Source organism: Coloeus monedula (assembly GCF_965178545.1).
Source record: "Coloeus monedula genome assembly, chromosome: 2".
Lineage (NCBI taxonomy): Eukaryota > Metazoa > Chordata > Aves > Passeriformes > Corvidae > Coloeus > Coloeus monedula.
Window position 1 is genome coordinate 69,164,897 of NC_138782.1, and position 280,655 is coordinate 69,445,551.

At 39.3% G+C, this 280,655-nt stretch overlaps 1 protein-coding gene across 1 annotated transcript; it reads left to right on the forward strand.

The window, feature by feature from the left end:
* Window positions 1-98,711: 98,711 nt before the first annotated feature.
* Window positions 98,712-236,728, forward strand: MAN1A1 (mannosidase alpha class 1A member 1; the record flags this gene model as incomplete). The annotated part of the gene is made up of 12 exons (XM_082302616.1): window positions 98,712-99,302; window positions 135,060-135,156; window positions 144,373-144,488; window positions 154,877-154,957; window positions 179,772-179,866; window positions 211,455-211,578; window positions 213,877-213,970; window positions 217,496-217,611; window positions 229,070-229,289; window positions 230,125-230,297; window positions 235,655-235,770; window positions 236,413-236,728. 12 exons carry the CDS (start codon window positions 98,712-98,714, stop codon window positions 236,537-236,539), a joined length of 1,950 nt encoding a protein of 649 aa, XP_082158742.1. The 3' UTR covers window positions 236,540-236,728.
* Window positions 236,729-280,655: the final 43,927 nt, after the last annotated feature.

Genomic DNA, 280,655 nt, shown 5'->3' on the forward strand with positions numbered 1-280,655 from the left:
CCGTGATTTAGCTTCCAATCACTTAGCCATTTCAAAGGCAATAGTGTACCTACTTTACTTTTCAAATTATAGCTCTCTGCTTGGTGACCTTATGTGTCGAGGATTAAGAAAAAGTGGATATATTCTCCTGTGGAAATTGCAAAAATCAGCTTCCCTTGTCCTTTCTCACGTTCTACATGTAAGCAATAATCAGTCTCACAGCATATAACAATTTAGAACAGTATTTTACAGAAACTTGATTAAAATTACACAAGTTGGGAAGAGGGGGAAGATGAGAGCAAAACGAATTTGCAACTGCCAGAGGAAAACTCATTAACCTTGATGGGCTTGTTAGAAAGTTGTTTTCTAATGCATCCAGGCACTTCTTTTGATGTCCAGTGTATTCAGAAGCTTTGTTTACCTGGTCACTACAACTGACAACTAGCAGGAGAGAGCAAGGGCTCCCATCCAAGGCAGATCTGAATTTTGCATCTGAAAAAAACAAGTGAGAGGAGACAAGAAAGGAAAGAAGATAAGGAAAGAGAGGAATGGACAGAGGAAACTTGCTAGACAAACACCTCATCTTAATATGAAGTTAAGACTTGCCTGGGACTTGCAGCCAGACAAGGAACCTGGGAAATTTTCAAGTGTCAAGTAATAAAGACTGTTGGGGTTTTTTTTAATTGAACAGCAAATCCTCATCTGAGGCTCTTCAGTGACATTCACCATATTAGCACCTCAACACTTCAAAAAATTCTTATGCATTTAAATTTTCTTCCTTAATTCTTCATAAGTCAAGGACTGTATCAAATAAAACAGTTTCAAGTACTGATGACAGTATACAGAAAATAAAGTGATGCCTGGGGAGGGATGAGTCAGGAAGAAGAGCATGGCACCTCAAAGATATTAAGACTGAGCCAAAAGCTTCCCTCTTGACAGTTTGCCCAGTGCTTTGGGAAACATCACCTCTTGCTACCCTCCAAGCCATCTTTGCAGTCTTGGCTAGGGAATGGGTTACAAATTCAGGTGAGATGCCCAAGCCTGTGAGGAGGGTGGGGAATTGCTGCCTGAAGGGGAAAGGCAAAGCAGGAAGAAAGAGTGAAATTCATGAAGATTACACTGCAAGTTGCTATCACCAGGAGCCACACCAGGCTGCCTTCAGGAAAATCAGCAGCTGTGCCTGGGTCTGTTCTCATCCTTCCCTGTTTCTCCCACTAAGAGTGGAGAAAGGAAGAAGTTACACATTTCTTACAAGGAAAACATCATGTGACAAAGAAGAAAAAAATCATGTGACAAAGAAGAAAAAAGCTACTCTGCAGAGTTTCCAATATTTTTATTTTTTCACATTTTCTCATTTGTTTTTCTTGGCCAGTAGGCTGGTTTTGTATGCTTTTGCTCTCCCCAAACCATTTCATTCATTTAGGAATATATTGGAAAGCTCTATCTCTTCAGAGATGTTAGATTAGAAGACGGACCAGTCCCATGCACTTAGTGAAATATATTTTCCCTCAGACCATTGCCTACTTCATTTCTTTCATCCTTTTCAAAGCACAGATTCTTTTTCCTTGTCCTTTGTGCACTGAGAAAATAGCTTTCTAGAAGGTATTTTTGGTTTCAATTAAAAAAAAAACACCACCAAAAAACTCCCAGCACAGTCTAGGTAAATTTTTTTTCCTACCTTATTTAGCTTTAACAGGCTTAGGTTTCAGCCAAGACTTACAAATTGTGGGGCTCTAAACTTTACATTTTGTTTTGAGGGAAATGAAACATATATCAGATATTCAGAAAGAAATGCTAAATATCTATTTTATTCATAAACCATAATGAAAATAACTAGAAAATGTAATTGAAGATGCAGTGAAGGCTGGTATACACAAAGATATAATCCCTGGCTCAAGAAATCCCTAAACTACAGAGCAAAAGAGACTGGGGAGAATACTAGGGATAATAATGTTTCTGTTCTCAAAAACATCCCCACATCTTCTTCAGGCCAGTTTTGTAGTCAAATACCAAGGTAGGTGGATCTCTGCTCTGATCCAGTACAACCACTCTTATCTTCCTAAAACACATCAAACATCTGATAAAGTCTGACAGTACCAAAACTGACATGGGCTGTAGTTAGTGATTAACTAAACATTGGGTGTTACTGGCCAAGCCTGGTTTTGATTGTTATATTATTTGCACCACAGCCAGCTTCTCCATATATGTTCCAGTTACTGGCACAATAAAACGTTATGAAAAGCAGCATAAAGTGGAAGGGGATGGCAATCACAGCAGCAGGGAGACCAGTCACACGGTCCCATTGCACACAGCGGGGCCTGGCACAGTACATGAGGCTCCAACCCTGTATTTACTAAACTCAGGCTCTGCGTCACATCACAGAGGGGCACCACTCCACCGGGGAGCCTTGTGCACACACAGCCTTGCTATTACAAACAAGCTGAAACTTCGCTTTGCCCAGTGTTCTGCTGCCTTCTGTAAATAAATGTTGTAGGTATGACCTGTCCATCTCGAGCTTCCAATTTACATGTCATAAAACAGCCGTTCTGCACACTTCCTTTGCAGAATTTCATCTTCAGTTTTGATAATAAGGCAGCTTCTGAATTCACTTCTGCTTCTGGAAGGCTAGCCAAACTCTAAAGAAATTGCAGGAGGTATTAAAAAGATCAGAAGTTCAAAAAAAGTGCAAAAAAATAAAAGCATATGGAAAAGATGCTTTCAAGCTTTCATAGAAAATTTGAAAAAATATTTAAAAAATAAAAAGTAAAATAAAAGGAAAATCTTTTCCGATAAGAAATATACCTTTTGTCTTTATTGGACTGTCACTGAAGCCCTTTGGCCAGTGCAAACAAAGAGATTAATGATTTCCCACATCTCACAAGAAATATGAGAAAAAAATCTGTCAAAACTTAGAGTTCCGTCTGTGCAGCTAAGCACCAGCTTTGGCATTATATTCAGGCTTAATGGGAAAGTAGAAATGAGTGGATTCTCTTTTTTATCCCATGCCTCCATTTCTATCATACACATCCATTACACTGGTACATCTGCTTCCATCTGAAGATGCCCAGTTGTATTGGATCATGGTCTGCTTTGGTACAGAACACTGAGAGGTGCAGATGACATTATGCCTTGGCTCTACAGGGGAGCTGCATTAAGGCAAGTGTGAAATACCTTTAAAAATATATGCTATAAATGCGTTAAATAACAGCAGTCAAGGGCAAATTTCATTTTAATAGCTCTTATTTCAAATTCTACTCTTATGCATGCTGTGTGGTTTCAGTGTACAGTTTAATTCTATGCTCAGCCCTGTCTTGACCTGAAGGGCTTTCTTGGGAATGTGAGTGAGAGTCCATATCCAATACTCACTTTTCTGTCCATTTGCCTCACGGGCTTGCCCTGGATGCATCATGCAAGCCCCTGTAGACAAATATTTTTGCCTCATAGGTGCACACAGACATTAGATATTCCCAAATAAATATAATTGTATGCATGTATGTGTAGCCACATAGGTGCACACATGCACTTCATGTCAGTTCATTTGACATCAATATTCTAGTGCACTTCTACCTCTAACAATGTTCTGGTATTGTTACCCTTATGACCGTCCTGACATTTTTTTGACAGCAGCAGCAAGAGTCACTTTGCACTCATTCTTGCCCGACATCCCAATGTCCCTGCCCTCCCCCTCTGAGGGATATTATGTTCCCAGTTTAGCCCCCATACCTTCAAACTAGGCTCAGCACAGAGATGCATGTGGTTCCCATTAACAACACCCATGTTAGCTTCAATGGCAGAGTGAAGAAATACTATGAAATCCAGGCAAACAGTTCAGACTGATTTAATCTCAGCTCCTCATTGCTGAAGCTAGGCAGACCCTAGACTGTCTCATATCCCTGTAGACCCAACTTACTTTTTAATTATACTATTAATTCCTCTTGACTTTACTGTTTTTAAGTCACCCAACACACATTGGTCCTTTCTGAATACAGTGCCTATTCTTCTGCACATCTGGGCAGCACAGTGAGGTCACACCTGCATTCAGCATCCAGCTACCAAGACAGACTGACCTCTCACACATCTTCAACTTATCCCTGGCTGGAGCCCCACCCTGAGCACCTGTACTACAATTCCTGAAGTTATGAATACAGTTTGATGGCTTCTCTAAGATACTTTAATGTCTCCAGGACTGTTTATCCTCTCTAATGAGTTCTACTGAGAGAGCAGGCTCTTGTCCTTCAGAAGGTGCTGCAAGGTACAGCCAGCAGAAGGGCAGCTTTGAAGTTTGGGCTCTTCAAATGAGAGATCAAACCATATTAGAAAGCTAATGATCACGGGAAAGAGATCTGACAGGCCATTTAGGAATGTCAATAAAATGTCCAAGGAAACAAACATTATTTTCGTTGATTTCATTAATCTTGGCCCAAATTTTTTTTGGAGCCAGCACAATTCAGAATGGCAAGCACTTTATCCATATGACAGCATAATAAGAAAATTGCCACTCAGGCTTAGAAAATGAGCCTTTTCCATTTTCTGACATTCATTTATCCAGGCGAAATCATGCAACATCTGAAATTATGTAGGCCTTATCTTGAAAAAAAAAAGTTATTGAATCATAGAAGCTGTCAATACAGTTTTAACCTTTGAAGAAAAACTTTCTTTTCAAAAAGAGTCACATTGCCTTTTACAAGGATAATTTTTGAGGTGACCCATGAGCATATTCCAAAGAGTTCTTTCTTATTACAGTATCCAATATCCTCTAAAATTATCTCACTTTTCTGTTCACTCAAATAATTGGCATAAGTGCTATGACAGCAAATATTCATGATACAATGTGCAAGTTATCACCTATTTTTAACAGATCAAAACCTGACAAACTATTCCTATCTGTTAGAATAATAGCAGGTAACTCCTTTGAACAAATTTAGCATTTAGATACTTTGTTTTGCCTCCTTGTCTTATATAATATTTCTAACCTTTTATTTTAATTATCCTACCTAAAGAAGAAAGAAATGCCTAGACATTGCAGATATTTATCCTTGGTTTACTTTTGCTCAGTTTTAGTCTATTATTTTTATTTAAGCTTCTCCCTTCTATTCTTTTACATTATTCTAGTTAAGTATCAATATTGCTACGGCTACTTAGACAGTAATCTTTCACACAGAATTGAGCAAGCAAAAAGTAATCCAAACCAGTGAGAACTGCTTATACACTATAAAAATCAGTATAAAATGCCTCACAACACTAGACCTGATTGATTTAGTCATCATGAAAATGGTACATGATGAAGAAATCCCAGTTTTTTTCACGAACCATTTGCAATTGTTTGATTATTGTAGTTCTATCACTGAGTTCTTTGACAAATTCAGATACAGACTTCAACCCACTGGTCAGCCAGAAAACTATTTATAATTACTTATTTTTCATTTAAAATTGTGATTGGTGGCTTGTATTACACATCATTTATTCTCTGGAAGAAATAACAATGTAGAGCATGCGAGTAGTTACCAGTCTGTCGATGGAAACATTCTCAAGACCTTTTTGCTAATGCTACAGCAATACAGAGGGCTCTCTAAATTTTTCACACCCTTTATTAAAATGTAAAATAATACAAAGCTATTCTTTATGACTGTGAGGAAAGCAATGAAAAGGGCATATTTTAATACATCAAAAGATAACTATCAACATACAACTCAGATTTCATGAGGAAAACATTTGAATCAAGTAGATGCAGTTCATTAAGCCACAAAAACCAATCCTATGAAATGAAGTGGATCATTTGGAAGGACAACATCAATGTGAACAGAATAATTTCCAAAAGCATTTGCATGACGTAGAAGTTGTCTTGGTAAACTAAAGGGTTTAGCCGACAGTCACAGCTGCAATTCTACAACACAAACAATCCACACTAGCTGTGAAATGGACCTAGCACTGCTGGGGCAGTGAACTAACTGCTCATGAGCTGTAGGCACCACAAGGCACTTGCTGTGCTTAATGAGGCATCCAGTTTATATCCCTCCATGTTTCTCCACAGTTGGGGATACCAGCTTGTTCCATTACTACATTCCAGCTGCAGGGATCAATACACCTGCCTGCATTTTTATGGGCTTTATACCAGTGAAATTTCTTTCCCTCAGTTTTTTTTTCCTCTATAACAGAAGTTAAAACAAAGTGATGAAACCCTTGCTCAGGAAATTAGGCTATGATCACCTAGAAGGTTCTTGTTCTACACTTTTACAGGAAGATTCAACATCATGCTGAAGAAATGGAAAGAAGACATTGAGCAGCTATTCACCTGTCATCACACTAGCTCTTCAGGAAGTCTGTCCCTCTCCCATTTCCTTAAATACAGCTCTTCCTGTGCAGATACATCTACCAACCAACATAAAAAATACATAAGCACATCTTAAGTGCTTGTAGGCACAAGGTTAAACAGGAAGCCCTCCTTCAAAGTTATGACTGAGTTGTCAATACAAGAAATGGAACAAGCATTACAGTCTAATTGTCCTCTATGACCTCCATGTATATTAAATACTGCTGCTCTTATCTTCTTTGCCAGCTGCAAAGGTGAGTGTGATGCAACAATCTCCAGATTTTAAGTACCATAAGTTTTGTGAGTCATAGTCTTAGCAGCAGCAAGTACCAGTTCAGCTCTTTACTCGATTTGCTCACACCTACAAGGCAAACAAGTATCTGAAAGCTACACCCTGCAGGTAGGCAGAAGGGACATTTCTAAGTCATTTCAAATACAAGCTTGTGGCACTGAGGACTCTTAAGAAGGGGTGGATCTTGGGGCTTTTTGAGTAACAGACAAAATAAAGTACAATGGTTCATGAACTAATCTCAGGAACAATTCATCTTAAATTTAGACCTTAAACTACTGATTGCTACTGAACTAAGCATCAGCCACAAGCTATTGATGAATCAATTAAGACCCAACTGACTGAGTGCTTTAAACATTTTTAAAGAATATCTGAACAGCTTAGGTCATGTTTCAACTCCACGCCTTACATAAACGTGTTCAAAGCACTCAGCCAGCAAGCCCTAGGATATTGGACAGTGTTTAAGGAAACAATGGATTCACTGAAAGTTAATTGCTTACCATTAAAGTGCCTGATGCTCTGCTTGTCTCTCCTCAGGCCTTCCTATTCTGCTTTCCTTAGGACTGTTAATTCCCTCCATTCTGTGTCTCTCTTTCTCCTTTTCCCTCTGGATTTAACTCTGTCTATGCACCCCTTTTTCTTTGACCTTCCCTCCTCACCCTGAATCCTCTTCTTTGGTTCTCTGCCCACCTCCCCTTATTTTGATCCTCCTGTAAAACCAGGTCAGCCCCGCTGCCCATGTCTACCAGGGCTTGGCATACATTTTGCAATTGCTGGCTACTCAGCATGTGTGCAGCCAGTCACCACAGTGGGTCCCGTGTCCTGGAGGAGCTGAGATGCTGCCAAGCCAGAGACAATTGACTCCTTGCTGACTATTGACTTGTAAGGCACCACAAGCTCCCTGATCCACAACCCCACTGAGCTCAAAAGCAGCGCAGCTGAGTCTGAGAAACATTGATCTCACCTCCAGCTGTGGCCAGTACCAGATGCTTCAGAGAAACAAAACACCCTGTATGGGTAAACACGCCAGAATTTGCTGTGATCAGATGGACAAAAACTGCAGCTAAAAGCAGGTTATGTGACTCTTCTAAAAATAAGGTCTATAAATCCACCCTGCCTTGATATATATTTCAACAATATCAGGTTTGGAAAGAGTTCCTTCCTTGTGGAGGAAATATAAGAGAAATATAAGAGAAAAGAAATATAAGAAACATAAGAGAAAAGCTTCACAACAGTGTTGTTCAGATATATTTGTGAAGACAAGGATTTTGTTCATTTAATTGAGTGATGACTTACAGCAGTGAATCCCTCCTGCATTTTCGTTTGAGCTACAAATTTATGTTCCCTGTAGCATCAATTAGTGGGTATACTTTTACCACAATTTTTCTACCACTTTTTTTTCCCCTTTCTAAAGTATAAGAAGAGAAGAATATCCCTTACTTGTTTCAGAGGTCTAAGCCACAAGAAGAAAAAATAGTCTTCTCTCATAAGGTTTATCTTCTGCTTCTAATCAGAAGATACCTTACCCTCTAAAATTCCTATTTATAAAAGGGAGACCAACACAGTATGACCAACAATGAAAGGTAATGCGTTGCTGTCACTTGCTTTCTCTGTATTACTGTTTTCACAAAACCATGCTTAATATTTTATTTTTACCCACTTCTGATTTGTCCTTAGAGGCATTCAGGACAAACAATTGATCACATTTTTTCATGTTGAAAATTAATATTTTCATTTGTCTTCTTTGATTTGTGATCCATTTTGGAACTTCAGGTGGGTAGCTTTTTAACAAAAAAACTTTTTTGAAAGTCCAAATAAATCCTTTATACTAACCTCCTAGGTTGAAGAGGAGTTAAATCTCCTTGACATTTTAAAAATTGAGGGTAGATCTTTATGAATCTAATTTTCATAAGAAAATTTCTGATAATACTTCAAATAATTTTTTAACAAATACAAAAAAGTTGTGTTTTCAAGTCCATTCCCATACTTTCAATTCCTAAAGATAACTTGAGGGATATCAGTATGAACTGATACCAATAGAGTACTACACTTGTACATTTTTCATTGTTAGTATTTCTAACATACATTTGACTCTTTGCACACCATCACTGTCAGAGAAATGTTTGTTGCATGTTCATCTAAAAGAACAGAAGACAGCATTCCTCATTTTTTCCAGTAAAAGTTATTTTCTGTACAGAACACCAGTTATCAGTTCTGCCAGGTTGCACAGATCAGATGAAGGAGGAATTAGTAGTTTACGCATAGCAGAACTCTTGTATCACCAGTGGCTCTCTTCGTTACTGCTTCTGGTCTCAGCTTTCAGCAATATTGTAGATTTTACAGCAAAATTCTTTTCCTGTCTCTGACTCATGGTCTCGTAGTAAATGTTAAAATGAACAGAAGAGTATCTTCTGTTAGAAGCTCTGTATTTCAGCCTTATTTCTTTAGATGAAACAACAGAGACTGATGAGATTCAGTGTGCTTGTATCCTGGCCTCTCAAACATTTCCAGAAAGACACTCCATAGATTTCTGAGAGCTGAGTTTTAGGTTCTCCCCTTATTTATGCTTCTGTCTCTGAGGCAAATGAACAAAAGAGTCACAAACACAAATGAATTAAATGCAATGAGTAGAGAAATGGAAAAGAAAAATCATCCATTAATAAGAAATCACTTACCGACAACATGATCATTTAAAATTTGGCAGACCCTCTGAGATGTATTTGTAACCAGAAGGAAAAATGGGGGGAAAAAAATTAACTAGTCTGTGTTGCTGGCAGAAAACAGTGAAATTAACTTGCAGGTTGTGTTAGCACTGAAAATCAAGTCACCTTGACAGAACAACCCTTGTCTTTTGTGATTAGTACAGTTATCATAGCGACAAGCACTTTTGCAAAAACTTTCCGAATTCTGCACTCAAGCTTTTAGTCCCTGCTTTCAGCTGATACGGGGTCTGCAAATACTTTCATATCCAAAATCTAACTAAAACACCTAAAAGTTTTGAAATCAAAATAACCTCCCAGGCTTAATTAGCTTGCTTGTACTTGGCCTATTAGAATAAAACCCAAAATTAAACGGTATCAATAATCTGGTGGTCTTATCTGCAGTTGAGCTGACAGTGGTTTAATTTTCCCTTTCAATACAATACCAGCTCTCAAGCATTGCAGTGGTTGTGTTTCTTACCATCATTGATAGAAACCATTTTTTGTCTCCCTACCTGCTGCACACTTTCCCTTGGATGTCTCATCATCTTCTATGAGCAGACAAAACAGAAAACTCAGTGCTCTCCACATTATCTGATACTGTTAAAAATTCAACACAACACTCCCTGTCACTTGCTGATGCTGTTGCAGGCTGCATCACTGGCTCTTCACTTCTACCAGACATGCACTGAGTAACACAGTGACAGCAGACTTGTGAGCTCTTCTTTCTTATCCATTCCTTTGGGAGAGATCTGTATGTGTTGTGCAATATCTGTCCAACCAAGTGAAAATATCATATTTCAAAGTAATTTTTATAACCCATCCTCCCAGTTGAGGTTGTAGAGGCTCCATCCCTGGGAACATTCAAGGTCAGGTTGAGCAGGGCTCTGAGCAACCAGATCCAGTTGAAGATCTCCTTCCTCACTGCAGAGGGCTTGGACTAGACCTGTAAGGGTCCCTTCCAATCAAACTGATTCTATGATTGTAATTACAACACACTGGAATTTATACCTCAAATCTTCCACTGAGTCCCAGTGGTTCAGTTAAGTCAAACTGGTATTTCCACTGGGTGCCTGACTCTTACCTTTGTCATGCTTCTCCCTCACTTTCCTGTTCTATCAGCAGAACATGTTCCCATATGCTCTGGAAGACTCTCAGCTTCCTGACCAGAAACAACTCCAACACTGAGTTCCCTAATCAATATATTCACACATATCCTTTTTTAACCTAAATCATTGCTTGGAATCCATCTTTGCTGTTTCACCTAGAATAAGAAGTCATATAGTTAATGACTGCTTGAGGCACAAATAGGCCATCCACAAACTTATAACAACAATTAAACAGTGGAAATGTGTCTCATCTCAAAACAGATTTATTTTATTTTCTCCTTTGTCTCTCTTTTCAGGTCACATCTTTCCTTAAATTGTGCATGTTTATACAGCACTTAACACAGTGGGGGTCCAGTCTTGGCTGGAGCCTCTGGGCAACAAACATTACAAGCATTAAGTAAAAATGTTACACATGCTTTATGCTGATGCAGATAATAATGTCTTTAGAAGAGGAAATTTCATTATATAACATGACGAATGTGATCAGCTGAAACTGTGGTCTCACTGCTTGCATACATTGCAGTATTAACTGTGTTCTTAAGAGTTATGTTCATTAAATAAAGTACTAAACTGCTAAATATTGGACCATATCTGTAGGCGCACAAATATGTGAGCATAGATCACAAGTTATTACTCCTGTCTTCCTAATGTTTGTTTTCCTTGTAAGCAATTGTTACACCTGTCAAAGAAAGCCACATAAATCCAAAGAAAGAGGCAAGAACTACATGGCTGGGAAGAGAAGGACACACAGTTCAAGGCACAGCTTCCTTATTAAAATATAATTGCTGACACAAAGAGGTTCAAAAGCTCTTGCAATACAACAAATCCTACAAATCCTTTGGAGGACTGAGACTCGGGATGAGTCTCACCACAAGGACCCCACCAGCCCCTGTGCCATTTGCTGTGCTCAAATCCCTGTTGAGCCCTGGTGCTGGAGGGACATATCCCCAGGCAACAGGGCACCTCTGCCCAGGACCAGCCTCCTGCCCTTGGCTGTTCCTGCCATGCATAATCACTGCCGCACTCTTTAGGGCACAGCATGTGCTCGTCATGTCCAAGATTGGTCTATGCACTATCGCTGGTAAAGCATGACGCAACAGAGGGAGCAGGATTTGCACTTACTCCTCTCACTTCTCTCAGAAGCCTTGGCACTGAGATGAGCCATGCTCCCCATGCTTGTTCTCTCTTGCATTGCAGACCTTGAAAACAAATGGCTACACAAATCCAGACACATGTTGCTCTTCATTTTGCACTCAAATAGAAAAGACAGGAAATTCTAAGAGCAGCTCAACCCTTGGGGAACTCTCCCATGACCATCCCACACCCACTGCTCATGGCATGCACCTGAGAGATGTCTTTGAACACTGCCAGGCTGAGGAAGGAATTGACCTGCATCTCCCTCTTCCAGGGATAGAAGATTTTTTATGGAACACCACTCTTTCTTCTTAGCATCTACCTTTTAAAATGAAATATCCACACCTCCTGCACTTCCTCCTGCATTTACTCTTGTCACTGAGTAGTCCATGGGCACCTAGATGAGCTAGGAACAATTAGCAACCCTGCCAAGACCATCTGAACAGCACAGACCATACATTCATGTGCTCCTGAATACTGAAATGCTTATACGTGAGATTGTCACAGCAGAGGCAGTTTCAATCATGTGCATGTCCTTTACTGCTCTCCAGTTCTCAGCTGACTCCTTCTACCACTGATTAGTGTATGTATATAGTGGATAGATAATGCAAAACAAAACCGTGAGAAACTTGGAGTTATTACCTAAAAACTATTGAATATTTCAGATTTTGTTTTTCCTCTAAGTAACTGAAGTAGATTAGTTGTTTTATTTTGTTTAAAAGTGCAGAGAGATGGGGTTTGTCTTCAAATTTAACTAGGGACATTATTAGTACATCTTTTAAAGCTAATATTTATAAAAGGACAAAATCAGACATCATTGTCATCTGTCACTGAGGCTCTACCTGACTTTAGCTTTGCTCTGCACAACTATGCTTAAAACAAAAGCCTAACCACAGACACACAGCTCTGTGATCCTTTTCTTCAAACAATGAAACCAAAAACTTTTCAAAAGAGATTAGCGACATTCCCTTTTTGAAGGCTGACACTGATGCTTTACAATATAGCCCAGCAAGAAATAAGCAAGTTGACTGAGGCATTGCAGCTGAAGAGGGGCATCTTCCTATTGCATCTGTAACAGTTGGCAGCTCTTGTCAGTACAGACATGAACGTTTTAAATGCTGAGTTTTACACATCAGCTAATCTCCTACCCAAAATTAAAGCTGGGAAAAATGGCCATAATTGACAGGAAAGTTTCTTTGCCTGTTTCCTGCCCAGTTGCCTAACTTTTATTACAGCATAAAAGAGAAATTACTTGATTCTACCAATGCAATACACATGCTTTACTGGAGCTCCTTTCTGCCTCAGGCGTGGCACAAGTTTAGCTATTATTCTCAGGAGAGCTATGGAAGAGATTATCCGTATGATGAAAAAAAAGAGGAGGGGGAGAAGCAGCCAACAAGCAGCCTAACCTTGCATTATCCATCTGCAGAGTCACTCAGCTGTCTGCTCTGAACTGTGTCCATAGAGCAAATGTTCAATGCTGCTGTTAGTAATGCCACTCTCATTCACTCAGCACTGATGGGCACTGCAATCATTACAGAAAGATTGTTCTATCTTCTTTATTTTAAGCATCAGCCTTCCAGCCTTTTCACATTTCCACGGAGGAGCCTTTCCAATTGGAGGTCAGATGAGATACTGCTGCTAAGACAGAAACACTCATAGTATACTAAATATCTGACTTACACCTGGGGGAGGTATTAAAATACACCAAATACAGAAATGGACTATACTTGCTGATGCACTGCACTTCAGAAAAAAATTAATTTGGTTTTTTTTCTTTTTTTTTATAAAAACTTGTTAGCTTTGAATCAGCAAGATCATGAAGACCAAGATCTTTAAAAGTTTGTATTATAAATGCATATTTTCAGTTCTCTTACACACAATTGTGCAATAAGCATCATTGAAACATTTCCAGGTGAAGAAGAGGTTAATTGTTCAGTGAAATGACAGAAGGTAAGTATAAAAAAATAGATCCATGATGCATATAAAAGAATTGGGAGACTTGGCTTTGAAATGGCTTCCATTACTCATGAGTGACAAAGCCTCAAGAGAATTTTACAGGTCACCCTAGGTGTCAATGAGACTGCCATGCCCCAAGACACCAATAACTTTTGCATCTCTGCACCTGTATTGCTGCATTTCCTTAGTGCCACAGGTCTAACAAGCTCAGAAGAAAATTAAATTGTAACTCCTAAAATAGAACCTAGTTCAAGCCGAGCACCATTCCACTCTGGAAGTTAACCCCTGCTGGGAATCTCACCTTCCTAATAATTTTTTGGCCCATAAGAATTTGGAGCACTAGGCAGAAGTGAGGCTTATACCACTATTAAAACAGTCCCTTTCTTGACAACTGCTACTGTCTATTTTAAGCAGATTTCATGCTTTCAGGTCACGTGATTATTGAGGTTCAGGATTGCATCAAACATCCCAACCACAGCATTGTTAATGGTCTTGTCTTACCAAACATTTTGGAAGCTGCTCTGGGAGTGTGCCAATAAATCCAGCAGGGAAGAATTTGTGGGCAGAGAGTCACAAGTCGAAAGTAGAGTGTCAATTAAGATTAAACACATAAATATAACATCCCGTTCATATACTGTCCATACAACTAAATGCTATGGAGACAGTAAGATCAGCAACTCAGACCATTCACAGTCTGCAGCTTGGGTACTTCAAGAAGGAACTGTAACCACCAGTGAATGGGAGAACATAGATTAGGATATTCCATACAGAAAAAGAGCAATTTATGCCTGAGTCTGGACAGTCTGTGCCTGTGTCTGGAACAGACTTGTGCAGAAAAGGCAACCAGAGAAAGCCAGAAACCTTCTCCAAGACCTACAAGTTTCCTCCAACAGACAGACAGCTAGGGATGACCAAGTGCCCCCCCTGGCAGGAAAGCATATGAGTTCATGGGTCAGTCTCTCAGAAAGCAGCCCTGACCTTCATGGTGGCCAAAGATGGGAGAAATCAGCCTCTACTGACTCTCATACAAACTTTACACGGGATGATGTTACAAGAGTTGGCCTCCTTACTACACACTTTGAAAATATACAGCCTATGTCCTTCACGTGTATGTTTATATTAAAAATAATCCTACCTGCCAGTCATAATTCTCACTCGTGCCTAATCAGTGTAGTCAGGCTGAAAGATATTCGTAACTTTTCCTACAGAAAATATTTATTACTGAATTCAAAAATTTAGTTTCCTATGGACAGAATAAGAACTGTATTACAAAGCACGACATTTTCATGAGGGTATATTACTTATTGAATTATCATTATGTCAAAAGGTCTGTATTTCATAACACAGAACATTGAAAGGCCATCACTTGGGTATTGTTTTTCACTCATGCTGGGGAAATAATATTAAAGGGCCACTGTTGACCCAAAGTTTGACCATTTCTACACACAAAAGCAGGAATTAAAACAAATTTAATGCTATATATCATCTTGCCACTTTTTGTGACTTTTATGACCACAGTTTTCAATTAAATTTTCTCTCTTTCACTGATCACCATGCAAAAAGACAAGAGGGGAAGCTGATTAAGGCTTTGTCAAGACCTGTCACATTTAATAACAGTGGGTTCAGGTATCACCTTCTAAATCAAACAAAGCCCAGTGGTCTGAGCCCTAGATTTCCTACCCTGCAAAGAGACCTTTACACAGAGAAACCCCTAGCATCACAGGGAGTTAGCAGAGATTTAGGATATAACTGACTGTGATAACAGGCACAACACAGGCAGTGGAAATGTGGACTTAAGAACAAAACAAAAGGAAGAGGTGCCAGAAAATGGGGAAGAAAGCCTCTGTTACTGCTTGTCCGTAACACTCTTAAATACTACCTGTAGCAATGTGAAACGTAAAGTATTGTAGACTGAATAACTATATTTACGTTGGTGGTCACCCTCTATCACCACTGTCAAAAGAGGTACAGAATAGCAAGTCTTTTTTCAAAAGGCTGCTACTACACAGGGCATAAAATCAAGATGTCAAGTTAGATTTTGAGATCTCTATTAGTTTATGTTATCTGTGATTTCTATACATTTCCCCACTGAGGGCAGGTTATGCCTTAACAAGTTTAAGTGCATTGACTTTGCTTTTAGGCTATCCAAAACCCTTGTTTAAAATTAGTCTTGAAGTAGTGATAACCCTAAGGTAAACAAGATCTAGTCAGAAATGCCTACTGAGTGCCTTCAGAAATAAATCTACTCCATGTGTGAGATTCCTCTCATCTCACTTTTGTAATCTAAAATGTAGGCATATGGTTGACACTAATGGTCCCTCTGTAATTTAGAAATTGGCATGCAGGTCTGTTCCCAAGAGTGATTCATTTAATCAGAAAATAAATCGGATACACATTCTGCTGGGAGTGCCTGGTCTTTCTCCACTGCCCACAAAAAAAACCTCAAGACAACCTCTGCAGTTAATGTTAAAGAAGAAACACTCATCACCAAACACTTATATGGTGAATGGTAAGGGAGAAAAAAAACTTACCCTCATTGTCTATGGAGTCCACAGGGTTACAGGTAATTTTGAAATATGAAGTTCTCTGATCTAAAGATTTCCCAGCAGCCAGTTTCCAGTATTTTTTCCTATTCTGGCAAGCTTGTATAGACCAGAATTACTAAGAGGTGAATGTAGGCCAAATAGATACAGCAATATGACATTTTATAGGCAGTTTTTTAAAATAAAACCAAATGGTTTTATTCACAACTTATGCAAATTGGAAAGAGGTTTAAATTAGAAATGGAACTGAAAAAGAAGACACTTATAGAATAGCATGGGCACTCACACAAGGAATCAAAAGTTACTGGCATAACTCTGGGAAAAAATAGGTCTGAAGGAAAGATGGGAGGAATTATAGAACAACTCAAAGGAGATGAATGACAGTTTATCACATTTGCACTCATTTTCTAACACAACTTTTAAGCTCACGGAGACTAAAACTCCTAGTATGTGCCTTAAAAGGCTTCTTCTTTATGAGTAATCTATACCCTCAAGGGATGCAGCTTTATGCATGGTCTTATACGGCACTTTGACTAAAGGATATATATTTTCTCCCCAAAATTTTATTCCTGGGTGAGAAAACAGACCTGCAGGCCTTCATTTTCCCAGTTTGGAGTGGAATGTGAATTAATTTTTCACAGTTTCATAGTTTAAAAATGCAAAAGGAGTCTGGCGTCCCACTTAACACAGATTGCAGTACTTCAGTCAGAAGTATCTTCGGTACCTGCTTTTTGCTTCTCTACCACAGAAGGTAATGGCAATGAGACAGAGAAAAACTTTGCTTGCTGTGATTAAAGCTGAATTAGATTGTGTTCCAGTGTTATGCTTTCCAGTCACTTACTGCACAGTCTTTGGATTTTGGAAGAGAATGCCTGCATTTTTTTTCCTTCTATTTTCATCTAAAAAAGGACATAAATCCATAGAACTATTCATTAGAAAAGCTATTCCACAAACAATTTTTGTAAATCCATAGCTTTCAGATATACATGCAGTGAATAATATGCATTTCTTACACAAGAGGACAAAAAACCAGTCTTCATGCAAGCCTGAAGTTTGAATAGATTGTTGCTTTCGGTATTGGCCATTGCTGAGTGTTTACAGAGAAAAAAACAAACTATGCAGAATGAGACCAATTATGAAATAATATGTCACTGAATTGTATTTTTTCCCCCAAACAGATTATTCTATGCCCTGAAGCACAAAGAAGATAATTCCCATTATTTTTTTCTAACATGATCTTAGTTCTTTTAGATGATTACTCACAGAAGCAATCAATCTTCTTGGATTACAAAAACTATTTCAATATTCAATATGCAGTGACAATCAGATTCTCAGGTCTACATCTGGGATGTCAAGTGTACATCCTAAAGCTCTCAGAGAGGTAGACTGTTACTCAGCATGCTAGAATACATAATTTTAGTCATAGAGGATCCCTTATGAGTAAAAGCAGAACTACTCTTAAAAGGTATTTTGTGGAATATGAACTCTCTTATTTGGTCAAGGACTCTACCCACACATGAGACTAAACCATCTTGAAATATAAATGACAGCATAAACTAATCCTCACACACTTAACATATACATAGACATCCTATTTATAGGCTAAAGGTGAAAAAAAATTAATATGCTACAGAGAAAAAAGTATATCTGTATACTCACCAAGACCTCTAACACCACATGAAAATTCCAGCTGCAGGAGAACAGAATTTTTTCCTCAGTGGGACTCTGGAAAGGGTACCTTCCACATATTTGATTAGATAAATTGCCAGCAACTGTACTCTTTTGGAGGTTCTTTTACATCTAATTGTAATCCTAACAGGCCTATGTCACCATAGCCTTTGAAGCCATAAATCTTACTAATGACATCTTTACAGCTTTTTTGTTTCATACCCCAAGCACAGCAAAATTGTCAGATCAGTTCATGAAGAAGTGACAGGCTATTGTTCTTGCTTGCATTCATGAGCACGTCATTAACACAAATTTAATACCCATAACATTTTAGTGGCTTTGATTAGGTATAGAAATCTCACTACACTGTGTAAGGGACCAAAGTGCATTACAGAACATAAGTGAATGCTCATAAAAATCCAATCATTATATTTTTAAAGGGAAACTAGAAAAAAGCTAGCAGCTTCATTAAAAGCAATCCATTCCAGCTGGTCTTGAAGGATAAATATTTTTGTTTTTAAGAAGAATACATGAATTATTTATTTGAGTCAAAAGAGAGCAGTACATTAATCCAGGTTCTCTACCTTCTGCCCAGATTCAGCTGACTGTAGGCTATAAAATTACTCAAGGGAAGTTAGTTTCATTTGGATTAGCACACATATTTAGTGTATAATAACTCACAATACAGAAAGATCTCACACTGGGACTGAGAGAATGCCTTTTAATAAAAGAGATCTGGATTGCAATGAAGCCATGAGAAATTCTAGTCAATGGTGTATGAAATACAATTTAAAAATTGGTTATTCCATAACCTATGTTTCAATATCATCTTAGGAAAAAAATAGACTTCTCTTGCACTGCAGTGCAAGCTGACTGCAAGTAGTAAAAAAAGAGCAACTGAAGCATCAGGCTGTTCTATAGGGCCAGAAGCAAGGAAAGCCTCAATGCAGGAATAAATGTTAATACCTAAAGCATGTTAAAACAAAGGGGTTTAAGCAGAAATTTACAGTTCCGTTTTTGGTAGTGTTTCCTCAGTTCCCTAATCAGTCAGTAGCACTAATATTTTTTCAGTAATCACTTCATATTTACAGCCCACTGCTTTCTCACATTCAGAAAAATACTAACAGGGAGGTACCATGTTCACATTTGTCGGTATGAAGCTGTTTCAGGGATTATAGAGCGGCTAAGGTCTACAGCCAGTGACAGGATTAGAGTGCTATGGGCCCAAAAACCCAACCAACAAACCAACCAACCAAAAAACCCTAATGAATTTTAAAGAGTCTAAAAGGACAGGAAAGAAGGAGTTTCCTGATAAAGAACTTTGCCTGAGATTTGGTATTGGAATTTATTCCTGTCTTGCAATTTAATCATCCTTAATCTTTGCCTGTTTGTTCCATATCCTTCCCTATCTTCCCTACCACCACAGAGCTAACTTAGAAAGTGCAGTTTTCAGAACAGGGATGTCACTCTAGTACCCTAAATGAATTACAGATTTATAAATATATAGGAATTCAGAATGATCAGCTTGTAGCACACCAACCACATATGCCCTCTGTTACATGATTCAGATTATTAAACATGTGAGTTTTTCTCATAAGCCTCTTGAGCTGAAAAGGCGTTCATCTCAGCTCTGCAGGCTGCCTCTGTGGCTGGAAGGTTAAACATATTTTTAGGTTCTGAAATACTACTCCAGTGTAGTCAGTATTCTGTGCCCACACACATTCCCTGTGCCTTCGACAGGGCTTCTACAAGTGACTCTAGGAATATGTCCTCACTCAAAAGCCAAGGCAGCCTCTTAAAATTTCTTTGCAAATGAAATCCAAGAGGAGAGCCTGCAGGGTTTCCTAAGCATAACTGAAGCCTCCTCTTGAAGAGGCTTTGGAAGAGACAGCATTTACAGGGTTTTGTTTGCATGAATAATGTAAACCATCAGGGTGATATTTGTGCACAGTGAAAAGTATCATGCTTACCCTGTATTCAAAATGTCCAGAGGGCTTTCAGATCAGAATTTTTTCAAAGTGCAAGCACAAAATTATTTTTTTTCCTAGCTGCTGGTTCTGAAAACTTCAACTGAAAGTTGATCTGAAGGGCTTACATTTATTGCACATTGCAAAGATTTTGTGAGCCAAAATGCAGTCTAAATTACAGATATGAAACTGCATTTGTCCACAAGGTCTTCATTTCTACCTTGGAAATCTGTCCTTGTGTCTGAAGCTCTGTTAATAATTGTTGATACTGTATGAGCCCTGTGGAATCCATTTTTCCGTCCTATAACCACAGGTTCTGTGATTCAAGCAGAAGTAAAGCTGTAATAAAACCTCTTTATCTGTGATAGTGGTGACGGTCACTGCTCAGTCAGAAAATGTCATTTCTATTCTTATTTCTCAGATACAGCTACAACTCCAGGAACTACCATGAAATTAATTACATAACGGAAGTGGTATTCCCAAAAAATAACAAATAAATTTTTGAAAATACAATGAAATGGTCTTGTCAGAAAAATACTGGTTTTCATATGTGGCTTCTGGTACTAATTTCACACTAAAAACAAGGAGGAAAATGCCAGTGTTAACTTCAGCTCAATCATTTGGGAGGACACACCATAGCTGGCAGCTGTAAGATAACACACATTTCAGGTAGGCACAGAAGCATGGGGGAGCTGCCATGAGTTCACCACAAAACCACAGCTATGTTAGCCCAGTTGGAGTCCCTGATAAGTGCTTTCTATAGCTGTAAATCCATACACCTCATGAAAATCTGCTGTTACTTTGTGTAAATGCCTAGCACTCTTTAGCCTACGTGACCTCTCTAATACAGAGACATGTAAAGTGATAGCCAGATTATTTCGATTTCTTCTCCATCAATGACTACAATATTCCTTTGGAGTTACACTCTATTAAGAAACACAAGCAGAGATCAATACTCGGATCTTTATCTGTTTCAACTTTATTTGCTTATTCCCCACTGTGCTTTCTGTGGGGGAATGATATCCAGTACTTTCTGGTTTACGGGATTTTGAACTACACCAAGATAATACAGTTCAGGAGAACTGTTCACCTGAATACTAAACTCATGTGTGCAGGGCTGAAATTAAGATAAAACTTTGTTTTATTGGTAGAGAAAGAAAGTAAATTCAGAGTCTTTTTCTCTGCTCTAATCTTAGTGTTTTCTGCTCAGTCTGTATGAGGTAAGAAATCTCATACCTTGCTGTAAAACCTCCTTTAGATTCTCTGTGGTAGGACTTTACAGCAGCCTTTGAGCTTGAAGGCAATGGATGAGGGAGGTGGGAAGAGCCTGCAGACCACTCTGGATAGACAGTCCTTTCCCAAATTCCTTTGCCAAATAGGGGCACAGTCCCTCACCCTCCCTTCCCTCCTCCCCAGCCTCTGGCCTGCTGTCTCTCTGCTAAAAGTTATCGATCTCAACCTTTTCCAGCAGAAGGCCTGGTACAGTAGCTTCAGGCAAAATCATTAAGTTACCTTAAGTGTCTCACCTCCTCTGTGTGCATCCTTATGAAGCAGGGCCCTTCCTCCACCAGATGCTGATGAGAAATGCAAAGCAGTAATATCTCCCACCATCCATTACTTACCAGCTGGAGCACAGGTGGGAGAGGGCTGGCTGAAGGCATGTAGGTATTTCTTTAGACTTTCAGATCTTCACAGAGCGATGAGGAGGGAGGCCTGAGTTCCTGGAACCAGGAGTCCCTGCTAGCAGAATCACAAAATTATGGAATCATTGAGTTCAACCATTAGACTGGCACTGCTAAGTGCACCACTAAACCAAGCCTTTAAACTCTACATCTACCTGTCCTTTAAATACCTCCAGGGATGAGGACTCAGCCACCTCCCCGGCAGCCTGTTCCAATGCTTGATAATCCTTTCCCTGAAGATTCTTCCTTAACATGCAGTCTAAACCTACCCTGGCACAACTTGAGGCCATTCCCCTTTGTCATGTCACTTGTTGCCTGGGAGAAGAGACAGAACCTCTCCTCACTACAGCCTCCTTTCAGACAGTTGTAGAGAGCAAAAATGTCTCCCCTGACCCTCCTTTTCTCCAGGCTAAACATCCCCACCTCCTTCAAGCTGCTCCTTACAAGACTTGTTAGCCAGACCTTCATCAGCTTTTGCTGCCTTTCTGAGGACACACTCCAGCCCCTCAATGTGATTCTTGTAGTGAGAGACCCAAAACTGAACACAGGATTTGAGGTGTATCCTCACCAGTGCCAACTACAGAGGGACAGTCACTGCCCTGGCCTTGCTGGCCACACTGTTGCTGGTACAGGCCAGGATGCCTTTGGCCTTCTTGGCCACCTGGGCACACACCAGCTCATGTTCAGCTGGCTGTCACCCAGCACACCCAGGTCCTTATCCAAGAGGCAGTTTTCCCTCTGCTGTGTCACAAGCCTGTGGTGTTGCATGGGGTTGTTGTGATCCAAGTGCAAGATCTGGCACCTGGCCTTGTTGGACTTCATAGAATTGGCCTTGTCCCATCAATCTAGCCTGTCCAGATCCCATGGCAGAGCCTTCCTGCCCTCCAGCAGATCAACACTACTGTCCAACTTGGAATAGTAGTACATTCCTGAGCCAATGGGCTGCTGAAGGACAGTCAAACCCAGGCACAATATTGTGCTAATGCAACTCTTAAGCACGGCTCCCTCTGCACACATCTGCATAATTGCAACCCAGACACTTTCAAATTGTATTTCGAGTTTTCACAAGAGCAGAAATTTGTATTTTTGGCAAAGGTACCCGCACCAGAATCACTGTGTGCTTATATTCCTAGCACTTCCATGCTTTCCTGTCTGTCTTGGGACTTTACGATATGACTCCTTGCCTTGCTCTTCAATTTTTCTGTGAGCAAGAATTGATCTGTCCTCACCAGGGCTTTTACAAGCCTTTATTCATTTGCAGGGCAAATATCCAGTGAATCTTAGTTGGAGTACCTGCATTTAGATTTATTCTTCCAACATGCCCACCCCATTGTGTGGGACTTAGTAACACACCCACATGCTTAGGAGGGGCGTTCATGCTTTAGAAACAGGCATGCATCCAAGAGCTGTGCTGGATCAGGATCAGAGTATTCGCCACCAGATGGCACCCAGAGGTGGAAAGTTTTTATTCCTTTTATTACATACTTTTATGATTTTCTTGTGCAGTAGTGACTAGACACAAGAGTATTAGATACTATCCCAACAGCTGTGATTGTTTCTCATCTGTTAAAGGCAATACAACATTTTAAAACCAAATTATTTATCATTTTTATCCAAGTAGTCATGTGAAAGCAGGCACATCAGGAGCACAACACATGAGTCAGACATATGTTCCAACACCACATTCCCCCTCTGTTCAGACCGGCTATCCTGCTGCATGTTCTCATGCTTGAAGATCCAGCACAACCCTGCAGATTTCATTTAATTTCATCCACAAGCACTCCCAAGCCACAGGACTGGGGACTGAGATGGAAAGGCTGAATGGCATCAGGGGCACCAAGATGAGATGCCTTAACTGCTTTCTGTGTATCACGTCACTGAGAGACACAGGTTAATAACTAGGTCTGAGCACATTGTCTGCAGCATCTCCTTCTGAGAACTTAGCAACAAATAATTACAGTCTGTACGATGTCAAGCTGTTGCCATGTCAGTAATACCAACTCTATTTTATAGTTCACATTTCCAAAGCCAAATGCCACTGTGCTGTGATCACAGGTATTCTCAGGCTGACACAGTTTTAAACCTGTTAATGTTTATAGGAGCTGTTGTCCAACACAGCGGGAGGTGTGCTGGGGAGTTTTTTTGGCCTACCTAGCAGAGCCTGAAAATGAGCCTGAAAGCATTCGGGCATGCTATCACAGAAGCTCAACACCTCATGGAAATACCTCCTGTCTATGGGCAACAGGCCATACTCACATGGATGTTGAGTCACAGAATCACAGAGTAGGAACAGACAGGATTTAACAAGAGGGGGAAAAAAAAGCCAAAACACAACACAAAACCAGTGCTATGTTTTCTTCTAATACAGTAGGAGGTATCCAGATCTCCAGAAATCTTCATGGCCATATATTCCCTACTCCTATGGCAAGTCTGTATTCTTAGCATTACAACTCACCTATAATCATTCTTTTACTTACCTTTTTATTTTCCCCCAGTTTGTGCCACCTTAATCCCTAATGGAGGCCACTACTATTATTAGCATTACAATGCAACTCAGAACAATTCATCTAAGTAATCTCCAGTTTTCAGGTATCTTTATTCAATCAGATATTAAGCAGGTTCCACTATGAAAGAGAGGTTCTGATGTGGAAAGGTGCACACACATACAGGTTTAATAGTTAAAAGCTGTTTGTATTGTTTTTAAACACTGACAGTGAAATTCAGTGTAGACAAATATAGAAGGATGCAAATAGAGAAAGGCAATCTAAGTTTTACATCTGTAGGAGAGAGCGTAGAGCTGACCCCTGACCAGATTTTGATCTTCAGCTCATAATAAATAATTTAAAGAAAACATCAGAATGATGCTGAGCAGAAGCCAAAGTAAATGTTCAGAATTATGAGAATTCTACCATAGTAGCTGGTATCATGCTGTGTTTTGGATTTGTGATGAAAACAGTGTTGATAACAGAGAATTTTTAGCTATTACTGAGCAATGCTTTCACAGAGCCGAACTTCACAGAGTTTCTCATGCTCCACCACCAGTCAGTTGGCTGGGGATGCACAAGAATTTGTGAGGGGACACAGCCAGGACAGCTGACCCCAAGTGACCAAAGGGATGCTTTGTGGCATCATGCCCAGCATACAAAGATGGAGGAAGAAGCAGCAATTGGGAGATGTTCCGAGTCATGGAGTTTGTCTTCCCAAGTCACCATTATGTGTGATGGAGCCCTGCTTTCCTGGGGATGGCTGGACACCTCCCTGCCCATGGAAAGGACTGCCTGAATTCCTTGCTTCATTTAGCTTGTGCGCACAGCTTCTGCTTTACCTATTAAATTTAAACTGCCCTTATCTCAACCATGAGTTTTCTCACTTTTACCCTTCTGATTCTTTTCTTCATTCTACTGTGGGAAAGTGACCAAGCATCTATTTGGGCTGAGCTGCCTACCACAGTAAACCCTGGTATGCCACTACATACATCTCTTCATGAATACTCTGTGCTGTTCTTGTGCCCCTCTCCACAGCAAAAAGGAGATGAGAAAAGATAGCAGAGAAACAAAACAACATTGAAGCCAATTGCAGAAGTTGTCTGAAGCCTTTTCCAGAACTATTCCCATCACAGGGAACAACTGAAATTACTAGTATTATATCCAGAGCCCAGATGAGGGTGCATTGCAGAAGAGATCTATGGAGCTGTGAAGATGTGAACAAGGAACAAATGCTCAGAGTTCACCAGCACAAACTGACGAACCTGTGGCAGGTAAAAGTAAGCATGGCAGAAATATGTGCAGCAGAACACACAAATCAGTGAATCCACATGAGATTAGAAGGGGATTGAACAAAGAAGAGAACACCAAAGACATGATATGGTTCAGGAAGACTGTGAGCTGCAATATATTAGAGCATAACCTAGGGAAATATCACACTGTGTTTGCTCCTCTCTTACACACTTCCCTGCACCTTGCTTCTCAAATTAAGGCTGTTCTTGCATCCATTTCCATTTTTAAAGGGTTACAGAAAGCAGTTGCCTGGTTTGTCACCTGTGTGGTAAATGTCATGGTGGTTTCTAATGGAAATATTCATTTGCAGGATGCTCAAAAATCCATATATATAATAAGCTTCTATTTAATAGAAGAACCTCAACCAAAGGGATTTATCAAGCTCTTCTTGTTTATGGGGAATCATTTATGAGCACAGTGCTTTGCAGATGGGTTAATTCCTCGTCCTACAGATCTTCAAAACACAATGTAGACGTAGAAGACAGTCCACGTGAGAAGTATAACCTAGTGCTTGCCACTGCCTTGTCACTTCCCAGGACAATTTTGTTGTATAGCCTAAACTGCAGAAATAGAGTAAACTCCCATGGAGAAAAGGATAACCAAAGTAGGGACAGTGATAAAAGATTAAGCAAAAAAGAAAACAACAATAAAGCTAACAAAGATCTCCAGAGAAGACTCACAAGGAGGAATTGTTATCAACAGGCCTGGGTCAAGAAAAAAATCATGGTTAAAGGAAATACAGCTTTCATTTGGGGAGGTGAAAGAAAACTGAAACGGAACTTTTAACTCCTGGTCCTTCAAAAAATATCTGATAAAAAACCCTCACAGATAAACAGGTGCAAATAACTTTTCTGCCCAGTGGTCTCTCAGTTCAATAGTTCTCAAGAAACTGAACTGGCCAATCTAATTTATTAGGTTATTAACCCCAAGAAACTAGGTTTTACAGAGCCCTAGCAACCAAAAACCACTAAGAGAGGGTCTTTGCTTACACATTGCTTTTATCCCCAAGGTCTCACAAATTCTTAAAGCACATTTGCATCAGTCTAAGAACAGTAAACTGCCTTCCTCTCACAAAGCTCCAGCTACAAAAAGCACAGAGAGGAGCCATTTGTGCAACAGAGAGGCTCTTACCTGGAAGGAAGACTCCTGGTGATAGGACAGAGAAGAAAACCCTCTTGTGATTGACTGCTGCTTGGTGAACAGACATCACCCTAAATCACATCAATTAGTTTAATTTAGAGTTTCACAGACCAGTACACAGTGGCAGGAATGCAATACTGCAGTGCAGAGCAAATGGGAAATTGCTAGTGGGCATTTTTTCATTCCTGTTCATCATAAATCTGAGTGGATGAAAAGTGTTGGTATTTTCCTGACTGTAACTGAGTACCAAAGCTGATACCTTAAGGAACAAAAGTAGAAGCACAGGAAGGACTGTGAACGAAGATAATGTAAAATATTAATGAGAAAAATGCTGAATTGGCTTAAAACAAGAGGACCTAGACCCTGTAGCCCAGAGCAAGCCTGGAGACTGGCCACAAGTAAATGCAAGATAGATATTTAGGTGGGTCTGCAAATTTGGAGATTTCTTTAGTTATATTTTGACATTGCTTCAAACTGCATTTCACATGGAGCCCTCTAAATCCATAAGAAAAGCACAAACACTCAAACAGTGGATTTCTTTTATCCCATCCTTCTTGTGATTAAGCTGGAAGGCTGTCAAGGATGGACGTCAGAGTGAAATAAGTTTAGATTTGAATTATAGGCGCAACATCTTTTCTAGGCTGTTTCCGAGCTTTTCCTACACTGAGAGTGCTGGGGGAGTGACAGTTTGGACTGCTCCAAGACCACACAAATGGGCTCTCAGTGTGGGATGAAGCATCCCTTTGGAGAGCTAATTGAAAGAAGTGGTTCTGCAATGGCTGCTCAAGGCCAGATTTCTATTGAAGACAGTTTGGCCAAAACAACTGTTGACAAAGCAGCCAATATCCGAATCAGCTGCTTGAGCCAGCCTCTCACACTCTCTTCCTTGCTCAGGCTGGAATACAGAAATCACAGGTCCCTGTGTAGTGCAGTGGTTCCTGGTGCTGCATCTCTACATTCTGGGCAAGGAAACCCTCCAGTTCTGGAAATGCAGCATGCTGGCAGTTGATTCCAGTGTATTGAGAAGTGCTAGATCTAATAATTCTTATTTATAGGTTAATATTGGGACTATTTGAGAGATAATATCTATTGTTAGATCAAACTGCAGTAGCTGCAAATTGTTTAAAAAGGAGGTGTAAATCTACATGTGTTCAGAGATTTAGTTCCTCAGCTGGATGCTTGCATAGTCTGCAAATTGGGTGCTGTTTGTACTGATTTAAACTTCTTTTATCACATTAGAACCAGCTCTATGGGAGAACGAGTGTCCTCTTCCTCTCAATGCAGTTAACAAAGCAAAATGATCAGAGCATTTTCCCTGCAAAATTCCTCATTTAAGGATGTTGACAGACAAGCAGAAAATGATACGGTGGGGAAAGGAAGAATATTACTCCACAGATGAATTTTTTTTCCAGGATGAGAAATCAGATTCCTCAATTTACAGTGATGTGTAATGTCATATCCATCTAAAAATAAATAATATAAATTTATATCAGAGTAGGTCATCTTTACATTTTCTGAGTAAATTAAATCAGATCTGATCTGGAATTCACTGACACAAGCAGTGAACTCTAAAATGCTCTTTTCATCCAGACACTGTTCATAGAAGAACTGCACTCAAATTATTTTCGCTCTTTGCACCAACTTAAATGGCAAAGGAAGGAAGATGCAAAAGAGCACAAGGGCATATAATTTTTTTCATTCTGATAATTTAAGATATTTGTGATATAAGCAGCAGCTATTTTAAGAATGGAATATATGCACTTCCTTCTACACGTTTCCAAAACCACTTTTCTTACTGTACCTAACAGTCTTTGCAGTGCTCTCCACAAATTATAAACATAATTAATTGATTGTGGTCTGTATTAAACTACTCCAGCAGGGGACATCACACATGCAGCTGTCAGCTGCAAAACTCAATTCTGTCCTTCAGAGCTTTGTCTTCCACATTTGCATTATGCTGCACCTGGAAGACATTTTTCACCATTAGCAGATACACATAAACCGTAGCTTTATAGAAAGTATAAATAAACATACAGAGGAGCTACTCATTGAGACTCAAGCATTTATTACAGACAGTCATCAGCACCAGACACCACTAGACATACAGCAAAGGACCATTTTATTAATTCTGTGGAAGTTTGCAAGTCTCCTACCTAAAGATCAATTGTCTCAAATTTTCCCTTCTTAAGCTCATTCAATTACAACCAATATTACTTACTTGATTACTGGACCTGTTCCTCATGAGAAAGTGGTGATCATTTAATGCATCAGGCACAAACACTGCTCTACATTCCACTCATTGGACTACATCAACACCATTTTTATATGTAAGTTAGCACAGTGGAGTGTCCAAGTTTTCCCATTTGTTCAGCAGCTGAAAATATATGGCAGTACCTCAGTCAAAGTCTGCCTGCTGTCAGAACCAGATGACAATGAATGATTGGGTGACAGTGGATGACATTAATCTCCTTTTCTTGCATACGGGTGATCATCAAGCATAAAATTGCAAATTTTGGTTAATCTGGGGCTTCTAAAAGTCTGCTGAAACCTGGTTTAAATGACTGCTCAAGAAAGAAGGAGTACCAAAGTTTGTAGACCGAATTACCTAATAACAGGGAAATGTGCTCTGGGTAAATCAGCTTGGAAAAGTGCTTTAAATAAATAATAGTAATTAAAAATCTAAGAGATGAGTAGAAATCTGAATTGGAACTTTTTTCTACCCTGTTTAGTTAATGTGTTTTGGCACTGATTCATAGCCTTATCTCCTCTATCAGCACTAATATTTTAACTAATGTAATTCATTAAATTATGGATAAAAGCTGAGGAATGCTCATTATTTGGACCATAAGACTGGTTTAAATGTTTTAAATTGTTTTGTTCCCTGACACAGACTGCCTTGAATCTGAAAACCGTTTTTTTCTTCAATTTTGTTCTAAATTTGCAATGCCTTCCTCTCTATATTTTGCTATTATAATTATACTCATTCTGAAGCCATGTTATTTGTTAAAAAAATACTAGCCTTAATCTGCTTTTATTTTACTTTAAAACACAAATATATTCTTTAAAGTGGTTATATTTCAAAGTTTCATATCTTACAGATAGTGAAACATGGTTGGAAGATGCACTGTCATAACTCACTAGGACAAAATAACTTCATAGTGCCTGTGAGTGGAGGGTTCCTTCTTTTCTTTTTTCACTCCAAGTTGCATATTCCTGGGCTCTGAGGGTCACAGACGGACAGAATCACTATTTATCTCCCTGAAAAGCAGCAAGAACCAAACGGAGAGTAAATAAAAATTGAGACAGAAAGTATCTCTTTAGGATATAGAAGTGCTTTACACCATTAAATCTCCAGGAGATACAGATTCCCCAGGGACTGACAGCACACAAACCAAAGCCCATGACACACATCTCAGTCACATTGCTCCTGTGCCTGGGCTTGTCTATCATCTGTAATAAGAAAACATTTCCACAGCATAAATGCTTAACAGTGGAGAGAGACAACGTGATTGATATAACTAGAAAGCAAATCCAGTCGTGTATTGACTGCATTATTCCACTTCCTCTGCAGCCTGACTCTGAGACTTAATGAAAGAAAAGGAGTACATTAAATTCATGCTGACAACAAAAACCAAAGCAGAGATCTCTTAGCTATTCTAGGAAGCACCTGTAAAAGTTAGTTGGCTTGGAGCAGCAGTAAGCCAAAATCTTCATAGGGAAATATGTGATGATGTAATGTGGTCATCCCAAATGCATGGCTATAAAACTTTATAGCACACCACGGTTTGCAAGGCACTATGAAGATTTTATGGCCATGCTTCTGGGATGAATGCTTTGCTCATGAGTGATGGAGCCACCAGTGAGTTATGTAAGTCTTTGCCAGAGGAGCAGCATAGAACATAAACATTTTTATAGGACTCCACACCAGCTCATGTAGTAATCTGAGGATGGACTCTCTCAGTTTTACTTATTTTTGGTCCCTATTGGAAGCGCAGTGGTTAGAAACACTGTTCTGTGATATATCCATCACCACCTGACATATCCATCACCACTCCCTTCAGCAGCTATTTACATAATGGAAGTTTTGTCAATTTGGCTGCACAGTTATAATGTGACTTACAGATGCCTGTGGTATTGCCATCACCACAGATACGATGGACGTTGGCCAGGAGGAGTCAAGAAGACAGCAATGGTCACTGTCCTGGCAGACTTAACCATAGTCTCTGCTCCCATAACCTCTGCACCTCTGAACACGCTGCAGAACAAAGTGGAAGTCATTCCACTGCATTCCTTTTGATGGGCTCTGTGCTTTGTGGGTTTTCCGTATATCAAGTTATCCAGCCAACACACAAGACAGTCCCTACAATTAAATTGGCACTGTACAAATCTGGGCCCCATAGCTACACAGTGACCTCAATAGAAGGTAATTAATCTGTCCCATCCTCCACTTTACACTGGGCAAGTTTATCCAACAACCAGTTCCTCAGAGACCTCCTTGAAAGGAAATGCTGCTATATATATCTGGGATTTCATCTCATGTGTTAAAACGGAGCCAGGAGTCACCTTCAAAGAAGTGCTTGGGACATTATCCAGTCTGGAGACTGCCATGAAGGGTCTACAGCTGATCATTTGAAAGAAACGGAGCTAAACCTCTAGAATCCAAAACTAGTATAATTTTATGAAATCAATTAATTTATTCTCTTATGTTTGTGTATTGTATTTGTCTCTCTTACATGCAGTAGTGATGGCCTTCTCTGGGAGCTAGAATTCAGGATGCATGTTGCTTTTTCTTCCATGCATCCTTAGGTAGACTTATTTTAGTAAAGAACTAATCAACACATATTAGTCTAACTGGTCATCCTTAATAGGGCAAGTTAGTAGCCAGAAAAGGTCTACTGGATCCATCTTTTTCAAAAATGTGGTTTGCTTGATTTTTAAGAGCTTTGTATTCTTTCTTCTTCACAATCCGGTCGAACTATCCATCAATTAAGAAAGAATACTTTAATTGTATGAACTTCCTTTTATATTGTGCTCCTTGACTGCTGAAGTACTACTGCTGGGTTCTGCTACCAGTTTTAACATTTCAGAATATGGGGGACTTGGTTTGTGAAAACAGCTATTAGAAAAAGATGTCACAGCATGCACACTTTTGTTAATATATTCATTGCTGTATGTATATATGTATAAAACATATTTTAGTACTTCAAGTAAAGAAATAAAGTGCAGAACAGTTTGAACAGCAAATGTTCTTCAACCTACAGAGAGATGGGAGGATGTATTCATCAAACGGGTTGTATAATCTATGACAAGATTAGAGGGGGCTACAAAAGAATACAAAAGAACAAGAATAACAAGAAAACCAGGACCAAGTACTTCATACTGAGCAAAACACCCCAAAGCAAATTAATTAAGGCTGTGTCACACAGGAAGTATTCATCTTGTGCAGTGCCACCTTGGTCTGAAAAATGCTACACAAAAAAACCAATCCAAACCAAGCAAACAAGTAAAAATGTCCCTCACATCTTCCACCCTATGCATTCTGCTTTAGAGAGAAAATGCAAAAGTTTCTGCTTTCCACCTCTTTTCACATACTAAAAGCAGTAAAGACACAGGAAGATGATACATATTTCCTGTTGTCATACGTCAACAGAGCTGTTTAATAGGCTAAAGTCACGTGAGTAAAACTGCAGAAAACACGGGGGTTTTGAGGTGGCAGTGCGGTCCAGTTCATAGATGGTAGACTTGCTGTGGTGTAACTGAAGACTTAAATTGGTCCATCAAGTGCTCCATTGCTAGCAATCACATGGGAGAAGAAAAGAATCCAGTGTGAACTTCAAGTCTAGGTTATGTTCATGGGGGCTGACAGACAGGAACAAAATTAAGTGTCTTTTTCATTGCTCACAGAGGACATCTGATATGGAAATAATTTGGAGATGATAGGCACGGAACCTCACAATGCCATTTCTAGAATCATTTTTCAGCACAAAGCTGCACTTTAAACTACTGTCAGATAATCAAAATATTTGGGAGCCTTAGATGATACTACTACTATCTGATGCTATTACCTTTTTGCCAGAGACCATCAATATGTCACTGAAGAAGAGGAAAGGAAAACAAACAACAGATGAAATGACGAACCAATTACTCCCTCTTTTGACCCAGTGGCATGCTCGAAAGGAGACCCTCAGCATCTGACTTCACAAAATTAGATTAATCAGAGCCATCCATCCTGGCAACATATTGTTCATCAAATGATTTGGGAGGGGTTTCTTCAAACTGTGTGTGGTTCAACACTGAAATCAGTTCTTTGTACCTCACCTTGGACACTCCTCAATGTCTAACCTCTCTCTGTAACCACCTGAAAGTTTCAGCAGTGGGAGACAACTGAACAAGAGATGAAGAAGAAATGTTTGAGAAAGACACCTACTAATCACTAACCACATGGTTTGCAGGGTCACACATGGGCTGGGCAGAGGTCTTAAGCAGCAGAGCCAAATGTAAAAACAGGGAGCTTTATCATACAGTTCATTGTGGCCCTAGCAGCACTGAAGCCAATTTAACAAGAGGAGCCAGCACAGGAGTAAATTGAGCAAGGCAGTATTTAGAAACATAGTTGGAGGGCAAAGGATGGAAGGACACAGAGTCTTTCAAAAATATGCACAGGAGTCAGTCAGGCTCTCACACCTGTACAGACACCCTTTCTTGGCAGCTGGCAGCAGGTTCTGCTCTGGTGCTTTAAGGGAAGCTTATCTAGCTTTGCTCGCAGTGAAGCGTGAGATTAGGTTAGACAAAATATTCACATGGCTGTCTCAAATACCTTTCTCGATTGCTTTTCTCTATTGCTAAATGACAGTGCCTCCGTATGAAGAAGAATTCCACTAAAGTATCACAGTACTTCCAAAGCAAGGAATTGCAGGTGCCTGAAACCTAGTTGAAAACAGAATGTAGGGGACTCACTGACATACAGCAGTAAGCTTACATGCTTGTCCTGGAGACGAAAGCAAAGGGCCTGGTTTGGGTTAGATTTTTTACATTAGCATAACTTCAATGCAAGTTAAAAAAACCAAAAAAACAAACACCTTTTCAGATGTGCAGACAAGCCTACAGAAAGGCAACAGGCATACAACACTGGAATCACAAACATGGCTAAGAGCTCCTTCCACAGTGACATGCCTGGTAGTAAATCCTTCATCTCGAGGTGCCTAAGTATACAAGGACAGGTGGTGAGAGCGTCATGTGTGCCAACACCCAGAGACTTGATGCCCACTGATACTTCTTTTTTTTAAATGGGCACTTAACATTTACTTCATGACTGATTTACAAAGTCCTGTTGGGCATTAAAAAACTCCAAATACCCACAACTCATTACCATGCTTTTATCAGCACACAGCTCAAAATGGAACACCCCTGGCTTGCCACTGGTAATCTGCAAATACTGTAAAACAGACCAAGCAAAATTAAGCACAACACTTAGAGATTGCTTATTTCTCTAAAAAAAACATAACTCCTTTGATTGTTCAAGTCCCATCTTCTGTCATGAGGCTGTTGGTGAAAGCTAAACTCTGAGCCCTTCAGTGGGGTTGGCAATCCTCAGTGCAAGGCTGCCTTGATGTTCAAAGTGGATGACTTGTTAATCCACAATGCAGACCTCTGCCTTTCCACTATGCATGCGTATAGTTTAAACTGATAATTTATCTGAAAGCATCCTGCTTACCTTGGTAAATCAGGTGAGGCTTGTTTATTATTTTCTTGTCATTCAGAAGTATGCACTTAAAAGAAGAAGGAAGACTTGTAGAATAAAAGGGAGAATGTGTGGAATCCAAAGTTGAAAACTTCTGTAAATATTTGCATTAGTATCATGTTTTAATCCAATATGTTTTCTTCACCTATAAACAAAGTCAAGTTAAAATACCACCAATCATGCTTGAGCAATCTAACATCCCATGTGTTCTGTCTTCTTGTTTTACATGGTAAGGAACTGAAAAAAATTAGAAGATGAGGAAGAGTTAACTATGTGCTGCTGTCAAGCTGAATGATGACACAGATAGGACATAATTACATCCCAGCACTTCAAACTAACCTTTACAGTCTGGGTCTTGTACTGAGGCCATATTCGGGATGGGGCTGGTTTGGGATCCATTGTCTCTCTCTTGTGTCTTTTGGAGGGCATGGTGCAGAAAGAGTTATGGAGGAAAACATGAAGGCAAATAAGAAAATTAAGCTAATATTTTCTGAAACATCAAATGAAAGTTACTTCTAACAATGGAAAATACCCCAAAGAGAAGGAATATAAGTCCTTTTATTTGAGCCAGTAAATCTGTTCAAGACTGATGTTCAAGAGTTATAATCTTGCATTGACAGAGCAATGGGCTACGTGACCCAAAGCTTTTCTGTTTCTGTGGACTAGTTTTTTTCTCTCCTAGTATAAATGTCTTGAAATTTCAGATTGACAGTATTGTAACTGAGGAGAAGGCAGCACTGTAATATGATTACCTGAGATTCTTCTAGACAGGAGTTACACCCTGAGCTCACATCCGCTTGCCACAGCTCTCCCTCCACTGTGGAATGAATTAGACCAAACTGTCATTGTCTCCCCATTCCAGCACATCCCTCATCAGCTTCCAGCAACAGGCTCAAACCCCTAAGGAAAATGGTCCTGAGTTACCCCCAGATGGCTGGGATTGACATGGCTCTGCAACTATCCACATGACATTACACAGAACAACTCAAAGTTGCAGGGGAATACCAAGAGTGAATTTCAATTTGACTGCCCCACTTCATCACCATCACTCTCTGCTTGGCCCTGTGATTCCTCAGAGGTGCAGATACACATATCACTCCCAGTGTTTCAATGGTATCTTTTAATGAGAGAGAAACTGTCTTCATCTCTTGCTTGACATGAGTGAGTATTGGGCATTAAGAACAGATCTTTCACAAGATCCTTCAGCAAAATTACTATATTCATTTTGTAATTAAAGATCTTGTGAAAACAAAATGCAGTGGGCACAGAATTGAACAGAGAGAATCAAATAGAATTTTCCACTGGTTTGCCATACCACCAGTATGGGTAATCACACTGAAATGTAGAAAACCAAAGAGCAACAGTAAGGTAAGTTAGGTAAAAGTTTGCATTTCAAATACTAACAACCAAGACAGAAAATATAACCTGGTACATGTGACATCTTCTTGGGTTTTTATTTAAAATTATCATGAGATCTATAGCTTCTACCCAGTTGCAAGTCATAAACAGATAAAGTGACTCATCTTATGGTCTTATCCAAAGGAAAACATTTCCTAACAAATCACAGAGCCAAAGATGAAAGCCCTGAAGCCATATCTATATCTACACTAGTAGGAAGGAAACGTGCCAGGGCCTGTTTTCTGGCTCTGAGATCAGCTGACTCATGTGGCCACATCTTCTACTAAATTCTCTTAGCCTCCAAAACAGGGTCATCCAAACTGCCACAGCAAGTACAGTCCCTGGCATTTGCTAAGCCCCGCACTGAGACTGGAAAGTCTTTGAGAAAACACTAGTTATTCTGGCTGAAAAGAGTGCCAAGGTCTATTTCAACAAGTGCCTGGGAACACTCTGACATCATTTAATTCAGCAGCATAGGCGCAGCCTAAGTCTCAAATATCAGAATTTGATTTAAATCTGTAGAAGTAACAGCAAGGCAGGAAGTTAGATCTGGGATTTTTACATATGAGACTATCTTTAAACTGAGTGTCTGACTCATTATGAAAAGGAGACTCACTGTAAAAGTCACAGTAGGATTAAGCATCCTGATGTTTGAGAGATGTTCAGATCTAGGTTATCTGGGTCTGAGGTTATGCTTAAAGTATATCTCTAACTGAAACACTCTGCTGACATCAATCTTGAGAAATTAGTATAAGGTACTTTCCCACTGTAACCACAACAGTAAATATTAACGCTGAGAGACTATTTTACAGCGTTTCTTCACTGCAGTGAACCAATGCAGAATTTATTGTACCTGGGGAACTGCCACAGAAAATCTTTAAAAAAAAAAAGTTAAACTAACCTTAAATAGCTCCTTGGTTATGAAATGATAATACCACCAAGTCCTTGTGTTCTGGTCTGCAAGATTCCAGAGGAAGACTGAAGCATATAACATCAGCACAGAAGTATTGCAAACTACCTCTGATTAGGTAGACCAGTATACACACAAAGATTTAATCAAATGCTGAGCAAAGGATCAAAGAGAATTAGAGATGCAAAGCTCCAAAATGAAGACCAGATTTCTTTCCTCTTTGCCTCCTATGATCCCCAGCAGGAATTCCAGGAGATTCATGCCACTGACAAGAGCTGCTTCTGCCTGTGCTCCTGCATTTCAAAAAGAAGCTGCTCTCAAAGTTCAAAATCTACACAGTTCTCCAAAATCTGTTTATTCACTGTTTTTAAAGTTAAGCCTACTCAATGGGCAAAGCACTTTACTCAGGTAATCAAGAGAAAAGCAACTCACACAAGGTAAGTAAGCAGGAGCAAAGTGAAAGATGGAGCTTGGCAGCTGTTAAGCATAATCCCAGTCTGATTTTGTCTCTCACAAGCCCTGTGGCTCCCCTTAGTTTCAGGGATGCATCTACTGCTCTAATTGCTCCCACAGCTGTTGCAGTCATGGGCATCATCCCTGCAACTCCATCAGAAGGCCATGCACGAGCAAAAGGCTGCAAGGCCCTCTGTTTCTCTTGAGAGAAATGCAATCTCACATCTCCTTAATGCAACAGCAGTAGCATAAAGCTTTATAGAGGGCTATCAATAAGGATAGGAGCTAAACCAGTCCTGTGTAAGGTGTTGTCTAAGTGATTAAAAAGCCCAGAGACAAAACGTTGGCTGAAGGACAGAGCAGCATCACAGAAGCTGGAAACCTCAGGAAAAGTCTCATAAATGGTGTTCTTATTCACTGGAATTTCTGAATTAGGGACACATATCCTGACTTATTTTTCCTCTCTGCCTGTTTGCTCTATAAAGCCAAGACCTGAAATTTAAATGGCTACTTGACATGTCTGGTTTAAGCAATTTCACCTCAATGGACTTCCTTCAGCTGTGGTTGTTTATCAAAGTGCTGACCCTTGAACTTTATTTCCCTACTAATCTTATCTTTTACTGATCTCTAGGAAGTTGACATAGGGATCAGTGTCACCAGAGTGACTGAATAAGGTAAACTTAACAATCCAGTCTCTGCTTTTGCATATTTACATAGAAGGGTGAAGAAAATGCAGAAGACTAATCTATGTTTGATTTTAAAGGACATGAAAGTATGAAGTCCTGATTTTGCTAGATGAAGTCCTTCTGCTTTCTCTAATATCCTTATCGCAAAATCCTAGATGTGATATAACAAACACTACTTGAAAAATAAATTACTAGTTTGTTTCAAGGCAATAGGTCGACCTTGGGCTAAATATAAACTTGGTAACAAGTTATTTACTCAAATAAAAGTTACTGACAGGTTAAAGTAAGTATCTTTAAGCTTCTTTTTTCTTTATCCTGAAATATTTCTGCTCTAAATATACCTCCTCTGCTTCTGCTTCACAAACATTGAAATAATCTTGTTTCTACTCCTGATCACAGTTTATATAAGCAGTGGAAAGAGAGAAAATGTTAGGACTGATAGTACAAAGGAATAAGGTAGCATTGTGCCTCCTTTCTGTCCCTGTTCCTGTAGACCTAACTTCTGTTCTCATTGACTGAAGGTTAAAATGAGAAAAGTCAACAGCCATTACTAATAATAAAGTGTTAAGGAAACAGTGGAAGCTCTCTCTACATTTGTAAGATACTCATATGAAGAAGGCAAGGTGGGAGGGCAAGGAAGGACTTTACTCCAAGGCAAAACTTAAATGTCAGTATAGATTATCAGCTGAAGCTGTGTTATTTTGTGCTCATTCCTATGCCAAAAAAATCCAAGCACAGGCTTAATTATAGTAATCAAAATATGGATAGAGGATAGATTGTCAGTGTTATTTTCTTCAGGGGATTGGTGTAAGCAGTATAAGCAATCTCCATGTGCTGATAAATCTGCACCTACATTACTACATTTAGTCAGTATGGTTATAAAAGCAAACCTTTCTGCAGTGTTGGGTGAGACCTCACTTGGAAATCACAGAACAGAGAAATCTTACTTATTTGCCAAAGAAAGGGCAGAGAAAATACTTCAGTTGATCCCTACTTTTAAGAAATGTTTAGCCTTTGTGCCATGTACATGAGTTACATCTGCAATCATTCTTTACCTATGTTAACACACAGCCTCTGCCATTTTTCCTGTAGCCATATTCTCTAAAATCAAGGATAATCCTATAACCATGCAGACACCAAGGCCCAGGTGGCACAGCTCATATTTTCACATGGTATGCTATAGCCTTATCCTGGAGAAGAATCTGGTAATGTTACAGGTGTCCCTAATTTGCATACACAAAAAAAAAGGTTAAAACTTATTAACTGTTGGGCAATGCCAAGGCAGCTGAGCTGGCCATGTGGGTGTCTGTCTGCTCTGGGCATGATGCTGTAGGCATGAGGGTCTGCTGTGAAACCCTGTCACAAAACTACAGACTGGAATGTCCTTCTGCTTCATGTTCACCAAGTCCTCTGATGATTGACATTTCCTGCAGCAGGCAGCATGGAAGGACTTGATACCATGTCTAAATCACAATCAGCTACTTATTTTTCTAAATTATGTCGTCCCCTGTACTTTTACTGAAAAATATTATCTAAACAGAAATAAGGGTCTTGCATAATCAGTAGTTGGTTATTTCCAAATAAGCATATAATGATCATGAAAATCATGACTATACATTGTTTCTTATAATTTCTTTCCTAGAGAATTTACCCATATCCACTACTATCACTTTCTAATTGCTATCAGAAACGGTGCTTCCACCCTCCACCTCCTCAGTTCTCCTCAATTTTTCTCACCATGTGAGAAAATGTTTCCTAGTCACAAAACCCACGAACTACTTCCTTATAAATCTTCCCTAATTTCAAAATGACAGCAATACAGTGTGACAGCATAGGAAAGGGAGATAGAAACAGAGCATGCAAAATGCCAAGCTAAAGTTTTCATTCAAAACTGAAAAAGAGCTTTGGGTTTCAGTTCCACTATTCAAAAAGCTCCTGCCTTCAGCTATCAATTTCCATTTGATTTCCAGTATTTTCTGGTGTTGGAAAAATACACAAGATCAGAGCCAAAATAAAGGAAAAGCTGGTCCTAATGGTATGCTCACCACTCTTGAAAACAGAAATTCACAAGAATTTGGATCAACTAAGGTGGCTGGAAAATATTCATATTCTTTAAGTGTTTTTCCAAAGTGAACTTTCAATGTTTTTGACATGTAAGTTTTACCAAAATAGATACCTGCATATTTGACTGGAACCCTACTCAACTCCTAAGCAGCTTTTTTCATTGTTGCACAGTGTTGTGATATTCACACCACTTCTGACTTTAGAGATACACATTTCTCCTACATATCCATGACAGAGATTGATGCAAGTATAAAATTAAATGCCCAATTCTACTATTTTAATACACATCCCATGCAATAAACTGTTGGGCTTCAGTCCCACAAACTTTTTCACACCTAAGAAAACCATTTTCCTTGAATTATATGGAAGAAATTAGGAACTTAAAATCTTTCCCTGCTTGTTTTCAGAACCAGGTTGTTAACCACACACTAACATGTGCTCTTTATAGATTTCATAGGTAAAGAGATGGCCACTTATCACTGACTTTTGAAGTTACAGGATGTCATTCATAGTAGGTCTTTCACAGTAATATCTTTTTTCATGACCTGCCTTCCTTAGGGAGACTTGTTTGGAATCATTATTTTTAAACTAAAGCTCGTGTGTTTTAAACTAAAGCTCGTGTGTTTCCACTGCATTTCTTGCTCCTCCTTGACATGTCCCACAGAAGGGCACGAAGGAGCCCAGTGCCTTCCCTTCTGGCTGCAACTGAGCTTGACCTGTGTAAATTTGTCTCTCCTGGGATGCAAACAGTGACAGTCTGGTACTACCACATATCCATCCTGTCAGTTGGCTACTGCTGAGAGCAGGCCTTAGAGAGAGCCAGACCTCTAGCCAAACACAGAGCAACTGTTTTTACCTAGATTTGGTGGTCCTACGCCTCAGGCGGGTGAGGAACAGTTCTCAGAGTGAAGGGCTTGGCTACAGTGATGTCTTAAACCAGTGTAACTAGGTCTGTCCCAGACAAACTGTCATGGCATTGAGCTCCCAGTTCAACATAATATTGCTGTTGAACAGTAAAATAAAAGAAAGCCATACAAACCAAACAATTAGAGCTAAAATTTTCATATCTGCATGAATCTTAAAGCAACATCTGTCAGGGATTATTAGTGCCACAGTGAAGAATTTAAAACCTTGCTCCTATGATTTCTGCTTCACTGTTGTCCTGCTTCCTTCTATCACCCTGTCCAAATACTCAGTTGTGCAATTACAAAGCCTTGCCTCGTTAACCCATCCCACCTATCAAACCATTTTACCTTCCTAGGGCAGTATTTCATCATCCAAATCTTACTGTCCTGTGTTATATTGCTTACCACCTCGTATCAGATTTGATGGTTTTAATCCTAGGTCCTTGCCTTTCATTTCTATTACATCACACTGTTTCTGCATTGCACTTGTGTTTGCATTGTCCTCTGTAGACTGTCTTTCATACACAGAATATTTAAATGAGAAAAAATTCAAGGACAAATGTAGTTTACCCACAGTTACTCTACGGATTCAATCATTTTTTTGCTGAGACTGAACAGTTGTTAATAGATTGAAGCACCAATGCAATTCCCATACCAAACCCAAAGGAAGACTGGTTCCTTTCCCTGGAAAGTTTTCTTTTAAATTATTAATCAACAATGTAGTTAGGACATACTAAGGATAAGTTAAAATGACATATAGTAAAAACAATGCACTTAAATCAGGTAGTTTCTTAGGAGACTCTTACCCATTCTTGCTTTTCATATTTAATTCTTAAGTTTTTGGTTTATATTTTTTTGATTATTAGCAAGAGGATGATTCTTTCTGGACACGTCTAAGATATTTCCGTACCACAATTAAATTACCTGAGTTTAAATTATTTTCTAAACTAATTTGTTGATGTTGTGGTACAGACCACGTAATCATAAAGAATTAGTAGATGATTACTTCTGCAGGGTACTGGAAGAAATCTCACTCTCACAGGCCTTTGTCCTCATAGGGCACTTGAACCACCCCAACATCTGCTTCAAGGATGGTAGAGCAGGAAGAAAACCCAGGAGGTTTCTGGAGTTTATCAATGATAACTGCCTGGACTGTGTGCACCAGTACATGCTGGGCACCAACTGACTGGAAGGCAGCTTTGCAGAGAAGGACCTTAAGGTCCTGGTGAACAAACTGAACATGAGCTAGCAAAATGCCCTTACAATAAAAAAGGCTAACAGCCTCACAAGGCTGCATGAGGAAGAGCACCACCAGCTGATTGAGGAAGGTGATCCCTTCCCTTTACTCAGAACTGCTGAGACACATCTGGAGTGCTGGGCCCCCTTCTGGGCTTCCCAGCACAAGAAAGACATGGACACACTGGATTGCGTCCAGTGAAGGGCAACAGAAGTGACTAAACCACTGGAGCATCTGTAGTACAAGGAGAGACTGAGAGAACTGGGACTGTTCGGCCTGGAGAAGAGAAGGCTCAGAAATATCTTATGAATTAAGTCTATAAGCACCTGATGGGGAGAAGTAAAGGAAACAGTGCCAGACTCTTCTCAGTAGTGTCCCATAAAAAGACACGAGTCAGTGGGCACACAATGAAAAACAAGAAAATCTATGTAAAAATTAAAAAGACTTTTTAATTGTAAGCATGATTGAACCAGATTATCCATAGAGGTCACAGAGTCACAATCCTTGGAAATATTCAAAACCTGAGTGTACACAGCATGACCTGCTCTACGTGACCCTGCCCTGAGCAGCAGTTTTGGACTGAATAGTCTTGAGATGCCTTCCCAAAGTCAGCCTTCCTCCATTTCTGTAAGCTATCTTTATTTGAATGCTGTGTGAGTTGGCTCCAATCTCCCAGCCTTAGGCACCCAGCTTGCCCTTCCTTCAGTGCTCTAGATGTGGAAGTCAAAGGTCTTACTCTAATCAATAGAGTGACAGCAATGTCTCCAGTGGCAAATTTTACCTGCCTAAGCATGAGGAACTTTTTAGTTAAAGCACAAGGCTGTTAGCAGAATTACAAAGACTGGATTTCATCCATTGATTTTTCTGCTGACTGAAAACTACAACTCCAAAAAACCTACTGAACAAGGGAATTTAACTAAGGTCCAAGTGTTGTGTTTATCAGAGAGTTATTATTCAAATAACGAGCTAATACAAAAGTCTCATCCATGGCTGAGTTTATTGCACCTTACCACCATTCAGCTGGTGCGCTCTAATGTCTTACCCTTAGGTAAATTGTGCGTGTGCCTGAATCAGTTCTGAGTTTGGAATTATGTGATGCAGATACATTCTGTTATCAGAAAGCAAGTTCAAGTCCCCATGCAAACACACATTCCTGCCTACATCATTTTTCCTGCCCCCACAATTCTACCTCTAGAGCACACCTTATACAAGCAATAACCAACTCACTAACACAGCAGAAAAGAAATGCTTTTTCCCACTAGATTGATTTTCTACTAGTTGAGCAAGTTTGGCCTGGCTTGGAGCAAGATCATAGGAAGCACATAGTCAGCTCAACAGAGAGGTCAGGATTGCAAAGCAAAGAATTGTAGGTAAAAGGGAGGGAAATGAGACAGAGAGTGATGGGGTCAAACTGCCCTGGAGACATCACTGAACCTCCAAACTGTCTCAAGCTGTATCATGTAGCTTTACCCTTAGCAACCAATCACAATTCATACCACCCCCAGGCATAAACAAGTGACAGAAACAAGACTCCCAGTCACAGACAAAGGAGAATATGGAGTTGGAAAAATGAAACCACAATGTGGATTTTCTTCTTTAAGCACACAGGACAACACAATGTACACAGGCGTCCTCATCCACATGGATGCAGGAGAGTGGATGAGCAAGGCTAACATTACTAGCAGAACAAGGCAGGCCCCCATGTCACACTGGAAGGAGAAAAAGCTGAACAGGGCCAAACCGAAGTGAACTTTTTTGATCTACTGGAGCAGGTTGGCTTGATATACCACAAGATAAAGAACCAAAGCAGGGAAAAAAGTTGTTGTAATAGCTAGTGCTTCATTTCAGGCTTGCACTCATTTCCATCAATACTGTTGGACTTCAAACAAAGTTCCACATAATCGAAACAGCTGCTAAGAACAGAAAACTGCACGAGGTAATGTATAGTATTAGTTCATATCTTCCATGAACTCCTGCATTTAAAAAATTGCCCTTCCTAGTGGTGTCACGGCAAAAACATGCTTTTTTTCAAACTAAAGGAATGAAATCCTAAATAAGTGTGTAAAAAAATCCAGAAAAATACTATGTCTGTTCATGTAATTCTACACATAAACTTTTATGTCACAAATCTGAGACTAGGATCACTGAGGTTTAAGAGCTAAAAATGCAAAATCTAATATGTCATGTTTTGTTTCACTGCCCTGAATACGCAGAACCACATATTTTTTCATGTTTATTACTGCTGATTTAAAGCATTTTCTGGGAAGAAGCTGACAGCTCTCCTCAGTTTTTTCTTGATATTCAGGTGTTGTTCTAAACATAAATTGTACTTTGAACGGTTATTTTTTCAATGTGATGAAATAAACAGTTGTTACTGTTGAATTTTATTACAAAAATAGAGACTTGTCATTAAATTATTCACTCGTTTAGGAGAGTCATTGTCTTCCAATTATGTTAGGTAAAACTTTTGGAAAACTGGATCTTTAGAAGTTATTTAAAATTAACTTTTCATATATAGAAATGATAGCAGCTTTTCCATTCAGCAAGGATGTCACTGAATAACTAACAGCATCTTGATGAGGTACCTTTTCTTGGATTTGTACATGTGAACGAACCAGTGGGTATAGAATTAGTTTCCCTGACCATGTATCTGTTTTGTTAAACTATTTGAGTGCCCTTGGCATCACTCTGTCTCATGCCAGTCACTACTCTCCTAGGTAACACACAGATGTGATTTGGAGGATGGCACACACTTGGGACTTGTCCACATAGATACTTGGAGCAGAATGAACTCATTGTGGAGGAGAAGTAAGATTAATTATAAGAACCACACTGTGAGACACTGAGAACAGTCCTCTGATTAAATACATTAGAAGTAGCCATAGGGTCCCTGGGAAGTATTTTGAAAAACAGCCTGCTGATTGACCATTATTTTAAACATACATAAAACCATCAACTTCACTGTAGTGGCCCTTACAGATCAGAAAATGCCTGTACCCTCTGGCAGATAATGTATGCAGACATACAACATAAATATAGTGTCCCTGCTAAAAATCATGGGGGTGTTGGCTTGATCTTCCCGTTGCTATAATTTGTTTGTTTCAAGCATTTAGTCTAGTACATGTTGGGAAGAGGGGGTTCCAGCCTTTTTCTGAATTTATGATTAGCAAACAAGAAAACAATTTCACTTGCCTGAATTTATGATTAGCAAACAAGAAAACAATCAAGGCAAAGACAGATAAGACAATTGCAAGTAAGAAAACACCAGATAGCTATAATTATATTTGCTTGATTAGATTGCAAATAGGTATCTTTCTCTCATCCAGTAATTCTGTGAAATGAGCAAATTGATAAAAATAAATAAATGATGGTATGGTAGAAAGGCATTATCTGCAGCATGAGCACAGGAGGGGTGAAATCAGCTTATTCGGAGATGATATTAAACAAGTGCTGAACAAAACTTTTAATACTTCTCCTGGCTTTTTAACTATTAGTAATTATGTGTTACCTGACAAAAAAGTTTCATAATTTAAAAAAATATTATAAAAGACCAGGCTGGATGAAACTCTGAGCAACCTGGTCTAGTTGAAGGTGTCCCTGCTGATTGCAGGGGAGGTTGGACAATGAGCTTTAAAGGTCCCTTCCAACCCAAACAATTAAATGATTCTAAGTACAGCTTCCACATATATGCACAGGAAGAAAGAGCAGTAGATGTTACCTTGCATTTGAAATGCAAACTGGATGACAGCATATACAAAATGTAAGATAAACAGAACTCTCCGCCTAATTAAGGACAACAAACTTGAACAGGGAAAATTTTAAGAAATTCTGAAAACTGGTAGGTAATACCCAATAAATCTAGAATTCCTTAAAGAAAACTATCTTCATGCAGAAAAATAGAATAAACCGAAAAAGGATAGGTGGGTAAATGGTCAGTCCTTCAGTGGTCTAAAGATCAAAGCACATAGAAACTGTAAATTAGGCAGAACTGATACAACAGAGTTTGAAAGACTTTACACAGACAAAGGGAAAAGAGTGTAAAGACCATGGCTGAAAATTAGATATCAAAAACAAGAGAAAACATGCACATTGAAATGGAAACCCTGGGAAAGCTCTCCTGCTCTGTAGCTTGTATGCACTTGTAGTCCCATGTTGCCAAGAAAGAAAGAAATGCCACTCCCATGTCAGGTAGTTAGTATAACGAAAGGAATAAATGAAGCAGTTAGTGAGAAAGGAATAGGAAGTCAGATGCAGCGGGGGAAGACCAGACTAGAAAATACTTTTATAAATTAGTTGTTTTCACATTGGTTTGTCCTAATGAGTTTCACTGTCATGTTTAAAAAGCAAGTACCTGGGCAACCTCAGAAGCATTGGCAGTTGTCACTGAGAGGTCATGAAGGATGGACAGATATTCCAGGAAACAAGGCAAATGTAATGCTGGCATTCTTCTTTCTTAGGAAAAAAACTGAAGAAAATCATCAGTGTGTAAGCCCCTAGAAAATGACAATGAAATAAGTAGCAGTCAAGAACAAATCAAGGCAAGGAAATCTCATCTCTACCTGTGATGGAGCAATGGATCTCACAGATGGGGGAGAAGCACTACCTTTGAAATACTTTGATTTCAGTACAGCTTTGGGCACTGCCTCGCATGACTTTCACAAGCAAGTGCAGATTAGAAGGTGCACTACCACACACAGCGGCGTGTCTGCTGGATTGCCTAGGAGTCTGCCCCAAGTCTTATCTTTGCACAACTTATTGCGTCCACCAATGGTTTGGGTCAAACAATCATACTGGGCATGCTGCAGGAAGGGCTGTGAACACCAGGGGACAGGATTAGAATTGTAATCTAAAGCCTCTTACCAAATATGAAAAATGGTCATGAAGAAAAAAGATGCACTGTAGTCAGGACAAATAAATAAAAATCTGTGCTTAAGTAGGAATAATCCACTACACAAATACAGAGTGTACAATAACCACTTCAGCAGTCAACATGGAGAAAAGGATTTGGCATTATGAATTACCTTCTGAAATTGCATCAGCAATGTCACGAAGTTGCAAATAAAGGCAAGCAACATGTAAAAACTAAAGGCAAATATGACCTGTAGGCATGACCACCCACTGTGTGCACAGATTAATGCTTCTTTTAAGACATGGTGTACAGTAAAACACAAGAACAGAATAAGGGAGGACCATATGATATATTCCCACTGGGGGCTATAAGAATTAGTTAGACAAGCTCCTGTACAGCCGTGGCTAATCCTGCCTTTGGGCATGTGATTGGACTCGGTGGCCTTTCAAGGTACTCAGTGTGAGAAATGAGACAACTCTTAAAAAGATTAATTTATTGAAAACAGAAAAAAATTGAAAAATTACAGAAATCAGAAAAATATAAAAATTTGGGATCCTATGGCTCGGTAGATGGTATGCCCCAGGAGCACAGGGATTTGAGATCTTCTGGCTGAGACAGCACTAGACCTCAGGTAGAGAAAAAAACTTGCAGTGCTGGGTTGACTTAAAAAATTACTAAAAGCTCCTTAAAAGGAGTAAGGCTCTTAATGCCCAGCACCGATGTCTCCCACAGCTAGTCTGGAGAGAGCAAGAGGGGAAGAGAGAAGAAAAAAGAGAGAGAGAAGAGAGAACCCGCCTCTCGGCTTCGTCCTTTTTATAGTTTTTGCTCCGCCCCCAGTCCGCCCACAGCCCGCCCCTTCGGTCCAAGGCGATTGGTGCTTTCCCTTTGATGGATCATCTCTGTCCACCAATGGCTCATCGTTGTCAAGGGGGGTGGTATCAGTTAGAGATAAGGGAAAACAATACCTTCATTAAAATTCAGGTATTCAGGTTGCCATGGAACTTGCCTGCAGAGTAATGGCTCTGCAGCTAGAAATAGCTGCTGGCTATTAAGACTGGGTGGGGGGGTTTTGGCCTTGGAATCAAAATGCAAGTGAAACACCTACAAAAAGTATTAAAATACATCCAACACACCTCAGAACACTTGTAAAAGTATACAGTAAACACAGGAAAGGTAACTCTTATGGTGTACCAGTGGTTTGTAGCTTGAAAAGGGGCAAGTTTGTGATTTTTAACTGGGAAAATTTTAACTGAGAAGGGTGCAACTCTATTAATAAACTTTAAACAAATAGGAACACTGATAATGGAACTGGATTTTTGTACCTGGGCTGATGGGTTAATTGTAACATTCAATTTAAAAATAATTAACTCAAAATTAATTATTTAAAGCACTTAATATGCAAAGACCAAGCACAAATAGGGATTTCATGTATGACACTCAGCCTTACCACTTACGAGTTCTGTCATCAGTGAAACCTTCCAGCACAGCCTAAAATTGCAGTGGCAGGACTGCCCTCACCAATACCGCTCTGGTATTCAGAGAGCAGCAGTGATGCTGGGAGCTGTCCCCTGAACAACACACACAGTGAAATGATCCTTCTTCACCTCTCTCTATACGTTCTGGCTTTAGAAGGGAGCTCCACTCAAGTACTGAACCTATGGTGTTGTTCTTTGACACCTTGAAATTGAGGGAGAGTCACACATATCCTGATTTCCTTAGACAAAAACAAACAAACAAACAAACAAAAACAACAACGAAAAGAAGAAATCAAAGAAGCTCACAAATTTTCTTGAATTTTGTCTCAGGATTTAGGAGCAAGGAGAGAGTGAAGCAGAGCAACCTGCATCCATTCAAAGACACCAATGAAACACCTGCACAGATAAGGTGGTTAAACTAGCAGAGTAAAATCAGAACTTGAAGGCTGTATGTCCAAATTTGACTCTCATCCTCCAAAGAAAGTGATAGAAGTAATTAAAAAATCAATTCAACAGTGTCAGAATGAGTTGGGCAAATTAGCTGGGTAGATAAGAGGTTTTAAAGACTCTGAAAAAAACAGGTCATGATAATTGTGGGAAGTCTCGGGGACTGCAGGTGAAGACTGTTCTTTCTCTCTCTCTGCCTTTCCCACTTCCCAATTCACTTCAATAGACCTTCCTCTTCCTTCCCCAGGAGGGACTTGCCCAGCCACTGAAATCCAGTCATGTCTAAATGACTCTCCATCTTCCTTCTCCCACAAAATCTTCCCTCCTACTCTCGCTAATAGTTGCTCATCTACCTCCCCCTTTACGCTTTTGAATGGGTGCCCCCTTGCACTTTTCCATGGGGGTCTGGGCAGGAGTTGCCATGTCCCCTGTTGGAAGCAAGAGGCAGGGAAGGGAGTGATGCAGAAGGACAATCTGCAGGAACCTCTCCCTCCCACCATCCCAGCAGCACCAGAAACGACAGCAGCTGAAGTCTTGTAAGGCAAGGAAAGAAACAAGGACAGAAGTTTCTGCCTTCAGAACTCTGCTCCTGCAGGCAGCTGCTGAGGTTGGATTTTGGGAAAGCCCACCCTGGCTTGCCTGTGGGGGCAACATACAGCAGTGCCTGCTGCCTAAGTAATCCCCAGTGTTAGAAATTTGCACCCTTCCCTTTTCCTTGGGCAGCAGCTTATCCTTCCTCTCTTTAAACCTCTTGGTTTGGGTTTGTTGGATTTTTTTATCATAGCAGAGTTTCAGTCTGCAGCAAAACCTGTATAATGGATGTCCTGATGTCACAGACATCTTCATCATACGAAGTAAAACAAACCAAAAGAATATGAACAAAATCATCAAAAAGTATATGGTATGTCTTTGAAATTATTACTGGAGAAAATAACAAGGAAAATAAATTAAAACTTCCAAAATTTCTGTTCAAATAAATTGCATAAATAGTACCTGAATCAACAGATAGTGGAACAGAGCTGTTACAGCTAAAACAAACAGCATACATACATTTTACAGATATCTAGAAATTAGAATTCTTTCCGTCAGTGTGTTTTTGAGTCTTATGCACTAATTTAGCTACAATGCAGCAGAGCTCACACTGCAGTAATAGAATATTGATTGCACAATGTTCAGAGACAAAGAAGTCATGTTGCTGAACTTTATACACACGCATGTTGTTGCGGTGAGAAATCCACATCAATATTCCTTGCCAAATGTATCCACTCACCACTGGGCCCACTGATGATTTAATTACAAAATATAGAATTTTGGTGCGACAAAGTTCTAATTAAACTAAAATTCCAGTAATGGAAATGACCTTGCATAAAGGAAAAGATTAAATGTTCAAACTCAGGAAAGTGTGGTGCTCATTTAGTTCTACTCCTTTGCTGTTTATTAATATATAGCAATATACTTCAGAGTTGCCAGGGACTTCTCTGAAGATGAATAATATACCTGTAGTGCAAATTTCACATCCTAATTAAAAGTAACCTGCATTTTTGTAGGTCTTCATGGGTTTGAAACCCAGCGTCAAATGAGTGATAATGAACCAGTGGTCACCATGCGAGCATTATTCCTCAGAACAGCTTCCCAAAACACTTCTTCAAAACAAATCAATCATAATACAGGAGTAATTTGAGAGTAATGCAGGCTGCTTGCCCCACATTCCTTGCTCCAACCTCTCCTACGTGCCACACATCCCACTCCACAGCTGGGAGGCACCTCCAGCATCCACTGCTGCTCTGTTCTTTGCTTCTGTTTCACCACTGAATCTAATCACCCTCCAAAAGATCATCTCTTAACTCCTCCACAGGATATCCTGACAGTGGCATGAATATAACACCAATATTATATGTATTTTGAGGCAATTTCTATGTAATGGCAGTTATACAAAAATGGATGCAGAGTCAAGTTTTTCTTTGAGGTTTTGTTTCATTGGTGGTAGTGGAGGGAGGATTAGGCATTTAATCAACTACCACTGACAACTTCTAGACAAAATACTGTACTGATGGTCTGATCCCCTAAGGCAATTTCCATATTTCTGTTTTCTCATTTGGAAGGGAGTAACATTACTCTATTTTGTTCACTGAGCAATATCCTATCAATGATGTATTATGAACATGCATATCCATTGAGCATGCTCTGGGATTGCAAGTATCTTTTAAAAAATCACTGGAAATAACTTTGAGACACTCAGAATACTTGCAGTAATTTTTTACTATGCAACGCACAGAACTTTATAAGCAAACAAGTTTTGAATTCTCACATTTTTGACTCCAGATGTATTTCAGTAGCCCATGTAATAGCTTTTACTGTAAAAATAATAGCATAGAAATAGTGTGAGATCCTGCCCCCATCCATTTGCTTCTCCTCTCCCATTATGCTTTTACTGTCCTTTCATCCTGCAGAGACAAATGTTGATTACTCCCCACCAATTACCACTTCCCACTACAATATACAGCACAGGAATAAAAAAATATTACAACCTGTGTTTTTGTCATCTTCTCTGAGTTCCCATTAACTGTTAACTGCAACATTTGACTTCAGAGGCAAATCTCCTTTAGAGGAGGAGAGGTTGGTACTATTAGAAACTCAACCTTCCACCAGTAACAAATACTTCCTTTAAAATGCTTACAGTTATTTAGAAGCTAAACATGTCTTAATTTGACCTAAGAATAAAAACATAGTATCTGTCTTTTTGATTAGTATTCCTGATGCTCTTCTATGTAATTACCTTAAAAGTGTTTACAGAAGATACTGCTTGCAACCAGCTTTTGTATCCCTTTGTATTGTCCCTTCAAGGCATTAGTTTCATATACTATAAAGCACAAGAAAGATGCCTTTATTACCACAATTCATTAGAATGTGCTAAAGAGTGCCAAATGAAGAAGCATTTTTTACAATTATTGTTATTACCTAGTGTAATTTACATTTTGCTGACTAGAAAAAAAATGTTATCTTTTAAAATTAAGCTTTCTTGAAAAAGAGGTGTCATTATAAACCCTCATGCAGAAAAAGCCTGAAGGCTCTTTAAATTTGCTACTTTGTGTTTGAAATCCATTAACCTGCACCAGCACCAGCTTAACTAATTTTGAACATTTTTGCAGGAAAAGTGCTCTAATCCTATCAACCGTCTAAGACACCTGCATGGAAGAAAAAAAAAAAGGAATTCTTCTGGAGGAGCTAATTTCAGAAAAATAGTCTTCCCACAACTGGAAATATTTTTTTAGTGGATGGACACAGTACACTAAGAGTTTTCATTTTGCATTCCACATTTTAATAGTTGTCAGGATTCAAAACACAAATGGATGAAGCCCCTCTGAAATTGTGGAGCAGCTTCTGAGGGAAGAAAACACTATAGAAGAGCCTATCTGGAGTAGTTCCTGTCAGATTTTGGCTAGTGGAAGAGAAAGTCCTGCTGCAACACAGAGCTAAGGAAGCTTCATGTTAGACAGTGTTCTTCAACCCATGGAGTCAGATCCCCCAGCAGTTGGTTAAATGGGGGGATACCTCCTTTTATGGGTCTGAAAACTTGTATGTAAGAAAAATTACATCTGCTAAACAGCAGGCTATCTCTTTTTGTGTCTTCAGGGGGAAGAAGTTGCAGGACAAGAGACTTAGTCCCAATTACCCAGCATGGCCAACATTTTGAGCCATTTCCTCCACATGTTAAGAGTCTGCTGAGCCTAGAATTTGTTGCTGGGTGTCTTCTCCAGCACAGAGAAGAGGTCTGTCTGAAAGACTCTGCATTTGCATGGGCAGAATTTAGGGCTGAAAGATGAGTATCATAAGACTTCAATAAAAGGAACAGCATATTGCATGTAAAATCAATAAGCTTTGTCCCAGTAATAATGACAAAAGCTGAAGAAGGCTCTGAGGAGGCTCAGAGTGAAGAAGTTTTACAAAAGATATAAAATAAATTATGAAAATAGATTTCTGTGTCTCAGAAACAATGTCTGCAGTACAGAGGGTGGAAAAACCAGAGAGATCAAACTTCCTTGGGTTCAATGAACAGCAACAATTCACAAATGAAAATAGTACATGCCCAAGGAGTTGAGATGCTGTGATAAGACGCTTCTTGAGGACTTCCAAAGCAGAGAGACTTCATTCCCACTAGGAATCAGTCAGTTGTTTTTACCTGTAATTTAAACAATATATATTTAAATTATGAATCTGCAGTGGTAAATATCAGCAGTCAGCTATGATGTCATTATCAGAACTGGTGGATCAGTGAGTTGCAACACTGACAATATCCTTTGACATATAAAAGTTTTAAGGGTCTTTTATGGAAAGCCTGAGACCAAAACCATGGAAATTATCATGCTCAGAGAGCTCTGGCTTGTCCCTACAAGTACTCTCCCTGCACTAAGGTATCTGAGAAGTTGCTAATATTTTCTTGTGTGGGTTCCCCCAGAGCCACATAGATCCTCTGTGTGACACCTATAGATGGACATCTATATCATCTCCAGAAGGTCAGAGAAAAGAGAAACTCTGACACTAGAGGAGACCAGAAATTATCATAGAATCATGAATTTGCTTGGGTTGGAAGAGGCCTTAAAGATCATCAGTTCCAACACCCCTGCCTTGTGCAGGAATACTTTCCTGTAGACCAGGTTGACCCATTCAGCCTGGCCTTGGCCACAACAGGGCAACCTGTTGCATTGTCCCACAGTGAAGAATTTTTTCCTAATATCCAATTAAACCTACTGTCTTTCAGTTTAAAGCCATTCCCCCTTGTCCTATCACTACATTTACTACATGAGGGAAGACAGAAAAAGAAGACCAAAGAAACACTCATTAAGGGATGCCCATGTTTGGTGAGGTATTACTTTTGTTTCAGTGACAAACAAAGCCTTTTGCAGTTAGTTCATGAATAGAACAAAGTAATTGAGGCAAACTTAAGAGAAGAGCAGACTGGCTTTAGACCCAAAAGATGATGTGCGAAACACATTCTTGTTCTAAAAATACAGAAAAGGCTGTCCAATAGCAAAAACCACATGCCACAAATGTCAAAGATTTTAAAAAGTATTTGGCAGCCTGTGCTGCAATTGACTCTGGACCATTTTAAAGTAAAATTGCTTGCCAATAAAAACTATTACCATCATCAGGGTTTTATGTTAAGGTACGCATTGTGTGGTCAAAGAAAATGCAGACCTGATCATTTTTTTAAATGGTGTCAAGTGAGGGTGCAGTTCTCTTTAGCACTGGCACCAGCTGCACATTTAGAACAAGCACGTACACAGGGCAGACAGACACAACACTGGCACTGCCTGTCTTGACTGCACATCAGAAGAATTAGGTTTCAAATAAAGACATTGCTCTTCTCAGTAACAGAGTAGCTGATTTGGAAGCTATGGCCTAAAAAATAGGGTTAAAGCTATGACGAAATTTAACTTAAAAGGTCCACAAATATTGATGAGAATGTGTTTTCCCCTCTCCTCTTCCCTTGAGTGGACATTTTGCCAGGGCCCTGATAGTTTAATCTGAATAAACCTCCTCTCTCCTCATGGCCCAGAACACAGCAGCTCCCCTCACCCTCTGAAAAGATGCCCCAGTCGTCACCCAGCTCTTCTGCATCGACGTCTCTCCAGATGAAGTGCTCCTTTAAGGAAAACCCATGTAACAGAAATCAGATTACATACTTTGAAAGAGACTGGATTTTTTCCCAGAAGGGAAAAACATTACTAATTGGTAAGGCCAGACTACAGGCTCTCAATCCTGCTTCCAATTTAAAATACTGATGTGAAGCCTGGATATCTACCCGCGCACAAGAAGGCATCAAAATGCCTTCAAAAGAACATAAATCAGGAAAATACCAGGCAAGTAGGAAATTAATTTTTAATGAATGTTATAGCTGGCCACAGAGTTCAACAGCACTCTATTTCGAAAGGTACCTAGAAGGAAACCTGGGCCATGTTAAAAACAAACTCAGAGTCTGTCAATGTCAATATATCATTGGGCAAATAAAGGGATGTTGAGGAACTGGATGGGCAGTTATCTGTTAAACAGCATGTTGAGAGGAAACACAACTGTTTTAACAACAAATAACAGCAAAGGGATACAAGTGAACCAGCCCAGACAATGTAGGCAGAGCTCTGCCTGTGCTTAAAGAAGCGTTCGGCCGTGCAGGAAAGATTCAGAGCTGCCTATTGGCTTTTAGAATAAATGAAGATTTAATTCATCACACTGCAGTAATTGATGCGATACGCTGACTTGTAGTCAATTCTAGGAAGCTTCTGGGTGTAGTTTGTAATGAAACCAATGAAAAATGGAATTCAGGTGAAGTCGAAGGGGGAATACTTGAGCAGACAGCCTACTCTTGCAGTCTAGTCTGAGGAGATTGGAGCAAATTCCAGCCTCTTGAGATGTAATAGAAGTTCCATTAATTTCAAAAGCATCCAATTGTCTTACAATTGCAAAAGGTTCCTTAAGGACAGATGCAGGAATACGGCTGAACAAAATACTCAAGATGATTTTTTCCTTTTTTAAAAATTTTAACCACCAACTCCTTTAGTCATGCAAAAATACCACTTGCAATAACACAATTCTGAATTAAGGAAAGCAGTCCTCTCTCTTTAAATATTTACAAAATACAGCATTATAAATATAATCACTATTAACTTTTGAAGCAGAATGCTAAGGTGAATTATATTGCAATTCTTAATTATTTGAAAATTCTACCAAAGTTTTCAGTGTGATTCAACACCTGATACTTTTGTGTGCCTTTTCCATAGGTCTCATTAAACCAGGACTGTAAATAGGACATTGAACTGACATCTTTACTAAACAATTCTTTTCATGTGTTCTTAAGAATTCTGTATGTGTATATTTTTCTTATGGATTTCAGTAGGTTTTTATCTCTTTTCATTAGCAACTTATCTGAATGGCACATTCATTAAAAAAAAGGACTTCTTCTGTTTTTGCAGATTGTGTAAATTTAAAGTATTCTGTACCAGCTCCCCAATAAGATAAAACATATAATGACATTATCCAGTAATTTGAGTATTTTATTGACTTTATATTCTGGCAGTATGTTTCATGCCTCATTTGGTAGAAAACTCATTAGACTAGTGCAAACCATGTTTTAATGCAATAGGTTGAGACTGCTTTCCCAACTAACTTGAGTTAGTTATTTTCTGTACTTTCATGCTCAAGTTAATAAATTGTAAACTTTCAGCTCCTCAGTTTGCTCTGATCTGCTTTACATACCATTTATTGGTAGCTTTATATTTTGAGAGAGAAGAAAGAGATGAAAGTCAAATTATCCCCTTGGGTTCATGGAATAAATGTTGCCATCATATAATCTGTATTCTTATGGGGCATTAGATTTTATTGAGCTCTCAACTTGTGACAAGAGCATTCACTGAAACACAGAAATGTCAATAGGAAAGAACATTGAAGAGCAAATAGCTGAGAAATTTCAAAGCCAGTTTCATGAGTTTTAGTCATGATTTTGGATTCAATAGCTGAAATCAATTGGAAGATCCGCTGCTAGGATCTAGTGTATTCTACCAGCAGACATAAGTAGGTCGCTAAAAAGCTTATTAATTACAGCTGCTGCATATGCATGCATACAGGTATGCACATGCAGTAGGTTTGTTGGTTAACTGAGTGACTATCCAACTAATGGAAACTCAGGAGTGGATCCTTCAGCAATTCTGTGTTGCAAGCTTCAAGACACCTGAGATCAGAGTGTGTCATGGCCTTAGCTTCAATATTCAAGGAACTGACTGAGTCTAGACCTGAAAGTACACAGAGTAACTGGCAGAAAAGCACTGAATTCTTATTAAGGTCATCCAACAAGAGTGCAGTTGGCAACGTATTATTTCTGATTATAAAGCAAGAGCTGACAGGGCTGTGGTTTCATCATGCCCATAGTATTGCGGTGGAAAACACTAGTCCTAGTCTTACAGTGTAGTTACTCAGGAAAAAATGTGGAAATTTTTGGAAGACAAATTTACAATTTCAAGGACCTGGATGTGTTACAGAATCTAGAACACAAAGAATAAATGCCTCTCTAATATTACACTTTTTTCCTAAAATTGCATCCCTACATGGGATCATAGGATTGGAGAATCGCAGAATACTTGAGATTGGAAGGGTCATCTGGTTCAATCTTCTGCTAAAGCAGGGTTTCCCTGAGCAGTTGCCCAGATCCCTGTCCAGATGCCTTTAGAATATCTCCAAGGATGGAGGCTCCACAACCCCTCTGAGCAACCTGTGCCAGTGCTTAGTCAGTTATCCTGAGATAACTCAGGCTGGATGGGGAGTCACCCTGCTGACCAGTGGGGAAAAGGCTTATATCCCATTTGAACCTCTCTTTCTTTTTCTTTGTTCCTTTTCTTGTTCCCTCTTCTCAATCATATTCCCATAGGTATTGGGGAACTGTTGTTAGACCCCCAAAGAATTTTCCCTGAAGCCAGATCAGACCACTTCCCTCAGCCTCTCCTCACGGGGCAATCAATTCCAGGTGTTAGTAACTATGTATTTGTCCCCACTGAACTTCCCTCAGTTTGTTTCCCTAGCTATGGGAATTTACGCAAATAGAGTTAAGGAGGTGTCCCTCTGTATAAATTCTGGAGCAGCCACTGGACCACCACAGCCACTAACATCTCTTTTATTGGAATTCTTTGGCAAAGGTGCATCAAGTAATCCACATTTTAATCCATTCCACTGCAGTACTGAGAAATCTTCATGAGAAAAAGTGTCTGTAATTATCTCCACTGATTTTACCAGGGTTTGACTTCATCACTTCTGATGCAGGTCACACATTCGCTTCAGGTCCACACTGTACACATTGCTGTCAGCTATTAGTGAGATTATTGTAGCCCAAAGGTGCTGTCACAACAGCACAACTAAAGGAACAAAATTAAAGGAGTAATTTATAGGCCAATAAATATCACAGCTGAGGGAAAACAAAAATGAACTTGTAGTTACTTAGTATTGCCTACAGAAATTAGGGTTTGAACAATAATGTAAGCTTGCATAGAAATGACAGACAGAAGATAATTTCATTTTTCACCTTTGATAACACCTTCACTCTTCTTGTTAATCATTTCAGGGCAAAAGTCCTGAGTATGTTGAAACAGCTACATTTTTAAAAAATACTAATAAATAAATAAATAAATAAAACTCCTGGCAATTAAATGCTTTATTATGCTTATGATTGTGATTATTATTCCTCAAAGAGGTAATACATGTCTTCCAGACAGAATCACTCAGTTCTGGATCAGTCACAAATTTCTGAGATATATAGATACCCACTTAGCCAAAAATCAAGTGATTCTGCTAGGCATTGTCTTCCCACCTCACTCCTGGTGAACCCTCTTGTCTCCTTTGGCTTTGAATTCCAATGTTCTGGTTCTCCCACATCATGGCATGTGATTTATTTGGATCTACATCATTGTTTATGTGGATCTAGAGATAAACGTTATTACAAATAAAATATCAACATTTATATACAAGTAAAAGCAGAAAGTCATAATAATAAATATAAACAATTTTTGTGTATGACATAACAAGTGACAGTCTCTGCATAGGGTTCATTTGGTACTTGTTGGGATGACCTACATAATTTAGCTTTGGCTTTTGCTTCTCTTGAGTAATGCAGGGATCTCATACTCCTGTTAATAAATTCTTTATATTACACCACCATGTCTCCTCTTTACATAATTCATCATGCATGTTTTGGGGTTTTTTTTTGTCCTGTGTTTCATATCCAGTCCAATGCACTTCTGTTTTCCTGAGGGAGATGGATTGGAGAAAAATATGCAAACAGAAAAGAGAGAGTGTTGGCACAGCACAGAGCTTACTTATGCAGGCACACACAGCACATGTTCTCTTTAACTGAAGCTGCACAATAGTTGAATAATTCTGACCCAGCACAGCTGGTTTAAAGCATTGGAACCACTTAAAAAGTTATACATAAAGCAGGAGAAGGAGAAAAGCAAACAATATTAACTCCAGGGTCTCCAAACACTGCACCTTTTTTTTTTTTTTTTTTTTTTTTTTGAGACATAAGTGTCCTGCCAACTTGATTCTCCTTTGCTTATTCAAATTCAAAAGTTACAGATGAAGGTCACATCTGAAACACCCTATCAGGATTTTTGAGTGAAAACTCGTTAAAAAGAAATTGTCTCCCCAGAATACAGCAATGTGAAAAGCCATGTTTATTTGCTTTTCACAGTGTCCCTCCTGTATACTCACTTTGCATCCCTATCACGCATAATATTTTTCAAGAGCCTTTAAGGTACTGTGAACAAACTGCAGTATTCTGAAACTAATTAATCTGTGGCACATTTGCAAGAAGCAACTGCATCTCATTATAGATATATATTGCTGTAGTGAAAGAACAGCTTAATCTTCCTAATATCTAGTCTTACAGGGTTTATTACATGGCTTCTGGCATGCTAATTCTTCACTTTTTTGACTATTTCTCTAATGATTGATAAACATTCTCACACAGATGTTCAGGTGAGCTCATTACTCAGTTTTAAGGTATTTAAATTGTGATTATTAATGCCTGTGAAGTGTAACAAAAGCTAATGTGCAGGTGTGAGGCCCAGGTCAGAATCAGAGGATGTGGCATTATCCAGTGTCCTGCCTTAGTGCCTCACAGTTTTCTGGGTGCTCAGCAGCTACACTGAAACCTTGCAGGCAAGCACACCAAAAATAATAAGAAAGGGAGAGAGAGAGAGGACTGTGGTAATAACGTTATGTGCCTGCAATAAATATTAAAACAGTATCACAAATTACTCTGATTTAAGATAAAACAACCAGCCATTTGTGAGTGTTGCACAGATCAAGTATTAAAATCTGGGGTTACAGAACAATAAAATAGTGCTGAGTTGTACTCCATTAATCTCACTAAAGATAAATTCTTCTCCTTCCCATATCCTCTCTTCCATGCAGTACTATTTTTTCAGTGATACACAATAGTAGCTACAGAAGGTCTTTGCAGATGAAGTGGAAATATTAATTTTAAAAAGTGAGAGTCTACATCTCTGAAATCTCATTTAAAAAAAAAAAAATGTTGACCTTTCAATATTGGTGTGAAAACAGAAAGCTGTAGTGCTTCAATCCAAGCACCACCTGGATAATACAGATTTTATATTTTTCTTCATCTCTTCATCATTTAAACAGTTTTTTATAGGTGACTCATGCTACCTATGGTATCATTTTCATTTAAAAAATCTAAAAATAATTCTCAGATGACTTGAATGTTTGCTAAGTGGCTGATTTACACACAAATACCTACAACATTCTGTACTCAAGACTATTAGTGTATGAACAATATTTGTTTTGCACTTCTTATAATTTTGTTGGGTTTTATTGTTTTTTCCCCCTCTGCTTACTTTGTTTCAGCTGCCCTATTAAAGGCCCGATCCAATCAATACCATATGATAGAAGCTTTTGCACATCATAAATATTCATTGCTAGAAACTGCAAACAACCATTGCACTTAACAACTATCCAACTCACTTGGTAACTATAACTAGCAAGTACTTGAACAGAAATGAATGCACAAATGAGGACCACTTTTAGCCATAACATATTTGCAAGAAGTACAATACCCAGCTCAAATCCTTACACAAATATTTGCCCCAGATAGAGTTCCCCCAAGATAGTTCTGCCTTTTTTCCCTGAAGTTATTTTTGTTTTGCACTCAGCAATAGCAGTGTTCACAGTGCATAGCAGGAAAAAAGCTAATTTAGAAGAATGAATCACCAAACCGTTTCACAGCCTGTCAATATACTATCAATACTTCTAATTGCTATTGTTTATGTCATTAACAACCCATTCATATAAAGCTATTTAACGAAGATATGTTATCAGGTGTGATATGTTGCCATGACAGATTCATTGTGGATTCCAGGAGAGATACAGGCTTCAGAGGGAAATCTCTTACTTATCAAGCAGAGCTGTTGAAACCTTGACACTTCCAATTTGCAAAGATCTATGCAAACCTTTCCCTTGGCATGGATTCAAGCCTCCTGAATTTCACTGTGAGCCTTAGGTTTGAATTAGTCCAAACCCCATAGTAATGCTCAGCCAAAATTGTTAATTTATGCCAAATTCACAGAGCTTTGAATGGTTTCCATTTCTTGTTAAATCAGTGCTGTACAGCTGGCTTAAAATTTGGTTCAGGTTTGGCAGTAAAATCGCAAATTAAATCTGACTCAGTTCTGTACCCACACTAAGTCATGCCTGGTAAGTGCAAACCCACGCGGAGAGGGGGCATCAGGGCTCCCACTGCAGGAACACCTGGAGGAGCAGCCCCGGGGCAGATATGGAGAGCACGCAGCCCCTTCCAGCCTGATCCATACTGAAATGACTTACTTACCAATGCACTCATTGGTATAAGCATACCCTACTATCTGCCATGGAGATTCCTCCTCTCCAGGCACTGTCACATTTTCCTTCCTTACATTTCATCTAGCTGTTCTGTCACCATTATGATAGCAATTAATATATACCTATCACCTACCACTGACTAAATTTCAAGGACAAGGACCTCCAGATACCATTTTTCTTCTGGATTAGAGCTGCCTGACGCAGATTGTAGCTGTGCCATCTCCCTGGGATTAGTGTATTGACCAACAAATGAGGACTGTCCACCTGGGAAAATGGTGGCAGTTCCCACTTTCAGCTTTCTGCTCCCCTTCTCTTCCTGTATGGGTAACAGAGACCCTCACGTGGAGGCACTGTGCCACATAACGAGGTGAGCTGGCACTCATTCCCCATTGCTTCAGTACAACAGGATAGGGAGCCAAGCAACAGCTGAGCCATTCAACAGGAGGGGCGAGAAGCTCTGAAAAAGAGTGGGCTGAGCAGACAGTCAGGAATGACTGTGGCTTCCCCCTGTTGTAAATCTGCATAATTTCTGAAGGCAGCAAGTCAAGTGTCAGAAACATTAAATCACCTGTGCTAGATGTAGATTTTTTTTCCGCAAAAAGATGGGATTTGCTAAAACTCAGACACAATTTTGAAAAATGAAGACTTACCAATTTTTCAATAACATTCTCCAATATAAAACAAGCCATGAAGATAAAAGATGTATTCAAATCTTTGCTTGTCAAGATAAGATTGGAATCCAAAAATCACTTCAAAAGCAACCTAGCTATAATTTTTATTTACATTTTATTACAAAAAGCACATTGAGATAAATGTCTCCTATTTTACCCAAACTATTTTGTAAAGTATTCACTTATTTTTCTGCATTCACAACACCTAAAAGAAAAAGGATATTTAGCTCTATCATAAAGTTGTCTGTTTCAGAAAGTGCCAGCTGATGCCTAAATCCAGTGTCTGTGGCAGCCAGTGTGCACTCATATCAAAGCTGTAAAATCATTTGACTTAAATCAGCAGCAAAGTAATATAAAAGAAAAATAAACATAAACAAAAAACCTTCAAACTTTGAGTTTTCTTTTCATGATTGCCTGGGCAAAGCACACAGCTCCCGTTTGCAGATGTGCTTACAGTAAGCAGTGCAGCTGCTCTTTGTTTCAGAGCAATGCAATGCAGATGAACATCAGCAAGTGGTCTGAAAACAGAGGGTCGTAATTTATTCTTTGTTATTAAAAAAAAAAAAAAAGAAAAAGAAAAAAAAGACAGAAAAACCACCACCACCACCAAATATTTTCCTCACAATGCATGCCTTTGCTAAAAGTCTTCGTTAGCAAATCAGTGAGGAAATGGCCCTAGAGGGAGATATGCTTCCCACCCCAGGAGGGGTGAGCTCTGTCTCTCAGGGCAGATGCCCAGAGCAAGGCTGGCAGTGGCACCTGCTTCATGTGGTCTCCATATGGCAGTAGTGTCGTAGCAGCTGGCCAAGCACCCATGTCACTCACAGGACAATGGTCTGAAAGGCCCCTACTTGGAGAGCTGAGTTAGTCGGGCAAAAAATAAGACACCTGGTGTTTTCAGCTCTTCATACTACAGTATTCATCTCTATGCTTTCCTCACCCTGTTCTGGTTCTCCCTCTCCTCCCATCCACCTCAGCTGCCTTTCTGCCTCAGGCAGATATCAGATAACAACTTTTGTTGCAGGAGACCTCAACCAGTGTAGGGCTGCTTAGTGCCACCTTGGTCGAGAGAGATATTGCTGATAATGCTAAGAGTCATGAGGAGAATGACAGATTTTATAACAGAAAATGTAGACTAAATTTAGCCCCAGCTTCTCAGATTTGCAGAAGTTAGGGCAAAACAGTGATTTGTGGCACTGTGATGAAAGTAAATGTAGATGCTGTGATGGACCCTGAAACCAGTCCACTTTCCTGGTTGTTAGAAATATGTGTTCTCCTTTGCAGTGTCTCCAGGCACATTCCAGCAGGGATGGTACCAAAGGAGCTTTGCAGAGAGAGCCCAGCAGGGCAGCATGGAATACACAGGAATGTGTACCAAGAAGGAAAAGTGTGATGGTTTCTAAAGGGACTCTGTGTGTCTCAGTCTGCCTGCCCTTTGCTGCTTATAAGAAAATACTCCCTATTTAAATGCTTCTATCAAACAAATTCAAATAATCCTAATGGGAAAGTATTGTGTTTAATATGTTCTTCGTATGCTAGAATGGTTTCTGTTAATCCTTCACATAGTGTTAAGATTTCAGCCAGCAGTTATTCATTGTATTAACTCATTCTGGATTTTTTAGTCATTTCTTTATCTCCTACTGTTTAACACACCACCAAGAATTTTTCATTTCTGCTCCAGTATCTATTTCCTGCTTCATGCTAAACTTAAATCTTTTTCACATTCATTTTATAATGAATTTATTTCATCTACAGACTTATTATGTTAATTCTAAGTGAATTTATGATCATTTAAGGATGTAATTGTGATAGTATAATGAAGTATTACTGTTTTCACTGAGTTGTAGCATTTCCAAAATCACTGTTTTTATAAGAGATAAACACTTCCAAATTTATGAAGGCTATTACACGTTTAATGACAAAATTAAATGGTGGCAAGGAGAGGTAGAAATTGATACATTCAGACCAGGAGTAGAAAAAAATCTGAAATAATTGGGATGGTCCTTTTGACAGAAAGAAACTCATTTTCTACAGTGTTGCATAAGCTCTACACAAGGATAAGCAATGCATGTCACCTGACAGAGACATTACTAAGTTTCCCTGTCAGTAAACCAGAAACAAATTGCTGGAAATCCAGCCAAAGAATTCCTTCAAGATTTGAGTGTGTAGCTTTGGAAAAAGCACAATTATTCTGTAAATTATCCTCTGGAAGGCTGTTCATGCAAGAAGTTGTTGCAGAATGGCTTGATTTACTGTGCACTCACGTTGGTCAGTTTGTACATGTTGACAGTCCCTTGAAAACAGGGTGGGAGAAAAAGGGGGAAGAGGGACATGTATCTGAGAAACTGGGAGGTTTTGAAGTGAGGAGAGCAAATTTGACATTAAAAATGATGAGCAAAATGATCTGATGCCAGAGAGATTATGACCATCTGTGCATATGTGCAAAGTGAGGTGCCATTCTATTTATGCTGCAATACGGAAAATCATGGAAAGGGGAAGGCTGTAATGTCCTCTAGCAACTTATGGAAGAAATGAGCTAACGCATTTCTCTTCGCACAGTCAATAATACTGGTATGTTCCCAGCAGGAAAAAGTAAAGGGACCAGTTGAGCAAGACTTGGGTTATAAGTAAAAATTAACTCAAAAACTCGAGGGGAGCAGCAAGACCCTGCCATTCACACAGGTGATACCTTTTTTGCAGAGGGACTGGGGGCAGTCCCTGAGCTCTGAGCATGGCCGAGGTGCGGAGCCCTAGGTGCACAGGTGCCAGGCCAAGAAGTGGGACACTGAAGGGCTTTTTGCCACAAGCCCTGAGGCTCCAGCGCTCAAAAAGAGCAGAGCAAGGAGGATGTTCTATCCCCAGGGAGCTCTTGGAGGCAGTCAAATAGGAGTTTCCTTTCTTCCAAATCGGCAAGTGAGACCATCCTACAGAAAGCAAAGGATTTAGTGATTTTTCATTCTTCAGCAAGATAAAGTGTGGTTTGCTTTCCCTCCAGCATTAGGTGTTGGAGCTATCCCAACAGAAACACACTTTCTTCTCTTCCCTTTCTTCCTGCTGTTTTGCTTACTCTGCTCACAGAAAGGTAAATTAGTATGCAGGGTAGTAGGCAGAGGGGAATGAGACAGTCATTGCAGACTTATAAGAGCAGACTTTGGCATCTTGGATAACGTGATGCAAACAAGAATTCTGAAGCACAGGAAGAAACTAGAGACCTACCTTGCCCAAGATAAGTCAAAGGGGAAAATTATTTTCCTAAACATGAATGGGGATATGGACAAAAAGGCCTTTCTTTACATCTTCTTACAGATGGTACTATGAATGTACAGTTGAGAATCATCATCATTAGACCATAAGATATAAAGGTCACTTATCTAAATTTCCATCCAACCCTAAGCAATGTAGATGCTAATATACACTCATTACTTTGAAAACTGTGATGAATCATAAAATGGGAACTAAAATCTTCCATTTCCTGGCATTATTGTGGCATTTTATTAGGTAAGACTATAATACAGACCAAATTCTCCCCATCATCAAAATTTTTTTTCACACTATTTAAGAAATGAGGAGTTTGCAACAAAAGCTCCATTTCAATATTGTTAATTTTTTTATATAACCTTCCATGTTTTTATGCTGCCCCATCATTAGACTTCTCAATTTCTATTAGTATATTAACAAAGAACTCTGCAACTACGACTGCTTTCTAAAATATCATAACTGTTACTTCACACCTTTTAATAACCCCAAGGATCAGGCTTTGATTACTTTGTGTCAGAGCTGAAGAGGCAGGACTAACTTGATCTTCTCCGACAAGGTGACTTACTCAGTGGGTGAGGGAAAGTCTGTGGGTGTGGTTACGCACTTTAGTAAAGCCTTTGACACTGTTTTCCACAGCATTCTCCTGAAGAAACTGGCTGCTCATGGCTTGGCCAGGGCTTTACCCAGCTCACTGGGTAAAAAGCTGGCTGCATGGCCGGGCCCAGAGAGTGGTGGTGAATGGGGTGACACCCAGTGGGCAGCGGTCACAAGTGCTGTCCCCCAAGGCTCAGTACTGGGGCCAGTCCTTTTAATATTTTAATCAATACTCTGGATGAGGGGATCAGGTGTTCCCTCAGTCAGTTTGCAAGCAACACCAATCTGGGCAGGAGCGTTGATCTGCCTGAGGGCAGGAAGGCTTTGTGGAGGGACCTGGATGGTCTGGATTGATGGGCCAAGGCCAATGCGATGAGGTTCAACAAGGCAAAGTGTCAGGTCCTGCACTTGGGTTACAACAACCCCACGTAGTCTGGGGGAAGAGTGGCTGGAAAACTGTCCAGAGGAAAAGAACCTGGTCAACAGCCAGCTGAACATGAGCCAGCATGTGCCACGTGGCCAAGAAGGCTGATGGCATCCTGGCCTGTATCAGCAATAGTGCGGCCAGCAGGACCAGGGCAATGATAGTTGCCTTGTCCTCAGCACTGGTGAGGCTGCACCTCAAATCCTGCACTCAGTTTTAGGCCCCTCACTACAAGAAAGACATTTTGGTACTGGAGCATGACCAGAGAAGGGCAACAAAGCTGGTGAAGGGTCTGGAGCACAAGTCTTGTTAGGGGTGGCTTGGAAGAGCCTGGAGAAATGGAGGGTCAGGGGTGACCATATGATTCCCTACAATCACTTGAAAGGAGGCTGTAGTGAGGTGGGGGTCAGCCTCTTCTCCCAGGTAACAAGTGACAGAAATAGAAGTAATGGATTTAAGTTGTGCCAGGGTAGGTTTATATGGGATATTGGGAGCAACTTCTTTAGGGAAAGAGTTATCAAGCATTGGAACAGGTTGTCCAGAGAAGTGGTTCAGTCACCATTCCTAGAGGTATTTAAAAAATGCGTAGATGTGTCACTTAGGGATATGGTTTAGTGGTGGACATGGCAGTGCTGAGTTAATGGCTGAACTCAATGATCTTAAAGGTCTTTTGCAACCTATATTATTCCATAATTATATGACTTGTCTCCAGATTAAGACACCTACATGTAATACTTTATCCACCAAGTTCATGTGTTGGCATATTCAGTTAGGTATCTTACTCTGGAGATGAATCCCACTCGAAACCCTTAGTAATGGGATTGCATGGGATTCTGTTAGTATTTCAGTGTATGGCAATTGCAGCATTTTTTTTTTTTTAGAAGACAGCTGCACAGAAATTCATGTGACAGTTCACATGTTGTCTGTGCACAAGTATATATGCACTGTAGAAGGTAGCAGTTCTTTTCCCTGGGGTGATGGAACTTAAAGAGTTCATACAATTGTTTCTCTAATTTCCACTCATGAGGGCAAATGTTAATAATAGATAATTTTTCCTATGGTGTTGCTGCTTTTTCCCTTCGCCACAGTCTGTCTAGGCTGTTTTATACTTGTCATGGGTGTCTCTTGCAAAAAGCCACTGACACTACTAGAACCAAGGTTGTAACAGGTTGATTTATCACTGTTACAGTTATTTCATCTCATCTCGTCTAAAATGACTGTTATTATTAAAGCACTTTTCTAATCACGAGCTATTTACTTGTTCAATATTTGATAGTTTTGAAGATAAAATCTTGCAATCTGCTCCCACATCAAAGGCCATGGTTTTCATATAGATTTTTCATTTTCTGTGGACCCATTATCTCAGTGATTTGTAACTTCTGTGATTCTTTTAATGTGACCCAACAAAGCAGGTAACCTTCCCATTCAAGGTGCCTTTTGACTGAAAATCCACCAGTGCACCTCCATTTTCTGACACTGAACACTCAGTTTTCACACAGGACATGTCAGTCAAATCAGTCTGGCTTTCACTGAGATCTTACTCTCAGGCTTTTATATACTCAGGGCATTCCTGTACTTCCATTTCCCTCTATATAACAAAACCTTACCTGCATGCAGATCTTTGTGGCTATTTCACTTCCTTAATATCCCGCTTCATTGTGAAATATACTAAGTAGGGATATATGATGTATACCAGAGTTCTCCATGGAGATTGGATTAAACAAAAAGACAAAATAAATAATTCAGCCACATTATGAGATCATATTTTACCTCCTCATTCAATGCAACTGATGGCCAAATGATGCTTGTCTGGCTTTGAATGTGAAGTCCTTTAAATGAAGGGGGTCTTTGTGAATAAGTTAGACTTTGTCTTGGCAGCAAAGAGAGAAAGAAATTTATTCTGTACTACTGAAATTACAGCTGCATAAACCAAACATTCAGCCCCCTTGGTGAGCAAATTAACTAACAAAACCTAACCCCCAGGGCTTTCACCAAACTGACTTGTTCCTGATGTGCTAGGGGAAAGCTTCCCTCAGCCCCCTCCCTGCCTAGGCACCCTGCACAAGATGAAAGTGATGGGAGCACCAACACAACCACAGCAAACACCGGGGTAGTCAGAGCTCAGCGCTCCCTCCCATTTCCCCCCATGCCCCAGCAGAGTGCTATCAAGTCCATAAATTTGTGTCTGGTCCTGACAGTTTTATTGGGCCAGAACTACAGTGCTGAATCCACACTGGATTCAGCTGCAAGCCTGGATGATCTTCCTGGCTTGGCTCTCACCTTGAGCAAGGATGCCTCCGGGAAGTTTCAGCTCCAGTTCACAGTCATGCCAAGGAAATGGGCTGCACATCTCAGCTGAATTATTTTGCCTCTATCAATCACCTTCTGACTACAATGCACTTTGGTGATGTTCTTCCTTTTCAGATTTGACCTCCTCCTCAAAAGTAGTCTTCTTCCAGTATATAACCTTGTGCCTGCTGACAAGACAACAGTTAAAGCTGGCTCAGTACTGTCATTAAACTGTCATCTAGTACAGCCATATTTGAGGATATACTCTTTGCATCTACAATGCTTTGGCTTATCTGTACCAACCAGAGGCTCCTAAAATACTTTATTCTTCATGTCATGCCTCAGGTGGCAACCCCCTTGCCCTCTCCTTCCAACCTGCAAACACACTCTCAACAGCTTGTGTCAGAACAGGGGATCAGGGGTTCTGAATTTCTTGTTAAGCTTTTTTTTTTTTTGTTAAGCAAAGCCTACACAGGCCTATCACAAGTAATTTGCAATCTAAGAAATTATAAGGCATATAAGCACTCTTGGACTAGACCTGCAAATAAAAGTATTCCCTTGAGTCATATCTGCCTACAGTGGCAGGTGACAGGAACATTGCACTTCACTTGGCACATGTAATTATAGTGACTAAATTAGTCTCTCAGTGCAGAGGTGGTCTCTCAAGTCCAGGAACTGTGGAGCAATATTTACACACAGATACACACATATACGAAAAAAAAAAAAAAATCCCCAAACCAAAAGAAATACTAAAGTGATGAATAATGAAAAAAACCAACAAAACCTAAAAGGTAAACATCGTGATTGCCATTCCTTGATGTCTTCTGGGAGTTGAGCATTAATCAAAGATCTGGCTGTGACTAAAGACATGGAGAAACACCTTAACTACCATAAGACATGAAACTCAGTGAGTTACTGGTCTACGTCTGGCCTTAAAATCTCTTACCTGTCCATCTAAAGCCTTGTACAAGATCAAATAGATATTGAGGGCTTTTTGTATGTAAAGATAAAAAAAAAAAGCAAAAAAGTAAACTTTTTAACCTGCCCTTCTGTTCTGTAACTCGGTTGCCCAGTCTGCATGTAAAAGTGGAAGCACAAAGCAGACGGGCTTCCTGCCTGCCAGCCCAGCACAATTTTGTCCTTTCCGTCACACACAGGGGTAGTAATGCAAAGGTTAGCAGGCCGAACTGTGCACATACAGGAAAAAACAAGATCTGGTCCTTTTGCCAGGTGTCCTATCACAGCAGGGGGAACAGATGGGAAAATCAGCAAAATTTGGATGCTCAAAAAAGCTGCTCCATTGGGCAGCATGCTACCTCTTTGACAATATGACCTTCCAAAGAGAGCTTCTCCCTAAAATGACCAGCTTAACACTGCCTTACATCGAAAGTAAATGCCAATAAAAGAATTTGAGATAAGCAATAAGTCTGATTCTTCTGGTTTTGTTCTTGAAAAGGTAAATTTACAACTGAATTAGTCATTAGAAAGTCAATTTGCAGCTGTGACAAACAAGCGAAGATCTATTCAAGTCACAGTATCACCAATAGTATTAATAATCTTGGTAATGAAAAGCTGATGAGTCTCAACAAGTGTTATCTGACACACAAGATAAATACTATTAAATATGAAAAGTCTCTTTAATTATATACAGGATTTAGAGGCTTATAAAAACCGAGCTCGTTGGTATGCCACCGACTCCTTCACCTGTCACTGGGCAAGATAATGCCATCACTCAGTCACTGCCAGCACCACCTGAGCCCTGGCTTTCCACAGCATGCAGAGGCACAGGACTCCTGTTCTGGATCCTTCCATAAGACATAGGCTCAAGGCAGTTACAAAACCAGTGCTGCTTTAGTTCTGTATGAGTGGGTGGCAGAGCTGCTGCGGGCTCCCAGCAAAAAAAATGTTACCACATTTAAATGGATTTATCTGTGTGTTTGTTTTTCACATGCAAGGAAATTACAGAGCTGCCCATGTCATGTTTTTCTCTGACACTAGTAGTCACACAGGCGTATCATAGCTCTTGAAGGAGATTTAAAAAGGAGCAGTCCAACAGTCAATTCCTGACCAGGTTTGTAATTTAGAATTCAGCAGGCTTTTGTTTCAGTGTCCGTGACAAACACTTTGCTCAAATGCATGTAGAGGCCTGTCCTGCTTTTCAGTAAGATGCCAAGTGTCTGTTTAAGAAAAAACATCTTTCCCAAACTTCACCCTTCTTTACACCTGTATTTTTATACCAAAATTTAAAACAGCAGATAAAAGAAGAGTCTTTGTCATTTTAATAGGCATCATGCTTTCTTAATACTTGCAGCGATTCAATTAAGTTATTTTGGTGAATGAAATTTAGCCTGCCCTCATGAATAACAGAACCACTTCCTACTACTTCTACTCTATGGCAGGAGCACAAGAGAGAAATACAGTTTTATAAAATTGCACCTCTGGCTATACTGTCCCATCAACAAACCTATTTAAATATCCTCATATTTAACCTAAAAAAGGCTGAGTCATGCTCACACTAGTTTGGAGGGTAGGCCTGGAGTCCTGGGCCTCTCTTGCAGGGAATGGAATAATGAACCATCCAGACATGGAGGGATTAAAATCTCAGATGAATGATTTTCTGTGCAATATTTTCTTAAATAAATCAAGTTTCAGTTTTTAATAAATTGGACTATCGGTTCATTTATGTCTTAAAGACACATATATCGATATAATATGTCAAAAATATTATATATATAAATTAAATTTCAATAATAATTTTCCAGTTATAATTAACATACTAAAAAATCACAGTTTCATTTAACACAGAACTAAAGTAAAAATACTCCTAAGGCAAGGTCTTCTGACCATTTGCTATCCAATCTCACTTTTTTCTTTTCTGAGGAGGAAGAACAGCTCCTAATAGGTATGTATATATTTGGGGTGAGTTTCTATGTATGTCCTCCCAAATTTCCTGGATCTGCTCAGATAGGAAATGATATGTCCTATTCTTTTTTCATTTATTTAATATTTATTAAGAGTAGTTCATACTTCATTGAAAACAAGTTCTCGCCATGGTAGAAAACAAATTGGGAGCAAGCCCTAGAAGAAGGAAGAAAAGGGAGACAGTGGGGTAGAGAAGGAATTAATGAAGTAGCTTCACTTCACTTACCAGTTGTTTAAAAACAGAAGTAAAATCCACTTCTCCATGGCTTGCTGAGGGACACTTTAGCTATAAGTCTTATCCTGCTCGTTTTCACTGTTTGCCACCAGCACTGGAATGCATTTGTGGGGATTAGTGGTGCTTTCAGTGCTTTCAGTCACACAGGTAAGCACCTATGCTGACAAGCACTAAGTGTGCAAACTCCAGTAGGAACCGAGACCCTGTTGTGCCTCACAGGATGGGTTTTTTACATTTGGTGCTGTCACTTGCTGTGGAGTCACTTCTGGCTGCTTTTAACAGGATTATGCAACAGACTCCACTCCTAATTGGCAAAAGTTGCAAGACCTTACCCTGTAAAATGCAATGTTTTTCCTTTGATGTGTTCCACTCTATTGCTGCCAGAAGCTAAGGACCCTCAGCCCTCCCAGGAGTAGCTCAGATCACCTCAGGATCCAGTCTGCTCCAGCCTGTTAACATTCCCTGTGCATTATATTATTATCACCATAGAAACAGATATTAAGTGCATTTGACTTAAGGAATAAGCACAATTAATATTTTATAGCTCAAATTTAAAATGTTTTTAACCTTTTATAATCAGAAACAGATACTCTCAAATTTTGTAATGATACAGCATTTTTTTTAAAGTTTTAAAGCTGCCTCCATTTAAATCACTGGAGGTGTTAAAGACCTTCCTTTGACTTTTAATGTGAATGAGGTAAACTCTTAAGCATCTGATCTAACCACAGGAATTTTTTATGAATGATAGGATATGATACCCCCATGAGAACATGGTAAAAGTTTCACATCTTTACAATACCAAAGAGTCTTGATGTATTTATTACTTACTTTGTACTGCCCTAAGCATTCAAGAGGCCAAAAGAGAATCCTGAAAGGAGGGAGATCAGAAAAAAAATGCAGCATGAAAAGGATGTGAGATTTTTCAGATTATCAAAAGTCGATGAAAAGTTTAACATATTTAATTATGGAATTTCTGTGGAATTATAGTTTAAACCATTGAACTGAATGCTGTAGGTCATTATACCTCTGAGACCAACCACACTGCAGAAACATGTTAAAAGCACAGCATGTAACCGTGTGTTAAAACTGGCCAACCATAGGGACAACCTTGTCTGGAGATACCCACCTGGGTCTACCTGAGAAAGCAACTCACTTCATTAACAAAAACTCTCTTTGCGCAATGCTTCTGGGTGGCAACATGCATTAAACTTTTCTTGTCACTCTGCAGCTCACGGGGCAGCTCAGTGGCACTGTGGGAAGGAGACAAGCCACCAAACTGCACAATAAGCAGGTCAGTATCTCATTCTGAGCTCACTGTCTTCCTTGGGGAAAATCACAGAGTAAAAGCAATATGCTTTGTGGCATGTTACTGTGCACCAGATCTCTGGGTGCCTTCAGCTTAAACCACCAACACAAACATGCATGCACACACGAGATACACAACATGTGAGCTCTCCCACGCAGCGGATAAGCTGACATCCTTGATGCAGTAAAGCCCGGGAAAACGTGTGTGTCCCATCATCTCAGTTCCCTTCACCTGTTGTAAGGCTACACCCAGTGAGTTTAGGAGGCTCTTGCTTTACCCAGGAGGCACAGTCAGAGGATCAGTGGAGCACAGTCTGTGTTTGCTGCCAGCTCCATGCCTCCTTTTCTCCAAAAGCAAAACTCCTGCTGGCGCCAATGTTGCAATATCAGCGGGAAGGTGTTCTTCAATGTCATCTGGGGATCTGGCCATCCTCATCAAGTGAAATACCACAGATGAGGCAAAGACTCCTGAGAATAAAACATTTTCTCTCTCAGAAAATGGAATTGTAGAAAGAAAGAATTAATGTTTCATCTGGTAAAAGTTTACAATGTGTTTGATCACACAGCAGTCAGAAACTGCCTTGACTTTCTTTCTGCTTTTAGTACAAAGTACAACACAAAGCCTCTAAAGGCAACAAAACCCAATGAACAGAGAAATACATCACATGTAGATACATTGTAATTCACACAGACTTAGTTATGGTCTACTTTTTTTTCAACCCTGCCTTAAAAGTGATCCCTCAAAATCACATATAGATTTGTAAGTACAAGAAATGACACAAATATCTGTAAGCTGTGTGGCAAACACAGTGAGAAAAATCAACCAAAATTTAGTACTTAGAGTTGTAAACTGCAGAAATACTAAGAACTTACATTGTAACAGCTTCACAGCATGCCACCTGAGATATAAACACAGATGACCGGGAGGGTTTATTTTTCCCATTCTAAAATAAGCCCTCATGCTTTTTTGTTTGGTTGGTTTGGTTTTAGGTTTTTTGTAAAAAAAAAAAAAAAAAAAAACCAACAAAAACAAACTGTTGAAAAAACACTGCAAGAAGACATAAAAAGTTTAACATATTTCCAAACACAAAAGTGTGCATCTATCTATCTATCTGATAAACGTTGTAGTATTATCATCTTTATTCCACTATAGAAAGCAAAGTCACAAGAAGCAATAAATACCTATTTACTTAAAATGGAATTAAATTCAGCTAAGAATCTGTTGGCATGTTTATAGTTGTACCCTGCATTCTTCCATTTATTTACAACTTTACATCAAAACGCAGCTATTACAATAATTGTAAAGCATTTCAAGGAAAGTGGGGATATTTTACCCTTGTTTTATCAACAGTTGGGCCGCAGAGACAGAAATGTATCAAGAAACAGTCCAAAGGTACAAGGCGAACCAGTATCAGAGACAGAAACCAAACTCAGAGACCTGACTAGGGGAGAAAATAAAGCATAAAACTTGAGTAAAAATATGCATAATTGTTGTAGAAACTCATTGGGAAAGATCCCCCAGTGTCTCCCATGGGAGAAGTTTGGGAAGTTTGTTGTCAAATTTAGAGACACAAGACAGCTCAGCTCTACTGCAGCTGAACGGTTCTGTACTTGTATCAGATGTGGGTAGGAAAAAGTCTTGTCCCTGGGCTAAAGTGGATTATGAGGATTTCCATTCAGTTTGAATGCTCCCAATAGTCAGCTACTAATTGCTGCTAGGGCTTTCACTCCAAATAAATAAATAAACAAAATTAACACAAAAAGATCTCTTTTTTTTTTTTTTTTCCTCAGTATAAACCAGGAAAAGAGAAGAAATCTCAAAAAAATTTCATGGGAAGTAAAATATCCAGGGTGTTGTGTCTGGGAGGTGTAAACTCCCCAAAAGGTATTTCTTTCTCCAGACCATGTTACTTCTGTATGCTATTACTTCTACATCTTTTTGTCAGAGAAACATAGAATCAGTAGGACTGGGAGATGCAGCCAAGCACAGCCACCTGCAGATACTAGGAAAACCACAAAATATTTGCTGGAGCAACAGATGCCAATGTTTAGCTTGCTACAGCTATTGAGGAGAAACAGGAAAGGAAAAAAACATGAGGAAAGCTCCTGTGCTTAACTCACTGAAGGTTGGAGAGATTAAATTAAAAGATGGCTAAATAAAAATGCAAATCTGTGTTCATATGTCTTTTCTGGGAGGTATAAAATGTGCAGAATAAGCAGGAACATATAGATTGTTGTTTCCCCTTGACTCCAGCCACAGTAATATTTCTGGTCTCAGAAATCTTCACTCTCATTGAAAACGAGGTGTTCCTGACAGAAGTTTCACATTTTAGAAGTTTTCAGCCGGAGGGTCAGAGCTGCAGTGCGTCTGAATCAATAATGTGAAGTGAAACAATGTAAATAATTAAATCAATGGGTGAACTCCCACAGAATCTAGCTCCTCGTGGACCATGCCATAAGACTGTGAGAATACATCCAACAGAACTGAAATCCTGGGAGGAAAATGTATTTAGGAAAATATGTTTCTACATTTCTTAATGTAAAAAGAGCTGTGGAAAGAATTCAACTATTTGCCACTGCAGTGCCCCTCGTGCAGATGCAATGATCCACCTCTCCAAGGGCCCAGGCTAGTAGCAAGGTGTGACATTTGTACAGGAGAGCAAATTGTTACTGGGGAGAAAAGCTATATTCCTTGATTGATTGGCATATTGACAATAAACCCATCTCTTCTGACAATGTAGACTTTTTAATTCAGCTTTCAAGGTAAAAGGAAAAGAAGACGTTGGGCATGAGAAATACACTAGCAAGAATGAACAGATGGTACTGTAAATAGGAATAGGTCAGAGCTTTCTTCTTCTTGCTGAATTCTTCTCAAAGGTTTCATTAGATCAATGCCTAAAAAAGCTGAGCAAATTGTAAAGGCTGAATAAAAAGCAATATGGAGTCATTTGAGAAAAGTTAGATTATATTGTGACCACAGGAAATAAAACAAAATGTACTAGGAGTGTAAAAATATTTCTGCCTGTCATGTAAAGAAATGCATCTGCTTACCTTCTTTTTTGTCATTTGCCTTTTCCTGTTTTCCAGTTTAGTGGAATTAATTTGAGTTTAGGGGATCCCTTCAACTCCACTGTTTAGCCACAGCTTTTGGGGCATTCAAAATTGCTGGGTATTTTCTGGACAAGAACTATGAGCTGGGGGCTCCTTACCATTCAGCTTTATCAGGCAAAGAAATAAAGCACAGATTTTAGTGATTTCCACAAGGCAACAGTGGAAGTCTGGAGCAAAGCTGAGAAGGAAACCCATGTCTTCCCAGGCAGGATTCAGCACCACAACACATAGATCACTCTTTTGTCACTACCTCAGTGTTATCATAAAAACAGAGTAGGAATTAAATTTTGACAGATAATCAATTATGTAAGAAAGGCAATCTGTCCTGGGGAAGGTATGTTTTAATAACCATTTTCCCCTCAGTCTTCCTCCAAAGCCTGATGATTATGGTATTGCAAATCAGGAGTTCAGATCTGGCAGAATAAAGCAGAAAAGGATACTAGTTCTTTAGTGTTATGACTTTAGTGCACTTCATTGAGGTTAAAAAAATGCAGTAATTGTCCTCTGCATAACTGAAAGGCTAAGGCTCATTGGAAATTCATGGGATGATTTCTGATTTCTAACTGCTTATGGCTTCTCAGTTCCTGGTATCCTGTTAAGGACAGGAGAAACACTGCTGCTAGTCACTCTTTTGAAATTATAATGAAAAAGTTACTTCTCTTGGAACTAATCAGATATTATACATCCTTCTACAATTATTCTATTAAACAAAAGTCTCTCTAAAGAAAAATTAATCTAACACCTCTAAATGATGCATTCACATCTGTTTTCAATTGTCACAAATAAGAGATATATTCACCCTCTTAGCATCAGTTTTTGCTGCATGGTTTTGTGGAAATAGTTCTCTTCAAAATTCATAAGATTTCTGTGTTCATTTAATTTCAGCTGTTCTGAAAAAAGATATTAGTACTTTGCCAAAGATATGGACCTCTTTGTTTGTAATGAGGACTGCCCAACAGTTGGATGAATTCAAAGGATCCCTGCCTTTTTTAATTCAAGACTGAATAGCATCGTATCTTCTTTTGAATGCTGGAACTATAAAACCATCTGCCCGTACAGTTGTTCTAAATTTCCCATTATTTTAGGCTATACAGTATGTGTTTGCTATTTTAAATTACAGTGCTGCAATTCACATCCACGGGCATAAAAGATGGAAACTGAAAAATCTTAATGCCTACTAAAGGCTGCTGTGCTTGAGAGAGAGCAAGAAGCCTAACAAGTTGGCATTAATGCCCTTGTCAATGATTTTTTTTACAGCAGGTGGGCTCAAACTTGTGCTTGCTGATGATAGATACATTAAATCATATGTCTAGAAGCCTTGACTCAACACCTCCCAGTTGTAAGGCTCTGCTGGCCCATCTTGTGGTTCCAACACACTGAGCAGAGTACTTGCACTGTGCTGTAATGTCTCCAAAGATGAATGAGCTGCTCCAGGAATTCTCCTGGTGATGGACACCAGCGTAGGCATCTTGAAAATTGAGCCCCCAGAATTTTTCAGACTGACCAAAATAGTGCAACAACTGATATACACAGAAAAAGGCTGACATCCTGTGATGTTCCTGTTGACATATTCTTAAGGAAATCCCACTGCATTCATGAACTAGTGTAAAATGATCTAGGAAGGAAAGGAAATCCATATTTTAAGACAAACTCCTTGCTGGGAATCCTAGAAGTCTAGATCTGGTATAGTGATTCTCTCTGAGATTTCCAGCACAGGTGGTAGGCCACTGTGTTTTTCTTTCTCACCTCCATCCTACTCGAGATCCAAGGAAACAACTGCCTACAACCGTGCCACTTGTTGCTAAGAATTTTCCATAAATCAAGTGAATTCGAATTTCCTGCAGAAAAAGCCCGGTGGCCTACTTCAACTTTCGGTTATCCCTTCTCACAAATAGTGTTTTATGTCCACACAGGGCATTTAGCTTATAATGTAATAGCTATTACATCTTTTAAGGTGGAGCCTATATTGTTCTATATGTATTTCCTAATTCTAACTGAAGAACGTTTATACGGCCTCTTTAAATAATTGTCACCTAACTAACTTAAAAATTCTACTTCTGACAAGCAACTAAGAAGCCACTGCGGTTAGCAGTATACATTTTCTCAAAAAAAGATAAGAATGACTTACATCTATGCATCATGCCACCACAGTCAATCAACAATATGTTCTGCTTTAAATGTAAGAACTATATGTCAGAACTCAACTGAAAATTGAGCATTGATGTTCTCTCCCATTGACCACAAAAGCATATTTGTCTCAGCACTTTGACAGCCAAACAAGCAGGAATGCATGAATGATGCTTAGGATGGCACTTGTGAATATAGTACTTCCCAAAACCTGTCCAAGGACACATCCCTTGGAACATGCAATTCCTAATTCTGTCAAGTTTGGTGTCTCCACAGGTTGTCTCTCAAGTCACTGTCATTTGTTTAACCTACTAATGCCTTGGGACAACTTCACAGGTTAACTGGAACATGAAGATGTTTTGGCTTTCTACCTCTGTGCACATTCACTTTCCTTCAGCTGCAGGTTTTTCCCATGTCACACCCTGCTTTCACACTTCTGTGTCCACATCAAGCAGTGATCCAGACATACTGTGGAGCAGAATAGGACAGACCTGAGCTGGCTTACAGTAAGCACTGCTCAGTTAAGCTGACCCTGTAAAAAAAAAATATTTGAGAGCATTCCTGGCCTTCATCCCAGTCACCTCCACACTCCTGCAGCCGTGTCACACTTCTACTAGTGCTCTCACTTCTGGTTGCAAATTATCTGCCTGCACACACCCCTGCTCAGCCTCCCCCATCCTGCTTTGCTTGGAGGGTTCCTGGCTTCACCCATTGTTGTGCTCAGTGCAGGGGAGGGCAATGGCAAAAAATGGGGACCCAAGATTTCGCTGACAGCCATAACCTGACCCGTTGTTGTGGTTTAGGAATGGTATTCTCCAGTTTAGTCCCCCGCCCATCCTGCAGCAGAACAGAGAGGAGAATTGGAGGCACAAAAGGTAAAGATTGCCAGTTGAGATAGGAACAATTTACTGGAAATGGCAGTGAGATTAGAAAACAAACAGTAACAGCAACAGTATTAATAACAAAAGTGTGCAAAAGAGAGAGTGATTCACATGCAAAATGCTCACCATGGACCGGAAAGCCCAACCATCCAACCGAAGCCACCCCCACCAGAAGAGAGCCCTTCTCCTGAGCCATGACACCTCCTGGCTACTGCAAAAATTAACCCTGTCCTGGCCAGAACCAGGACACCCGTGTACACGTATCATCAGCAGGGTCAGGAGTGAATGTGCTCACCAGGAGTGAGCAAATGTGCTCCATCCACTTTTCAGTCCAGAAAGGGCTGACACTCAGAGGTATCCACAGCCCTTCTCCTTGGACTGGCTGTCTCGGAGTACAGCAGGGTGAAGGTGATCTGCATGGAGGAATAAAGAGGCAGCTAAGCCTATCAGCACAGCAAGGAACAGAATGGTTTGGGTTGGAAGAGATGTTAAAGATCATCTAGTTCCAACTCTCTTGTCATATGCAGGGACATCTTCTACCAGACCAGGCTGCTCAAAGCCCCATCCTGTCTGGACTAGGTTGGGCTATCCACAATTTCTCTGGGCAACCTGTTGCAGTGTCTCACCACCCTCACATTTCTTCCTAATATTTTGTCTAAATTTACCCTCTTTCAGCTTGACAGTATTCCCCCTTGTCCGATTACTACATGCCCTTGTGAAAAATCCTTCTCCAGCTACCCTTAGGTACTGGAAGGTTGATCTAAGGAATCCTAAGTCTTCTCCATGATAAACAACCCCAACTCTCTCAGCCTGTCCTCATAAGAGAAGTGCTCCAGCCTGCCGATCATCTTTGTGGCCCTCCTCTGGACCTGGTCCAGCAGGTTCACGTCCCTCTTGTGCTGGGAACCCCAGAGCTGGACACAGCACTCCAGGTGAGGTGGGAATGGAGCAGGTGAAGCATTTGGGTGAGATTTTACACTCTAAATTCAGCCGTAACTTCTCAAGCACTCACACAGTACATTGTCAGCTCACCTCTAGTTATCTGCTTCCCTCTCCTCAGCCCTGCATTGAAAACTCAGACAGAGGTAAAAATGCTTTGCCTTAACTGTAGCCTTAGAGTGTTCAAACAGACTGTCATTTTTCTTACGGCAGACAAGTGAAAATGACAAGCCTTATGCTTGTTGTAAAAAATAGTATGCCATAAAATGTTATTAAATGCATCTCCACCCAAATACCATTTCATCTAAGTCTCCCTCTCCTCAAAAGAAACTGAGCTAGTTTACTGGAAAGTGATAAAATAGCATGGTTTTTGCTCAGTAAAAATTACAGGTAATCTCTGCAATTTTTTGTTAAGACTAGTCTCCGTGTACTATGCTTGCAATCTGTCATTTTTACCCTGTAACTATCCCAGCTATCTGCTAAAGATGCAGAAAAATTCCCTTTACACAGACAGAAAAGATCTACTTTTCACAGTCCCGGTCCTGCTTCACTCTCAGCATGGGACAAGAAGGGGAATATCATCCTGATGATGGAATTCAGGCAATCTGCTGCCAACTTCTGCATCAGCCTTTCAACAAGGAGGCTGCAGGACCAAATGACATAAAGCTTTGCCTGCCTCTGGTCCTTTGGGCAAAGGGGACCTGTTCTTGCTGTACTTTCCCATTTGCTCCTGTGGCCTGCAAGGACACAGACTAACCCACAGCACTGCCTGCAAGCCATGTAGGGCAAACCACGGGGTGCTTTATACTGTCTATCCTGCAATCTGGTATGTGATAAGGTGGGAATGGAGAGAGGAAGGAGCCCACTGACACCAGGGTGCAGCTGTGCCAAAATGCACTGACCCGTGTGCTCACTAACACAGTGTTGCTGACCTGTGGGCGGTCAGGAATTAGGATGTGGCCTTCTGCCTCATTTTCTGGTCTGTAGCTAACAGTCTAGTAAAGGAGATTCTGCTCTTCCTGCTGGTGCTGCTGGAAATAAAGCATTTACTGGAAAGTAGACTTACATCACATAGTTAAAAGCATGTGTTTTTCAGGGTTTTTTACAACACAAAGGCATAGTGGCTCTTCAACCTGCAAAAATAAAACAGAATTACTTTATGATCTCTATTATTAAGACTTTCTTATAACAAAACCTTGTGAATCAGGAGGAAGAAACATGACTACACTTTGTACGGAAGCTACCTATACTGGATACAAGCACAGCATCTACAAAGCCCTCCAGATCGTGTCCCTTCATGCACTGGAGTCAGCCTAACATGCAGGAAATCTCGGAATGAAAATCTCTCCTAAATTGATCCAAATCTTGTGATAAAATGTGCATCAAAAATCCAGAGGAAATTACATAATGTCACTAAAATTTCTTAATAAATGCTATGTATTTCAATATCTATCTCCTTCCAAGAAAGATATAAAGTCATTCTGCCATCTCCCATCATTTGCTAGGACTTTTACCTTTATATTTATGGCAGATTTAAATGGTTGAAAAATTAATCTGGCAACAAATTTTGCTTTCATAATAATAAAATTATATTACAAACAAGTTAGGAAAACAGGAAATGTGCATGGGGGAGGAGGGGCGTGTCCATACATCAGTGTTTTCTGACTTGAGGGGTGTTATATTACTATTGGGGGGTTTTGTCCAGTGGCAACACAGTAAACAAAATACATGAAGCACAGGTGAAAAAATCTGTAGCTGGGACTAGAACTGTGGTGTCAGATAAAAGGTGCTGACTAACAAAAAGATCAATTGTCATGTGACATTCAGAGAAACACTTTTGCTTATTCCTTTTCTAGAAATATATGAATGCAGACCTCTATTTCACCTGTGTGAAAGGCAGAAAAAAATTCCACTCTATTTCTAGACCAACAAGTGCCTTGTCCTTTCACTTTTGGTGCCATCTTCTTTCCATTGGGCTCTGCTTCTTTGAAGTATCTCTTTTTTAACCACATGGACAAACATATTTTTCCTGGTTAAGGAGCTCATGTGAAAAATAAAAGAATGCCCACTGGTTTTAAGCTCAGCAAATGAGGTATCCATGGTTTTATTTTCTGGGTGTTCTATATATGCTGACACAAAGTCAACTCTTGTAGAATATAAGTTATTCATGAGGACAGTCTCATTTGCCCTAAACAATGTTCTGCTTTTAATTACATTGCCACAGAACAGTTAAACAATTCTCAGGAGTCTGAAAATCTAAAAAAAAAATTACTTAGCTTAGACAGGACTTCTGTTTACTGCAAGATTGTATTTAAACTATATATTTCTATGTACAGATATGTATGTAGTTAAAAGATACAGATAATAGCTCTGGTAGGGGTGCAGCTTCTTGTTTGGTGTTGCATCAAAGATGCCTCTATGACTCCTTCTTGGAAAACAGAAGTACAGGAACACAGTACAGCTGAACAAAAAATCCTCAAAACGTAGACCTTGCTCCTTCCCATGAATTTCAATCCCAAATCCTATTCACTTGGGCCATATAAGCCCCACTGCTATAAAAAGTGCTCAAATATTTTGCTTCACTTTGTGTCAGTTTATTTTCTCCCAGATCTCTACTTAGATATGTAAATTTTGTACTTTCATGATCCTTCCTGGATGTACCTGTATAACGTAGCACAGGTGTTTGCCCTGTGCTCCATAGTCCTGTTTCCCTGATAATGCATGTATGTTAGAGCTGTGATTGCCTAGGAAATTAAAACACAGAAAAGAGGGGTGAGGTGTGCGCACAAATATCATATACCCACAGCTCGTACCTTAATGAAAGATCTGGAAAGTGTTCCTGGGTGGTACATGGGCTTGCTCTTTCCACAAGTTTCACAGATATTTAGGATAACAAGGAAAAATAAACAACAATTTAGTAGGCAAAGCTTTTTTAACCTCTATGGGACTGTGATGTTGTTTAGGCTACATTAAGCCTGACAGTGAAAAATCTGGTCCCTGTAATTGTAAATATGTAAACTGTAAAAGATATAACTTAAATCCCCCAGCTAAGTGCTGTGACCGAAGTCTTACCCGAATATTTTAATGAAAATAATCTTCCTGTTCATTCAGAATAGTAATGTAACACATGGTAAATTAAAACAAATGCAAGCCTGAGCTGTTGGAGTTTTAAACACCCATCAAAAGCCTTTCTAAGAAAAGTTTGTTTTCTTCCCACAAATTTATAATGCAAGAGGAAAAACAGACTGACTTACTAGATACAAATTTAAAACCTGACATTGAAATTGTCTTTAGGTTTTGTTCCTGGTGCATCAGCTCTGCAGTAGAATCAACTCTGCAAAGCTGTTTTCTGGTTAGAACCTGCCAGGATGAAATTAAGTTACTTTTCATAAACGTGGTACCCAGAAACTTCACACAAGGCCTGACTTTTACTCCTAAAACTTTCTGAGTTTTAAAAAACTTATTTTTAAATCATGTTTTTAAATACATTGCTTCACAAGCAGTTCATTCATTATAATATAAAAGAATAAATAATACATTACAAAAAATACTTTGTTAAAGAGCACAACTGTGCTAAACTTTGCAAACGAAATGTTTACATGGGATTCTAATTCAGACCTCAGAGATTTAGCTGTCTGGTTCTTCCAGTCAGTGTTGAACAAGAAAAGAAGAAATTGAATGGTTCTAGTATTCTACTTTTAGCCTCCAAATAGTATTTTCTTACTCCACTGACATTCAGATGCCTGAGATTACTTATTATGCTATAGGTGTGTTATTTACTTTTAAATGCAATTTTCAGCCCATATCTCTTTATTTTTTCACTTGTTTCTACTAAAACAGTGTCAGATATTCTCACAACTAGCAGCTTCCTGCAGCCTGAGTATCTCATGTAGTAGAAAAAGAATGTGCCCAACTGAAAATTATGCTTTGTGTTTCATATAAAGCTGTTGTAATTACACATATGCAAAGACATATTTTACTAATAACTATTCTACATTTTCATATCCTGTGAAAGACCAGCATATAGCACTTTCCCAATGGAAAGCTAGGGAAGTAATGCTTATCCTGATAAATTCCTGCCTCCCAAGACTAATGTTTATCATGGCTAAGTGATAAATAAGCACACTAAACTCACTCTGCAATGAAAGGTAGCTTCTAAATCACAAAAGACGTGAAAATCACCTTTGTGAAATGAAAGAAGAAAATGTCCAGGTAGTAAAGTGCAGGTACTAAATAATAAAACCATCAGGGATTCAAATGACTCTCTTAATAAGTAACAGAGTCTGAAATTTTAATCTCTAGGTCACCTACTCAAATCCAGCTAAATTTAATAATAAAAGGTTATTGCTGTTTAATGACAGCTTCCTGAACAAGAAAAAAGAATGCATCTAAAAGTAGCCTTAAAGAAAGCCCAAGGACAGAGGGAGTCCTTCAATTGCAAATTCACTGATTTAAAAGAAGACCCTTGTGTTAATTCCAGCCAAAACAGATCACTGTTTTTCCCTGCCCTAATGGAAAAACTACTACCATGTTATATTTGAGTAAGCTGGGAAGTTTTTCTCTTGGAGCATGTTAAACTATCTCTGTTCTTCCCAGTGATGCATCATAAGGAAGGAGATTCCCCACATACAAAACTTCTGTCTGCCTGAGCCACTGCTCAGGGGGGGCTTTACATGGAGATGCCTTTTATGAGAGAGAAATAATTTTGTAAGGGTACTATAACAAGCAGTGGCTTAAGGGAAAAGGAAAACCTCCAAGGTATTGGGGCGCTGACACTATCCTTGCTTACATCAGTTTAAAAACAGCTGAACAGCACAGGCTATCAGTGCCCAGCATGAACTTTCCAGAGTGCATGGGCACTGCCAGACCAGACTGTGGATACTGTATTACCTGTTGTTGGGGTTTTAGGAGTTCCACTGTTTGGGTTTTTTTCCTGTTAAAGGAATTTTCCCCATATGTGTTGCTAGGGGGACAAATTGCTGGGTAATTAAGAAAAACAAAAGAGCTAGCCAGTGAAGGAGGGGTGCATCTGGCTACTCTTTTGTTTCACCTGGGTGTGCGGACAGTCGGCCCCCAGCATTTGGAAGGAGAGGGAGGCTGCTTTCTTCGGCTGCTTTTCCTTCGGCCAGAGAAGCCCCTGGGATTCCAAGCCCGCCTTCCCTGCCCCGGTTGGAGCCGGGCTGTGGCTGCCCTGCCCCGCTGCTGCTTCGAGCCTTCGCTGCGTTGTAGCCGTGCTCGCTCTGCCTGCCCAGACCTCCGGGGGGGTTGCCCGTTTGGATACATCTTGTCTGCCACCCGGGATTTGTGCTTGTCCCTGCCATTCCAGCCTGCTGTTCCCGAGGGTCCGGCCGGACACCGGGATCGGCTGCCCAGGGGTTTGTGAAGCCTTTGTTCCATCCCTTCCCGGGATCCCAGGCCGCCAGTGCCGCGTGCTCCCCGAGCTCGCTCCGGAGCGCCCCCTGCAGCCGCGGGGGAACCATCGCACCTGCCCTGCTCACCGGGAGCCGCCAGCGCCCCTGCCGGCTGCGAGCGGAACTGCACCCGAGGGGAAAGGGCCCGACAGCCGAGAAGGCTGGCACTGGGTTTGTGATTGTTTGCTGGTACTGCCATAGTTATTGGTGTTTGTTTGACTGGTTATACACATATAGATATATCATAGTAAAGAACTGTTATTCCTATTTCCCACATCTTTGCCTAAAAGCCCCTTGATTTCAAAATTATAATAACTTGGAGGGAAGGGGGTTGCATCTGCCATTCCAAGGGAGGCTTCTGCCTTCCTTAGCAGACACCTGTCTTTCAAACCAAGACACCTGTTCACAGGATAAAAAATTCCTTGCAAAGCTGAAAGGTAAAGGATGGTCAGGGCTGTAGGATCCATCCACAGTAAGGGATGCATGTAAATCATTGGGTTTAGAAAAAGATCACTTATCAGCACTACAGTCAAGAAAACTGATAATGCACTGCAGCTCAGTACATCTCACCACCTCTTTTGAGCTGTGTGACGGGAACCTTTCAGAGTGCAATTCAGTTCTTTTTCATTAATGCAGTGACTGGAAACTGCATACATGTCCTAATGTTTTACTCAGTGCTTTTGAGAGGACTGTAGGAGAGAAAAGCCTGTTTTCACTAATAGTTCATGCTTTATGAGCAAGGATACAGAGCTACAAGCACACACTGCTGTCAGGCAAGAGTCATCTTTCTCTTGATATTATATACCAGTTAATTCACTTGCCTGCTTCCCCATCTGATTCAAAAAATAAAATCTCCAGAGCTTCCCTACACCTCTGGAAGAAACTACTGGTGCTTGTCTGCTGCTCCTGGGCAATGACTCTATGATTACTCTATAAGCTCCAGGAATTTTCTCTGTTGCAGATGGAGAGAGATCATCTCTTCCAGAAAAGATTCAGAACAAAAGCTCAAAGCAGCTATAATTTATTGAATCTGAAAGGGCTTACCTTTTTCCACTGACTACACAGGAGTCCATGGAAATGACACCAGAGTAAGGGTAGCCTTTCTCCAGAGTTCACCCTTTCCCTTTATTTTCAGCTGTCTTTACAGGGACTTTACTTGACTTCAATCTATCTTGTTTTGTAGGCGTTTTCTGTAATATTTATTAGCAAAAAATTACGCTTACATATATTTTTTAACATATACTGGACTATTTAGTGCCTTAACCTCCTAATTTATGGGCAAGAAGAATGACAAATGACAACAGAAGAAAAAAGCATCAGCTGATTCTAATGTCCATATTAAAAACTATAATATCACCTTAGAGACAAATTTTTCTAAGACATCAAGACCATTTATGGAATCAGGAGTTCTATACCAAGAGTTTATATCTAACATTAAAATAGCTAGAACCTATCTTAGATTATGGACTACTGTAGAATACTTTCTGATACCTTGATTTGACTGCATCCAATACTGGGTTCTCGTAACCATTTTAGTCTAACAAGAAAACAATTAAGGTAAAAGAAAGAGGGGAGCAGTGGTCTTGACTACCCACATACCTGGGTATATGTACAAGGAACAACCTGGAGATTTAGTGGGATGACAGGACTTGGTTAAAAACCCTCAGAAGGGTGTTAAGCATAAACTTTCCTCTTCTTGGTTTGTTTCTTCACTTATCAACATTATTTCAGTCCTATATTGCACTACATTCTGAAAATTCGTTTACATCAAGGCCCAAGCAGAGCCACACCCCTCTGACTCAGTGCTTGAGACTAAGAAAAACTGAAATACATTTTAACAGTCTACAGAGCAATAGAGGTCGACCTCGAGATCCCTTTTTTTTACCATAATCAACCTAAGTATAATTGATTGCAGGATTAGCTTTATGTTTGCAAACACCTGAGTTCTGCACTTAGAAAAGTAGAAAAACAAACAAACAAAAAAAAAACAGAAAGCAGCAAGAATCAGTGGTTTGTATTGGAAGAGAACTTAAAGATCACCTAGTTCCAACCCATCTGCCATGGGCAGGGACACCTTCATGTAGATTAGGATGTTCAAAGTGCCACCCACCTGGCACAACTGCAGCTGGAGAGCAGTGTGAGCATGTGTGAGAGGAAGAGCTCTGCAGATATCAAACTCAGTGAAGAAGGAGATGCTGCAGGCTCTGGAGCTGAGATTCCCCTGCAGGCCCTGGTGCAAACCATGGTGAGGCAGCTGTGCCCCTGCAGTCCATGGAGGCCCATGGTGGAGCAGAGATCCACCTGCAGCCCCTGAGGGACCCCATCCTGGAACAGGTGAATGCCCAAAGGAGGCTGTGACCCCATGGGAAACCCACACTAGAGGAGAGTCCTGGCAGGACCAACGGGCCTGTGGAGAGGAGCACCTGTGCTGGAGAAGGCTTCTGGCAGGACTTGTGACTCCATGGGGCACCCAGGCTGGAGAAGTCTGTACCTGAAGGACTGCACTCCATGGAAGGGACACATGCTGGAGCAGTTTGTGAGGAACTGCATCCTGTGGGAAATACTCACGTTGAAGAAGTTCACAGAAGACTGTCTCCCATGAGAGGGACTCAACACTCAGCCAAGGAAAGTGTGTGAGGAGTCCTTCCACTGAGGAGAAAGGGACATAAGGAATAACATGTGGTGAACTGACTGCAACCTTCCTTATCCATCCTCCTGAACCACTGTAGGGGAGTAGACAAAATTCAGGAGAAAAGTTGGGCCCAAGAAAAGAGGAGGGGTGGGGGGAAGATGTTTTTAAGATTTGGTTTTATTTCTCTTTAGGCTACTCTTATCTGATTGGTAATTATTAAAATTGATTTCCTCAGTTTGGATCTGTTCAGCCCACGATGGTAACTGGTGAGTGATCTCTCCCAGTTCTAATCTCAACTCAGAAGACTTCCATTATATTCTTTTTCCCCTGTCCAGACAAAGAGAACAGTGATAGAGCAGCTTTGGTGGATACCTAGCATCCAGACAGGGTCACCCCAAAACAATGTATGATTTTACTACTATTGTAAAAATATCTGGCTGGTATTTTTAATTTTAAAGCTGGTTACTTCCCAGATTCCCAAATGCTTAGACTCTCTTCACTCTATTTCTCCATCTCAATGACAAGCAGCTCAGATTAAATCTCCACAGCTAAAAATTGAACGAGTAAAGGATAAGGAGCACTAGACAGGCCTGACACAGGACACAACTCAGCAACTTCTATTTATGGATCCGCTTTCCATAACCACCCATCCTGTTTTGGGAAGGACAGTAGAGTAACTCACTTTATGTTAATGTGTTAACCTAAAGCAGCACATTCACATTTCCTTGTTCTTAGTAGTATGTCTGCCTTACTTACGTGTTGAGGCATTCATCTCAGTATTTAGTTCACTGCATTAACCATTCACAAGCCACAGACCAGCGTGGTAGCAACAGCGCTGCCCTTGTGGCTCAACCTCCAGCAATGCTTATAAACAGATTCAGCTGCAGGGATCTACTCTGCTCCTGCGCAGAATTTGTTAGTCAAGGGTTCAGAGCACACAACTGACACTCCACACATAGATTATTTCTATATCCCAGTAAGAAATCCAATTGACTAAATAGGATTATATTAGGCAGAGTCTAACAGCAGTAACAGTCACAAAACTGGCTCTAAGAAAGACCAAACCCATAATTTTGAAAGGTTTACACCATTTCTGCATTTTCCCTGGTTACTGTGCACCATCCTGGTCAAATCTGGATGATCACAGGTCAGTAAGTCTGAGAAATGCTGGTGTGTAGAGGATGTGAGGGATAGCTGGCTCAGGTCTCCTTCTTGCCTCTGGCTAGTGCAAGAGACAGCTATAAAGACATCCTGTCCAGCTATGGGTTGTGACTCTAGCTGACAATAAATATGTGACGACATCTGGTTTCCTGACATGGTGCCTCAGGGATAGATTTTTGTTCCCAATCATCCTGCTTTATAGTTATTCCCTCCTTTCCTTCCACACAAACAGGGAGTTCCTAAGAAGTTCTCTCTTCTGTCATTTTTCCAGCAGTCCATATTCCATGATGGTCCATATTCCATGAACAAATCTTGGATTCCGTTCCAATATGGTCCATATTCCATGAACAAATCACTGTATTTGTTTGTCAGTCTTGAACTATGGTTTGTCAGGCCTTAGTTTCTCCTCACAGAAGAAAATTACCGGACCAATGACCCTTGCAGAATATACCAGTGGGGCCATCTCCAGGCTAGGAAGAGATGTTTTCTTCTGTGCAGGTTACAAAAGGATGGGATAGTGCGCATTGTCCTTCAGGACAACTGGATATAGGGACACACTGTAGGCAAGCCTGTAGCCTAAGAGTCTGGCACCAGCCCATGTTCCTAATCTCCCAATTTTGTGGTGAGATGCTGATGAGCAATGACTTAAATAAAGCTACTGCCTGTCTGCGAGACCAGAGGATAGCTACATGCGGCACAAACACATCAGTGATGGAGTGAACAGCCAGAGGTGCAAAAAGACCTTGATGGTAAAAGTGTGGCTGCTGAGGTGCCTTGTGGAGGCCCCTCTGCAGCCCCAGTAGGTGTCTTAATAGGACAGGACTGGTGAGAGGACAAGCCAGCACGGGCTTTCCCCACTGCAACAGCCCTTTTCAGAAACAGAACAAAACAGCCTATGCTGGTCATTCTGAGGAAAACACTTGACTATTAATTTTTCTGTGCACCTGAGTTCAGCACTATCAAATGTCACTATGAACCGAAACAGAGGAGTAAGTTTGGGGCAACACAAGACTGAAAACCTTTCTTTGAAGAGATATGGCAAGACTGTAGTAAAAGCACGACAGCAAACCACCTCTAATAAAGATTTTTAAAGACCACTCTGTCTGCTTTTTCAAAACCACTCTGTTCCAGCTCTCACAGAGACATAGGATAGGTCATGCCAGCCCAAACCATTAGAGAAACATGACTTTACCCTGCTTCTAGCTAGGATGGATTTATTCTTTCTTCCACTGCAACTAGAGAGAGGAATAAATTACTTGCAGCTGCTTAAATGCTATGTGGTAAACTTTGTTTTCCATCAGGAAATACTCCTCACTGGTAAAGACAAATTTTCTAATTTTAAAGATCTGTTTTCAGGACAGTTTGCAAATTAATGTCTTCCTAATATAGGTCAACAATAGGATGTATGCCCATGAAAATAAATTGCCTCTATGCTAACCTGTGGGGGAAAAAGGTGGAACAAGGTAAACCTGTATAAAATGGGTGATTCTAGGAGCATGACGACCTTACCCAGATGCCTCATTCTGCTCTGTCTGGAATTTGTCCTCTGTGTTCATGTACATATGTTAACAATTACCTAATTTTGCTGTCTCTCATGTGTTGATTTGAATATATAAGGGGAAAGAAGAGCCAAATTATTTTCATTTAAGCAAATTAGCTGGTGTCAATGATGAGTCAAAAATAAGGAACTATGCCTATTTTTTAAATGTAGCCAGTCACTGGTTAACTTGAATAAATAGCAGATATTACCTCTGTAATATAGTGTTTAGATACTATATCTACCTCTTATGGTAGATATAGTACCTAAATATATTGTCGTTCATCCACTGTTAGATTGTTACTTTCCACATTTGCAACTGTGCCAAAGGCAGGTTCCGACCCTGCTGGCAGGGACATTAAAGGAACAGACTGTATAGAAGAGAACTAGAGAAACATGCAGAGGCATGAAACTACTAAAATCTTAGAAGACCCTGTACCACTTGTCCCCGCTTTGTAGATTTGACTCACATACAAAAATTTAACCTTTTCTCAAGAAAATACTTGGCATGCATGGAGACCTTTATGCCACAGGTACCAGTCTGAAACTCAAAAATACCTTCTTCAGTCTTCTGCATCTTCTTTGAGAGAGAAGGATTTCCTTAAGAAACATTTGCTTTTGACTCAATAATTATCTTTCCTTTTCATCCTTAAATATTTTCCTGAGTCTCATCTTAAATTGAAATCTGCCTGTCTAAAAGCTACTTCAGTCTTGTCATTCTTGTGTTTGGGATCTCGTACTGCCTGGTGCTTTTGAGGGACATAATGCACTCAAAGATGCCCTGTATTCAGCAAAGCATTATAACCTGCAAGCTCAGGGTTGCAGCAATGAACCAGAGCATCAGATGACATTGAAGCACTACAGCTGTCAATAAAGCAGAAGGCTCAGGGACAGTTGGACACATGTCGGGGAGAAAGGAGACCTGTGCTTCAGGAAGACAGCCAAAAAAGTGAAATGAACTAGAACTGGCCTAGGATAGTCAGTGGTATACTACAAGTCCTTGGATAAGAAAATGAGCATTGAAAACGAGGAAGAATTTAATTTCTAAGGAAAACAAAGCAAAACTTTGTACCCCAAAACAATATTTTACCTAAAGATATCAAAGTGAACTCCATACATTAGGTCTCACTGTGAAATAAATTAGCTCTTACTTTACAGCTGAGGAAACTAAGGTTCAGCATCACACAGACAAAAAATGGCAAAAATATTTTTCTTATCTAGGTTTTAAGTAAGATATTGGTCTAGCTAAACAGCAAGAGCAAAGGTCAGATTAGCACCGATTTTACTGCCCAAGCAGTAAATCAAACAAAAGCATTTTAGCAGGATAAAGGATCAGTTTTGAACTGAGGCTGAAACTTCTGGATTTAATTTAGGGAAGACAAATAATTCACAACTGTGTAAGATCTGAGCAGTCACATGTGTGCTGTGCGCACAGGCACCCTCTGCCAATTTGCAGCTGACAGCCATTACTTGGGGAGGGATTTTGCAAAGCAAAAATTCACACAGCCCATCAGGCGGTAGCTGGACACTTCTGATGAAATATCAGTATGTGTCAAGGTGAGTCAGAACACACATGGTACAGACAGGAAAGCAAAAAAAGATTAACCCTTTGTCACCAAAAGGCTTCTGTTGCTTGGAGTAAGAGAATCCACCAAGGGCCGATGGAACTGGCTGCACTTTCAAGCAAAAGTCTGTGAAAACAAAACTGCATCCTAATTAGAACCATTGGGAAAAAGTGTACCACTGTATTCCAGATGATGAAGCCAGTAAGCAGTGGAGTATTTTCAACAGGAAAGATTAACTTAAAAAAATCTAAATATATAAACTCTACTGCTTATAACCCCCAAGCCATAACAAATTTACAGCAAGAGAAAGAACTTCTAAAATATAATCAATAACTAAGTATATTCATAGTAATGCTGCAGTCAAACAGGGTGCAGTCAGTAAACCATATCTGTACTTGTTCTATTATATGTGCTGTTGAGCAGAATTAATTCATCTGGTTAGGGAAATACACTGGGAAGAGAGGCACAAGGACACCACTTCAACTATTACATGAGGGCAATTTACATAATCCATGTGTCATCACACGTGGTCAGAGTGAAAAAAGCTCAGGAACATTGGTTTTATGAAATAGTAAGGGAGCCATTGAAAAGGGAATTAAATTTTGTACAAATTAAGCACAGCTAATATCAAGAAATAAATAATTCACAGTGTCCTTTGTTGTTAGGATCTCTTGTTAATACTTTTAGTCATCTATTATAGCATATTTTTACACCTTAGAAGGTTTATCAGGTTGGATATCTCTGCTCTAACCACTTTTCCTTGAGGCTACACACTAACAGATCTGTGTAGTGTAGTGAGCCAGATCTGTTTTGAAGCCAAGATGTCTGGTTATTCCAATCACGTGGCTGCTAAACAGCTGTTGAATGGCTACAAACACCAACTCCAATGGCCAGTTCTTGTCTTCTGCCAACACATCTCCCCTCTGGTTAAGAAAGATGAAACCACCTTGGAAAGGACAGTAAGTCTGTTTTCTAGGGACCCTCTTAAAAAATTTTGCCTTGTTGGCTTGATTTAATCTTGTCAGAATCTACTAAACTTATGCCTGCAAATGTGATACACAAACTTAATGGCAGTGAAAAAAGAGCTCCTGGGAGTTCCTTTAGTTGCTACAGTCATGGTGCTGGCACAAGGTATTTTAGTGATATTGGAGATAATTATGTCCAAAGGAAACCACAGCAGTGAACTGCTTTAAGTCACTCTTGGTCCACTGAGCTCTGTCCCTTAAATATATGCCCAATCTGGTGGCGTTTTAACTTTCCTGGCAATTTTGGGTACAAAATAGGAGGCAGGAAGAAAAAGAACAGCGGTCTCACTCTAGGTAACAGCAGTCTCTTCACTTCTGAGCGACAACTGAAGAGAATGAGTACCTGCCGTGACTTTTAATCTCTTAAACATCTAAGAACCAGATGGAATTTCATGGGATGTCCCCAAACAACTTCATCCTTAATTGATATGCAAATAATTACATGAGATTTTGATTCTTAAATGCTAAAACACCATAAGGTCTAGCTTCCATTTCTTAGCTCCATGGCTAAAATCTTCTTCAGTGATGTGAGCATTGATAAACTTCCGGAAAGAGATATGAAGTTTGTAGTTCTTTTCCTTTCCATTATTTTTGTTTACCTCTATATTTCTCTCCCTTGCACATTGAAAACCAAATAATGTTTGCTTGCTTCAAGGGAGTGCAGAAGTCTCTGACTAAAACAATTATAAAATGATAAAAAGCAAGAATCTAAGTGAGATACTCTCAAAGATGCCATCTGAGGCTGAGTATGACATACCTCATGTTACTACTGAATACAATACTGCAAGCAGTTACAGTTCAAGTTCTAGATTCAGGTTTCTTGCAATGTTGAAGACAATTATTTTAATCTTTCATGTTTTAATAGAACATGATTTAAATATTTTCTTCAGACAGCGTTTCTTCCAGTTCATTTTCTTCGCCTTCTGAAATCTTGGGGAGGAGAGAAAGGGCAGAGCTTTTCTGCCTTTAGCTGGATGTTTATCTGAGTGCTTCCAGTGAAGCCTCCCAAAAAACACTGAAAGCTGCATACACTACAGAGATTTCATTTGGAGAAATGAATGATCCTCTCCCTCAGGTAGGGATGGAAGATATTTCCAATGATACTGGTAGAAAAGAGACCTCTTGTAGAATTGACAGCCATGCCAGCAAAGAGTTGAAAAAGTGTTAAGGAGGTTTGTGAGCCTACAGCTTCATATTCCTGATACATTCAGTTCTACAGTATTTAAAAAGTTTGGTTGTTAGCCACATTCATCACATATATTAGGCTAGAGGAAATGTTTGAGAAAGGATGCAAAAATATTTTATTTTCTTTCTTCTGTTTTTCATCCTCAGATAGGAGACCAATCTTCAACACCCATCGCACTGGGCAGGGTGTCTTCCATCTCTCAGACTAGTGCCCTAGCTCTGAGGCTGTAGGCTTCTCTGGGAGTGAAGCATTCTTACTTCAGGGTTGTTAAGCAACACTCAGTGGAAAACTTTTCTCCTCTTTGCCTTCAAAGTCCTTCACTCCTCTCTGAGTCATAGCACTACTTCAAAAGGAATGGTGGTGGGGGATGAACATGTTCTACTGCAAAAGAGGATAATTTGAATCCCCCAAGAGTACAAAACATGTCAAACACAGATCTCTAACTTCCTGAGCAAGTGCTCTAACCACAGGACTCCTAAATAAGTGGTCAACACTTCTCTCTTCTGAGCTCTTAAAGAAAAGCATCAGGAGGTCCTGTATTCTCAAAACACTGAAGATTGAACAAAGTTTTTGTGGCTGTGAATCACACTTTCCTCACAGACTGAATTGAGAACTGCAGCCAGCTGCCAAAATCAGAGAGATAAAGAGCATTTCATACACATCTGGTCCTCAAATGGTCGAAGCATTCTTCCAAAACAGCACATTGGGTGTTATGAATCCAGCTTGTGTGCTCTGGGAACCCTAAGTCATTGTTACATTACTTAATCTATGAAGACCTGGATGCCTAAATTGGGTTTATGAGTCACATTTCCAAAGGCAAACATGTTAAAAGTACCTCTGAAAGCTGGGTAAAAGTATTGCATTTTGAAAGGAAGCTGTCAAGTATTTTTTTACAGTAGTTTTAACTGGAACTAACACTGGGAACCCCTTGCAAGGGAGTGGCACTGTTACAAACTCACTATCCAAAAAGATGTATCAATCAGTATCTCTGCCTCAGCTGAATGGGCCTAAAATCGGGCCAACTGTTAATTCTCTTCTTATCTGTTGCATGTATCTTTCAGACCAAGCGGGCTAATTCCTTATCACTAGAAAAGATCTAAGGCTGGAACCATGACAAATTTGGTATAAGTTGATTTAAAAAAAAAAAAAAAGACTATAATAAGAGTTTTTTCAGGCCTTTCAGTCAATATGTAAAAAATTTCCCCATTCAGAACATTTATTACAGAAAAGAGCCTTGTCCCTTATTATGCAACTCTCCCTCTCACCACCTCTCATGTATCAGTTCTACCTTTCTGTAAGTGCCTGAGCTGTGAATGATTGCTGGAAAATTATTCCTGATTCTGCAGCTGAATCCACAGGAGCAGTATTTCCCTCCATGGGAGGGATGCAGTCCAGTGTTTTGTTGGTATAACCAAACTGGGTAGGACTCAGACTCACCCAGCATAGCAAAACAACTGCCCAGAGACTTGGGGTTTTTTCCTGTTCTAGCTGATGTCATCCAGGAAGTGATGCCGCTCGATTAGTGAAAAAACCCTGACCCAAAGTAGCAGGCAGTTCAATATCCACTAGGTGGATATGCTGACAGACTTGTGTTCAAAGAGGCTCTTCTAGTGCAAGTCCTGGTGCAGGCAGGTGGGCTTTCCACTGCTGTGTCTAGATTAATGCAAACACCAAGCTTCTCTTGTTTGTATTTCATTTGGATTTTTGACACTATTTAAGTGATTTAACTTTATAGCTGAATGGCCTGTTGGACACAGCCAGTTGAAAATAAGCATTGTACAGCCCTTCAGTTTACTACTTGGAATCAGAGGTATTTTACTCTGAGCTACGCCTTGTATTTTTGTGGTCCTTGGAATACCTTGTGCCTGAAGCAAATTAGTGACAAAAAGCCCAAGGAACTTGTATATCACTGTTGAGTTGAAGCAGTTTTTTTGTCTTTCAGCCTCCATTGCCCTCACGTAGTCAACAGCTCTGTATGCCAGTAACTTTACATGCGTCAATAGTCCCACTGAATAGCTCCCACATGACCTTACCGGTAACTGTAACATTAAGAGCTAACAACAGGAACACTCTGCATACAAAATTTTGTGTCCTGCTCAGAGAAGGAGGAATGATCATCTTATCACAAAGGCTTGAGAATGTAACAATTTCTGTATTTGCATAGAAAATCCTCATTGTTGCTCCCTCATGGTCAGGATATCCCAAAGACAGCGATGAATGTGGCAATGAAACCCCTGGCATGAGTCCACATTTAGCCCCTAGCCCTTGGGATGAACACCAAAAGAAGGCAAAAGGCTGGTGAGTTCCAAGAGCCTCATTTTAGGAGACACAGGAGCAGAACCCCATGCGATGGTATTTTTTATTCTTGCATCCGTTCATGAAGTGCTATAGAAATATGGCAACCTAAGGAATGACTTCAGAATACTGAAGAAAGGCATTTCTTCCAGCAATAACTTCTGCCTCCAAATATTATCACATAAGTAGTGATGAGCTTTGAGGGCAATCTGTGAAAAATATTGCACGCCCACATACACAGTGATAGAAGCAGAATATGCTTGCTGAAGATGAGAGTGGTATTTCACCATTTAGGAAGCTTTTTCATTAGTCAACTGTCTTTCAACAGCTAAACCCCATATTTGCTACCTTAAATTTTGCTTTAAAAAAACCCCAAAACTACCATGGATTCTTATCTCCTTTTCCAAGCAGTCTAATTTCTTCAACCCTAAACAATTTTGTCTTGGCACAGCTGTTAGGCTACGTTAAACATTTCTGGGAAATGTACGTCAAAGTCAGAGTGCTTATTGTTTAGTTTGAGCAATAGTTTCACATCTAAATGTGGGGAAATGCAACTCAGGAAAAAAGTAGGATATAAAAGAAAACCAGAATAAAAACTAAATTAAATTACTGATCTCACTGGATATGAAGTTGGGCCCCTGATCCTTCAGTTTCATGTATAATCCTGAAATTTTACAGAAGCATTTGCTTATATACTTAGGGGAGTTTTGCAGGACTCACTCTGATATTTCTGTGTAACTGTCTTCTGTAAACCTGTTTTTAATTAATCTATTACATATTCTAACTTCTAGAGAAAGGGATTTAGAAAAGCACTGGGCAGCAGCCTTGCTTTATTCCTACTAAGTCAATGGTAAAACTCCCCTTAATTCCACTGGGAGCAGAATTAGATCCATGCCAAGCCCATTTTCAAAATCATGTCTTTAAGGCTTACACAATGCCTTCTCCCTGCCCTTGCTTAAAGCACAGACTTCCCTCTACCGTCGTTTTTTTTTATTTTTCCCCTTGCAAAATAAAGCCATGCAAATACGCAAACAAACCGACATCAGCATCCTAACTTCTGGGAACAACATATCTCACTGTTTTCTTTCTGACTGTGTGGTTAACATTTGGGGGGAAATGTTTAAGATTACAGTGCTGAACTGCTGTGAAACTCTAGGTAGACTCTGAGCATGTTCCAAAAAAGTTGGAGATAAACCCCTGGGTGTTGGCTGGGTTCCCTTTTTCTGTTAAAGTGACACAACATTTTATTGTGTTTCCCCTTCTCACACGCCTGCTGTTTATTGCATTGCTCTGTAACAAGGGCAAAAATAATACATCGGTATCTTATTATTTTTGGAAACTTTCCCTCTCACTGAACGCTTGGGGAGCTTGATGCAGCAATTCGATCCACTATCAAACACGGCATTTCCTTGTGCCAGCACACGATGGTCTTTTCATTTGCACTATAGTAGACGAAAAGTCGGATTTTCACATTCCCATCGATACATACCCCTACTTCCTTGGAAAAGATGCACATTTTACCTACAGAAAAAACAAAAATAAAATTAAGCCCTGTTTTTCTTACAAGGAATGGATTAGGGCTCGTCCTGGCCGGTGGGTCGGGAGTCGTTCCGGCCCCGCCGTGCCCCGGCTCCCCTCGCACCGCTCCCGGCCCAGCCCCACTGAGTGTGTGCACGCGTATGCACGCGCGCCCGTGAGCGCGCCAAGCCCCGCCGCGCGCCCGTGCGGGGGCACACGCGCGTGTGTGTGCGCGCAGCAGCGTGCACGTGGGTGCGCGAGGGCGCGCTGCCGGCATGTGCCGCCGCCGCGCACCCGCCCGCCCCGGGCCGCCGCCGCCGCCCACGGGGCCGAAGCGGGCAGACCCCGCCGCCGCCGCGCCCCTCCAGCCGCGGGGGTCCGGCAGCTCCCACGGAAGCGCATCCCGCGGCTGAGCCCCGGGAGCCGCGGTCCGGCAGCGCCCGCACCCCGCCCCCCTCGCCATTGGGCCGGCGGCGGCCCCGCCCCGCCCCGCCCCGCCCCCGGCTGCCTGGCAGTTCCGCGCGGGCGGAGCGGGGAGCGGCACCCGCGGCGGCGGCGGCCCGGCGGCAGCATGGGCTGGAGCTGACAGCGCCCGCCCCGCAGACGCTGCCGAGCGCTGCCGGCGGGGGAGCAGCGGGAGCGCAGCGGGAGCGCGGCCGCGGGGAAGGGAAAAGTTGCCGCGTCCGCCCGGGGAAACTTTGTGCCGCCGAGGCGGGGAGAGGGCGGCGGAGCCGAGCCGTCCGGTGCGGTGCGGTCCCTGCGCGGCGGCGGCGGGGCGCGCAGCGCGGCACTGAGGCGGCGCGGGGGTCATGCCCGCCGCCAGCCTGCTGCCGCTCTTCGGTAGCGCGGCGGGGCCGGGGACGCTGGGCGGCCCCGCGGGCAGCGGCGCGGGCGGCGGGGGCAGGAAGGCAGCGGGCCCCGGCGCGTTCCGGCTGACGGAGAAGTTCGTGCTGCTGCTGGTGTTCAGCGCCTTCATCACCCTCTGCTTCGGGGCCATCTTTTTCCTGCCCGACTCCTCCAAGCTCCTTAGCGGCGTCTTTTTCCACTCGGCCGCCCTGCAGCCGCCGCCGCCGCCGCCCGGCGGGCAGCCCCGCGCCCCTCCGCAGCCCGGAGACGGCGCGGCGGCAGCGGCGGCCGCAGGCGGGGCGGGCAGCCTGGAGCGGATCCGCGCGGACCACGAGCGGGCTCTGCGGGAGGCCAAGGAGACGCTGCAGAAGCTGCCCGAGGAGATCCGCAGAGACATCCGCCAGGACAAGGAGAAACTTCTGCAGGACGCCCGCGGCAGGAAGGAGGCGGGCGCCCCCGGGCTACCCCAGCGCCTCTTCCGCCAGCCCATCGGCGCTGTGGGGCAGGAGCCCGCCGACCCTGACGTCCGGCAGAAGAGGGAGAAAATCAAAGAGGTGGGTGGTGTCGGCTGTCGGTACCGCTCCGGGGGATGCGCCTCGACACCCCCGCGCGGGGCAACAGGTCGCTGCCGGGGCTGGCGGCGGTGTTGGGGGACCTCTGACCCCTCCTGCCGCCTCCTCCCTGCGGGAAGGGGGTCTTTCTGGCCGGCTGTCGCTGGGCAGCCGCCGCGCAGGTCGGCGGCGTCGCCCGCGGTTGCATCCTCGCAGCCCCGCGGTGCGTTCCCGCTTGCGGGCCCCCGCTGCCGGCTGCGCCTCCTCCCTCCCGACGTTGTCGGGCTGCCCCAGCTGTTGCACCGAAACCCGGGGAGGAAGCAAAGCCCGGCGAGGGTTGGCGGGCTATGGGTCGCCTCGCGGGGCGCCGAGGGCTGGGGTCAGCGACGCCGGGGAGGCAGAGCGGCACGGGTCCGCCTGCGCTCCCCGTGGGACATCCCGGGCTCGGCCGGTGAGCGTCGGGTACCACCGCGGGTTGCGGGAGCCAGCGGGGCACGGCGCCCTGCCCGTGCCGCACTGTTGGCAGAGGAGCTGCCCAGGGCTGTCCGGCGCCGGGCGAGTGCGGGGTGCAGGTGCGGTGCAGCGCTCCAGAGGTGTCGCGGTCTGTCTCGGATTCATGTGGTTCGCTGCTCAGCGATACCGGCTGTCGGAAGAGTTGAGGCCGTTTGGCGAAATGCAGTCAATTTAGGGTACCGCGGTAAAACGTCAGAGCTGTGTGTGCTTTGACAAATTCCTTCAACCGCCGTTTTTCGGTCCTGCTGCTTGGTTGGTTCAGGTACCTGTTTAAATCTTTCTGTAAAGAAATTCTCCAAACTGTGTCTAGGTAATGCTGTCGTGGGCAGAGCTTGACAGGGTCCTCTAGCAGAAGAAGAATTTCCTTGATAATACAGTTCAGCTTCCCATCAGTGCTGGCTGGTTTATTTATCGAACTGACAATTTCAGCTGCCTGCAGAGATTAGGGTTTATGAATTAATTAGTAGTATATATTTCATGTTCTGTGGTGATGGAAATGAGATGGGAGTGAGATTTACTACAGAGTATTTCAGTGTTAGTGAAACCTGGTTAGGCTTATTTAAAATCACTTACTTTTATTGTCTGTTTGTACAGAGTGCTCTGAAAAGTGAGCTGTAATATCACACGGAGCATCAGATAAAAAGCTCTCACAATTATCAAGTTGTGTTCTGTGCTCTGGAGTCCTTGTGTCACTAACTATTTCAGCAAATTGTGTAGCATAGTTATAAGTCATAAGCAGTATGTACCAAGTGAAGGTATTTCGAAGGGAGAAAGTCTCAGAAGTGCACGGTACAGACTGCATCTTGAAGGGTGCAGAGACTATGTTGCCTTCTTTAGTCACACAGCCTCCCTGAGGCATGTGGAAAGTTAGAAATACCAGAAAACTCTTTTTCCAGCTGTGTGGAACTGCCATGAAGAAGTATTTAGAAGTAATGAGATTCCAGGCCTGATGTACGTGGTTCTGTGATATAGAAGACTGCAACAAGTAAATAAACAGGAGGAAGAAGATAACACTTCAGTATACTGCTGTCTTGCTGGTCCCACTGTGTGCCAGCTAGTCTGAGTTACCTTTTATTATGTGTGGATATGCATGTGCACGTGTGCATTGTTTGTGTATCTATGTATGTGTATATACGCACATACAGCCAGTATCTCTTCAATTTCGTCCTCCCTTTCCTTTCCACTGTCTTTCTCTTCCACTTCTTCACAGAGCACCAGTTTCACAGTAGCCCCCTAAACCACCGTTTTGTCTGTTTAAGCATAGGAGATGACACTGAGACGGCACTTAGTTTCCAGATCTTTATTTTCCTTTATATCCCAGTTTAAGTCCTCAGTACTATGTGTCATTTCTGGGAGTTTCTTTTCCTCCTAATTGAGTATGTGACCTTAACATCTTGGTTACTTACTTGCTTTAGCATTTTTGTGGTACTTTGCAGTATTTTGCCTGGTTTGATGTTTGTGTTTTTAAAAGAATACATTTTTTCCACTGACAGTAAAACACTGTAAAAAAAAGTTCTGTGCTAACCTGCTTCACATTGTTTCATGTGTTGGCCTTTTTTTTTTTGCCTTTCTCTATGTCTTTTTGCAAGCTTTAGTCCACTTTTTTTATATTGTTACCGGAGTGTCAAGATGGATTTCTCATCTGCAGTCTTTTTAGTTTAGTTTTAAAACTTAAAGTAGTTTTAAATTGTATCTTTTAAAAGTTTGTACTCTGCTGTACATTCACAGAAACCAGAATTTTCCCTTAAAGTTCCTCTCTTTGTGCCTAGTGGTTGCATGCTAGAGATGCAAACATAAAGAATCTTTCTGCTTTCATACTCTTTTGAGCCTGGAATTTGCATCTGCATTGTATGATTTGTCATATACCTAGAACTCAAAACTGTTCCTGTGGATATTTTTGACAGAAGGAAGCAAGTTACTTTAAAGGAAAAGAATGCCAAAAAAAAAAAGGTTGTTCTTCCTTGCATTTCTGTTCTGGAAGAGCTCTGTCCCATCAACATGCTGAGATAAAGCTAAGAGGGGAGATACCTCAGAGATGTTTTGTCCATTTACTGTTTTAAATTTTAAGCTGACACATGTGTTTAGAAGTCCAGCCAGTACAGTATCATTTGCAATCACAAAGCAATGAAATGCCATGACTTTACAGCATTTCTTAGCCAAGTTTTGCTTTAGAAATTTTAACCACTTTTTCTACAGGTTGCTCTTTTATATTAAAAAAAAAAAAGGGGGGGAGAAACTTAAACAAGAGGAAAATATAAAGGTTCTTGAACCTCTCTTAGTATTTAAGCCAACATAATATTACCAGAAAGGAAAAGAAACGGTAGATGCTTATTGAGCAAGTAAAATACTTGTGGGAACATGCAGAAGTGGAGATCCTGCTGTTATCGCTGCTTTTCGCTCTGTCAGAACTATATGGTTGCTCTCAAGGTCTGTGTGTGGGAACTGCCCCACTGTGTTACACCTGTGGGGTCTGCCTGTGTGTAGGTGTGCCCATGCAGGTAAGGGACGTGAGCCAGAGACCAGAGATACTAATGGGTGCTGTGATAGTCCTCTGTTTCTCTTCTGTTGGTGTGTTACAGGCAAACTCAAACTGCCAGCAGTGGGGCTTTCCTCAGTACTTTCTGTTGTTCAACTGCTGTCAGTCGCTTGTGGCTGCTGATTTTTTACTGTATTGCCTAATGTTGCCTACCCTGAGCGTCATCCTCATGCTGGATGCTGGGAGGTTCGAGCAGAGGCACACTTTGAGCATACCAGCACACTTGCATTTGCCAGAACTTGAATTCTTCAGGCAGTTCCACTGGTGCTCCCATGACTTGGGGCAAGGTCTGGGACGTGGCGTACCTCACACTGGTCTCTGTTTCCATGTCCTGACAGGAGCCCCAGACTGTGAATGAGGAGTCTGTGGTTTGTATTCTTGCTCTTCTGCTCACTGGTGTGAGAAGTGGCCCCTCTTTTGAGCAAGTATCTCCTGTGGTATCTGTTCCCTGCCTGGAAAGAAGGAGGCATGGAAGGCAATGATGATTCCATTCCACTCAAGTGCAATGTCTTCCAGTCTCTGCTCTTGTCGCTGCTGGTTGTGGCTGGACATCATTATTTCTGATGTCAAGGGAAGACTTGTGGGTGCATAGATAGTTGGTACAAGCAAAAGAAGTGATTAGAAGAGGATGGTAGTAGTGGAGAGAGGCTATGAAGGCCAGAGATGCATTCTTTTAATTAGGAAAATCTGATTTTGAGTCTTCTCCAAGTCTCATCCAAGAGAGATGCTTCCCCTCTCTTCCAAGAAAAAAAGATGCTGGAATTGTTTAGGTGTTAAGAAAATAGCAAAATTTAAGCTCTTTTTATTTCAGAGCAAAGGAATAGAAACGATGAATGATCTAGCTCAGGTACTAGAAGCTATATAATCACATTAGTGCGGTGCTCTGCCCAGACTAATTAATCCTGCTGAACAGCAAGCTCTTGGTGTTGGTGGAGCACCATACTAATGCAGCTGTGCTGTTCTTGTACAAGGCAACTAGCTTGGAAACCGTTCACATTATTGATCAGAGCTGTTTGGACATTTCTTCAGGGTAAAAGCCTCCTCGGTAAACTGGAATCAATGTCTGAAGAGCATGGTCATGCAGTGCTCCAAATACCTGCACAGCTCTCAGCTGTTGCAGTCATCTAGTACAAGTCCTGCAAAGGGGATTTTGAGCACCAATCCTTTGAGCTCAAGGCAGTGGCTGCAAGACAGCAAAACAGACTCTGCAGCTTCCCCCTGTCTTTCTCTAAAGAACTGAATTGAGGTGGCGTTGGCAGTGTGAATTCTGAAGCTTCCTAAGTCCTCAGTTTTCATTTTGTTTAACTCTTTTCTGTGGTGACTTTTATGCAGTTTAGTTGGAAGTCTTAGTAATGTTGCAGGGATGTTCAGCAATATCTTGAGGAAAAAAAGCTTGTGAGCATCAAAATGAAGCACTAATCAGAGATCTAATACAAGCTTGACATGAAATACTTGGACATAATCAGATCTCTTTATTAGCAAGAAGGAGTGATGGCAAAATTATGGATGGTCACTCACTGCTGTAGAAGGGCAGTTGGCCACTTGTGTCTTCCTGCACGCGTCCACCACTGGCTTTCCCACTGCCTGGCATCCTGGTGCTGCTGGTTGAGAAGGTCCAGGCTGGATGGAGTTTCATTTCCTTATGAGGATGTTTACATGACAAGGTGAGCTCACTAATACTTCTTCTGTTGGAAGAGGAGGAGAAGTCTCTTCAAACCACTTTTGACTGCCTTCTCCCGCTATCTACTTGGTGTGACTTCCACTGTGTCCCTCCATAAGCTGCTTCAGCTCAGTAAGTCAGCAGAAAACTGTCAGAGCAGAAAAAAACTGGGTGGATTTCTGCTAAACTTTGTCAGGTTGGTGAGTCAAAGGCTTTGATGTAAGGGTTGGCTTGGTGCTAGTTTTGTCTGTGGTGAGGGAGCAGGTGGATGAAAGGTATGAAATCTCTTTGAGTTGCCACGTCTTAGCAACTGGTACCTGATCTTGCCTAAGTTCTCCATTAAAACTGAATCTCTGCAATGAGACTTTTGCAGAGCAAAGGTTTTGTCTACTGTAATAACCTTCTTTAGCAGAATGAAGCATTTCCCTTCAGGACATTTACCTCCCAACCCCTCTTCTCATAACAGAAAAGGAGAAAGGAAACACAGAAGCAGGAATTACTGAAGCCCCAGGTGCTGTAGACAAAAATTCAGAGTGCTTTTACTGAGAGGAAGGTTGTGAGGACCTTCATAGGAGAGGGAACAATTAAAATGCAGCAGTTTAAGTATTGGGTTGTTTGGGTTTCAAACAGAAAAAAACATGTTCCCTGATGGTACATTTCTTTAAGAACATGATTCAGTGAAAGGAAGAGAGTTAACATGTAATGAGTAAGCAGTGTGGTGATTCCTGCCAATGCTGATGATGCAATCAATGCATTTTGAAAGTTTTCCTGAAGTATCTTGTGACCTTAATGCTGACATCTTACAGTTGTCGTTAAGTTTAAAATTCATCTTGTTTTTTTTCTCACCCAGAGTTTTATTTATCTACTTGTAATCTTCAGTATTTTTGTATTTGCTAGTTCTTTTTGAGTGTTTGGTAGTGCTTTCCTTCCTGATAAATACTGTTTACTGTGGTTCTTTTTTTATTTTTAAATGGTTTCATAAAAGTCACTGAGGAAGTGAATAAAGTGCCTAAAGATGGGAATCACACATGATGATGGTAAGCTGGAAGTGGCCAGGGTTGTTTTATGATATCCAAACTGTCACAAAACAATAAGTTAAAGTCCTTGCTTAGGGTTCATGGCACTACGAGATGCAGAGAAGCTTCAGTTGAGTTACTGAGTATGATTCAGTGACTCTATTTAGCATGGTCTTTTATCACTCAGCAGAACCTATGGAGAGCCAGCTCAACCTGCCAAGGACACATGAAGCTACCCCTGTTTTGGTTGGGTTTGTGGCCTGGCGGGGTGGGGAGCCAAAGTGGTTTAGTGGAGGTCTGAGTACAGTGGAAGCAGTGGACCCCCACTAAACCACTGCATTTAAAAGGAGAGGAAAGTGGAGGACAATGGACTGAGGCACCTTTATGTCCTCAAGACATGAAATAAGGTGTATGTTTGCCAAATTAATGTTCTTTCTGCTGAGAGTCCCAGAGGTCTTTTTAGGGAAGGACATGGTTTCAGGCGAGCTGTTTCAGCTTTTTTTTCTTTTTTTCTTTTTTTTTTTTTTTAGAACCTCATAGTCTCCCTTCCGCCAAATGACTTGCAGGCAAATGCCTGTCTCATTTGATCTTTGATCATGAGTTGGAGGGGTGTTTCAGTGTGTGATTGTGTGCATAACCGACTGGAATAGGGTGTTTTCCCAATTGCTAATTCATGTTTTTCAGCCATGCACCTGTTTTCTGTGTGCTAAGAAGAATATGTAATTTTCCTATCTTCAGACTTGGTCTGTATTATCAACAGGTAAATTTGTCGAAAGTAACTGAATGTCCTTTGTAACCAGATCCTCAGAATTGTGAGGAAAATGAAAAGGCTTTAAATGTTTGCTGGGAAACACCTGGCTTTCACAAAAAAAACCCCAAAACCACATGATTAATTCTTTATCTTTCTGTAAAGGCAAAATATGAGTTCCAGACACACAGGACTCTTTTCCTGAGAACTAAATAAAGTAATGTAAAGATGTGAGGTAAAGCTTAAAATGGAATTTCTCCTGTACTTTGGCAAAAGTTATAGTCTCATGGTGATGATTTTGTATTTAATGCTAGTATGGCAGCCAATTAATATCAAGAAATGGAGTAAATCTTAATGTTGGTGAGTACAGTTGCTTAAGGCTGTAGTTCTGTGCTGTGGGCAAACTGAAGCAGAAAAAATTCCACCTGCATATTAAAATCTACTGTTAAGACCAAAAAATGTCTTATCTCATTCAGGGAGCAAATAAGAGTGGTAGACAGCCAGGCTTTGATACCTTCTTTGAATGTTAATGAAAGCACAGTCTTTAAGAAAAGGAAGTCATGGAGAGACAGAAGACAGCTCTTCTTGTGGAAAATAGTTCATGTCCTTGCAAAAGGACCTGTGTGACTGTTGGATGGACAGACCTTTTCTTAAAGTTGTCCAAAACATACTGCTCTAAGGATTGCAGAGTGTGTTAACTTCCTCTTTGGTTAGGTTGGGGTGTTTTTTTCTAGCTTGGGGTGCCAGCATAAGAGGAAATTTCTGCGGTTTTCATCTTAAAGATAGTATCTTGGTATTTTCTTTATTTACAAGTAACAAATTTGTCTTCCTAACTCATTTGGCACAGTAAGAGTAATAATTCAGGAGAGTGGCTTTGATTCAGTGTTTGCTCTGTCTTGACAGTGCAGCACTTACTCTGGCAATAAATTGCCACCTGAGGTGGTACGAAGGTGATGAGACGCTCTGGTTGTGTGTCTTTCTGGTAGCAAACGCAACTATTCAGATGTGTCTCTGTGTAAAGTGTGTTTTAGACTTTCAGTTTTGAAGGATTTTGTGGTTTCTTTCTAAGTTATTTATAGAACTGTCATTTTACAAGTGAGGAAAATAATTGGGGGGGGATGAGGTACTGTAAATTAAGCAATATGGGCAATGCACCAGATGCTCAATATACTGGTTCCTTTTGTGTGAAACTCTTCTTTATCCACAGCATTTTTTAGTTGTTTGTCTTTTGGGTTGGTTTTTTTTTTGCACTGAGTTGTTTGGGCTTTTTTAAGCATGTGATATAGAGAGTGTATGCACATTTCTGAGAGGCATCTTCTCTTTTTCTGTTTTCCATGTCTCTTTTTAATCGTGTCTGCAAGTCTGTTATGAAAACATAATTGGTGAGTAATGGTGTGCATGCTTCCCCGAACCAGATTAAATGAAACCTTTTACAGACTTGTGGTTAAGCCGCAGTTGTATTGCAGCGCTTGGCAGCCTCGCCTGCAGAGTCCAGAAGGCTTTGCTGTTGAGAGGAAGCAGTTGGGTTTTCTAGGGCTGAGAGCAGCCCTAAAAATTGCATTGATTTGCACAGCATTGCACAGTGTGACAGGTTTCAGAGCAGAACCTGAGTACCTGGTTCCTGTTTGGTTGTTCCCCTCTAAAGCAGGGGCTGTTGCTGTGTGCTGGGTGAAGGCTGTCTTCTCTCCCACCTGCGATGCAGGTCTCCAGCCTGGGCATGTCAGCTCATTAGGGTCAGTTTAAACCTAGGTTTTGGAGTGTGATTCATGATTGCACATGAGCAGCTCTGCTTTACCACTAAACTGCTGCTAAATGCATTGTTTTGTTGTGGGGGAGGTTAAACCTGAGACTCCCTGGTTCTATGTTTAGGTCACTAGCTGTAAGCTTTTGAAGCAACACTTAAGTGCTGTGTTCCAATGCTGTTATGAAGGAAGGCTTGTAGGGTAGTAAAATTCCTAGTTTGCCTTTCTTGCGTCTTGAAATCTTCTGTTTGAACTCTGTTGTAACCAGGAAAGGCTTGCATGAAATAATATGACAACTTGCTGTAACTCTCCGTGGTAAGCTGGTTGGATTTTATAGCTGGTGTTTATGAAGATACAGGTATTGCTCATTCTGATGCCTCTGATTTTAAAAGCTTTTCAAACAGATTGGATGAGCACATAACCTGCTGTTACATTCTTATAACTGTTAAACATTCACAGCCCTTGTGGGAACACTGAGATATGTAGTCACTTAGGCAAGGGTAACTACAAGCGTAAAGTCTATTTTCATTTGTCTTCCTACACCTTCTTGGAAGCTATATGTACCTCGGCTTTTAAATTGTTTTAGGAATACAGTAAGTGAGTAGACTCTGACTTACCTGAAACTTGGGCCCTTTCTTTTAAGGGCAAATCTCTAATCAGGTAGGAAAATAGGTAAAAATCAGAAGAGATGGTAGGCAATACTGTGCAAAGGACCAAAATGATTCTGTGCAAGGAATGAGCTGATGACTGTGGAACATCTGGCTGTTATAAGACTTTGTGTGCCTCTCAAAAATACTTCTAGAAGAATCAGCTTCCTTCTGTGATGCTGGGTAGAAACAGAAGTTGCAGTTTTAATGTAAAAGCATGTAGCTTTGCACTTCTCATGTGAAGATATATAATGGCATTTAGGGTAGAGGCATGTATTTTTCATATGAATAAAGTAGAAAGAAAATAATGCCTGATACTTTCTTTCTAGAATTTTACATAATCTCACTTTTGTAGGGGTGATCTTACTGCTTGGCAACATAAACCCTCTTTTTCAATTATTTATTAAAAGTCATTATCTGCTTTTAAAATATTGCAATAAAATTGCATTAGAACAGTGTGGCTTGCTTTAATTAGTATTCAGACCACTGTGAGGCTATTTTTTGAAAGTATCTGCATACTTTTCTTACACTTAGTTCACTGCTTAATATAAATCTCTGCCTTTTGAAATTTCTTTTGTTCAGAGACTGCTTTCTTCCAAGGAAATAGGAAGTAGCTCATGCGAAAGAATACCAAGCTAAAAAAAGCCATTTTGCTTTCAAAGTGTAGTGCTTAAGGAGATAGTAATTTTACTATTCACTGATAGAGACATGCAGATGCAGACCCAGTCTTTTAACTCCGCTGTCACTTTTCTCACTGCCTTTGAGCAGTGACATCTGTTGGTGCAGTGAATGGTGGTACTGCTGATAAAGCTTTGCCCATACTGCTGTCTGTGGGGAAATGTTGCTTGCTACTGTGGTTGTAGTTCTCCACCCATCTGTGATTTTAAGAATTGCACTTTAAATTCTGTGTTGGACCTAGGTAGTAATACTAAATTCTTTAGAGCTTAAAAAAGAGAAATAGATGTTAATTATTTGCAGTGATCTGCATCCCCTGGCCCCCTCATGCAACAGAAAACCTAATTATCATTTAGAGTAGAAGAGTTATACATGTTACTTATTTAAAAAGTCATACTACTTCAAAACTGCATGCTGCTTTCTTTGTTCTGGTGAGATCATCTGAAGAATCACCATGGGAAAAACTATGCCATGTAAAGACAAACTGCAAATTGACTGATATTCTTATGTCTTACTCTGTAAAGCTCTAGAGTAAGCAAGGCACTGAACCCAAACTGACTGAAATTGAAAGGTGTGTGATCTTGTCAAGGGCTGAAGTGACATCACAGATCAAGAAGGGCACTTCAAAGAAATGATCTTTCTGAAGAAAAACCTGTATGTCTCTTCATGCAGTTTCTTAAAAAAATTGTATTCATATATTGACAACGATGTATTAATATCTTTCTCCATAGGTATGTTTTACATAAGAGTGAAATATGTTGTACAATTGGTCTGTTGTCTGTAGCTGAGGATGCAGTTTTTTGGGGGCAAGCCCTAGCCTGAAAAAACACCTTGAAAAAAGTTAAAGCCATAATGGTTTTTTTTTTTTGCAAATCACCATCTAAATTGAAAATATAATTACATGTATGCTACAAGCAAACTCCAGAACATTAGGATGAAGCAAAGAAATCCTTATATTTCAATAATCAGCTTTTCTCACTTTTTTTATTATATAGATCTAAATATTGCAGAAAGTAGATGCTCTCTGAGAAAGTTTTCAGGCTTCATGGAAACAGTTTTCACATGCAGCTTTGTAATCTGAAAGCGTTATAGAGACTGTTGGTCTGCATTTATGCACACTGTATATTTGTTCTTGTTCCTAGCCTTCTGCTTACTATAGAATCTTGTTGTTGAGAAGGAGAGAGGTTCAGACTCGCCACTGGACCTCTGGAGGCCTGGTCTCTTGCTTAGAGCAGGGCTGACTTCAAAATAAAATTGAGTTGCTCAGTCTTGTGCACTCAAGTGTGGAAGATCTCGGCAGAGGGAGATTCTGCAGCCCCTCTGGACAAACGTATTCCAATGTCTGAAGATCCTTATTGTAGGGCTTTTGAATTATTATTGTGTTTAGATAGAATATCTCTTGCAGCAACTGACGACACTGCCTTTACTCCTTTCATTGTGCCCCACTGAGATGATCTTGGCTACCTTTTCTTCATGAGCACTCCTTAAGTCATTAAGAAGCCTCTTGTTTCTAGTCCCAACAAACCCAGCTTCATCTACCTCTTCTCATATGCCACTGTGTTCTCCATCATTAAAAAAAAAAAATTGTTGCAGGGGAGCCAAAAATCAGGAACAGGCCTTGCATTTGAGGTGTCAGGAACATCACATAGAAAGCGTTGATTGCTTCCCATCACTAGCACGCACTCATGCTAACACAGCCTTACAGTTCACCTTCATACAGCTCCCCTTCATCATTGCAAGGATGCCTTGCTTCTTTGTGTTCAACCAGTTGCTCACCAGGACCCCCAGAACATGTGTTCCAAAGCTGTTTTTTAGCATGTAAGTTCCTGTTATATACTTAGGCATAAGATTTTTGCATTTGGTTTTATTTGGTTTCAAGAGGTTTGGCAGCTCATGCGTCACTCAGGTGGGAGCCCTCCTGTCCAGCTTCTGGATTCCTGGAGTTTGGGTTACACGTGAAGTTGGTGAGGGTATGTTTGCTCTGTTGCTCAGTTTAACCCCAGAGATGCATCACTCACTTGTAGCTAGCTGCTAGTTAGACTCTGACCTCTTTACTGGTGTCTTGAGACTATCAAACCAGCCACTTTTTCATGAGTCTTTTCCGTGCCCTTTTGACTGCCATAGTGCTATGGCAGAGCTGTGTCAAAAAGACTGCTAAAGTCAGGGAAATGGTGTCTGCTGCTCTGCCCTCATCCACAGAGCCGGTGGCTTCATCAGAAGTAAGTGGGTTGATTTGGCACATTTTGCCTTTGGGGAATTTTCCTTGCCATTTGCAAAGTTGTTTTTGTCCTCCATGTTCTGGAAATAGAGTCAAGGAGGTTCTGCTCCATTTTCTTCCCAAGGTTTGGAATAAAGCTGTCCTGTAATTGTCCAGAATTTCCTTCTTGGTTTTTTTCCTCAGTTACTAGTGTCTGTTTGGTTTGGTCCTTAATTTGTTGTTAATGTAAAGGCACCTCCTGTCCTGTGGCAGCTTCCAGCTGAGTTTTGGCCTCCTCTCTCCCCTGGGGCCCAGGCAGTGTTTCTGTGTTGCTGTTGGACATCTCCCCACCTCCTCCTCCCTGCTCTTCCTTGAGGGCTTGTGCTCCACCTGATGCTCCTTATGCAGCCATCCTACTCTCCTGATGTGGCACATTGAAGATCAGTGAGGTCTCCTGGGCACCTTAGCCCTACAGGGGACTCTGCCATGGGATCCTGCAGATCAGGTCCCTGAAGAAACTGAGCTCATTCCCCTGAAGTTCAGGGTCTTATGTTGTCTTTTGCAGTTCTTTTGGGATTGTAATCTCTCCTGTGTAGCAGTTAAATAGACTTGGTGGTTTAGACATTTCTCATTCATGCATCAGTTGCTTTGAAGCAAGCTTTTATCACGGGAGGTGGGGTGGTGGAGGAAAATGCCAATGCAGCCTTTCCTGGCTGTTTTGCCACCTCTCTCAGTTTCCTTGGGGAAGCCCAGCAGGCAACTGTATGCTAGCTCAGCAGATTTTTTTTAATTTAAAAAAATGAGGAAATGTTTACTGGACAAACAAATTTGGTTAATACAGGGAATTTCCATTAGAATTTTTGAAATACAAGCTATTGATGGGAAAAAAAGCTCTTAGTTGCAGCTTTTGCCACTTTTGTGGCTGTAGATGAGTGACTAGCACACTGACACGGGCTGGGTGCTAACCACTGAAGAATTGTGTGCTGTTTTGAAGCATCTTTCCTCTGCATACCTCTGATCAAAATATCAGTCACCTGATGTTTATACATTGCAAATATGAAACTAAGGACAGGAAAGCTAATAGAGTGTCATTTCAAAGTTGTCAGATTTGGAGTGTGTATTGAAACTTGCATGGGTGCCATTAAAGTAGATTGAAAGCACAGTTCTGTCTGATTTCTTTAAGGGTCTAACTGCTAGCTTATAAACGTGTATTTTTCAATTAAATTTCCATCTGTTTTGTGTGACTTGTTACGAGGTTTACAGGAGGAACTGTAAATATTTTTACAGTGGGGTTGTACTATTGAACTATGCACTGATTCAGGAGAGTCCATCTCATCAGCATTTGATTTTCTGTCACTTTTGACATCACAAAGAGGCTTTACAGAAGTTTGGTTTTGAAAATGAAGTCTTTCTTTACACTTCCTCATGCTCTGTGTTCAGACCCACTGCTCACTTCAAAAAGGGCTGTTTTCCAGCATTATAGAAATATATGAGCATCCTTTCAGCTTGACATACCTATTCTGATTTTGTGATGTGAGAAGCAAAGCTCCTTCCATCTATAGCAGGGACTGTATAACCTTCCTTTTGACCACATTTATGGTCCTTTGTTATGGGAATAGTGACCACCCATAGTTTTTGTTTGGCCCTATAAGTGTGGAAAGGTAGCTGTTTAAAACCTATAATGAGTACTTTTGGTAGGAACTGAGTAAGTTTGAGGAAAGGGCTTTGAGGTTATAGAAAGGATTTAAGCTTCTTTTAACTTTCATTAGACCTTTTTTTCTTTAAGTTTTCTACTGTACCTGAGTATTGAGGTTTCATTCCATCGAGAAAGTAAGTTATTTTGGATGCTGTTCAGCAATCCAAAGCATGACCAGTGGCTGCACATGTCCACTTCTACATTTTTGATCCGTGACTTGAATCAAATATTCAACATTTTCCTACATAAGGCTGATCCTGTAGTCTAAGTCACACCGTTTGGATCTCTTGCACGTTAAAAGAAACTTTTAGATGAACGGTTGTCTGGTGGGCACTGAGAACATTTTTTTTGTCAGCTCTAGTCTTGATCATAAGAACCTAGGAGGACACAGATATCAATGGAGCTATTTTAAACACATAGTAGTGCACTGCAATGTATAATGTGTTCATTTCAGAGTACCTGTGCTAATTACCCATTACTGTGTTCTCTGATGGGGGGATTGTGTGTAGTCTTTTCTTACCTTTTGTTTGAGCATAGTATTTTTGTGATGCCAGTTTTATTCCTTATTTTTCATGAGGAGTCTTTCTCACCTCAGATTCGTGCCTCTGTTTGAAAAAGGTGTGTGTTTTCTGAGGAAGGAACAGGACCAGTGGCTGGTGCCAAAGACAAGTATCAAAACCAGCTTTAAGAGGCCCTTGTGTTCATGTGAACACGCAGCGTAAATAAATGCGGACGTGATCAGCTGCCTCAATGCCAAACACACTCAAATGTCTGTTTTACCAGCCCTACCTTGTGTCCACATAGAGAAACATTCCTTGAGAACTTTGTGGCTGATTTTATTGCAGTATTGCCAGTAATGATTCTCTTGTGCTTGGTAACTTCATGTTGCCCTTAGTCCTGTGTTATGTGGGGAACTTCTGCAGGCTGTGAATGTACTATTACCTGGAAGAGAATAACTGATTCATAATTTCTTTTGGATATTCCTGCTATGCTGTTAACACCTGGTTTCAAATCTGCTGTTTCTAGGAAGCATCCTGAGTGGCATTGTACATGCTATAATAAAAACGAGAGGGAATTTGTTATATGCTATATTTTCTTCTCCCCACCCCCTCATCCCCACTCAAATTTCAACTTCAGCCTTTTCCTTGGACTTGACTAAATTCCCCAAAGATGTTGTATATAAGGAGGAGAGAAACTTTTTTGTTGGGATAAGGAAAACTTTCTCATCTTTCGTTTGAAAATTACTAACTGGGAACATTGTGAATGTGACACATTTTACCAAAGAAACCAGCATTTAAGAGCGTTTGGATTGAAGGAAGATTTGTATGCATATGGATATATAAATCTCTATGTGTGTTAATGAAAAAAGACTAAAGAAAAACCTCACACCCTGATATGTGGAATTATTGCCAAGGAAGTAAACCCAAACTGTAGTTTTTACACAGCATGCTTTTCTATAGTGTGAGTATTTTACAGCTGTTCTTGCTTGTATGTGAGACTGAAACCTGGGAAAGGCCCTTATTTTGGCTAGTGAGCAGGGAGGAAGTGTTTGACATCTTAGATGATGAAAAGTAGTTCTTGAAACTTAGTGTATAGTTGGATATAAAAGTAGACTAGTTACTATTACATGAACACTGATTAAATGTTGTATTATTCATGTATTTTGTCTTTTGCCCTTTGTACTGCTGGGGATAAAGAACATTTTTTGGTCTTCAGAAGGGCTATTACTAACTTAATATAGACCTCTTCGGGCAAGAGCAGTATTGGCTTGCAAGTCACAGTGTGCTGAAAAATAAATTTTATTCACTACTTTACAGCTTACTGAGGTGAGGTATTGAACTCTCCCCCTGTCTACCTTGTAAGGTAACTGTGACATGGGATGGAACTGGCATTTCCTAATGCTTTCTTTAAGCATTCTAATGTCCTTTCATTAGTATTAAGAATGAAGACAGAGAATTGGAGAATTTGCAGTGAAAGTGTTTTCCTTTTCTTTATGTCTGTATCTGTAACTTTCAAACATGGCAAATAATGCTCTACGTGGACTGCTGTTCCTCAGAAAGAAAGCAGTAAACAATTTCTCTTTAAATCAATGAAAAAGGCACCAGACTGCAAATATTAAACAAGTTTTTCAGGGCATGTGTTTTGGAAGACTAATTTTTGAATTTGAGTTTATTTCATACTGTCAGGAAACTTCAAATACAGATATATTTCTGATGTGCTGCCTCTCTTGCAGACCCTTCATTTTACATTCTGCTTGACACTGCCTTGGGTTTAGTCTGCAGTCTGATTACAGCACTCGCTTGCACCAGGCATTATTGACTTTTGATGCTGACTTTAAAACTTCCTTGAAAAATGTGAAATACTTGCTCAATTTTTAAACCCAATAGTTTCTTGCTCTGGCATCTGGTTATTACCTATTATTAGCAAGTAGCAGTCATATATAAGCATCATATATAAGGTAGGCATGAAGTCAGCTAGAGAAATGGAAAGTCTGAGCTGCTGCATATTTTAGTTACAGCAGTGTGTTTGTGGGACCAGCTCTCTGGCTTTCAATCTTTGGCCAGAAGTCCTGATATGAGACCAGTTCCAGCAGCACCACGCACCAGAGCAAAGTCTTCTCTCCTGTGTTACACAGCCCAAAGGCTTTCTTGCCACATCTCACTGCTCTTGAATGGGACATGAAAAGCTCCAGGCTTCAGCACTCCAGCTGTGGGCCACGACTGGTGGGGTCTGCTTTGATTTCACTTGAGCAATGGTTAGTGACCTATTCCAGAGTCAGTAGCACATGAACACACTGCCTAGTAGCTCTTGTCAAAGCTACTACACTAGTACGTGTAAAAAGACTAAGCTCAAAGCTGATTTCTCCTCGAAGAAGGAGACAGCCTTAAAAGAATATAGGCTATTAATGGGTACAAGTAGAATACAAGGAAATGAGTTTCTTCTGTTCATCAGAGTAAGGCACTGGTAGAGTTGGCTTGTTTGTTTTTACGGCTGACAGATGGGATAATAAGATTTCCACTTCAATATTCACATCAGCACTTCATTGCCTTCCTTAGCTAGTGGAGGTAAATTTTTAACTCTCAGTTAAACATGTCAGCTAAAAGTTTGCAAATATGCTTAACTGAGTGTGTTGGGTTGACCCTGGCTGGAAGTCAGGTGCCCACAAAAGCTGCTCTATCTATTCCCTCCTCAGCTGAACAGGTGAGAGAGACTAGAACGAAAAGCTTGTGGGTAGGGATAAGGACAGGGAGAGATCACTCCCTAGTCATTGTCGTGGGCAAAACAGATGCAACATGGGGAGATCAAATCTGATCAGGGTAATGAAAAATAAACCTAAATCTTAGAATACCTTTCCTTCACCCTTCCTTTCTTCCTGGGATTAGCTTCACTCCTAATTTTCTCTGCCTCCTCACCCTCCAGCTGTGCAGGGGACAGTGAGTGGGGTCTGTGGCTGCTGTCTCTGCTTTCTGCTCAGGAGCAGACTACTCTTCCTCAGCCTGGGGTTCCTCCAGCAGGAGACAGTCTTTCCCAAACTTCTCCAACATGAGTCCTTCTCACAGGCTGAAGTTCTTCATGAACTGCTCTGGCATGGGTCCCTTCCACAGGGTGCAGTCCTTCAGGAACAGACTGCTCTAGTTTATATACAGAGAATGATGTTCCATGGTACGGAATATCCCTTTGCCCAGTTCAGTAAGCTTTCCTGGCCATGCTCCCTCACGGCTTCTTGTGCACCTGCTGTCAGAGCTTGGGAAACTTGAAAAGTCCTTGATTTGGATAAGCACCACTTAGCAATGTTGAAAACATTGGTGTGTTACCAACATTATTCTCATACTGAATCCAAAACTCAGCACTGTATCAGCTTCTGAGGAGAAAATTAACTCCATCCCAGCCAAAATCAGGACACCAAAACATACTGGTTTGTTATTCCATGTATTTGGCAGCCCTAAATCACTGGACACAGGGGATGATGAATTGTTACGATTAACAGGAAACAACTAGGATACATTGTGTCCTACTCTAAACAAGTGATGTCAGAACCTTCCAATATGTCCCAGTTTTAAGACAAACTTAAACAAACTAAAAACGTTGCTAATTACAGATCCAAGTCATGATGTTCAGATGAGATCTCTGTGTGTGGTCAGTCAGCCCTTTTGCAAGTGGAGAAAATATGATTCTGCATTTTGTTAAAGTGAGCAGACAAAAGAGACTTACAGATGTATTGGGAGGGGTTTTTTCCTGATAGTTTTCTTTCAAGTGGTCATTACAGGATGCAAACCTTGGAATGAAAAACCTATGTAGTTTTACTGTGTTAGTCCCAAACAGCATCAGAAGAGCATTGAAAGAACTGAAAAGTCTTTCTCAAATTATTTGGTGTCAGAGTAAAACATTTCACATTTTTGTTAAAATGTAGTATCAGACCAACAACTATTTCTTCCTCTTTCATTTTTGAACAGAGACATTGTGAAAGAATAAGTTGTAGGAATGAAACGTTGCAGTTTTGAGAAGATTGTAAGAAGCTGTCTAAATAGCTCATGTATTCAACTTCTGTGCTCAAAAAAGGAACTTCGTTTAGTTCTGGTGAAATATTATATCCCTAGAAGGACTGAAACCTCGGTTGTCCTAAACTGTCATCTCTGCAGCATGTTAATTTAACATGCTAAATGTTATATTTGAATCCTTGAGAGTTAAAAGTGCTGGATTTCTGTAATTTGATTCTGAAATCAGTAAATGTATGGAGGCTGAGATCATAGGCAGGTAACCTGCCCATCACTGTGAGACAAAAATTGCTGCTCATGAACATGGTGTGGAAATTGGATGCCATGATAACACATGGCAATTTTATATGAGGTTTTTACAGATGGATCTAATGAAGTATTTCAGAGATCACAATTGCTTCCCCATTTTAGAATGCAGGCACTAGGATTTAAAGCACAATAACTTCTAATACAAAAATAGTAGGTAATTTAGAAGGAAGTATATCCCACATTTCAGTGAAGTCTATTCTCCACTACAACGATCTTTACCAAAATGCATAATAAAAGCATACTTTGTTTCAAAATTTTAAGATTAAATAGAGTCAGTGTTTTTTAGGAAAGTGCTGTAATTGAGACAAAGATGCAATAGTAAGACATCGGTTTTTATGGTGTACTGAGTGCTGTTACTTACATCTGTTCTGAGAACTATTCCTGTTTGTCAAATATAAGGCACATCAAATGAAACTACTAGGTGATAAAATCAGAACAAACCTGTTCTTTGCACATTTTGTTGCAGAGCTGTAGAGATCTTTCTGCAGGATGTTATGAATATAAAAAATTCAAACAAGTTCAGAAAACAGTTGAGTAATTTCATGGAAGAAAACTCTACTGGGCATTATTAATCATTCAGGCATCACATCTGGCTCTGAAAGTCTCCCACTCTCAAGCTCTGAACACTCCTATTACTCATAGGAAGTGTTTGTTTGCTTGTACTATTCATAAGTATTTGTTAGAGGTAGGAAACTGTAGTAGATACGCCTTTTAGACTCTAATCTAGCAGTCATTTTTTGTGTTGAGTATCTTTGGAGAGCTGGCCTGCCTTGTACTGAGAGAAATCTATTTTTGAGACAGGAACAAGAACCAAAAAAAGGTCCTGAGGAAAGATATTTGTGTTGTTTCAGAATGGCACAAACAGAATTCATGACTTTAATGAACAGAGTTACATTAGTATGACCCAAATGCTCAGTTAATGAGCTATAAACATGGGGAAAGGTCTGCTTCATCCAGTATATTTTAAGATATCAGGAGGTCCTCTTTAGCTGTTCCCTCGCCTGCAGGAGGGAGAGCACCCAGGTTCCCCCTCACTGCATTGATAATGTGCCCTCAAACACCTGATTGCATTCCCTTCTCCTATTCTCTGCTTTCTCTGCTTTTGTCTCTCCTTGCATTCCCTTCTCCTATTCTCTGCTTTCCAAGTTCTTTCCATTTATCATGCTCGTCACTTCCCAATTAAACATCTCAGCCTGGTTTTGCTTTTCTCACTGGCCTCAATTCTGTTAAAAGCTTAACAGCCTGTTATCTCTAGCACCTGCCTGGCCTTTGTCCTGTTGCTGTCTTGTCAGTGGTGCCACAGGACAGGGTGAGCCATCTGCGTGTAGGCTGCTCCCCCGCTGTTATCTGCAGCATCTTGCACTTGGTGGTGGTGTTACCTCAGCAGAGGCACCTCCAGCCTGGCAGTGCCTTTCTCAGGCTGCCCTGGCACACAGAGAGTCTGGCAGTCTGTAATTCTTTGCACCTGCACCCCCAAAAAAGGTTGCAGAATAATACTGTTCACACATACCTCAATGTTTATGTAAGTGTAGAATGTATCTGGGGGTTTCCTAAAGTCTTTCTATAGGGATAACCACAGCTGTTTGCATTGGAGTTCAGGGGACTTGGTAGCTGGAAACGGATAAACTTGGAAAAGGGGTTGAGCCCAGAGCTGGATAGAGACCATTCCTGGTGGAAAAATTTGAGATTTAGGGAAGAAATGTGAGACTAAAGAACAATATATTTATTTTCAAAAAATGCTTCACCCAAAAGTAGAATCTTCAAAATTTACAAAAGTTGCTCGTGGGCAGGCAGTAAGCCAGAAATGAAAACTGACAGGACCTGTCAAGTAGGCTGCTGGGGAAGCTCAGTCCCTGCCTGCTGTGCTCCTCAGCCATCAACCTGCCTGGAAGGGGCTTGTCAAATTCATCTTTCTATCCACAGCAAGTGAAGTTGATGTGTTTTTTGCTTGTATATGTTTGTTTGGTTGGTTGTTTTTCATGGGTTGAGGGAGACCTGTTTTTAAACATGGACAGTTGGATTTTCAACAGTGAACTTCATCCTTGGCTCCACTCTACCAGACACTTTGTAGCTTGGTGACTTGACATAGGTATTTTTTTTAATTATTATGATGATTTAGATGCTTTGTTTTCACTTTTGCCATATAATTGTGCTTATCTTTGAAATATGTCTTAGAAACAGCTGCAGCAAACTCCCTGGATTATTTTCATAGGATGATTTGGGTTGGAAGGAACCTTAAAGATCAACTAGTTCCAAGCCCCTAAAGTTTCAGCTTTAGGCTGAACTGTCCAAAACAGTTTGAGGGAGAGCAAGGACTTTGTCTCTTCTGTACTGTAGTTTACATTAAGTACTCCGACTGATCTTAAGGAATCTTGAAATACAGGTGAGGAATCAACAGAGGTTCTGGGAGACTTGTGTGGTTTTACATACCTGCCTGCAAAAAGCAAGAGAACTAAAAGAAAGGAGTAGCTGGAAAGCAAGTCACATCCACAGTTTGTTTTTTTTTTTTCTCTTAGTAGCCAGCTTTCCTGTTTCTGCAGAGGAAGGGGCAGAAACTACAGGTAGTTGTTGAATGCATTGTATGATGGAGAAGCATCACACTTCCTATATATTTTTATGATAGCTTATCTGTTTCTGTGAGGCACCATATATGCTGAGAAGCTGTAAGTTTAGATGGCAGTGAAATGCTAAAATTTTTGCCCATTGTGGAGATGAGGTTGTTTAGCCTGGAGAAAAGGAGGCTCAGGGGGGACCTTATGGATCTCTACAACTACGTGAAATGAGGTTGTAGCGAGGTGAGGTTATTCTTCCCCAGGTAACAAGCAATAGGACAAGGGGGAATGGCCTCAAGTTGTGCCAGTGGAGGTTTAGATTGGATATTAGGAAAAACTTTGTCACAAAAAGGGTTGTCAAGCATTGAAACAGGCTGCCCAGGGAAGCCCCATTCCTGGAGGTATTTAAAAGATACGTGGTTGTGATGCTTAGGGACATATTTTATTGGTGGCCTTAGTAGATCTGGGTTAATGGTTGGAGTTGGTGGCCTTAGAGGTCTTTCTCCAACCTTAAGGATTCTATGATTCTATAATAAGTCTCTACGGAGTGTGTGGGGTGGATGGTATCTCCTAATAACACTACAGTGCTTGAAAGTCATCCTGCCATTATCTGTGTTATAGATAGTGCCAACTAAAATTATGCTCCATTTGTGCTGTGAAAACTGCGTTTGACGCACTTTTTGTTAACAGCTTAGGAAATACAGTATGAAGTTTGGGCCTCTCTGACCATCTGCTCTCTCAAATCCTTCAGTATCCTGTTAGGTTGTCACTGTTTGTATCTTCTGGCAATGATTCTTGAGTGTTTGCCTTTTCAGTAACAAACCTAATGTTTGTGTGTTGCATTTTTTCCTTTTGTCTTTTACAAAGTCTTTCAGGAGCAGTCCTTACTTTTTGCATGTCTTTATTTTTGTCTTGTTGCTCAGTTTTCAGCCTTTCCATTGAGGAAAATATCTTCATGCCTCTTAATTGAATACTTTCTTTTTTTTCTGTATCCCCTACTGCCAGGTGGTGTTTGGAACAGACCACTAGTATCCCTCATGGCTGTTTTTATCTCATAATGGTTTTATGGTTTTGCATTAATTTTTCTTGTACAACTGAGCATCTGATTTCTTTTGACTGTCATGAAGACATGATCACAGGCATTCTCCATAAGCCTGTGAGAGTTCTCAAATTCACATGGAGCTGATGAAAAATTAACAATACTATGATTTGCTATATCATTTATATCTGCTTATTGCTGAGGAAGATTTGGATATGTAAGAAAAATACTGTATGAAGCACTAATATGCTATGAATAGCGCTGGAAGAGATACTACCAAAGGGTTAAATTAATTTTAGTTATAATAAAAGCAGATTTGTGTAGATTTTTAAGTTTGTTCTTAACCAGTATCCTTCCACAAAAGGATTCATGGCATAGTTGTACCTTACAGTATAAAGGCATCATTTCCAAGGTGTTACCATTATTCCAGGCTGACTGAAGGAAATATAGATACCAGTAGGTACATTTCACCTGTTGGGTATGGGGAAAGTGTCTTAATACTTATTTGCAGATGTGTTCACGTGAACTGGAGCGTTAATTTACCAATCCAGCCACTGTTTTGTATCATGTATATACTGCAGTAGTGGAATTAAGCAAAAGGCTTAAGGTCTGAGTGTCTTGTATTTGGGGAACTTGACCAGCACTGGTTGTGCCAGGATCCACAGGCCATGTAATCAAATAAATGTTTCAAGAGGAAAAAAAATGCCATGCAACGAATGGTAATGTTTAGGCAGCTTACAATATCCATTCCGAATACTGTGATAAAACTGCTGAAGGATAATGGCTGGTACACATTTCCTGTTTTGGTGGCTATTTCATTGTTTGCAAAGCTAGATGTGATGATTAATTTACAGCAAGAAATTTTCACCTTAGAAAATTTGCTACTATGCAGCCCGTGTTTCCTGGAGATAGTTTGAGGGCTGCAGAAATAAGTATTTCTTAAAATAATATTTTTTTTCTGAAATCAAATGCAGCCCTAGAAAAGCTGTTTGATCAATCCTGACCAAAATAAGTAGATGTAAATATGAAATGAGCAGAAACCATGAATTTGTAGATGACAGTGGATCTTCTCCACGTTTTGCCAAGGTTTGACTATCTTAACTGTTCTTCTTGAATCTTTCTATACTAATCCCATAAGTAGATAGCTCTTACTTCCTATCAGAAATGAGCTGGTAGTGTTTTGCATAGCTGACGTATTTTATTCAATATAGAAAATACCTTGAAATATTTCTGAAGGCTGGGAAAAGGCTTTAACAATTCATGATTTTCATCTGGAATATTTTAAACAGCCACAATCTTGGGCTGAAATTTGAGTTGTGCCTTTGTTGATCGGGAAAAGCAAGTCAATTTACTTGCCCTGTAAAGTGTATGTAAATATGTGCAGCCTATACTGAATTTGTTGGGATTGCAGGATAACTTGGTGTGGAGGTGTGAGAAGGTCCTTCATCCAAGGTCAGACAGGGCTGCTTAGGTCTGTGCCTCCACAGTGCTGGAACACAGCAGGACAGAGCTGGAACAGCCACCCTGGGCAGCCCACACCTCTCCCTTCCTGGCTCCTTGTCCTTGTCCACCATCTGAACCCCGCTAAATTTCATTAAGTTCTTGCTGACCTGTTCTCCTACCTGTTTTGACCTCTGCCAACAGCAGCCCTGGCTCCCAGATTGGATTTCCTTCCCCCACTCCAAACTGGTCACTTGGTAAGGTTGCATTGCATCACATTCTGCAAGTATCACCTGCTTTTGACCCACCTGTGACTGGTTTTCAGCTTCTGGGAAACAGTCCCATCCTTTTGCCCTAATTCCAGGATATTAGGCTGGAGAGACTTCACTGACCATAGTGGTAATGATGCAGACTTAGCCCTTGATCCATGCAGCAGCTGCATATCTGATTAATCTATGTAAATACTCTTCAGTGAACAGGCTCTCTGACTTCTGAAAGTGCAGTTTCATCGTGGCCACGATAATGAGCTGTAGCAGTGAAGTACTTCAGCTTCTCTAACTGGATGCTGGAGAGAGGAGAGGGGAGTGGAAAGGAAGAGCTGGCCTTTTTTCAAAGCTGATGGCCTGAGGATGGGTGAAGTATTTATTGGCAGTACCCAGCATTTCTGAAAACTCAAAGTGCCCTGCACTTCATGAAGTCAGGGACCACATCAAGCTCTAGTAAGTTTCTCATTAACTGAGAAACTCTAGTGGTTTTTATAGCTTGTTTGTGTTTTTACTTACTGTTACTAGCCATTTAACTTAAGTTGGTAATGGCCAGAAATCTACTAATAGTAATGCATGGCTCACTGTTTCATTTTTCTTCTTAAGAAAAATACGACAATTAAAAAAACATTAAGAAATACTTGCTTCAATCAAATACAATTAAATAAAAGAAAATACAATTAAAGAAACATTGCTCTTAAAAAATACATCTGAAATTTTGCCTTTCAATGCCAGTCTGGCATTCCTCTCACAACTAAAATTTCTTACCATCAAGGATACTGTCTTGTCACTTCCTATTCCCTCATAGGGAAGCAGGATTGGGGGATGAATGTAGACTCATTTTGCAAGGGGGGGAAACTTCAGGAAGATTGCTGTTGCTTTTTTTAGTTGTTGTTCCTGTCTTAAAAGACATGCTGGATAGACCTGGGTATACTGACAATTTCCATTTAACAAGGTGGCCAAAAGTTTGTTACTGACTTTAGTGGCAGAATAAAACTTAGAAGCATGTTAAGGGGAGATTGAGGTTCAAAATGTGTGAAGATACCTTACTTCATTTTTGTGTATGTTAATCATGCTCTGAAACAGCAACTTGAACCACCTTGATGTTAATCACTTCATGTGTCTGTGTTCTATTGCATAGCACTACTTATTATTGTATTGATTATATTTTTATTTGCATTGCCCCTGCTGAGATTGGGAACTTCACTAGCAGCGTGGCTATGGAGTGCCAGGTACCTAACAACAAGTAGGACATGCAGTCCATGCCATGAATAATTTAAATTCTAATTAGAAGCAAACCTTACCAAATAATTTCTTAAAGAACAGTAGGAAAAAGAGAACAAAAGCATAATTGTATCATGCAGGTGCAGGAGCTGAACTGTTCACACTGTTCAGCTTTGGGAGTTCTTGGAAACTGTAGCAAGTCATAAGTAGATGAAGAAAAAAAAATGACACTGAGTGGGATGAGTCTGTGTATACCACTATTCTTCATAAGAGTAGTATTTCCACAAATTGCTTTCTTTTTTCCTTACCTTTTATGACATTAATCAAATTGCGCATGAACTTCAGAGGCTGCTACTAATTCTGCATTTTTTTACACAACTCTTCGATGCTTTTCTGTTTTAAGTGAAAATGTTTGAGCTTTCTTTCTGGTTATTGTCAGTAATGAACAATGACCTGACTTCTTCCACATTACCTTGTGACGTGATATGTTTCTCTTTTAATGGGTGTTTCATTAACAAAAAGCATCTGTGTGATCTGGTTCTTTAAAAAAATAGCTAACAGTGACTCCCTTAGACAAAAACCTGGAACATTAGAGCATCACTGATTTATCCACCATAGAGATTTAAGAAAAAAATAGATATCCATCTGCGAAAAAATAGGTTCTGTGTATCTGTTAAAGAGCCCATCTGACTTTTTAGGTTAAGTGTTTGAAGAAGACAGCCTTGGAGAAATGCAGTGGTTTTGAGTGACAGTCTGTAGGCTTAATTTTTTTTCTGAAATGCAGATCTTGGTAACAGTTGCTAAGTTGTAAGGTAGAGGCTGTATGTCTTGTTCTTTAGACTGCTCTTTTGTTTGGAACTGGATGACTTGGACAGTTCACGATTTCTGTCTCATGTGTGCATGTGTTCAGACATAAATGGCAAGTGGAATAAGTTGAAAAAGAATATTTTCAGTTATTAATTTAAATTGTGCTTAATTTCATAATACTACACCTCAGTACTATATTTTCTTTTCTTTTTCCACTAACTTGTGTAGTTAGTGGGAATGTGTAGTTGGTTCACCCACTAGTAGCTGAGAGCTGGAGGATGAAGCAGTTCAACAATATCTTAATTAATGCTTTCAAGGCAGATACTTTCAGGAAAAACTATTTAAATGCCTACAGAACATACTCAAATTCTAGCTTACTTGGGATATGAAATAAAAAATAATAATAAAAATAAGATCATTCAAACACCTCAGTTTGATAAGGAAATAGCATTTTCTTGCATATCTATTTCGTTTTCTATACTTCTGGTGGAAGACAGCTGGACTAAAGTGAATGAATCTAAAACTGAGCTAAAACTGATCTACTCTGGATGGTTCAAGGTAGGAAGAATGCTGTTATGTTAGATTTGGGTGACTATATAGGCAAACTTTTTGAACCACACTTTCTTCTGTTTCCCTGAAATAGATGATTTCATTTGGCTAAAATTAGACAGACTTTTGGTTACAGAAAGTGCAAGGACAGTGCTCTTTGTGGGAAGGTTTGTACATTGTTCTTGCCTTCTTAGTTTTTGATTAGTCAAGGGAAGGGTCTCAGGATGTTTCTGTGCTGCTTTTCTTGTATCTTTCCTGGTGAGATGGCCAGGTAAGAAGCAGACTTATTGGCTTGTACTAAATGATATTAATATATGAAGTATGCAGGTGAACTTCCTTCATGTTTCTCTGCCTTATCACCCTGTGACTTCTACTAAAATGAACCATTCAATAGTTAAAGCACTATAGCCCAGCTTCGTAATTTTAGCAGTATGTTACTGCTAACAAAGAGAGGTATGCCTGGCAAATGAGTAGAACGTGGCTTGTTATCTTGGAGTAATTTCATATGTCATACCATAATTTTCAAAAGAACTAATTTATCTTTTTTTTTTGATGCAGACATAGCAAAGCATAAGGGCTGCTGTTCTTATTAGTTATTTCTTACATGAAATAGTTTCTTTTTTCTTGTGTACTTGTGCATTAAATAAAATATGCAGTAATAAAATAAGTGTAGAAAATACCTTACCTGCAAATTTCCTGTTCTCTTTAGTTACCTTTTAATTAGAATTCTTGTTACAGAATTAATAGGATAATTGATTCCTTTTAAAATGAGTAACAGCATGAAGCACTGTGCAATGTCTGTCCCTGGTTAATAAATGATGCCCAGAATGGCATATGATGAATATTAGTTAGATAGTTTAATACGGTCCTAAGGAGGCTTACAAGCTACTGTGAGGAATAGAAAATACAAGAATAGAAGCTTATCTGTAACTTAACACATGAGGGAATAATACTTAGCATTTCTGTCAGGCTTTCAATTTGAGGAGTTTGAAGTGCTTTGCAATACAAATGACAAATTAATCCTCAGAATAGGCCTTAATATTTTTATTTTTTCTCTTACTTCCTTTTTTTTTTCTGTGCAAATGCTAGATTTTTTATTTTAATTTGTCTTTATGGGCAAGAAATTAATTATTTGTAAGATACTGAAATGCTGAGGAGTGGTAGGATTTTGCTTGCATATCCCTTTAATGCAGATCATTAAATACAGAACCATATAAAGGATTTAATGATATGATATGCATGTTTAATATTAATGGAAAAATCCTGTAAATCAGTTTGGCTACCTTAGTTCTATTCTAATGGCAAGAGTTACAGGTATTTCCCCCCCTTTGTGTCTGGCAGTGGCCTACACTGTGGGCAGCACTGCTGGATGAACCTGTGAGTTGTTAACAATTCTTCCTTCCTATCACAATGCACAAGGAAGCTGTGAGCACCTTAATGTTCTCCAGACCCTTGTCTTCTGCTTAGTGGAAAACAGTGACTGGGAATCCTTTTTACTGGCCCATTAACTAATACTAAAGTCTCCTTTCTGGCTTTACTTGGCTAGGTGGAAGTCCCATCAGGAAGCACTCACAGGAACACCTCCGGCCTGCCAGGGCTTTGGAGCATGGTTGTCATCCACCTGCTAAATTAGAAATGGTGACACTTTGGCAGTGTCTGTTAAACAAACATTGACACTGTGTAGTTTGCTTTTAACTCAGGATGATGCCATTAGGAAATGAGGTTATAAACACCAAAAATCTGTCAAGCTCCTGATTTGCAATAATCTTCCTGCTGACAGATAAGAAGTGATTATTTATATGAAGGTTCATGGTGACAGGATTTATTTTACGTGTCTTGAAGGAGAAAAACAGATTTCTGCTGCCAATAGAGAAAAGGAGTCTGTCATTTGTATCTTCTTCTGTCAGATTCGAGAGAAAAAAAATAAACAGTGTCAACTGAGATGAACCTTTATACATTTGAGATTTTTTTTTTCAGCTTTGTTTCTGGAGTAAGAAATAGTAACCGAAAATAAAGAGCTTAAAATTCAGACAACTATAATGGCTAATGTTTAGTTTGAAAATAAACTCGAGACACAATTCTACCTCCAGAAGACGTGATCTGAATATAAACCAGTTTTAACTAGTTTTCTTGTGAATCTTGGTGTTCAGTTAAAAAGTTAACTTTTAGTTTTTTGTTTTATGAAAAGTTGCTTATAATGAATGCTGTCAGCAGTCCAGCATAACAGTAGACAGAGTAACTGAAAGAGCCAAAAGGAGATGTGTATCACTCTTAGTCATAGCTGCATGTCTGCTTAGATAGGGTTATGAACTAATCAGTGAAGGAGTAACTGCAGTAGAACACCTTATATCTTTACCTAGAATTTCCGCTATAGAGCAAGTCTGAACATACTGTGAATACCGATAAAAATTACTTAAAAAAAAAGAAAAGTCAAGGTAGTTATTAGTGATCATAACATTTCCAGATGGAAAAGACATTGGAATGTGTTAGGATTGCGTGCAGAACTGCAAAAAAAAAAAGACTGAAATAAGAGGTTTAAGGTGCTACTAAAGCAGTAATGTGAATATTGACAAAGATAACAAAGATCATGCTCAGAAACAAGGAAATTGACAAATGATTTCTCAATGTAGTTGTGCTTACTAATCCTAGAAAAAGTGTTATGTATGGAGATACAGAGGAAATTCACATATAACTATATAACTTCATGTTTTCAAGATGCTTATTATTCAAGGGAAGCTCAATAAACTCAGTTAATAACTTGTATTTCTTTAAAGTGCAATGTTATGCTAAATACCATTGTGAAGATGATGAAACACAAATGTAATGCTTTTGATAACTAAAGAAACAAAGGCTGTGTATTTCCAAAAATTACTCACTGTGGTAATCAGTAGATTCAGTAAGAGCATATTAAACAAAGCTTTCATACATACAGCATAGCTTTATGAAAGTGATAGTGAATCAGCTGAAGGGGGATCATACAGCTTTTCACAGAGAAAGCCTAATTGGTGGCAATAATTTCAAAGGTAATATTACATTTGCTAATAATAAATTTGTAGAATGATTTTTTTTTAGCTGTGCTGCAATTTGCTTGGTACTCAGGGGCTGTGAAAACAGTTGAGAAAAGGTCTTTCACTGGGCTTTGGGCAAAATGACTATTAGAGAGTCCCTTCCAACCTCAACCCTACTGTGATTCTGATTCACCAAGTCTTAGTTAGCTTGTTGGTTAGTAATAGGAACAGAAAGTAACAATATAAACTTGAGTTTTTGCTATGTTTGATGTAATATTTCATCAGAACAAAGAAACCTGCTGGGGGTTTGCGTTGGGGTCACAAACTTCCTGCACTGAAGATGCCATGAGACACCATGGTGGGTTCACCAGGGCCAGCAGCCAAGCATCCACACAGCTGCTGGCCCAGGTGGGCTGCAGGAGGGAACAGCAAGAATGAAAGCCAGAGAACGCGTGGAACAAGATAAAACCCATTTATTAGGTGAAAGAAGGAGGGGGCAGGGACAAATGATGCAAAGGCAATCACTCATATCCTCCCACAATCAGACTGATGCTGAGCAGTAGCTACCTTGGAGAACTGGTCTTCCTTCCTGTACCCCAGTTTTTGTTGCTGAACATGATGTTAATGTGGTAGGAAATATAACCCTTTGACCAATTGGAGTCAGCTTTCCCAGCTGTGTCCCCTCTCAACCTTATAGGCACCTCCTCCATTCTACCTCTCAGGGGGAGTGGAAAAGGGGCAGGACCTGAAAGAAGAGAAAGCCTTGCTGTTTTACAAGCACTGTTCAGCAACAGCCAGAGTGTTGCTTCGTTATCAGCGTTATTTCAGGCACCAATTCAAAACACCATATGTGCTGCAGTGATGGATGCTAACTCCATCCCAACCAGACCTAGAACACTCATCAGCCATCCAAGTTGATTTGTACATGAGGAAAGTTCAAGTGGAATGTCTGTTGAGGTTTCTTACTAATCTTACTAATTCTAGGGACTTCCTTCATCTCCCTTGCTGATACCGTGGAAAAATGCTGTTTTAGTTACAGCATCAAGGAGAGAAGGTACAGGGAGACTAGACTGAGTGAACATGCAGTTCTAGTAAGGAGTTTAAAAGGTGAGAATAATTTAAATATGTAGAAAGGTCAATGTAAACTGAGATAGAGAAGATTATTTAAGGTAGGGGTGGGAGTTAATGGAGACTAGATAAACTGTTGCATTTTCTTCAGAGGTTTGTTGGGGGAAGGTTTGATTTGAGAGGGAGCTGTTGGGGTTTTTTTGTCTCTTCATTTCTTGAACTTTCAGTATCTTAGTTTTCTGCCTTCCTCCTCTGTTTTGGCAAGATTTAAATGGTTAAAAAGGTCAAGATAGTACTGTTTCATGCAATTAATCCTTTTTTTCCTTGAATATGCCCGTTCTTTTCCTGACATCCTCTTCGGCATCTCCCCCACTTATATGTAACTGCTAAAAATAAACCTTATTAAGTTATTATTTTCACTCCACCTGGTACTGCAGTAGTTTCCATCTAAATACGACTATTACTGTGCTGATTCAGCATCGCTGTTTTCTGTCAGTGTGCTCCTGTTTGAATAGAGCGTATTTTGTAAATTACAAGTGACTTAAATATCCTCTCTAGGTGTTATGTTAGAGTGGTTTGAAAGATGGCAGTAACTAAAATACCAACAACTGGGAGTGCATTATCATAATCTTTTAGTTGGCCAATATTATGGCTGTAGGAAAGGTTGTTGTTTCTGCTTTCACAGAACAAATTGCTGGGGTTTGTATTTTACTTTTTTTTTTACTTATTTGAGTGGGTTGAGAAGGGTTTTAAAATTGTATTTAAAAATGCTTCTTTTAAAGAAATGCACAGGTCCTTTTGTGCATAATGTCAGACATTCACTTTTTTCTTCTAAGTGGCTTTGCTGGTAGCAATTACAGTAGCACACTTCATTATTCTCCAAGACAGGTGGGAGGTAATGCTTTGGCATTTTATGACTTCATACGTAAAAATCTGTGCCCCGTTTTTTTCTGAAGATGGAAAAGCAGCAAGCTTACTAATGAAACAATCCTAGCTGGTCAAACCTTCAGCTGTTCCTCTGACTGTGAGGGACCTGAGGTGGGACTCCATCACAAACAGACTTTGCTAACATAGGCATGGGCTTCACCAGGAGCTGTCAGGCTCTTCTAGAGTTTGATGTTCAGTGAACTGTATCCAGTTCTGGGCTTCCTGGTTCAAGAAAGACAAGGAGTTACTGGAGAGTGCCTAGCAAAGGGCTATGAAGATGATGAGGGGACTGGAGCATCTCTCACTTTTGAGGAAAGGCTGAAGGAGCTGGGCCTGTTTAACCTGAAGAAGAGACAACTGAGATGGGATTTTATCAAGGCATACAAATATCTTAAGGGCAGGACAGGACTAGATTCTTCAGTGGTCCCCAGCAGCAAGATAAGTGGCACGGGGCACAAACTGAAACACAAGAAGTTCCGTTTGAATGTGAGGAAAAACATCTCTACTGCAAGATGTTCTCCTCCTCTAGATATATTCAAAACTGCCTGGACGGAAGTCCTGTGCAACCTGCTGTGGGTGAACCTGCTTTAGCACAGGGACTGGAAGTGGTTGATCTCCAGATCATCTCTCCTTTCCAATCCCAACCATTCTGTGATTTTTTTTAACATATAGTAAAACTAGAAGGACTGAGGGATGCTTCTATGCAAGTGTAATGCTGCCTTCTGGAAAGGTAATAAGGAATTATTTGAAATATAATTTTACTAGTTATACTGTAGAGACTCTCCCTCATTGGGAATTTCTCTTTTTAACAGCATCGGTAATGTTGTGTTGATATACCGGATGTTCTCAGTGACTGTGATCTTTAGAAATTTCAAGTGATCAACAGCACTTGTACAAGTAGTCAGAGACATGATCATAAGACCCTGTGTGAATTACCAAGAAAAAAATCAGGAGATAATGATTTGGTGATATCCCATGCAAACAGAAGGGTGAAGACTGCAAAGATAGATGGATTTCTCAAAAAAAACTGTTAAAATTCATTCTGAAAGTACCAGTGCTAGGAGTTTTGCCTAAGCAAAGAACTACCTGTGGGCTGGGTCTATTAAAATTGTTCCTTAATATTTTAGAACCTTTTCATTCTTACATAGAAAATTAAGCTATTAACAAATAGGAAGTTAATGTAGTGGGAAACTTAGTATAGTTTTGTAATTTCCACAGCGGGGGAAGGAATGTAGAGTATTTCTGATGTATTGAATGCTAGAAATTGAGACCTCTTGACAGGTTAGATGCCCAAACTCGATTGTGTAGCACGGCAGTATTGATTAACAGAGGGTTCTTTGGCTGCTGTATCTGCGGGCTCTTTGCCCAGTAACACAGTAACATTAAGTGCTAGTAACTTTTTTCTAAACAGCCATTCACGTTTGTGTCTAATTGGAATGACTCATTTCTTGTGAAACACTAGAGGGCTCACTGACTGCTTTTGGAGCTGCCTTTTGCTTTCAATGTATGTTCATAAATTCCCAAATGTGTAAAGCAAGAATGTTCTAAAGGTACACTTTCTTAGGAATAAATTTACTCACTAGCCTCAGTGGTTTTGACTAAATCTAGGCTTTCTGGAAGAGGCCTAAAGAACGCTTTGATTAGCCAAAAGAGATGAATCTGCTCAGGTCTCCTGCTCAGTAAATTCTGGTAGGGTTTTTACTACTGGAATATTTCCTAAAGTTTAGGGGGAGGGATGCTTTTTGGTTTATTGTTTGTTTGTGGTTTTGTTTGTTCAGGGGGTTTGTTGGGTTTTTTTTTTTTGTTTCAGTTTGTATTTTTTTCTGTCTTCTTGGCTTGTTGGATCCACACATTGTAATTTCCTAGGAAGCAATTAGGCAAATGTACCTGAGTAGTTAGCAGAATGGGAGGAAATTTTGCAAAAAAACCCCAACAACCCATTTGCTGTTCATTAGCACACAATAATAAATATTATTAGAAGATAGAGTCTACTGTCTGGGTTATCTTCCTGTCTTACTAGCTACGGGTTGATGAGCAATAGGGTAATCAGAGTGGGTTCTGCTACCAAATCACACATATAGTTATGATACAATATGATTGAAGTGTCAGTCCATGGGGAAAAACTAAAGGCAAGGGATTGCATATAAAACATCTTGTGGCATCACACACTTTGTGACTGGTGTGGCCAGACTGAACTGGTCTGGAGTTGTTCCTGCCTTTCCCTCTTGGTAACTCTGATACTCATGGCAATCTGACTTGGGGAATCAGACAAGACAAAAAGGATCCTGAAAAAAAGAATCTCACTTGCAAAAGTTTCTGTTTCATGAATTGACTTGGTTTAGGAATACATGACCACTGCATTTCTTATGCAAGAGAAGGAGCACAGTTGTGCTAGGAGAAAAAGGATGGAGAAATGAGAGGACAATGTTGCTACTGATTTGAGCAATTTTAATGTTGTTGTAATATGGCATCTTTAGACCCTTTGATTCAGACCACTTAATTACAAGTTTAATGTATATAAAAAAAAAGCCCTTTTGTGTGGCGTTCCCTGATTACGATTAAGCAAATGAAAAGATTCTGATGTGATTACATGAGAAAATAAGCTTTGAGAAAGCATAGGATTTAGCCTCCTGAAATCTCTGGGAATTCATACGTCAATATCTAAAACTGAACTTGCAGGTCTGGGCTATGATGACAGGGCAGAATAAGTCCTCCTTGTACAATAGACAAAATTACCAGAAAATTTCAATTGGTAAATTAGTAAATATGCTGTGGACAAACGATTGGTTTCATGTAGTCTTGATCCTTGTAGCCATGGATTGGGAATGCCCCATAATCATAAAGCCTGCCAGTTGGCTGCCTATTACCAGTTCTGCTTTGGGACAAAAAGCCCTATCCTGGGAGAGCTCCTAAGCCATTCTGCAATGAAGTCAAGCAATGGGCACAACTCCTGTCATCCAACATATCATTGCCATCTGTGGCCTGAGACCATTTCCACAGGGCCTCTGACTTGCTGCCTTTCAGCTGAGATCTGACAGCAGGCTAATCTTTTGGTTGAAAATGCTTATATATTAACAGCAGATGCCAATTTTTGTATTTGTAAAGCTGTACCTGTAGTGTAGATAAACATCCATGAATTTTCCTGCAGGATAAACATGGATTTTTTTCTCCCATTAATAGCGGAGAAATGTTTATTCTCACAAGTATAGCAGTATTCTAGAAAATTTGTTGTCATTTATTATAGTATGGCTTAATGCAGATTTTTAATTGACATAATTTATTTGTGGTTTGAGCAAAGGAAAGAGGAAGGGAGAAAGTGCAGGATTACTATTATCAGCATGTCCCAAGGCTGCTGCTTTTAAATTTAGAATTATAACTGTTATTTAACAGAATTATCCTTGACACACATGGCCTCAAGAAGAGGTCTGAAAGCAAGGGCAGAGCAGTGTTGTCATCTGACAGCCTGAAGCAGTATCTTTGAAAAGGTCTGAAATTGTCACTTTTTGTCTAGAAGATGACCTTTGGCATTCCCAGCACTACTCTGCCTTGTGGAAGAGGGGAAGAGGGACAGCAAGGAGGAAATGTCTTTCTTTCTGTTACATAAAGTCATGCTGTTTGTGGTGGCCTTTAAAAAAGACTCTTCTTGAGCACGTGTTAAAAGTGGTGGATGGTAAAGGGAGGTGTTGGACCTGCTGGAGTGCCAGTGGTTCATCACCTGGCCTGCAGAGCTGTGTGCTTTCTTCTCACGTCGTTTTTGGGGAGGGGCATGTGGGCTCCTGGCCATGCACCTGGACCACCTTGAAAAAGGACAGTTCAGACCAATTGTGTCTGGTGATGGTGGTGGAGAGTGTGAGCTGTTCTTGAGTCAACCCACTCCCCTGGCTTCTGGTGTGGATGCCCCCTGCTCTTAGCACAGCGCTGCTGTGCTGGGCTCTGTAAGGCTGTTTTCCAAAGCAGTATTTATCTGTGCTGCACCTCTTCTTGTGCAAAACATGATTTGGTAGTGATATGTTTAGTTGTAAAGGTTTTCGTCTCTTTGTGCAAAATGGCATGTGAAAGTAGCTACCGGTGGAATTATAGTCACAAAAGATTGTATCATAAAACACTCAAAACATTTTCTAGGTGTTCTGCCTGCCCACTTTGCCATCCTTCTACTGTTACTACCTGTGCTGAGTTTGAACCAGTTAATTTTATGCAAGCAAGTCTCTGCCAGAATCTGAAAACAACTGTGAGCTTTATTTTCACCTTAAAGAATCCTGCTTTAGGGGAAAAACCTTCTTTAAAACTGTTACTTCTCTCAGTTTCAGAGGTATATGCTTAAGGGAAATAAAATCTTAATTGAATTGATATATGACACAATGAATTCCCTTCCTAAAAATTAATCATTTTTGAGTGTGTCTTAGCCATAAATTTGCAGATAAGAGTAGAAGTGGAGAGAAACAGTAACTATTACAGCAACCATCCCACTGCCACCTGAAAACAGTGCCACTGTTATTCTTTATTGAATATTTCATAGTTTCAATGCATGCAACAGGATTTTGGTTAACAATTGAATTAATATGTTTAATATTGAGAATATTCTCAAGTTGGTATTTTCTGTGGCTTCTTCCTAAATCAACATTATAATCCTGCTTTCGTTTCCCTACAGATGATGAAGCATGCCTGGGATAATTATAAGCGTTACGCATGGGGATTAAATGAACTGAAACCCATATCTAAGCAAGGACATTCAAGCAATTTATTTGGTGAGTAGAGTGTATTTTTGTGCTTAGTGACGTTAGCATAAAACAGTAAATCAGCTGAAAAGCTTATAGGTGATAAACATGTTTCCTTTCTGCTCCCTGTCATGCAGCGTGATGTTTCTTGCTTCTGTTATGTATAAAAAGTAACAGTAAGTGAAGGTGCTTTCTGTGACTTTTATAGATTAGTGTCTGAATGAGAATAAATGGAGCATGGCATTGCTGCATGATAAAAATATAGTTTTGTTGCATTAAATACTCTCCTGTCTTAAACTTTTACTATAGAAATCATTGATGCCACATTAAATAAGCAGGGAACTAAGGGGGAGGGGGGAGAGAAAAGGAGAAATCCTATCCAAGGAACAAACACTACTCTCTACAGTCATGAAGGTAGCTGAAGCTGTTTATTTCCATTTCTTATAAAAATGTGTTGATCTGTATCAGACTCCCTTATCAGGCTTTCTCTTTCATTAATATAACTGTTCACACCTCTAAATGTTGTACAGAAGATGCTAAATATAGCCTAAGTTGTTATGACTGCAGAACAAACATGGGATTGAAAGGCTCTAGTAGGAGAGGCACACTGTAGAAATGCAGTGTAATGAGGCAAGACTTTCTCAGTGTCCAAGTGGGGCTTACGGCTGGATAAATAGCAGCTGAAGAGAAACAGCATTCTGAGGAAGCCTAAGAAAACAGTCCTATGAACTGCCATTATCTTCAGTTTTGCAGAAAAATGAAGAATTAAGCTGTTTGACATCATTTTTTTCTATTCAAATAGCTTGTTTTCCAAACAGAAAGCTGAAAAATTGACTAATTTCTATAGCTGAGACAAAATCAATACATTATTTTGATTTTAACAGGAACTTTGTTGGATGCTTGCAAAAGATAGTTTGAAGTGGAAACATTTCCTAAAACAGCCTAAATAGAGCACTTATCAAATCCCCAACTATATTTGGAGGTTGCTTAGAGACAGCAGTTGTGATTACAAAAATAATTTGGAAAATACAACATCTACATTGATCTTGCTGCACTGCTTGTCTACCCCGAGGTAACATCAAAAGTGTTAATAAGTAATTATTATCTAATTAGTTATTGGACTCTGAGTTCTTGAAACCAGAGTAGTTTGAGTTAACTTCAAGCTTAAGTCATGTTTCTATTTCATTCTCTTCTCTAAAAATGTCTTCAGGAGAATGATAGTTGTGCAATTTAGTATATTTGAGGAACTGTTTAATGGAATTCTGTTTTCTTGCAATACAACAAAATGGCATATAATTTCTTGAAAATTAAAATACTTAATGTAGCTTCATTTGAAATCAGAAGTGGTATAAAAATTACTAAGGTTTGAGTTTTTAATAATATTGCATGGATTTGTAGAAAAAGCTGTAGAAGTATTGACTTGTGAAATTCTTAAGCAGGAGTTCTGTGGATGTTGCATAAGTTTAAATCACTTCAGGCACAATTCTGTGTGAAACAGGACAAGTGTTGAATTGAAAAATAAAACTGCATTTAAAGGAGTAAGAGCCAGAGTCAGTCTAAATGCAGATCAGTTACTCCTCGTGGTCATCTAGTATAAGATCTTATTGCTGAGATGTTTTCCTTAGAATTGTCTTCAATCTTATTGATCTTGGTGCAAATCAAAATAAGCATTAGGTCTCTTTCTGCTGAACTGCTTTCCAGAATACCAAAGAGCAGCATATCTGCAAGCAGGTCTGTCTCATAAGTTACCCTTGCCCGAATCCATAATTTCCTTTTGTTCTTTACAAACAAAACCTTGTTTCTGTAAGTGTCCTCAGATGATTAGATCTGATCTGTACCTTCATGTTTGAATTCAACAAATGTCTCCTTTTTCATAAGACAATAAAAGGGAAAAGGGTGATCTGTTTGTGTCTTGGGTTTCTTTTCTTCATGAAAAGACAGACAAGTTTCCTTATCTTCCTTGTTTCTTGTTTAAAAAAAGAAAAAAAGGTTGTGAATGGTTGACTACTTTAAGGTAATTCTGAATTGTATTAGTGGAGAATAGGTTACCTTCAGCTCTGTGTCCTGTGAATTTCCTTCCAACCTTCAGAAATCAAGTAAGATCTTCAGTTCACTGTCATCCATCATAACTATCTCCAATTTGCCAAGATTATCTTTTCTTCTTGCTACCAGGCCTCAATTTTTCGAAAATGCAAGTTTCGGTTTGTCTTAGTATCAGTAAAATATAGCACATTTCATTAGGCACTGTTTGATTTTAAACACTTCTCCTCCCTTGAATTAATTGCTGCACTTAGGTTGCTTTGCATATATTGGCAGTGGCAGTTATGGGATAAAGACTTTTAGTATCTCACTGTGAGGAACAGCAGATTCCAGTGCTGTGGGATGCTTTATATTGTATAAGTTACAGTATAGCTCTCCTGACATGGAAGGGGAGGGTGGTTTTCAAATGATACTGCTTTTAAGCTTATTTTTGAAAGTATAAATGCATGGCTCCTTTCTATCTCCATTTTGTAGGTAGATTATAATGACTGTTGTGTCTTGAAGGCAAGTCATAACTGTCATGATGTGTTTCTCAGAAGTACAAAAATAAGATGGCTTTTAAGAGGTGTAATTACACATAGATGTGGCTTAGGAAATATTATCATGAAATACTAACACTATACCTAGGCTAGGGGAAGAGGAAAGTGGCCAGTGGCGTGTTGATGGGAGAAAGGATAGGGACAACTGGTGTTTCTAATTTTGGAGGAAGGAAAAGAACCCTGCTTTAGCACCTTGTACAGATTAACAGTAGTAGAGCTATTCTGTAGCTGAGGACTTCTTGTTGAACTTGGAAATAACTTTTTTTTTGGTCCTAAATTCAGGCTGTGAAAACAAATTGTGAAGTCAGGGAGCTGCCTTGATCTTGCTGGCATTCTGCGGGCCATGTGTGTGGAAGAGTGTAATAAGTTGAGAAAGTCTTTAGACTGGCAGACTGTAGATATGTTCGTGTTATGAGCAGAAGTTGCTTTCTCTCACATGTGCACACTAATAATAATATACTTTTAGAGAAACACTGAAACATACGGGAACTGAAACATTTCTCCTTGAAGCCAGTGCCACATATGTACCTCTGACCATTGGCAATGTCTTTTCAGCACATCCATGCTATGTTTTTGTTTCCTTTGTATTTGCCATGTTAGGTTTGACCATGTTGTAGCAACTATTTGAAAAGACAGAAATATTCTTTTTAGTTTAATTCCATGAAGTGTACAACTGTTCTAGATTAATCAAATAAATTGGAATAGCTCAGCATCTGTTTGAACCATGTCTGTCCATTAGAAAAACAGGGCATATCTCCTGGTATGACTTGTTCCATGAGTACTGGTTCTTTGACTATTCCTAGTAGAAAGTAGGCCCTGAGTAAGTGCTGTTAGTTTTTAATACTTTAACCTTTATGTTTCAGGTTACTGTTAACAATGTTTGCTGAAGCAGAGATTTATTAATCTACCTTCCTATTGTGAACGTGGCAAAATCACAATTTTGCCATTTTTTTATCATAGCACTCCACCACCAATCCCTCAACCCAGGAGCTATTCCTCTCTAAGCCTTCTGAACTAATTTAAAAACTAATGAGTGTTGCTGCACTAGCAGAGAACTCTTTCTAGAAGTGTTTTCTGCATTTAAGTGACTGTCACTAAAGGGCTTTTTTAATTATCTGAAACCGTGTTTCATGTGCAGTATTGCCAGTTTGATATTGTAACTTGTGAGCATAGTATAATTAATCTCTGCAAGTGAAAAAGGACCTTTTCTGGAGGCGAAAAGGGAGGCATTTAATAAATATTCACAATCTGCAAACCCCGAAGTACTATAATTTAGTAAGATCCTGCTCCTCCCACTTTAAACTGGTTTTTGTCATTTCTTTTATGGAGTGTTGAGGTGTATGAATATTTTTAAAGCCTGCCAAAATTTATATTCAAAACCGTGTTGGCAGTGTATAGCAATCTGTATTTTTAAACTCTAAGTTTATTAATATAGCCTAGACAACTAATTGTGCATGTATTTAAACAATATATTAATTCAAATTGAGAGGATTCAAAATCTTGCCCCCACCCCAGTTTGTCTTCACTCTTCCTGCTGTATTCCTTAAAATTTTGTATTTTGGAATGTGGTTTTAATTTTGGAAGTAAGCCTGACATCTGTCTCAACTAAATTAACTTGTGTAAAGAATGACATAACAGATATGTGGATGAATGACTCAACACAGCATTTGTGAGAGGTCACGTTGCACAACAAAGACAAGTCTATTGTCTTTTCAGATTTCCAAACAACATTTTTCAGGCTTATTACTGGCCTCTCACAGGAATCCGTTTCTGCTGAGGCCACACTCTCAAATTACTCATCCCAATGCTGAAAAATCAAATTACCAGAGTGAAGTTTGGCAGTCCAAATAAGTTACTTGGGGGGGGGGGGGGGTAGCTTTGACAATGGCAAACTGCACACAGTTCCACAAACCCAGAAGGATTCCCCAAAAGGCAATAATTGCACTTAGAAATAGCAAATGTTCCTAATTTAAACTAGCACTTGGTGAAATGGGACATAAAATTCTGAGTTAATACAGAACGGGCAGACTTGAGCTCATAGTGAGTAGTAAAGGTTGGCAACTTCCCAGAAAAATATATGGAGGTCCATAAAAAGTGGCATGGATGGGATGCACAAGGATTTATTGTTCCTTGTGGGGAGTGATATCCTTTGTAAGGAGGGGGTGGAGATAGCAAATTACTAGGCAGCATGTTCAAACAAAAGAAGGTGGTTCATAACAAAACATGTAGCTGAGCTGCACGGGTGCCAGAAGTGTGGTGGATGCCAAAGGCTTCCACAGGAAGCACAGAGATAAGAAATGAAGGAAAAATTATTTGAGCTTTATCAAATTAAAAGACACCAGTGCTGGCTGTAAAATGCACAGATGTATAAAATACTGGAGATTTAGAAGAACATTCTAGAAATATCACTATATTGTTTCATGTTACACATACAAAAAGCTAGATTTGTTAAAAATTGAATTAATTTTTCTTTCCCCACTCTTAGCACAGGTGCTAATAGTCACTGAAATTAAAAGTGTTAATATTGCTGAGGGTTTGCCAGTACTTGAGTCAAGAGTTTCATGTTTTGGCATAGCACACTTTAATAATTAATCACTCTTGACGCTTTAAATTGCTAATGATATTGGATAGGAACCTTTTCAGTGAACTTTAAATAAAGAAAAACACTGTTCTAAGACATGAGTCAGCTTTTGAAGCAATGCTCCAAGAAACCTACAGCTCAAATCAAAATGTTACTTTAGTCAAACCTATATGTATTCTCGAATGCCAAGCTTGGTATACAAGGGATGGGGGGAAATTGTAAAAACTATAAAGTGCACCAACAAGCATTGATTCTGAAGTATCCTATTTTGGACTCTTCTGGCCAGCATATAAGCCATGTCTAAAAGCCTGGGCTAGACAAGTGAGGACTTATTTTGGCACACACTGCAAAGGGTTTGGCCGTAAGCCAGTTGTGGTTCTTAAACCATATGGCCACATAAGCTCAGTCACAGAGCTGTGCTAATAAGGTTGTCATTCACATCCACAGCAGTTCTCCCTGCAGTGGCATCCTGGAAACTCATACAAAGTTATTCATCCTCTGATCACTCTTCTCATTCTGCTCTTGCTGCCCAGCCCCGAGATGCTACTCCATTCTCTAATGTAATCTCTTTTCCTTTTATTTGTGTGCACATCCATTGGCATTGTTAGATATTAAAAAGCATGCAGTTTAAATGGGCCAACTGTGCATTACACAGAGGAGATACAGGCTGCCTGTACTTTATATCATACTATTCTGAAATGATGGGTAATAAGCCATTGTGGTTAATAGTCCACAAATCTTATTAGCAGTATGTTCTTTTTTGTTTTCTTCCAGATCATTGCTTAAGATTTTAAGTGTTGAACTGGAAAGGAAGCTCTGTAGATGTAGATAGTCTACTGGAAATTTCATGTTGACTGATTTCTTTTGCATTCTTTTCACTTAATAGTAGGCTATTTTATGTGTTCTCTATTAATCCCGTGGAGTAAATGATGCCGTTAGTAAAGACAAGAGAGAAAAGTAAAGGGTTAACAACAGAAGTAAAATGGAGCATAGATTAGTACTTGCTCTGGAGGTTTTGGTAGAGACTAATAATTCTTCATTTTGGTAGGCTTGTACATCTGCTTATCTCTTTTATCATCAAAATTACTCCCTTTGAGCTTATGATTTATAATTTCAAGTTAATTTTCTCTTGAGTATATATATATATATATATATTTTTTTTTTAATTATCTGCAAAATATATCTATATTTACCTGAGGTGTATGAATTTGCTCCAAGTATTTTTTGTGATGTCTTCCTCCTGCCTAGGGCAACTATGAAACTCTACCATGGTGACTGCAACTTTTCTGGCACTCTTTGTAACACAGTGCTCACTGTTAGTCAGATTTATAGCAGTACTGTAGGTGTATAAGAAAACAGTTCTCTTGTCCAAATATTCTGTGTCATGAGTGTGTACTGTAATTGCCTGGCAATCGTCTTTGCTTCTTGTAGACCATGACTACTGTGTAATTCCTTGGGAATGTCATGTAGGAATGAACAAGAATGATAACTGTATTTAATAATTTATGTGCTGTGCTTTGAGAAGCATAGCTTATATAGGCTTGTGAAATGTTTGGTCTTATCCCATAATAAGAAATGTTCTTTTAATTTCTTTGCCTTCCTTCCCCCCCCACCACTGTCTGACTGGTTATTAATGAACTGTTCAGTGTCACAATTTCCATACTACTCTCAAGTTTAAGTTATCCTGTTGGCTGACTTAGTGTAAACTGCAGTTGTTCACAAGTTGTTGTTCTGACCTCTAAACTGAGTCTTTCTCTGTTCTTTTGTCTTTTTTTCAAGAACTTTGAAGTACAGGTGTTTGAGACAAACTTGACTAATTGTCACATTAATTGTTTTATTCTGTTTTCTGGAGCCTTCAGAATAATAGCAAAAGTTATTTCAAATAAATTAAGATCTACTTGAGATTCTAGCATTTTCTTCTGTCTGTCTATAAGGAGAAGTCTGTGCTTTAAGCAGACCCCGTAGGCCAGACTCAGGAAAAAAAATCATAGTACGTGACTCGAAGGGTGATTCCTCAATAAGGTTTCTCTGTATTTTCTCCATTTTCTTCTGACTTAGTAGTGAGTTGCAGCTCAAGTACTAATCCTTAAAATTGAAAGCTCAACTGTTTAGTGGTGGTGTTAGTTGTATTACAAGAGGATTATCACAAAGAATGTCTTTGCATGGTGAGCCTATCACAATCCACTGAAGCAAATCAGGTCATAGATGATTTTTCTGTAAGTAGAGCTCAGTTGTAAAGGTTCACTAGGAACTGCTTTTTGTTGTATGGAGTTACCAGACATCTCCAGAGCTTTTGCAATAGTGTTCTTGAGCAGATGTCCTCCAGCAGTTTTCCACTCTCCCTTTCTCATAAACTCAGGAAAAATGTAAGTCGCTTAGCCAAGTTTAAAGGAATACTTTTCCTTTAATATTAGAGAAAGGCAGCCAAGTTCCAAATAAGCTCTGGGAGGATATGATGTTGTTTTTACCAAAGTATGCTGCAGTTTTATTAGCGGAATATCTGGGGGAAAATTTAGAGATTACTTCCTTCAGAGTAGGAAAGTGACATTCCAAAAATGGGTGGTATAAGCAACTGCTAAAATGGAGAAAGCATCTGATTCTGTAAAATGTACTAAGTAATTGTTGTAATAACCTAAAATATTATTTTGTTTAAGATGATGGAAATGGAAAATTATTTTCTACTTGGAAGCTTAATTTAAGACAGTGGTGTCAATCCTGCTATGTAGAGCTCTCCAATCACCTCTGTGTTTCATGTGGAAGCGGAAACCCATGATGGCAGTGAACACAAAAATTGACTGATACAGTAGATTTCTTTCTTAAATATGAAAAATTGAGTTCTGATATTTGATAACTTTATAAAATAAAATTTACTTTTTGTCAGGTATTTCAGAGACAAGATGATAAGTTCTTTAATTAATTGTAGCTACTATCTTGTTATTCCCCTGGTGCAATCAATTCCTGAGTGAGTAGTCAGCTATTCACCTGACTCATTAGCCCTTCTGAGGGAGACAGGGATTGGATTGAATGACTTTCTCTGTTGATTGCAACCTAAATTATTTTGTAATTCTAAATGTTTACTTCTGTATCAGAGTCTTCTCTAAAATATAACAGTGTTTTTCCATTCATTATGAAAACTGTGGGAGCCGAGTTTGGAAACATAAATTTTAGTAGCGTGGTCAAAATTGAATTTTTGACATTATTCAGTAAATAGGAATTGAAACTTTTCCTAGACAAAAGTGGTGTTTTGAAAAGGTCAAGGTAAATTTGAAGTAAGCATGGGAAAGTATTTTGAGTGACTGTGTTTTCTTGAACTCCACCCTCCACATTAACCTTTCAGTACAGAGTGATGAACATTTAATCCATTCAAAAGCGAACATACTGATGATATTTCCCCTTGCAGTGTTAGGTCAAGGCTAGCTCTTACTTATCTCTATAACAGAGGTAGAAGGGTGCTGCTTCTGCAGACCACCAGAATTTGCTCTAAAAACCAGTGCCTTGCAAGCACCTCCTGAGCTGACAACCCCATGTGTGCAGGTTTGCCTTTGCCTCCCCCAGTCTTGTGCAGGTTACACGGTGGTGCGCAGTATCAGAAAAATTGTTTTCTACAGACTGTACTTCTTAAAGGGCTTTCCTAACTGAAATGGAATCAGTACATACCAGCTTCTCAAAGCTTTATGTATATTATTAAGTATAAAAACAAAAAAGCAACTGATGGTTTTCATTCCAAACTGGAAGAAACAGGAATTTCTCAGTTACTGAGATTTACTGCGTTTTATGTCATTTTACAGTGAACTGTTTTATCAGTGGTTTAAAATGCAAAATTATGGCTGAAAATACAGTGCATCAGAACAGCTCTTCAAAAGTTCATTACTGGAAGAAATACTTAAATGTTATGATGCTGGGTTGTGGCATGGGAATCAAAGTAAAGGCTGTGAATTACTAGTTACCACTTGAATGCTTATGCACCCAGTTTTTAATTGGATTAATTGTAATTGGATTTTGAAATTAAAATTAATTTAAATTAATTAGATCTAATGGAAAAGTCTTCTGTTGGAAAGTAAATCACTGGCTCTTCATGTATTTCAGGTAACATACAAGGAGCAACAATCGTGGATGCCCTTGATACTCTCTACATCATGGAAATGAAAGAGGAGTTCAAAGAAGCCAAGGAGTGGGTTGAAAAAAACTTGGATTTCAATGTGGTAAGGAGTGTTGCTGATTAACATTTAATGCTCTGTTTAGTCTCCAGGGGCCAACTGAGGACTGGGTTCTAGTATTACAAGCATGATGCAAGGCTAAAGAATTTAGATCATTGATAGATAAAACAAGGCAGGAAGCTGGAAAGGAGGAAATTTACTGCTCTGCTTATATGCTCTTTTTCAATCAGATTTAGGTAGATGGAAGGCATTAAGCTGGACTGAAGGAAGGGAAAAGGAAGTAGAGTATTTGCCATTATAAAGTAAAAAACAGCCTTTTCAGCTTTTCTGGATAGAAGAACTGGGACCCTTCAAGTATTAACTTTTTCATTATTACATTTCCCCTTTGTGAAATCTTCCACAAGTTTTACTTGTGTTTAGAGAAAGGTACATGCCATACATACTACTTAGGTTCGTTGGCTATTCCAGTAAAGTTGAATATCACGAGTTAGGCTGAACTATAGGCGCAGCTGAATTGCTTTAGTCTTACGGAGCATCAGGTCACATCATTCTCAAGTGCATGCACAAATCACCCTATTAAGTGGCAAATATGCAGTTGGGGGAAAAGTTCATTACTGAAGCTTTTATTCTGGAAAGGCCCTGAACTGGCAGGAACCTCTTCAATTAAATTGAGAAGTCCTGGGTTTGGTCTTTTTTTCTTTTTTTTTTTCTTTTTGTTTTTGGGCCAGAGGATTGATTGTTGGGTATGGAGAGCTGATGAAGCACCTCTGAACAGTGTAGTAAAGTAGGCACAGTACACTGAGCACTTAAAAGCTCTTGTAGTTGACATGCTTAATGTTAGAAACACTTTCTGAAAACAAAGTACTCTTTCTAATAAGTTATGCAAAAGTCACGTTTAATTAGGTTCTCTTCCATGCTTGAGAATTAATTATCCTTTCAAGAAGGAGTTAATGAGTGGATATTACATAGTTTATATAAGCAGTAATTTAGTATGCATTTATATTTACATTTACAATGTAAATAGAGCATATTAAACAGTGCTTCTGCATAGTGTCAGAAGCCTGAATGAATACTAACTTTATTTTGTGCATAAGGATTTTTTTTCCTAAAGGTGTTTTCATAATACTAAATTCCTGTCTTATTAGCTTGGTATTATCAAGATGTTTGAAAAACAAGGATAAAACCACAGAAAATAACCCGCTCCACTTAAAAGGATGATCTGAGCTCTACTTGGAGGAGTGTTGTAAAGTATTGTAGAGTGATTTACATTATTAACACGAAAATCTTTGGGTTTACATAAATCTTGCTATATCTGATACTGGAAACTTATACATGGTATTGCCTACATTTCCTCTTTTTAATGCACCTATTTTTTTCTCACTAATGCTTATAAGCTAAGAAAATGTCAGAAATTTTGTATTCCATCAGTTGATCAATGCAGCAGTCGATCAGATTTACCAAAGCTAGTTTACAGATAACGCTGACCTGTGGCAGTAACAGTATATTGTTACTGATATTTCTGTAAATAGCAGCCTGGAGTTCAACACCTCACAAAATTATTTTCATGATACTTCATAATCATATGTAATTGAATTTTACATTGGCATCAGCAGCAGGTAGATGGATTTTCCCAAACTGGAACAAAGAAATTAAAATAAATAACTGCAACACCAAATTTAATAATGAATGTCCATTTGTTTAATGGCAGGATTGTTGAAAGCTAGTCAACTTGCACTTTTGTTTAGTTTTCCACTTTAAGTATAGGTTTTACATTCAAATGCTGTTTTGTATTTGTATTACAGTTTAAAGAACAGCAGTTCTCTTTTGTGTTTAAGCGTTTATCATGTAGCAGGCTTTACATGATGTTTTCTGCAATAATGTTATGTTTATGTACACTATTACTTGCTCCTCTTTCAGAAACCTTTGTCCCATGAAAGTGATTTATTAAGAATAACTGACACACTGACATATCCTTAAGAGTTATTTCTTATGAGTAGTATAAACTTGTGTTTGATGTTTCTGGTCATTTCCTGGGCAGCAACTGCCTAATCAGCATATTTGGCCTTTATTTGCACAAATAGAATTAGTTTTTCTCTCCATTTATTCTTAGAACAATGTCTCTCAAATTTTCAATTTTCTTTAAGATGTTCTTTACAAAAATAGCTGTGACTGTATTCTGTAGCAGAATCTTTTCTCCTTATGTTCTATGTCAGTGCAGCTAGGTATAGGAAAATTTTACAAACTCTAGAAGATACTCATCAAACTATTTGGCCAGCACTCACACCATTCTCAACACCTGATCATAAAAGGTTCCTAATGTCACTTCGTAAAGTAGGCACTAGTTCATCCACATGAAAGGATTTATGGAGTAAAGATGACTTAATGGGAAATGGCAGCATCTCTTCATGCAGTCCCACAGTTCAATGAATTAGATGTCAGGGTTGCTCTTCTTTACTTTTCCAAAGATAGATTTTGATTTTGAAGGAAAATTCTAGTTAAGTCAGCAGCACCTTTCTTGGCAAACTTGTGCATTTTAGCAAGCTTGTCAGTGGATATGTTTAGATGCTTCCCCTTTTAGAGTATAACACAGGCTGTGTTCATTACAGCTGTAGCTGGTAGCCCTGTGATTTTATAACTGAGATATCCACGTTGCAATGCTGACATTTTTTGCATTTGAAACCTTGCTGAAGTTTCAGCTAAACTGAGCCATTCCTTCAGGAATTAAGTTGCATTTTCTGATTCTGTCAATATTTTAAGAGATGTAGACTTACTTGTACCTTTGGAAAGAGTTGGCATTTGCAGTGGCTAAATCCATGGTCTTTGCACCATGGATATGTGCTCTGTACTCTGTTAAGTCACTTCATCTCTCTTCATGCTCTTCTAATTAATATAGCCGAGTCTTTGGTCTGACCTCCCCACACATGCTGCTGCCCACACGCCCCTTCACAGTGCACAATCCACGGCTGCAACAGCTGGGCTGGGCTGTGTATCAGCAGGTTACAAGGGAGGAAAAGAGAACCAGTCTTTCATGGGATCTTTAGGGAGCTTGGCTGTTTCCTAGCTCCAACTATGCATTGCTGCCTGCTTCTCTGCTCTTATTTTTTATTATTTGTTTCAGGAGCTGCACGCACACAGAGAGCTTTCTAAAAGAGTTTCTGTACCATCACCCCACTTCTGCTTCACACTAGGGAGGAAAAAGCTATCAGTCTCTGCAGTGCAAGAGCCAAATCACACTGAATACATGCTTGGGAAGAGAGAGGGGAAATGTGATCTTAATGAGGCAAATGAAGGGATCAGGTATAGGGGAGTAGTGGTGCAGGAGCTGAGCCACATAGCTCAGCAGTGAAAGTTTGGGAGTTGTTAAGTATTGGAATTGATGGCGCTTTGCTTCTCTGCCCAGACACACCCCAGTATGTTTAGGATGAATGACCAAGTGATCCATCCCCCTCTTCTTCAGCCCGGCTAAGCTCCTTCCCTGCAAAAGGGCAGTCTTGCTGCTATTGCCTACTGGGAGCATTCTTTGGCCTTCATGGTGTCCTAAGGCATATCTGGACATTGACTGGAACAACAGCTCACACCAAGACCAGAAGGTGCTAACAGTCAAATTGTACATTGAACAGGGCTTGAGTTCATACCCTGACCCACTGATCGGCTGTCTGATGTAAGTGTAGCCAGACAGGATCAGAATGGGAATGAGATATGGAGCAGAAAGCCACGCACTTGTTGGGTTAAGAGGGAAACTGGGAAAGTATGAAGAGCATGTCATTATTTGCTCCTGAAGACAGGTACTGAGTTGAGGAACTGCATAAAGAGAAGGGAATGAGTAAGAAGGTGAGCGTACCTGCGGTCTTGTGTCCTACCAATGCTCTTAAGCAAAGCTGTTTCAGAGGTCAGTCAGTCACTGTATCTGATTTTATAAGCCAGTTTGGAAGCTTGAAGGCTAACTTACCAGTTCTGATTTTCATCTTTGTGCTTAGCTCACCAAATCTGAGTATCCTTTAAAGATGTTTTGTCAGTAGCTTCATGCAATGTAGAAGTTTTGTGAGTGATACTTCTACTATTTGGGAAGAGAACTGGAAAAAGCAGAGAAACTTGAAGTTATGTTTTTTCTCTGCTATCATGCATAGACTAACATACCCCCTTCCCAGGATCCCAGTGTAGCAAATATTATTTGCAGCGGTAATTAATAAGGCTTCCAGCATTTATCATTGGCTCAGCTCTGTCTGTGGTGTAGCAGTCAGTAACAGGACAGACTTTCAGACTTCAGTTTGCTTATTTCAAACTTCAGCAATTTCAAATCTAACTCCTACGACTCTCAAACTGTAGGAATTATGATTGACTTGTAATTGTATTTAGCGGTCCACAATCTAATGTTCTCACTTGGAACATTATGGTTTTTTGGCTCTTTATTCTTCATGTTTTTCCTCTTCAAGTGAGAAAATCAGAAAGTTTCCTAACACAACCATTTGGAGCAACTTTCCCATTTAAAAAAAAAAAAAAAAAAAAAAAAAAAAAAAAAAAAAAAGTCGTGGGAGGTGTGAGTAAACGTATAATGGGTTGGAGAAAAATCTTAAGAAAGCCAGCAACTGAAAATGGTTCTTTAGTTTGTGGGACTATTTGATTACTAGTTTGCCACATAACTTATTAGTGCACTCTAAATGCCAGACTTCAAAGTGACTTGATTTTGTTTTGATTATGTGTAAGAACCTATTTTGATGGGCTAAAAGGACGTCCTGCAAATTCATTACTAAATGCAGTTCTTTTGCTGCTAGAGTTCATTAATGCCTTCAGTAGCACTTTATTTTTGTGCCTGTTGAAGATCTTGCAGTTTGCCATGTGGGGACTTCAGCAAGGTTAAATAACATGTTATGCAAGAACCAGCCTTTGACACTTGTGATAAAAAGGTTGCTAAGATTGTTTTCCATGTCTTTGGGAACTGAATATTTTAGCAAACTTGTCAGTAAGCTTCATTTGTGGAATATGAATGAAACTTTTTTTCCCCACAATTGCAAGTAATTAAAATCTTGTTTAATTACAACAGTTGAAAGTAAGCTACTGTAGTACTATCCATGGCTCTGTCGTACTTCCTGGGCTGCTTGAAAATGCTAGGATTTGTTGCTGTTCCCAACCTTTGTGCTTCAACAGGGGAACATTATTATTTAATAGTAATAATAATTGCAAGTTCATCTCATTTCACAGGAAATGTGGGCCCTTTGTGTCCACTTTTTAGTGTAGAATTATGTACATTATTCAGCATTGTTCAATATAGGGTCCCTGGTGTCTCCTTATTAAACTGCAGGATATGGGCTGCTTGCCATGGTGTGTGTGCGTGGGGGGAGCCTCTATATTCCTGGTACACAGGAGCAATAGATGGAAATGCAGATGAGGTGACTGAAGTTCTATACACTCTTGATGATACAAGAACAGGAGAACCAAAGGGAAGGAATCTTTGTGATAGAGAAAACTGAAACAAATTATTTGATATGATTTGTGGCATTATTTTTTGTTATCTTTATAAAAACTGAGAGAGTAAGCTCTTTATCAAGTATCAGTTAGGGTGACTTGATTATTGGGAATACATTCATCTGTGTAAAGAGCTCACAGTACTTTCTCCAGTTGAATTTTGAATGGCAGAACATGTTACCAGTGCTACTGGTGAGTGCCAGGTGGAACCTGACACTGGATAAATAAAATAGTGTTGTATTTCAAATGTTATGTTAATCAGCGAGGATAACTTCCCATGGGAAAATACAGATGGAAATTGTTTTGGCCTTTGTCTGTGAATTGTGGAGAGGAAGATTATCAGGAACGAGATGCATTAAGGAAATGATCCAGAAGTACATGAATACTGATTCTTGGGAAGCTGGAGGGGTTCAGTAGGGAAAGGCCTCCAGGAGAACTCAGCTGACTGTAGTTTCTTGTCTGAACAGTGCTTTCAATATTAAATTCAATAACAGCTGTTTGAAGCCGCAGTAGTTTACCAGTTGTAGTCTTAATCCTCTGGTTTATGGGGGAAGTCGAGTGGTGAGATGCAGCTGAGATCAGATTGGCCCTGTCATAGGTTTGTAAATAAAATAGAAATGCAGAGTGATACAGGCTAACTAATATAAGTCTTATATTTATTCTTTATTCTGCCTGCCCCCTCCCTATTCGGTTATATTTGTTGCTTTTTGAAGATGGGTCTTGCTAAGGCATTGTCACTCTCCCTTTCTTTAAAAGGCATTAGGGTAATAGGTTTTCCAGTATATTTGCAATGTCTCTAGCATCTTGAGTGTTTCTGAGCTATGGTTTTAGTTCTGCTTAAAAAGCAATTTTAACATTACTTTGGTGTTATGTGTCTAGCCAGCAATGTAAAGGATGTTGTATGTCTTTGTCAAGATAATTTCATCTTTAGAAGCTAATCAAGGAAACCAGATGAAATTCCTGAAACCTGTCACAGCTTTTCTCTTGCACCACATATTGGATTAATATGTTGCTTTTTGTTTTCTATTTTTTCACAAGTACAGTGAGCAGAAGTCACAATTCCTCTGAATCTTGTATAGTACTTGGACTATTCCATTTATGGTTCAAATAGTGAATGATTAATTACTGAATAAATATAAAGTGAAAGACCTAATTACTCACATTCAGCAATTAACATAAAAGCCCTGGAATTAAAACAAAAACATGTTGTTCCCAATACACATAACACTTTTCCAAGTATCTACAGACTTTCAGAATTATTTCTAAAAGGGAGGCCTGCAAATATCAGATCAAACTGATGTTTAGATGTTAGCACAGATGTGTACTAATAAAGGTGTTTCAGATATTCTCATAAACAGTATTTGGGGTACTAACTGGGGTACTATTTCAGGTACTACTGTAAAGATCATAAAATTAGAAATTGTATTTATCCAGGTGTTCAGAGCCATCTTTTACACTTGGTACCTTAAAAAAAGAACATCATAGTTGTTTTGAAATATACACATCCAGTCACTTTGCCTTACAGGATTTCTATTAGATATAATGAAATTAATTCAACCACTTCTCAGACTTGCTATGTAAATGATACAATGCCTATTTGAAGGAGAAGGCTAAATTTGAAATAAAAAATAATTCTCACCTCTACAGATGGTGAAGTAGACATTTTTGGAAGTTCAGATGAAAGTTTTTCTGGTATTTTTTGGTGCTGTTAAATGGATCATAAGGTATTTATGTACAGCTTGATCTGAGAGCAAAATAAAAAAGATTCTGCTTACTTAGGATTTGACTGCTGAGTAGAAATATACAGACTTATTTGTGCAAACTGTATGTGGATGATTTAAAATATGAAAAGAGGGTAATGATCAGGGTGTGGCATCTTCAATATGTCATACACAAATTTTAAAAATCAGAACAGAAAGAAGGGTGAAGTTGGTGTAGCAGAAATCTTCTACTTTTAGGACAAGTTCATTTTTCTTAACAGACTACTTCTTCACACAAACTTCCCATATAGAGATTTTTTTTACATAAAATTATAAAACTTTGTTTTGCCTATTACTGTTATTTGTGTGCTGAGAATAATACTAACCTGGTACAAGTTTAAGAGTAACTATGTATTAGGCATACAGCTTTCAAATCTACCATTAATGAAATGTCTGTCTCGGTGTTTGTCTGCTTCAGTGGCTTGGATTGAGATCTTGGTAAGAGGCAAGGATTTCAAATGAAGGTTAAGAGGTTCAAGTGACCTGTTGGGAAATTGAAAGCATTAGAACAATGGTTGCCTTGAAGAAATGTCCTGAACGATCACCCCTTCAACACATATTCAGTATTACTTTTTAATCCTTGTGGCTCAACAGTAAAACTGTTACTCACATTGCTTCCGAGTAGTCTTCTTGTCTGTAACTGATTTCCAGAAGCAGATGTCAGTGCACACATACTGAGCCTTCCTGAGAGAGCCTCTGCACTTCTTGAAAGATGGCAATGGTTTTGTGAGTTAAGTGGTCATATTAAATCCAGAAAGGCAAAATGTGAGGTTCTGGAGATGAAATATTCAAGTCATATGCCACTCAATTTACTTCGAGCAATTGAAAATCAAAAAGTAATTTAATTCAGTTCTCAAAGGAAACACAAGTGTCTGGGATATCTGATTAACACATTTCCTCACCTGACACCTACCTCTTTATGGCTTCAACATTCCCACATCAAAGAAAAGTACTGGACATGTGCTGAGGCTCAGGAATGAAATGGAAAGAACTTTTGAAGAAGGTTCACATATTCATATTCTCATACTATTCATAGGAGTTTCCTATGAATAGCTAGCTCAATCAAGCTAGGGAAGAGAAGCTGCCCCTTTCACTCACTTAATCATCCTTTCTTCAGTCAGAAACAGATCAGATCAGCCTTTCTTTAGTCAAATCAGTTCTCTACTAGTTGTCTTATATGTTGGATTTTAAGGTAGACTTCTGTATTTAATATACACGTACTGTAGCGTTCCTACACCTGTAGCCTGCTTAGCAGGGAAACAGATACAGCCTCTGGTTAGTTCAGCATTCTAGAGGATTTAAATTTTTTTATATCCATCTCCCCATGTTTAACGTGGATCATGGCATAATAAAAAAGCATGTACAGCAATATTAAAGTTGAGGTAAATACCTGTTTCCATTTGCCTTATTAGCTGCATTCAGTGAGACAATGACTGAACACTTGGGAAGAGAAATACCAGATTCTGAAAAAAAAAAGAAATCTTGGAAACAGAAATTAAGCTGCAGAAATTAAACTTTGTTGTTTCTTTTAGAAAGAATAAGAGGACCAGTGGGGGAGAGCAGTGACAGGGAGAAACTGCAGATTTCTAGAATACTCAAAATAAACTTGAGAAAGTGTTATGTTCTGAATACTGCAAGACATCAAGATAACTTTGCAGTCTTAACCCATGATGCCAATCTGAGTTTTCAAGAGACAGATGTGTGTGATGGCTTTACTTTGTCAGCCCCTTTGAATTGTGCTCACATGTGTTAAAAAACTATACAGGCACACACATATATACTATACGAATTAGATATTGATCAGAGTAATTCTGAGCAAAATAATATCCTCTTTTTTAGAGGGGGAAGTGCCGAATACATGTTAAAGGAGAAAAGTTAAATTCCTCAATGTAAACCAACTAGCACTGTAGCAAGTCTGAGAGTGTGTTTTGAAGCCTGTACCTTTAAAATTTACAAAAAATGCACCAATTCTGCAATGTGTCTAGATACCTTTTCTTAATCAGAGCACTTTGCAAACTGAAAAGCATGAAGTAGTATTTCTAATAAGTAGCCTAGTGCTGGTCTGTTTTTTCTCTAAAGCCAGTTTACTACAATTCAAAATCCATAGAAAACAGGGAGCAACTTCTTCCCTCCTATGTAAACTGACATCTGAATGTTTTAGCTGGAAAAGCACAAAACCTGGCTGAATGAAAAAAGCCTGCAAGTCTTTCAGAAGAAAATCCATCAACTCCACCATGCACTGATTTATATTAAATATAGCTGTAGTGTACTTCAGCAAATATAAAATGAAAAAGTGACTCAGTAGAAGCAAGAGCAACCCAGAACATGTGAAAGTCAAACTCCTTATGTATGTGCCCAAAATTTCGGGACACTGATTGTTACCATTTTTCTGCAGAAATACAAAAATATAAAAGGTAGTATTACATAAAAATGTAAAAATTAAGAAACTTCACTAGATCAGCTTTTTAACTGAATGCCTCGAGTGGACTGAATGCTGTGTGTTGGGGTAAAATTGGAATTGACTTAATAAAGAACAAAACCATGTGAGACTCAGATTCCTCATTTATGCCTGAATTTCAAAAGGCAGGGAAGAACGTACTTCGAGTTTTGGGATAGATACCGCCTGGACCTAGTCTTTATCATTGGTAAAAGATTTATCTGCACCAGCTTGGGATGGGCTGTCACCGTAATAGTGAAAGATTATCTGCTTCCTTGTGAATACACAAAATGATTGCATTTTTATCATGAGCAGAATGAGTAATTAACTTATTCTAATGTTACCTTATTTTTTGCAATAAGCTGCATTTAGACTGAAGTAGAAAACATTTGATAGGACATTCTGATCAATTCTGATCTGTCTGAGATTGTGTGAGGGGAGGTAGTGATTCAAGACCACTTTTGGGGCAAATGCTAAATCATCTGCAAGAAAGTACTTACATATGTATTTATGTGGATTTAGAGAAAGCCCTGTATCCAAAGAGAAGAGATGAAAAGTTGACCAGGGTGAGGATAATGGAGAGGATATTTTATTAAAGTGAGGAAGAGAAAGAAATGCTTTAAATTCTTATGTTGGCCTTCCCAACTTCTTCTGTGCTTTGCTATTTACAGCAGTTGTGCCTTAATACCTGTATGTGTGTGTGTGTGTATATATATAAATAAAAACAAACCAAACAAACCTCTATAGAAATAAATCTATGTTTGTTTCAACAGAATGCTGAAATTTCCGTATTTGAAGTGAACATTCGTTTCGTCGGTGGACTGCTTTCAGCGTACTATCTTTCAGGAGAAGAAGTAAGATATTTCCACATGGTTATTCTGACATATCGTCATCTAGATAAGACATTAAATTTAAGTTTAAGAATTTTATTTATCCTAATTAAACCTGCTTAAAACTTTGAAAATGGCTTGTACAGCGGAGACCAGTCCAATGGGTCTTCTTGCTTCTGTTGCTTTGTATAAGTCCTAAAGCTATTATTTCATTTAAGTGTTAAATGATATTTTGGTTTTTTACCTGAGTTGGAACCACACCCAGTACATGTTACTGGGCTTCATGCTAAAGTTATTATACAATTATAGAGTTCCTCCTGTATGGTAGTGGTAGATTTGGTGCATCAGCTTCCTGCTTCCCAAATGTGTTTCAAGTATATCCTTGAACTCGTTTAAACTCTTGCTTCTGTTTGTCTACCTGAACCTTCAACTCACATGGAAAAGACATGTTAAGAATGAAAAGACAACTGTTAACCTATACTTGTGAATGTCTTTAAAGCATTAATAACTCATTAATCTCTATTACCTGTCATGCTTTCTGTAGAGAACAAAGATGCAGTCTTGTCTTAGATCTTTGTCTAAATGCAATTACTTCTGTAATATTTTTGGAGAAGGCCAAAAGAGTCACAGGTACCATTTTTAGTTACACACATTGTGATATTTTAAAGTTTTAGCTTGGTACTTGAAAAGTCTTTAATCTTACTAGTTTTAATTCTTGTTTCTGTTTCTAGATTATAGTAGTATTTTATTGCAGGATTACACAAGTTTATACTCTTCAACCGTAAATTGAATTTATCATTCCTTAAATCCAAAGCAATTACTGGTGGAAACTCCACAAACTAAGGAAATTAATTTTTTTCATAAATAAATTTCCCAAATACTAGGTAGAGCTCTGTTTTGAACCTGTCAGTTTAAATTACTTAAATTCTATGGCTGTGCATTATGGTTTTTGTTAAAATTTTTCATTATGTTAAAGCTGTCTTAGCAGGTGCTATTGGGTCATGTACCTGACAAAGCAGTTGTAAGGAGACAATGTTCCTCTGACACTTTTATGTCTTAACTAGATTTACCTGCTTATTTCCCATGGTCCTGTGCTAAGTGTAGATGGTATTGAAGAGACATTAATGTCTTAAAATACAGAGGTTTTAGTATTTTAATTGTCTTGTAATTTTGGGGGAGGAAAATGCTATTGGACAACAGTAATGAAAAAAACAGAGAGGTGCTTGGGACCTGGCTTCTTGGTCTTTGCTAAATGTTGGTTTACTTTTATTTCATCTCTTTTCACTGGAGATCTACTTGGCGAACAGGTGTGGAGTTTTTCAGCATAACCTCTTGGTACACTTTAATTAACCAGTTCTGACAGAAGCAGAGGATATTTCTTGGCAGACAGCGAGCTGGTAGATGAATGCTCATGGGCCTTTACATCAAGTGGCAGTTTGTCTGCCAACAAATGCCTGAACCATTTGTCATCAGTGCTGGTGATTTCATATGTATGTTGATGGTTTATGTCCTGTGTCTGTTAATGTGCAGTCTCACTTTCAATCAGTGTGTATAGTTTCACCTAAATAACACCGAGTCATTGCTTCTCAACCATTCCTTCATCCTCAGAGAGGCAGTTTTACCACTATCTCTTCAGCTAGATTGAAAGCACCACTCGTGTTCCAGTAAAACTCTTGCACAAATGAAATGAGGAGACATCTGAAGCAAAAGAAAGTGTTCCACACAACAGATAATTAAGTGGAACTCTTTGCAGTGGAATATTGGTGATAATGGATGCTAGTGCCCGTTCTAAAATTGACGGATTCAGTAATGAAAGTAAAATGGACACTTACACACAGAGAAGAGGTGTATTATTAAGGAGGGTGCCAAGCTCTTGCAGGCCGGGAAGGACATCATCTATGCTTGCCACTGCTTCTCACACTCTCTGTTAGACATCTGCTCTCCAAGAATGATGTCCCTAAACAATAGCCCCGGTGGCTTAGGGAGTGCAATTCAGCATGCTCTGCCTTAATCAGATTTAGGAAAACTTCATGATTTGTCTCCCAAATCCAATATGCTGAGGCAATAGCCAACCTCTGGCTATGGAAACAGTGGGATGCAGCAGGATGAGGTTTTCCTGTGTTATGAGGGTCTGTATTTCCCTGCTGCTGCTGAGAGGTGTGGAAAGGGCTGAGGGCCCCAGAGGCTGGCTGCCACTGTAGAAAATATATCTTTAATAATCTGTTAGTCCATTACATTAGTGGGTATTACTAAAAAGGTGACACAATCTTTATGCACACTGCTTGGAGGATTAAACTTCCTTATTTAAAAGCTTGATTAATTCTTTATCAGGTTAACTATTAAAAAATCTTATATTTGCTGTGCTCACCTATCAATAGTCTAATTAAAGAAGGCTATGTTTCAGTAGAAGGAGTGATGGAAATAATTATTGTTTGTACTTCTGAATTACATTTCCATGGGTAATGATCCAAAGCTGCAACACATTGTGTGTTCCATAATCATTTGTAAGTCTAACTAATCACGATTAAAGAATATGCTGTCATACTGAGTAGTTCCTAAAACATCCTGCTCACATAATAGTTCATTTAGATAAAGTCACCAATGTGAATCATTCTAAAAATGAAAAAAATTGAATACCTTACCTCTTGATAACTATATGTGCTGCTCACTTGCAAAGAAAGCTATGAGAAGCTTTCTATTAAAATTCCTGCAGTTTCTACCTTATTAGAATTAATGTGAAATACCTGAAAGTGCTAGAAATGTCATATGCTTTTTTTTTTTTTTTTTTTCATTTTGGTAACTGTCTAAACCCAAGCCAGAAATTTTCAGTCAAATATCAATTTCATTTGTAAAACTGCTACAAATACCAGAAAACTTGATTTTAAGAGGAGTAACTGCTTAAGTGCTGCTCTTTTTTTTTTGTTGTTGGTTGTTTTTTGTTTCTTTTGGATTTTTAAGTCCCTAATAATAATATTGCATGTGAATACCATTCCTTGGTATTTTTTCCATAAGTCAAGTGGCTGTAAATGATTATTAAAAATAAGCCTGCCTTCTTGAAAGCAGTGCTAGTATTGAATTTTTTTTTGTTTGTATTAAAGTATCTCTAGGAGATTAATATGATAGAATTATCTCATAGGACTGGGACAGGCTTGGTTTTTTTTTTCAAACTTTCTTGATCATTTTGTTCAAATTAAACCTTGATTAAGTACTAGACATGTCTTAGAAGATTCCTCATCTAAGTAATTTTTTTGTTTTGAAATGAAAAATAAAATGTAAGGGAGAAATTTGTTTTACAGCTGCTTTGCTGTACTTACTAGTTTGATGTTAAATTCTGGTATACCAAGGGTCAGGAGTATTGCATGCAACAAGATCCTCTATTCTGCAGACCCAGATATTTACACTTCCAAATGTAGTCATATAAGGAAATAACTTGTTAACTTTTGGAGGAGGACAACACTGAATCCTCTAACAGCAACTAAGATCTTTCTTGGAATTCATGGAGATTACAAAGATTAATTCTGAGCACTGTAATTTTTACTGCTGGGAATAGCTGTGATACTGGTGCTGAAATTCATGGTAAGTGTATGGCCCTGCTCTTAGTCCAGTCAGGTTTGCATGTTCTCTAGGTCTTCTGCTTTACTCATAACTGGTTGTTAAAGGCACTGCTAAAGCTAAGTAATAAGGGGACTGTATTACTTGAAGGTTGGTTCCACAGCCAGGGAATACATTGCATAGGCAGAAATAGAAGGAGTTTTTAATTTGCTGTTTGCATGAGTAGCAAAAAAGTAAATCCAAAATACTCTGAAGTGAATAAGGAGCACATGAGTTTCAGATTCAGCTGGTAAGTTCCCAGATTCCTTTGAAGTTTTTCTGGTTTTTGAATGGGATAAGTAACTATTTTTTTTCCCCAGAGTTAAAATATTTTGGATGCAGCAGCTGTTCTTCCTGCATAATATGCTCATATTGCCGTTCTTCTCCATGGCATGAAGCAGGAATAAAATAGACTTGGACTTTTTTTACTGTGGTAGTATAACCTGTTTGAAGGAACACTAATTTATTTTGATCAGGGTGAAGGAATAACAAAACCAAACCAACCAAACAAATGAACTCCAAAAACTCCAAAACCAAAAACCCAAACTGTTTTTCATGATGGTAAGTGTTGGATTTAGAGTTTAATCTGTTACTCTCCACCAGATGTTAATTAGAAATATTTTTAATAAAGGGAAAAAAGTTATGACATAATTAGTTTTCATCTGCATTTAGAGTCAGAGTTACAGTGCCACTGTTCAACCTTACTTGATGATCTTGGCTTCCTGTCTGACTTCAGACAGACCTAATCACTGCTCAGTGTAAAACCACCATCCCTCAGTGATTGTAGTGGCGTCTTACTAATGAGAAGCAGGCATAAAATAATGATGCAGATGCTATTGATCTAGAACTGCCTTTGCCAGGCTGACCATAGAAAATTGCTGACTTCATATAGTGCTGAGACATTCTGCAGAATTTAGCTGTAGCTATTCTTTCTGTCTCTCCCTCTTGTAGAGGTGCCCCTTCAGAGAGAATATTTAAATTCCATGACTATAAAAAAAAAAAAAAAATCCCTTATTTAGCAGTCTTGAATAGTAGGAGAATGAAGTTTGTCACCTATACAAAGGTATTGGCCTTTTCTGCAAATCGTGATTAAGTTCCAGTGTATGTGCCTTGGGGATCTTAGCTCACCAGCATGAGAATTGACCGCTTGTTTTATCTCCTGCTTCCTCTCACTTAACTTGACACTAGTTAACAAGAGGACTTTTCCTTTTATGTCTTGGAAGCTTGATTTCTAATGCTGTTTGAAACTCCAGGCATACTGTATCAGCTTGATCACTTCTCTGTGAATTCCACTTAACTCCTCCTTAATCATCTTCACAGACTGGCAGTAGAATTCCCTGTGTGCTACAAACTAGAAGACTTCAATTGCCTGTGGTTTTCTGCAGCCCTGTTTTCAGATTTGGGTCCTGTTTCCCACCTACCAACCATCCGCTGCCACTTTGAAGCCATACATCAGTATTTCAGTGGTGTCATGTTTTAGTTCCTGTACAGCTCTGAAATGATCTTTATGCTCTCTTTCATTTTTATAGATTTATGATTTTTTAACTTGGTATTTCACTGAGTCCTGGAGCCATTCAGCTTGCAAGTGACCTCAAGAGATCATCTAGTCCAGCCTCAATATTGCAACAGTCCATTAGGCTTGTTCTTTGAAGAGTGTTCCTGCATGGGAATGTGCCTAGGCTCTTCAAGACCAAACGCAGGGGCAAGTTTATATTTTTGGCAATGGCTTTGGTTCATGCACTATGCTCTTTTAAACAGACATCTTACTGTTTTTCCTGGCTTTCTACCAGGCCTCATGTTTCTCTTTTTTTTTTTTTTTTTTAAACTTTAAACTTGTTCTTCAAAAATTACTTAAGAGTTTTCATTTAACTTGTCAATCATTATCAGTTTCTGTATTCTTTGCTTGGACTCAATATATTTTTACTTTTAATTACTTTCTTTACAGCCATACCAAAAGAAAGAAGTCATCTGAGCCTTTTGATTTGAGAATTTTGGACTCTGAACCTCACCTTTTATTCTCCAAATCATCTCCAAGCAATTTAACCATCTGGCTGTTTCTTTCTAAGTGCATTTCAGTTGGTCATCTTGATTCTCTTTCCAAACTTAAACGTTAGCTATGTGAACCTTTGTTTAAAACAGCGTGTTGAATTGGGGCATGTGGCCCCTGTTAGACAGTAGTATGTCAAACTAAGTTAAGAGCTATTCTTTCTCCTGTAGAGTCTGAGTTTCTGCAGAAAGCTGTCATTACAGTGTATAAAAGCAAGGTTTATATCAGCTCTAATGTAGCACTTAACAGCCTACTCAGGGACAGAGAAGGATTTAAAATCTCCTCTGTTTCCCCCTATCACAGTCTGTAATCTCCATTACTATTTCAGTCTCTTCACCACCTTTAATAAATCTAATGCTGTTCACTTTCTGTGCTAGCTGCATCAAAATGTACTGCAGAATCCCTACGGATTCACATTCTGGAGATAACCTTGACTCCTAAGATTTTCTTTTATGTAGACTGTTCTGCTGTTGCAAGCAGACTGCCCTTCAGTCTTCTATTTCTGTCTCTTAAGTTCCTGCAGTGCAATTACATTGTCACTGTTGATGAAACCCATCTCTCTCAAAAAGGTTCCCTTCACTCCAAAAGTTTTCTCATTCCTAATACTTCTGTCCCCTTTCTCCCAGTGCTACTTGCTCAGCTGCTCTGTGCAACTGTGCTGCTCAAGCCGGCCCCACACTTAATTCTGAGGAAAATTGGAAGAACAGTAACAGAGATGTGGATTTCCAGTCTTGCACTTAATTAAGATGTTGCTTCTCGATTTTCCTTCTCTTCCCTCTCTGCTGTGGAGTTACTGATACCACGTGTACATTGACAGGGAACTGCTTCCCAGGTCTTAAGTACCTGAAGCCTGATGGAGGCTCTGCCCTGTACCGCAATCAGACGCCACCACCAGGCACACAATCAGCTGCCATCACCAACAGCTTTTGTGCCTCAGAATAAGGGCCCTCAGGTTACTCTGCTAATGTAAAGTGGGAATAGTGGCAATTTGCCTTATTTCAGTGAATTGCTGTCTGCTGGAGTCCAGCAGTGGGTATGTTTTGCTTTTGTTTGTCTGTCATCAGTGTGAATATCCGCAGAAGGGGACTGAGAAGCTTTGGTGACAGCCTGCTGTAGCTGCCATAACTAAGCCTACTATGAAACCAGGAGTCAGAGCCCTAATTTTGGTCTGAGAAACATCAGTTTAGAACTCCAACCTGTACATAACCATTTAAAGTGGTTTCCCTTCTGTGTAACTGAAAAGAGTTTGTTTGGGGAGTTTTCTCCAAGCAACAAAAAAATTTGCTTTGGTCCATGGTAAACTTATTTGACATGCTTTTGCATTCATATGTTGACGTTGGAAATAACCAAAAAGTTCACTGCTCATCACATGAATTTTAGCTAAAATCCCTGCTCACCTCCACACTACTGTAGGCTGATGGTCAATTGCTAGAAAAGAGAATGGATGATAATGAGACCTAAGAAATACCAGATTGTGATTGTAACAGCTGGTATATTTGACATGAGCTCATGAGCTATGTTATTAAGTAGAATTCAAGCAGCTGAGAGGGAGCTGTTTGTTTCTTCTGAGGATTTGGGTTTCAACTAACTCCTGCAGTTTCACTTCATTCTGGTTCTACAGAACAGTTGGAGGGAGAATATCTATCAGAAATAGTAGTATGAGTGCTTTCCTTGTGAGCAGCAGCAACTCTAGATAGACTTTAACAAGAATTCTTTGCATCTGGGTTAATATACTGTACAGAAGAGATTACATGCTATTAACAGTCTGTCCAGAATCGCCAGGCACCTGCAAAGGAGTTGTTTCCAAGACATTTCTCTCTTTTCTTTATCTCAGTCTTCTGTCCCTTTGCAGCACAAAATGCAATTGCAGTAATAATGAGTAAAAGGAGGGTAAAAACATGCTGCCTGAAGAGGTGGTGGAGTTGCTCTGCAGAGCAAATAGAAAATGTACAACATATGGTTAGGTACAGGGTTCTGTGGAGCCATTTGCAAGCAGCATTTAGATTGTTGCAAATATACTATTCATATCTCAATAACAATCCTTATGTATAATATTACAGCCAAGAATTTTATTTCTTTCTGCAAATGAAAGCAACATAAAAATATCTCAATTGGTGCTGAAAGTGGGAATAGATCAGCATTAATTTATCCTGCTTAAATTCTGGGCTGTGTAAAATATTTGGGAAGTATATTCTCACTGTGAATGTCTTATAAAATTTCAATTAGGTGATAAGTAATAGATGTTATTGAATCATTGTACTGATTTTTTCCCCAGAAAAGTACATATGAAAATATTGTTTTACTCTGGGTGTGGTGTAACTCTTCATTTCTTAATCTAAATATTTCACAATGTATAACTAGTTGTCATGGTTTGACACTGGCTCAGCAACAGGCACCCACGAGAGCCTCTCGCTCACCCTCCCCTGCCACAGCTGGGCAGAGGAGCGAAAAGGAAAAAAAAAAATTAATGAACGCTTCAAGAGTGAGATAAGGACCGGGAGAAAGACTTCAAGGGTGGAACAGGCTCAACTTAAGTTGTGAAGTGAATTTATTACTAACAGAATCAGAGGAGGATAATGAGAAGTAAAATAATCCCTTAGAACACCTTCCCCCTCCAGCCCCTCCCTCTTTCCCACTGACAGCACAGGTAGACAGGGCATATGGGTTTGGTCAGTTCATCACCAAGATTTCCTTCTGCTGCTCGAGGAGCGGAGTCCTTCCCCTGTGAGGCCGTGGGGTCCCTCCCAAGAGAGGCAGTTCTCTGTGAACTTCCCTGGTGTGGCTCCACTCTCACGAGCCGCAGCCCCACCGCCCCTGCTGCAGCGTGAGTCCCTCCTATGGGCACACAGCCCTCCCAAACTGCTGCACCGTGGCTCTCTCTTTCCAAGGGGTGCAGCCCTCCAAGGACAGGCTGCTCCCGCCTGGGAGCAAGGGCCCCCTCTCTCCAGCAGCTCTCCCACTGGATCACAGCCTCCTCCAAGTATCCACCCTCTCCGGCATGGGCACCTCCTCCATGGGCTGTGGGTGGATCTCTGCATCCCCCGTGGATCCCCATGGGCTGCAGGGGGACAACCTGCTGCACCATGGTCTGCACCACGGCCTGCAGAGGAACCTCGGCTCCGGCGCCTGGAGCACCTCCTCCCCCTCCTTCTCCACTGCCCTTGGTGTCGCCTTGTTGTTTTCCCTCACGTGTTCTCACCTCCTCCTCTTCTCTGGCTAAAATCCAAAATCTTGTGACTTTGTTTTGATTTTCTTATTAATATGTCATCACAGAGGCATTACCAAGCTCTCTCACTGGCCCAGTTTTGGCCAGCAGCATGTCCATCTTCAGAGCCATCAGCCATTGGCTCTGCTGGACATGGTGGGAAGCTTCCAGCACCTCCTCACAGAAGCAACCTCTGTGGCCCTCCCTGCTACTAAAAACCAGGCCGTGCCAAACCAATACACTATTGTATGTGAGATTTCTTTCTGTGCTTTGTCTCCATAGACTGAGTCTGAGGTTATTTTTCATTAAGTTGGGAGTTAAGTAGGTGATAACATACTCCTCTTATTAGCTTAGAGAAGATAAAAGCATAAACATCCAGTAGAAGATTACCATGTTTTTGATTCTGTTGGCAGCTATGAAGGTATTCCATCAGATTCCCAAAGCTGACTTTAGCAAAGAGTATTTCTGCTTTCGTATCTCTTTTCAAAAATTTAAATTACTTCTAGTAAAAAATATGTAGGCTTTAATTAATTCTTAGTATTTTAAATACAATTTGACTGAACAGAAATGTATGATGAAATTTGGGAAGTTTCTTATCCAATTTGCTCTTTGAAGGATCAGATTAGAAATTCATTAGAAAACACCACTTTGTGCCACCTGCCAGTTCTGCTGCTTCAAGCTAACTGAAAATCATTGAGAAAACTGAATGCCTGAAATCAGAAGCAGAAAAGACATCACTGCTGCTCTTGCATGCTCTTTATGTCTCCAGCAATAGGTAGAGATAATGGCATCCTTGCTGCAGAAGAAACAGACATTCTTTTAAAAGTCTCCTTTGCACTTGCAACACATCTTGCTCAGCAGATCAAACATGAAACAGATACAAACAAGGTTCATTGGCTTTAAGTTAGAACCAACTCTTGGGATCAATTTATGGTGAGTGCCAATTGGCCAGTGGAGTTTTTTTTTTGCAGGATCAATTGTTTGTTATTTTCAGGCAACAGAAATCTGAAAGATTAGTAAGATAAGTAGGGAGCTTTCTCCCACGTCTTTCAAAAACTGCAGGAATCCACATGCTTCGTTTGCCATTTGTTTGTAAAAATGCAACAGTTTAATAATGTTGATAAATGTTGTGGTTGATAAATGAGTCCAGTTCCTGTATCATCTGTGCCAAAAGCTTGCCTCTGTGATACGCAGACTGTATTTGCACCCTGTGTGCAAATGATTGAGAAGGAATTTGGAAAAGATGTTCACATGAAAAATCCTGTGCCACTTCCAGCATGACACATGCCAATGGGAATTTGTGGTTTTGGCGGGTGTTTGCCCCTAAACAGAGATGTCATGAAGCATTTGAAAGACAAATCTTTGTTTTCCTCCAGTCAGTAAATGTAAGAGCTCATTTTGCCCAGGTGCCAAGTGCACAGAACTGAGCAAACTGCAAACTTTTTTTAAGTGAAAAACTGAGAAGAGGATGAACATGAAGATTTGAAAGCTGAAAAAGAGGAGTGGTATGTAGTGCCAGTGTCTCATACAAATCTTGCTTGGTTTCCTCAAGAAAAAGTGATTTAGGATGTAGTTAAACAGCAGATTCAGTTTCTTAACTCACTGTTTACACTGCAAGTCTTTTGTCAACAGGTATACAAGCTTTGGTATTCCCATAGGTGTTAGCTGGTCAGCCATCTGACTGCTTAATTTCCTAGTAAAGCATAAGATACAAGAGAGAGAGGTCAGGAAGTGGTAAAATATTCTGAAGAACTAGGATTTTATTTGATGTGTTTAGCTCTGATATTCTTTACTCAACACCTTTAATTGCTTACATTAACCCACCCAACCCTGATGAACTCCTTCAAATAGTAGCTAATTAAAACAGTACAGTATGAGGGGGATTCTTGTCATTCAGCTACATGAAGGCTCAAAAGCTTGTTTTAACATCCAAACCTTGTGTAAACTGACATAACTCTAAAGTAAACTAGGAAGATCACTCCAGCAGCAGTGTTACTGGAGCAGAGTCAACCTTCAATTAACAGCGAGCTGTCTTTCTGGTATAAAGGGCCAGTTCCATTGTTTCTGATGTTTCAAATGCATTGAACTACCAGGAAGACTCTGTAACTAGTTCGTCTGAAGAACTAGATGTGTCTGGTTTGTTTCTTTTCTTTCCTCTTTAGGCAATCATCTGCTTTTGCAGGCTAAGCAAAATAACCATACTAGTTGTTTTTGGAAGCTCTTTCAGTCCTGTTACTGCTTTAAAGTTGTGTTGTCCCTTGGGGGTCAAGTTGTCCTTAATTTTTGCATGCATGACTAGATAATTTTGCAGTCCAGTAGATCCTAAGGATCATCATGTGAAAAGGATATTCTGTGAACTTCACTCCCTTCCATTTTCCTTTAAAAACTCTTTTTTGTTGTTTTCTTAAAACTAACAGCTGCAGAACAAAGTCAGCAGCTTACAATGCTGTTTCTTAAAGGATGCTATTTTCCCCAACTTGTTCTTAAAAACACTATTCATAGTATACAGACAATTTCAGTCTTTTTCCTTTTATCATGCAAAACTAGTGAATAACTGAAACCTTCTCATCAGCATTTGCTGCTTGCAGGGTATCTCTTACAAACATGGTTCAGTCTGTGCTCAGCCTTTTCTTTCCAGAGTTGCTTTTATTTCCATTTATATTCTAGAGGGAAGAATAAATAATCTTCCTGATTCCAGGCAAGATTTACAACTGCTGTAATGCTTTGGGCCATCATTGCCACACTGCTGCAGAAAACTACAGTGGTGGTTCTCAGCACGCCTGAGCAGAATTACTTCAATGTTAAATGCCATCAGCTCTTCTGATTTGCTTGAAGGTTCTGTCTTGAGTTAATATAGTTATTAACTGACCCAAGGTCAAAAGTAAAGATTTACTGAGATAACGAGAAGAACTTAATCAGCCTTTTTTTTTCTTGATAGACTGTGACAGTTGGTAATAGAATTAATGAGTGGAGCTGGTGACTAAGATGCCCTTTTTCTAAATCATACTTTGAAGACTTTTCTTCTATCTAACTCGAAATTACAGTTAAGGTACTCTAATGTTTTAGCTTACATGCTGTTGAATATAGAAATAATTTAGTGAAGCCTGAAAGGCCTTCTCTCTAGAATTGGCTATGTGAGGTGTTCAGTTAAAGAATAAAATAAAACACTACAGCCATGTAATGAGTTTTGTTAAAAATGGAGAGTTTACATGGTTGTTAAGCTTTTTTTATTTCTCTTGCTTCAAGTGGGGGCATGGAAAGCAATGTACACATGCTAATATGTGTACTTGAAGTCTTTATGAATACTTCCAACCATTATTTCCTTCAAATATGTGCAGCATTCGAAAATAGGGTTAATCTTTAGAGAGTACAACTTATGGTTGTTTAATTACAGGAATGGTTTTGAGGTTTAGTTGTAAAAAAGTTTTAACTGCAGGAAATTCAGAGAAGCAACTGAATTGCTCATAAACTTGACATGCTGGCAGCTCTGCTGCTCAGTCAGAGGACTTGTTTCTGAGTCTTTAAGAATTGGAAATGTCTGCTTGCTTCCTTATATTTTAGTCACTTGAATTTTATGGCTTGTCCAGTAAGAGAAATAGTCTTACAGTAAACAGAAAGGAATTGAATTAGTCTACCTGATGATTTAACTTACAACATAAAAGTAGCTTCTTAAATCATGGTTCTTCTCTCTTGAAGCCTCCTGTATGGCTTGCTTAAAAAGAACTACAAGAGTTCACATGTCTTATATTCAATTTAAGGAAAATATACAAGCACTTTATTCAGGCCCATTTTGATTCTGTCCATTCATCAGACAATTCCATGACTATTGTCTGTCAGAGAAATCTCAGCAATAAGAAGGAAAGCACTGAGTTAAGAAACCATCATCTTTTTGTCCTGCTGTATAGAGGAAAATTTTTCTTGTTACATTACTTATATAAAAAGGCATCTAGATGGTGTGTCAGAGGTGTTGTGGGGAAAGGAACCTGCAGAGTATGCTAAATTTTAACCTATTCCTCCCCTTGAAAAATAACTTAAGAATGCGTCAATGCAACTGCTGGTGTTACCAAACTCACCATGGGGTTAGGCTCAGCTGTTCACATGGTTGGGAATCCAAGCTGCACTTACCTAAATGGCACGTTCTCGATCCCATTGTTTTTAATGGAATTTACCAAAACAAATTTACTTGTAATCTGAGAATCCACTGAAACCTGAGGGCTGAAACAGCTAAAACAGTTGATTTCTTTCCCGTGTATCTATACAAGTGAGACAGAAGTAGTTTGTAGCTGCTGGTGGTAGAGAAAGCTCCGTGAAAGAGTTTTATGATCCAATGGCTTGATCATAAGCGATCCATGCTGTGGATATAACAGAGTGACTGTTGGCACTGTCTTTGTGCTTGTGGTCATTTTAGTTGTTTGCAGTATCTGGGATCACAAAATCTGGAAATTCCTGTGTTGACTTCAATCCTCATATAAGGATTAAAAAAAGAACTTTACTGTTTAAACATGGAACAGCCTTAAATATACAGCACTAACTTGCAGTGAATACTCATTATATTTTATATATGTGTAAATAGTATAAGAGACACTCTAAAATAGTAGTCTTTAATTTATTCTCTTTGTATCCGTGAACACATCAAACTAATGGGCAGTGGAATGTGGAATTGCCTGTGCATGAAGAAAAGCATAGGGTCTCTGGCAAAGGACATTAGAGTAATGCAAATTAACTCCTTAGGCTTTTTGTGTTTAATGAAGACTGTGTAAAGCCTGGAACTCTGTAATTCTGTGCCTAAAATCATGGCTTGTTTTTAAAGCTTCAGTATTCCAACTTGTCAGTTTGGATTCTCATCATATTTTCTTCCTTTTGCTAATATTTTCATAACCTGCATTACATATCGTTCACTAGTTATTAGTTGTTCTTATTATTCTTGCTATTATTACAAGTTTGCTACTACTTGCTTCATTCTAAATCAAGCCACTAATAACAAGACAAGACTCTTGGTAAATACCTTGTTGCAGTATCTACTAAGATACAGCTTGGACAATAGTCACTTAGGCCTGTACTATGACACTGCCCTGTCCATGTCCTAATGCTGTGCCAAAATACACATATGACATTTATATAGAACTTTGAGCAGAAACTGAAACACAAGAAGTTCCCTTTGAGCATCAGGAAACACGTTTTTACTTTGAGGATGACTGGGCACTGCAGTGATTTGCAGTGATTGCCCAGAGGGATTGTGGAGTCCTTGTCCTTGGAGATACTCGAAAGCAATCTCTACATGTTCCTATTCCTGGGCAGTGAGCACTGGGTGGCCCTGCTTGAGCAGGACAGTTGGACCAGATGACCTTCAGAGCTCCCTCCACACAGGTCTCTTCCAACCTCAACCATGCTTCTGTGAACTTTGACTCACAGCTTCATAAAAATGCAGCCCTTGGTTATCTGGAGCACTTTGCATGAAAACAACAGGGGAAAGGGAAGCTTTTTTCCCTTTCTGCTACTGCACTACCACTGCAGTCCCAGCACAATTGCTGTAGAGTAATGGGAGTGACTCCAGAAAGAACAAACTCTGAGCTGGCTGGAGAACTGCTACACTGTGCTACCTGGTCTGAGGACACTGTCAGTGTAAAGTTTAACCATTTGAGGACCAACCTCTGAATGATACAAGTAAATGACCTAAAATAGTTGATTTGAAGATGTCAGATTAAGACTACGTAGTGATTGAGGAAGACCATCTTTTTGAGGGGAAGCAGAGCAAAAAGAAGGAGTAGTTACTTTTTTCCATTTGCTCAGTGAGTTGGTCAGGTTTGCTACTGGTTCGTTCAAGGGAGATGGCAGAATATGGGAGATCCTGAGTCTTGGGCCCTTTTGTCTATGGACCTTTTTGATTCAAACTGAGGAGAGTAATTTAATTAAGCTGTTCTTCTGGTGTTGGAGTAAAATATTAAAGTGAGTAAATGAAGTTAGGAAAAAAATTAATGGAAGAACAATTAAAGTAGGCACCCTTGGTATCCTGTTGACATTGTTATACTTGTATATTTGATAACTATCATTTAAAACTCTTGCCATTAATGCCTGAAAGAAACTTACAAGTGCCACATAACATTGGCTGAAACAAACAGTTCCCCATTTGCTGCTGCGTTACCATTAAAAAAAATTGAATTCCCTTTATGTACACAGAGTGATTTTAGCCTTTTCTGCACCTGCCACCATGGTCTAGGAGTGTAGTTTAGAGTGAAGGCATCACTCTAAATCATTTAATGGTATTGGAATTAAAGTATACAGTCAAATTTACAAGCCTAGGAATGAATCTTCTGAAAGCACTTTATGCTTACATTGAGGATGTAATTATTGATTCCCCGTGCAGTTTATTAGGCTCCTCCACCCCACTCCCCGCTTTCACACAGATGGTGTTGCAAATCACCTCTCAATGGTCACCTGCTTGAAAGGCAAATTTCAAATGCAAAGTGCTATTCTTTGTTTAGTCATGATAGCTTGCAAGATATAAAATGAGGCAGCTATTTAAATGTGTTGTTGCAGCACCTGGGCTGGGTACACAAGATTAAATAAAAAGAAAATTAGGAAGCAGATGCTTGTGGCTTAACAGAAGAATTGAGCTAAAAGATACTCTTCGTTACTGCTGGATATGAGTAATTTTACTAAGGCAGCTGTTTCCTTAATCAGGAAAAACACCAACCTCTTAAGATGACATCCAGATGTTTTCTGTATCACTTCACAATATATTGAGTTTCCATTGTATATGCCATATTTTTAATTTCAGTCGCATTCACTTACATCCAATATACTTTCAAATACATGTATCATCTTCCTGAACTGTAGAAGACCTGACTACTAAATACATGGCATATTCTGTACTCTTGACATCCTTGCTTGGTGTTAGTCTACAAGTTGCTCCTAGGGCTGACAGTGCCTCTCACCAGCATCCAAACATATGAATATTGGACTTCCACAGGTTGGAGAGGGCTTATTTTGCTGAGGACAGAGGGGCCTTGGGGAAGAGTTTTTTAGTGCTAGTGTCTGTCCATACTTTAGTTGTACAGGTGTATGGTGTCTCTTACAGTGCTGCCTGTTGTTCAAAGCAGGACATACCATAGTGTTATTTCATAAAGAGCAGGTTAAAATCCTGTTCCTGTTACATGGATATTGTGTAAAAACAGAGATTTAAAACTTCCACTAGCTCTTAGGTGTGGGATCAGTCCTCCATCGTAGCTGCTGATACTTTTAATACATGCTAGCTTGCCATCTGTCCTTGCTTGAAACAAATGCTTTCTTTGACTGGAGCCCTGAAGTTCCAGGCTTTCTATTTCTGATAGGACACAATGCTGGCATCCCAAATCTTTGACACTGATTTGCTGACACTGAGCTGTTTCATAATTTATGTATTTGGGGTGGTATGGTATTTCAGAGTCTTAAGATTTGAGCACAGTTTTTGCAGGTGTGAGACTTGTTACCTGTATTTTGGGCCTCGGGAACCAGTTGCCCATGCTCAGTTAATCTGTACATGTGCAGTAAATACAAGTCGTTACTCTTTGTGCATGCTGCTTATTGCACCTCTTGAAAAATTAAAGCTGCCCTGAGTTTGGGGGTGAGGAATTCTCAAAGGCTTTTGTAAGTAACGAATTCCTTTTGTTATTACAGGCAATCATTGCTGTTTGTTTACTGCATTCTTCACAACCTTTTCTTGAATTATTGCAGCAGAGATATTATTAAATGGTTGGTTCATAAGCTTTCCAGTACTAGGGGGTTGTAGCTAAGCTTCTAATTGTTCAAGTATACATAGGCTTTAAAAAAACTTATGCTTTTTTTGACATTAGTAGATAAACAAGCAGTTGCTTTTTCTCCTGTGGTCTAAAAGTTCTTCATCTTAAACAGTTTTTGGAATTTGTCTGTGTAAGCAATCCTAAATACACATGAATAGCACAAAAGGAAATAACCAGATATAACAGGAAGGAAGTCTTCCTTTATGATTTTTTTTAATTCTGCAGTTATCCAGCAATTCCTTCCTTCATTTTAAAGTTTTAAAGTGCAAGTCAGATATGGAAAAGTTACTTTACATAAATACTTCTTTGGTTTATGCCTTGCACTTTCTGACAGTTTGTACCATTTATTACTGGCCTTCCTAAAACAAGAATTTCAAAACAGTATATCTATTTAGAGATTCTTTAGTTAAAAAATAACTGAAGTAATTACATACTTTAGCTACTGCTGATAACTTGAGGGGGTTTGTGCTTTTTTGCTGTGTGCATTTGAATGAAATCTGGAAATCTTTCACTAATCCAGTTATTTCCATTCGATTAAGTTCTCTACACTCTTTTCTGCAGAGGGGATACTCTTCATGCTACTATATGACTTCTTTGGTACAGTAGTCAGCTAGAAAAGAAAATTAATTTTCTTGCCATCAGTGAAACCATAACAAAAAAAATCTGATTGAATAAAAGAAGGGGTTTTATTAACTTCTTTTTTTTTTTAATCTAAGCTAATTTATGCAAGAAGCAAGTTTTTTTTAAAGTGAACTTTCTTCTGCAAGCTGGTGACCAGCATACTGGAGTATTCTGGAAAGGGCAGTACAAATCTAAAAGCCTACTCATGTTTGTTACTTCCTGAAGCTGTGAAAAAGACACATACTGTTCTAGCAGTTTGCAGGTGAGCTGTTGCTCACAGATACCACAAGCTGCCTGAATCCCTCCAGTAAGTCATTTGCATAAGTCTACAATCACTGTTTTTGAATGCTGGAAATTTATGTACACCTTCCTGAATTGCCATATTTTCTTGGTTTCCAAGAGCTTTCACAAGGTTTAGGTGCTCTGATGCCTGCTCTGATGCTGCCACAGATGTGTCAAATAGAAGCTTTAGATTCCTGTACCGAAGGTCTCATTATAAATACTACCCCATGGTTCTTTCAGCCTTAGATTGGGATAGGAAGCCCTGCTTTACCACAGGATCCGTATTTTCCAGGCTGTCTCCTCTGAAAACCATTTGTCTTTTAACACTTTCCAGCCCAGCACTGTATGATGGCAGATGCTGGGAAGGATTGTGGGAATGGTTGCTTATTGTCTTTATTTTTAAATGAGAGTTTGTCCTGCTTTATTCAGCTGTGATGCTGTTCATATGTGTGAAGGAGGGATCTGTATGAAAACTAGTGCTACTCTGAGAATTTTAATGAGAGGGAAACCTCAGAAATCATTCCCCAAATTGTTTGAGTGTAAGGATGTGCCTGAGGGTGGACTTGGCTTAGCCTGTACAGGAAATGGGGGTAGCCTTAGGGTGTGAAGTGCAGAAGCTCCCCATTGCCTCTGTAGTGAAACTTCTCACATCCAGCCAAGCTCCAGGGCTCCAGCTTGGTGCAATCCCACAAGAGCCAGGTCTATGCCACTCAGCCATCCGCAACCCTCTGGTCTTGGGGACTGAGGGGAGGCTTATCAGCTTTGAGCAAAGTTGTATAGATGGGCAAAGGTGCTTTGGGTTTGACGTTACACTTACAAACTGGAAAACCTTCCCAAAACTCAGAATGGTGAAGCGTGTGATGCTGACTGCTGTCGGTGTGTGCCATTGGGTTGATCAGCTCTGACTGATCTTTGACTGCTACAGGTGTAGTCTCAAGTGGAGCCACTTGTTTTGAACGCACTGTCCCCCTCTTCTGTATCCTGGTAGGAAGACTTGAGATTGGGTGCAGTCCTGTGCTTGAGAAGGGCTTGTGTTGGTGTAGCATTTCACATGCTCAAGTCCAGCAGGACCAGGGCTGGCCCAGAGCTAGGGAGTTGGTCTTGAACACAGTCTGTTTCCTGGGGAAAATGCTCAAAACACACTCTTGACACTTCTGGCTCTAGATGTACAAAAATACTTCTACAGCTGTGAAGGTCCTCACTGAAGGCCATTTGGCTTCTTTTCTTGGCACTGATGATCAGACTGATGTGACTCATTACAGTGCTTGTTTCCAGAAATGTTATTAATTGTCTCCTCACCTTTTAGCACAGAATATTCATAACTGACTTGAACTCAGCTGGGAGTGAGGACTGAATAAAATGAAACTCACAGCCACCTGCTAGTGTCAAGATGACAGTAACTGTAAAAGCACTACTTGCTGATGAATTAATGCCAGCATCTGGGCAATTTATCCAGGTGTCATAAACACTGAAAATGTGTTATAGGAGATGGTTTCAAATAATATGGCACTTTGGTGTGGTATCACTTGGTATTGCAGATAGTGGCAGAATTCAGCTTACTCTATTTCAAGTATTTTGTTACGTCAGGTGGAGTGCCACAATTTTTGTAGCATTTTTAGTTTTCATTGTAAAAATAAAACAAATGTAAATATAGCAAAAATCCTGGATTGTCTTTCAGTATAGAAGGTATTGGAAGTTGTTCTGAGAGAGTTCTTTTTTATTAGCAGATCACTTTGGACCCAAATCAACATTTGTTAGCTGAGAGGATTTCTATTCAGTGGTCTGAAGAGCAGGAAAGTGGCCTGTCCCTGTTCATTTTTCTGCTCTCATTTTCTGCTTTTGCACTGAAATATTCATTCCTTACCCTACTGGGAAAGGCAGTCAGGTACAGGAAAGAAAGCAATAAATCTTACTTAGTGACTTGTCAGTTTTTATCCGTAAATATAAAAACAAAAATGAGAAATGCTTAATTTGATAGAATTAGAAATGTTGAGAAAATGTCTTTGTTAATTGAAAAAAAGATTAAAATATAGTATTGCTTCCTTTGGTGTTAAATTTTAACTTCTGGTTTCCTTCATATGGAGGACTTCTTAAGACAGAATTCTGGCTGTTCTTTAATTTATGATGCTGTACCATGTTATGCTTTTTTTAAAATTAGACCTCCCTCATACACAATTCTAAGATTTTTGTTTCCTGTGCTTTCTTTTTTTCCTGATTAGCGATAGCAATTAAAACTACAATGAGGTAATCTGACATTTTCAAAGGGATTTGTAATTCCAGCCAGAGGAAACATTTTTGTTTATCCAGAGGAGATAACATTCTTGCACTATAATGAAAGCCAGTGCTCACCAGATGACAAGTCTGGTCTTTGCCTTGCGGTTGCATCCTTGCAGGCAGATCCTTGTTTCTCTGTGGGAACACTCTTTTCCCTAATAAGATTTGTTAATGGACAGAAGAGTCTGCAAGATTTGATTGATTGTGGCATTGGGTGCTCTAACATGAGCATCGCAGTTCTGGATGTATGACCTCTTCGTTCGTTCGCTTGTTCTCTCTTTTGAAGACCAAAAATACTTACATGTATTTAAGAAATATTTAAGGCTATCTGATGAGAGAGAAAATAATGTCTTGTTCCCTGGCTTGGTATGTGTGTTGCCTATGGAATGAACAGGCAGCAATAGGAAAGACGGGTGTGTGCAGCAGTGAGGTGGTTTTCTTGTTTACGTACCAGTGCTTACTCAAATGTTGTTCAAAGAATTGCTGGCTTGGAGTAATGGCTGGTGGTTTGACATGACTTTTGTGTTTGTAAGGCACTCAAGACTGGTAACTCAAAGGACAATGAAAGGGCTGCTTCATTAGCCCTGAGCTTATTTTAACAACTCACAGCCTACTAATATAAACAGAGATTAAAATAGAAAGTGTAGTAACTCCGTCTTCTATATAATCTATTGTATGATTATAGTAAGTACCTAATTTGCTTTAGTGGTAATTTTGAGTAGGACTGCAGTGCGTGAAGGAATCTCTACTTTCAGGGAGGAGTCCATCTTACACGGGACCGTCACACAGTGAGAATCAGTATTATACTTTTAAAAAATGTTAGTAACGCCTTAGAGTTTAAAAAGAGAATTATCTCACATCCTGACTACTAGCAAAAATGCTTGAGAAAACATTCCATATCCTGCCCAACTTTATATATTTACATACTGATAATGTGTTTCTGACTGGTTTAAGTTATCATTTTCTTTGCTGAACCACAGTGCTTCACGTAAAATAATTTTCTTTGTTGTAGTATGGTGTTTAGCTGAGTTAAATATCAGTCCAATTTTTAGTGGCTTTATTGCTCTTTAAAGGTAGTCATGGTACTTTGCTGTGAATCCTCAGTTTAAAAGACAGGATTGATGACACAGAGTGTGGCTTACTCTATGCACCACCTGGTAAAAGGACTGCCAATATGCCAGGTAAAATAACTCCACAGTCCCCCTTCTTTAAAAAATATGCTGTCTAGGTATCATAAAGCATTGGAGAAAGTGATGGAGGCCTTGGGAGTGGTTTGTAGACTTTTAGATTTGTAGATAAATATTTAACTAAGCGTGGGTTGAAGGGTGGGTGCAGGTATGGGATGGTGACAGCTACTGCCAGGTCTGATCCAGTTGGAGTACTTCAAGTAATCTTTCATTACTGCTGGATGAGCATTCATGAGGAAAAGCCAGGAAAGGTCCTTGAAGCTCTAAGGATAACCACTGGGATAGGAAATTTTTGCAGTAGATATTTTCCTTTATTATATATAATGTCTCTCATTTTTGTGCTCTGTCATTTCTGCCTTTGCTTTGTGCTTCTCAGTAATGGCTGTCATAATTTGTGCTTACCAAACAATCACTTTACTGGGTGATAGCGGGGAAGGATCAGGGCTTGCCAAAAGCTGAAATTCATGTTAGAAGTAGAGATAATAAGTAGAAGTTCCTATTGTTATTTACGTTCATTGCCCCCCAAAAAAATCTTACCCAGCACAATAATTATTTCTTGCCCAATACTATAAGTTTCTGCAAAAGAAAAATACAGTGAACATTGTGGATGATGTGCAATAATTGCGGCACCTGCTTTTTCTGTTATCTTTTTTTTTTTTTAACTGGTAAAGTTGCAAATTGAGAAATAAAGTGGTTCCTTGATTTATCTTCACCCTTTTACCCTTGCTGATGGAGTATAATTTTACTGCATGAGGCTACAATTTATTGCGCTCAGTCTTTCAATGTTGTATTCTTGTCATTCTTGTCTCTGCTGTTCTCCTTCATAGATAGTGATTAGCAGTCAGTTGTTCAGCCATGTTAAATTAGACCTAGAGATAACATTAGGCAACATCCATAGTTGATTTTTATTTTTAACTTTGGAAGAGGAAGGAAAATCTCTAGCATGTATTAGTAATAACCTGTTGAAATTCTCATGTAAACAAGTGCATCTTCACCTCAGCACTTGTTTAGAAATTGTACAATGGTTTAAAAATATTTTTTAAATTCTTTTTTCCTAATTGCCTACTATGAAAATTATTTACTGCATCAATAGAGGTGCATTTTGGACAATGAAGAAGTTAGACTGCCTGGCTTCACTGTATATTCTAATGTTGGTGTTTAGGGCACTATTTTTGTCAGGACTGAATTACATTTTCCTTCTACATCCATATGTGGAACAATACTTCCTTACTGTTTTATATCTCATGTGTTTATTTTTTGATAGCCATTGTTTGTGACATTTCCATAACATAGACAGTTTTTATTTTGAAAGAATTTGGTTTGTTTATTTATGAAATAAATACAGTAGAATTTTAAAAATATGTTAGAGTTGGTAGAAATATTTGAAAGTAAAGCATTATTGCTCTACATCAAATTAAGCTAAAGTGTCACATTTTTTTCCAGAAGCAATTATTGTAAAAGATCTCATTCTGAGCTTACATGTAATCTTTTTAATGATGAAGGATTAATACAGCCTGCAAGGTACAACAGGTTCTGAGCCTTGCTGCCTCTGCTGTGGTTAAGTGTGCCTGTGTGCGTGTGTGTGTGTGTGTGTTCTGAAGTGGAGATCTCTTCTTGTCCTTACATAAACATCTAAAAAGAATACATATGAATACATATGGCACCTTTAACAACATTCCATAAGATATCTATCTAGCCCTTTTACATATAGCTAAAGGTAAGGGTTTATGCTGTGCAGCAGATGCTTCTACAGAAACTCTGGGTCCTGGTGTTCCCATGGCTTAGGAGGATGATTGTAGCCACTCTCCTGTCAGTACTTCAGTGTCTCACGGCAGAGAAGCTGATGAGTTGATCACACCATATGCTGTGAAAGGCTGAGGGAGGCCTCTCTTGTGCTAAAAGAGCAAAGGATATGTTTGGCTTCAGCAGACCAAGATGAAAAAGGTGGCTTTGAAATGAGAGCTTATGCGCTCCGGGTGGGTTACTGTCCCTTGCTTCTCCCAAGACAATCTGCTAAGAGGTGGTTATGTGCTGCACCAACTGTTTCTGGTTGTTCACCAAGGCTTTAACCCTTGGGAAGACTGAATTATGTGCTGGATAAAGATCAGAAATCCATAGCTAATTCTCATCAGAATCCACATAATTGGTAAACTTGGAAGTCAGAAATATCATGGATTATGAAGGGATTTCCAAGCAAATTGTTTCCCCTGCTGCTTTGCTTCAAGTTTCTCCCAGCACTGTGATGCAATCAACTCAAGAAAGTGTTCTGACTCCAGACATAATTTGGCTTGAAATTACTTAACCTCCCTCAAAATATCTTTTACTGTAATTTTAAATCTTGGACTGTTGCCACAGAAATCTTGAGATCTGTATCATATGGAGAGACCGTGGGATGGGATAGTCTGGAGCTTCTTTATGGTAACATGATTGTTCCAGAGTTTTATATTCACTCCTGCTCACATATTTTTCAATAATAAAAACCTTCCTTCGATATGGCTTTTAGAAAGTAGTAATTTTACAAACTATATTTTATTTTTGTGGAAAGAAATTTCTTCATTACCTTGTTTTGCCCAGCAAATGTCTTTATATATTCACATAAACATATAGGCATGGCTGCACCACAAGATGCATCAGATGTACAAACTGATTTCTAATATAAATAAATATAAGTCCATCATAAATATGTCTGAGGAGAAAAAATGCGTTGAAAGGAACCATTATTAGAAAGAGAGAACAATGAAGGTGACTTTGCTATTTTGACTACTACACCTGGGATAATCCCTTTCAGTGTTGCACAAGATCCCAGTGTAATTCCAAGCAAATAGGCCTTGAACATCCACATATTGAAATCACTAAATAGGTTTCTATATTTAAGTTGGAACAATATTGCTTCTAATTAAAAACTCTCGTAATAGAGCACTCAGTGCACAAACAGTAAGGTTAATGTAACCTGAGCTGAGTTGGCAGTTGAAGGAAAGCAAAAGCCTCTTTGTTCCAGCTTTTTAACTATTTACCTGGACATAAAAGTTCCTCTTGTTAAATTGTCCGTCATTCTTGTGGGCGTATGGTAAGCATTTGGGGTCTTTCTGCTTCATGTTTTTGAAGTGAAAGCTGAAACTCTTTAGATGCTGCATATCAGTTAAGTCTCAGTTGTCCGCAGGGGTATATTCCAATTTTTTGATTAATGGTGGCACTGACACTCTCTGGATATAAGCCAGCTGAGTCCATAAAGACTGTAGCACTGCAAAATGTGTGGGGGTTTATTTTTTCGGTGCTGTGTGGGGGTGTTTTTGTCACAGACTGCCCGTGCAGCAGATTGGCAGTACAGCAGGTGCGTGGCGATGCAGCCCAGGCTCCCACAGCATGCTGAACCCCTGTTAATAAACCTCAAAGAGAGCAAAGGTGGCCTTCCTGCGCCTGCATCCCCACGCTCCAGGAGGACGTGGTGCTTGGGGCAAGGATCTGCCAGCCAGCCAGGCAGGATGCAGCAGCATCCTTGGCTCATGGCCCCTGCCCTGAGCACAGGGCACCTGGCAGGGGCAGCCAGGAGTGTGTAACCTGCTCTGCAGTATCGGGTCTGGCTGTACTGGTGGCTCTGGTTTGACGGTGGTCATGCCAGGAGCAGGTCATCTGGGCATAGTCACTGTGTGATCCTGCTGTGTGAGTTCTCTCCTTACCAGGTGCAATGAAACAGGCTGTGCTGCTTCGTCCCTTTGATGTCACTCTAAAGGAGCAGGGATGCTTCATTGTGCTTAGATGGATTGTACCATATGCTCAATAATGGTATTAGCTAAAGTAATTTACTTGGAGCAACAATGCATTTTCCAATACTTGGTTTCTTCTTAACTTTCAGGTTTTCCGAAAAAAGGCAGTGGAGCTTGGAGAGAAATTGCTACCAGCTTTCAACACTCCCACTGGGATACCTTGGGCATTGCTTAATATCAAGAGGTAAAATAGCTGCTTTTTGGTGACTAGAACACATAAAAGTTATGTTGAATCTGTCTTTGCCACAGAACTATTACAATTGCTGCACAGTTTTTGTCTTTCTGGTTCTACATTTTAAATTAGGAATTTTAAGTGGATATATGTTGCACACAGAAGAATGCATACAGAAATATATTTATTCATCTCAGAACAGGCTGTGGTTTTGTCAGTTAGTATGTTGCTCATCACTCTTCCTGAAGTCCTTTTAGTGTTGTTTTAGGTAGACTAAGAGCAGTAGGACATGTGCTACTCTGAAAGTTTTCTAGCCACTTTGTACTCTTATTTTAACCTGTTCACAAATGTGGTATCAGCATGTCCTTCATGTCAAGAAACAAGAGAATTGCCTGCTACCAGAGACTCACTGTTTTGTACCCTGTCCCAAGTGGTTTTGCTCTGGGCAGTTGTGGTTTGAAGGCTGCTCTGTGTTTGCTGTAGGAGATGCTTGATTTCCTGAAGTCACTCTTGCCTCCACTATCTGGCTCCAGACATGTCAGCAATTCCTTGGTCCAACTCAGGACTGCTACCTATGTTATGGTGCTGGTAAAGAAAATGGTTTCTTTGCACTGCTCGGCAAAGAATGTCGAAAATGACACCTGTGGGGTGTATTTGTGTATTTGTAAGGACACGTCAGCTTTCTTCGTACTGATAATAAGCCCCAGCGTCACTCATCACAAGAAAGTGAATCAAAAAGAATTTCACACATGCATGCGTTGGTGATGTGTTTTTTTGAGTGACTGCCTCCTTGACAGTCAGCATCTTCCACTGTTCCCTGCTTGCTCTGTATTTATGAGTGCACCTTTTCCCCACAGTAGGATGGACATTGACGTGTTGCTTGATTGGCTGTGTTTGCTTCAGGCTTCAGAGTAAACTGCTCAGGGCCAATCCTACAGAAATCCCTGGCATGTCACTTCAAACAGGCTTATCTTCCACCTTCCTTTCAAACAGCAATGAGGTAGAAAGCCAGAAAAAGCACATCTGTGTGCAGGAGCAGGAGGGAGTTAGTGACTCCTCAACTTGCTCATCATTGAAGGGGCTGATTAACTGCTGCCTGGTGATGATCCTTGGACTTTGGCTGGTCACTTACGTGCATGTTAATAATTTCTTCACAACAAGCTTCAGTCAGTTCTGCCCAAGTTCAGTAGAACAGCAGCTTGAGGTGTGTTACTTGGTTTTAAGCAGTTAGAGAAACTTCTGAATACAAAACCCTAACATGTTTGTAATTGCAACACAACAGTACCTTGCTCTACATAGTATATTTAAGCATGCTTAAGGTATTCAGGCTAAAAATGTGTCTTTTATATAGCCCATATCTAAATCCCTCCTCCTTAACTGTCCTCTTTCCATATTGTTCAAATTATGTGATAGATCTTTATGGTTTGTTCCTACCTTCTCACAACAACTGCTGTGGGCCACCACAGATGTCAGCTGCAAACAATGCAAAAGGGATTCTTTTCCTACCTGGCACAAAAGTGAAAGAAGATCTCTGCCGAGATAATTCCCTTTGCTGTGGCAGAAAACATGACATTAAATGCTGGGTTCTTGGTTATTCATTCTGAATCCTTGCACATCTGCCTAGCTTTGACCTTCAGTAGATGACTCTTCCATAATACTGTGAGTAAACAAATATGCTGTCATCCAGGCTTAGGAAATGCTAAGCCTCTGAAGCCTGCATACATTGTGTATCTAATATGCCTCATTTCTGATTAGTATTTTATTTGATTTTATTTTGATTTATGCTTCAAACTGGAAAACACAATAGATTATGGGTGTCAGTGGTTATTTTTAAATTACTATTTCTGGATTAAGAGATGAGCTTGGTATTTGTTTAACTTTGCAAATGTTCTTCACAAAATAGTTGGTTTTGTCTGCTTGTCCTGTATCATCACAGCAGACTTGCTCTCTCCTTGCATGCCTCTGTGTATAAACATACAGATGTGCTTTTGTCTCCTCACATACCAAAGACATCCACCTGAAGTATTATTCTTTTTGTCTTTTCCATTGTTTTAGTTCATCCTGCTTCTTTCCTTACTACTAAGTGATCATGGGACAGTTACTGTCTTGTTTGTGGAACTCTTATTATCAAATATGATAAAAAGTTCATTGTACTATTCTTCAGCTAAAAATACTTGCCAATTCATGAGTATGTTTGCTTGTAGAACTTCCTTTGGCCTCTAAAGTACAATTTAAGTAATTAGATCAGTGGTTTGTAGTGGGATTTCCTTTTCTTTCTTTCTAAAGTTTCAGTTGCACTTCCATATTTCTGATGTTGCCCTGTATTTTCGGTTCATCTTCAGCATCTGTTTTTCACTTCTGCTTGTGCTGCAGAATTTGAAATTCCTTTTATGGCTCACTTGCTTATTTAAGTAAATAGCATGGTATAGCACTTGTGGACTTTTCTGGCTGAAAACAGGGGTGCAAAGAGGGGGTGCAGAGGAAGAAGTGTATAAAGCAGAGGTGGGTTGACATACAGGTTTGAGTTTTATTTTTGGGGATAAGAAGCACAAACTGGCAAAGCCACTTTCATTTCTCTATTTGCTTACTTACTTATTTTCCTCCCTCACACAAATCCTTTGTTTAGATATTTCCTCTTCAGTACTTCTAAAACGCCAGCTTAACAGTTTCTTAAAATACTTCTAGTTCATGATCCTTTTCTTCTTCTTCCTAGTAAGCTGTGACAATCTGGCTTCTCCATGCTAAAGCTGTCATTTCTCTTTCTCTCTATAAACTCTAAGTAGTTTATGACTGATCAATCAGATTGCTTCTGTATTTCTGTAATTTACCTCTCAGATCTATAAAAAGAAAAAAATATGAAATTATAACTTGCTTAGTGAGTTAAGTAATCTTAACAAATACCCAGACTTGCATCAAGTTTGCAGTGTCAAGTAATTTTTTTAATATATCTATTTATTTTTACCCCTGTAACTATTAAAGGGGAAGCTGTATGGAGCTTGTGTTTATGGGATGATGCCCAGCTGTCAAATACAGAGAAGGACCCAGATTGTTGTTATTCTGTTGAATCAATCAGGAATAAACATCTGAGTATAAAATTCTGTGCATTTTTTTTTCTTTCAGATGGAAATTTTGGTTTTATGTCACTTTTTTCCCCTTTCAAAGCAGACCGGTATCTGGTTTTTAGTCACGATTTCCAATATGACCACATTACTACTTGCCAATAAGCAACCCAGAAGCATTCTTACATGAAAGAATATATTTTCCATGAAATGTTTTCTCTCTACACATTGACCAGTTGCGTAGTTTTAAGGTTATTTATTGTGCCTCGTGTGCTGTGATGTAGCAATACTGTTAGGCATTAAGGTGCCTGCCTTTTTATGAAGAATCAATGTAGCATATAAACTTTAAGTGCATCTGAAACTTTGAAAAATAGTTATGCCTTGCCTTAATGAAAAAGTTTCAACTGGAGTAAATAATATTTTTATTTCTGGAAACATAACAAACTGGAAATGGTTTTTTTTTTTTATGTCCAGCCTGTTCATAAGTGTTGTTGTGGCTAAGGGGGATACTGAGCCTGTTTCTCTGGCTCACTGACAAACCTAAATTATATAAAAGCATTTATGGCTTTAGGGACCACGGAAAGTGTTGTATAGAAGGAAAAGCTGTGAGGTGTAGCTGGAGTGGGTCAGGGCAGGGAAGCCTAACAGAAGTTAAAAAAGAGGAGTTTGAAATACATGTGATTAATTTGTATTGAAATCAAACCACAGGGAGTGGTAAGGTTTACTTGACATAAATGTAGAATGTTTACTGTGTCTGATGTCAGCTCAGGTTTCTTTGCCTTTTACACTTCAATATTGATTGTACATTAAGAGTGGATCTGAGTTGTATTCAATATAACATACTTTATGAAGTGAGATAGCAGGGGCCTTGCTAAATTGTTTGCACAATGTAGTTACTCATTTGTAAGTAACCAAGGATGGAAGTGGCAGAGCTGCAATATTTATGCCGTTGGGATGTTGTCAGCATGGTTTTAAAGCAAGGTGCTCCTTTGACTTTTAAAATTACTATTATTTTTTAAATTGCTACATTTTATACAGCATAGTTAAGTTATGCCACAGGTCTTTCCAGGTCTCAAAGTGTTCAGTTTGAACAAGAGTTTCTGGGAGCTGCTGAGCCCTTGTGGCCACTATGTGTATTTAGAGCGAGAAGATACACCCATAGCACAGCTTCAAAAACAGTTTTTTACCTCACTTGGAAAAAATTTAAAAAGCAAGAAAAAATTAACCCATAGGTTTTTTTATTTTTAACAACTTTTTACCACCAGCTAAGATACCTGTTCTGTGACAGTAGTGCTAAATAGGATGGTTCTCCCCACCATTGCAGCTTGCCCAGCAGAACCTGGCTGCTTTGGAGAGGGGTTTTATGCTAAAATGCTACAGTGATTGGAAGGATGACTCACACACAGGTGGTGTTCCCTTATGGGACACTCATTCTGGTATTTCAGACTACTGGTGGCAATGTTTAAGGTTGCAAGCATTTAAAGGAGCTTCTCTCTCAGCACTTTCCACCTACATGGAAATGTGGCCAATAAACCAATCACTTTGGAGGTATGAAATGTTGGTCTGTAAACAACAGAATTTGCTTGAAAATACTTCAAAGTTTCAAAATAATTTCCAATTTCAAAACATGTTTGAGTTCCTGTGGTCTTCAAAATGTCTTTAGTGTGTGGTACCTCACTGGAAAAACTCCAGTACTCTTAAAGAAAGAATTCAGCAGATAATAGAATTGGTTCTATTTGTGCTCTGTGACATCTTCCAAAAAACATCATAATCAATGCACTTAGGAGTACATACCTTTAAATTTTGTAAAGGAATCTTAATGCATTCAGAAAGCTTGAAAATACAATGAAGAAGGGATCCAGACATGTAAATTCAGTAAACCTTTTTGACAGCTTGATTCTCCGTCTTACACTGTAAGAAATGCCTGAAATGTGATTGTTTGACTGATGCGTTATTTTGCAATATTTGTTGCAAGTTGTTTGTATGATACTATATTTTTTTACAGAATTAGCAGTTCATGCTTTTACTTGTCCAAGTGATACAAGAAGCACTTCCTTGCAGAGATTTAACCAGGATGGATAATTTAATTTTTCTGGTTTGCACTATTAATTCTGGTGTATAAATTAAATTTTAGATGTTTTTTAAAAAAGACTGCAGAGTTAAATAAAGCTTACTCTTCAAATTTGACCGTATTTGGCAAAAATAAACCTATTTTTAAAGGGAGTTTAGAGAGAAAAAACTTACACTGTCTGCACATTTTGTTATTGTAGGATCATACAGAACCTGTGTTTAGATGAAATCTTTAATTATATCCTTTCTGTCTAATTTTTGCATAATTTTAGAGGAAGAAATCAAAATTACCTAAGAAAAAAGCTAAAAGAAGCAGACATCCTTTATAACGGCTTTGCATGTGTGGTTTTGGCAAATGGCTCCACTGATGTAATAAAGTGGTAATAATAACAAAAAAGGATTTGGATATTGAATTAAACACTGAGATTTCCCCTGTAGCAAAACAGACCAGTGGAAAGCAGACTTTTGCCTTCAGGCATTTGGGTCACAGTGTGGATTTGTATTAGCACTGGATGCAAAGAGGTAATCCTAGCTGAACTTTACCTCTCTAAAAATTATTTGGTTTGTGTTAAACATATGTTTTGGCTAAAATGATCTGCTGTCTGGACATACTGATCTCTTTCCATGGACTAATGAAGACCTTGCACAATTATTTGAAAGCACTAACATCTTGAGATGAGGAAATTAATTCCATCCTAATTTATAAGTAACTAGTGACAAGGATGATTTCAGCAAAGGGTACATTTTTTCAGCACAGCCATTTCAGTTCATTGCATGATTCATAAACAAGTTTACATTTTTTGAGTCAGTATTGAATGCAAAGCAACCAGGAAAAATAGTTACGCATGTAAAATAACAGAAGATTAGAAATTTCCATGTTTTAGGACATGTTAGAACACCACAGGAGACAAACTCCTTGCCATGTCTTTGCCTCATCTGAAATTCCTTGCTGTGTCATCACCTCACCTGAAATGAGTAGCTAGTTCTGCATTGTATGACTAGTGCTTTACGTTCAATATTCAGTATATTTGACCTGTGGTGATGTCTGATTTACCATTAAGCAATGTAAAAAAATCTCATTTATAATAATATCACAAAAATTTCGTGAGATAGTTCAAGGAATGTGGCTCTTTGTCGAGAAAGAAAAAGAACCAAGAAAAATATTATTTTGGTGATAGCCCATAATGATAGGCTGTATTACTCAAATAGCAGCTTCAATTCAATATTGTAATGCAGAATTTGTGTGGGAGGCTGCCCTCTGGCAATAACACAGGAAGAATTTGGGACCTATTATTATTACTGAAAAATATCCTTCTCAGTTTAAGTGCTTTCTTTATAGCCAAAAGAAAGATTCTAGTCCCAGATTCTAAGTTTAAACACTCTTTCCCCACAGTTTATTAGATCAATGTAAAATGAGTATAGATACTTGCAAGTTCATAATTATCATATTATTTATCTCTGTAAAAGCCTGTGTGAGTATTAGTAATGGTATTCCTCAGCACAAAATGTACGATTACAAACACTTTATAGATCTCTGTGGTGCTAGCAATAGCTAATGTTGTTTTACAAAACAAAACAAACCTTCTGCCAGACAGTCCCACAGAAACCAGCTTGTTACTGGAGGCTCTACTTCATGGGCCTTTTGTCTTGAAGGCTTGAAAAAATGGGAAATTGCTTTTTTTGGTATGTTCTTTATAAAGAAGATATAAAGGTTTTCTGTGCTGGAAAGGGGGAGGATAAGACGGTTGAACTATTTTGTGTTTTGCCCTAGAAGAAATCAGGACTAGGGAAGTTCACTCCATTCACCTATGGCATATGCCAATAGGTGGCATGTACCAAGCAGGGACATCAAATTTCCTACCAGTCTGGTTGTGAGCAGTCCTTCACTGAAATGCAGTGACATAGGGTGGGAAAGTTGCATCAGATCCTCAGTTTGCTTCCTGAGAGTTAAAACCATTCTTGCTCCCCTGCAAGTTTTTGAAATCTCATTTTTTGAAAATAGGATTTTATAAATTAGCATATGGCTAAGGTTGTTGCTCATGCTCTTGCTTTAGCTGGATAAGTGCTATTATCGCCTTGATATTGGCAGGTAATCAGGAGCTATTTGTATGCCATACCTTCCTGTTGCCTAGGAGTTGCAAGGGAACCCTTAGTGTTGAATTGCCAGACATATTTGAGAGTTGGAGTTGTTTGTGAACATGTGCAGGATGAGGCTCAGTTCCAGATGAGACATGTTTGTATGTTCACAGGCACAAGCTCCCACTGGAGTGGGACACTGCAAAGGCACTGTGAAGCAGCTTGAGGAGCAGTTATCCTGCCTGAAATCAAGTGCCCAGGGCCTGGCCCGCTGGGCTGCTTTTCCTTGGTCTATACTCTGCTTGTGCTGGGAACGCTGACACCTGAGTGTAGGCACATTAATCTTTCCACTTGGTTAAAGATCATTACCCTTTTAATTGCTTGTATCGTGTATGACCTAATTTTCATCGGTGTATATTAAATCCTACACTAGACAAAATGTTACTGTCGAAAGAGGCTTCCTTCAATGGGAAGGGAATCAGTTCCTAGAGACTTCAGATTTCATTAAATAAATAAAATGAGCACAAGTACTTCTCAGTCACTTCCACCACAGTTCAAGTTACCTCAGAAAAAACAGATCATCTAAAAATGATAGTTGTGTTGGGATTCCACCTAAGAATTTTCCGACAGGCAAATTATAAAACCATTTATGAGTTGTTTACTTTATGTATTTGTTATAACCTGTGTACATTTGCAGGATTTTGCCTGCAAAATCTGTGACTCATTTCTCATTAGGGTAATCCTGAAATGACCATGAGAAAGGGAGAGCAGGCATTTGCAAAGTGCTTTGCTTGTGTATTTTAGCTGGAATTACTTTGATACTTCTACCTGCTTAAATTCTCGGCTGTGTGGGGTTGTTTGGGCGTTTTTCCTACAGTGGTTTAAGCATCTGTATGATGTGGTAGATAATAAGGATTGAGGTTGACCAAGCAAATAGCTGACTGCAGTTACTCTGTATTCTTACCATCCTAAAATGGTGAGCATGAACAGGAGTTGTTAACTGCATTTTTTCAGATATCGTTTCTGAGAACAGATTCTGCTGTTATCTTCAAAGAATACTGTATTTTTTTTTTTCCTGCTGAAAAAGGGATACTTCTTGAAGTACATCTTTTGTTTCAGATAAACACATAGATAGATGTATGTATTGGTAAATCTGTATTCATTGTTTTATGTTTTCTTACTGCTGCTGATACAAGAGGCTCTCTCCTTAACCTCCACCAAACTGTGTCCTCTCAGCTGGACAGCCAAAACCCTGCTGGCAACTGACACAGGTCCAGTGCATCATGTGTATCACAAATAACAGTTTTACTTATCTGAATTTTTAACTTCTCTTTTTAGCACTCCATAATCCTATTAATACTGTGAAACTTGAATTTTGTGGTTTTCAGTTTCATTATACCAGTGCTGAGGGGTGTGTGTTATGCCATCTTTATAAGCATGCTTAATTTTAAGATGACTATTCATAATTGCTTATGACATCTTCTGTTATTCTGAAATTCACGGCATATGTGTTTTCATGGATATGTCAGATACTCTTGCAGTACAATTTTCCATTTAGTCTTCTAGATTGACATTAAAATAAGAAATCAGCATAAAATAGGTTATCTTTTTTCCCCTAGAAATCAGTGTGTTATTTCAGAATAATAAGAACATTCATGCAGATTCTTTTTTTGCTTTAGCTTTTAACAGAAACAAAAGTTTATTATTTGTTAATGGTTCAATTGTGCTTAAAATTTGGTGAGAATTGAAGAGTTTTCTGTCTTTTCAGGAATCCTAAATGATGGAAGTATTAATTTCTTGTCTGCTTGCATAATTGCTGATCATTACTTGGATTTTCTCAGCTTTTTGACCAGCTTCATACGCCCAGCTGAATACAGAACACCTAATTGTTTTTAAACTGTAATCTCAGCATGAAATACAGACGCCTGTAATGCTGTGTTTGTTACTTTTAGTTATCTAGATGTAACAGCACAGGTTTTGGTTGGAAAACAGCTGTGTTGTTTCTCATAGTGTCTCTTAAACATCCAGATCTTTAATCTAAATTGCAAGGTTTTAGTACAAGGTTCTGAGATCATCCAGTGCCTTTTTGTAGTATGTTTTCTGTAAATCAAAACTCTTGCAATCTGTCTTTGATCCTGCTCTACTTTGTGTGTTTTCTAACCCTGCTACTCCTCTTCCATGCTTGCTCCCCTCTTCTAATCCATTTTTATTTTGGAGGAGAAGTACACCAGTGATCATTTTCAGCTCTAATAATTTTTTCTACTGAACTGTGATTCTGTCCTTGCCTGCTCATCTTCCACAAGAGGAATCTGAATCCTGGATGTATCATGTTTTCCAGCTCTATGGGTTGCTTCTCTGAGTCTTTTTCCAGATGTTTCTATTTGATAGCATGGGAAAATTAGTATTTGGGAATTGTACCAAATATTGTTCCACATATGTCTTCTGAGACTTCTGGGCAGACTGTTACTCATTTCCTTCCCTTCCTCTCTTCCATTCCCCCTTCCACCCCTCCTTCTTTACCTCCTTGCTTCCTACATCCCTAATGTTCTTGAGGTCACCTAGTTGATTGGTTCTCTGCAGTCCCCCAACAGGACATATACTAAAGTTACTGCTTTAAGGTATGGTGCTTTACAGAAGAGTTGATCCATAAATCCTATTTGTTCTAGTGTATCATCTAATACATTGTTCCTTAAGGTCTTAAATATATTGAAGTACTTCAGTATTCTGGAAAGAGTGATAATCAAGCCTATGTGTATTTTGGTGTACGTTGTCGGTGGAGGAGGGTGTGTATGTATACCTTAACACAAACTTAGAGATGTTTTACAGATATATATATATTAAAAAAATATTTATAACATTTAGCAGTGTAAGGCAAATTGGGCTCCTCTAGGGAAGTTTGGGAGAAAAAAATGTATAATACAAAGCCTGTACCTGCTTTTGCTGCTGAAGGCTATACATTCTCTTAAAATCCCTTTTCTTATCTCTAGTCTTTCACAAATACAAAATTACTTGTTCTTTACCATTCCCCAGGAGACTTTAGAAACATTAAAAATCACAAACATTGTGAAATAAACATTGTGAAATAAATAAAATAAATAAAAAATATTTTCAACCATCATTTGTTGCTGACATTTGCTCTTCCCTTTATGATGCTTAAGCTTGACCATGTGAAGATTTCTATTAGATCAAAATAGAATAGTCTAAAACACTTTGGATGCCACGAGGTCATAATTCTCATATTTCTACACTCATCTTTTACAAAGGAAGGGAAGTTAAGAGAGAAAAAAAATATACACTTTAAGCAGTAATGAGGCTGGAGAAATAAACCACCTTTTGGGCCTAATGGAAAATGAAAAAACGTTGCATTGATTTTACATGAATAATCCTTTCCATCTTATAAAAACACCTCTTGCTACTAATGCAGATACGGGCACAGGAGAATAAATGCTGTTTGAATGCTGCTTTAATTATCTTTGCTGTATTTATAACTGAAGGCTCTTGATGAGAACTTTGGTGAACTTTACTCTGTATCTCTATAAAGTTGTTTTCCTTTACTAGTTCTCAAAATTTCTTGCAATGTGTGCAAAGGTCTGGAGCACTTTTGATGGTTTCTAATGACAGTTGATGAAGAAATTTTAAAAGTCTCAGCAGTTGTTTTCGGCCATGCAACTATGAGTAAACCCTCTTTTCCAGTTCAAAATATGTTGGAACACAGTATCCACTTCTAAATTTTGTCATTAAGAAGATTTTTTAATAATTCCTTTTTAAGCTTTTGTAGTTTTTCTACTAACTATACTAAGTCAATTTATAATTTATAATTTATTTGCCTTATTACAAGACTTCATTAAAATGTCAGCAGATTCAGCTTCTAGGCAGGTTATTACTGCAAGAACTGTGCATGCAGTGTTCTTCACATATGGAAATAGCTACAGCAGTTATGTTCTGCAGCTTGAATTAACAAAGATTGATTGCAATCTGTTTTTATTAACTCAAGGAAGAAAAGCAGTGTAGTGATATTAAGAAAATTAATTACAACTTTCTAATCTAGTAATTAATGTGCAGCTGGTCATGAGTGCAGTTAGTGCATTTCAGTAATTTGGCAGTCCTGACAAATAATCATCATCTGTTTTAAGGTAGACAACTGTTCACTAATCTTTGCTCAGATTTTTATAATCTTTAGCATTTCAGGATGGTTTTAACAGCATAGAGATGGTCTTTTACCATAATAACCTGAGCTGAAGTTCAGCTTTATCTTTCAGAACTGAGGCTCAGTTGTAATTTTTAGAACCGTCTTTTATTCTTTTCCAGTGTTGTACTGAAATTTCTTCTGAAGCAGTTGCGTGAAATGGTGATTACTGGTAATTGACCTGCATATGTTGAACAGTTTTAAAATGCTACTGAGAATTTAATGTATCCTGTAAATTGAGATGCTTCCAATTAAATAGAGTTCTTATGATAATCACTTTCAAAACTAATCCAGTAATATAATGGTGTTACTAAAAATCTTATTGACTTAATTTTGAAAAATTAATAAAGGTAACCAATGCAATTACTGTAATGGTCATATTAGTTTGCATTTTTCATAACCTATCCCTAAATGTTTTTCAGAAATGCAAGGAGAAAATAGAAATTACCTAGGTGTGTTGAATTAGCATGACAAGGTGACTTGAAGGGGAGAGTATTTGTGTCCTTCTTGCTTTCTTTATGAGGCGTGAAGGTTACTGTGGGTCACCCCATGCTCAGAGCCTCTTGTCTGTTAGGAAACCAAATGATACTGAACAAAAATTACAACTAGAATCCTAGCAGCAGAATTGATAAGAGAAAATGCTCTTAAGCAGACTGCCTGGTTTTGCTACTATCAAATCTGATCTACTAAAATCTACAAAGAATTGTAATCTTCTCAATATGGTTTATATTTAGTCTTATTTTTAACAAGTGATTGGGAAAAAGCACAAAGCATCTCTGTGGAGCAGAAAGTAGAAATGGTGTAAAACTATTCAGTATCTTCACACTGTCACACAATGAACAGATAGTTAAAGCCACCTGATTTATTTGCGTAAGACTTCTGGGGAATTTTCTTGTCTTGTTTTAGGAATTTTGTTGTTGCTTAAGTTTTCATTAGGAATGCATTAGAGAAGGTGTTCTGGGAGACCAAAAGCCAGGAGTTTTCAGTCCAGTGAATCTTGCCCTTTCGCTTGTTTTGTGACACAATTTCAACAGAAGATGGACAGCATTTAATGCCAGAAGAGCTTTTTTTGTAGTACTTGAGACATTCTCCAGGAATTTAGCAGGCTTGGGTATTTCACTTCTCAGACATACGCTTTTGTTCCCTAGGTTATTGATTCCTTTAAAAGAAAGCATTAGCTGGAGAGTCCAAACCAGATACTACTGATAGGTAAATGGTGGGCAGGTTATGCCTAAGGGCTTGTGAATAATCATATCAGGGAGTCAATGTGGGTGTCTTCATTAAGTAGGTTAGTTCAGCTCAGGAGTTGAACTTCTTCAGTATCTCTTCCAGTCTTCCCTACTTGCTGTGCTGTGTTTTGTGGGTAACTGCAAAAGTGCCTAGAAGTGGATATTTGCTTGGCACCATTGACCTGCTTGTTCTCAGGCTATGTGGGGATCAAAACCTGGTTTTGGATAACTAAGTGAAGCAAAGCCATCTATGTCTTTTGTTTGATCCAGCTCAATCTGAGCAGAGAGCCAGCCAAATCAAATCTTTTAAGCAGAAGTGAGGAGATCTGACTGCTCTATAATGACAATAAAATATATAAGGGATTGGGAGAGGGGGGGAGTGAGTTACTGAGGCTCTAGTCAAATAACAGCCTTGGGACCTACCAGGAAATTCTGTTGGTTTAATGGAAGAGAGCAAGATTCATGCAGATCTCATATTGGTTTTGCTTTATGCATAGCTCTCAGATACACAAAAACCCCCAAACAAACAAACAAAACAATCACAAAAAATCAAACACTAAGTATGGAACTTGAAAATTATCTTGAGGTTTGTGGTTGACATTAATGACAGTGAATAATGCATGGTGGTGGTCACCATCTCATGCTGGCTATTGATTTGTGTTTTGCAGCCAGGGGCATATCAGTGGTTTTGCAACCCTGAAATATTCTGTTTTGTTCTTCATATCAAAAAAAAAAACCACCATTCATTGAATAAACTAGCTTGCATTTCAAAATTAACAATTAGGCGGTACTGCAGTTTATTGCATTAGTTATATTGAACAAATTACTTCGGAACAAATGAAATTAATAAAGAATATAGTGAATTTGGCTTTCTTTCTGTTTAGACACATGGTTGAAAATAATTCATATTTGAATTGTTCGAATAATTGAATGGTTTGAATCTGCTTCAAACCATTTTGTCAGTATCCTAAGTTTCTAAATTGTTTTATTTTCAAATTTGCTGATTTTTTCCTTTGAAGTCACCAATGTAACACACTTTTCATGAGCATTTGCAGTAATAAAGCTCAGTTTGCACATGGCAAAATAAGAGTAGTTATATGACATGCAGCTGTTTGGAGAAAGAGCTGGAGATTTTTTTAAGTGTCTTATGTATTCTTTGAAGTCATTCTGTGGTGGATTAGGCAGTCCGGTACTCTAAATCAGTTTGATCACACTAACTTTCAGTTAGATCAGCTGCACTATTTTTGTGCGCTTTCATGTACTACAAGATATTACAACTGACAAAGAGTACACATTAAAGTATTAATTTGTAGATATGTAGGGTAAAATATAACCCTAAATGATATCCAGTGCTGTAACTCATTCAGCTGTGCTGACAAAATGGGTGGTTGCAGAACTGACATGGGTACTAATGTCCACAAGCTCCTCCAAATTCAGTCATGTGTATGAATACCTCAAGGCTTTTTGCAGCTATCTGCGGTTTTTCCTCAGAGCATTAAAAGGTATGGAATATTAACTGCAAAACTTCAATTCTTCTGTCAGGCCATTCCCTCGGGCCCTGTCACTGGTCACCACAGAGAAGAGATCAGTGTCTGCCCCCTCCTCTTCCCATCACAAGGAAGCTGTAGACTGTGGTGAGGTCTCCCCTCAGTCTCCTCTTCTCAAGGCTGACAGGCCAAGTGACCTCAGCCATTCTTCATGTGGCTTCCTCTCAAGTCCCTTCACCGTCCTCGTTGCCCTCCTTTGGACACTCTCTTTTTGCTCAATGTCTATTTTATATTGTGGCACCCCAAACTGCCCCCAGCACTCGAGGTGAGGCCACTCCAGTGCAGAGCAGAGCAGGACAATCCCCTCCCTTGCCCGGCTGGCAATGCTGTGCCTGATGCACCCCCACACAGGGCTGGCCCTCCTGGCTTCCAGGGCACAATGACTCATGTACAACTTGCTGTCAACCAGGAGCCCCAGGTCCCTTCCTGAGGCACTGCTTTCCAGCCTCTCATTCCTCAGTATGTCCATACATCCAGTGTTGCCCCGTCCCCGGTGCAGAATCCGGCACTTTCCCTTCTTGAACTTCATATGGTCACTGATTGTCCAGTCCTCTGATATGTTGAGGTCTCTCTGCAGGGCCTCCCTGCCTTTGAGGGAGTCAGCAGTTCCTCCCAGTTTTGTATCATCTGCAAACGTGCTTAGCATCCCTTCCAGACCTGTGTCCAAGTCATTTATGAGGATATTGAAGAGCACAGGGCCAATTTGACGTTCTGTAGGCTGACTCTGCTGCTTTTTTTCTCTACTATTGCCATATAATTTTGGAATGATTATCGTAGAGTAAGTAGTAAAGAGAGTAGAGACATAATGCCTGGCAAGTCAACCTTAAGAATGAATAACCCAATGAGCAATGCTTTCATTATTGTGCTCTGCTCTGACTGACTTTTAGCTCACTACAGGCAGACTCTTGTAAGGACAGGGAGAAGAGTAGGAGCTCACTAACATGTCTTTATGTTGGGGAAAACATTCAGCCTGACTTCTTATCCAATTGGCAGATGTGGACTCTCTTATAAGTGTTGAGTTTGGTGGATGCACCTAGCCAACATCCAAAATATGTGATGTTCTCACTCTAATCTCACGTTAAAACTGAATGTCCTTGTGTTTCCTTCTTTTTAATGAGCAGACCTTGACACTGTAGCACACCATAACCTAATTGAGTAGACCTGGCTTGAAGGATGTGGTATAACCAAATATAATTTTAAAAGACTTACTAGAGTAGTCTGTTGTTTTATATTAAACAAGCAGTAATAAAACCCCAGCAGTAAATGCCGTAGATACATGCATGTCGCTGTAGGAATCCATATAGCAGAGAGTAAAGACAAAATGAGACTTGTATGTGATGGGCTAGTGTGAGACCTATTGAGAAGGGAATAAAAAGAGGTTAGCAAGACAGCTAAGTAGTTTGTTCCAGCAGTTTGCCTTCACTGGTTTAAACTTCATGTTAAAATGGCGTTTTTATTGTTATAACACTGACACATCTTTAGGAGGAAATTAGTTAATAGGAGGGAACAATCTTTCAGCAAATTAAATGAAAGGCTACTATTTCCACTTGACATCTGTGAAACTACTGCTACATTCCTTGCAGTAGTGCTTAGAGAAATAAATGAGTAAGTATTCCTTATAATTGAGCTTTAATGGTATCCATATGCTATATATCTTGTAATGGTGTTCATGTTGTGCAGTTTCTGTGTAGTATAAGAAAATTGAGTATTAGTATGTCAAAAGCCCATTAATGCAAGTGTCTTGATTCAATTCTTAGCCTTGACAGGCTCATGTGTTTTAAATACATCCTAGCAAATTGTGGTTGGTGCAGCAACTCTGGCAGTCTTTTCGGTTGACCTTTCAGGTTGCCCATTTCATGCCATACAGCCACCTCTCTAGGTAATGAAATCTATTGGAACAAAGAAGATTTAAAAAATGTATCATTTTGATTTTCATTCTTTTCAAAGGAACATTGTCTAACAGGCACTAGAACAGTCTTTCAGCAATGTTGTTTCACATCATGTCTTAGTGTTCTACTGAGGCCACAAATTAACTGTTTTCTCTTTTACCCAGAATTCCTTTCATAAATTAATTGAGTTTTGCTTGACTAACTTTGCCAGCATTGTTTTAATGGCTAATAGCTTTTGGGCTTGTCTTTGAAGGCTTAAATATGTCATTTGAATATGCAGCCTGTTTTACGATTAAGGTTTACTGGCATCTGAGATTTTCATGAGTAGTACAAGTTCACAAGCCTACTTTTAAGGAAGTAAACTTTGTTTGTGAGGCAGATTGGTATGTTGTTAATTGGTCATGAATTGCCTAAACATGTCTTAGGTACTTCAGATGATAAGAAAAAGACCTGTTGCTGTCCATGGAGACCACAGCTGTAGCAGAGGTGGTTCTTCATGCTTGCCTGCTAGGGAGGAGGAGGGAGCCTGGCCTTCTATATTCCATCCCTGCATTCACCCACACATCAAAGAAATTTGGATTCTGGTTGCTGGCCCTTGAAGACACCCTTTGGGAATCAGCCTTCCTGAAAGAGGCAGGAGTGAGAAAGGGGAGTCATCTCAGTTTTTTTATTTACTCTGATCACTTTGACTTGGGCCAGTGTGTTGCTCTCATATTCCCAAATATGTAATATAATGAGTCAAGAAGTTACTCATAATAGACCTAAAGGTAGTTTATTTTGGTGTCTTTTGAGTTCAAGGTCTCTCTCGTACTGAAAAGACAATTGTGCGCATTACCAAAAGTACTTTTTTTGAGTGACATTATCTTTCAGAAGTGTCAAAAAGACTAAACAATATGTCATATTTATCCAGAATATATTGCATTCCAGACATGATCTTCTTTGTACTGGAAAAACAAATATGGTACTTCTTTCATGACAGTTCTTGCAAGATATTCCATGGCATAATATTCCAGTCTACAGCTGGAAATACAGAAAGGAAAAAAGGAAAAAAAGGGCAGGGGAAAAAAAAAAAACCCTTAAAATACTGATTCTTTCACTAAAGCCATCAAGAGCAGTGAGAGATTACAAAAAACATTTAAAACCTTTGACCAAATGTTTTGCTGTTTTGCTGGAATTGGGACAGAAACACAATTTTATTAAATGCTTTATGAAACTGTATCATCATTGTTCTCATTGATAATTTATAAAAGAAAAATAGCAATTTACTTTCCCTCTGTATGTTGTTAATATGCAGAAGCTTTTTCAAGGTGATTGGTGAAACATGGTGTGCAGGAACAAAAAGTACACATATTGTCTCCAGCAGGGTTCCAGAAGTGTGGGGGTTTTTTCTGAGCATTTTTGTTGTTCTATTACTTTAAATAGCAATCCCTTCATGCTTATTTCACTTCATCCTTTATTATATTATTTTCATTGTATTGATTAAAATCCCATTGCTGTTAAGAAAAGCTTATTTGACTACTTGATGCCAGGTCCTTTATTATCTGATAATCTGGTTTACAAAATCCTCCAAGGAATATCTTAAATGTGGCCATGAGTAGTAGTGCATGGATTGTGATTGCATTTTTAAGTACTTTTAGAAAAATGTTTGGTACTTCTCATTTTCTGCTCTACCAAGGTATCAAACATCTTTCAGCCTTTTTCAGCTCTACTGGATTGTTAAGTAATTGGATGGAAAACTCTTTTCCTTCTTCAGGATATTTACTGTAGTGAAATAATATTGTAATTTAATACTGCAAAAAGGTTATGAAACAAGATTAATTTTTCTTTAAAAATACGAGTTTTGACTAATCTGGCTTTCCTGAGTTTTTGAGGTAATGTTTGTCCTTTTTAATTTCTTCGTCTTTTCTTTATGGTGTATTCAGATCATCCTGGTACAGAATTTTTAGTACATATGTGAGAATTAAGCTGTGCCTTGTCAACTGAGATAGTCAGTATCATTGGTTTCTTGTAAGTAGCTCATCTATAAGATGAGCAGCAGCTGTGTAAAGGTATTTGTTGCTTGAAGTAATAATAAGTAGACTACTGATGAAGTTCAGGGTTAGGTGGAACACAGTTGAATAACTGATAATAGAAACTCTTATCACAGGAAACATGGAATAGGGTTATTTCCTCAGGTGAAAATCAGGTGTGTATTAGATTTATATGGGTTTTGTTGGTTTGTTTGTGGCTTTTTTTTTTCATTTGCCTGCTATACAGTAGAAAATTTTCTTGATCATACCTTAATTAATGAATTTGATCATATTTTAGCCATTGGTTGATTTTATGTGAAGATACGAACAGTGATGGTCTTGATTCACTTATAAACATGTGATCCAATAAAATAAAATTTAGTGTTTATTAAACATGGAGCAAAAGCATAACATTCGGAATCAGAACCTGATAAATACCATGTATAACTTCCTCTAGCCTAGTGATATGCCTGAAACGAATGTCATTTGAGAAAAATAGGGATGGCTCTTTAGTGTTAAATTGCCTGGATTATACTGAAAAAATGTATTTTCTATAAATGTATAAAGTTGGGGAAAAGGATGTAAATTGCATGTAAGTACTTCCTAAAAGTATTGACTTCAATTTTATTTTTATATGGTTAGTAGGCATTCAAGGACAAAACTGCCTAAGCAAATGTGTCATTTGCTGGGAAAAGAAAGTTTTTTTTACATTGTATTACTGATTTTTAGAAAGAGAACCAGCTCTCAGTCCCCAAATCTGAATGGCATTAATGGGAAGGATTTATACAGTGATACTGGTATTTCGGTCTGGCTGCAGGGATTCCCTGCATTTGTATTAACTTACTGTCTCTGCAACAGTTTTAATGACAGCTACAGGATTTTAATGCTTGATCAGTGCCTGTTACAGCGACCACTGGTCTTTCTGTTGGCTATGAGTAAGGATCAAGGCCTTAGTGACTGGCACTGAAAAAAACAAATGTTTATCTGATCCCAGAACAAATGGATTTATATGACACAGCAATGTGTGGGTAAAGAGAAACAAGAAGATTGAAGCAGACTGGAAGAAGAGGACATTTATACTTTTCTTAAAGCATTTGTCAAAACAGATTATGTCTTTCAAAACACTAGTCTGAAAAAGACTACTTCAGTTTTTTTTAATCTGGGGAAGCTGTCCCTTTCAGTGAACCAGAATGCCATTTCAGAAGAGTTTCATACAGCTGTCACAGCATCTGTGACAGCAGATACTGAAGAGAGGTTTCCCTCAACAACAGTGGTGTCTCTGTATTGTACATGTTTAGATTGATACACGTATCTGCAAATGCATATGCAAGTGTAATTTACAGCATTTGTTAAGTTAATGTTAATATCCGATGAATATCACAGCTGCAAGCCCTGTGACAAGCTGTCCAGTATCTGAAACCACTGTTGATCCAGCAGCTGTATTAGAAGGAGAAATAATTGACTGTCAGTCAGCAAGCCTTTGACGTAGGCTCCTTGCAATGACTGGTAGCTACAAAGCGGCTTGAAACAGACCTTTGCAACTTGTCAGCCCATTATTTTTAATACCGGAGTCATGCAGTTAGTGTAATGATTTTGATTCTATGATTCAAGCATTTAATGGCTCCACAGGCGGCATCAAGCACAATAAATGTGACTAGATCCTTTGAAAGACTTTTTAACCTGAATGACTGTGAACCCACATAAAATATTTTCATGACATGAGAAGCTAATACGAGCTAATTGAGTTCAGAGAAGCAAAAGATTAAATCCACTTTTTAGATTTACTACCTGATGATAAGGAATGCATATGAACTGTATAGACAACAATGATACAGATATATTTAATATGACTGAGATTGAGGTTATATTATTTTGGGTACTTAAAAATTAGTACCAGAAAGTGGGAAAGTGGAAATTAGTGGCAGAGAAATTACATATAGCTGTCACTTGCCATCTATGCTTTGGTGCTTTGAATCTTTACCTGTTCTTTTAAGTCCTCATCAGACTGAAAAGACCAAATACTGGGATTTTGTCCTGTCCAGAAGATCATCAGTGGTTTTTTTTTAAAAAAAAACTAACTACAGCCCTTCTGATAGAGAAAGCATTGTTTTCACAATGTTTCAGTACAGTGATACCCTTGATTGGGTTATGAGTGTCCTTAGCCTGAACTGGAGGGAACCGCTGTTGCAGGATCTCCATCAGACACGTCTCTGCCTTCCATTTGAGGATGTGTGGAGACAGCTTGATCTCTAGTGACTGTCAGTAAAAGAAAGGATATTTCATAACAAGGAGGTTGACTAGGAGAGCAAGAGGAGAGTTGTGGAGCCAGAAAAGAAGAGAGCAGCCAAAAAAAAAGGCCCAACAAACACTTGAGAAGAAAAAAGAAGAAAGGGAATTTCTGGGTTTTAACACCAATCCTCCACCCAATTTCTGTTACCTAGTCACCTCCAAATGCAAACTGCTCAACACTCATCCTCATAACAAATTATTTTACAGACAAAGGAAGTTAATGACATTTCTTTGCACTTGGGCAATGCAATTGATATAGCAAAAGAACAATTTAGTGAAACTTGAACATCAGTTGCTAGTAAAGGAATTCTGATGTGGGATAGAAACTAACTGAAGTCAGAAGTTAATGAACTGATCAGGCGAGAGGTTTTATAGCAAATCCTCAGGAGAAAAGAAAGGATAACCTAAAAGTTGAATGCTGGAAAAGTGATACAGAACAGGGAGCAGAGTCTTACAGAGGGATGTACTGACTAAAGTATATCAAGAGTGCCAAATGCCATGGCTACAGTGGTTTTAAGGCAGCAAGCAGTCTTAATGTGAGATGTGAAGTTCTGAAATAAGCTTTATAATTAAGCAGTTAGTTTGTCTTTTAGTGTTATAAGGCTTGGTAGAGAGGACAAAAGCAGAGATAAATGGTGTTTCTCATAGACTCTTCAAAATTCTTAGTTATCTTCCTGCCCAGTGAATCTGCTTCTCAGAAGCAGAAGTTAGTTTTTTCTTGCTTTGCTTAGGATGTTTTTTTCCTTTGGGTTTGGCTTTGTAAGGTTTTTGACTGTCAGTAACACTGAGCTACACCACTTGCTACAGCAGGGAATTTCATTCTAATACCACCTTATTTTATTCTGTCTTAATTTATCACATGGATGGCAGAACTGTGAAACTCCATTCATTACTTTTATTTCCTGTTATTTTCACTTCTCTCTGGGGACCTGATTAAAAGTAGTCCATGCTAGTACTTATTATCTCTGGTGTTGCTCTGTTGTGTTCTATTCCCTCTTGCTTTTTTAGCCTTTGGAATTGATTAATTAAACCTTAGTATATACAGTAATAGGAAGCATGAATTGTTTCGTTTATTCATTAGTGTGTTGTGGGAGACGTAGGTCTGTGCTGTGCTCAGATAACTTTTATCAGAAATAACAGTTCTGATCTATTTTATCAGAAATAACTGCAACAAGTACAGTTTTAGTACAGTTTTAGATGGTGATACTGAAAATTACCTCTAAACACTTGACATGTGTCATAGTGATATTTCAGATCATGTGATGCCTGACTACTAATTGTCTCTCCCTTTCTCATACTCCTCCATGTGGGCATGTAGATGTAAGCTTAGTGCTCTGTTGGTTTGCCACAGAGTGCCAGTTCCACAAGCTTTGATGCCCCTTTAGAGCACTGGTAATGTGAGAAGTGTCACAGGGCAGACAGCCATAAGGAAAGGGTTGTACAAACTCTGCCTATAAAATCCTAAAGAAATTCAGTCTTTTTCCACAGAGAAATGTTACAGGAATTTGATGTAAACAAAGCAGCCCAACAGTCTGAATGAACTGTTTTGTAAAAATAAGATACTCTGATTATTTTAAACATCAATAGACACAGTATCACTAGATCCAGATGTCCAAAAACCATGTATCAGACTACAAAAGAAGTATAGGATGGTGTCTGGTGGCTTTTGGAGCCCATGGAGGAGGTGATTTATTTTTACTTTCAGCAGCTGTCAGACTTCAATGCATACAGTAAAGCATGGTCTTCCCACAGGCAATTTTCACTGGCCTCTGCTTATTCTCTGCTGCTCTCCAGAGGCAGATGAGATTGTTTCCTCTTCATCTTGGTTCTCTCTGGCATTTTGGTCTCCATCTGGGTCTTGGCTCCTCCTGCTCCCTGTCTGCTGTTTCCATTCACTGTAATGTTCTCTCACTTCAGTGTTCCCCAGGAGCCATCACTACTCTGACCTAACCAAGAGCAGATACATTTCACCATGGAGAATATTTAGTGGGCTTTCATGTAGAATGACTTGGACATGGAGCAGACAGAACTCTCTTGCTTCCCCTGTGTCTTCCACGGCTGACTGGTCCTTCTGGGAGGTGGGGAACTGTCCTGGCAGAGGCCATAGCACAGGCTGGTATTGGAAATTCTGTACTCCATGTACCTCCTCACTTTCTGCTTTTACATTAATAGTGCTCTTCAGTCTCTGTTCTGTCCAGTTTGAAGACAAATTGACTGTTGAGTCATCGCCTTGGTGAAGATCAGTCCACTGGATAACATTTGAACATTTTACCCTTTTGCCTGAAAATAGAGTAAAGAGCCGGTGACCATTCTAGGGCAGCTCTAGAGGTCTCTGGGTATGTTTCCTTATAAAGATAAAAGGCAAAAATGCTGGGAGGAGGGTAGCTTTTTTTCTTGAAAAATGTAACAAACATTGCCTTTGAAGGACCTGATGAACTTCATGGAGAAAAGCAGGGATCTTGTTTTAAAATCAGTTTCATGTTAGCATCTTTTTGGGGCTGTGCTGGTAGTTTCTCAAATGATGAACAGTTAGCCACAGCAATCTGATTTTTCTACTCTCATTTCCAGACAGATGATGATGTGCATGTGTCTTCAATATGAATGTGTGCATCTCCTGCACTGGCATCGCTGAAGTGGCCAGGAGATCAGCATATATTAATGATAACTTTATATGAATAGAAAAATAGACAGAATTAATGTTCTCAAACTAAATAGCTTTTGAGGCTATACCTCTTCATTATCTCACTCGTTGCAGTAAAAAACATTCACGTTTTGTGTGACGTTGCGGACATATGTAGAAATTTTTTTATTTCCTGTCATCCCATAAAATTGAGTAACCACTTGTGTTAGTATTCTTCCTGGTGTTGCTGATGTCACTAATTCAGTGTCTGCCTCCTCCTGCTACATCAGCATCCCTAGAGATCACCTCGCCAGGTAATGGCTAATATCAGCCAGTCTTCAGAGAGGGCAGCTGGGCTGAGCAGGAAGCTGCCAGCTGGGCAGTGGTTAGGCAAGGGCAGTAGTTAACACATTTATTGTCACAGCTGAAAAACTAACCAGCTGTAAAAATTTGCCTACATGATCCTTCTTAAAATGAGGAATAAAACAGACGTCAAAAACTACCCTGTAGGCTTGCTAGCTGATTTTCAGTTTCTTTTTCAGCTGTCTCCAGCTGTCGAGACAGTGAATGAGAGGTGCTTGACCAGATTGTAATTGTAATCATCTTCCTCTCTCAGAGAAGGGATACCATGGAAAAGTCAGAGCTCCAGCAGGAGTCTGGATGCCTTGGGTGATTCTGGGACCACTTAAGCCTGCAAAAAGTTAATTATCCTTTACTGGAAGTTGGACAAGAAGATATTCACACTTGCAACTGGGTCTAGAAATACGCAGTTACTGTGCAAGTCCTGTCACAGATTCCTCAGTTTGACTCTGCCTTGGTGGCTCACACCCCAAGACTTGGTGGAAGAGTTGAGTGCCAGTGGTGTGTGCAAACATGGGATTTCTGTACCTTTCTTTCTGCTCTCAAGTGTAAGGATGATTTTCCAGTTATGGGGAAAACAAAAACACATTAAGTATTTTTGAAGCATTAAATAAATCATCAGTTTCAGTGCTTGTCAAAACAAGTCCTTAAACCAAGATCCTATATATTGTACTTTTGGTGGTGGGGGAGAAAGAAGTAAATTAAAAAAAAAAAATCTTAGAGCATGTAATTTATCAAATAGAGCAGTTGAAACTTTAGCAAGCATTGCCTGTGTGTTCCATAGTTGGGTTTGTTTTTTAATTTTGCTTTAAAATATGAACCTCTAATTAAAAATTTTCTTAACAGCTTCTTAATAAATCAAATCATACAGCATAATTTATTAGCATTCTTAGCTGCAGTACTAAAAGGAGAAAGATGTAGCACAGGAGTTTGAAGGGAATCTCTTCTGAAAAGTATTAACAGCAAATCATCCTTTAACTCCCCCAGTGTGGTCTGTAAAATTGGATTTAGCCTCTCAGCAAGTTGTTAGGAAGGAATGTGTGTCTAATGATCATCATTGGTTTCTAGGAAGAGAAGAAGCCACTCTTCATTTTTTTTTTGTGACACATTGACAAATGGTTCCATTCAGGGCAATCCAAAAAATTATTCTTATGAAAGTATTCTCAGATGTGGCAATCCTAAATAATGCATGAAACATTAGATACTCTATGAAAATGGCCTCTCAGAATCATCCTTTTGGCTGCCATTTGTCTCCCTTTGCTAGGTGATCACATGTCATAGGATGGATCAGGTTGGAAGGGACAAGAGTGGTTCATCTGGCCCAACCTTCCTGCTCAAGCAGGGTTATCCTAGAGTACTCTCCCAGAGGATACCACTGTAGTATCCATAAAGTATTTTTTCCCCAGTATTTGCTTATTTTTTTGTTGAGTATGTTTGTATATTTAGAACATATTAATTGTTGGGGTTTGAGTTCAATCATTTGCCTAGGAAGTTCTGAAAGCAATTAAGTTTTATTTAGCATTTTTATATATTTTGTGTCATCTATGGCTCTATAGCAACTTCATCTTTTAAATATATTTTGTTTAAAATCACAAATAGATACTGAGTATGCCAATGAAAAACCTGATGGCTTACTGACCTCTCTTCATTTGTTCCAAGGAGACTTAGTTGATTTAATTAAATTAAAATATTATGAAAGACTGGTAGTGACAGAAAAGAAATAGACTGAAGTCTTTTGCAATATATAAACACTTCATTAGAAATGCTGTGACTGGACACTATGTATTCATACTGACTTTTTATAAAATGAAGACATGGGAATAATGAGCAATTCTGCCAAAATGGATTGTGCCTTTGGAGATTGTTCTTACTGGATTGAAATACAGAATCATAGAATGGTTTGGATTGGAACAGGCCTTAAAAATTATCTAGTTCCTAAAAAAATCATTAAAGATAAATTGTGAGCTAGGAAAAAACTTATTTTTGTAATTAAAGATTTTAAAATATAACATAAGAGAGTGTTTATCTCCTGTCCTCCCTTTTGTTATGTGCATTAGCCTGTAGAGAGTTAAAAATCCCATCTGGTACCTGTGAAGCTAATTGAAATTTTGAGATTTGGGCACTTGGCAAGGGGTAACTGTAGGAGACTGGTCTCCCTGGGTTTACTCTCTAACAGGAAAGACTCCATCTTCAGTTTAATCTCCTCTGTGAAGTGATTTAATTCTGTTATCTCCCTGTACTGATTATCAGGGAAGCCCCAAAGAGATTAATTTCTGTGAGTACCTTTGGTGGAGTTGCAGTGCTCTCACATTTCCCCACCTTCTCTCGTGGTCAGACCTGTAGCTGGCCCACAGCGTCTGTCTGCTGAATTACAGTGTGGGATTTCATCTGTGCAGCCAAGCGGCATGTGGTCATAATTTTAAGACTAAAACATGGAAAAGCAATCATACTATGCTTCCAAAATTGTCTGGGGACCACAGACTTCTTTTGGGGAAAAAAGCAGGTGATAATTTGTGGTTTTCTTTGACAGGAAAACCTTGATAATTCCACATTACTTCAGTTTTCAAGGCACATTTGCTTGGGGGTTGAGACTCAAGGAGAAACATTAAGTGCATCCTGGGGTGCTGGGAGGGGAAAGCTGCAGGAAAGGTTGTGTGTCCAGTGCAACGCTCTCTGCCTATTTCTCAACCTCCATTTGGGAAGGTCCCTCTCTCTCCTGGATGTCTGAGGGGCAGCTGGTGGTGTGGGGTGACATAAGCCAGATTCTGCAGACTGGGCTGGGCAGCACTCCGCTCCTGCAGAAATCCTCTTAAAACAGGATTGAGCCTAACCAATTCCAGTCACAAGCTTTATTTTCCAGGCAGATCCTCCTTGGCCCCTCAGCATTGCGGGTAGTAGGAGGCACAACCTGCATGCTCCAGCTCTGGTGAATTTCAGTGGACCCTTCTCAGTGCCATCTTCTCATTTCTCTGTCATAGCATTTTGCATTTTCACCTACAATCATAGGGTAGTTTCTTACAGAAAAAAATCAACACTAGTAAAGTCCAAAGGGGCTGTTGGGAGTTATTTTCATATTTAATTCTAAAACCTTTCTCAACAACAATAATTGGACACTTCACATTGTTGCTGCTGGGTCTCTTTTATTCTGGCCTTTCACCTTTTTACTGGCTAAGTCTGCAGGAGGATACTGACTATTCTGCTGTGCTGGTGCATTTTGCATTAAATATTGAAATTCTGACTTCTTGCTCTGCCTCCAGATTGCGGAGCTGTCCTGGCATCCTCCAGGAAAGGTTGGGGTATAATAAGTTGTCTGCAGAGACAAACAGTTCTGCTCACTGATGACAAGAATTTTGATAAGTGTTTTGACCCTTTGAAGTATTTGTGCAGTTTCCCTGAGGATTTGCTTTTCCTTTCAGTTGAAAATTATCTGCTGTTTTATATATATTGGGGATGTAGTGTAATTTTTTAAAACTCTTTTAAATATTGTTGTGCCTCTGAATTGCAGTAATTTTTAAAAAAATAAAAACTGTGAATACTTCCTCTGTGGTTCCCTCTCGTGGTACACTCTGTACATTTTAAAAGACTTAGTTATCTCGTACTTTCTGTTCTTATGTACAGATGGACCTACAATGGCCTGCTGGAAAAATACTGAGTTGAGTTACCAGCAGCCCAGGTCATTCAGGCTCATGTTTCCCAAGAATGAATGACAGCAGAATTACAAACACTGGTTTTCAGATTCTGTGGCACTCAGTGTCCAGAAACAAAATTTATAAAATCAGTGAGAAATATTATAAACCAGTGCTGATCCTGCTTCTCTGATCCAGATCCTCACTTCAAATTTGTCTTACTTACATACTACTAGTTATAAGTCCTAAAGTTCTATGAGTATGTTACAGAAATTTTGTGTGTGTTTTATGCAGTGTAAAATAAACAATTTTAGACACAGTGATTTGAGATAGGTTAAAATCGTGCCTTGTAAACTGAAATTATTTTAGTACTCATCTGGATCTTCGAAGTAGTTTGAGTAGTGTGTCTCCTTCCCCCTTTCCTTCCTGAAGTGTATAGTAGGAATTTTGTTTCTAACTCTGGTGTCAGTAGATGACTGAAACTTAGTACAGGTTGTAGTGAGTATCAACATAAGAAAAATTGAAAAAATCGGGGGCAAAGTAAATTACAAAAAGAAAGCAAGATAAAGGAGTGCAACTAATATAAAGAGTATCATACCTGGCCCCCTTTGCTGTCTTCCATCTCTTTCAGAAAAGTGCATTTGTGAGCTTACAAGACACTTCTGACATTAAACTATTAAACTGAGTAAAAATAAGATGCAAAAAGTTTTCAGTGCTTTACAGGTTTTGCTTTGATTGGGAGGAGTGATCTGCACATAAGTTTGGCACAGAGTCATAAACCACCCTTTGAGGATCCTCCAGTTGTCCTGATCATTCTTTGGGTTCAGATTGCTGCTGTAGTTTCTTGACTTAAGTAATGGTCATCCCCAGAAAAAAAAACATGTAGGAACTTGCAACATCACATAGGTTTGCTAAAACTTGAGAGTAGAAATAAAACCTTTCACCAGAGACTCAGGTTTGCATCTCAAGGCTTCAGGAAGCCAGTGCATAACTTCATAACTGAAGAGTAATGAGATACCCTGCGTTGACTTTATGGCTGAAGAGTAAATAGGTACTTAGCATTGCTTTTTGTAACTTTTCAGAAGTTTTTGCTCACCCTAGTAACAGTAATGGTGAAGAGCTTGAAAAATGTCTGGGTTGGGAGCACTGGTTATGTTATCTCATGCATGGGCAGAAATCAGTATTTTACTATGCTTAGTTATTAAGATTTACTGAGCTGTTAATTTATTGCATGTTATTTTCTAGAGCACCTCAAGTAATTTATAAATGTACTTATTGTTTATAATCCCTGACAAAGATGTCTTTTTCCATTTACTTTGTTCTGTTTAGGTCCTCTCTTTTTAAAGTTCTATTCTGTTTAAAAGTATACAATATTTAGGATTTGGATGGTGGGGAGGGCAGGGCTGAAAAAAGAGCACCCTCTTCATTTCCTTGGGGCCAGGATACTGTTAAATGAAAGTCAAATGATCCGAGTGTGAAATCTCTCACATTCTGTATGCTGAAAGCTCTGTTGAGTATTTCCTGGTCTCTAGTAATGTCTCTTGAGGAGCTGACTGTCTGCATAGTGCACACTGGACTACCATCTTAAAATAAGGATGGAGTAAATGGAATCAGAAGCACTACTGTGAGTGTTCCAATTAGTGTGAGGGAATATGGAAAACTTACCTGTTCTGTTGCTCCCAAAGATGAAAGATATGCTATGAAGATTATCAGAAGGCTGGAGCACCCATCCAGTGAAGACAGGCTGAGAGAACTGGGCTGTTCAGCCTGGAGAAGTCTTTGGAGAGACCTCACAGTAGCCTTCGAGTACCTAAAGGAGTCTGCAAGAGAGCTGAGGGGGACTTTTGAAAAGGGCAGTTAGTGATAGGACATGGGGGAATGGCTTTAAACTGAAAGAGATTAGGTTCAGATTAGATACTGAGAGGAAATTTTTTAATGTGAGAGTGGGCAGACACTGGAATCAGTTGCCTAGAGAAGCTGTGACATGAAGCAGTCAAGGCCAGGTGGGACAGGGCTTTGAGCAACTTAGTCTAGTGAAAGGTGTCCCTGCCTGTGGCAGGGAGGTTGGAACCAGATGATTTTTGCTGTGCCTTCCAACCCAAACCATTCTATGATATGAGAGAATACCAGACATCCGCAGCTGAAGGTTGCATGAAAAATAGTTGAGGGACTGAAGTGCAAATCCTGGGTTCTACCACTTACTGAATGAGCTTGTCAGTTTTGACAGGGCTCATGTCTGACACTAAACCAACACATAAACTTGTTATTTTGCAGATTTACCAGAAATATGTTGATGCCTTGTTTTTCTAACCAGCTGAGCCAACTGAAAAAAATGAAAGCTACATTAAATAGTACGTAAGATGTAACACAGATGTTTATTTCTACTTTTTTTTACATTAAGAGTAAAGAATGCAAGTTTGTAATTTTCAAACCATCTTAAACAAGAAGAATCTTCCACTCATGGCAAAACACATTGCTGCATGCAGAAGTCCTTTTGACAGCTGTGTCTGGAAATTCTCCTTGTTAACAAAACACACTACATCAAAGCGTTCTGGCAGGTTGTATTGATACCAGCAGACACTGGGGTGGAGTGCAAGTAGGGACTCTATTACATTTTCTGTCAATTTTGGTTGATGCCTTGCTGCAGGAACAGCTCGATGTTTTCACTTTGAGATTGATTGAGAAACTTGATAGAAAAAAGCACGTATGCTTTTTCCATTTGCACCATAACATGGTAACTTTTCAAAATTCCAAGGGTTTTTTTTTCTTACTGCAAGCTTTATGTGTCAGCTCTTTTAATCTGAGTTATTTGGAAACAAGATGTTTTCATCTAGAAGTCAGCAGTTAGAACTTGAGGTGGTGTGTACCAGAGATGGGGTCTGTTCTTGGGTGAATAACCAGTCTGTAAGTTCTTCAGACCGTACAGAAGAGGCTTCCAGACATGTTGTCTGCAGTACTCGCCTTGATCCTATTTTCTGTAATATCTGATGCTTTCATGTTACCGTTCAAAAAAATTCCAAGCCACAGTAGATTGAAGTGCAGACTTGTAAACCAGTTGTGGGGTTTCTCTTCACTATGTAAAAAGTATACTAATCTTTGTAATACAGCTCTTAAAATTAGATATTAAGATCCCATGAAACTTGTGTTCTGTTTCAGCCACACAAGTACCATATCAAATTGGGATTGTGTGCATCTTTGCAGTACCCTGATTTCATTGTGTCATTGATTTTGGTCTGCAGCTATGAAGATTAGAAACACTTTTTGGGCAATTATTTACATCAGAGGACTTCCATGTGTCCCAGCCTCTTGCTCCTTTATGGTCAACCAGGGGAGCCTCATCAGATCTCTTTCCTTTGTGCTCTCTACGCCTTTTCTCTGCTTTTAAAGTTTAATGACTTGGTTTTATTGTGTGTGTCTGGCAGAAGTCTCAGAATACCGTGTTAATATAGTTAATGGGGAAATTGATTTAATGGAGTCTTAATTTCCCTGTATTGGTTAAACTTCAGTTATAGATGATCTTTTGAAGGTGAGCTCTTAACATATCTGAGAACTTCCATCATGATTTTTTGGGTTTTTTGCTGGTTTTGGGTTTTTTGAGTCACATTTTAACTCAGGAAGAATGCCCTATTATCAACTACTAATTGATGACTGTAGTGGCTGCTTGTGTGTAAAAGTAAAATTAAAATTTTATTTATATATGGATGCATTTGTGTTTAATGCTGTTTACAACTTGGAAATGAGGAATACATTCCGTACCTAATAAGTGTATTTATATGTAATACTTATCCTAGTAATATTCCCATCCAATATGTCATTATTCCCCTAGATGCTCTGGAATATTGGCTGGCTTTTCTTTAATTTCAGGGTTTTTTTCTGAATATTGCTGCTGGAAATTTCAAGGGGAAAAACAAAGCCACCTTTTTGTAATGAAACTTTAGTAGACTTGCAGTTCCGAGTCTCAACTAGCATTAGTTTCTAGTGGGGATTTAGCAATAAATGTGCTTTTCTCTATTCTCAACACAAATCCTAAGATTAATTTTGCTGTGAAGTATCTTTAGGTCGTAATTAAAACTGAAGTTACTCATCCTGGTAAGAGTACCCAGACAGACAATACATACTTATCCTACCCTATTAAATTCTCATGTATTAGGAAGGATATACTGCATGCAATACTTGTAACTCAAAGCCTCTTCTGTAGATATGCATTATTTTAAGTTAATAAACAGTTGCACTGTAGAAATTAGAGTTAGAATTGGAGAGTGCTGTGTTAAGTACAGGGGAAAACAAGCAAAGTATGAGAATGTTTTCTCATAGTCAGTGGTTTTTCGTGTCTTTAAACATGATATTCTGCAATGAAATGATACAGTGATAAGTGAATTGGAGACATTTGTGAGCTAAAAGACTGTGTTGTTGCAAGAAGCAACTTTACAGCCTAAGCAGAGCTGAACTGACGTAATTCAAGGTCCTGTGGTCAAATCATGGAAGGCTGCTGAAGCATGGTTCCCTACATGTATATAAAGTACATTGTAGATTAATTATCTTCTCATGATAATGGTATAGCTACTGCCTATTACATTTCATTAGCATTGCCTTATAGATGCTCATGATTATTTTCTGTCTTTCTCTTCGCCCCATTTTAGTGGAATCGGTCGAAATTGGCCGTGGGCCTCTGGCGGAAGCAGCATTTTGGCAGAATTTGGGACTTTGCATCTGGAGTTTGTACATTTGAGCCACCTGTCTGGAAACCCTGTCTTTGCTGAAAAGGTTAGACTGCTCTGTCAAAATCATGTTGTAAAAGAAAATCGCATATTCATAATATGAATGGGGAAAGATTTGGATTTTCCTCAGTTGTAAGCATTTGTCACATTTTCTGTAATCACCTTGGCATGTTTTTGTATTAAAAAGTCAAAAATCTCCTCCGAAATTATTCTGATGTATATTCTTCTATATGGCCCCATAAAACATTTAATTTCTGTTTATGTTCTAAATTAGTATCACATGAAACAATCAGACTGTAGAGCTTTCTTCAGTTCTTTACTTAATGGGATGTAAGCAAAACCTGACATTATATTCAGGATAATAACTGATGTCTAGAGAAAGCAAAGCACCATGATGATTTCAACAAGTTTATTCTTCATACTGCTGTATAATATCAATTCTGTCAGTGAGGTTAAAAAGCCCTTCCGTTGCACTGACCTATCAGAAATATACTTCAAATTCTCTTTGGGGAAGGAAAAAAAGTCACATGCTTAGACAAAACCGTTGTTATGCATACTAACTCTTCCAAAATTTGATAACATTGTCTTCTGGATACTTTCTATTTACATGAGCCGTGGAAAGAACTCCTCCTTCCCTCAATTCCCACCTAAACAATTTTGCATTGCTTTTTGATGTACTAGTAGCCAGCAAGTCCCGTTCTTCATAATACACTTTAGCATTTATCTTCTTTTTATTTCCTAATTAAAACTTAGACTTGTTTTGATTTTGTATTCTTACTGCAGCTGCCCCATTGTATCAACTTATTTATTATTAAGTTGATATTATCAACTTATTAATCTAATTATTGATGAGACTCCAAATGTTTAGCAGTAGGTCTAAAAGCAATAGTCACATCTAAAATTATTATTAGGAAAGGACTGAGTGGCTTTGTAGGAGTAGCATTGTCAGCATTGGAATAAATTTTGTGAAGCAAACTCCTATCAATTTTCATGTATTTAGGGGTAAATTTAAGGACAGTTTCTCTTAAATTTGAACTGAGGAGGGGGAGTGGATAGGGAGGAGGTGGCAGCACTTGAGGAATAGCCAGAAACAAATTGACAACGTAAGTTAATTTTCTTTTGACTTTTATGGTAATTTAATGCATAACATCTGTTCTACTACGAGACAATGAAAGTGTGTATCTTAAAAATCCTAGCCCATGGTTCTCCTACACATGCTCTAGCATCATACTCTAGCTGCAAGTTGCTGAAAATCTGTTTATGTAAGCTGTTCTTAAAACCCCCAAGAGATTGCAATTCCAAAGACCTCTAAGGCAAACCATTCCAGGGCTGGTACACTTGATAAAGAAGACGAAGCACTGGAATAAGCTTTGCCTGGAAGTATTCATAGAAAAACTCATTAATTGAGGTCTAGGACTCGTTGCAGCCTGCATTTGGGCAATGAGTAGTGTCAAGATGCAAGAGGCAGTTTGTGTACCACAACAGAAATCCTCCTGCAGCTTGGAATAAGTTAATTTATCTTCTCTTTCAGTAGCTACTTCACTGGGTCTCTAGGCACTTGGGTTTATAATGAAGCTGTCAGTACCCTTTTGTTAAAATTCCTGGCCTGCAGTACTCAGGATCCTCATTCTCCCAAGTTGCTACATTTGCTTTTTCTGTGAATTCTAAAATTCAGTATAACTCATTTCATGTGCTCTGCAGTGGATTGTGCTGCTGGATGGCTCCAGCTGCTGAACATCTGGACTGTAGTTGTTTCCCCAGGCATCTCATTTGTAGTGAGCTCCTTAGCAGTGCCGGCAGAGCGCTCAGGGCTGCCTGGGTCCCTGCTGCTGGGCTAGCTGGTTGTATAAAGCTCAGTCAGTTCCAGCCATGCTCTCCTTTCAACGCAAAATTCCTTTACAGTTCGCTTCCACACCTGCACTAGGTGATAAACTTAATATTTTTAAATTATTATTTAAAATTATTGTTATTAAGCTTAATAGCAATTCTGATTTAGGTATACAAGGAATATAATGCTGACGCAGCTGAGCTTAGTTAAGGCAAATAGCCTCAGTGAATTTCAGTATCCTGTGGAGAAGGGAGATACTCTTCATGGCAAGTTGTGAACTTTGGAGCTTGCTCCTGTTTTGTAGTTTCACTGCTGACAGTTGACACAGAAACTCCAGAGGTTTTCAGGAACTTGTCTGCATGATGATACCAGCTTCTTCAATAGTGATATGATTGCGCAGAGGTGTTTGGGTGTATGTGTTGAATAAGATCAGGAGGGCTATTTTTAGGCATATTTACACTCTTGTATTTTGTGGGGAAAATGGATCAGTGCTCAGTGCTTTGTACCTTCCGCTAGGTAATGAATATCCGAAAAGTTCTAAATCGACTGGATAAGCCAGAGGGCCTTTACCCCAACTACCTGAATCCCAGCAGTGGCCAGTGGGGCCAGCGTAAGTAGCTGAAGTCTTTGGTACTATGACCTGTCTATCAAAGTGCTCTTTGCAGTTGTTAACTTCTTTCAGTCACTGTTACATGTTTCACATATATATATATGTGTGTGTATGTTTATAAAGAACTTATATAGCATATAGAAACTCACTTTGTATCTGAGGTTCTATAAAATGTAAAAAATACTACAAATATACAAATAATAATCTTACTTGCTGTATTTTAATACAGTTTTTCTGAGCTTTCAGTATGGCTTGTGGAAGCAGGAAAATGTATGAATATGTATGACTTTGGAAAGGAATTTGTGGACTACAGAAGCCTCTTATTCAAAAATCTAAAGTGCTCTCTGAACTAGCTGTGTAAGGAAACATTATCAGCTTGTCTGAATCAAATTCCACATTTTCAGAGTTGTGTGCCTCCACTGAAGGAAAAAAAAAAGTACTAAGACAAGTCTTTCCAGTTAATACCAGCTGTGATTTCTGTTGAAGTTTAACACCACCAACTGAGGAAGAAAACTAAACAGAAATGTGTCATGGCAATAATCCCCTTGGAATCAGTACTAAAGATACCAAAATTAGAAGGAAAAGTATATAAAATACTTGAATTACTTGAATTCCTTAGCCCCTTCCTGATGACTGAGCCTTTTCTCATTGTTCATTGCTTTCTCTGATCGCCATGTCAAAAGCCTGCACAGTGTGCAGGATCATGATTCTAGAGACCTTACTGCTTTTTCTACTTTTCTGTTTAGGTTCAGTCTGCCACCATCCTATTCATGCAAGTCCATGTCCTTCTATTATTTTCTTCCTTACATTTTCCAGTGGAAATGTTGATCCTACAGCCATAGGCACTGGGTTTGGTTAGAGACAATCTCAGCACCTGTGAGCCAGGTCCAGTTAACTCATTTCTTGGCTTCTGTTAGCCACAGAAGCAGCTTTTTGATGCTTCATGAGAGCCGATCTTTCTAGTGGCTGAGGCAGTTAGTGGCTCTGCCTTATATATTTTAAAGCAGTCAAAACACTTACTCTGCCTTACGGCCTCTGTTATTTCCATATTTCTAATATAATTGCATCTTAAGCGCTCCTCATTCACACGAAATGCCAGTTTTTGTTGGTGTGCACAGAAAAATTTATAGCATACACGAGCTTTGCTGTCCAACAGCATGCAGTGTTGACAAATAAATAGCTTCCTGTGCCTGTGAATGATGGGCACTGATGTTGATGCAGGTCTATCCCTGGCATGCTGAAGCAGCAGAGACAAGTTCCATCTTGTTGCATCTCTTCCATATCAGTTGCCTCCATTCACCAACACTGATCAACTAATTTTTTCCCCACAGAGAAGGTCAGAATGTGAGACTTGAAAGATGTGTTATTTGGGATTGCTTTTCTAGGCTGTTTTCAGCTGATTACAACAGAAGGGAAAAACCAAACAACCAAGACCCTTAACTGGTACAAGACAGAAATATTTTCTCTCAAACATCAAGTGGGGAGGGAGGAATGGTTTCTGCACATTTCTTCTCCAGAAGTGCTGTAGCTGTGAAGGCCAGTGCTGGATCTCTGCCATTGTTCCTGTAAATTCATTTAGCCCTTGTTATTTTGACAGTAAACTGACAGTGATTTGCTGCAGCATGCGTCAATTGGATTTGTCTACTGCAATAATGTATATAATAACAGGGCTTATTATTGATGAAACTCTGCTTGTGCTATTTAGTTTGCAAATGTCAGAGGTTTCTATGGTAATTTATTTAGGAAACCGTAAAGGTCATTTAAATGCTGCTGTTCAAAGATCAGCCTTTGATCATAGGAAATGTTCTCATTGTTTTAAGAAACCTCTTTTCCTTTTGGATCATGAACATTTAATTAAAAAATGGTGTGGTCTTCCCAGAATTTCAATATATCTCATTCAAAAGAGGATGGAGGGGAAAAGAAAGCCATTTGAAACCCAGGTTTGGTAGTAGAATATATTTGGTAGGCAAAGGGATAGGATACATTCAGAAAACTAAATTATTTTTTGCATGTCACAGGCTAGTGGAGGAAAAGGACACTGTTAATATAGTTTGAACAGACAAATATGTGTATCTTCTACATTTGCATGTCTTTGCAACCTGTCTGGAAGGTGCGAGGAGGCCTTCCAGGGAGAGAAGATACAAAGGAGTATAAAAATAAATTCTCTGTGTTCTTTTGAATTCCACCAACAGGGGCATAACTTTGAAGCTAAGATCAGAGTTAGGTGTCAGGAAGTGTGAGCTCAGTACCACTAAACCTTCTGCATTTCGCTTTATAAGTCTGGATCATCCCATGCAGGTTTTTTTTTTTGCTTTTTTCATAGCCAGAATTTTGTGATATGACTCAGGGACTTCCTGTGTAATCTCTGTAATGACATCTCCATCCTGGATTTTTTGAGTGGAATTAGTAGATCCCTCCTTTGCTGTAATATTGACAGTTATAAATGAGTAGTCCTGGTAAAGCACATTGAAAATTTTTCACTGAAGACTCAATAAATGCCAAATCACTTTATTTTACTAGGCAGCACGAAGTTTCAAAAGCAAACCTCTAGCTACTGTTCTTAACTTAATGGAGCTTAGAAAAACACTTCACATGTATGTATAGTTGTAGTATTTCATGTCTTATGGGGATCTAGGCTGAAATCATGAGAACCCATCAAAAATTTTGCCAAGAATCTTTTAGGTTCCTGGACAGCAAGTGGGTGCAATCTTGTACAAGCAGCTGAGAGCACCACTAAATTTCCTATCACTGGTGCAAATGATGTCGAATGACTGGCTTGTGTGGTGTTAGTGTTTACAGAGTCATGTCCTAAATTGTGCAACTGAATAATCACAGCATCTGTAGTACCAGATCGTTTCACATACTAAACATAGGGCAGAATAAAGCAGCATCACAGGAACAATCCTCTGTAGATGTGGTGAAGTCCTTTTTTTTTTTCCTTCCAAACCACTGCTGAGTTCTGAAAGCAGTCAGATGTTCAGAAATGTAGTATTATTTTTAAACATATTGCTCAGCATTTTGAAATACCACTAAATAACCTGAAATTCAACTCTGCAGTAAGGAGCTAAAAGCATTTTTTAATGACGTGACTTAAATGAAAAGTTAGTGACTAAAAGACCAATGCCTGCACATTAAGAAGGGAAAGCCTTTATCAAATCAGAGAGCACTTCCTACTTTTTTCCCTTTTTAGAATAAAGAAAACAACTTAGTTTGACATGGTTTTGTATGGAATAGACTGCATGAATTAGAATTAACATGTATAAATTGCTTTTTTCTTTGCCGTGATCTCCTGTAGCACATTGTGGATATTAAATAACTATGGTGCTTTAGCTAGATTAAAAATATAGCAATAAAAGAAATAATTCTCTGTATATACCAGTAAAGTTTTTCCTGAGGTTCCAGCCTTATCTTTATTAAAGATGATGTAGAAATAGATCATTAAATACACTGTTTCAAACTGTAATTGTATTTTATTGTCCTGGCTGAAGATGAAATTGCTGTTCAATCTCTTTCTTCCCTGTTAAGATCATGTCTCCATTGGAGGGCTTGGGGATAGCTTTTATGAATATCTGCTCAAGGCATGGCTGATGTCAGACAAGACAGATGAAGATGGCAAGAAAATGTATTATGATGCTGTTCAGGTAAATAAGACATTTAAATCTTCCTTTCTATAATAATCTAATCTGTAATAATCCTAAAGAGACAGGCTCTGAGCACAATATGAGAGATTTATGTATTTGCCACCACAGGATGTTTTTTAAATAATCAGTTTCTGTTTTAAAAAAAACTTCTTCAAATGGAAGTGCTAGAAGAATACAGATACTATGGGAAAGGGGAGAATTTTGAAGTATAACTATTTTTTTAACTGCAATATAGTCATCTGTCTCTGGATGAGACAAGTATAAAATAAGCAACAAAAAAATGCATCTACAAGTAGCTCTCAGATAGACGTTCAACTCTTTTTCCTGAGTCTTCTCTAGGTATTTATTAGTCTTGTCCTTTGCCTTTATATCCAGGAGGGAATTCCTCTCTTGTGTTTCAATTCTCTCATGTGTGTCAGCCATGAAAAGTGTTTTGGCTGTGGTCCACACGTGGATCAATGTATTATGGTAGATAATTAGAAATTAAAATGGGGGGTTGTTTCACAATGACTTTTTGGTACAAGAGCATATATTTGCCAGCTTCTGCGAAACAGCCAAATTGGACACAAGAGAAAGTTTTATAAAATCAGAACTGTTCACACTTACATTTCTATATGGTATTTTATTTATGATCTTCCTGATCTGCACTTCGTTTTGTTATTTATGGTATTTCTTTAATGTGCTGTTTTGGGAGAAATAATGGGTTTGTGACACCAGGTTGAGACTTGGGAGGTATTCAGTTTAAATTCGTATTTACAGGCTTTCCTTTCAGTCCTGGGCAAATGACCTGTTTTCTCAGTTCTTTGCTTTCACATATATATAGATATATATTAAAAAAGAGAATAATATTCCTTCTTTTTTTCCCCATCCTTTCATCTGTTTTGACTGGAAGCTGTCTACAGCCAGGAATTTTATCTCTTATTAACTGTATCGACAGTGCCTCTGTAGACAAGGCTTTGAGATGCTAAGCAACATCTGCTTATTCTTTCATATATCTGGAAACACACTATCCCTAGGGAAGTCATAAGTCTCCTTTTACTTCCCGTAGACAAAAAGTGGTGGCATTAAAAAATACAACCATGGTTGCTTATTGCAACCATCTTTGTTTTCATTAGAGAGGAAAGTCAAGTGTGAAGGTTTGAGGGAGGGTGTGATCCCTGGTGGTTATAAATTTGACAACCAAGATATCCTCTGCTAAGGAAATCTTGCCTTTAATTTTGTAAGTGCAGATTTGGATGCAGTCAGCCTCATTTTCACTGCTAGCGTGGTTTCAACTTCAGAGCAAAAGGTGGATCTTAAATTAGGTTTGAGTGCATTTGAGGCTGTAACGTAAGAACAGTGCTGTTCTAACAGCTCAGCCATTGGGTTGGCAGCCAAACTGAGAGAACAAAGTGTGTGAAATTATCAATTCATCTTACCATGGAAGACATTTTGAAGCACCTCAAAGCTGCTTCTAGCCTTCTATTTCCACTGGTTTAAAAACATCAGGTTTTTATTGAGGTCCCAGCAGGGAGCAGAAGTGGTGACAGCCCCCACACTACAGGACCAGTTCTGCCTGCTCAGGTTTCAGTTGGAGGAGCAGAATTGCCTGTTCAGCAGTGTTACTGAATGTGACAATATCAGTGACAGGGTCTGAGCTCTGCTGCATATGACTGTTTTAAAGTATCTATTTTCTTAGTATTTTTTAGTAGTACTAGCTCTGAAGCAGTCCAGTCATCATGTCTGATGAGAGTGTTAGTGTTTGGGAGGACCTGACTAAAACAGATTTCCTTATGCTGCTGGCTGAATGCTATTTCCAGTGTTTTCGGATTGATGGCATTCCTGTTGTCTGTTTTCTGTACTGAGGTACATCTCTACCAAAGCTGGAAGTGTATATGCAGCATTAGGGATTGCAGCTTGATGTTGTAAAGTAGCTTGTTCAGGAAGCAGCAGCAAAGTTTCAGCCTCACAGAAACTGCAGGATGGTTGGGCCTCACTGAGATGCCAGGTTTTTCATTGGAGTAACTATCCTGATTTGAAATCCATCCTGATACTGGCTTGATTGCTATTGATCCATTACTTATCTAAATTAAAGCTGATTTAAGTGTCTGCACAAGCTGCAGTCCTTCTTTATGACTAAGGCTGCACAGTTTGGGCATTCTGAGTCTGCTTTGTATTTTCTTAGAGAAATTTTCCCCAGTGCTCTCAGAATCTTTTTCAGACTGTGCCAAAGGGAACAGTGTGATTATTCCTGGCCATTCAGTCCAGCACATACCCAGCAAATTCTGAAAGAGTGATGTGAAGGTTTGATGCCTGATTCAATATCTTCTGCTATCCAAAAACCACAAATGAAAATATATAGTGAGTTATATAGTTCACTGTGAAAAGCTGAAATCTATTTAGATGGAGCTTAGGGGTTATTTTTCACATTGTTCTGTAAATCATATTAAAAAAAGGAATGCTTTCCTTTAGAATTTTTGTATCACCTATAGATTATATAATGGCTTAAGTTAAAAGCAATAACTAAGATGTCAGACTAGATTTAAAAACTGCTTCTGCTTGCCATGAAGATGCATATATGACAGAAGCCATTTGAAGAGTTTATTTCTAATGGGAAAAAGGACCAACATAGTCTTGTTTTGAATACCAGAGCATAGAATGAATGTATAAGGCCATCAGAGGGATTCATAAACTGTAGAATTCACACAAAAAGACGAGTGAATATAATTTTAATGTAAGTTATTTTTTCTCTTTTGAAAAGTAATAGAAATCATGTCCTGCTTGACATAGTACATGAAGTAAGAGATCTTCTTAAACTGTTTTCAATGGTGGATAGCATGCAACATTTAGTAACAGAACAAATGTGTATTCAGGTTTTATCTATATTTTGAGGATATAACTTCAATAGAATAATCTATCACTCTTTGCCTGTATCCAGGACAGGAATCATCCCACTCTTCTCAGTTAACAAGCTGATCTCTGAGACACAATTGAGTAGGTTTAGAAGAGAACATGATAATTTAGAGCAAAAATGGACTTGTGGGTTCACTTATATCTAGTCTAGCAACAGCACTGTCACAAGCAACTACATCAAATCCTCCCCTCTTAAATGTGTCAGCCCTCATTTTCTAAGCTGAAAGGCAATTTTCCCTCTATTGCTATAAATAGGTAGTCTCACACTTGGTGTCTGATGGTCAGGTATCTTTTCCAATTTTTCCCATTACATTTATTTACGGCCATTTCTGCAATCTTTCTGCATATTATATGTACTTATTCTCTCTCTCTGATGCTGCCTTCATCCCTTCCTCAGTGTATTTCTAGAGAAGTAGAATATCAAGAGGCTGTAAAGGGAATGGTAACTCATCCCAGAAGAACTTCACAGGAAGAGGGAAGCACTTCCCAAGCAGCTCAGTTCAGTGTAGCCTTTGGTGGCGCTTTGGATTTAGTGAGGTAAAGCAGCTGCTCTCTGCAGGTTTACCTGGAGTCAGGGTAACTAGTTCACTTTTAGACATTTAGATTGTTTACTCTTTCTTACTGGGTGACAGCTGCTCCCAAGATCCTAGCAAAGAATCAAGTGATTTCTGCAGAACATAGCACATGGAAGTAGAAACAATGGAAGTGACCAAAAGAAGAACACGTGTTGAGAAGCAGTGCCACAGCCACTCTGCCAGATTTCAACAGCATTCCACAAATTGCTGCTAGGCTGAGTTGCACAATTAAGCAATGCGGTAAATGCAGTAAAATTCTGTGGGTATCAAAATGGGAAAAAGTAATTTTTTGCCTCAGGATTTTGAGTATTCAGACAGAAAATATATAAAATTACTTTTTTGAGGATTTAATTTTTTTTTTTTTTTTGGCACATTGCTAAATTTGTAGACTAGCTTTGATATATACTCAGTTTACACACTGCCACAGGAAGCTTTGATTTTGACTGGGGTATTTGGGGTATGTTTAACTGTCAGCATTAAGTAGTGAATATTTTTCAGAGCACTTGCTTTCAGCCTTTCAGATAAATTAAACAAATCCATGGAGACTCCTTTCTCATTGAAAGGAGAAAGAAAACAAAGTGTTGTTAGCAAACTGAAAACATGATAAGCCTTTTTCATCTCTGGAGTTTCGTGAGGATCTGTTTAACTGAGGTGATAGTCTGCTGGCTGGTTTGTGCTGACTGCAGTCTCCATTAAGCTGCTTGAAGTGGTTTGCTTTGTGATCTTAGTGATCTTAAAAACTGCATAACTGATGTGGACAATGAGAGAACTGCATCAACTCAAATATAATGGTTTGTCATACTGGGTAAAGCTAAAAATGATTAATGATTTGAACATTCAATACTTGAGCACTTCTTGGCATTGAAGAAAATACATGAAGGGGCAGGCAGGATGCTGCAATAGCAGCCCAGCTTAGAATGAAACAGTTGGTACTCAGCATTCCCACTGCATTCTTTGTTTTGGGGTTTTTTTTGGTGTAGGAGGCAGGAGGCAACTTAACTGAATGTAACTTAAATGTGCTCAAATTAATAAAGAGGCCATTTTGTCAGCTGTCATGTTTAAAATATTTATCATCCAGCTGCACTGGTGTTCTGCACATAGTGATAGTATGGCTGCATTATGTAGGAACACAAGATTCATTACACTTACCAGATGAGAACGTCCAGAGGACTCGCTGCTCCTTGTTAGTCTCTTCACTGTATTTCCCCTTTAGCAAGAATTTTAAAACTCTCTACAAGTGCTTACATAAAGAAAGCATAAAGGCTAAAGACAGGCTTCTGCAGATTTTTTTAATTGTTAATAATTTACTAATAACCACACAATGTCTTAAGTTTTGGACCAGAGAAAGTATTTATTCAGATTTTAGCGTATTTATGGACTGTCAGGAGAAGCAGCAAGCTATAAGGTTGTTAGAAGTTTTTAAGGAGGATTTTAACTAGAAAAGTCTAGAGAAAAATTGTATGGTTTTTGCTCATGGCTTTGCTCTTGTCAGAGCAGCCATGTCCTTACTAGTCATGCTATTTTTCCTTCCTTTTCCGATAACAAAAAAAAATTGTCAGGACCAACAGATACTTATCCTAGAGTATTCAAAACATGCACAATGTAACATTTTGAGAGTGACTTGATTTGATTAATGCTGCCACCATTAATACTGTTTTAAAAATACAGATAAATTTATCCTTCTGGTTACACACAGCATTTAGTACATTTAGTGCTAGAGCACTGGTGTTTTGAGAGACACTAATAGATCTATAGAGGGGAAAAAATAGTGGTTTTTCAGACAAAAGTAAATTGTCAGCTTTCCCATAGAACTTATCTTTTTAGTGATCAGATGAATAGGTATCACAGTAGTTAAATGTTTGCCAATGATTCCATTTTAAAAATTTAGGTACCTCCATTCTAAGCACTCATATTTCATTGCACATGTAAGCTTGTCTACATAACATGTCTAAAGTCCAAAAGCAGTAAGTGCTTTGGTGCTTTCAAAATGTTTCTTATATATTGTGTTTAAACAAATGAAAGTTCTTCTGTGTTCAGATTTCAGTTTTGATTTTTAAAGCTCAGTTTAGTCAGCAGTGAGGACCTCAGGATAAGATGCCACTTTTCTTTGGCAGAAGTATTTAAATTATTTGTAACAAGGGCTTGAACTTCCTATTCCAGCAATAAACTTTTTGTAATAAATTCATTGGAATTCTCAGTAAAGGATAAATTTGATTACTTGCAAAGGTTGAGAAAGAACCTCTATTGCGTTAGATCAACTCAACAGAGAAAATGTAAGGGAAGCAACAAAGTCACAAGAAAACAGACAATTTACTTAGAAACTCACAGAATGTAAACCCACAATAATCCTGACCTGCTGCTGTGTGCTGTTTCAAAGCAATAAAATGTACTGGTGCAAGCTGTAAATATGAAAATAAATAAATAAGCAATTGACATTATACATCTTTGAATTTTTGGAAATACTACATGGTAGAATTCTCTTTCATCCTCACTGTTGCTTCAAATCATCAAAATACTGTTTATGAAAACTCCTAGGGGAAGAAAAATATATTAAAAGTTTGAACTGAGATAATTTATGGTGCTTTGTTACGAAGATGCCTGAAGAGTTGTAATTATCCCCAAAACTGACATTATAAACCCTTGAAATTTAGAAATAGAATCATATTTTTGAAGTTTCAAATTTATTAAGGTATGGAAATATGGAACTGTCTTGCAGGGCAGTTTTATCTCCAGCTACAGTGACATCTTGAGGTGGGAAATGAAACCACCTGGGTTTTGTTAAAAAAGCAGTAATCATTGAAATTCATTAATCATAATTAAGAAGATACTGTAAAAGGAGGGGTAAAATGCCTAAGAGCTAGAGGTAGCAGAACTGTGGGATCACATTGCAGTTTGAGGTTTGTAATTTGTTATCTCAGCTCCTTCAGCAGAGTTAACACTTCTGTGGCACGTTTGTTTAGAATTGAGCAGCCTTGAGGAGCAGATCATTTTTCCTGAGAAGCCTCCACCTGTGCTCTGCAGGCAGCTCAGTTAGTGTTTTTGTTACCTGTCAGTGTAATCCACCAAGAGAACACCTGTAAAAATAAGCTTACTGATTAGTTTTTAACTCATTTGAACAGTGAGATGATTCAGTTCTGGGTCTTCTGTGTTTCCCTATAAACAATACATTTTAAACAACTCAAAGGGTAAACGAAGGATTTTGCAATCACAAAATCAAGTCAGGGACGGACGGAGGGGGTGGCGAAGACATCATTTAAGCTGTGTGAAAAGCTTAAAGAAGTGAAGAACTGAATGGAGGAGAATGGTTTTTTATTAGGAGGGTCCAGTTCTGCTTAGTTTAGCAAGGGTAAGAACTGGCAGTATAATGTATAGGTTAAGGAACAGGCTAAGAAGCAGACAACACAAAACATACTGCTTTAACAAAGAGGGAGAGGGGGAGGAGATCAGGTTGGGAAAACTGAAGAGTTTCTCCTTTATGCTGTCAATAACAGAGATTACACAAATGTGTGTCTTGGGGTGACTTTATGATGTGTATCCCATATCGCTGCCCTATGCTCAGAAATTAATTTTGTGCCTTTCTATGCCTTTAAACTGAGCCTGAGAGGGGAGAGAGACAAAAAACCGAGCAAAACTTTCAAAGCAGTTTGCAGTTTGTTTCCATGTTTCAAGGACACAGGTAAAACTGTCTCTGCGTTCAGCAGCGGCAGGAGCGGGAGGAAGCCCCTGCTTGCTTGCTTTCCAGCCAGCTTTCAGCTTTCCTTTTCTCTGGAGGGAGACAGAGAGTTGAACTTTTGTTTTCCTGGGACTTCATTTTTTTCCCTTCTTCTTTTTTGGATTGTTTCAACATCAGAACACATCGGGACTTTTTCCACCGTGGTGGAGGCCCTGGTGGAGGGGGCCCCACCTCATCCCAGCTCCAAGGAGGAGGAGAGAGGCTACCTATGGAAGGACTCTGAAATTTTCCCAGATTTTTCTCTCCACAGCGAGAGGTTCTATTATTTAGCATTATTATCCTTTTTCTGTGTGTTTGTTAAATAAATAGTTTTATCTCTTTCACTTTCCTTCGAGGAAAATTCATTTTTTCCCAAACCTGGTGGGGGAGGGGTGGTTGTAACCTGCTTTCTATCAGGGGATATTTTCCTCCAAATTTGTCCAAACCGGCACAATGTGCAGTTTGCAGTCCTGTAGTTGAAACAATTCCTAATGTCTCATGCACTGTGACAGATAGGCAAGGGCATAATTTTAACATGCAAACTCATGAGAAAGATGCCACTAGTAATACAAGGAGCACTTGAGTAACAATTCAAACTGTAAAAGGGACTGTTAGCGTTTCTAATTGAGTGCCCAAGCATTTATACAGTTGTTGCATCAAAGGAATAATTTCCCACAAGATGGAGAAAAAAGTAATTTGGCTGAAGGCTTTACTGCAGTGAGATCTGTAAGCAGAGCCTTAGGTAAAAGCTTAAAAAGAAAAATTGCCAGGAACTGTATCAGCCGTAAAAAGTTACTCTGGCTCTGAGAGTTTATGGGTACATGACATATTGTGTGCCATACCAGCTTTACATGTAGTAAATTTATTTCTTTAAATATCTGTAAAATGTTTATTTACCTTTAGTTTCCCTCTCCTTTTTTGTCCACTACAGCCTCAAATCAGGTTGTCTCAAATTTTTTTGTTTCAGTTTTTTTTTTCCCACTCCCAGGTAGCATCTTCTATTGCTCCCTTTGGTAACATATATTTGTAGCCACTTTTTCTCTTTCCAGCCTTTTCTGTTACACTGTCTCTCCACTCTACCTGATGGAAAGAAATAAATTACTATTTGAATTGCAGAAATACATTCTGGAATGAAATGAAATGAAATTTCCATTTATTTAAAAGAAAAAGTGTACCAGCTCCAAACAATTATGCCTCAGTGATGTATTTTCAACTAATCAAAGACCACATTCTTCTAGCTTTTTTGATTGTTTTCAGACACTGTATATTGGCTTATATTGAGGATATTAATTACAGTAAGAAGAAGTAATAATCTCCATAGTGATAAATATCACAGACTTATAGAATGATTTAGGTTGGAAGGGATCTAAAAGATCATCTCATTCCATCCCCCTGCCATGGACAGGGAAAGCTTTCACTTGCTCAGAGCCCCATCCAATCTGACCTTGAACACTTCCAGGGATGGGGCATCCACAACTTCTCTGGGCTATGAATTCCAGTGACTCACCATCCTCACAGGAAGGAACTTTTTTCTAATATCTCATCTAAACCTATCCTCTTCTAGTTTGAAGCCATTCTCCCTTGTTCTGTCACTACATGCCCTTGTAGAAAGTCCCTCTCCATCTTTCCTGTAGTCTCCCTTTGGGTACTGGAAGGCCACAACTAGGTCACCCCAAAGCTTTCTCTTCTCCAGGATGAATCATCCCAATTTTGTCAGCCTTTCCTCATGGGAGAAGTGCTACCTCCCTCTACCTGATCTGAAAACAGTGCAGGAAGGAATTATTTGTAGTTGGGGAGCAAGTTGCAGTAGACCTGCAATTCAAATAAATGTGTCCCTTGAAATGAGTATGTAATTATATCAAAATAAAAATAAATTGATTTTAAGTACGAAATTCAGACTCAATTGTACCAGACAGAGCTTTTCACTTGGGTGGATCTTTGTCACCATACTACATATTCTCCTTTTATGATAATTTGTTTTACTCACTTGATTTCCCTGCCAGAACTACACCCAAAGCACTGCAGACAGCAAGTAGCATTTCCCTATGGGGACGTAACCCTTCCTTCCCATCCTGCTCTTAAACTTCAGGTTTCATGTCTAGGTACAAATGCTTAGTGACCTAGCATGCCATTAATGAAGACATACACACTGGTATAGGTATTATCTAGCACTCAGGGACCCAGGACTGTACAAAGCATGGCAAGGCAATCTGAGAGGCTGTAATATATCTAATAACTACCTCATAAAAGTAGCTTTAAATAAGGTGGTTACATAATAAAATAACTTTTAATAGACATATGTACTAGTTCTTAATAGACCTCATTTTTAAAACCGAGATGATTTGCTTTACTAAACACAAATACTTAAATTGGAAATATATTTTTATTTTGTGACGTTCTTGGTATCAATCAGCATCAATTTGTTAGTTTCTTAACACCAGTTTGTTAGAATAATTTTAAAACTCTTGGAAGTCATCTTTTTTTAGCCTGAACTCTAATCTTGAGCTAAAAGAGGGGAAAAAAACTTCACAAATACTAATTGATATCACAAAATCCATTTTTATACTACAAGAGTCAACTCTGATCTAGTTAAGATAGTTCAAAAGTGCATCATTGCTGTTACGTCTGTCAGATACAGTAATATTTGATTCTGTTTTTCAGCCATTACTTTCTAAAAAAACTGCAATATAGGTAAATTTAGTTATCAATCTATTTTTATAGTTGTTTATTTTTTAAATAAATTCTGACCCAACAGCTAAGTGACCAGTAGAGTTATTGCCTATTTTCAGAACTGTTGTTTTGGTGAGATGGGAGATACCATGCTGAAAGGTTACATGAAATGTCATTAAAGTTTTTGCTTTCTGAACTTGGTTTTAGGTGGCTTGCTGTTAGAATGCCCAAACAGGTCTGAAAGCTATTTCCCACAGACTTATTGTGTCTTTTCTCACCTTTCCCCTTTCACATCTAATTCCTCTTTTTATAGGTTAAATTATGCAGGATTTTTAAAGCAGAATTTGTTTAAAGCACAGGAATTTTCATTATTTACTTCTGCTCTAAAATTTAAGTATGTTTTCCAGTACGTACATAGTGCTAAAAACATACAATCAAGGAGGCAACAAAGGGTGGAGGAGTTTTCTGAGCTAATAGTGGCTCTGGATCTGGGCAGAAAACACCCTTACTAAGTGCTTTGCACTAATATTACTGGAAAACGAAGTATAGTTTTCAATGTAATGTTCTTGGCAGAAAAAAAATACACATGTAAAAATTGTAGTTATTCTGCTGATGCTTCTAATTTAGAGAGGATTTTTTCATGCTTATAGGAACAACCTTTACAAATGCTTAAGTGGGGAGAAGTAACTACAATCACTACTTTCTCTTTATAAAACTTGTTTAAAAATCCTGGCATTTTTATTAATAGTTGCCTCTAGTGATATTTTTTAATGGTTCTTCTCTTGCATAATGCATATTGAGTACTGGTTTTGGATCTTACAATTTTAGCAGAAGGACCAGAGCACTGATGGATAACTGAATGTATGACAGTTATTTATCTCCTCTCCATTACCCTTTAAAGAATAATACCTTACTTTCTCTGTGGGCTTCTAATTAATGTGCTCTTCTGCATCTCCTCTGTTGTTTGAATCACCAACTTCCAGTTCTCTCTGGATTTGTGTATTTTTATTCTGCTTAGGGGTTTTTTTACAGAGATCTCAGTGAGACCTTGCTCTTGATTGATAAGTAGAGGATTTCAGTCTGGGAGGGGAAACCCACTGGACTTTGGGAATGCCATCTAGACTCAGACGCCTAACATCATTCACTGCACGCACTGAGTCAAATGTTTTGAATATGAGTTATGACTGCATATAATTTACGTGAAGTTATATCAATAACCATCTCCTTTAAGTCAGAATTCAAATGGGAAATACAGAATCTGAAGTGATGGCTAATCACCATTGAAAGTTAAATTACCTGAAACTGCTCAATGTAGAAAGGGGAAAAACTAAAATAATTCAAAATTTGAAGTGTATTTTGTAGGTCTTTCCAACATTTTTGTAAAATGTACCCTGTAAACTGCTCAAAGTTGAAGCAAAATTAGTCATCTTTACTGATGTATGTTAATCTGCCTTGTTTTGGCTTCACTTTGAAGTTATGCTGACTCATATTATCCATTGCATTTTATGAGCAAAGGCAAGACAGAGCAAAAACAACCAACATAAAAGACAGCTTTGTCCTTTGCACTTAACCAAATGGACCTTTGGTTTGAAATCACGTCCCTTTGCAGGCCATAGAGACCCACCTCATCCGAAAGTCAAGCGGGGGCCTGACGTACATTGCCGAGTGGAAGGGCGGATTGCTGGAACACAAGATGGGACACCTCACTTGTTTTGCTGGAGGCATGTTTGCTCTGGGAGCAGACGGAGCACCCAGTGACAAGACAGGCCATCACATCGAGCTGGGTGCTGAAATTGCCAGGACTTGCCATGAATCCTATGATCGTACACGTGAGTTCCATATTGCAGACTTTGGCTGCACAGCTTGCCTTCGCAAAGGCAGTCACTGGTATTTTTGCATAAAGCTGAATGAAAATTGTTGCCTGGTGAGAGCTGTTCATCCTTTCTGAGCAAATGCTGCCTTGCTTTAAGAGTAACTTTTTAAATGGCTGCTCTGTTTTGTAAATAATTTCTGTGCACCTGTAGTAATTAACATGAAAGTTACATAATAGTAATTAACCAGCTTTTTTCACTATGCCAATTTCTGCATAGCTGAATGCAAGTAAGAGTTGGAATCTGTTCATTTATGCATCAATATAGCTGTTGTTCGTGTTTTATGCACAGAAGAATATTTTACACTCGGTTCTGTTCATACAATGCTGCAAACAATAGAATTGCATGAAGAAAGTGGATTTCTGTGCAGGAAATTTCTTTAGATTTTATTGTCGTCTTATAGAAATAACCCTGGCAGCATTTCAGGTGCCAGCGTGTATTTTCCAGTTTGATATAGAAAAGTAAATATCCTCATCTTTTTAGCAAAATTTCACTTGTTGCTAGTTACATGAAGTCTTCCAGAAGGGAAATGCTAGCATTGCCGTTCAAACTGTAGCTGCCATTTAAAGCATTGGTGAAGAACAGCTCTCTCCTACTCCAAATTATTTATAAAATATTAAAAACAGGAGGTGCTGCAGGATCTTTCATAAATTACGCGGTTTTGGGTATATGGCTTTGTGCCTCATAGAAGGCTAGTGTGATTTGGTAATTTTGTGGGTTTGATTTGGTATGTTACATGATTTGAAACCTTTTTTAATGCCTTTATTTTAGTCAGTGCTTTTATATTGTCTAGGCATGAAACTGGGACCAGAAGCCTTCAGATTTGATGGTGGTGTTGAGGCCATTGCTACAAGGCAAAATGAAAAATACTACATCCTACGACCAGAAGTCATAGAGACCTACATGTACATGTGGCGGCTCACTCACGATCCAAAGTACAGGCAGTGGGGATGGGAAGCTGTTGAGGTAATGTTCTATTGGACTTCTTGTTGTTAAATCCTAGTAATCTTGTTAAGTGAGCTATTGAATGATACCTGGATATTGTTCAGCAGTTGCAGAGTAAATATTTGTTTTAAATCAGTGATATCAATTCAGATTTCCGGGGATTCTTTTGCTAAATAGATGAACTAACATCATTTTGACAAAATCAAATACTGCTGATATTGTATAATAGAAAAGTACCTTGTGATTTCTCCTTCTTAAATACTTCTAGGATTAGGGGTCACATTTGGGTGTACTGTCCAAGATGTTGAGTGTTGCTGCATGTGAATGGAAAGTGCAAACGTGTGTCGGATTTGAGCCTTGGATATGGAAATAAGTTTTATGAAATGTATTTTCAGTAATTGTAAGAAGGTGATTTTAATTAAGGTAACAAAGGCCAGGATGAAGGACTAGATAGTACCAAACGTTTAAAAACCATGTCACTTTTAAGAAGCATAGGTTGTTTGGACAAAACTCCCTAAATGATAGCAATCTCTTCTAGATCTGATTTTTTTTGTCCTGCTGGCCTTTCAGCTTCAACCAGTCATGCTGAACCGAGCTATTTGTGTTTGTCTGGCACAAGCCTTCCAAAAGGGCAGCTAGTCTGCACTGCGAAAAATTGGCTTGCCAAATCCATTGTTTCCCTTATTTCAGCAGTTAATCTACTCTTACTGTTAAGGTAGAGAGCCTTTAGATTTACCATGTTTCATCCTCCAGGTATGGGTCCTTATTACACTCCTCTGGAGTTCACTTGTGTCCTCCTCACACTGATGTTGCTCTTGCTAAATTATCTGGGATCTGACAGGAAGTACAGCAAGCTGAAGAACATTATTTTTCTGGCTCTGCATACCTAAAAAAAAATGAAAAAAAAAATCCAAACTCTCTGCAATATTTTGTTCACAGTGACCTCTTCTGTGCAGGGGTATTGCTTTCCAGGATTTCAAAAATGTCCTGTATGTCACTTTACCCAACACCTCTTGCTTCTAGAAGTGTATGATTACAACCTTCTTGAAGGGGCTTACACCAGTAGTTACAGAAGGCTGCTCTACTCTAAGGGTAAAACATGTAGACTTGGTGTCCTACAATTTCTCATCCCTAAGGGACCCTACTAGAGAGCTGTTACCCCATAAATGCAAATCCCTCCACGGCAACCAAGATCTGTAAATGTATTCAGTATTCACTGTGTAGATACTGATCGTATCAGAAATGTTGTGCAAATGCTGTTGAGCATTGTGGAAAAAAGGGTGTTTCAAGTTTTGTAATTAGATATCCTTGAGGAATTAAATTTAAAGCAAAATCTGCTTTCCAAAAAAGAATAGTAGTATTAACTATACTTATACTCTCAAACTTTTTGTCTGAATATTCATGATTGTTCCATACCTACAGTGAGCACTGTATTCAGCTAGGTAGAGTGTAGTTATTTAGGGCACTGTATTTCCCTCCCTCAAGTGTTGGCTCTGTGGTCCTGAAACAATGGGCTTCTGAGTTAATAATTCCAAAGCAATTGGGGTTTTAAAACCTCTAATTTAGAGAGCTGTTCCCTTACTTTCTTCTTTGCTAACACCACCCATAGGCACACTTTTTACTACTGGAATCTTCCCAGGCAGATTATAATTGGCATATTTACAATGGCTGCTTATGGAAGTCATCCCATCAGGCTTCAGCAATGCCAACTGTTCCTTCTCCAGGAGGTGTTTTTCCTGACTCATTGTTACTGCCCACACTGATAACATTGTTATAAACAATTGAAATGTTTTCCTTATTATTATTCTTTACCCTGTTGGTTCAGTTTGTTTGTTTCTTTCAAGTTGGTACACTTGTTTACCTTCTTCTCACTCCCCACGTGTTCCTTGTTTAACATTCTTGTGGTTATTCTCAATCTGGCTCTAACACAGCCTGTGTGTGGGAGATGCAGCTCGTCCCATTCTGCCCAGGATTCTTCCACTGTCCTAATGTGCAGTTGGGTGCACTTACAGCTTTCCAGAAGTTATGCAGTCAATTGTAGCTTTAAAATAATTTTTCTTCCTGTTCTCTCCTGGTGTTTATAGCCATACAGCTCTACCTGATACAGTATTTTTTGTTACAGCACATATCATGCTACCTTACCATAACTATTTCATAAATTCTGTTCCCTCTTGCTCCTTGATGTTGCCGCAAAGAGCACATCACCCTTTCTGTCCTTGGGGAAGTTCCCAACCACTGAAGGTTGTTGGTTTAATTACCAGCACCTGTTGCACAAAGGGGAACCTGAGACTGAAACAAGAAAAAAGAGGAAACGAACAATCAGACCATTTGGGTTTTGTCCAAAAAAAGTTGTTCTTCAGGTGTTTTGTGTCCATTTGCAACTCATTACTCTGGCAATAAGAACTCATTAGGTTTGTTTCCCAGTAGCCTTGTAGTAGAAAAGGAGGCTGTTTTAGAGTCATGACTTCTAAACTCTCTGACAAGTCTCTTAAGTCTTTCTCTAACTTTATAGACCAAAAAATATGCTATAGCCTCTCCTTTTTTTCTTTGTGAATTTGCTTTGCTGCTTTGAGTCCAAGATAATTTTGTATGTACTTCAGCAGCTGGAGAAAATGCAGTTATGACCACCAGCAATATCCACTGTTACTGAGTCAGAAAGGTTTTATCAGCTTAGCTCATGAAAGCCTCCCTTTCTGCATTATAAATGTGGCACATATTTTAAATTCGTAACACTTCCTTTGTTTTTCCCCTTTATGATAGTTTGAGTCTGTCAGCCAGTTTTCACTGTGCTTGATGTTTTCCATTACTGTAGCATAACTGATCCTAGCCACCCTCCTTTTCCGAGAACTACTAATTTAAAATGTGTTTGATTGTTTCTTCCTGCCCACCACTACCCCCTGTCACTGTAAACATCACTGTACTCTGAAATTGCAGGAAGGGGCACAAAAGCCCATCACTGCCAGGATGGTTGACAACCTAGAGCTTTTTATCTTACTAATCCTGCAGGTGGATGTCCTCTTACTTTAGTTACGTGGAAAGTAGCTTTGAGGGATGAGATGCTTCATATTTGCATCGATACCACCAGAAAGCCAACATGAGGCAAGTTAACCCCTTAGTTTACATCACAGCAATGCCTTCAGGTACCTTTATGATGCCTCTGAACTCAAAGAAGGCTCTAAATACATTAGAGAATAGAAATGCAGTTTGCTTTTATTTTACCTCACCCTGTTTAGAAAGCAGATATTTCCTTGCATAGCAGCCTTATCCTTCAAGTTCTGCTTCTGCTGTGCCTTGAAAAACATCATCTTTTGTTTGACATTGAAAATCCAGACACAGATGCAGCATTTTGAATTCATTGCAGTAGACAAGAGGGAAGGAATACCAGCCAGAAGAAATTACTTCTTTAAACTTAAGTATATTTGTCATTTAGTAAAAGTGTCCAGGAAAATTAAAGAACCTAAAGACACATAAGAAAAGATAAATAGGCTATTATATTTTAAAGGATCTCTTCTGGAGAAAAATCCCTTTTAAATATACAAGAGGCAGCTTACTCTCTAGTGAAAACTAAGGAGAGCCTAACATGCAAGCCAAATGTGTGCAGACAGCTACAGGGACTCCAGGAATATCAAGGACGTTTAGGATATCTACTCACAGCAAAACACAGATCTTAAAGAGTCTTTAGAGCAGGGGAAGGTGATGAATACCTCAGTAATTATTAGTGACTTTGCGTCCCATCTGCCATCAGAAAATACTTACTCTGCCTGGTTTAGATATATCCTCTGCCATGTTTTTCCTTGTGTGTTTTGAAATGCAGCATCTTTCCCTAAATAAAATCTACACACCTGTACTCACTTCAGTGGTATTTGTAGTAACTTCAGGAAGGGAGGAACTAGTCACCTCCTGGCTCTGTTGCAGGTTGGATAAAGCCCCAGGTATTTCTGCCTTAAAGTTGTTGCTCCAATACCATCTCCACAGCAAACACCCTGTTTCAAAGTAGTGTGGTCCTGAGTGAATGTAGTAATCCACCATCCTTACTGTCATTTTCATTGCCAGAAGTTATTTAGGGTTAAGTAGCATTTTCTGGATTTGTTTTTGAATAAAGAGTTGTTCTAAATATAATCATCTTAAATTCTCTCTACTCCTTCATTATACTGCATGATACCAGAGAGTTACTGGAAAACAGAACAAGAAAAATTAAGAGAGTAACAATACTTGTAGCCTTGTTAAATAGGTCAGTTATAAAGAAAAAAAGATTAATTAGTATTTTTAAATATAGTAGTGATAAGATATCCAGTACCAAGGTATTGGATAGCAATGTATTTAAAGAAGTTATGGCTCATATATAGGCATGTGGGTACCACCTTTCTAATACAAACACCTGTCTAAGGTAAAGAAAAGCTACAAAGTTTATTGAATAGTCTCACTGTATATATCTTCTCCAGTTCCAGCATCTTTTTTACCCTTTTATATACACACTTCATTGGATCTTTTTTCTCCTTCAAAAATATGTCTCCTTCAAATATAGGACATTCCTGTGGGCAGAAAAGAAATTGTATTTTTAGGTGGCCCGTGTACTCCTTTTTATTGTGAAATAGGAATCAGTCATCTGTTTTACACCTTTTAACTGAATACAGAGTTTGGAAACTAGCTACAGAAAAACACATTGTTATTGTTACAGCTAAATTATGGCGTGTTAAGTCCTGGCTTTCTGTCTACTCCTGTGTAACAGACAAAGCTTTTTCAGAGAGGTAGCAAAGAAAAATGCGACTGCTGCAAAAAAGAAATTCAGTCAGAGCCCAATTTCAGTGGTTTCCCATTGGAAAATTAAATAATTGCAAAGAGAAGCCATACAACTTACACAGAAAATGGAGAGTTGCCTTTCCTTTTTTTGAGGGGACTTGCAGGAGGTAAGAAAAAGACTGATCTTTAGTATGGTGTACAATTATGTCACAATCATTTTAAGTACCAAAATATGACCAGGAAAGGTATAGGTAATACAATTTCCAAAGGCTGAGAGGTTGGGAGAGAAAGGCTATTGTTACTCCTATTAAAAAGAGGAAAAAGAGTATGAGTTAAAGTCCATATGTTTAAATGTCTTTAAATCCTTATATCCATATATCTTTCCTTCTGAAAGCTGGTTTTTGTTCACTTTTTATTCACTTATTATTTTTCTTCGCTTCCTAAATGTAAAATTAGACAGGTGTGCCCATGTCTTTTTTTAAAGAGTTTTCTATCTAGAGCTTTACCAAGTTTTCATCTCTTTATCAAAAAAATTGTGGCAATTGTTTTTTGCTAATTTTATTATCAAAAAAAGAAAAACTGTCAAATTATTAATTTTATTAATCCCACTCATTCGGGTGTTTTCTTCCCTGCTTCAGGCACTGGAAAAACACTGCAGAGTAGATGGTGGCTATTCTGGCATTAGAGATGTTTATAACAATCACGAAAGCCATGACGATGTGCAGCAAAGTTTCTTCCTTTCAGAGACACTCAAGTAAGTTAAGAAAGTTGACTTTCATTAATGTGAAGTAGTTCTATGTATCATCCTTACAGATAAGTATTTATCATTACTACCCTTAGCACTCACATAACAAAATCTGAGTGAAATAGCAGAGCTCTTCTTAGGTGACAGGAGGCCAAATTGCCTTTTATTTTCTCCCAATCTGTGTCAATAAATTAAATTCCCTGACTTCTGGAAATTATCTTTACTTCTTATAAAGGTACTTGATAGTTTTTGCCAAATTGCATCTCATATCTTTGATAGGATCTAATTATATGTGCCAGCACTAATCAAATTGACTAGACAGAGAACTTATCAGACTTATATTGCATACTTTTCATTTTAAAACTATAGAAAAAAAAGAAAAAATCAACTTCCATGGAAAGCTTGCGGGGTCTGTTAAGAGAGAAAACCAAAAGCTTTCATTATCTATCATCATCTTCATTAACGAGGTCAAAGTTTTGTCTTGATCTCTTCAGTTCTGGGTTGTTTTTTTTTTTTTGCTGTGCAAGAAAAAATCAGTCATGCCATCTCAACAGGAAGTTTAATACTCAGGTAAATGAAATATGAATTAATGTTTTCCTGAAAATAACTTCCCTGATGTGGTCTCATTTCCTGCTTTTTTTTTCCTGCCAGGTACCTGTACTTGCTGTTTTCTGACGATGATCTTCTTCCATTTGAGCACTGGGTCTTCAACACAGAGGCTCATCCTTTCCCTGTTCTTCGCAAAGATGATGGGAATAAAGAAGAAAACCAGAAATAGATGAAGATTAATTTATACTTTTTTCATTCCTTTTGTTTCCAGGACTTGGGCACATGATTTGGTTTTAAATTCCTGAGTTAAATTTTTAAATCAAGTGTTTTGCAGTCTGTTTTTTTTAACAGTAAATATTTATGAATGGACCCAGTTAATTATGATAAAACCTCAATCTTCTAATTCAGATTAATAACTTCTTAGAAGTGAAATAGGATATCTTCCCAGATTCTGTTAGGCTGCAGTGTCATTTTGGCCTAAAAGAGCAGAGGGTCTGCATGTTACTAGTTTCCTGTTATGCTTTTAATTTGACTGCAAAATTCTTTTCTCCTCTGTGAGGAGATGTATGCTTTAAGCTGTAATATTTTGCCATGTTGCAAAAAGCCATATTGAATTAAGTATAAAGAGCTTTTTCCTTTCTTTTTTTTTTTTTGTTTGTTTGTTGGTTTTTTGTTGTTCTATGTTAATTTGTTTTGTGTGTCATCCAGGACAAATCTTGTGACTGTGACAGCCTCTTCTTATGCGGGTCTATCATTACTTGGTAAAGTATCTGATGTATTTCATTGTCAATGAAGTCTACATAGGGGTATTCTCATCTCATGCAGACACAACTCTGAAACTGCAGTATAAGTTGAAGTTAGATTAAGCTAGTTTCTATGGATTTAGCACATTAGTTAGCAGACCTTAGTTTTTCAGGTTTTGATTAGAATATTGTAATAGAAGAAATTGTTTCCTCCCTTTTCTAAGTGGTGTTATTCCTATGTCTTTAGTCAAGCTACTATGGAATAAAATAAGGTAGCCATTTCATATTAAGAAAGGGACTATTAACCTTCTTTATATATCTAGTCCAGTAGTTTTCATTTGGTTGGTTGGCAAAAAAATACTCAATGACATTTTCCTGGAAGCTGAGAATTATATCAGATACAATTTGTTGGTTTTTCTGTTACTTTTGTAAAGATTTAGGTGGGTTCAGACTTGACACCAGGCTTGATAGCTAATTGTCACAAAGCAGTTTAATGTATCTGTATGAATAAAGGTAGACGTTCAGATGCCTTGAAGAAAACCTGCCTCCTCAAAAAAGATAAGTCATTCAGAGAGGAAGTTATCCTGAATTGAACTAAAACTTTCTGACAACACTGTCTTGTTTAAAGTAATGGAAATGCAATGTGCTTAAAAAATATTCCCTAGAGTAGAGACCTGGCTTGCTAAGAAAGGTAAGAGCTTTGCCAAAAATGTTTTGCTCTGTGGCATCACCAAAGGGAAAAAGAAATGAGGCATGATTAATTCCTGTTTCTACTTGGTTTGAAGTGGTTTACATGATTTTTGAGTCTACCTGTGTTTTCATTTAGTGATGGGATGACTTCCATACATTTCAGGTAGGAAACACCTGGCTTCCCATTCTGAGAAAGAACATATTCATTGATTGGACTGCAGTGAAACAAATCTGGTTCTGAATAGTGACCATCTTGAATGGTATCTAGTAAGATAGCTCACATGTCCAGCATTGCTAATCACAGCTGAGGGAACACATTTGTTTCGGCTTTACAGAGTTACCTTTTTTTTTTTTAAATCTTCACTTTTTTTTCTATACTGATAGAAATATGAAGTGGACATTTTCTTAAGTAGAAGCCAAAAATAACTAATTACATTTGTATATATAGCAGCTGGAAGCTGACCCATAGAGTTTGCCCCAGAGTCAGTGAAGACAGCTCAGCCTGTCTGCCTCCCCTGCTGACAGAGGAGATGGCACATGCCACATGAGCTGCCAAAGACGTTGGTGTAGGGGGCAAGGCAAGGACCTGCTGATGCTCCAGCACAGGCTTGGCAGAGCTGAGCATTCCTAGATGGGAGTTACTGGGGCAGCCTGGTGAGCCTGGGCCACCCAGCACTGGGAGAATGGATAGAAATGGATGGGCAGGTAAAAGCCTGCTTACACAGAGCCAGCACAGCAGCTCACAACTTTTTGCTTTACTGGTTTTTTTTTTATTATTTTCTTTTTTTAAATATGGATTCCCTTATGTTACAGCAGGTTTCTGAAAGAAACCAAGCAAGGATGAAGTCTTGGCTCTCTCCTCTTTTCAAAACAGAAATTCTACTGATTTTGATTCTGGTTTTTTTTGTAACATTGGAGGACTATACTTCCTTGTATTTCTTTATAAAAAGTATTTATAAGGGAGATTTTTTTTCCACCACAAAGAAGTTATAGCTGTGAATAAAACCAAAATTTTTCTTCTTTTTAACATGTAACAATAATTACTTTTCTCTTAGTTATGTTTATTGGGTCACCTGCTGCTGCTGCCTCCCACCTGCATGTGCTGCTTTAGACCTCATAACTGCAAAAACTCAGAAATAGTCTTTGAGAAGTGTGTTTTCTAAGCCACTTTCTACATGGTTTTTTTAAGCAAGGTTTGCTTACCCCCTGCTGTCTGTAGTGATCTTGCTGGGACATAGCAAGTTGAAGGGAAGAGTAGAGAACCAGACAGCTCTTCTCCATGTTTCAGAAAGCAGGCTCCAATCACACAGCTCTGTGTGTATTGGGTCTTATGGACTTAAATATGAGCATCATGGCTGTTTCCTTGTAATACAGACATTTCATATGAGTTTTTCTTAGTGTGGGAGTTAGGGTGATTTGAAAGAGCACAAATTTGATGTGACTGGTATTGGGATTCAGGTTGTATGTACAAACTGCACTATACTGTACTTTTTGTAAACTAATGTAAGTAGACAAGAAGATTGTACAACATGTAGATCTGCCAACTGTAAGAAAAAACTTTTCATAAACTGAGAATATATCAATTTTTCTTTTTTTTTTTAAATAACCCCAAAACACCAAAGTTAGAGCAATCATTTTGGAACAGTCCATATTTACCACTGCTCATTAGATCAGCAAGATAACATGCATTTTAATTCCCATTCACTTAACTAACTTCATGGAAGTGGCTAGTGATGGTGACTTTGTGTTCCCAGTCATTTGTAAGTGCAAAAGAAATTGTTTATTTTCGGGGGGGGAGGGGAGAAGACAGGGATATGGACAGATTATCTTATTGCATAAAGACTGCCCACACTTCTTCCATTTCCTTGTAGCATAATAATGCATTTAAATCTGCATATGTTGAGTCCCACTTTAACTGGCACCAACATTGTTTCACAGGGAAAAAAAAGTTTTTGATTGTGAGATAAGTATTGCATATGTGTTAGTTATACACAGATTTTTGCAATGCCCAATGGCTCACTGTTTCTATGGTGACTTCATACATATCCATTTCTATCATGTATTTAAATTGGTTTTGATTTGTACATATTCCATTTAGTCTTTTAATCTTTATATAAATTGAAATTATGGAATACATAATAGATCAAGATGCTTAATTTTTAAGAACTTATATTTGTAAAAATTTCTCTATTGTGAATAAAGTCTTTTAATATATCTGTTCAACTGGTTATAGTTTTTCTTATATGTGTGGAGAAGTAACTACAGGATTCTGCTGCATATTCTGGTTTGGCTGCTGTACTCACAAATTTTTGTCAGTACTCTGTGTACTTGTTAAGATGCTGTTCTTAATTAATGTCAGTGTATAGAATTTCTACCACTGAAATAAGTTTCTAGGAATTTTTGTCAACAAAATTCAGCATATTAAATGTATTTTGGTAGAAAGTGAGCCTGCTAATGAAAAGAGAGAAGCTGGGAATTGGGAGGTGGCAGGCAATAAACACAGTGAAGGTCGGTCACTACAATTCATGTTCTGCACAATACAAGTGGGCAAAGCTGAATGGCATTTAGGAGCAAACAGCTCAGTGGAGATGACAAGGCTGTCACAGTGTCCAGTGTTACATGACCATGTAATGAAATCCTGTCGTTAGCCCATGCTCCAGAGGAGAGGGAAACAGTTGTCATAGGAACTGTAACTATATTTTGTTTCAGAAGGACATTAAGATTTCCAATCTAAATATTGAAATAACAGCTACACCTCCTGGATAACCTTGTTTTCTCTGTTTAGTAGAAAGCCTCCTCCCAAGACGATACTGAAATAAACTGCTGTGGTTTTACAGAACAGTCTCAGTAGTATCAATTTCTGTCAAAGGACTTACTCATTAGACCTGCTTAAATAATTTTTAAGGGTAGCTCTGACATTTTGTCAGCAGTTGGGGTTGTGCAGCTGCACAGTGCAGTCCTTGGGGCAGTCAGCAGACAGTGCCCTCCTGCACTGGCTCCAGGACTAGACAAAGTGCTACATACAAGGCAAACTTGAACTAATGCAAACCTTCCTGCAGACTGTGATGCAGAAGAAATGTAAATGCAAGCCTGGGTTAGAATTTCAACCAATTCAGTCTCCTTAATTGGATGCTTGGTGTGGTTTGTTTTCTGCAGGGAAAAAGGGGACTAGGACTGAGTTGACAATTAGTCAAGACAAACAGGATTTACCCCATTTGCATTGCCCTGTGGCCTTGCTCTATCACAAGAGGAACTCAGCGCTCACATGACAGCATCTGCTATGGAAACAGCCCTTCATTTGATCCGCCTTAATCTTGGGATTAGTCTGTCCTGGTTGATCTCAAATGCAGGAGGAGAGATTATACATCAAAAAGCAAACTGCCAAACCCAGGAAATGGTCACTGAGACTCAGAGTTCCACTCTGCATACTGCAAGAAGAGATAAATCATGAGGTTTTGCTCTCTCCTGGGTTTATGCATTCATACATGCACAGAGCGGTGGATGGAACAAGTCCCACATCTGCAGAATCCAGCTAGAGCCCAGCAGGCTGTTAGCATTCAGCATTATTCAAAACCCTCATGTCTCAGGTATCTGCTCCTCTATCTGCACCAGCTCTCACTCACCTTGTAAATTCACCATAATAAACCCTCCCACTGGGAACCCCTCTAAAACTTTCACACTCTCTCCAAACTCAGTGCACATTTTGTGGCCAAGGTGTGGAAGGTTGTTTGCCTTCTACCTTCCCATACTGGCATTTTACAGGCCCCCTCTCATTATTAATATTTTATCCCTTCATTCCAATTGTGTGTTGCTTTCACATCAAAGTAGTACAGAGCTATTATTAGTCTTGAGCACCTCCAGTTAAAGAAAAACCACCAGTTGGCAGTGTGGTTTTAATGTACTGTAACATTCCTCTCCAAAAAAAAATACTATTGTCCATGTCTTACTTTAATCCCAAACCTGAACATTTGTCACTAAAATAGAAAAAGTGAGAGAACATGCAAACTCTATTTGTGTTTATATATTTACAGATCTAAGCAAACCTTACAACTATCCACTTCTGCCATAGGATTTGATAGACGGTAATATAGTTCTCAGTATCTAATTCTCACCTTTCTGTGTTCCAAAGCAAAAAATGAGGAGGCAACAGGGTCACACTGAAGTATATGAATATTTTCCATTAAAGCATTAATTGACTGGTCACAGTTGCAATTTGCTTGGGCAATCTTCCATCTTTATGTGCAGGGTATCACCAAAATGGGCTAACAGAGAAAAATTTCTTGCATCAATGAACATTTTTCTTTCTAAAAATAACTTCTATAGCAAGAAAACCAGCTCCATTTTAAGTCAGTGGCAAAATTGTTCACTTTAGCAAAGTCAATTTTTCACTCAGAGAAAATGATTTCATAGAATTTTACATGGAGACTTACGGAGTGGATACAGCTTAAGGAAGGCTTGAGGAAAAGGCAGCAGACATGCTACGTTTCTCTTTTCCTTCTTTTATTTTTTAATATCCTACAGATTATCTGTTTCTGAAGTATGGTTTAGACAATAAACACCATGTCTGAATTTATTCTCACTAAGCAAACTCTCCATCTTCTTATCAGAGCTGTTTTTCCCAGTGACAACAAATCAGTGACTGATTCAACTGATGCCTCGCTTCTTTAATTAAAGTGTGCATGTCCTGACATGAATAGCTTCAACAATATTTGAAGCTTTCTTTATCATTCTAAAATGTTTTAATAAATTACATATATACCACTCTGTTTCCAACACTGGCTTCCAATACACACAAAGCCAAATCTCCAGCTTTCATAATTTGCGTACAAAATCCTGCAGCTTCTTTCCATTTCTCAACAAAAATTTTGCAGCCGGACACAGTAGCGAGTTCCCATTTTGTGGGACTCCCTTAATTTTATGAAATATTCTGATGACTACTTACAAGCATGACATGAATATTATATGTTAAAATAGAGGTACACTTGTCAAACAAGAGACCATTTTGAGATGCATTATTAATAACGACCGGTTATACTCTATAGTGCCATAAAGCAAAGCAAGTTATGTAGACACATTCTCTTCGTGAAAGATTTACCTTTATTGTAAAAATTAAGTCACTGGGCAATTATTCAAACATGAAAAGGGCATAGAGAGATCAGTGGTGAAAAGAGTAGGGCAAAATGGGTCACTGAAAGCATTGGGTTGAAAGGAAGATGGTGAAGAGACAATGACGTAACTTATGAACAGGAACTGCTACACCAGGCAAGATGATCCATGAGAACAGTAAGGTACTTCAGAATGGAGGAAGAAAAGGAATCAGAGATAATGGGCATGTTTCACAAACTGGGCACTTCAAAAGAATCATCTTCAGACAGGCCAAGAATTGAAAAACACTTCCTTTCAAGGACTGAGGCTCACAGAACAGACATGCTACAGAGGGAAGCTGTAGTGTGCCTGTTCTGCATCTGCAGGGGCACCAACTTTGAAAACCATACATTGAAATCAGTCACTGGAAACATTTACTACAGCCAGAAATAAAAAAATTAAAAAACCATTCCCCAAGTATTGCCCTGCACTGCAAGATAGCCTCCTGTCCTCTCACAGCTCCAAAATTCCCCTGCCTCATCATGGTGTATTTATGTATCTCTATGCTTCCCCATGGTACAGGAGGCTAGAGGATGGCTGAACACCTGCCTGCCCATGGGCAGCAGTGAATTAATTCCTTGTTTTGCTTTGCTTGTGTGCACAGCTTCTGCTTTCCCTATTAAAGGGTCTTTATCGCAACCCACAAGTTTTCTGGCTTTCACTCTTCAATTCTCTCCTTGATCCTGCTGGTGGGGGAATGAGGGAGCGGCTGCCTGGGGTAAACCACAACACCAGGAAAAGTTGCAATTACTTGTGCATAGCTTTCCTTTCCTGGCTTATTAACACTCTGTCCTTAGCTTCTACACTTCACATTCACTTGAACCCCTCACTGGATTTACCCTTTTGCTGGGAGGTAGGAATCTAAAGGCATTCTTCAAGTAAATCACCTAGAGATGCACACAGACCTTTAAAGGTTAGGAGAGATGGAGATTTCCCTGAACTCACACAGCTCTACCCTGCCTACCCAGACCTCAAGCATTTGTACATCTTCCTAAATTTGAATCGGCTTTTTTAAAATCCTGGTGGCAAATCCCAGCCCAGGCTGCAAAGCACAAGGATTAGCACTCAGGCTCGAGCGATCACTGGGGACTTCAGCAAGTCCCAGGCTGAAGTTGTTTGTAGTGTTTAGCCAAGAGCCCCAAATTGCTGTAAACAACAGTATTCACAGATCTGCAGCATGATGAGCCCATTAAAAGCCCAGAAGTAGCATGTGTGGTAGTACTGACACAACGGAGTAATTTAGGGGAATGTTATAAAGAGGCACAAAGTATCTTACTGTCTCCAGTTACCAGCCATAATGTGTAAATAATTCATTAGGAAAGGGCAGCCTGCACATCATCACCACTCAGAGGAACCAGAAAGCCCACAAAAATGAAAAGAGAAACATAATCATTATATTAATTACTGATAATGTAAGGTTTAGCAGCTCCATTTCATATTATAATAGCCGAGCTTCAAAAGGACTGATGCAAACACTTCTTAGGAAACAAAACGCCAGCAGAAATAAGCCAGTCTCCTTGCTTAGCTTTCTTAAGAGCCTAAAAATGCTGAAAGTCACTAGGTTAGGCAAAAATAGACATTTTGTGGGGTTTAAACCATTCACACCAATAAACAAACATTACCCACACTGCGGAACCAGTGCACTTTCACTAGTCCCATAGATTTTTATAAAGCACCCACTTGAACTTTTGAAAGCCAGAGGCCATCTCAGAGCCAATCCAGAACTCCTCTCTTGCTCCACCTTCAAAAATAAAACCCACACCACCACTCCTGTCTTTCTTTTCCACAGTGGCAGAACAAGGTGCTCCTCCAAAATTAGCTGTGCAACATCTTCAACTCTTTTCATGCCTTTTTTTTTTTTTTTTCCTAACATCTTCCTTGCCCAAGTCTTTCATTTCAGGCCATCTCCAGACTTTGAGAGGGAGGTGCTGTTCAGCCCACACCACAGAGCAGAGCCCTGACCATCCTTTTACTCAGGGACTTTCACAACATTTTCACTAGTAACAAGGGGAAATTTTTTCTTGCCTGTTTTACTCAATCTCCTGTTTGCTTTGCATTTTCAATAAGGAAGCCATGGAAGGAAGTTCCCAGGCACATTTCATTTCATGCCTTCAGTCCAGCTTACTTGTCCAACGGGGTAGGTACCTTAGAAGATAATGTACTTCATCCGAGTCTCATAATGCCTGCTCCCACAGGCCCTAATCTTTTTATCTTATTATTATATAACTTTAAAACCAAAGGATATTTGCTTTTCTTTCAGGATTACTTTCCACTCTGTCCCCAGGAAAGATGTGAAGACTGAAATGCACTTATGGAGCAAACCTATCAGCCACACAAGAAGGAGAGGAGGAAATGCTCTTATTCAAACATGGCAATAGAGCAGCACCACACCAGAGTCCTATTTTCTGGTGCCTCACTTGGGGAGAACAAATCCCTCTACAAACTAGCCAAGAATTAGATCTGTATTTACAGGAGGCAGCATGTACACCAGGCACACTAAATGACTCACCCGAGGTTACAGAGCCAGGCAGTCAAACCCCCTCAGCACAGCTGCCAATTCTCAACTCCACTCAGCTTTCCAGCTGCTAAACAATAATCTTTTTCCCATCCCCATGTAAGACATGAGCCAATTTTACTTTTATGAGACTAAATTACCTCTATTCATCTCCTGTCACGGTAAATGAGTTACCAGTGAACTCTCTCATTTTTCAAAATTTTATTCACAAATGTCTTTATAATTCCGTTTACCTGTACGTGAAGAGATACACGCTGTTTATACAAGCATAAATCAGGTATGATTTACTTTGCATTAAGTTGCTGTTTCTTCTACTGCTGGAGAAGAGACAAGTGCAAGTAGTAAAAGCAAACAAAAATTTTTTAAAAATTAGCCGTGGAGAGAGAATGGCTAATATGCCTTAAATGGGAAAAGGTTTCAGGAGTCAGACTCAAAGAGACCTCACGAGCACACATCTCTCAACATGTGGGAACTGACTCAGGACACCCCCTGCATCCTTTCTTTGCATTCCCTGTGAGGGAAGGAGGAAAAGGCGCTCACCATACAGATTGCTCCATCAGCAGTAGGGTGCAATCAGGAGTCTGTAACACAAGAGTGTAAGAATATCTATAAATAAATAGGTGCAAAGATATACTCAAAGGGGTACTGGGAGATACTGGTCTTCATCTTTCACTATGCATAACGAGACAGGGCAGCAGGTCATGGTCTGACAACACTCCTGGAAAAACAGTAGATTTCTAACCATAATCCATTTCTAAATAGTGATTTAATAGTCTGGCCATGTTGGTTTGTACCTCTCTAAGGGCTTTCTAACCTCTCAGGTTGATTTCAGACAATTTTTTATCCAGAGATAAAGTACTCCAGTTCCAGTAAAAATTGCACAGAGTAAAAATACATCATCAAGAAAAAGGAGAGGGGATTTATGACAGCTTTTGATCCCATCAGATGTGGTGGTGGTGGTGGTAAATCAGCTGGGAATATGGAGCTGCTCATTTTAGGAAAAATAGGAACCACACAGTCAGATTTCAGTAACTCATGGCTGCACTGCTGGCTGCTCTCAGCAAGAGGGACATCAAGGAGGAATGGGGAGGCAGGAGCATTTGGAGGCAGCAGGGAGGGAACTTAGCAGGTTGTGCTGTGCAAGGTCAGGTCTGTAAGGAAGAATCTTCAAGGAAAACTCTGCTTTAAGCCAAAGAGAACAAGGAGATCCTTAGCATCTACACCTGCAACCAAGTTATTTTTCCCCTGTGAGAAGGCCCAAAATGTGCCAGGTCCTTCTCCCAGCCTGAGTAGACTCCCTCCATTGACAGTTCATAATTTAACAAAATGAAATCTTAATTACCAAATAAGCATCTCTTATGCCTATGAGATTTTTGTTGTTGTTGTTGTTTACCTAGTCTTGTGACCTTTTTCTGGCTGTTTCTTACCTTTTTTGATAACTTGGAAACTATAGTCACATCAGCATTTCTGTAGCCAAAAGTTTAAAAAAATCCTCGTAAGAGCCCTATAAAGAAGAGAAATGCTTAACAACTTTTTCTCCTTCACTAAGCAGAAACAAGCAAGGCCCTGGGAGTTGTTTGGGTTTGAGTTTCATTTAAGGGCAGGTAAGAAAGGAAAAAAAAGGATCTTTTACTAAAAAGTAAGTCTACTACAGTTCAATGGATTTAGAATTCCCAAGTTTTTAATTAAAACCTGGATCAAAGTAACAATGAATGCCAGTTGGAAAGCCTGCATTCATCTGAAAACAGAAACTAGTAAGTCCAGAGCTTTCCAAACCCATCACATTCAGCAGCCCCACAAGGGATGGAGAGGAACGGCACAGACCTGCTCAGCCAGCTGGGCTGTAAAGTGCCTTTTATTTCCCTGTGCAAGAGAGCAGGAAAGGTGTTGAGCAGACAGATGATGAAAAGATGGGGGGAGGAGGGCAGAACATCAGAGAAAACAAATTCATAACAATAATTTAATTTAGAACATAAAATTAATCCAACAAAATAGAGGAACAGATGCGAAGGGATTTGAAACTCCTTCTTGGATCATATCCCCTTAACTTTACTATACTCACAATCTGAATGTGATGTTACTTATTCATAATATTGAAACCATATTAATTAAGCAATAAAATACTCCAGACAGCTTATTGTTAGGATTATTTACATACTGTGTGTGTTAAAGGAGGAGGAGGAGAAATTAGTGGCTCCATCCTGAGAGGTGAGTAAATGCTAGAGGAAACAATTCCAGGCTTTTTATAGCATGAAGGATTCCTCTGCTCTTGGAACACTTGCCACAGAGAGTTTTTCAAAGGACTGTGCTAATTAAGATATGTACTCATACAAGCAAATATTTGGCTGTCTCAGTGCTGCTGTTATCTCCCCTGTGAAGCCAAGAAAACCTAGGAAAACAGAGGAATAAGGAGAATTGAAACATTTTCCCTCTCCAACCATACTAAGGAGACTAAGCCAGGCATCTGCACTAATCACAAAGTGATTAGTACAGTGAGGACAAACAGATACAAATCTAGATGAGCCCTCTGGGGAGCCTGCCAAGGACCATGCTGCCTTCCCAAGCAGAAGATGTGGCACTCTTCACACTGCCATGTAACTGATGTGCCACCTTGGGCAGCAAACTACAGATCCTGAGGACATTAAGTTTGCCTCCAAGGTAGCAAATAGAGGTCACATCACTGACTCACTCAGCTGGCCAGGCCTGCCCATTATTACAGAGCTGTGGTGTGCAGGACACTGATGAATTTTGTCTATACAAACAAACTTAACAAACAGAAATAAGGAGCAGGAAAGAGAGGAGGGAGATCATCAAGAGATACTTGCCTGAATACTTAGAGTAACAGAGGCAATATTAAAGCCATTTTCTCTCTCCACATAAAGAGCTCTCTTTACAACCCTTGCACTACCTTCAAGTTTAGCAGAGATGATTCCACAATCTCTTCCAGAAGGAAAGAAATGAGCTCTGTTTCAATTGAAGTTTGGCTTCACATCTAAGAGACACCTCAGATCTCCTAGGTACTTAACAAACACGGGTCAGGCCCTCATGCCCGTGTAATTTACTGAGGCAGCTGCATCTGTGCTCCAGGTGCTTTCACTATTTCCTAATTGCTTTCCTTTGGAGAAGGATGAACCATTACCACCTGAGCTTTTCTTCATAGTTTTAGACTTCCTAATCCTGTGTGGTAGTCAGTCTCTGCAGAGCAGTGAGGAACTGATGCCTGAGAGAGGAAGCTGGAACCTAAAGTCTCTCATGACCAGCATGAGCAGAATGATGCTTGAGAGGGAAGATGATAGATAAAAGCAGCTTGTATGAGGAAGACCCAGTCATGTTGGGAGCCCTTCACACATACTATGGTAGTTAAGAGCATAGACTTCATGACTGCTGTGGACAAACTTACTTTCTCTGTTGTAAAGTTTATACACATCTTTGCTCTTGGAAGACAATACTGTTTTATTGATTTCCCTGCAGAGACTACTTGGAGGTAGGAGATTTCGAAGCATTGGTAAAAAAAAAATTTTCAGCTACCAGGGTGACAATATGGTAGGGTGCTGCAGCTACTCTGTCTAACCTTGGATACAGCTGCTCAAAAAGATCTTCCTCCCCTGAATCACTTTCAAGGATGTTGTTTTACTCCCCCAACCAAAATATTTATATTGAAAACTATATTCTACCTTGCCATCAAATAAGCATCTTGTCTATATGTCCAGTCATCGAGGGAAGTCTGATAGATTGCTGTACTGAAACCCACGAAGCCTGTGTTCAGTCAGTCACAAAAAGAGACAACACTAAGAAACGAGTAGAAGAATTTCCATCAGAGCAGGAGATTACTGATCTAACCCAGTTACCTGGGAGGCCCACGTCTGAAATGCTATTTTAAATTGTGTCATTACACAGTAAGGAATTAGAATTATTCATCATGTCTAACCTAACCTCATTACAGCTTCTACTGGGAATAATTATTTCAAAACATTTCTTGCTCTTCAGAACCTAAGGGCACAGTTATTGAGTCTTCCTGAACTTGGCTCAATGACTTCTCTAAATTCTAGGGAGCTGCTCTGTCTCCCAGCAGAAACTGAACCTACCGAGGAACTAATCTTATTTGCAGCAAAGGAATACAGACGGCTGCTGGATACATTCACCTACCTGCCTGGCCATCATCATCATCATATCACACCCTGTGGCTGTGTCCCTCGCATCCCTTTCCATCCCAAAAATGCATTTCCCCAGGGTGGAGGATCCCACCTTTCAAGTCAGGACAATGTTACTGCTACCAAACAGTTCCAAAGCAAACCTGCCCAAAATCAGGGGCTTCCCTACTTTGTGCAGCCCTTGCCTGCAGAAATGGAAGGGCAATTAAATGTGTATCATCATATACAATTTGCAACTTGTGTATATTTTGGAGAAACCCCTCCCACACCCCGGATCCAGCTTCTGGCATACAAAGCTTTTCTAAAACAAAGCTTGTAGGCAGGACAATACAGACAATACTTTATTTGCAGAAAATGGGTCATTGTAAATATTTCTTTCAACATCTTGTCTGATTTGTGAGGATCAGAGTGTACTTATTAAGAAATGTGAGGTCAGCAAAAAAACTGCATAAATTTCTGGCAATAATGTTAGCACAGCTGCCTGAGATTATAAAACTTCTGTTTAAAGGTGTAATTAGAAATGATCTCTCAGTAATATTTCATGTTCTTTTCACAAAGATAAAGAACTGTCCCAATGAAAATGTGTGCTGTGACTTCTATCAATCAGGTCTTGACTTGCCTAATACCATTTTCTCTTTTATATATAAATTAGCCTGTTCAGATCTGACCTTTGTCCTTTCAAGGATTTTTAATGTCTTTTAAAATAGATCTAGAGAGCTGACATCCAAAAAGACTTGAGGTGGAAGATGTTCTCCTCTGGTGTTTTAAAGTCAGATGCTCTATCTGCTGAAAAAAGGCGCATTATATCTTCAGCTCAGGAATATTCTTTTGCATTGTTCTGATCTAAAATTATGACCAGTACAAAATAGGTATAAACATTGGTCCTGTTTCCCAGTAAGCTACTTAAGACTTCTGGAGACAATTCAGAATTTAAATAGCCTCTCCTGAAATTAGCAGACATAAAATTATTTCATCTGCACAAATAAACAGATTGTGATGCATTTCCTGATTAGCCAAAAGAGCCCAGCAAGACAAGATTAAGTAAACTAACAGATGTAAAATCAAGACATAATATCTCATCTAAGTGAAATGTTGAAGAGCTAAACAAAATGAATGAGGACAAAGGCATTTGTAAAAGTGGCCCGGTGTTTGTCTGTTTGCTTCTTCATTTTCAAAGAAGCTCTTAATATAGCACAAGTCATAAATAAATTATATTTTGCTTTCATAGGGTTCCAGTAACCATCATTTTGTAGATAGGTTTGTTATCTCAGATTTACAGGGATTTCAAGCTACAACATTAATGTATTACACAGGTCCAAATCACTTCACCACTTTGTAACAGTATGAATAAGCACAATGCAGGCACTAAAAAACATACAATCACACCACTAATTTTCAACAATACTAAACTTTTGTGTTTGAGCTTTGACCAGTGTGCCCCAGAAACTTTGGTCTGCTGTTTGAAAATTGACCTCTCATTCAAAACATGTGAGACAAAGACTATTCCTGTTAATGAAGGAAATGGGCAAGGCTTCCTTTCAATGCTCTGCTAACTTCTTTTAAGAAAAGATAATTTTTGACATTCATTCAGGAAACCTTTTATTAAGAACTCTGAATGATCCTTCAGTAATCCTACTTGTTTTCATCAAAGAACAAAGAGGGTTCAAGAATAATGTTTTCAATATATGCATATTCTTATTTATATATATTTATATCAACAGCCCAGCACCTTCATCGCACTTAATTGGGAATGTGCGAGAGGAATGAAGACTGTATCAGTTTTTCAGTGAGGTACATAGATCTGGCTTGAGGAGGCTTAGGGGCTGGTGGGTTTGGGGCTGGTTTAGCCCTGCACTCATCACTGTAAAATTCCAACCTGGTCCAGCAGCATATTAGGCACTTTGTTATCTCAGTTTTTCCAATGAGAGAAAATTCAAAATGAAGATTTTTAGGGCTCCTGGAAGCATGCCTCCTTCTACAAATGTGGTTCATTCCTCACTGCTATGATTTGTACCAAAATTCTTCACTCTGCCCCCAAGACAGATCTGGTTATAGCCTCAGTACCACGGTTTTTTGCTTTTCTTTCTTACACTAAGAAATGGCCTTTTAGTTGCTGTCAGGACAATCAGCAAGAGCGCCAGTTAGGGCATTTAAAAAGTTAAAGATCAGTGGGTGATCTCTGAGGCAAGGTTTTCCCTGCATGCATACACTAGACAGACAACTTGTGGCTCTAAACTTCATCATATGAGCTTAAATCAAACAATAAGATACAGCTTAAAACACACCAGAACACACTGAGAAAACAGAAGTTACTTTTGCCCTGTTGTGAAGCAAAACAAAAAAATATGTACATTTAATTAGAAGCAATTGTGTGTGAAATGTTTTACACCCACTCAGCACTGCCACAGCCTCCACAGTGTGTGTGGGTGAGCTCTGACAGGGCTGTGCTGCCACCCTCTGTCCTCAGCCCTCCTAAGTATCAGCAATTCATATTGGGGTGGTATATACTAACTTCTCTTCAACCTGGGAATCTGGGAAGGTTAAAATCTACATCATACAAGCAGCTCATGAGTTATCAGAGAATGAGAGAGAACTTGTTTCATTTCCCAAGCATATTAAGGCTCGCTGAGCATTCTGTGCTATCCATAACACTGTGGTTACAGAACCATTTGGGAGGTCTGTGGTAAAAAGTCCTAGCTCAGAGGAAGAGCCTTGATGAAACAGCTTGTGAGGACCTGCAGCTGCACTCAGCATGTCAAAAAACGAGCAAAACCCAAAGTTGACCCCACACTCCTAAGGACCCAACCAATTCTGCTCTGGTGATTTTGTTTAGGTCTTTAAGGTCACCAGGTCTGCTTTATCAGTCCATATTTACTCTGTGATAGCCTTTAGAAAAAAATAAACATAGGTATTGTTACATTCATATGTTTCCTGAATATCAGGGTGTGTTCATCCAGTATGACTCATGTTTGAAACAACTGGAGAAAGGCGCTTTCCCTTGCACGTCCCAAAATGTCCCAAAGGACCACCACTTTGCAAGGCTTGTCACTGCAAAGAGAAGCTTAGGATCTCCCCTGCCACACTGACTGGCCCTGGGTATTTTCTATGAAATTGAGAGATAGGCTATTTTGTCCACAGGATCGTCTCCCAGGCTGGACTTTTTGAAGGATTTCAACTGCACGTTTGTCACTTCGTAAGGGAGGGTGGAGCTCTTAATGTAGATGGAGAATTGCAAAACAACACAGACCCTAAACCATAAAGGAATGGGGAAATATCTTAACCAAGAGGAATGGCAAAGCCACTTCCACCTTCCTGCCTAGAGAGTGCCTGGCTTCAACCCTTCAACTCAATGCCAAATAACTCTTCCAGTTCCATGTTTAAGCAGATTTCTTCAAGAAATCAAGAACCCTGACAAGAAATACCAGATTAATAAACTCTGAGTAGTAACTAGGTCAAATACACACCTTTCTAGCCTAGCTATGTAACAGCAAGAAAAAGAGCCCTGTGGCTGGTGGCATGGGAGACCCAAGCAGAATACAAACAGCCCAATAGCATCCTCAGTCTGTTAAACTCACTTTTCCATAAGAACTGCCAGTGCTGCTTTTGAGGATTCTGTCTGCTCTGAAAGGAGTGCATAAAGCTGATCATTAAGCTGAAAAGAAATGCCAATAAGACTTTCTCTTCTGTGTTCTTTTTCCACAGGAAGGGGAAAATACAGACCGTAACCTACAACAATGAGCTGGAGTCCAGAGAAAGCTGGCTATTTCTTAAAAGGTCATCAAGCATTAACATTGTTCTACCACAGAGCAGCAAGCTTACACGGAGATGATTTTACACGGTGTTAGCAATGCCTCAATACTTTGTAAAGCCTGACTCTAGGCACACTTGAAACATCCAGGCAGAGCTTCGCAAACTACAGGGAAGAGGGGGAAAGTGAGACCTTCAGGGTAGAACAAAGTCATTCCAGGGTATGTAGTTATTTCTAGATGGCTTTGCAGTATCCTGCTTGCCCTTCAGTGTTTTGCTGTTATTGTTCATTTTTAGATTGTCTCCCCCACAGCACTATTATGCCTTGCAAAGTTTGGAAGTCATAAGTGCCCTTTTGCACTCATTAGGTTCTCAGCAGAAAGTGGCTGTAAGTGTGAAAATAAGTCATGGTGTCAAAGTGTCTGGCAAGAAAACAAAGCAGAAAGAATTCAAGGAAAACACAAGGGAGTGTGTCAGCCTCTCCCTCCCAGGGCAGGGGAGATGTCATAAATTGGCCAGGGGTCACTACACAATTGCTAAAGCCAGCCTCCCATCATCAGGCTGCTGAGCTCTGTTTGAGTGGGAAGTGGAAGGGAAGGACAGAAAAGCAGACATTCCCCTTTCACAGCTACAGCTCCCAGTCACGCCAAGCAGAATGACAAAACCACTGTCATCTTAAATTTAGGAAGGTCACTTTTGCTGGTGCTTGTGGCTTTATCACAAGCTGTAAGGGCCATACCAAGCAGTGGACAGGTGTGTGCACACATGCACACACCCACATACAGTAAAGGTGAGATCTAAAGACATTCCAGCTATGTATGGACTTGTGAGGTTAAAGACACGTTGTAAAAACTGTAAGAGGTGTGACTCCACTTTGAGACCTTAAAATCACAGTCCTTAGAAAGCCCCATGAGATGTGAGTAATGCATGTGTTCTCTTGCATCCCCACTAGTACATAAAATTTTCTGCAGAAGGGAGTCAACATTTTCACTTACAGCAATGACAGCCTCTCTCCTAGAGGAAAATAAAAAGCCTTGTATAAAAATACCCTGTATTCATTGACCCTAAGAAAGAAGAAAACATTGCTTTTCTCCTCCTGTTGCTCAACAGCAGCTTCAAAATAGCTCTTTGAAGACAAAAAAGAAGACAAAAACTTTCCTGGCCCTCTGACACAGAACAGCTCCTTCGGTTTTTCTCCTTGCAAATATATTGGTTTTCCAAATCAAACCACAAAGTACAACACGAGCATGAAGACAGTGCCCTGATTTTATACTCCTTCCTCTCTGGCTCTCAACACAAACCTGAGGCTCCTCTGGTCTTACCAGTTATCTGCAACTACTCTCTCAATGCCATTTCTCTATCATGCTTATTATCTAATTCTTTCCAGTTCAGCTTTCCGCCTTCTCAGCACCAAAATCCCTCCTGAAATTCCAGATGGCATCTTCCTTACTGAAGTTTGTATTGGTCTGGTTTAACTTATTTTACCTTGTCTCAATTTGTTTGCTCAATCACATCCTTATTCATAAATGTGCACAGACATGGTCATGACAGTTGAGTACATTGTTCCCTGTGGGTCAAAAACCTGTTCTCAACCTTCTATCTTCCATGAACATATTGAAAAAAAGGAAACAAAAGTTCACACATCCATGCAAAATTATTTGTACTTTGAGCTTCGACAACATCTGCAGCAGTGAGGCCTCCATCTTCATATTTTGTGTGAAAGACTACTGTCTCCTCTGCTCTAAAGCTACTGCCTGAGTTTTATGGTGTGTCTCTTCTCTTACTCCTGGTGAGAGGGACAAAAAGGCACATGAGTAGCAGTTCACTACAGGAGATATGTATGCAACCCACAGATGCTGAAATAAAAAGGATGTTGGTCTTTCCCACCAACTTTGGCGTGAGAACTCTTTAATCCCCATTATTTAAAGGGCTAACCAAGCACCCCAATTGCTCAAATATAGTAAGGTGAGTCTCCCTCCCTCCCAATCTGCCACCCCATTGTTTACCATTGTTAGGAGGCAATCTGCCAGTGGCTGTAGCTTCTAAGGACGGACTTTTTTTCCATCGGTCAGAGTCAGCTGGCAGGGAAGGTGACAGCCTGACAGCCTCCTGTTAGTACTAAGGCACTGCCTAATGCTCCTTCTATCAGAGGTAATTTTACAGAGAAGTCTAGGGATAATTTTTCAATTTGCTGTCTAGTAAATCAATTGCAGTTCAGTAATCAAGACAATGGCTGTAAAATGAAATGTGTGCAGTGTGTAAGTGGAGTGAAGGTTTCACGCTGCAAATCTGAATCAGAGCAGAGTAATAGTATTTTCCCTTAAGCCTATGGAAACCCCAGAAGGGCCTCTGAATGTGAATGGGTAGAAGCAAATTACAGCTGCTGATACTCTTAAAGATTCTTCTTGTTTCTGATGAAACTCCCAGTGAAATCAGTGTAGACAGGCTTCAGAAAGAGAGTGAGTTGTGGAAAGGCATAGTTGAGATCAGGCCCTTCTAATAGAAGGGCTGAAGGAAAATTTAGGGCTGTTGTAAATTGGGCAACAATTCGCAGACATCCCTGTTGCTCTTCTCTCAAAAGATCTTTGATTCAAACACAGCATCCTAAAGGTAGCTATGTCATTGCCATGTCAGTAATTCTTAGGTGAATAGTTTAGAACAAGATTCTGTCTGGATTTTTGGAAGGAGGAGAACAGCAGAAAAAGAAAGAAAATCTAAGTACCTGATGCTGTGACCCTAAAGTGTAACAAAAACTTTGTGCAAAGTCTTCTGCGCTAGAAAGGGATTTCAATTATAAGCAAAGCAAGTCCTTCCTGTTTCCTCTGCTTCACAAGAAACTGGGTTTCCTCTAAGACTGTCAAACTTCTAAGAGATCATTTGCAAGGCCCCAAAGTTTCACTGACAAAAAGAAGGTTTCAATTTTACACAAAACTAGAAGGAAGGTTCTACACACTGCATTTCTAGAGATATAGAGTCCCCTTGTATGCCGTCATTTTCAATTCATTAATCATTTTTATTTCTAAGTTTACATTCAAAAGGTTTACAACCAAAAATTTGAGGATGTCATAGCAAATTTCCTTTACTCTGAATTACATGAGTAGGCTGGAAAATTACATGTCTTTCTAAAGTAGAGAGATGAAGAAAAATAAAAAAGGAATAGATAACCAATTTCCACACTAATCTCAAGGTGCAGGTAACTGAAAAGAGCTATGCCAGTGAATATAACTTCTCCTAGAGTCAAAGGCCAGCCCATATAGAAAAGAAAAAAAGGAAAAGACTGACATGTTTTTTTCACAGTTTACACACTTATGTTCCTCAGGGTTGGATAAAGCAACTCCTCACTAAAAAGGGAACAAAATTCCAACAGGCTATACCATGTTCATATGTTCAAAAGGAACTTTAAATCCTGTGCAGTTAAAACATACCAGAAAAGGAACAGCAGCAGAAACAAGCTAGTTTGTCGCCTGCTTAGAAGTTGGCATCAGTGTATCTTGTATGGACCCTATAACAGATGGTCTCTGTCTCAAACAAGTTATAGTCTGCACAGGGAAGAGGGAAGACAGAAAAGTAACTATATTAGAGAAATCCCAACAGAAAAAAAAATTAATTTGCCCACAATAACTCAGGAACGCTACAGCCAAGTGAAAAATTCTCTGACCAGTGCTTTACCCACAAGCCTATCCTTCTTTCTAGATCCTAAAGGAGGTTAAATATCAAAAGAGGGCTTAAATATTTTTCTTTTCTGCTGCTGAAATGAAGCCGAAGAACTATCTGTGATTTCTTGTGGAATAGTGTAAAAATTAGCAAACCAGGATGGATGAAGGTAATACTACAGTTTATATGCACTTTATTTTGCCCATGAAAATTTGGAAAAAAAAAAAAGAAATTAGGTGTTTCACAGCTTTGGACAGATGCACCATTTTTAGAGGCAATAATTTAAATTCATTGTCAGAATAAGCATACTTACACTTTAGCCTGGTAATTTATGTGTCTGGGAAAACTGCTTTTGCATAGCAAGCACTGCCTACTTTGTTATCAAATACTTAATAGAACTGGAACTGCAGTCTGCTAAAGTCCAGTTCATGAACACACAAGATCCAGAAAGATAATTTGGAGACTCTTCTAGTTTTATTAGGACATTGATTTATAGGACAGCTTTTAAAAATCAGATCTCTATTCTAAGAGACAAATTAAGAACACTCAATCTGCACTCACCTATTGGATTTCTGGAGCTATCTCAGTACTAGGTATTCACATCAGATACATAAACCAGAAAAAAAAGGTGTGCATCCAGTTTAAACATTTTGATGTGTTTGTCAACCATTTATAAACAAGCATGTGGCCAGATATGCCTCTATTTCTGTAAGTTCCATGCCCAAATATATGTCTCTGGCAAGTTATCAATGGCAAAATGTTTCACCAAATTAAGGAAAGCATTTCAAGGCCCACAAAGTCCGTTTCACGCATCTCCCAAGACCTCTGTTTTCTCACAGTCATCACCTGCTCCATGACAAGTGCCACTTTAGGGACTTGTATGAGAGAGTAGACATGGCAGACTCAAGCTGGGAATAATAAGAAGCACCTAAAATGCTCCCAACCACTAAAACACAGCAAGACTATGTGGCACTGCAATTTAGACCAGAGCATGAGACATGGTTTAACCACAGCCAGCAGCAACTCAGCCCCACACAGCCACTCACTCCCAGTGGGTGGCGGACAGAGTTGGCAGAGTCAAAGTGAGAAAACTCATGGGTTGAGATAAAGGCTGTTTAATTGTTAAAGCAAAAGCCTCAAACACAATCAAAGCCAGAGAAGGAATTAATTCACCACTTCCCCTGGGCAGGCAGTTGTTCAGCCATCCCCAGGAAAGGATGCCTCCATCACACTAATGGTGACGGGAAGACAAATGCCATCCCTCTGAACAACCCCTCTTCCTCTTTCTTTCCCCGGCTTTATATGCTGAATACAATGCCCTACAGTATGGAAAATTCCCTTAAGTTTGTCAGGGCCAACTGTCCTGGCTGTGTCCCCTCCCAACTCCTTGTGCACCTCCAGCCTATTTGCTGACAGTGTGAGAGGCAGAAAAGGCCTTGACACTGTGCAACCACTGCTCAGCAGCAACTAAAACATCTCCGAATTATCAACACTGTTTCCAGCACAAATCCAAAACACAGCACCAGGCCAGCTACTATGAAGAAAATTAACTCTATCCCACCAAAACCCAGCACAGACATCATGAGTCAGTGTGGGTTTTCTAGTATCTCAGTATTTTCTCTCCAAGCCAGTCTAACCTATGTTTGCTCACATATAATACTAAAAAACCTGAGGTCAGAGCTTCTCTCTTCAGTGGAGATACAAACCTTAGTCTCTTACATCACAGGGGAAGTCTCCCTGTTCCTTCAGTATAATTCTCTAATTTTCTAACTTTATATGGACTGAGCAATATATTTGCTTCTATTGTCCAGCATTTTATGACATGTTGGATGAGACAAAAAAAACCCCAAAACAAGTAACCAAAAAAAAAAAAAAAGGCGGGGGGAGCAGGAAGGGAAGAAAGAGAGTCACTTCATTTATACAAATCCATAAATCCTGAAGACAGAGCAGTCATCTGGTGCGAGATTTCACAGTATTTAGAAAATTCCTCTGGCAGGTTTTCTATACCACTGAGTAAAGATTTGACCATTGCCCAATTCACTGCAATGAATGCAGTATGCTTTTGCCATGCTATGAGAGAGACAAGCCAGCCTTCTTTCCAAGAGTGTGCAACTGTGAGTTACATGTGGAAGTAGGTACCTATTTGTCTTAGTTAGGTACCTATTTATCCTTGGCATTTTTAGATACCTTGCTTCTCTGATTCCACTGGTGCCCAACAATATCTTTCTTAAGCACCATGCGTCACCTGAAAGGCCTAGGAACCTAGGTCCAAGTCAAATATTCCCTTTTTTTTTTTTTTGCCAGTAGGTCACCAATGCAACAGCAGCTCCTGGACATGTTGGATTATTTCAGGCAGTCTTATTAGCTTATCAATAACAATCTGACGGTTTACCAAGGGGGATTTTTTTTTTAAACTCCTGGAAAATAATTGAAACCAGGTGAGTTAGAAAACTAAGCTGGAACACCACACATAGAAGATCCTGTTAAAAATTAATCCATGTGAGGCACAGTGACTGACCTGTGCAGTATTCATGCAGCAGTTCTAGACTTTTAAGTAGATTACATTTCACCTTGGAGGAGTTATTAACATTTTATCAGACCATGTGTCAAGTTCTAAGAGAAAAATGAAAATAGAATGTTTTGTTCTCCAGCAGGTCAGAAAGTATCACCACTTATTTACCCTATATTTTAAACAGAACTTCAAGCTGTTCCACATTTAAAAAAACAATTCATGTTATTTCCCATTTTGCCTGATTAAGGCAAGAACGTCTATAACAAGAATTTTCAGGCACTTTTGCAACTTCCATGCAGTAAGTTAATAGTTTTCACACTGAAGGCCAAGTTTTCTTCTCTGCCAAGATCTCTTTCAGGCAATAATTTGGACTTTAGGGACATTAATAGACTCTCTGCTTTCTGCAGAATTTCCACAGATCACTGAAGATTATCTCCCTCACTGACAGAACAGCAGGAGCAAGTTTCATGATTAAAACTGAAAGATTCCATTTCAATGCAAGAGAAATTATAGCAAACAGTCTCTCAGAATATAGATCTGTTATTGTCAAAGAGATCTCCTAAGAGAAAGACTGCACAAATTCTAAGAAATATTTTCATCTTTCTTTTTAGTTTTTTAAAGAGAGAGGAATTCAAGATTAAAGTCATTCAGCACTGCCCTCCTCACCCCCAGAAGAGGCCAAGACCACAAAACAAAGCACAACACTGAGTAAGTTGGACAAGTTCCTAGGCAGCAGCACCCACAAAACCTCCTTTAGCAGGTTTCAAAGTTAGGGTGATTATTTAGGAGATAGGATAGATGAGAAATCACAGCAACACAGAGTCACAGCTTTGCATATGGAAAGCTCAAGGAGGATACACAGATGGGGCAACAAGGGAAACCTTCTCCCTTGGTACCCATATTATTCCAAGAACTGTTTACTTGGAGTATTTGATGCCTGTAGGAAAGGCAGTAGCCATTAACAATCATTTCTCAATAGATAAGACAGAAAACGTCCACCAGTGCCACACCAGAAGTGAATTTGCCATGACCAGTGGCATTCACAGTATGCTTGCTTATACAAATAACTCACGGGTCTTTCCATAGGCCTCCTGTATCAAGCTTTCTGTCCTACATTGAATCACAGAATAGTGAACTTTAAACTGATCAATACAATCATGGCCTAAAAATCCAGTAATTGCAGCTTCATCCTTCATCTTACCCCTTGAGGCAATTTGTCAGAGTTAGATGCAGGAACATGAATAAATTATAAATCCTTGTTTCACACAAGTGCCCTAATCACCAGTATAGGAGGATGTCTGTAAGTAAAGACTCAGTCCATTATTCCTGGTCAAGTCACTCAGCATAAAATAAGTGCAAATCAAGATTAAATGAGCCAGAAGAAGAGCATAAAAGACTGCAACTCTACATTGACTGTAAGCTACAGTTCCAGTCTGTTGGGGGAAAGGATTCATTCTCTTCACCTTCTCCATTAATCGTTTAATTTCAATACAGAAAATCTTCAAAGCAAAGACCAGAACTTAAAGCATCACCTTGCAAGTGAGTGACCTCATCACTACACACATTAGACAACAGTTGAAAGGTTTGTTATTTTGGTCAGCTTCAGCTTGTCTCCTATTTCCTAGAAGAGATGATGGCTGCTCCTACACAGAAAACGAAATAATGCCAGAGCCTCTTCTCTGTGATAATAGCTGTTTCAGACCAGTCACAGCTAGAGCAAAAGATTACAGCCAAAAATTGTAAACCCATACATTTCTAGCTGAACCTGTTTATATTATAGCCCTTTAGTCACAAACTGTTGAATAAATCTCAGACTAAGCCTGAGAACTGAGCCACACTTAGACTTCCCCAAAATTTGAGGAAGCGAGGGTGTCTCTCTGAAGCTCATGACTCAACAGGAGGGACCATTAATGGATTATACTAAAATCCACGTAACGGACAATAGAGCTGTTATTGAGATACACCATTTGCAATACTTGAATAGTGTCATTATCTGCAAATCTAATCTTAATCATCCTCATAATCACTGTGTCCTGCTTCTTGTGCCTGGCCAAGAGCCTTTTCTCAGCTACTCTGCTATTGCTGGTATAGGCACAATTTATGATTCCCGTCCACTCATTTCTCTGCCAGTCATATACGCAGCAGTACAGAGCAGTGTAGCAGACACAACCTTCAGAGCTGCTGGAAGACTGAATTTTAGGAAGGTGCTGACATTGCAAAGGTTCTTTACTGACTCATTTCTGGTATTCATGTCTTTTTTTGGAGTGATTAGGAGAAATACACCTGGTTTGTCTACTATCATCAACGTAATTACTTAGTTTTGCTTTGCATCTCTTGGCGCTTTTTTTTTTCCTGGTCAGTTAGCTGTTCTGAGCCTACTGATACAAGAAAAAGATTAAAGGAAAACATTAAATATATAAATGTACTTGTTGGGAAATAAGTGAAGAAGGCAGGGCAGGCTCTGAAAATAGGATTCCCTGGCACCTGTAACTAAATATTTTTAAACCCTCACTACATGAAAGCTCATCAAAGGGGATTCAGGAGCAGTGTCTCGGGTGGCACACTCTCAACCCACATGTTATTTGCTATTTTGCATCACTCCTTACAACTGGGCTTCAACATTGAAAGACAAATGTCTGGGAGAGAAGATTGCTGTGGTGGAATTCACTCTCAGTCCAAGGATCTAGCATGCACACTTTCAATGACAATGATTTCCCCTCTCTGCACTCACTCTTCCACTCTCCTCTGCCCACAAGGAAACAGCTGGCCAAGGATCACAGGAGCAAACCTCTGCATCAATATCCCACAGGGAGCACGAACCTTGCAGCAGTGTGTGTATGTGCTTGTGGTCATCACCAATTCTTACCAACACCAGTGAGGCACATTTGGACTTTCTACAGTGGTGCTATTTAGCTTCGATATTGAGCCAAAAAAAAAAAAAAAGATGAGGAAAACATATTGTCTTTAAAACTTCTACCTCAGGGAACCATTTTCAATTTTCTCAGGTTGTTCACCCCCCTCAATTAGCTATCATAAATTCCCACCACTAATCTTTTAGAAGGAGGAAGAATTTGATTTTGATGAAGATGTAAACAATTTTTAAAAAAATAAAGTCAGGGAGCCGACAAAATGGTTGGATGCTACCTCATCCTTAACCAAAAGAAAGGGAGAGCCTCTTCATAAAACAAAGCAGTCGGCCTCCATGTTATTACAGCCTGTTCTGGCACTTCCAAGTACACCCTCTCTGCAAGGTGCCAGCTCACTGCAGTCACTTCCCTATCGATCTGTCTGCCGCATCTCTGGAAAGGTCAAGTAGGATGAGGGCCTTTTCCAGTGCTCTTTCAAATCACTTCATTCCTTTCCAGAAAGGGCGAAAGCTCTCAGGTGACGCACAAATTAATTCAGTCTTTTCAGCTGTGAAGATCTGTGACATTTATAATTTATTCCGAAAGAAAAATAAATATAATATAATCCTTTTGAAGACATCACCACATCCCTCACCAAAACCTTGTCTTACACTGTTTCATTCAGACAACACAGTAAATGTGTCTTTGAACATACTTGTATTCTATGCTTGCCTCTTTAAAGGTGGCTTCAGTGCTACCGCAAATAACATGCATTTATATGAAATAAAATAAGTTACAGTACTTCACAACAGTGTCTGCAAACTCTTAAGCAGAGATGTTGCAAACTAGTACTTTAGGACTGCTATTGTAGCCATTTCCAAAAAGCAAGGGTTTTGATTTCTACTGCTTCAAAAACAGTACAGTTACATGTTTCAGTCAGCCATGGTGTAAGTTCAGGCTTTTTTATATTAAAAAAAAATTGGTGTTCAGATAGAAAAGTGAAATTTTTCTTCGGGAAATGTGAAGGCGATCCTTGCAAACAAGAGATGTATATAAGAACATGAGCACTGCAGACCAATGAAATTTAGGGAAACTTTCTAAGCACTAAATAATTAGAATAATTTCTGATAGATGCTCAGATCTTAGACTAGATGAAAACAAGCCAAATGCAGATTATGTTTTGTTGTGTTCAAAAGTGCTTTCGGCTTTCCTTAGATGCACTCAACAGGGGTCACTATCCCTGTGGCAGGACAGGACGCTTGTAATGGCTTTAAATGGACAAGGCTGAGCCAACTATTAAAACAGATCTAGTTCAGATGCAGTCTGTCCTTCAGGCAAAGGGATTCCTGTACACAGTCTGCCTCTGTCAACACCAGCAAGCAGAGCAATACTTCAGGAACCTTACCCCTGGGCCAAGGCTGAACAGAACCATTTACCATGCAGCTCCTCAGAGTGGAGGGCCATGACAGCTGTATGGATGCTGGTAGAGGCAGCTCTTGAGTCTAAGTCTCCTTGGTAATAAATATCTCTTACGTTTTCAGTGGCTGGGAATGTCCTAGATCCTTTGGAGAAATAACAACCCTTTAATACTAATGACATTTAAGAACCAGAGTGATTTACTGTGGCTTTTCATCAAACTGCTCTGCTTATATTTCTAGAAAGACTATGTCCTTTCCAGTCTTATGTTTCAAAGTCATCAACTCTTGTCCTTTGCTGTCCCCACAGCCATATCAAATAATTTATTTTAACAACAGATCAAGCATGAACCAAGGCCCTATTAGTTCTTCTTGAAAGTTATTTCAGAACTTGGATGCTGTGGTGGTTTGTAACTTTCTTCAATGTTTACTAATCTTATCTCAAGCGGTTCTGAGCCCAGCATCTTATCCTGTAGCTTAAACAGGCTTTCTTCTATCATAAAGATTACCACTTTGATGTACTTCAAATTGTTAAACATTTTGGTTTTCAGTCTAATCTTCCTAAACTAAGTCAAGTCCTTTCAAGAATAGCTCTCCAATTCCTAAATGCCTGATTAATTTATTTAGGTTTGAACTCATATTTCTTGATAATGGCCACTGGAAGTGCCTGTCTGTCATCTTAGAACTGTATCTGCCTTTCCCATGACTGTATCAGTGCTGGTGGCCTAGTCAGGTGACAATCACCTAATACATCCTCATTTGATCAGTTTCGTCCCTTAAAAAGTCTTATTGTTCCCAGCTTTTTACATAGCATTGCATAAAATAGGTTCACTGTTATAACTACAGTTTTAGTTTTTTCTGATCTATATACTAGTCTTCCTATACTAGGCACTATTTCCCAAATTTTCTCAGAAAATTTTCTCAAATTTTCTACAGCTGGAATAAGTGAAAACACTTTTAAGAGTCCCAAAAATCCAGGCTTGCAAAAATACACTGATAGCATCTTTTCATTCATAAATTTTGCCTTGGAAAAGGATCTTTCAAAGAACTGTAGAATAATTTAATTTAAGAGGGATATCTAGACATCATTTGATCCCATCTCTCACTCAGAGCAGGGTCAACTTGGACATTAGACCTGAGGACTCAGGCTCATCTCCAGCAGAATGCTGACCTTCTTCAAGAGTGGAATTTTATCTCCAGACAACTTGATCCAGTGTTTGACACTGCTCACTTTGAAAGAAACACTTAATAGCATCTTATTAGAATTTCTCTTGTTGCAGTACGTGTTCTTCACCTACCCCGCTACCACTGTGCACTTCTAGGTGTGGTCTTCCTTCCACTAGTTCCACATTTTTCTATTAATCTGTCTTCTCACATAATTATTTTCACCCTAGACTTGTATCAAGTGATACAATCAAGTTGAGGACTAATAAAAACCAGCATGTCAGCCTGACATAAGATACTGCTAGTAAACACATACATCATATTTCATCTTGTTTTCTATTTATGTGCAAGTTCACACATATTCTTACTTCAAAGTTGGTTTAAAAGGCTTCTATATTTTGGCAGTCAAACAGGCCTGTAGCAATATGGATTACATTTCTTTGATTAGTAGCATATGTACTATTTTCCTATTATTTTAGGATAGCATCTAAGCTTATTAAATCAGATTAACTTCTTTTTCCAAACAGTCTCATAGAAGATTTTGATTTTAGCCTCATTTGACTATGTTCTAACTGTACTTTATTGCATTACTTAACTAAAAACTAAGGCAAATTGCTCTCTCTGTGCTGGTGCCATGCTAACACCAATTTCTAGCCCATTTCTACTGCACAGTACCAGTACATCACCCCTCCTTCTCTTTATTTACTGTACCTTCAAAGCACACGAGCTACAGCAACTTTTGTCCACCTGCCAGTCCACTTAATAGGCCACATTAGTTATTTACACCTTAGGTTTAATTACTTTTACCTGGTTCAGCTCTTCCCCTTCTTTTTACTCATCAGGTCCTGCCATTATTGCCAAAGATAAAATGCCTCCAAATGCCTCAGCTGCAAAGGCTCCACCTTTACATCAGCACCCAGCTCTCAAATAGTGTGTGAATTATCACCAAACCAAGCAAAACCCCACACAGATAAAATAGTGTACCCTCAGAAAAGATAATTACCTCTTCAGCAAGAACAAATTTCATCTACACATCGTTATTTACTGCTTTCTATTCCTCAGTCATCTCAGTAATTGCCAGCTATTTGGCTTTCTAAAGCTTTTCCCTCAGCTGGCTCTGCCCCATTTACCCTCAGCATATAGCTCTATCAGCAAAAGTAGGGAGTCCCATCAAGTCAGCTGCAAGGTTATTAGTTTATTCATAACACATAACTCCCAAAAGGAAAATAAATCTTTATCAAACCCACTATCACACAACAAACCAGCAAATTTTCTTCACCCAGCAGCAAAGCAAGGGACAGGGGACCAGGAAAAAGGAGGATGCAACATCCTGATCGTGAGCCTGCTGCTGTATGGGGGTACCTGTCAGGCATCCCTGCACTTGATCATCCCAGCTGGAGTAGGACAATAAACAAAACACCCTGTGCTGATTACACAGCAAGGGTCAGGAATGCTGAGGATGCTCTCCCTGCCAATGCAGAGTGTAACCAGAGAGGTGGACCAAGTGCCCTGCTCTCGCCGCGTGGGTGCTCAGTCCAGGCCCGCAGGCATCAACAGTGCCCACCACTTCACAACATTATTCCTGTAATTCTTGTTGACATAGCTCTGCACAATTATGCCCATCAATGTTCCACAGCCAGATTAATGCTTCCAAAGGCTGGTGGACATGGTGACCATGCACTGCAGAGTCTTCCATTGCCTGCAGCACATGTGCAGGACGTGCACTGGCTCTGAGGGGTGTCAGACTAGGTGAGCACATGCTGCAGAGCTACATGCCCAAGAAATGCTTCCGGTTATCCCATCACATGGTCAGAGCTGCTGTTCCAGAGACTTGCCAGTTCCCAAGAGGCCTGGGCTACATGTAGAGTCTTCAGACTTCATGCGGACACAGTTTCTAGTGACTTTCTATCAGCTTTCTGGGCCCTGAAAACATGGCACTGCAAAACTAAATTTTGGTTACATTTTGGTTCTCTTGCTTTTTGAACTCCCCTTGCTCCTTAGCTCTATGGCAAAGCCTGTTTATATTCCCAAGGACATTAAACCAAGTGCCTTGACTCTCAATACAAAAGTCTCACCATTACATATGTTACAGGATTTCACAGTTGCCTTTAAGTTCCAACATTCTCCAATACTGTTCCCAACTCCTGCTTCTAACTGTTTACTCAAACTATGTTCTCTCCCCAGACCACTGGGACAATTTTAAGAGCTCATGCTACTTTTCCCTCCTAATCTTCCAAGTCAGAGGATGCTTAAGAACTTTTTGTTGTTGTTTTTATTTCCCTCCCCTCCTCCCTTCTTTACCTTGGTTAAGTGTTGGAGGAATGGGAGCAACCTCACCACTTTCTGAAATGAGCTGGTAATATTTCATTCCCTAGCTCTCTCCCTTGTCATGTACATTGTCAACTGCACCTGATCACAAAAGAAGTAAAGGAGATTTTTGCTTGATTTATGAGAAATGAGTTACTGACCTCTTCTTAAGGCAGGAATTCTTCCTCATTCAACAATCAGAACACATGGCCAAAACTTAAAGCTTAAATCTAAGTGCAGCTGAAGTTCTAAAACACATATACTGAGCTTATGGCAGATACCACATCTTGAACCAAGTTACAAATTAAACCTTTATGGTCTTTCAGAAAGTTTGTAAATTAAACTTTGTATTACAGAACTAGACAAAACAACATCAGTTTTAGTCACTAAGAAGTGCGATACAGAATGAAAGGTACTGCCTCCTGGGATTTTTTTAATTGATAGGTTGTTGCAGAGCACTCTGAAGTATACCAGTAATTTAAGAAATAGGCAAGCTAAAGTTGCTTTCATTATTTGTTGTGGTTATACTCTTCACTAATGCAAGCTGGCAAAAATGTTTTGCACCATTCTTTTTTCAAGATACAGTCTGAATGTGGTACAATATAAAATTTAATTTATTATCATAGTTTTACAGAAGATAATTTTTATATCTATTAATTCTGAACGTCCTCATCAATAGACAAATTACGTACTCGTAAGTAAGGGCTTTTAAGGGACATTAAGTCAAAATCCTTAAAACATTTTCATCAATGAAATAATCAACCTTGTAATACATTTGTCACCCTGGTATTACTGACTTTCTAGTGAAAAAATTAATACCTAAATTTAAACACTAAAAAGAAGATAAGTGATGTGCTCAAAATCCAACAGTAAATAATAATAATAATAATAATAGATAGCCCAGACCTGATCCCATGATTCCCAGATGCTGAATAAGAAACCTGAGCACTTCTGCACATCTGAGGATTGTGAAATCTTCCCATGAGCAGGAAGTGGAGAAAATAAATCCAAAGAAGATGAAGTCCATTTCCCTAGTGAACAGAAACACTCCCAGATCCCTTAAAATGCTTTACTTACAAAGCCTCAACCATACAGACAATTTGTTGAAACTGGATTGACAGTGGTTACAATTTCTGACCCAGATGTCAGCACAGAAATGGTTTTTTATTATGTGAACTTTAGGATTGCTCTGTTAAGCATTCTTTTGGAAAAGATACGCTGGCAAAATTTGAGCACTCATGTTTCATCTACTCACCATCTGCATAAGTAACAATATCCATTTGTCAGAAGAGATTAAGACATTGCTTTTTTTGTGACTGCAAAAACAAGCTGGCAGTTCACTCAACGATTTAACTATAGTAATTTGAGGTACTTCATGCTGTTCAGTGTTATATTGTACTTTATTATATTTGTTGATACTTTAGGTACTGCAAATTGGACAAAAGAGCATAAACTATAATATGCAGAAGGCAAACTATCATTTGAATCATCATTCATATCTCTCAGTTTAAGTGTTTCTGAAACACTTAAAATCTAGGGCTAGATCTTCTGTTTCTACAAATCTGTGGTGCTCCATTGGCTTCAAGGAGATACAGTGATTTATGGTCCTTGAGGATCAGGTAAAATACTTCTTAATTTTGCTATGGTTTGTAGAGATAGGAAAATCAGAAGAGATTGCCTTATTACATCCTTATGAGTAAAGAGATTTTTAGTTGGTAAATGTGCTGTAATAGAGGAGTTAGAACTAATACCTGTGAAATGGGATGCAGTTCCTTTAGTGGAGTGCAGGAAGGACTTTTAAACATTATAGAAATTAATACTTTGCTTTCTTATGCAGAAAGTCAAAAATAATTTCTTACACTAAGACCTCAATAAAGTTGCCTGACTAGATTAATTTGAAAAAAATATACAAAACTGTTCATGAAACAACAATTTAATACATCTACTCACTTCCCTTGTGCCATTCCTGTTCTTTTATGTAATTATTTACATGTTTTTGTAATTATTTGCAGGATGTGTGAAGAACTTCATGAATTACTCTCCTACTATTTTATATGCATTATTTACCAAATCATTAAATATTTAGAAATATTAAGTCATGTTGGGTGTTTTAGGGTTTTTTTTGTTGGTTTGTTTGTTTTTTGGGGGTATTTGCTTAGGTTTTTTCTAATTTTCTCAAACATTTAAATTTTTCAGGATATTTTGGTGCCTAGAATGATTTCAGTACTGTAGAGGTAAATTTTATTGAAGTTACTTTTCTTATTTTGTTCTACACAGCAAGCTTTAATGCCTTTCTCTTCTATACTACAATTCACCATATATCTCAATGATAAACTCCAATACAGTAGTGTGGGAAGAGATATCTTACATCAGCAGCTGTCTTTCTTTTAGAGATGAAACAAGAAGATAGTCCAGTTCAGAAGATGCAGATGGTCAACTCACTCCCAAACCAGTCAAGTTCTGTGTTAAGGCTGAAAGGTTTCTGAAAAGTTCTCTCTCAAAGTTTAAACAATGGGATTGTGTCTTGAGTGTGTACAGACTAGAAACTGAACAAATTGACCAAAAGGAGAGCTGAAGAGATGACTACCAGAGTTTACTCTCTATCCAGATTGTCAGTGAACTTTACAGCCAGAAGGAGTTAAATAAATTTAACTTCTCCTTCCTTCTGCCGGAGTAGGAACTCAGTACTCAAAACCGAATGATAGTTCATCCTTGTATGTTTTGTTGCTTGCTGAGATTTTGAAGTCTTTGAAGACAGGGAAGATTCACTCATGTAAACTGGTATTAATATTAGATTTCAACTGCAGATGGCAGCAAACCCTCAAATATATCTGTAGCCTCACCCTGGTAATCTTTGATCCATATGCAAAGAAGAAAAAACATTTTCTAGCATATTAGAAATAAAACGATTTTAAAAGAAGAGCACATTTGCTAAATTAGAAGGTGACACAGCTCACAGAAACATGCAGAATTTTTTAGAAACATCCAAATGCCAGAGGATGATGAGAGTTGACAGCTCTCCCAGTGAAGGTGCCAATCACTTGCGTAAAGTCACAGAAAAAATGACAGAGAGCATGGGCTGTAGATTCTCCCTGCCTTCTGCCAGGCCCTCTAGCAGTCCCTGCAGCTCTGCAGTCAGCAGCAGAAGGAAGAAAGTCTGGTAGAACAGGACACTTATGTGTCCTTGCCTCATTATTTAATTCAAAACAATTGGGGGGCATCTACTGAGCACACTGTTACTGAGATAAATAATAATCAAAATGGAGCCAGCAAAATTTCTGGCCAGAAGACTGGCCTCAACATCTGCACACTGGGACCAGACCAAGGGAGACAATCCACATCTGGCTTCACAGGGGAAACAGATGGTGTGACAGAATGCATGGACCACAGCGAGGGATGGGCTTGTACAGAAATCACTGAGCTGGGGAGGTGCTACACGTACCACTGGCAGGACCCTTGGAACAGAGCACGAGGATGATCTGAATGTGTCTAAACCCAGCAGCTCAGTGGGTACATTAGTGAAAAGGTGTTCTTGAAGAACAAGGAGACGTTTCACCCCAGGATACAGCCTAAATTGTGCTTTCCTAGACTATATATGAGTGAATATATGAAATTGGTTCATGGCCTTGGGCTATGAGGACATACTTGTCTCATCATTTCAACATCTGCCTTTTTGTTTCTGTACTTTTCTGAGACAACTTATGGTAGTAGAGATGCAACATTCAGTCCATCACTGAAACAAAGGAGCAGTGAGACAATGTAGCTGTAAACACTAATCAAATCAGGTCTCATATTTTAACCCACATGGGAAATTTAAGACTCTTTTTTGTTATCCTCTCATAAAGGGGGAGACCTGAGTTCATGTATCACTGAAAGGCAGGCCAACTTCTATTTGTCAATGCTGTTGAATATAGGTTTTTTCATATTCAGACAGGCCTATACAGATTTAAGACATATATCCACTCTCTCCTAAACCATTAGGTACTAGTTAAAGGTAACTATTAGCAAAGTTAATTGTTGTAGGTTATTTGATCACATTCCTTTATTTTTTTTCCATTCCCTTTTACCTCAGCTCCTTCCTTTCCCTCTTATGTACACACCTATAATTTTCCCTAGCACAATGAGTATTTCTATTTAAACTTCCTTTAGGTTTATTGTCTTTTCTTTCTTGATGGCCAAGAGATCACAGGAGCCTTAGTGTGCCTTACCCATGATGCAAAGCATTATAAAAATGCAATTTGTGCATTGAAAATCCAGTTTGATTTCAGAAATCATTTAACAGAGCTTTAAACCCATCATCTGAGAAACAGGCCTATGGGCTGATTCTCAGCACTTATGCATGGTTTCTTTGCAGCTTCCTCAGCACCAAATACATCCTGTTAAGTATAAGAAGATAACAGGTGGAAAAAAATATTGAAGTCAATCTCAGAACTGCTGCTGAAGTTAGTGCAGTGAGGATTTCATACTAAATCTGAAACCCAGTGACTCTCTGAAAATTGGTGCAGCAGCCTATTTTTCTCTTCCCAAATGAAAAGAAAGCATGCTGGTAGAAACACAGCAGGACTTTGGGGTTGCTGCTTCCCAAATAAGCTTTCTGCTTTTAATCCAATTTTTCTTGGTATCTTGCTTCAGCATAACTTCTGAGGATAGAGTCCATCAGGAACCGAGACTTGGGAGCTCTGTCTGACCATGTCAGTGCTGCTTCTGTAACAGGAGGAGGGTGAAAGACAAGAGCAGCCATGTCTTTTGGGTGGCTACTGAGAGTGATGGGAAGAACAATTCAAGAAGATTTCCTCTGGAAATACCAGGGTCCTGTGGGAACCTGTAAGTTATAATGGACCTGAGGTCTTTCTCCATTCCTGCCCATGGGCCCAGAAGCCCCATTTCAGCCTGGCGTGGGGGCTGGCAATCCCTGCCTGGGTGTTGTGGAAGCAGTGCCAATCTCCCAGCTCTGTCTCTGGCCCTGCCACCTGGATGCCCATGGACCTATTTCTTCCGGGATGGCCTCTGTGGTCATATGCTGCAGCTTGTTTCCAGTCTCTGGCCCTGTCTCTTGGGATGAACTTTGGACCCTTCGTCACAGCCTTGTCTCAGGTCCTGCCCCCAGCCCACTATTCTTTAGCTCCTGACAGGAGCTCTCGGACTGACCCAGGCCCTGGTTCCTTACTTTCCATCTCAGGGGCTGTCACTGAACCCTGTTAATTCCCCCAGCTCTGCCTACAGTGGTCAAACACACCTACCCATGAGGGCACGGCTAGCACTGGGGTAACCCTCAGGACCCAGCTCACCTTCCCATAGGGAGCAAGCGGCTCTCACTGAGCCTAGAAAAGAAAAAAAAACAGGAAAAGTATTTATATTTGATTATGAAGAGCTTCCATATGAGCTCTCCAAAGAAAGGCAAGGAGGCCTTACTCCTCCCATTAGAGCTGTGGCAGTGCTGTAGGAAGGACTCATAGTGAGTAGATAATGAGAAATAAGAAGCTCTGAAGTTTCATTAGCATCTTTGCAGGTAGTGTAGACTTCTGTCATCGCTGTGTGATATGGCACATTCAAGGAAAAACCCAATCTGCATCTTGAACATCTTTAAGGTTCATTTGGGGAAATCTGATTTTATTTCCATCTGTGTGAAGTTGAACAAATTGATAGAACTACAAAAGGGACAACTCTTTTTACTCACTGGACAGTACTGTGAGACTGCAGTTTCTTGAAGATCATTAACAATAATGTCTCTACACTGAACTTGTACTGTCTTGTTTTACATCCTATAATAATCCTACAAGTTACAGACTTGAGCTTTTTCAGTAAACACCAGGGCTCTGGTAAGGAATGAAAAGCACAACTTTTGTCAAACCTTCCCACTGAATGCTGACAATCTTCAGATATGTACCTTTCCCTCAGTATATAAGGGCAACTTTTTTTTTTTTTAATCCCTTTCCTGGTATGTTTTTTAGCACCAGTGACCTTTTTAGTTCCTCTAAGTACTGCCTTCCAACTGCTAGGCACCAGTGTATGTGGCTTTTTGCGTGCAAGACTCTTCCAGAGGCTATTCATTAGGCTGATATGCTTCACATTTTGAAAAGCAACTCTAAAATGTATTCTGCTTAGAATACCTTTCCCTAAACTGAATAAGGTGAGCAGATGCAATGCAAACACACATCACAACATTCCCTGGGAAAACTAAACAAAACCAGAATAAAATCTATATTAAAACTGCGTAGAGCTGATGCAAGGTTTTTTGCTGCCCTAGGCAGATAAAAATTGCTGTCCTCTTTCCTTATCAGTACTTGCTCTCTTTCAAAATTTTCCACCCTGCCCTGTGCAGCTGTTACCTCTTTGGGCTCTGACAGATGCCCTCTGGCAAATCTTGCAGGGACATCCAAAGCCTCTGCACTGCACTGTCCCTGTGCCAGGGTATGCTGCTCCAGTAGCAGCAGTGGGAAAAGAGAATGTTTGTCTGTGTTTGTAGTGCCCTGACCAAGAGCCCAAGCGACTAGGACAAACCCAAGCAGTGGGCACCCTAAGTGGAATTAATGATAAAGGAAAAAATATTCCTCAAAAATTATAATAAATCTGTTAAAAACCTGTTAAAAACTACAGTCTTGTTCTTACTGGGTCAGTCCTCTGTCCCTTTTTGTCTTTGACCCTCGGTCACCTCATTTGCAGCATGCGCACCCCTGACACAGCAGTTGAGAAATGCCAACCTAAAAATGGTGGAAGGAAAGGTATCATGACACACACAGCATACACACAGACCTGTGCCACAGTTGTCACACATAACAGATTATGGGTAGACAAAACAGGTTCCTGCTTACATATTTGCAGATGCAAAAATGCAATTACTTTTTTTCTGGGTCGACACAGACTTCTGAGAAAATTTCCTCGAAAACAAAACAACTGGTTCCTTCTGAGGCCCCCAGGCTCTTCATCAGAGCCTCATTACGACACCAATTAATGGGTTTAAGCACAGGTATCCCTGGCTGTGAAGAGCAGCAGAAGGGCAGCACACACCTTCCCCAGGGAATATGTTTTGAAAAAAGATGAAGTCTGATACTCCCACATTCGTAATTTCAGTGTTATTTATATTCTGAATACAGTCTGTGAGACTGGGTAGCTTATAAGGCAATTGCAGGTATTATTTCACTGTATTTCCTGTAAAAATTACTGTATTTTTATTTAATTATTCTTACTGTGTCTTGTAATTTCTTCAGAGTAACTCTATGGAAATTATAACTATGAATTTATAAATAAAACAGCCTCAGGGGAAGCTGTGGTTTAGTATGTATGAGGCAGTAAATACAAAGAAAATATTTTGTCTTAAAATTCAGTATATCTTACATGCTTTTCCAGCAAAATGCTTAGATCCCTTAGAAACACATAAACATATCAGATTCACTCCTCAACATTATTTCATGCCAGAAATACACATTTTCCCTTTTCATTTCTTTCTGTTTTGTGCTTATTTACAGTTAACTTACTGTATATGCAATTTATTCATGTATGTTTAGCATAATCATGTTTATGCATATCCATTGGCACTTTTTAAAAGGAAGCCTTACAGTACCTGGAAGCCACACTGCTCACAAGACAGATTTTTTGGAAAAAAGTGCCTTGTTTGTAGCTGTCAGCACTTGTATGTTCAAGGGTACGCCTAATTTTTTTGCCTACAGACAGTGAGTCAGAAACACAGCCAGGCCTGCAGTCTGCAGGAAGGTACACAGATCACAGAACACTTTCCCTCCCAGGACAACAAAACCTCCCCTCTTCCTGTCACGTTGCTCGGTGGATGACAGCATTAATGTCCCAGAGACTGGGGTGAGAGCTTGGAAAGGCAGGAACACGCTGGGAGGTATTGCTGTGAACGGCGACTTGTGTTGTATTTTTTTCATTAAAAAGTATGGCCTCCACAGCAAGAACTCTGTGACTAGAGTTCATCAGAAAGCTACATATTGAAGTAGTACCCTACTGTCATATGCAAGGAATATATTTTGAATATTTTTTAACATCCATTGCCTAAAATTTAAAAGCACCAAAAAGTCCATTTTAGGTTCTACATTAAAATGCAGTTTTAGAAGATATGGCTGCATGGCATTTGTAAAATAATGCAGCTATGCATTTGTTATAACTGTAAGCATACTTGAGGCATTTTATACTGATTACTTAATCCTGTATACCTATACTGACTTCATTGCTTTAATGGTCCAGTGTACTTCTTGTTACTTAGCTGTATTACTCTCAATTTCATTCCTCAAGAATATATTTAAATAACATTAACACAGCCTAAGTACCACATATTCATTTTGGGTTAGCTATACAACACTCCTTAGGTAAAAAAGCAAGAGGTTAGGCAGTGAACTGTGAAACTAACTTGCACAAATAGGTGGCTTAATGGAATGTGCATAAATCAAAGGGTGCATGATTATACATACTGACAACAGGATGTGTTTTTCTTGATATCTGTGTAAACATACAATATATCCTTCCATGTAAAGATGCAAAGGACTTTCTAGTAAAAACTTTTTCCCCTGTTGCCAAAGGCAGCTCTGAACACTTCAAACTTACACACATGAACTCAGGCTGGCTGGAGCTACCTGTGGCTTGCAGGAATTGCATTCACCCCAACGCAGCTGACAAGTGAGCACAGTGTCAGGGACACCTCCTTATTCTGCCCAGAGGCAGCCCCCAAGCAAGGCACAAGCTGGTGGTCAGGCAGCTGTGTGGAGGCACAGCTCGCTTTATCCTCAGCCATGTCAGCTGAATATAGAACACAGAAGTAGTCCATGTTGATATGGGTAGACATTAAAATATATAACTCCGTCATTCTGGAGCTTCATATTGACATTCTTTCTCTCAATTCCTCAGATTTTTAATTTGCTTTGCAAAAGTCACTAGGTACTTCCCAAAGTTCCCAGAAACTTCTTCCAAGCCTCCGAACCCCTGTGATTTATAGTTCTGTTTGTTTCTCCCTTCTTTCTCTAAGCATCTGAATTCCAAATGCTTGAACAAGTCTCTTTTTTGAAACTGTGTGCTTCATTAGTTTGATGAACAGATAAAAATGCATAAGTAACACATAATTTTTGAAGTCTTATACTATTACCAAATAGAAACTAATGTTCCTTTTAACAAGAAAATACATTTGTTAAGGTTATTTCATGCCGCATTTTATTTTGCAGTTTGGGCTTCTTAACTGCATCTCTACAGTCTGACATGCTTTTTAACTTTTAGTTTTAAACAAGTTGCAAGTTACTTACAGGCAAAATCATTATGCCTGTGACTGCTTATCTATGTCCATTTGATGGCATTTCAGTCACTCATTAACTCAGAACATTACTGACTCTACTGAATAGTGCAATTGAAGCTTTCAATTTGCTTTTTTATTGTTCAGGCAAAATGTATGCACACACTAACTAAAGCCATTGCCCCTTTTTTTCAGCAGTATGTCAGAAATCAAGTTGAAGCCCTTATCTATTGTTGTCTTCTCTCCATGCATCAGATGTACAATTATCAGAAGATACAAATTATGTGCATCAGTGGGCAAGGACACTATTTTCTATAAGAATGGCTGTAAGTGGGTGGATGGCTTTAGCAATGACTGAACAAACTAAATTGTAGTGTACTACAGCAATGAGCAATCAAAGAACAAATTTTGGAAGCCTTCAATTGTTTGTGCTAAAACTGTGTGGGATGCCTCAGCATACAGTCCTGAATTCATAAAAATTTCCTTTCTCTTCTTTTCACTATCTTGCCACTTCTTTCTGATTTCAGATGGACCTGGTGGTTACTGTTTAGAAACAAGAGGTGCTGGAAAGGATTTTGCTGGAGTAAGCAAGTCATGACTGGACAGGGACTTCGTTTCAGCCCTTACGGCCATCACATTTGGGAAGTGTTATCCATAGCACACAGGCATTTGCAGGATTCCCACTGTAGTGGGATGACCCTGGCTGGATGCCAGGCACGCACCAAAGCCACCCTATCACTCCCCTCCACAGCTGGACAGGGGAGAGAAAATACAACAAAGGGTTCACGTGTTGAGATAAGGATGGAGCGAGTTCACTCACTGAATACTCTCATGGGCAAAACAGACTTGAATTAGAGATGCGAATTGAATGTATTACTAACAAAATCAGAGCAGGATAATGAGAAGTAAAATAAGACCTCAAAAACATCTGCGCCCCAACCCTCACTCCTTCCCAGTTCTACTGCCCCTGTCAGTCACACAGGGAGACAGGGAATGGGGGTTATGGTCAGCTCCCCACAGGTTGTTACTCCCACTGCCCAGGGTGAGGAGTCCTTCCCCATGGGTCTCCTCCCACAGGAGACAGTTCTCCATGGACTACTCCAGTGTGAGTCCATGCCACAGGCACAGCCCTCCACACACTGCTGTAACATGGGTCACTCTTCCATGGGGTGCAGTCCTTCAAGGACAGGCTGCTCCAGCATGGGTCTCCCATGGGGTAACAAGTCCTAATCAGGAAACCAGCTTCAGCATGGGCACCTCTCTCCACAGGTCTGCAAGTCCCTGCCAGAAGCACGGGCCTCCCATGGGAGGCTGGAGGGAGCACTAAGTTTTAGCCATGGCACTAAACAAAGTCTCTCTTGCAGTTTTGTTTAAAATCTGGCTGAGAACTTTCATAGCCACAAGCATCTTATGAATGTAAGCACTTTGAAAATAAGCACTGAAACCCTAATGTGGGGCTTCATGAAGGAAACCAGTGTCAAGAATAGCGAAAGGCTACTTTTGCTCAGAGTAGTCACTGTCATCGATAAGTGTTACAGATTAGGCTGTTTCCTAAACTGCTGGCTTCAGGTACAATCCAGTGCTGAAGTCCTGTGGGGACACAATATAATTGTTTTCTAGATGAAGTCAGTTCTGTAACCCAGGGTGCCATCATTTCTTCTATGCAGAATATAAAATATCGTTCATGGGTGTCACGGGCAAAGAGCTCATTGTGGCTAAAAATTTATTCCATTTCCTTCCTTTTGCCTTCCTGATGGCTGTCATATCACTGTTCATTGTCAGGAGAGATGAACCCCAGTGTTATCTCCACCTCTGTGGCACCTGGGTTCAAGATCTGTCTACTTCTGCTCACATAAAAATGATACAAATGTAGAGCAAAGATTGACCTTTCTGGGGCTCTCCCATGTAGTCTTCACTGAGCAATGCCTGCTGTATTCTGCTCCAGTCTTCAAAGCCTTGGTGGTCTACATATTAATATATAACCAGTCTAAAATGGGCATAAAATTTCCTAAAATAATTTCTTCTCTTGTCAGTCAAGGAAAGAAATAATTCATTCACCATGGACCAACAATGCTCACTGAGACAGAGCAAAGACAGCCCCAGGTTACTGAAGTGACCTAGTTTCATCCTATATATTCACCACAGAGCAGCAGTAAAAATTCTCTGACAAGTCATAAGAAAGACTGAAATTTGAAAGTGGTAAATAAGTTTTATAGCAGGAAGAGACAGCCAAATGACACAATTACTTTAGAAAAATATTGTAATATTACCTTGAAAAAACTTGAGGGGTTTTTATCACTGCAAATGTTTGCAGTGGACACTTCGTTAGTCAACAACAGTTCTTCACATCCCTAAATGAATTAATTCTTGCTTCTATGGGAATTAGCAACATGAGGCTGACAAGGTGTCTCAGCCAAAGCTATCAGAGAGATCCCAGCTACTTTGTGGTGATATTGCTACTATGAATTTCCTGTGCCAAAACCTTATAAAAATAAGGGAGAAAGTTTACATCACACTGTAACTGGTTTCATAGTGTACCAATACAATATTTAATATGTTAGAAAAACATTATTAGCTTTGTCCTGCACTTTTCTGTTGCCAAGAGAGAGCAGAGCAGGTAACTCTTCCAGTATCTCTGTTGTGGAGGATTGTTTATGACAATACTTTCTTGATGAGAAAGATTTTATTTTGGCAATCTTATTAGAGAGGCCTAATTTAATCCTGTGGATTCTGGGCTATCTAGCAATTACACAGGGCTATGAAGCAACAGCTCTACAGAAAGTGGCATCCAGCACCTTACATGATGACTTTATATGAAAGCTTTTCTGCTGTCCTGGTCAGGCTCCACTTTGGTATCATCCTGCACATCTGGGAAGGAAGCACTTCTTTCGGTTGTATAACATTCTTCTGTGTTACACATACAGGATATCTGTCTGAGAAAGAACTCTTCCCATCATCTTTCCACCTCCCACACAGACAAAATTAAAGGAAAAAAGCTTTCCATAAGACTTGATACAATTGAAAACAATCTATCTTTTGATTTTTGCTCTCCTTGTCCTCTCATTCCTCACATCCTAGCAATGGAATTACCTCAGTTCTTAAATTAAGAGAAGCAAAGTCACAGACAATAGCTGTGTTTTATTAAACTATTATTTTATTAATTTTATTATTTTAAGACTATCATCTGTTGTTTTGGTTATTGTCCTTTGCTAGGAAGAGAGAATCATTTAGGATGATGAGTCAGCTAGTATGAGATGTACTAAAGGTTGCAGGATAAATGCTGGAGCAGTATATAAGGCTGGTTAACCCAATAGCCACATGCCAAAGCAGAGTTCAACCAGTCCTAGCAAAAGCAAGGAACCGGAGGGAGGGACATGTCAGATAACCCTTAAATAAAGCCAAAACCAAAACCATAAATAATGCAAGCTAGTGCCTGTTCCTAATGCTTTCTTTTGAAGCTAGTCAGAATGGATTTGCAAATGCATTGTTGGAGCTTGTTCAGCCTGGAGATGAGAGGGCTTCAGGGGGATCCAACAGCAATGTGCTAATACCTACAAGGGAGTTATCAAGAAGATGGAGCCTTGTAGTGGTGCATGGCAGAAAGATTTCTGACAGTGGCATAGATGGAAACAAGAGAGGTTCAAACTGGATGTAAGGAAAAACTTTCTCCATGAGGACAGTCAGGCAGTGTAGCAGCAGGCTGCCAGGGGAAGTTGTGCTGCCTCCATCACTGGAGGTTTTCCAGCCCTGACCAGACAAAGCCTGGCCTCACAGCTGAGCCTTTTAAAGGCAGAAAGTTGGTCCAGAGACCCTCTAAGGTCCCTCCTAACCTCAATTACTCTAGCAATGCTTAGAATTACAAACCTCTGTGGATGTGATTACTTTGTGTTGTAACTACTTAGCCAAAAAATATTTGAAGTAAATTGTCTTTTGGTTTAATAAAGATTTTTCGATGATGTGGTATATTGACTTCATGTCTAATATTAAGATTCCACAAGACATTCTAAGAGCTAGCAGAGAATGGAATTGTCATCAGTAAAAAACGATTTGCTCTAACACCTGGCCTTCCATGCGTAACCCTTTCTTTTCCTTGCAAGTAGTTTGGAGAAGTAAAATGCATGAAATTAGTTTTGCATATAATAATGCATGAAATTCCTTTCCTTATTAGACACATCTATTGCCTTAGAACTACGAGGAGTACGTCATGCTAAAATGGATTAA